The 256,333-nt window shown below is 47.7% G+C and overlaps 11 protein-coding genes and 3 long non-coding RNA genes across 29 annotated transcripts; 7 read left to right on the forward strand and 7 right to left on the reverse strand.

Annotated features, from left to right (window-relative positions):
- The first annotated feature begins 41,838 nt into the window (after positions 1 to 41,838).
- Positions 41,839 to 72,665, forward strand: OS9 (OS9 endoplasmic reticulum lectin). Of its 4 annotated transcripts, none has more exons than XM_043564608.1 (15): positions 41,839 to 42,043; positions 42,457 to 42,633; positions 43,519 to 43,582; positions 43,713 to 43,789; positions 43,976 to 44,074; positions 67,485 to 67,695; positions 67,816 to 67,917; positions 68,132 to 68,232; positions 68,411 to 68,462; positions 69,152 to 69,240; positions 69,467 to 69,745; positions 70,026 to 70,215; positions 71,142 to 71,306; positions 71,473 to 71,585; positions 71,895 to 72,665. In XM_043564608.1, exons 1-15 carry the CDS (start codon positions 41,882 to 41,884, stop codon positions 72,018 to 72,020), a joined length of 2,007 nt encoding a protein of 668 aa, XP_043420543.1. In that variant the 5' UTR covers positions 41,839 to 41,881; the 3' UTR covers positions 72,021 to 72,665. The 4 variants fall into 4 exon arrangements, with proteins under 4 accessions (XP_043420543.1, XP_043420542.1, XP_043420545.1 ...); XM_043564607.1 differs by having other exon boundaries at positions 41,846 to 42,043; positions 67,813 to 67,917; XM_043564610.1 differs by lacking the exon at positions 71,142 to 71,306 and having other exon boundaries at positions 41,846 to 42,043.
- Positions 72,666 to 76,474: 3,809 nt separating this feature from the next.
- Positions 76,475 to 92,926, reverse strand: AGAP2 (ArfGAP with GTPase domain, ankyrin repeat and PH domain 2). 5 transcript variants are annotated; one of them, XM_043564615.1, is made up of 19 exons: positions 92,767 to 92,926; positions 86,119 to 86,177; positions 85,435 to 85,522; positions 85,166 to 85,251; positions 84,871 to 85,018; positions 83,706 to 83,840; positions 83,271 to 83,380; positions 82,712 to 82,870; positions 82,464 to 82,550; positions 82,272 to 82,376; positions 81,665 to 81,827; positions 81,366 to 81,485; positions 80,515 to 80,643; positions 79,552 to 79,611; positions 79,171 to 79,319; positions 78,976 to 79,066; positions 78,647 to 78,869; positions 78,270 to 78,525; positions 76,475 to 78,105 (listed from the first exon to the last, which is right to left on the reverse strand). In XM_043564615.1, the coding sequence occupies exons 1-19, from the start codon at positions 92,924 to 92,926 to the stop codon at positions 77,863 to 77,865; spliced, it is 2,571 nt and encodes an 856-aa protein (XP_043420550.1). In that variant the 3' UTR covers positions 76,475 to 77,862. The 5 variants fall into 5 exon arrangements, with proteins under 5 accessions (XP_043420550.1, XP_043420548.1, XP_043420547.1 ...); XM_043564613.1 differs by lacking the exon at positions 92,767 to 92,926 and adding an exon at positions 87,874 to 89,158 and having other exon boundaries at positions 76,475 to 78,061; positions 78,280 to 78,525; XM_043564612.1 differs by lacking the exon at positions 92,767 to 92,926 and adding an exon at positions 87,874 to 89,157.
- Positions 82,279 to 88,371, forward strand: LOC122473833. Its single transcript, XR_006294723.1, has 3 exons — positions 82,279 to 82,397; positions 84,084 to 84,090; positions 88,360 to 88,371. It is a non-coding gene; the product is annotated as an uncharacterized LOC122473833 (long non-coding RNA).
- On the forward strand, positions 88,900 to 94,248 carry LOC122473832. 3 transcript variants are annotated; one of them, XR_006294722.1, is made up of 5 exons: positions 88,900 to 89,005; positions 91,323 to 91,589; positions 91,728 to 91,937; positions 92,346 to 93,079; positions 93,967 to 94,248. It is a non-coding gene; the product is annotated as an uncharacterized LOC122473832 (long non-coding RNA). The 3 variants fall into 3 exon arrangements; XR_006294721.1 differs by lacking the exon at positions 88,900 to 89,005 and having other exon boundaries at positions 89,715 to 91,589; XR_006294720.1 differs by lacking the exons at positions 88,900 to 89,005; positions 91,323 to 91,589 and having other exon boundaries at positions 91,621 to 91,937.
- Positions 94,249 to 95,122: 874 nt separating this feature from the next.
- TSPAN31 (tetraspanin 31) lies at positions 95,123 to 98,167 on the forward strand. 2 transcript variants are annotated; one of them, XM_043564621.1, is made up of 6 exons: positions 95,123 to 95,632; positions 96,132 to 96,299; positions 96,582 to 96,662; positions 96,986 to 97,117; positions 97,415 to 97,528; positions 97,641 to 98,167. In XM_043564621.1, exons 1-6 carry the CDS (start codon positions 95,570 to 95,572, stop codon positions 97,713 to 97,715), a joined length of 633 nt encoding a protein of 210 aa, XP_043420556.1. In that variant the 5' UTR covers positions 95,123 to 95,569; the 3' UTR covers positions 97,716 to 98,167. The 2 variants fall into 2 exon arrangements, with proteins under 2 accessions (XP_043420556.1, XP_043420557.1); XM_043564622.1 differs by lacking the exon at positions 97,415 to 97,528 and having other exon boundaries at positions 95,158 to 95,632.
- Positions 98,168 to 98,364: 197 nt separating this feature from the next.
- On the reverse strand, positions 98,365 to 101,382 carry CDK4 (cyclin dependent kinase 4). 2 transcript variants are annotated; one of them, XM_043564619.1, is made up of 8 exons: positions 101,146 to 101,382; positions 100,460 to 100,696; positions 100,166 to 100,301; positions 99,881 to 100,048; positions 99,637 to 99,746; positions 99,331 to 99,381; positions 99,059 to 99,194; positions 98,365 to 98,788 (listed from the first exon to the last, which is right to left on the reverse strand). In XM_043564619.1, exons 2-8 carry the CDS (start codon positions 100,675 to 100,677, stop codon positions 98,696 to 98,698), a joined length of 912 nt encoding a protein of 303 aa, XP_043420554.1. In that variant the 5' UTR covers positions 100,678 to 100,696; positions 101,146 to 101,382; the 3' UTR covers positions 98,365 to 98,695. The 2 variants fall into 2 exon arrangements, with proteins under 2 accessions (XP_043420554.1, XP_043420553.1); XM_043564618.1 differs by having other exon boundaries at positions 99,869 to 100,048; positions 101,146 to 101,339.
- A 2,491-nt stretch (positions 101,383 to 103,873) lies between these two features.
- On the forward strand, positions 103,874 to 109,254 carry MARCHF9 (membrane associated ring-CH-type finger 9). The gene is made up of 4 exons (XM_043564617.1): positions 103,874 to 104,824; positions 105,854 to 106,009; positions 106,964 to 107,156; positions 107,419 to 109,254. The coding sequence occupies exons 1-4, from the start codon at positions 104,468 to 104,470 to the stop codon at positions 107,751 to 107,753; spliced, it is 1,041 nt and encodes a 346-aa protein (XP_043420552.1). The 5' UTR covers positions 103,874 to 104,467; the 3' UTR covers positions 107,754 to 109,254.
- A 1,916-nt stretch (positions 109,255 to 111,170) lies between these two features.
- On the reverse strand, positions 111,171 to 116,881 carry LOC122473840 (25-hydroxyvitamin D-1 alpha hydroxylase, mitochondrial). Its single transcript, XM_043564633.1, has 9 exons — positions 115,634 to 116,881; positions 114,786 to 114,976; positions 114,076 to 114,278; positions 113,795 to 113,995; positions 113,537 to 113,709; positions 113,158 to 113,330; positions 112,873 to 112,951; positions 112,392 to 112,589; positions 111,171 to 112,074 (listed from the first exon to the last, which is right to left on the reverse strand). Exons 1-9 carry the CDS (start codon positions 115,826 to 115,828, stop codon positions 111,961 to 111,963), a joined length of 1,527 nt encoding a protein of 508 aa, XP_043420568.1. The 5' UTR covers positions 115,829 to 116,881; the 3' UTR covers positions 111,171 to 111,960.
- A 105-nt stretch (positions 116,882 to 116,986) lies between these two features.
- On the reverse strand, positions 116,987 to 120,241 carry METTL1 (methyltransferase 1, tRNA methylguanosine). Of its 2 annotated transcripts, none has more exons than XM_043564628.1 (6): positions 120,132 to 120,241; positions 119,253 to 119,416; positions 118,107 to 118,291; positions 117,903 to 118,016; positions 117,642 to 117,743; positions 116,987 to 117,478 (listed from the first exon to the last, which is right to left on the reverse strand). In XM_043564628.1, the coding sequence occupies exons 1-6, from the start codon at positions 120,239 to 120,241 to the stop codon at positions 117,323 to 117,325; spliced, it is 831 nt and encodes a 276-aa protein (XP_043420563.1). In that variant the 3' UTR covers positions 116,987 to 117,322. The 2 variants fall into 2 exon arrangements, with proteins under 2 accessions (XP_043420563.1, XP_043420562.1); XM_043564627.1 differs by having other exon boundaries at positions 120,129 to 120,241.
- A 339-nt stretch (positions 120,242 to 120,580) lies between these two features.
- EEF1AKMT3 (EEF1A lysine methyltransferase 3) lies at positions 120,581 to 127,099 on the forward strand. Of its 2 annotated transcripts, none has more exons than XM_043564631.1 (3): positions 120,581 to 121,038; positions 121,160 to 121,271; positions 126,635 to 127,099. In XM_043564631.1, the coding sequence occupies exons 1-3, from the start codon at positions 120,862 to 120,864 to the stop codon at positions 127,024 to 127,026; spliced, it is 681 nt and encodes a 226-aa protein (XP_043420566.1). In that variant the 5' UTR covers positions 120,581 to 120,861; the 3' UTR covers positions 127,027 to 127,099. The 2 variants fall into 2 exon arrangements, with proteins under 2 accessions (XP_043420566.1, XP_043420567.1); XM_043564632.1 differs by having other exon boundaries at positions 120,603 to 120,918.
- Positions 127,100 to 128,780: 1,681 nt separating this feature from the next.
- TSFM (Ts translation elongation factor, mitochondrial) lies at positions 128,781 to 146,952 on the forward strand. Of its 3 annotated transcripts, none has more exons than XM_043564626.1 (6): positions 128,781 to 128,911; positions 129,187 to 129,360; positions 129,965 to 130,093; positions 133,235 to 133,357; positions 138,042 to 138,129; positions 146,506 to 146,952. In XM_043564626.1, the coding sequence occupies exons 1-6, from the start codon at positions 128,855 to 128,857 to the stop codon at positions 146,556 to 146,558; spliced, it is 624 nt and encodes a 207-aa protein (XP_043420561.1). In that variant the 5' UTR covers positions 128,781 to 128,854; the 3' UTR covers positions 146,559 to 146,952. The 3 variants fall into 3 exon arrangements, with proteins under 3 accessions (XP_043420561.1, XP_043420559.1, XP_043420560.1); XM_043564624.1 differs by lacking the exon at positions 146,506 to 146,952 and adding an exon at positions 140,442 to 141,026; XM_043564625.1 differs by lacking the exons at positions 133,235 to 133,357; positions 146,506 to 146,952 and adding an exon at positions 140,442 to 141,026.
- AVIL (advillin) lies at positions 141,671 to 159,220 on the reverse strand. Its single transcript, XM_043564623.1, has 19 exons — positions 159,004 to 159,220; positions 157,628 to 157,702; positions 156,736 to 156,932; positions 155,164 to 155,272; positions 154,974 to 155,084; positions 154,505 to 154,707; positions 153,961 to 154,039; positions 153,756 to 153,854; positions 152,909 to 153,062; positions 152,705 to 152,805; positions 152,065 to 152,202; positions 151,800 to 151,958; positions 150,584 to 150,763; positions 149,016 to 149,161; positions 148,733 to 148,877; positions 147,149 to 147,337; positions 146,428 to 146,496; positions 144,108 to 144,224; positions 141,671 to 142,478 (listed from the first exon to the last, which is right to left on the reverse strand). Exons 1-19 carry the CDS (start codon positions 159,067 to 159,069, stop codon positions 142,365 to 142,367), a joined length of 2,451 nt encoding a protein of 816 aa, XP_043420558.1. The 5' UTR covers positions 159,070 to 159,220; the 3' UTR covers positions 141,671 to 142,364.
- Positions 159,221 to 162,377: 3,157 nt separating this feature from the next.
- Positions 162,378 to 186,758, reverse strand: CTDSP2 (CTD small phosphatase 2). Its single transcript, XM_043564629.1, has 8 exons — positions 186,141 to 186,758; positions 171,914 to 172,062; positions 170,029 to 170,067; positions 169,511 to 169,612; positions 168,851 to 168,907; positions 166,747 to 166,839; positions 166,405 to 166,590; positions 162,378 to 166,205 (listed from the first exon to the last, which is right to left on the reverse strand). The coding sequence occupies exons 1-8, from the start codon at positions 186,202 to 186,204 to the stop codon at positions 166,080 to 166,082; spliced, it is 816 nt and encodes a 271-aa protein (XP_043420564.1). The 5' UTR covers positions 186,205 to 186,758; the 3' UTR covers positions 162,378 to 166,079.
- Positions 186,759 to 196,814: 10,056 nt separating this feature from the next.
- LOC122473841 lies at positions 196,815 to 203,918 on the reverse strand. The gene is made up of 2 exons (XR_006294724.1): positions 201,913 to 203,918; positions 196,815 to 197,474 (listed from the first exon to the last, which is right to left on the reverse strand). It is a non-coding gene; the product is annotated as an uncharacterized LOC122473841 (long non-coding RNA).
- Positions 203,919 to 256,333: the final 52,415 nt, after the last annotated feature.

The following is a 256,333-nucleotide window of genomic DNA, read 5'->3' on the forward strand; positions in this document are numbered from 1 at the left end:
TAAGAGCTAGTTTTTTGAAAAAATAACAAAATTGATAATCCCCTAGCTAGACTTCTCAAAAAGAAAAGAGGACCCAAATTGATAAAATCACAAATGAAAATGGATTTATCACAACTAATCCCTCAGAAATGCAAGCAATTATCAGAGAATACTATGAAAAATTATATGCCAACAAACTGGACAACCTGGAAGAAATGGACAAATTCCTAGACACCCACACCCTACCAAAACTCAAATGGGAAGAAATAGAAAATTTGAACAGACCCATAACTAGTGAAGAAATTGAATCAGTTATCAAAAATCTCCCAGCAAATAAGAGTCCTGGGCCAGATGGCTTCCCTAGGGAATTCTACCAGACATTTAAAGCAGAGTTAATACCCATCCTTCTCAAGCTGTTCCAAAAAAATAGAAATGGAAGGAAAACTTCCGGAATCATTCTATGAAGCCAGCATTACCTTGATTCCCAAAACAGACAAAGACCCCACAAAAAAGGATAATTACAGGCCAATATCCCTGATGAATATGGATAAAAAAATTCTCAACAAGATACTAGCAAATCAAATTCAAAAGCATATAAAAAGAATTACTCACCATGATCAAGTGGGATTTATTCCTAGGCTGCAGGTCTGGTTAAATATTTGCAAATCAATCAATGTGGTGCATCACATTAATAATATAAAGGATAAGAACCATATAATCCTTTCAATAGATGCAGAAAAAGCATTTGACAAAATACATCACCCTTTATTAATAAAAACCCTCAAGAAAGTGGGATAGAAGGATAGAAGGAACATATCTAAACATCAAAAAAGCCATATATGAAAAGCCCACAACTAATATCATCCTCAATGGGGAAAAACTGAGAGCTTTCCTCCTGAGATCAGGAACACGATACGGACATCCACTCTCATCACTGTTGTTTAACATAGTATTGGAAGTCCTAGCATCAGCAATCAAACAACAAAATGGAACAAAAGATATCAAAATTGGCAAAGAAGAAGTCAAACTTTCACTTTTCGCAGATGACATGATACTCTACATGGAAAACCCCAAAGACTCCACCAAAAGGCTGCTAGAACTGATACATGAATTCAGCAAAGTGTCAGGATACAAAATCAATATACAGAAATCGGTTGCATTTCTATACACCAATAATGAAACAACAGAAAGGGAAATCAAGAAATTTATCCCATTTACAATTGCACCAAGAACCGTAAAATACCTAGGAATAAACCTAACCAAAGATATAAAAGATCTGTGTGCTGAAAACTATAGAAAACTTATGAAGGAAATTGAAAAAGACACAAAGAAATGGAAAAACATTCCATGCTCATGGATTGGAAGAATAAATATTGTTAAAATGTCAATGATACCCAAAGGAATATACACATTCAATGCAATCCCAATCAAAATTGCACTGACATTCTTCTCAAAGCTAGAACAAACAACCCTAAAATTCGTAGGGAACCCCAAAACTCTGAATAGCCAAAGTAATATTGAAAAAGAAAACCAAAGCAGGAGGCATCACAATCCCAGACTTTAGCTTCTACTACAAAGTTGTAATCATCAAGATAGTATGGTATCAGTACAAAAAACAGACGCATAGACCAATGGAATAGAATAGAGAACCCAGAATTGGACCCACAAATATATAGCCAACTAATCTTTAACAAAGCAGGAAAGAGTATCCCATGGAAAAAAGACAGTCTCTTTAGCAAATGGTGCTAGGAGAACTGGACAGCAATATGCAGAAGAAGGAAACTAGACTACTTTCTTACACCATACACAAAAATAAACCCAAAATGGATGAAAGACCTAAGTGTGAGACAGGAAACCATCAACACCCTGGAGGAGAAAGCAGGTAACAACTTCTTTGACCTCAGTCGCAGCAATTTCTTGCTCAACACATCTCCAAAGACAAGGGAATAAAAGCAAAAATCAACTATTGGGACCTCATCAAGATAAAAAGCTTCTGCACTGCAAAGGAAACAATCAACAAAGCTAAAAGGCAACTGACAGAATGGGAAAAGATATTTGCAAATGACTTATTAGATAAAGGGTTAGTATCCAAAATCTATAAAGAACTTACCAAACTTAACACCCAAAAAACAAATAATCCAGTGAAGAAATGGGAAAAAGACATGAATAGACAATTTTCCAAAGAAGACATCCAGATGGCCAACAGACATATGAAAAAATGCTCAACATCACTCATTATCAGGGAAATAAAAATCAAAACCACACTGAGATACCACCTCACACCTGTCAGAATGACTAAAATTAACAACTCAGGAAACAGCAGATGCTGGCAAGGATGTGGAGAAAAGGGAACCCTCTTGCACTGTTAATGGGAATGCAAACTGGTACAGCCACTCTGGAAAACAGTGTGGAGGTTCCTCAAAACATTAAAAATATAACTACCCTACAACCCAGCAAGAGCACTAGTAGGAATTTATCCAAAGGATACAGGAGTGCTGATTCAGAGGGGCACATGTACCCCAATGTTTATAACAGCACTTTCAACAATAGCCAAATTATGGAAAGAGCCTAAATGTCCATCAACTGACAAACGGATAAAGAAGATGTGGTTTACATATACAATGGAATACTACTTGGCAATGAGAAAGAATGAAATCCTGTCATTTGGAGCAACGTAAATAGAACTGGAAGGTATTATGCTGAGTGAAATAAGTCAGTCAGAGAAAGACAGATATCATATGTTTTCACTCATATGTGGATCTTGGGAAACTTAACAGAAGACCATGGGGGAAGGGGAGGGGGAAATAGTTACAAACAGAGAGGGAGGGAGGCAAACCATAAGAGACTCTTAAATACAGAGAACAATCTGAGGGTTGATGGAGGGGTGTGGGAAAGAGGAGAAAATGGGTGATGCCCAAGGAGGGCACTTGTTGGGATGAGCACTGGGTGTTGTGTGTAAGCGATGAACCATGAGAATCTACCCCAAAAACCAAGAACACAATTTACACACTGAGATGTTAGCCAATTTGACAATAAATTATATTAAAATAATAAATAAAACATAAAGGAGGAATTTGGACTTAATCTAATAAGTTTGAACCTAACAAAAAAGAGTAACAGAGTTTAAGTTTATTCTATTCCACAAAATATAAGTCCAACATACCCATAAAGGAGCATGGCTAGTCTTTCAGATCTGCATGTCTCTCTGTGTGACTTGGCTGAATTTTCCTAATCTCCATTCTAATCAGTAATGTCTCCAATATCACATATGAATTGTGGTTTCTGGCATAAAATCAGTTACTGACTCACAGTCCTGTGCTATTACACAGCCTCAGCACTGATAACTTGTGATCCATTTATGAATGTCAAGATAAATAAAGATCTTCAGATTATTTATATCTGTATATTATATCAGCAGACTTATACTTAGCGAATTACTATATGTCTAATCCCTTTCCAACTTGGTTTTATGTCTTTTAGCCTAATTGGTTGCCAAACTGAATACACAACTCTCACATTGATGATGCAAAAAGAGTGGAAATGTGTTGTTCCAATAAGGAACGTGACTTGGTTTAGATGTTGGCATGCCCATCAGCAAGTGTGATAATATAAGTCCTTAAGAACCCAGTCAATAAATTCTGGAACTATAATATTTTATAGTAAAAGTCTTTGGATTTTTTTTTTTTAGCACTTCCTTCTTTTTGGCAAGCGACCAAGTCCCAACCTTCATTGGAACTTCTGGAATTGTTGAGATTGTTGAGATATACCAAATCTTTGAAAACAGAGTTTAAATAAAATTTGTAATTGAACAAAAAATAAAATAAAATAATTTCAATCAAGAAGTGCTTGTTACATTTATTTTTCATGTCTCTTTAGTTTCCTCATCTTTGAGGATATTAAATATATTTATTTAAATATTTTGGGGGGTCTCTATGACTTCCATTTACTCTAGAGTGAATTCTGTTGTTTAATGAGTTTGTTGCCTATCTGTCATTGTGTTAATTTTTGTGATGAGCTTTGAAGTTTTAGTTTGCTAGTTTGTCTTTTTTGAGAGTTTCTTTCTCATGTATGTATCTTGGTTAGGATTCATTGTAGATGAGACACTACTCTAAGGGGTTCTTGCTGGGTGTAATGTGGCATACAATATGGGTTTGGGGGTTGGTTTTTATATGAGTAATAGTGCCTTCCATAGGCTTTTGGAAATATGTGGGGGCGTTTTTGGTGGTCACAACGACTGGCAAAGCTGCTGGCAATTGGACAGGTGTCAGTTAAGATAAATGTTCTACAGTGAATAGAACAAGCCTATGTAACAAAGACCTGACCTTCCCTAGATGCTAGTAGAAAGTTGAAAACATTGCTTTAGGCAGAACTTTTAGGAACACCTCCTGCCTCCAGAATCACACAGCTCTTTGGGTATCAGCAAAACTGAGGTCACAACCGCAACAAACTTCCGAAAACAGGAAGCTAGCTACTTGGCCTCTACTACAATTCATATCCCACAAAGCGGACACCCGCCATTTGGGGTCATCCCTCCCCTCCCAATTTAAGGCCTATCACTTCAGGTTTCCTAGGCATGCATTTGGCTGATAAAGGAACACTAGTTGCAAGGAATTCAGAGAAATGTAGTTTTTAGCACCCCAGCTTCTGCTACAGGACCAGATAACAGTAGTTAAGGGTTGTAATGGATGCCAAATATGTTAGTCCATGTTGGAGTTGTAGGCTTCCCACTCTCCTTGCTGCATGTCTCCACAGTGAGTGGTTTTGTGACTGTCTCCCCTCTCCAGAGCCAGATTTTACATTGAACACACAGGGATCTGATCCACAGGTGATGTTGTTGATCCTATTTCCAGCCAGCTGCAGGTGTCATCTAATTCAGATGGTAGTCTAGAGAGCTGGCTCGCCTAGTCTTTTTGCAGTCACCCCAGGAAAGCAGCTCTTAATGGGTAGAGCCCAGCCACCACACTTCATACAACCACCTGTCATACAGCAGAATATCCAGTGAATTCTCCAAAGAGCTGGTTCCTGAGCTGCTATTTCTTTCTCCTGGGGTTTCAGCCCCCAGCCCTCATACTTCCATTTCCAGTTCAAAGAGATGCTTATTTTGGTTTTGGCTTTGATTTTTTATCATGGGTTTTTCTCTTTAATGCATATTTGGAAGATATTATCTATCATTTTATCTGGATGGAAGGGAGAATTTTCTCTTGAATTCACTCAGTCCTATCATGGGAAGTGACCCTATAAAATTTGTCTACTTATAAACTCCCTCCTTCTTTTCTATACTTCTTTGTTTGCTGGACTAGCTTATGGCTTTTGCCATAGCTTGTTTGTCTCAAACTGCAATTCTCTGCTATTCCTGAGTAAATCCATTTTCACTGGTAAAATAACTGTTTTATTTTTAAGCTCAACATCACTTGATGATCAGAAGTGGGATCCAGAGAAGACCCCCAACAGCTCCAAGGCTGGTAAGGAAGTAGGTGCCAGTACCAACAAAGCTAATTGAGCTCTCTGCTTTCTCGCCCGCCCTGGAGTTTGAGGGTGAGTCTCCTGTGGGTCTCAAGCTCTGCTCTTTCTGTGTTTTGATCTCTACAAGCTTTATTCAGGGTCTGTTTAAGGCTTTGTCTTTTCTAAGAGTGTCCTTTTGGCACCAGGATCGGAACAGTGCTATTAAGAAATTTTTCTTTTTGCTCTACAGATAACCCTCTAATAAATTAGATATCCTAGTCACCGAAATGCTTTGAGGGTCCCTTTTGGGACCCCAGCTGGTTTTATGTTTAAAAACTGGTATTTTGGGACACCTGGCTGGCTCAGTCAGTAGAGCATGTGACTCTTGATTTGGGGGCATGAGTTCTAACTCCATGTTAGGTGTAGAGATTACTTAAAAAAAAACCTAAACTAAATAAAACAACTGGTGTTCTCTCATGTACATTTCTAACTAAGTGGACCAACTGAACTAATAGTAAGTTAGGAACACCAATGGCCATTATGTGGAAATTTCTATCTCCCTAAACTCTAGAATTGTTGAAACTGAACAGGACGCCTGTTTTGACTGGTATTTTGAAGCTTCCAAAAGTTATCAGGAATGTAAAATTGACTCTCTGCAAAATACAATTTCTAGATTAACCAAGGCAAGCAAACACAAAGAAAGACAAAAAGGCTTCTGAGGTCTTTGTTTCCCCTCCCTCCTTTTCTTTATCTCTAAACACAAAGCAGCCATCACGTGCTCAGGCTGCACCTCTAGGTGCTGAGCACCCACCTTCCCTTCTGCACCACCTTTGCCTCTAGACACTCGGTTTCCCCATTCTAATTCTGTCACTGAACTTCCCCTTTTGCCTGAACCTCTCTCCCTTCTTGTTCCTCTGAACTTATAAGAAACTGTCCCTTTGGGTTTTTTTTTAGAGAGAAAGAGAAAGAGAGAGAGCATGTGCAAGCACAAATTGGGGAGGGGCAGAGGGAGAGAGAGAGAGAATCTCAAGCAGGCTCCATGCTCAGCATGGAGCCCAACTTGGGGCTCAATTTCACAAGCATGAGATCATGACCTGAGCTGAAATCAAGAATCAGATGCTTAGCTGACTGAGCTATCCAGGTGCCCAGGCACTCCAGAATCTGTCCCTATTTTTTTTAATGTTTATTTTTTTATTGAAAGAGAGAGAAAGAGGAGAGAACTCGAGTGGTAGAGGGGGAGACAGAGAAGGAGAGAGAGAGAATCCCAAGCAGGTTCTGCAGAGCCCTATGCATGGCTCCATCTCACAAACTTTGAGATCATGACTTGAGCTGAAATCAAAAGTCTGATGCTCAACCAACTGAGCCACTCAGGTGCCCTGAACCTGTTCCTTTAAAATTAAGTATCGTGAGGGTCCAAATAAGCCCCCAATTTCTTATGTTCCCTGGACTAAAGCTGAATTATGAGTCACAATTAAGGACTTTCCTAAAGTGAACGAGGACCCCCATAGGTTTGCTTGAGAATTCAACATAGTTATTCAAATTTACCAACCTGGTTTCTCAGATATCTATCAGTTAGTCCATGCGCTTGTTGGTGAGGGCCAGGCCAAACTTGCCCAATGGGAACATCCTGAATAAGATTTAGAAAAACAAGCCTCTAGAGTTTTTTTTACAAAGATGGTGAAGGAGGAGGACCGGGATTTTCCTTGTCCCTCAAACAGCTGTGTTTAGGTCAGATCATTTGGAACACCCAGGAAATCAATCCTGTGGAGTGGCAGGATCTCCACAGTTGGAGGGGACACCTTGGCAGGATTAAGGTGTGTGTATCTGACTTGGGGAGATAAAATGACATAGCCATGGAGGGGAGGGAACCCCTTCTGTGGAGAGACAAAAGGGAGAGAAAGAAAGAGGGGTTGTGAAAGTGTGGCATTGAGTTATCACAAGAGGAAAACCTTTCTGGACCACAGACTGGGGAAGAAGAAGTACAGAAAGAGTGCCAGTTTCTATTTTGCAAACAGCCTTTGGAGCTGAAACTCAGAGGTTTCAGAAGTGTGTGACTTTCTGGGAGTGGAGCGTGGGGCGCACTCCTGGGGAGGAGGAAGCGACCCCAGAGTACATAGCAAGGTGTTGCAATCTCCAGGGTGTACTGGTAGAGAACAGTCCACTTCCTGGAGTACTGTGGGAAGAGAGTATATGCCTCCCCAAGGACAAAAGACCCTGCAGGTGCCAGCCGAAGGCTTTTCATCAGCACAGTGAAGAGGCTCTACCCCAGAACAGGGGAGAGGAGCTGCACCATGCTGGGTCCTTTAAGACATCTGGTTTTGAAATCCAGCTGGCCAAGAAGGCTCAGAACTGTGGAGCAGGGCAAGCTGACTGCCTTTGCTTCTCTGTGAGAGCTGTCTGAACAGCATGGGTTGAGATACCCAGTCTGGGGAGGAGAGATTGGGATGATGCCATTTTCCCCCAAACATCAACAGGGTGGGACTTCAGAGAATAGCACTGTGGCCCCCAGTGGAGGTGGGACCCGATTACACCAAACCCCACCCCTCCATGCATGGCAACTGCTTATTGCCTGGAGTGAGACTGACTGACCCCAGGCAGCTGGCCTCTCCTCCAGACCAGCACAGCCACCAGCCCCAGGCACCCACGGACAAAATTTCTTTTCTTATTTTTTCCTTTTCTTTTCTTTTCTTTTCTTTTCTTTTCTCTCTCTTTCTTCTCTCCCTCTTCTTATTTTTTCTTTTTCTTTTGGAATCAGGCTCATAGTTTCTGATTTGTTTTTTGTTATTTCTTATTATATATATATTATACATATGTATATATATTATATTTATCAAGCTTTTTTATTCTATTCTTTTTCCATCTTTTCTCTTTTCTTCTGCTCTTTTTCCTCTTTGTTTTACCTTTCTCTTTCCTTGGAATCAGACTTACAGTTTTTTTATTCTCTGTTTGGTTTTCTATTCTCCCTTTTCCTTTTTCTCTTTTTATGGGATCGGCACCCCCCTTTTTTTCCCCAGGGTTACTTCAACAAACAAATCAATGTTATTTATTTATTTTTTTAGAGAGAGAGAGGGAGAGAAATAGAGCAGAGAAGGGGAAGAGAAAGAGGGAGACACAGAATTCAAAACAGGTTCCAGGCTCTGAGCTGTCACCACAGAGCCTGACGTGGAGCTTGAACCCACGAACTGTGAGATCATGACTTGAACTGAAGTTGGACGCTTAAACAACTGAGCCACCCGGGAGCCCCTCAACAAACAAATCAAAGCTCACTTAGTTAAAGGTCCAAACAATCCACCACTGCAAGCAAGGAGGGGCTCTTTGGAGGACTGACCAGTAGGATAGAGAAGCCAAAACACAACAGAGTGCATGCAACACACCCAGAAACACTTCCTGAAGTGCCAAGCCCTGGACAGTGCATGACCCCTTTTTAATATAGCATTACTCTCAGGTGCAGGATATATAACAAGCTTTTAAAATACACAAAAGACAGAAACTGAGCCCAAATGACAAGATGGAGGAATTCTCCCCAAAAGAAAGGCCAAGAAGAGATCACAGCCAGAGAATTGCTCAAAACAGACATAAGCAACATATCTGAACAAGAATTTAGAACAACAGTCATAAGACCAATAGCTGGGCTTGAGAAAACCATAGAAGACACCAGAGAAACCCTTGATGCAGACATCAAAGATCTAAGAACTAGTCAGGATGAATTTAAAAATGCTATAACTGAGATGCAAGATAAACTATATACTGTGACAGCAAGGATTGAAGAAACAGCGGAGAGAATAGGTGAAATAGAAGCTAAAGTTATGGAAAATAATGAAGCTGAAGAAAGAAGGAAAGGAAATTACTAGATCACAAGGGGAGAATTAGAGATTTAAGTGATTCCATGAAATGAAACAATATACATATCATAGGAGTTCCAGAAGAAGAGTGAGAAAAAGGGACAGAAGGTTTATTTAAACAAATTATAGCTGAGAACTTGCCTAATCTGGGAAAGGAAACAGACATCCAAGTCCAAGAGGCACAGAGAACTCTCTTCAAAATCAACAAAACAGGTCAGCACCATGACATGTCATAGTGAAACTTGCAAAATACAAAAAACAAAGAGAGGATTCTGAAAGCGGCTGGGGACAAATGGGACTTAAGCTACAAGGGTGGGCACAAAAGGGTATTAACAGACCTGTCCACTGAAACTTGGCAAGCCAGAAGGGAGGGGCAGGAAATATTCAATGTGCTGAATAGAAAATATATGCAGCTAAGAATCCTTTATCCAGCGAGGCTGTCATTCAGAATAGAAGGAGTGATAAAGACCTACTTAGACAAACAAAAATGAAAGGGGTTCATGATTATTAAACCAGCTCTGCAAGAAATTCTAAGGGGTACTCTCAGAGTGCAAAGCATCAAAGACTACAAGGATCAAGGAATATCATCAGAAACATGAAATCTTCAGATAACACAGTGGCACAAAATTCATATCTTTCAAAAATAATTCTGAATGTAAATGGACTAAATGCCACAATCAAAAGACAGAGGGTATCAGAATGGATAACAAAACAAGATCCATCTATGTGCTGCCTACGGAAGACTCATTTTAGACCTGGGAGCACCTGTAGATTGAAGTTGAAGGGATGGAAAACCATCTAGCATGCTGAGGGATGTCAAAAGAAAGCTGGAGTAGCCATACTTATATCAGACAAACTAGATTTCAAAACAAAAACTGTATCAAGAGATGAAGAAGGAAATTATATAATATTTAAGGGTTCTATCCATCAAGAATAGCTAGAAATTGTAAATATTTATGCCCCTAATGTGAGTGAACCCAAATATATAAAACAGTTAATCACAAACATAAGCAAACTCATTGATAATAATACCATTATTGTAGGAGACTTTAATACTCCACTTACAACGATGGACAGATCATCTAAGCAGAAAATCAACAAGGAAACAATGGCTCTGAATGACACACTGGACCAGATGGACTTAACATATATATTCAGAACATTTCATTCTAAAGTAGCAGAATACACATTCTTCTCAAATGCACATGGAACATTCTCCAGGATAGATCACATACTGGGTCACAAATGAGCCCTCAACAAGTACAAAAAGATCAAGATCATACCGTGCATATTTTCAGATCACAATGCTATGAAACTTGAAATCAACCACAAGAAAAAATTTGGAAAGCCCTCAAATCCATGGTGGTTAAAGAACATCTTACTAAAGAATGAATGGGTTAACTAGGAAATTATAGAATAAATTAAAAAATACATGGAAACAAATGAAAATGAAAACATGATGGTCCAAACTCCTTGGGATACATCAGAGGCAGTCCTAAGAGGAAAATACATTGCAACTCAGGCCTATCTCAAGAAGCAAGAAAGGTCCCAAATACACAACCTAACCCTACACCTAAAGGAGCTAGAAAAGGAGCAGCAAATAAAGTTCAAAGCCAGAAGAAGAAGGGAAATAATAAAGATTAAAGCAGAAATAAATGGTAGAATAAAAAAACAACAGTAACACAGATCAATGAAACTAAGAGCTGGTTTTTTGAAAGAATAAACAAAATTGATAAACCCCTAGCCAGACTTCTCAAAGAGAAGGGCGAGAGGACACAAATATATAAAATCATGAATGAAAGGGGAGAGATCACAACCAACACCACAGAAATACAGTTAAATAAGAGAATACTATGAAAAATTATATGCCAACAAATTGGACAATCTAGAAGAAAGTGGACAAATTCCTAGACACTTGCACAGTAAGAAATAGAAAATTTGAACAGGCCCATAACCAGCAAAGAAATTGAATTGGTTATCAAAAATCTCCCAGAAAGTAAGAGTCCTGCACCAGATGGCTTCCCCCAGGAATTCTACCAGACATTTGAAGGAGTTAATACCTATTCTCTTCAAACTGTTCAAAAAATACAGATGGAAAGAAAGCTTCCAAACTCATTCTATAAAGCAGCATTACCCTGATTCCAAAACCCGATGAAGACCCCACTAAAAAGGATAATTACAGGCCAATATCCCTGATGAACCTGGATGAAAAAATTCTTAACAAGATACTAGCAAGTTGAATTCAATGGTACATTAAAAGAATTATTTACCAGGATCAAGTGGGATTTATTCCTGGGCTACAGAGCTGGTTCAATATTCACAAATCAGCCAACATGATACACCACATTAATAAAAGAAAGGACAAGAACCATATAATCCTGTAAATAGATGCAGAAAAAACATTTGACAAAATACAGTATCCTTTATTGATAAAAAAAAAAACCTCAAGAAGGTAGGGATAGAAGGGATAAGCCTCAAGATCATAAAGGCCATATATGAAAGACCCACAGCTAATATCATCCTCAACGGGGAAAAACTCAGAGCTTTCTCCCTAAGGCCAGGAACACTACAGGGTTGTCCATTGTCACTATTTTTGTTCAACATAGTGTTGGAATTCCTAGCCTCAGCAATCAGACAACAAAATGAAATAAAAGGCATCCAAATTGGCAAGGAAGAAGTCAAACTTTCACTCTTCACAGATGACATGATACTCTACATGGAAAACCTGAAAGACTCCACCAAAAAACTGCTAGAGCTGATACATGAATTCAACAGTCGCAGGACATAAAATCGATGTACAGAAATCTGTTGCATTTCTATACACGAATAGTGAAGCAGAAGAAAGAAACATCAAGGAATTGATCCCATTTACAATTGCACCAAAACCCATAAAATACTTAGGAATAAACCTAGCTCAAAAGGTAAAAGATCTATATGCTGAAAACTATAGAAAACTTATGAAAGAAATTGAAGAAGACACAAAGAAATGGAAAAACATTCTGTGCTTGTGGATTGGAAGAACAAATATTGTTAAAATGTTGATACTACCCAAATCAATCTACATATTCAATGCAATCCCTATCAAAATAACACCAGCAATCCTAAAATTTATGGAACCAGAAAAGACCCTAAGTAGCCAAAGTAACGTTGAAAAAGAAAACCAGAGCTGGAGGCATCAGCATTCTGGACTTTAAGCTGTATTACAAAACTACAATAATCAAGACAGTAGAGTATTGGCACAAAACCGGGTAGATCAGTGGAATAGAATAGAGGACCCAGAAATGGACCCACAAATATATGGCTAACTAATCTTTGACAAAGCAGGAAAGAGTGTTCAGTGGAAAAAAGACAGTCTCTTCAGCAAATGGTGCTGGGAGAACCGGACAGTGATATGCAGAAGAATAAAACTGGACCACTTTCTTACACCATACAGAAAAATAAATTTAAAAAATGGCTGAAAGACCTAAATGTGAGACAGGAAACCATCAAAATCCTACAGGAGAAAACAGGCAGCAACCACTTTGATCTCAGCTGCAGCAACTTTTTACTTGACATGTCTCCAGAGGCAAGGGAAATAAAAGCAGAAATGAACTATTGGGACCTCATCAAGGGAAAAGCTTCTGCACAGCGAAGGAAACAATCAACAAACTAAACAATCAACAGAACTAAAGGCAACCAATGGAAGATATTTGCAAATGACTTATTGGATAAAGGGTTAGTATCCAAAATCTATAAAGAACTTATCAAACTCAATATCCAAAAAACAAATAATCCAGTGAAAAAATGGGCAGAAGACATGAACAGACACTTTTCCAAAGAAGACATCCAGATGGCTAACAGACACATGAAAAGATGCTCAACATCACTCACCACCAGGAAATTCAAATCAAAACCACAATGAGATACCACCTCACACCTGTCAGAATGACTAAAATGAACAACTCAGGAAACAGCAGATGTTGGTGAGGATGCAGATAAAGGGGAACCCTTTTGCACTGCTGGTGGGAATGCAAACTGGTACAGACACTCTGGAAAACAGTATAGAGGTTCCTCAAAAAACTAAAAATAGAACTACCCTGCAACCCAGCAATTGCACTACTAGGTATTTATCCAAAGAATAAAGGAATGATGATTCGAAGGGACACAACTCTATAAACAACAAACTATGGAAACAGCCCAATATATATTATATTATATATATATTATATATTAATATTATATTACATTACTATATAATAATATATTAATACATTAATATAATTAATTATATATTATATTAATATTAATGAATATATCAATCAATATTATATTATATATTAATTACTATAATTAATATTATATATTAATAATAATTAATATATAATGGAATACTACTCGGTGTTGAAAAAGAATGAAGTCTTGTCATTTGCAACAACATGGATGGAACTGGAGTGTATTATGCTAAGCAAAATAAGTCAATCAGAGAAAGACAGATATCATATGAGTGAAATCATATGTGGAATTTGAGAAACAACAAATGAACATAAGGGAAGGGGAGGAAAAATAAGATAAAACAGAAAGGGAGGCAAACCATAAAAGACTCTTAAATACAGAGAACAAACAGGGCTGCTGTAGGGGAGGTGGGTGGGGAGATGGCTTAAATGGGTGATGGGTATTAAGGAGGGCATTTTTGGGATGAGCACTGGGTGTTATATGTAAGAAATGAATCACTGTTCTACTCTGAAGCCAAGACTACACTGTATGTTAACTAACTTGACTTTATTTTATTTATTTATTTTTTTTTCAACGTTTATTTATTTTTGGGACAGAGCATGAACGGGGGAGGGCCAGAGAGAGAGGGAGACACAGAATCAGAAACAGGCTCCAGGCTCTGAGCCATCAGCCCAGAGCCTGACACGGGGCTCGAACTCCCGGACCGCGAGATCGTGACCTGGCTGAAGTCGGACGCTTAACCGACTGCGCCACCCAGGCGCCCCTAACTTGACTTTAAATAAAAAAAGAAAAGAAAAGAAAAACAAGCCTCTAACTTTGAGCAAAAACTAGAACACTAGCTGAAAATTTCCACCGAGCAATTGTGATAGTTTTTCCTAAGGCCATTTATTGGAACAAAATTCAAGCTTGCACACAAAAATCTGATGAGCCTGTTTATGACTATTATAATCAACTGCAGATTGTTTTCAACAAAAATTCTGGTCTTCCTTTAGATGTTTAATCCACTCTGGTAGCCTTTAACTCCATGTTTATTAGTGGGCTGAGCTAAGAGCTTTCTCTTTTAGCTAAAAGAATCAGGATGGAATGGGGAACTATGTCCACTCCAGATTTATCTAATTTGGCAAACCAGGTCACTCATATCCTAGATGAGACACCTAAAAGAAACACTGCTTAAAATTCTTAATTTTCAATTCTGGTAAATGGAAGCCCCTAAACAAAATGAAAACCTCATGGTCTCTGCTATCATCGCAGAGAGCCAGCACATTGGGGAAAAAGATTGTCGCAAACTTAAGCACTCCAGGCACCTTTAGCCCTCTAGCCAGCTTTTCCAATGTCCTCCTAATTCTTCATGATGGGGCTCTGAGGAACTACTGGGGCTTTTCCCAATCCTCATTTTAATGGGTGTGGAGAAGCTACTCTCCAGGTTGGGAATGAATCTCTCTCTGTACTGACATTGGAGCTGTACTCTCAGTGCTCAACCCCATTGCTAAGCAGCCCCTGCCTTGGAGTACCAAATTTGGTTCAAACAGTGGGGATCTCTAATAAACCACAGCAGGTTACTGTCTCTAAACCTTTTCCCTTTTCTTTAGGGAGCTCCTTGTGGGAGACACCCACTATTTCTTCTTAGTTCCTCCACCTTTACTTATTTATTGAGCCAAGATTTAATAGAAAAATATGCAAGGATATCTTTCTCTAGAATTTGACAGTCGTAATTAAAATTTCCAATTAGGTGAATTAGGTGACCCTTTGACATCTGCTCTGTCTGTCAACACTATAGCGGAGTCTGGGGACACTGATCATTTGTCCCTATTGTCTCTGCTACCATGCTCTTTATGGGCAAACCTTCAACTGATATGGGCAAAATCCACAGTACACATCCCATCAAGATTCAAAGAGATCCCTCAAAACCTCTCCCCAGAATAAATCAATAGCCTATACTCTGAAAAACTCTTCAAGCCATCAAGCTTGTAATAGAAGATTATAAGATTATAAAATATAAGAATATAAGATTATAAGATTATAAGACCCTCTTTATCTGCTGCTCTAGTCCCTGTAATACCCCCATTTTACCTGTGACAAAACCCAGGAGCTGATGATGAAGGTTGGTCCAGGACCTCTGAGCAATAAATAACATTGTTATCCCTTGGCACCCTGTTGTTCCTGACGCCCATACACTACCCCCATACATACATTCTCAATGGAAGCAAACTTTTTGTTGAAATTTCTGTATGCAGTGTAATTTTTAGTATTCCAGTGATAAGAAAAGCTGGTATGTCTTTGCTTTCACTTGGAAAGAACAGTAATACACCTGGACGGTAATGCCCCAGGATTACACAGAGAATGCTTGCTTTTCACAAAGGCTGATTTGTATGATACAAACTTTTTTGCAGGCTGTATTTTGTTACAATATGTAGATTATTTGCTTCTCTGTTGCCCTCCTCCAACCTCCTCACAGGAGACAACATCAACCTGTTAAAAGTTTTTGGCCTTGGGGCACCTCGGTGGCTGGCTCAGTCCGTTAAGCGACCAACTCTGGGTTTCAGCTCAGGTCATGATCTTGCGGTTTCTGGGATTGAGCCCATGTTAAGCTCCTTACCGATAGTGCAGAGCCTACTTGAGATTCTCTCTGTCCTTCTCTCTCTGTCCCTCCCCCACTCATGCCCATTCTCTCTTTCAAAATAAGTAAAAATAAGCTTATTAAAAAAAAAAAAAAACCCTCTGTCCTTAAAGGGACATAAAGTCTCCAAAGAAAAATTTCAGTTTCCTCAAACTCAGGTTCAATACTTAGGGCATCTAATCTTGAAACAAAAACTACATTTGGATCTAGGTAGGCCTTACGACATCCTGAACTTCCCCAAACCTAAAACTAAGCACCAGTTATGGAGTTTCCTTGACTGGCTACTGTAGAAATTGGGTTCCAAATTTCTCTCTTATGACTTGACCTCTGTATGCTTTTCTAAAAAAGACAAACCTGACCTTATTATTTGGAAAGACTGCAATGACATAGATTTTGACTTTAATAAAAACCTAACAAAGTCCCCTGCCCTCAGACATCCTAATTATTAATTTCCCTTTTTCTTCCTTGTATGTGAAAGGGAAAGGGATGCCCGTGGAGTACTCACCCCCGAACACGGGACCATCAGAACCCCATAGGGTATTTATTATAGTCAACGACTAGGCCCTGTGGTTCAGGGACAACCCACTGGCCTCAGAGCCATTCCTGTTACGGTCCTTTCAGTTAAGGCCACTGAGGAAACAATATTGCAGGGTCCCCTTTAACCCTCCTTGTGCCCCATGCCTTAGAGGTCCTCCTGAATTCTCCTTCCACTTAGCACTTCGCAGTCATTTCACCTCCTATGACATTCTCCTGCCAATGGCTCCTCGTAGAACCCTTTCTCGGTGCAATAACCTTAACCCTGCTGTTCTCCTCTCCTTCACTGGTGATGCCTACAGATCACCTTTTGACTCCCTGTGACAATCTACAGGAAACTCTAACCACAGTAGATTTTTCATGGTTTACCAATGGTTCTTGTTTAAGGGATTAACATGGTAAATATCATGCTGGATATGCTATTGCAACTCCTTTTGAATTCACTGGGGTAGCACCTTTATCTTCACCTACTTTGGCTCAGTAGGCTGAATTATACGCCCTGACTTGGGTTTGTACCTTACCCAGGGGTAGAACCGCAAACATTTATACCCATAGTTAGCATGTCTTTGGGGTAGTTCGTGACTTCGGAATGTTACAGAAACAGTAAGGCTTCCTTACCTCCAATGGGGATAAAATTAAGGATGGCTGCTATGTCCAACATTTATTAGATGCCTTTGTAGCGGCTCTGCCTATTAGTAAGTTTCCTGGGCATCCCAGTTTCCAATCCCTGAAGACCAAAAGAAACCACCTTGCTGATATTTCTACCAAAAATGCTGTTCTCAAGGAAGCCAATAGCGAAACCTCTGTCATAGTCGAAAGGGATGTTCTCCCAAATGATAACTTGGAAAAATTGACCAGAGATGCCCAACAATTGGCCCCAGAAAAGAAAAAACAATATTGAGAATCTAATAACTGTTAGTTCAATAAAAAGAGAAAACTCTGGTTTGGATCAAATAACAGTCTGACCCCACCAGAATTCTAAAATTTCCACTACTTACCACTGCACATATATTAAACCATTGGTTTGCTGACAAAATGATGGCATTCACGGACTAATATTGGTTGAGAAATATTAATAAGGCCATAAAATATGCCTACCTCACTTGTCCCATCTGTCTAAAGTATAATCTAAGGGAACTTGGTTACTCTGCTTCCAGATACTTTGAATCACCCAATCGATCATTTGAGGTTTTGCAAGTGTCTTTCATACAGTTTCCCCGCATCTCATGGATACATATGTATTTTAGTTATAGTTTGTGTGTTTTCTCACTGGACTGAAGCTTTCCATTTTAGACAGGCCACTCCTCCTTCTGTAGCTAAAATTCTGTTCGAAAATATGATCTCTAACTGGGGAACCCCTCACAAATTTCATAATGGTTGGGGAATCCATTTTACTGCTCAGGTGCTTTGATAAATCTGTGCTGTTTGGCTAGTTTTACAACATTTTCATTATGCATACTGTCTTCAGTTCTCATGGTTAGTCAAACACACTAACTACACCATTAAGACTGAACTAGCAAAATTTGTTGAGACCCTCCAAATACCTTGGCAAAAGCATTGCCATTGGTTCTTCTATAGCTCAGATCTAACCCTTTTGGAATTTATAGACCCTCACCCTTTGATATGGTCACAGGATGTCCAATGCACTTGACCTCTGCCTCCTTTGACCCCCAGTTGATAAGAAGAGATATACTTCAATATCATGAAGGCCTAATTGGTTCTGTTTAAAATAACTATGTTTTGGTAGAGCAATATTTTCACAGTGCACTCCCAGGAGACAAAGACCTTAAGTATCACACCTTGCAACTTGGAGATTTCGTCATTGGAAAAGATACTTCCAAAAGACTCTTTTCAATCTCACTGGAAAGGCCCTTATCAGGTACTGCTAACCAAATCCTGTGCCACCAAACTCTAGGGAATAGACTCTTTGATTCGCATAATACATCTGAAGAAAGCACCAAACCCTGACTGGACCCGCATACCAGCTGGTGACCTGAAAGTAAAGATTTCCTGAAATTGAAGCAGACTGCATCTGATGACACAGCTTTCTCAAGACATCTGGACCAGGCCAGTTAGAAGGTTCAGGATTCACAGAAGTCTCCTTTTCTCACCTGGACTATTAGTTGATCCTTGATTCTTACTCAATTCTTGGTTTCTGAATTTACAACTTTACAGACTATATTATTTGATAACACATATGGTTCCTAATGATTCTTTTGAGATAATCGTACTGTTCAAAACATCTTTGAAGTTTGCGGTTTGGCAAAAAGTTCATCAGTTATTGCTTCATGTTTATTCCTGCACTGTACCTCTCCAAATGCACTTGGTTAATTCTTTCAGTGTGCTTTCATAACATTCACTATTCTGTTTTCCTGTTCACTTTCAACAGGGAGTTTCAGGAGACATGCATGACTCCAGGTTTGCCTCTGTAGGGAGAACTTTTCTCTCCAAAGTCAGAATAAGTGCCAATAAATGTTTTCAGTTGGCTACTTTCGGTGCTCGGGTCCTGGTTTAGAACCATCAGACAATTTGCAATTGTATTACTTTTGATTCTGTACTTGTTGCCTGTAAAAACTTTGTAAACAGTGTACCCAAGAAGGAGATGATTTCCAGTGCTTGCGATCTTGGTAAATGTGGACTACAGATGGGAAGTGCCTGAGAGTTCTCTCTCCTACCCCTGCTTGTTACTTGAATGTGACCTCACCTCAGTAGGTTTCCAATCCGTACAATTTCCCTCCACTGTGGGACATGACACCTAGGAAAGGTCCTTCCTGGCATTGAGGGACAAAAGGCCACTAAATTAAGAAAACCTGAGTCTTTATCACCAATGTTTTCAGGCAAAGATCTTGATCAAAAGGGGGAAATGTGAAAATTCATCAAGGGAAACTTTCTTAAAGTGGAGTTGGGAGGCCAGAAGGGGGAGCTCTCATGCCATACCTCTCAATCTCAAGAACCTCCATTACAGACCCTCAACAGAGGTCAACAGGAAAGAATCATCAATTACAGGACCCAACAGGAAAAGATGTGAGGTGCAACTCCTGCAAGAAATTGCCTACCCCAGCAACTCAGCCAATGAGAAACAAACATCACCCTAAACTCTCCCCTTTCTCCAATGGATTTTTGTTAAAAACAACTTCTCCCAACTTCCTTCTTCTTCTCCAAAAAATAACATTACTCTCCTTTGTTTCTTGGACTAGCATACAGTTTTTACCATAGCTTTCTTGTTTTGAATTGCAATTCTCTGCTATTTCCTGAATAAGCCTTTTTTTTTTGGCTGGTAAATGAGTGTTTTATTTTTAAGTTCAACACCCCTTTATTAGATACACGATTTGCAAATATTTTCACCCATTCCATAGGCTGCCTTTCATCTTGTTGATGATTTCCTTTGCTCTGCAGAAACTTTTTAGCTTGATATAGTCCCACTTGTTTATTTTTACTTATGTTGCCATTGCTTTTGGAGTCAGGTCCAAAAATTCAACACCAAAACTGATGTCAGGGACCTTATTGTCTGTTTTCTTCTAAAAGTTTTATGATTTCAGGTTTTACATTCAAGTTTTTAATCCAATTTGAGTTAATTTTTATGTATGGTGTAAGATAGTGGCCTAGTTTCATTCTTTTGCATGTAACTGTCCAGTCTTCCCAACACCATTTATTGAAGAGACTGTCCTATCTCCATTGTGTATTCTTGGCTTCTTTGTCATAAATTAATTGGCTGTATACATGTGGATTTATTTCTGGGCTCTATATTCTGTTTCATTGATGTATCGGTGTATTTATGCCAATACCATACCATTTTGATTACTATAGCTTTGTAATATAGTTTGGGAGCAAAGAGCATGATACCTCTGGCTTTGTTCTTTTTTCTCAAGATTACTTTGGCTATTTGGGGTCTTTTGTGGTTCCAGACACATTTTAGAATTATTTCCACTCTAATCTTTATTTTCTTTCCTTCCACTTTTTTGTGCAGCTTAATTTTTTTTTTAATTTTTTTTTCAACGTTTATTTATTTTTGGGACAGAGAGAGACAGAGCATGAACGGGGGCGGGGCAGAGAGAGAGGGAGACACAGAATCCGAAACAGGCTCCAGGCTCCGAGCCATCAGCCCAGAGCCCGACGCGGGGCTCGAACTCCCGGACCGCGAGATCGTGACCTGGCTGAAGTCGGACGCTCAACCGACTGCGCCACCCAGGCGCCCCTTGTGCAGCTTAATTTGATGTTCTTTATTCAACTTTTTAAATTGAGATATAATTGACATATAACGTCATATTAGTTTTAGGTATAAAACATAATGGCTCAATATTTGTATATATTATGAAGTGATCACCACAATAAGTCTAGTTATAACACTTATCACAACACGTAGTTTCAAATTTTTTCTTGTGATGGGAATTTTAAGATCTACTCTCAGCAGCAGCTTTCAAGTTTATAATACAATATTATTAACTATATGTACTCTGCTATACATTATATCCCCAGGGCTTTCTTGCTTATTTATTTATTTATTTATTTATCTATCTATCTTATTTATTTTATAACTGGATTCAACTTCTTGAAATAATGCTTAGCTCATTCATTTTTGGCTTTTCCTTTTATATAATATAGCTCTTATAAATTTCTCACCAAGTACTACTTTAGGTATTATAAGTTGTTTATGGTTATTTTATTATTATTATTATTTTATTTTATTTTAGAGAAAGAGAGAACACAAGTGAGGGAGAGGGGCAGAGGGAGAGAGGGAATCTTAAGCAAGCTCTACACTCAGCCCAGAGCCCAACATGGAGCTGGATCCTACTATGCTAGGATCATGATTTTGCTGAGCCGAAATCAAGAGTCAGATGCTTAACCAACTGAGCCACCCAAGCTCCCCTTTTTGTGGTTATTTTAAATTTTTTATATAATTTCAAAATGGATAATACTTCCCCATGATTAAAAAAAGTATAAAAAGGTGCACAATGAAAATTCACCCTCCTGAACTTATCTCCCACGTGTTCAGTTCCCATTTCCACAGGTAACCTCACTCTTAGTTTTTCATGTGTCCTTCCACCCTTTATTTGTGGTTTACAAGACTAGAGAATCTTTTTCCCTGTTCTCTTTATTCACATGGAAATATAGGATATTAAAAACACTCTGTTCCACAGGTTGTTGTTATTCCCCTTAATAAAGAGGAATTATATTCCCCTTAGAGACTTTTCAAAGGCAGCACATATAGGGCTTTCTCCTTTGTTTTTTTAAAACAATTTTTAATGTTTATTTATGAGAGACACAGAGAGAGACAGAGAGAGAGAGAGAGAGAGAACATGAATGGAGAATGACAGAGAGGGAGACACACACATGCACACAGAATCTGAAGCAGGCTCCAGGCTCCAAGCTATCAGCACAAAGCACGACGTTGGACTCAACTCACTAACTTCAAGATCATGATCTGAGCCAAAGTAGGATGCTTAACCAACTGAGCCACCCAGCGCCCCGTCCTTTGTTTTTATGGTTGCATATTATTTCATTTAGGAACATTCCATCGTTTTTTTCCACCATCACTGTTCTGATTAAAATTATTTCCCCCCATCATTTGTTCTTACAAAAGATCATTATATTGTATATGTGTACATGTGTAAATATATCTATGTGAGTATAATTGCTGGATAAACAGTGTATTTATTTAAAAATTGTTTTAAAAAATATTTTGTTGCGGGATGCCTGGGTGGCTCAGTCAGTTGAGCATCCCACTTTGGCTCAGGTCATGATCTCACAGTTCAGGAGTTCGAACCCCACATCGGGCTCTGTGCTGACAGCTCAGAGCCTGGAGCCTGCTTCAGATTCTGTGTCTCCCTCTCTCTCTGTCCCTTCCCCACTCATGGTCTGTGTCTCTCTCTCTCAAAAAAAAAATAAACATTAAACAAATTAAAAAATAAATGAATAAAATATTTTATTGGGGCTCCTGGCTGACTTTGTTGGAAGAGTGTGTGATTCTTGATCTTGGGGTCATGAATTCGAGCCCCACGCTGGGTGAAAAGATTACTAAAAAAAAAGAACCACAAAACTTAAAAAATAAATAAAATATATTTTATTATGGAAATTTCAAAACATATGTAAAGTTAGAAATATTATAATGACTCCTTATGTATCTCCTAGCTTCAACAACTATGGCCAGACCAATCTCATGTATCCCTTGCTCATCTCCCTGAACTACCACTCGCCACTCATACATTATGGTGAGGCAAATTCCAGACATCATATTCCTTCATCTACATATGAAATATATTTCCACATTTATCTAAAGATAAATACCTGTTTAAATAAGTACCCACATACTGGGGCACCTGGGTGGCTCAATGGGTTAAGTGTCCGACACTTGATTTTGGCTCAGGTTTTGATCTCTCAGTTTCGTCGGTTCCAGCCCTGCATCGGGCTCTGCACACGGACCATGTGGAGCCTGCTTAGGATTCTCCCTGTCTCCCTCTCTCTGCCCCTACCCTGCTTGTGCTCTCTCTTTCTCAAAATAAATAAATAAACTGAAAAAAACATAACCACATACCATATCACACTAAAAAAATAATTCTTTAATACTATGAAATACTCAGTATTTTCACATTTTCCTGATTATCTCATATTTTTTAATGAGAAAGTTATGGTTGGCTTGTTTGAATTGCAATCCAAATAAAATCCATATACTCCATTATATTGTTATGACTTTTTAAATCTCCTTTAATCAATGGATAGTTCCACCATAATTTGGTGTTTCTTTACAGTTTATTTGTTGAAGAAACTAGGTGGTTGCCCCATTGTTTTCCATAGTCTGCCTTTGCTGATTGCATCCTCACGGTGTCTTTTTTTTTTTTTTTAAGACCTCGAGTTTCCAATGTTTATTTGTTTTTGAGGGAGAAAGAGTTGGGTAGGGGAAGAGAGAGATGGAGACACAGAATCTGAAGCAGGTTCCAGGCTCTGAGCTGTCAGCACAGAGCCTGACAGGGGCTCAATCTCATTAATCCCAAGATCATGACCTGAACCGAATTTGGATGCTTAACCAACTGAGCCACCCAGGTGCACACTCTGGTATCTTTTAATGTGTTCCTCAATCCCTCTGTGTTTCCTATAAATTGGTAGTTAGATCTTGATCAGATTTGGATTTTTTTTTCTTTTCTTTTCATTGATCCCACAGATTTTGATATAACAATACTTTCATTATTATTCATTTATGTTTTCTAATTACATTATGATTTTTATTTTGAACCATGAAGTTCACAAACAAACAACAAGAGAGAACATTGGAGATTACACAGGATATTTATAGGGCCAGGCCTGAAAGTGGTATACATCACTTCACTCATGGTTGGACAAAACCCAGTCATAGATTTGCTGTGCATCTAATCACAGCCAAGACTAGGAAGTGTAGTTCAGCTGTATGTTCAGAATGAAAATGGAATGAGTTTGTTGAACACATGATATGGCCTCTACTGGAGTCTACCTTTTTAGTCACCAAATATTCATTCTATTTTTAGTCACACAGGTGTAACACATTCACTGCTAAGTGAGAAAACTCAGATTCTCATCTAGTCCTTGCATCAAGTTCAAACCAAAATCTCAGAGTTATTTGACGTCTTCTCCCTTGGTTGCAGATGTGGCTCCTCTCTGCCTCCCCCCGCCCCACGCCACAAGTCATGGTAGAGCAGGTGCAGAATAGCTTCAATAAACACTGGCACTCAGAAAAAGAAAGAATGAAGACCAACTGCAGGCAGTGGCTCTTAGTGATACTGATATCCTGAAGGGCAGACATAATGAAGTTTCCTTCTCTTCACTGGAGAGTTTTTCTGATTACAGTCTAGTTCTGCTAATTGAATTAACATTGTTGTCTATTTTCTCCAGACCCGTGGATCCACCTTTGGAGTGGGTAGTGGCTGACTCTTCCTTATTTTCCATGACCACAACTCAAGTGGGCTTTGGAAAATCTTCCCTCCTTGATACTGTACAAATTTTATTTTTTATTTTTTAAAATTTTATTTATTTATTTTAATTTTTTAATGTTTATTTATTTTTGAGAGAGAGAGCACAAGTGGGAGAGGGGCAGAGAAAGAGGGAGACAGCTCCAGGCTCTGAGCTGTTGGCACAGAGCCCAATATGGGGCTTGAACTCACGAAACCATGAGATCATGACCTGAGCTGAAGTCAGATACTTAACCGACTGAGCCACCCAGGCGCCCCTAAGTTTTATTTATTTTGAGAGAGAGAGAGAGAGCATGTATGTGTGCACAAGCGGGGGAGGGGCAGAGAGAGAGGGAAAGAGAGAATCCCAAGTAGTGGATCCCAGTGCAGAGCCTGACGCAGGGCTTGATCCCATGAACCTTGAGATCATGACCTGAGACAAAACTAAGAGTCAGAAGCTCAATGGACCGAGCCACCCAGTCACCCCAATACTGTACAAATTTTAGAGCCCGCTTCCTATATGCAGAAATTTGGAAGCCTTATGGTGATTTTGCATTTCATCTGTTAGAGACAGTTTGTGGTTTCTTTGAAATGCGATACTTCAAAAATTTAAAGGAAATTTTTGGGAGTGATGGATCTGTTCATTCCCTTGATTATGGTGATGGCTTTATACATATGTTAAAACTCAAATGGTAAACATTAAATGTGTTTAGTCTGTTGTCAGTTAATTATGCCTAAAAAAGATTGTAAAAACACATTCACGTGCACACATATGCACTCATACAAAACAAAACAAACAAACAAAGCCTAGCTTCTGGCCTATATACTTTGAGTCAGTTCCATTTTACTTCTAGGAACCATATTCAGAGTTCTTTCTTAGGAATAGTTCTTAAGGATGCTTTATTTATTTATTTATTTATTTTTTGCTTTCCCATTCCTATGCTGCTTTTTCTTAATTTAAGAGAAGACACATTCTTTTTTTATTTTATTTTATTTTTTTAACGTTTATTTTATTTTTGAGACAGAGACAGAGCATGAACGGGGAAGGGTCAGAGAGAGGGAGACACAGAATCTGAAACAGGCTCCAGGCTCTGAGCTGTCAGCACAGAGCCCGACGCGGGGCTCGAACTCACGGACCGTGAGATCATGACCTGAGCCGAAGTCGGCCGCTTAACCGACTGAGCCACCCAGGCGCCCCGAGAGGACATATTCTTAATCTGTTATATGCCACAAGGCTAGATATTAGTGAGACTTTTTGGTCAGGGCCTTCTCAATTCTATTTCTCACTATTTTGAGTCATAAGGCAATAGAGTCTTCCAGTACTTCAAGACCTGATGTTTCTGGACATAGGATTACCTTTTACATTTGCTTGCACAAATACAAGGCCAATTCCCTCCTGAGCTCTTCTCTTTCTTGTAATACAGCCAAAATTTCCAGGGCATGCTGGCCATTTGATTCTTTCCAACCCCTTCCCTTAGAGCTTAATAACATTTAGTGTGCTCTCCAAATTATTACAGGTACATTTTACCAAGTATTTTGCCACTGTATAACATGATATTCTGGATAGTTTTGGCCTCTGAGCTCCCCTTTAGCCTTTTAGAACATCTTCTTTAATGTCAAGTAGGAATGCTTTAACTAAATTTCTCAAACTTCCTGACCATCTGGTTTCTTGTTAGGTTCTGACAGTGGTAGAGGAGGATACACTGGTGACAGAGGGTAGCAATGGGATCCTGGGTCCTGTTCAGGCAGTGCAATTTCAACAGAAGCAGCCACAGCAGCAAAGCAATGATGGACTCTGAGTGATACCATTTCCCCTTGTGCTCCGCTGGCCTAGTGTTAGTGACTTCCTGCATTTGTTAATAATCATTGAGTAATCTTATCTTCCTCTTTTTGCTACTCCGCTCCTTGTGACGCTTTTAAAAATGATTATCTGTATTAAATTCTTTCTATTTGAAATTCCCAGAATTGTTGCTGCTTTCTTAACAGAACAACGTGTAATGTCTTGTTTACTAACACCAATAGATTGCCATCCTTTGAGCCTCTGGTATAATTTTCTCCTTGCCTGCCATTAGATTGCTATGTCAGTGCCATATATTTTGGTTTTTGTTTCAGCAACACTCCACTTCAACTATCATACTCCTGATATAAAAGTCAGACAAAGACACTATAAGAAAAGGAAATTATTCCTTATAAACTTGAAACAAAAATCCTCAACAACACACTAGCAAGCAGCATTCAGCAGCATATTATAAACCATGGCCAAGTACGATTTATTCCAGGAATGTAAGGATGATTCAACATATGAAAATTGATTAATATACCACATCAACAAAGGAAAGAGAAAAACACATGATCATCTCAATTGATATAGAAAAAGAATTTGACAAAATTCAACACCCTTTCATGATAAAAACACTCAATAAAATAGGAATAGAAGGGCAACTACCTCCATATAATATAAGTCATATATGGAAAACTACACCATAACTAATGGTGAAAGACTGAAAACTTTTCCTTTATGATCAGGAAGAAGACAAAGATGCCTGCTTTCATCACTTCTATTTGACACAATGCTGGAAGTATTAGCCAGAGCAATTAGGTAAGAAAAAGAAGTAAGAGGCATAAAGATTGGAAAGGAAGAAGTAAAAAGATCTCTGTTTGCAGATAATATGATCTTATATGTAGAAAATCCTAAAGACTAAAAAACAAAAACAAAAACAAAAACAAAAAACCCAACAACAACAACAACAAAAGAAAATCCTAAAGACTCTACAAAAAAAGCTGTTAGATCTAATAAATGAATTCATCTTAGTAGGATACAAGGTCAACACACAAAAATCAGTTGCATTTCTATACATGAACAATGAACAATCTGAAAGGGAAATTGCAAAAACAATTTCATTTATAGTAGCATCAAAATGAATAAAAGATAAAATACTTGGCAATTAACTTAACCAAGGAAGTGAAAGACTTGTACAATGAAATGTACAGAACATTGCTAAAATAAACTAAAGGAGACATAAATAGATGAAAACACATCCCATGTTCATGGATTTGAAAACTTAATATTGTCCAAATGTCAATATTACCCAAAGTGATCTACAGAGTCAATAGAATCCCTATCAAAATCCCAATGACATTTTTTTGCAGAAATAGAAAAACTCATCCTAAAAGTCATGTGGAATCTCAAGGAACACCTTTCTCTGCAACAGCCAAAAAAATCTTGAAAATGTAGCCCAAAACTGGAGGTCTGATTTGAAGGCTTACTATGAAGTAACAGTAATCTGGGGTGCCTGGGTGGCTCAGTCAGTTAAGCAACTGACTTCGGCTCAGGTCATGATCTCACGGTTCGTGGGTTCGAGCCCCACATCGGGCTCTGTGCTGACAGCTCAGAGCCTGGAGCCTGCTTCAGATTCTGTGTCTCCCTCTCTCTCTGCCCCTCCCCCACTTGTGCTCTGTATCTCTCTCTCTCTCTCAAAACTAAATAAAATGTAAAAAAAAAATTTAAAAAAATGAAGTAACAGTAATCAAAATAGTGTGGTATTAGCATTAAGACCAGCATATAGACCATTTCAATAGAATAGAAAGCCCAAAAATAAACCCTTGCATATATGGTCATATATGATTTTTGACAACAATGTCAAGACTATTCAATAAGGAATTGTTGTCTTTTCAACAAATGGTGCTGGGAAAACTGGATATCCACATACAAAGGGATGAAGCTAGACTCTTATCTAACACCATATACAAAAATTAACTCAAAATGAATCAAGGATCTAAATGTAAATCCTAAAACAATAAAACTTTTAGAAGGAAACATAGGATGAAATCTTCATAACATTGGATTTTGCAATTATTTCTTGGATATGACACTAAAGTCACAGTAACAAAGAAAAGAAGACAAATTGAACTTCATGAAAAATTTTTAAAAATTATACATCAAAAGACACTATTCACAGAGTAAAAAGACAACCCACAGAATGGGAAAAAATATTTGCAAATCATATATCTGATAGGGGTTAATACCCAGAATATATAGAGAACTCCCAAAACCTGACAACAAAAAATTAAACAACCCAATCCAAAAATGGGCAAATGACTGGAACAGACATCTCTCCAAAGAAGATACACAAATGGCAATAAGCACATGAAGAGGTGCTCAACATTACTGATCATTAGGGAAATGCAAATCCAAACTAAACTGAAATGCCGTTGTACACCCATTAGGTTGGTTACTATTAAAGGGGTAGGGGGGCGGCTGGCTGGCGCGGTTAGTAGAGCATGTGACCCTTGATCTCAGGGTTGTGAGTTCAAGCCCCACATTAGGCCTGGATCCTACTTTAAAAAAAAAAGCTCAAAAAAAACCCAGAAAGCACTAAGTGTTGGTGAGAAATTGGAACCCTTGTGCACTACTTGTGGGAATGTAAAATGCTACAGCTGCTGTGGAAAACAGTTCCAGAAAAAAATAAAAATAGAATCACCATAAGACCCATCAATTCTAATTCTGGGTTTATACCCCATAGAATTGAAAACAGGGTCTCAAAGAGGTATTTGTACACTCATGTTTATGGTAGCATTATTCACAATAGTTGAAATGTGGAAGCAATCCAAGTATCCATGGGTGGATAAATGGATAAGCAAAGTGTGGCATATACATATAATAGAATATTATTTAGCCTTATAAAGGAAGGAAATTTTGCAATATACTATAACATGGATGAGACTTGAGGACATAATGATAATGAAATAAGCCAGTCACAAAAAGATAAATACTATATGAGTCCACTTATATGAGGTACTAAGAATAATCAAATCATAAAAGACAAAAAGTTTAATAGTGGTTTCCAGGGGCTGGGGGAGGGGACAATAGGGAATTATTGCTTAAAGGTACAGGTATCCCCCACTTATTGAAAGTTAAATGACAAAAAGCAAAAACAGTGTTCAGTGTTCATTTTGCAGCAAAGTGTTATAGAGGCAGCACACAAACCAGCAGCAAGAGTGGCCCCACCAAGCTCCTTCCCCGGAAACTACACTCGGCATCTCAGCATCAAGCCATCATAGCTTTGAACTGTGTCTGTGAGCATCTGTGCTTCATCTCAATTTATTTTGTGCATCTGATAGCAAAATGTGTCCTAAGGTATCAGAAAAGCCCAAGAGAGTTCATCAGAGTGTTACATTTAGCATAGAACTGGATGTAATTAAGAGTTTTGAGGGGTGGATGCCTGGCTGACTCAGGCAATAAAGCATGCAGCTCTTGATCTCAGGATGGTGAGTTCAAGCCCCATCTTGGGCATGGAGTCTACCTAAAATACATACATACATACATACATACATAAAGATCCCTTTTTTTAAAAAAGTGGGGAGGTGCTTGACTGGCTCAGTTAGTATAATGTACAACTCTTGATCTTGGGGTTGTGAGTCTGAGCCCCATATTGGATGTAGAGATTACTTAAAAATAAAATCTTAAGGGTCACCTGGGTGGCTCAACTGATTTGATTTCAGCTCAGGTCATGATCTCATGGCTTGTGGGTTCAAGCCCTGAGTCCCTGCTTGGGACAAGCCCCAGAGCCTGCTTGGGATTCTCTCTCTCTTCATCTCTCTCTGCCCCTCCCTTGCTTGTGTGCTCTCTCTCCCTCTCTCAAAATAAATCGATAAACTTCAAAAATTGTTGAGAGAGACAGAGTGCGAGTGCGGGAGAGTCAGAGAGAGGAAGACACAGAATCCAAAGCAGGCTCCAGGCTCTGAGCTGTCAGCACAGAGCCTGACTCGGCACTCGAACTCATGAATCACGAGATCATGACCTGAGCTGAAGTCGGAGGTTTAACTGACTGAGTCACCCAGGTGCCCCTAAAAATATTTTAAAGAAGAGTTCTGAGGGGCACCTGCGTGGCTCAGTTGGTTAAGCTTCTGGCTCTTGATTTCAGCTCAGGTCATGATCTCAGTTTGTGAGAATGAGCACCATGTCGGGCCTCTGCACTGACAGCACAGAGCCTACTTGGGATTCCGTCTCTCCCTCTCTCTGCCCCTCCCCTGCTTGTGCTCTCTCTTTCTCTCAAAATAAATAAACTTAAAAAAAAAGAGTTTTTATTATGTTAGCAATGTATTGTGCATGTATTGAACTCGTTTGTTTCCACCATTCATACTACGTACACACAGAGAGAAAGAATCTTGAAAGGTGCCAAAGTTATTATTGATTTTGTTAGTAGCAAAGGTCTCTTTTAGTTGGCATCCAGTAATGGATAAAATGAAATCTATTGCTTAAGTGGATTGATGAGTGTACAAAGTGCGGTGTTCGGTTATCTGGTACTTAAGGAGAAATAAGTCAGTCTTTTTAATAAGCTGAAACAGAAAGCACTGATGATGGTGATGAAAGTGCTCTGAAAGTGGAATTTAAAGGTCATGATAGTTGATTTGATTGGTTTTTGAGGCAAGGGCAACTTCGCAGCTTAAAGGTTACTGAAGAGGGTGCTTTAGCTGATACTGAAGCCACTGAAAAGTTCCCAGAAGAACTGAAGAAAATAATTACAGAAGGCGGTTATTTGTATAAGCAAGTGTTTAACTGAGACAAATGCAATGTATAGGAAAAATTTGCTGAGTAAGACTTTTTTTAATATTTATTTTGGGGAGAGAGAGAGAGTGGGGGGGGGAGTGTGGGAGGGGCAGAGAGAGAGGGAGACACAGAATCTGAAGCAGACTCCAGACTCTGAGCTGTCAGCACAGAACCTGACTCAGGATTTGAACTCACGAAATGCGGGATCATGACCCGAGCTGAGGTCGGGTGCCCAACCGACTGAGCCACCCAGGCACCCCAAGACATTTACTTCAATAGAAGAAAAGCAGGCTAAGGGACACAGACATCAAAGAACAGGTTTGCCCTAAATGCCTATAATTAATAACACTTATGATGCTGTTGTTAGGCTTCTACTAGTGTACCGTTCAGAAAATCCTAGGGCACTAAAAGGCACTGACACTTTCTGTTGTGTTTCCTTCACATCGAAACAGTTGTAAAAACCAAGTGGTGTTTTTTTCTGAGTATATGAGTGGATACATTAGTCCTTTTGTTGAAATATACTGTAGAAAAAACAACCTTGATAACTGGTGTCTTCTGATTGTTGGTAGTTGTGCTGCTCATCCACCTGGCATTGCTGAGTATGGTGGTAGCATTTGTGTTCTTATCACTGAATATGACATCACTGCTGCAACTGTGTGACTAAGCCCTGACACCACAATTAAGGCTTACTATAATATAATGCAAAGGGTGATGCATTTTACTGTAAATGCCATTGACAGAGAAGGCAACACCGAAGCATCTTTATGAGAGATCTGGAGACTACAGTGTAAAGTTGGCAGTTGCCAACCTCGGAGATGCTCTGGATAGGTCAATAGTCTCAATGAGAAATGGCATTTGGAGGAAACTGTGCACCAAAGCAGTAAATGATTTCAAAGTCTTCAACCCAACAATAAATATGGCAAGAGTGACTTTGGCTAAGGAAGCGGAGTTTGTGAAAGAAAGTTAATGAAGGTGATGTTGAAGAGTTTTTGGCATCCCCTGACCAAAAGCTGACAGGTGAAAAGCTGATGCAATTGCAAGAGGAAAGGATATCAATCCAAACTGAATACAATAGCAAATGGCCTGGAAGTGAAGTCATCCAGGAACAGAAAGTGAAGTGCTTGCGTGAGATTTGCACTATGATTGACAGCGCTGCAATAATTGCAGCAAAATATGTCTTTAATTTTGAAAGGAAATGTAGGTTTAGGGAAGGTTTGTAGGTTTATGGCAGGTTGAGTGCCTACAAATAAATATTTGATACAAAAATGTGTGAGGCTAAGCGGTTAAGCATATAGTCATATTTCAAACCTTCCATTATCAGCCACATCTATCACAGCAGGTGACAAACCTTGACCTTTGACATTGAGGCAGATAGACATAGAAGGTGTAGACATTAATAACCTGCCTGCCCCGATGGATTCAGACAATGATGAGATATTCATAGATGAATATCTTTCTTTCTCTCTCTCCTACACCCTAGGCTCCTGTACCTTCTGCCACCCTACCCTCCAATGAATGACTTAGCCATGATCACCCCCTCTCAGTTTCCATTGTGCTTGCCATCTTCCTAATTCTCATAAGTGAACCTACACTGCACATACATTATTTCTACTTTATACAGGCTGTGTATTTATCATACCATTCCTGCTTTTGCTATATTTTTGTGTTATTTTAGGTTTTATGTGTTATTTGGTATGATTTGGTAGGTTATTTTGGGGGGCTGGGAACATTCAGAAAGTTTTCCATATAAATTAATGGTAATTGCTTCTTCAGTTTACACTGCTTTGGCTTATGAAAAGTTTATAGGAACACTCTACTTTCAGATAGCAGGGAAACCTGCATAGAGTTTCAGGGTTTTTTTTTTAATGTTTATTTATTTTTGAGAGAGACAGAGCACAAGCAGGGGAGGAGCAGAGAGGGAGACACAGAATCTGAAGCAGGCTCCAGGCTCTGGGCTGTTAGCACAGAACCCAACATGGAGCTTGAACTCACGAACTGCAAGATCACGACTTGAGCCGAAGTCGGATGCTTAACCAACTGAGCCACCCAGGAACCCCTAGAGTTTCAGTTTTATAAGATGAGAAGGGTTTATGCGATGGAAGGTGGGGATGGCTGCACAACAATGTGAATGTATTTAATGCCATCAAATGGTTAAGATGGTAAATTTCGTATTATGTGTATTTTAACACAACAAAAAAAAGAAGAAAGTCAACTGCTTGCCTTCACACCAGGCAATGAACAAGTGATATTTAAAATTAAAAACACAGTGCCATTATATTACCACTCCCTAAAGTGAAATACTTAGGTATAAATGGAACAAAATGTGTATAATATCCTAAAGAGGAAAATTATAAAACTCTGATGAAAGAAATCATTGAAAAAGAGATAAATGGAGAGATAGTCCATGTTCATAGACAAGAAAGCTCAATATTGTCAAGATGTCAGTTCTTCCTAATGTGATCTATAGATTCAATACAATCCCGCTCCAAATATGAGCAATTATTATTTTGTGGATATTGACAAACTGATACTAAAATTTATATGGAGAAACAGAAGACCAGAACAGCTAGCACAATATTGGAGTAGAAGAACATAGAGGATTAACACTATTTGACTTCAAGATATTCTGTAAAATGACAGTAATCAAAACACAGTTATAGGGGCACCTGGGTGGCTTAGTCTGTTAAGTGTCCAACTTTGGCTCAGGTCATCATCTCGCGGCTCGTGAGTCTGAGCCCCACATTGGGCTCTGCTGACAGCTAGAGCCTGGAGCCTGTTTTGGATTCTGTGTCTCCCTCTTTCTCTGCCCCTCCCCCACTCACACACTCTGTCTCTCTCCAAAATAAACATTACCAAAAAAATGGTTGTATTGGAGAAAGAATAAATAAATAGGTCAATGGAACAGAATAGAAAGCCCAGAAATAGACCTAAATAAATATGCTAAACTGATCTTTGACAAGGAACAAAGGTAATACAATGGAGAAAATGTAGTCTTTTCAACAAATGGTACCGAAACAACTGGACATCCATATGCAAAAAAAAAAAAAAAAAAAAAAAAAAAAAAAAAAAAAGAACCTGGACATGGATATTCTGTCCTTCATAAATTTTAACTCAAAATGGATCACAAACCTAGATGTGAAGTGTAAAATGATAGACTCCTAAAAAATAACATAGGAGAAAATCCAGGTGACCTTGGGTATAGCAATAACTTTTTAGATACAGCACCATCAATGAAAGAAATAATTATAAGCTAGAATTCATTAAAATTACAAACTTATGCTCTTTGGGGTGCCTGGGGTGGCCCAGGTCATGATCTCAGGGTTCACAAGTTCGAGCCACACATCAGGCTCTCTGCTGTCAGTGAAGAGTCTGCTTCAGATCCTCTGTCTCTCTCTGCCCCTCCCCAGCTTGCACTCTCCCCTCTCTCAAAAATTAATAAACACTAAAAAATTTTTAATAAAAAATTATGCTCTTTGAAAGACAATGTCAAGAGAATAAGAGGTCAGCCATAGACTGGGAGAAAAATTTGCAGAAGACCTATCTGATAAAGGGAGGTTATCCAAAATATACAAAGAACCCTTAAATTCAATCATAAGAAACAAACAACCTGATTAAAAATTGGGAAAAGGACATGATCAGACACTCACCAAAGAAGATACATGGATGGCAAATAAGCATATGAAAAAATACTCCACGTCAGAGGTCATTACAGAATTGCAAATTAAAACAGCAGTCAGATATCACTACAAACCTATTATGATAGCCCAAATCCAGAGCACTATCAACTCCATATGCCAGCGTGGAGCAATGGGCATTCTCATCCATTGCTGGTTGGAGTGCAAAGTTGTATAGCCACTTTGGAAGACAGTTTGGCGGATCCTTACAAAGTTAAACATCTTCTTACCATACAATCCAGCATTTGCCCTCCTTGCTATTTATTCAAATGAATTGAAAATCTTTGTGTGCACAAAACCAGCACACAAATGTTTATAGCAGCTTTGTTCATAACTGCCAGAACCTGGAAGGCACCAAGGTGTCCTTCAGTAGGCGAACAGATAAATAAACCGTGGTACATCCAGGCATGGAATATTATTGAGGAGTAAGAAGAAAGGAACTATCAAGTCATGAGAAGACCTGGAGAAAGCGTAAGTGCATATGACTGATCTGAAAAGGCTACACACTGTATGATTCCAACCATACGACATTGTGGAAAAGGCATACTGTGGAAACAATAAAAAGATCAGTATTTACCAGGAGTTAAGAAGGAAGAAGGGATGAATAAAATGATCACAGAGGATTTTCGTGGCAGTGAATCTATTCTGCGTAAGACTATTAATGGCAAATTTGTGTCATTATACATTTGTCAAAACTCAGAATTCACAACACAAAGAGTGAATACTAATGTAACTTTTTAGATACAACACCACCAATGAAAGAAATAATTATAAGCTAGAATTCATTAAATGAAGTTCTGTGAACTTTGATAACGATGTGTCAGAATAGGTTCATTGATTATAACAAGTATACCACTCAGTGTGGAATGTTGATAGTAGGAGAGGCTGTTCATGTGTGAGAACAGGTGTTATATGGGAACTCTCTGTACTTCATGCTCAATTTTTTGGTGAACCTAAAACTGCTCTGGAAAATAAAGTCTATTTTAAAAAAATAAAATGTTCTTCAGAATTGCAGCTCCAGTATCACTGTGATATATAGAAGGATTGATGTATCGCTTCTCGGCCTTTTGGCTAAGGTCAAGTGTAGAAGGGTTGATGTGAAGCTTGGAAGACATAGTTTGATAATCAGCACATTCTCTTTAAAAGCGTCCAGAGTGTGGGTTACCTGGCGTATGCATTTTCAAAACTCATTGACCTACAACATATAAGGCCTGTGCGTGTAAATTTTACCACAGTGAAAATAAAATTGGATGAAAAGCAGTCAGAGAGACAGATTATCTTCAAAGGAGCAGCAGACTGAAAACTGACTTCTCAATGTCAATAAAAGCCAGAACACCCTATAGATGTTATCTTCAGATGAAAGAAAATAACTTCCACTGGGAATGTTATGGCTAGTGAAAATTTATTTCAATAATAAGGGCAAAATATAAATATTTTCAAAACAAACAAACAAACAAACAAACAAAAACCCAGGAAGTTTGCAATCAGCAGGCTGTCATTAAGGAAAATCCTAAAAGATGTACTTCAGGCAAAAGGACAAGAATTCTAGATGGAAGGTCTGAGATGTAAGAAGGAATGAAATGGAGAATAGGTAAAAATCTTGCATGATTGGGGCGCCTGGGTGGGTTAGTGGGTTGAGTGTCTGACTTTGGCTCAGGCCATGATCTTACAGTTCATGAGTTCGAGCCCCGAGTCAGGCTTTGTGCTGACAGCATCTAGCTCTGTATCTCCCTCTCTCTCTCTGCCCCTCCCCTGTCATGCTCTCTCTCTCTCTCTCTCTCTCTCTCTCTCTCTTAAAAACCAAATAAACATTAAAATTTTTTTAAAAAAATCTTGCATGATCATTGGCAGTAAAAAACATACTAATGTCTTCTGGGACTTTAATAACTATTCAGATAGAATGAGGGGTGCCTAGGTAGCTCAGTCAGTTAAGCATCCGACTCTTGATTTCAGCTCAGGTCATGAACTCACGGTTGGTGAGTTTGAGTCTTGCATCGGGCTCTGTGCTGACAGCATGGAGCCTGTTTGGGATTATCTCTTCCTCTCTCTCTACCTCTCCCCTGCTCACACATACTCTCTCTCTCTCAAAATAAAGAAACAAACATTTAAAAAAAAAAGATAGAACAAAAACACACCAAAATAATAACGTACACATTGGGAGGTCAATGATTAAAATTAAATTGTTCTAGATCTGCTGTTTTTCTTTAGTGGTACTCAATTTCACTGTGATATGTCTGTGTGTAGACTGGTTTTCATTTATTCTGCTTGAAATTCATTTGGCATCTTGAATCTGTAGGTTTGTATCTTTCATTAGTTCATGAAAACACTTGACCTTTATCTTCATTTCATTCTCTTTTACTCCTTTTTAAACTTTTATCTATGTATCTGTCTATATCTATCTATCTATCTATCTATCTATCTATATCCCTCAACTCTGGGGTCATGACCTGAGTCGAAATCAAGAGTGGGATGCTCAACCAACTGAGCCACCCAGGCACCCCTCTTTTACTCCGTCTCCAACTCCGATTCGTTATGTATCTCACTTTACTCTCTGTATGTCTTATTTTCTCTTTCATATTCCTTTCCTTGTTCCTCTGTATTTCACTCTGGATAAATTGTTACAATGTATTTTCTAGTTCATTAATTCTATCTTCAGCCAAATCTAAACTGCTTTTTAAGTGTTCTAAAAGAAAATTTAAATGAAAAATTTTAAATTCAATCAAAAGTAAACTATAATGAATCTCCGGGTATTTATCATCTTGCTTCAACTATTATAAAATATAGGTTCCATGTGTACCCCCACAATTTCTTCCAGACTACCACAATGCTCTCTCACTCAAAAATAAATAAAACACATTAAAAAATAGAAAAAGAAACTCTATTTAAATATGTTATATCATTTTTATAGTTTCCTGTTTTCTGATGTATTTTCAATTTTCTCTTTTATTTCTTTAAGTATAGTAAGTGTAACTATTTTATAATCTGTGTCAGATGATTACAATCTCTGAAGTCTTTAGGGCATTTTTTTCATTGTCTTCTACCATATGGTATGGATGAGTGGTACGCCTAATGCTGTTCTGATTTTTTATCCTTGTATACAACTTGTTCTTTCTCTCTGGAAGCTTTTAGGATTATTTATCCGTGTCCAATGTTCTGAAATTCTATATTGGTATGTCTTGGTGTGAGCCTGGCTTATCTTGCTGGGCAGTGTGCCCTTACAATTTAGAGACTCAGTTGTTCATTTCAGGGGAATACTTTTGAATAATTGCTTTAATTGTTTCTTGCTTTCTGATTCTTTGTTCTCTTTCTACAACTGTCATGATTCTTGGGGCGCCTGGGTGGCTTAGTCGGTTAAGCCTCCCACTTTGGCTCAGGTCATTATCTCACAGTTTGTGGCTTTGAGCCCCACATCGGGCTCTGTGCTGACAGTACGGAGCGTGGAGCCTGGTGCAGATTCCATGTCTCCCTCTCTCTCTCTGCCCCTCCCCTGCTCTCACTTTGTCTCTCTCAAAAAATAAATAAACATTAAAAAATTAAATTAGCAGAACTCTCATGATTCAGATATTCAACCTTCTGGACTGGTCTTCTAATTTTTATTAAGGATTATTCTCCTTAAGTAGAGCAAATTTGATTGGAATGCAAGTTGGTGCAGCCACTCTGGAAAACAGCATGGAGGTTCCTCAAAAAACTAAAAATAGAACTACCCTACGACTCAGCAATTGCACTACTAGGCATTTATCCATGGGATACAGGTGTGCTGTTTCGAAGGGACGCATGCACCCCCATGTTTATAGCAGCACTATCAACAATAGCCAAAGTATGGAAAGAGCCCAAATGTCCATCGATGGATGAATAAAGAAAATGTGGTATATATATACAATGGAGTATTACTCGGCAATCAAAAAGAATGAAATCTTGTCATTTGCAACACATGGATGGAACTGGAGGGTATTATGCTAAGTGAAATTAGTCAGAAAGACAAAAATCAGATGAATTCACTCATATGAGGACTTTAAGAGACAAAACAGATGAACATAAGGGAAGGGAAACAAAAATAATATAAAAACAGGGAGGGGGACAAAACAGAAGAGACTCTTAAATATGGAGAACAAACAGAGGGTTACTGGAGGTGTTGTGGGAGGGGGGATGGGCTAAATGGGTAAGGGGCATTAAGGAATCTACTCCTGAAATCATTGTTGCACTATATGCTAACTAATTTGGATGCAAATTTTAAAAAATAAAAAAGAAAATTAAAAAAAAAAGTAGAGCAAATTTGATTTTCAATTTTATCCTCCAGTCTTTCTACTGGATTTTTATTTTTGCTATCATGGTTTTGATTTCCAAGAGCTCTTTTTGATTATCTTATTAGTAGTTACTTTCTAAATAGCTTCCTGTTGTTATTTTATGGATGCAATATAGTATCTCTCTGAGAATATTAAGGATGGAATTTTGATTTAAAATTTTCTTCTCCCTTGCAATTTGTTTCTTCTAAATTGTTTTCCTTTCTTCTTATTTTGGTTTCTTTCCTGCATGTTACAGGATTTCCTTAAAGGTCTAATGGTGTTTGGCTGCCTGCTTATAGTTTACAGTGAAGATATTAAAAAGCTGATTGGAAAGACTGTGGGAAAGTTAGGACGTGTAGGCCAAAGGCTTAACTGTAGGATTCTTTCGTCTATTTCGTTAAGAGAACCTTGATGAGAGTATCTTTGGGATTTCTTTTTTGGACTGGTCAGACTCCCCACAGGAGTTTTATTTAACTTTGTTTAGAAATCAATTTCTCAGGTTGCTAAGCCAGTTACCATTCCTCCACTTATTTTCTACCTTCTGAAATGTTGCTGCCGTTGTCTCCTTTCCCTTTCTCTTACCCAAGTCTTTTTTTTAAAGCTTATTTATTTATTTTTGAGAAAGAGAGAGAAAGCAGCAGGGAGAGAGAGAAAGAATGAGAGAGGGAATACCAAGCAGGCTCAGCACTGTCAGCACAGAGCCAGATTTGGGGCTGGAACTCACCAACCATGAGATTATGACCTGAGTCCGATGCTTAAGGACTGAGCCCCCCAGGCGCCCCTCAACCCCCATCCTTTAACCAGAGGCCTTCACAATTTTTTAGGCTAATTTTATTGGAGGACAACTGTAGGATCATGTAGAAAGGCTTTGACACAGATTACAAGATTGCCCTGAAGTTTTATGTATACATGAAAAGAGGAATGTTTTTCTATAATAATTGTGTTTTTTAAATGTATTTATTGTTTAATTTACATCCAAGTTAGTTAGCGTATAGTGCAACAATGATTTCAGGAGTAGATTCCTTAATGCCCCTTGCCCATTTAGCCCACCCCCCCACATACAATCCCTCCAGCAACCTTCTGTTTGTTCTCTATATTTAAGAGTCTCTTCTGTTTTGTCCCCCTCCTTGTTTTTATATTCTTTTTGCTTCCCTTCCCTTATGTTCATCTGTTTTGTACCTTAAATTCCTCACATGAGTGAAGTCATATGATATTTGTTTTTCTCTGACTGACTAATTTTGCTTAGCATGATATCCTCTAGTTCCATCTACATAGTTGCAAATGGTAAGATTTCATTCTTTTTGATTGCCAAGTAATACTCCATTATATATCTAATATATATAAATATATACGTACCAGATCTTCTTTATCCATCCATCCATTGATGGACATTTGGGCTCTTTCCATACTTTGGCTATTGTCGATAGCGCTGCTATAAATATTGCGGTGCATGTGCCCATTTGAAATAGCACACCTGCATCCCTTGGATAAACACCTAGTAGTGCAATTGCTGGGTCTAGGGTAGTTCTATTTTTAATTTTTTGAGGAACCTCCATACTGTTTTCCAGAGTGGGTGCATGAGTTGGCATTCCCACCAGCAGTGTGAAAGAGATATTCTTTCTCCGCATCCTTGCCAATATCTGCTGTTGCCTGAGTTGTTAACGTTAGCCATTCTGCAGGTGTGAGGTATTATCTCAATATGGCTTTTCCCTAATGATGAGTGATGTTGAGCATTTTTTCATGTGTCTGTTCACCATCTGGATGTCTTCTTTGGAGAAGTGTCTATTCATGTCTTTTGCCCCTTTCCTCACTTAGTTTTTGGGGTGTTGCATTTGATAAATTCTTTATAGATTTTGGATAGTAACCCTTTATCTGATATGTCATTTGCAAACATCTTCTCCCATTTCATCGGTTGCTTTTTAGTTTTGCTGATTGTTTCTTTCGCTGTGCAGAAGCTTTTTGTTTTGATGAGGTCCCAATAGTTCATTTTTGCTTTTGTTTCCCTTGCCTCCGGAGACATGTTGAGTAAGAAGTTGCTGTGGCTGAGGCCAAATAGGTTTTTGCCTGCTTTCTCCTCTAAGATTTTGATAGCTTCTTGTCTTACATTTAGGTCTTTCATCCATTTTGAGTTGATTTTTGTGTATGGTGTAAGAAAGTGGTCCAAGTTCATTCCTCTGCACGTCGTTGTCCAGTTTTCCCGGCACCATTTGCTGAAGAGATTGTCTATATTCCATTGGCTACTCTTTCTTGCATTATCAAAGATTAGTTGGCCATACGTTTGTTGGGTCCATTTCTGGGTTCTCTATTATGTTCCATTGATCTTAACGTCTGTTTTTGTGCCAAATAATAATTATTTTGCAACAAGTATTAAGTAACTTTCAGGCGTATTGCATGCACCACCCACCGGTCTCAATCCTCCACCTAGCGGGAGCAGTCTACAATGCAAGAAACCACTTTAAAAAAAAAAGAAAGAAAAAGAGATGCGCATGACACCTGGAAGAAGACAGAAAGATTGCTTCAAAGGGCCGGGGCGTTAGACCTCATCTCTCTGGAACTGGGGGTGAGGTGGGGGTGGGGGTGGGGGTGGGAGGAGGTCTGAGCTCCTCGATGATTGGTTGGCATCTCTGACCAATCAGGAGCAGTGAGTGGTTTTGCTTATCATCGTGATCCACCTCCCGGAGGGTTTTGGAGCCACGTTTACAAATGGGAATTGGGTAGGTAAGAGGGACAGAACATTCAACCAATGAGACCTTTCGGCGTTGATGGGCGGGGTGAGGCCGCTGCCAGGTTTAGGGCGGAAGGAGCTGCCCCGAGTAAGAAGGTGAACGAAAGATGGCGGCGGAAACGCTGCTGTCCAGCCTGTTGGGGCTGCTACTTCTGGGGCTCCTGTTACCCGCAACTCTGGCCGGCGGTGTCGGAAGCCTGAATCTAGAGGAACTGAGTGAGATGCGTTATGGGATCGAGATCCTGCCGTTGCCTGTCATGGGAGGGCAGGTGTGGAGGCGTGGAAGGGCGAGGATCTGGGGCAAGGGGAAGGGGGGAAAGATAGAGGAAGAAGGGCCGCTGTGGAGTCTGCATAGGGCGCCTAAGAAGAATCGGGAGGAGTAGGTAGGGGTTTTACGATGACTCCTAAGGACCGTAGACGGAGACCCATTCCCCTGGGGCTAGGGACTGGGAGGGGTGGGGCTTCCCGCTGTCAGCTTCGGTTCCAGATAGAAGCACCCAGACTCCTCCCGGGAGAGAAGTGCGAGTGCTCGTTCCCCTCACCCGCCAAACACAGCTGGAAGACTTGTGGCTCATTCTGACTTGACTGGGCTCTTCCCCAGGATCCGAAGAGGGATCTCGTTGTTCTCTCTGATCCCAGCCTCTCTTTGCCTCCCTGCCCCCCGAACCTCCGTCTTTCCCAGAGCCAAGCTTCGGACGTGGTGATTGTCTCCTCTAAGTACAAACAGCGCTATGAATGTCGCCTGCCAGCTGGAGCTATTCACTTCCAGCGTGAAAGGGAGGAGGAGGCACCTGCTTACCGAGGGCCTGGGATCCCTGAGCTGTTGAGCCCAATGAAAGATGCTCCTTGCTTGCTGAAGGTGAAAGGGGCTGGGAAGAATGGAATGAGGGCTTGGGAACTAGCTATCTATCTGGGAACCGGAGTGCCCATGAATGGGGAGGGACGAGAGGACCTATGGGGGTTAAAAAGGCCATTGGACAAGTAGACATATTGTACAGAAGCAAAGAATCCTGCAACCACTGATGACACTTTGCTGAGTGTAGAGGAGGGTTAGGACAGAAGACCTCAGAGTGATGGTTAAGCCAAGATTGAGGTGCCTAAAGAGGGTCACTGTAGGGTAGGAGGGACATTCTCCTAGAGAAGCCTTCCTGGTAAAGTCACCCCCTGCCCCCGTCACTTTCTGCCGGTGTCCTATTTTATTTTCATCATGGCATTTTTCATGATCTGAAATCATCTTATTAACTGAATCATCAGCTTATTTATTTATTTTTTTTAGTCTGAGTCCCAGCACTGGAATATGAGTCCATGAGGTCAGAGAATTTATCTTGTTCACAGTTGTATCCCCGGTGGCTAGAACAGCACAAGGAATGTTGTAGAAGTTCAATTAATATTTGAATATTCAAATTTTCCTGGTTCGGGAAATAAGGATACCATGATTTCTTCAAGGATACCATGATTTCTTATCTTTATAAAAGGCGAAGAAGGATTTTTTAAAAAAAATCTTTAAAAAGGGAGGCGTGGAAAGAGCACAGGTGAAAAACATACTTTAGAGGCATTTCTCCCAGTCACAGAAGGAAAGCAGCCCTTCCTCGTCACTGAGAATCTGGAGAATTGAGTATGGAAGCAGAGGGGATGAGAAGTAGATGAGAGGTTATGTGTCTTGGAGCTAGGAGAGATTCAGGTTCCAAGCAGAGACATCTGCACGCTATCCCCTTGATTGTTCTTTTTTTTTTTTAATTGTCAGACCAAGGACTGGTGGACATATGAATTCTGTTACGGACGCCACATCCAGCAGTACCACATGGAAGGTGACTCATGCCTACATTTTCCCTAAGCCCTCAGCAACACTTCATAGAAGGTGACCTGCCTCCCCAGTCCCCTTCCCTCTTAGTCCTCTTAGAAGGGAGTAACGGTGCTTCACTGTGGTTTCTCTTGTAGATTCAGAGATCAAAGGTGAAGTCCTCTATCTCGGCTACTACCAATCGGCCTTCGACTGGGATGATGAGACAGCCAAGGTGGCAGCAGTTTGGGGTTGGGAGAGAAAGGGGTCCTGGCTGTAGACTCAGAGCCCTAACGAGAAGGGAAGGGTCAGGATTAGCTGATATGTTGCTTGGGGCTCGGTGGCCATTAGGACAAAGTGCCATTTTTTCTCTTTGCCGTCTTTCTTCTGCCCCCGCCCTCCCTCTTGATGTCCTCCCCAGGCCTCCAAGCAGCATCGTCTGAAACGCTACCACAGCCAGACCTATGGCAACGGGTCCAAGTGCGACCTTAATGGGAGGCCACGGGAGGCCGAGGTTCGGGTGAGTCTTAAGAGAGGGAAGTTGACACTCCTTCAGTGACAATTCAGACTCTAAGGGAAGAGGGAAGGGTTGCATGTTATACTCAGGAAGGTCTCTTTCAGACCCAAGACTCTTAAGTTTAAGACTCATATTTCCAGCTGGTAGCTGGATGCCACTGCCTGTATAGTCCCGGGCACTTGAAGTCAACATTTCCCAAACCCTTCCCTCTGAACCACTAGCCACACTTATTCTTTTTCCCATGTTTCTTCTTCTGAGCGTTATTACTGACTCTTCCTTCTCCTTTACTTCGTCTTCCGTTCTTCATTTAATGACTCGTCAGTAAGGCTGTGCAGGTGTAAGCATTGGGCCCTGCTCTGGGGCTACAGTGCTGGGCAGACACACAGCCCCTGCCCTCAGGGGATGTACAGTCTAAACAGGAAGACATGTTAAAGAAGAATCACAGAAATGGGTCTGTGACTACAAACTGAGGAGTGGTGTGAAGGAAAGGAATCTAGTTCTCTCAGAGTAAATGGCAAAGCCTATTCGTCCTATTTCTAGATTTCTCTGATCACTGGCTTCTTTCCTATGCTTGGTGCCTTCATCTCTCACTTGCATCATTGCCAACAGCCTCTTTTCAGATGCTCCCGATCTAGTGCTCCCTAACTGAGTTCAGGCAAGCAGGCAGATATATGGTGGGAAAGGTTCTTTGGGTGCTAATGTGTATTCGCAAACGTAAACACCTGTAGAGATAAGAATCACACACCCGATGACACAAGAAGGGTCTTTCTGTAATACAGACTTGCACATGCAGTTGTATGCTGGTAAATGTTGAGCATTCTGATGGCCAGGAGAGAGTGGGGGGGCATGGAGGGGGGAGCCTTGATCTATAATGTTTACCAGTATCTGTGGTATAAGTAGTCTTACCGTGGCCAAATTCATGCTGTCACTGTGATGTCAACCATCTGGCAACATTCCTGAAAATTTTCCAGTTGGCTCTTGTGAACTGGTGTGAGCTGACTCCAACACAACCCTACGGCAAGTGTCACTTCTCTGTCCCGTCCTGGAAAACCTTCCGTGATTCTGCCTTGCACAAAGGCTAAGATCCAAATACTTCAGCACAGACTGAGGTGCCTAGGAGGCGATGGGAAGCCCTCGGGTTTGGGACATATTTTGAAGGTGGACCCAAGAAGATTTATTGATGGATTGGGCATGGGGTGGAGTCAAGTATGACTCTGGGGTTTTTGGCTTGAGCAAATGGAACAATGCAACTGTCATTTACTAGAATGGGAAGGGTTGGGTTTGGAGGGGAACCCAGGTTGATGGAGGTCACAATGACTCTAGACATCCAGTGGCGATGTCCAGTTGGTAGTTGGTTCTGTGATTCTGGAGTTCAAGGATGAGGTCTGGGCCGGAGATATAAATACTCATTGTGTATCTGCCCCACTGGCCTTCTTTCTGTTCTTTGAACCAGTGGGTCTCATTGTTGTCTCTACTGAAAGCTGTCTTCCTCCAGATCTTTGAGCGGTAGGCTCCACCCTGTCATTCAAGTTATATATCCCTGTGACACCTCCACAGGTTAGCCCTGATGTTGGCACACAGAACACATGCAGCCTTCTGCCACCATCCTGGTAAACACCTACAGAGTTTTATATTCTTCAAAGCATGTATCATTTCCTGAAATTATCTTATTTGTTGGAATTTAACGTCCCTGTCTGTCTACCCCAACTAGAATAAGCTCCAGGAAGGCAGGGACAATGTCTGTCTTCTTTTCTTTCTTCTTCTTTATCTTTTCTTTCTTCTTCTTATTTTTGTTTGTTTGTCTTATTTCCTGCTGTATTCTTGGTGCCTGGAACAGTGCCTGGCACCAAGTAGGTGCCCAGAAGTTATTTGTTGAATGACTGGAATGAATAATAAGCCGGTTCAAATGTCATCGATTTTATGTGAACTTTCTTGGCTAAGCCAGAAGGTGAGTTAGGTTTCTTCAGCGTTTCACGTCCACATATATCCATGGCTTAGTCTATTTGGGCTGCTAGAACAAGATACCACAGGCTGAATGGCCTATAAACAGAAATTTTTTTCTTTTCTTTTTTTTTTTTTTTTAAATTTTTTTTCAACGTTTTTTATTTTATTTTTGGGACAGAGAGAGACAGAGCATGAACGGGGGAGGGGCAGAGAGAGAGGGAGACACAGAATCGGAAACAGGCTCCAGGCTCCGAGCCATCAGCCCAGAGCCTGACGCGGGACTCGAACTCACGGAGCGCGAGATCGTGACCTGGCTGAAGTCGGACGCTTAACCGACTGCGCCACCCAGGCGCCCCAACAGAAATTTTTTTCTTAACAATTCTGGAGTGTGGAAGTTAGAGATCAGAGTGCTAGTGTGGCCCAGGTCATAGACTTCTTGTTTATTCTCACATGGTGGAAGGGGCTAGGGAGCTCTGGGGAGCCTCTTTTATAAGAACTTTAATCCCATTCGTGAAGGTTCTACCCTTATGACCTAAGCACCTCCTAAAGGTCCCACTTCCTAATATCATCACATTGGGCATAGGATTTCAACATAAGACCTTTCGAGGGGCACAAACATTCAGACCATAGCAACCCACAAGCATCTACACACATAGATAATTGATTATAAGCACTTACTTTATTATATTCTAATTATTTTTGTTATTTGCAGCTTCAGTAGGCCAAGAACTGAGGGCAAAGACTGCACTTTCCTCTTATCTATTGAACATATGCCCTGCACCAAGCCCTGTCATAGAAACTGGGGATGAAGTGGTGACTGAGAGACCTAGTCCTGCTCTCAGGAGACAGACATTAAATAAACAGCCACAGCAAGCAGGATAAAGTCTGACAGGTGAACTACATATCATGGGGGTGATAAGGGGGACGCACAATAAAGGAACTAGCCAAGTCTAGCTGAAGGGGAGGCTTCCTGGAGAATGTGACCTTTGAACTGACAGTTGAAGGATGAGGAGCTAGTCCAGCAGCTGTAGAGGAGGGGTAGAGGGAAGAGGGCATTCCAAGTGGAAGGTCTGCTAAGTGCCATAGGCCTGGAGACAAGGGGCAGTTGATAGCTTTTTGCGGTGACTGGAGAGAATTGTGGGAAGGGAGTATGGGAGGTGAGGCTGGGCAGCAATTAGGGGTCAGCGTGCAGGTCATGAAGCTCTGTAGCTATGTTGAGTTTGGACAATCCGAGGAATAAGGGGGAAGCTAATGAGATATCTTAAGGAGGATGATGACATATTCAGTTTTGGTTTTGAAAGCTCACTCTGGCTGGAATGTAGCAAATGATTGGGAGGCCAGTTAGGAAGTGGTTGCAGTGATCCAGGTGAGAAAAGAAGGTGGCCCAGGGATGAAGAAATATGAATTTGGAGGGAGATTTAGGGAACAGAATCAATAGAGTAAGACTCATAGGTTTCTGGGTTGAGCATGGATAGATGGTGGTTCCTAAGTTAGGTAGAGTAGAAAGAAGAATAGGTTTGGTGAAGGAAAATGATGATTCTGGTTTTGAGTATGATGATTTTGGTGGCTGCAGGCATCCAAGTAGAGATTTCTGAGGAGGCTGTTAGATCTGTGGGTTTGGAACTCAGGAGAGAGATCCGAATTTAACCCAGAAGGCTGGGAGTCATCAACATATTGGCTACAGTTGGAGTCTTGGTCTGGGTAAAATCCCCCCAAAGAAACAGTATATAGTGGAAAAGGTGGAACAGAACATTGAGGAAGCCATCATTGAAAGCATGGGCGGAAGGGGGCTTTGCCAAGAAGGGGCCAGAAAGGAGACTACAGTGACACATCTCAAAGAGGGGCTGGCCCAGGGCGTCAGTAGCATTTGAACCTTCAGGGAAGAGGAGGATTAAAAACTGCTTGTGGGCGGTCATGGGAATTATTATTTTAATAAAAGCAAAGCATTCACAAGGAAATAAGAACCCCGGCAGTAGTCATGGGAACCAGATGAAAATTTCTAAGTCCTCTACTCCCAGTCTCCCCTCACCAGTCCTTTGGTTGGACTTAATGACAGAGGTCACTGGTGAACTTTGCTACAGCAGTTTCTGTGGGGTGCTGAAGAGGAGATGAAAAAGTGGAAACCTTGGAAGAAGTCTCGATATGCAGGGGAGGGAAAAGGTGAGCACTAGTTGGAGGGGTTATAAGGTTGGAGAGGGTGTTCTTTCGCGTTTTAAATTGGGAGCATGTGTAAATGCTTTTGGGTGGACCTGATAGAAAGGAGAGATTGAGTTATAGCAGAAAGAAGGGGAAGAGAATGGGGCAGAGCTGGGATACAGAACACAGGAGAACAGTTACCCTGAGGAGAGGAGATCTAGGGTTGTAACTGGGAATGAAAGAGTGGTGTATTTGGTGGGGAGTCTGGAGGTGTTAGTGGCAGAAAGTTGAGGGCATTCCTGTCTGGCTATTTCTCATTTTTTATTTTTATAATTTTTTGAAGTTTATTTATTTTGAAAGAAAGAGAGAGCACACGTGGGTGGAGGAGGGGCAGAGAGAGGGAAAGAGAAAATCCCTAGCAGGTTCCTCACTGTCAGCTCAGAGCCTGACACGGGACTCGAACTCACAAACCGTGAGATCATGACCTGAACCGAAATCAAGAGCCCAAAGCTCAACTGACTGAGCCACTCAGGCGCCCCTCATTTTTTAGTCCTTACATCCTGATAGACCACCCAAGTTTGTTGCCTTCATGATTGAGTAAACCACGTTCCCCCTGCCTCCCGCCCCCCCCCCCCACCTTCCTGCCTCCAGGGCAAGCATAGTGAAGTCCTACCTTCCCAATGCCTCCTGGGTAGGAGCCGTGTGCATGGTGTTTGGTAAAAGTGCGGTTTTTCCATGGGGTTTGGGAATGGTTAGCCATCTGGAATTAAGCAAATTTGGATCCCTATCTCAATTCTTATACTAAGTGAGATTTCACAGAGATCTCAGATTTTTTACTTTTTAATTTCTAATTGTGAAACATCTTGGACTTACAAAAATAATGTCATAGAGACCCATAAATCCACTGCCAAGTGAAACAGATGTTAACATTTTGCCATATTTGCATCAGAAAGGAATAAAATGCTAATGAAAGATGTAGTTAAAGCCCACCTTCTCATTTCTTCTCTCTCCCTCCTCTCCAGAAACAACCACAACCGTCTTCATGCTTGCTTTGTACTTTTATTAGTCATACACGTATCGTAGACACCATATATGTTTTGTGTTTTAAAATTATACATTAGTGGTATCAACTTGCTTTTTCGCTAATCATTGTTTGCCATTCTGTGGCATGACATGGAGATCTAGGTCAATGATTTTAATGGCTGTGTGTTTCATTGTTTACTTACTATTCCTCTGTTGAGGAAAAGTTGGATTTCAACTCTAATGCTTTTATACACAGTGCTACAATGTAGGTCTCATTGTGAATGTGCAAGAGTTTCTTTGAGGGAAGTACCCAAAAGCATATTTTATTGGCGAATTTGGTGCATTGCTCACTTTTTCTATTCTTTTCTAATGTTTGTTTATTTATTTTGAGAAAGACAGAGAGAGAGATTAAGTGGGGGAGGGGCAGAGGGGGAGAGAGAGAATGAATCCCAAGCAGGCTCTCCACTGTCAGTCACATGGAGCCTGATGCAGGGCTTGATCCCATGAACAATGAGATCATGACCTGAGCCAAAATCAAAAGTCGGACACTTAATCAACTGAGCCACCCAGGTGCCTCTTAATGTCTTTTTCTTTTTTAAGTTCATTTATTTTGAGAGAGAAAGGGAGGGGGGAGAGGCAGAGAGAGAGAGAGGGGACAAAGGAACTGAAGCAGGCTCTGTGCTAACAGCAGAGAGCCCAATGTGGTGCTCAATCTCACAACTGTTGAGTTCGTAACCTGAGCTGAGATCAAGAGCCAGACACTTGGGGCACCTGGGTGGCTTAGTTGGTTAAGTGTCTGACTTTGGCTCAGGTCATGCATGAGCTTACAGTTCGTGGGTTCAAGCCCCACATTGGGCTCTGTGCTGAGAACCAAGGGCCTGGAGCCTGCTTCAGATTCTGTGTCTCCCTCTCTCTTTGCCCCTCCCCCTCTCCCTCTCTCTCTCTGAAATATAAATAAACATTAAAAATGTTTTTAAAAAGTCAGAGCTTAACTGACTGAGCCACCCAGTTGCCCCACCCTCTCCAGTACTTATTATTACTATTTTTTATAATAACCATCCTAATGGATATGCAGTGGTATCTCATTGTGGTTTTGATTTTCATTTTCCTAATGACTGATGACGTTGAACATCTTTTCATGTGCGTATTGTCTATATGTATATGTTCTTTGGAGAAATGTCTATTTAAATCCTTTGCCCATTTTTTAATTGGGTTGTTTTTTATTGTTGAGTTGTGGTAGTTTTCTATATATCCTGGATATTAATCACTTGTCAGATACATGATTTGCAAATATATATGTATATGTGTGTGTGTATGTATATATATGATTTTCTCCCATTCTGTGGGTTGTTTTTTACTCTCTCTTTTTTTATTTAAAAAAAAAATTTTTTTTCAACGTTTATTTATTTTTGAGACAGAGAGAGACAGAGCATGAACGGGGGAGGGGCAGAGAGAGAAGGAGACACAGAATCGGAAGCAGGCTCCAGGCTCTGAGCCAGCAGCCCAGAGCCTGATGCAGGGCTCGAACTCACAGACTGCCAGATCGTGACCCGAGCTGAAGTCGGACGCCTAACCGACTAAGCCACCCAGGCGCCCCCTCTCTTTTTTTAAAGTAGACTCCATGCCTAACATGGCGCTTGAACTCATGACCCTGAGATCAAGAATCACATGCTCTACCTACTGAACCAGTCAGGTGCCCCTGCTTTTTCACTCTCTTAGTAGTGTTTTTTGATGCATAGAAGTTTTTAATTCTGATGAAGTCTAAGTTACCTATTTTTTCTTTTATTGCCTGTGCTTTTGGCCTCATACGTAAGAAATCATTGCCTATTCCAAAGTCATGATGATTTTTACTTCTGTTTTCTTCCAAGAGTTTTATAGTTTTGAGTTTATTTTTGTATACAAAGTAAGGTAAGGATCCACCTTCATTTGTTTGCATGTAAATATCCAGTTTTTCTAGCACCATTTGTTGACAATACTATCCTTGTCTCTTTGAATGGTCTTAATACCCTTGTTGAAAATCAAATGAGCAAATATGCTAGGGTGATTTCTCAGCTCTATTCTATGCCACTGGCCTGTATGTCTGTCCTTATGCCAGTACCACACTGTTTCGATTACTGTGGTTTTGTAGTAAGTTTTGAAATTAGGCAGTGTTGAGTCCTCCAACTTTGTTCCTTTTTTTTTTTTTTTTGAGATTGTTCTGGCTATATGAGATCCCTTACAATTCCATATGAATTTTAAGATGGGTTTTTCTCTGACTATAAAAACAGCTATTGAGATTTTGATAGGGAATGTATTGAATATGAGATACTTTGTATAGTATTGCCATCTTACTATTAAGTTTTCTAGTCCATGAACATAGGCTATCTTTCTGTTTATTTGTGTCTTCTATAATTTCTGTAATATTTTGTAATTTTGTAGTTTTCCATGTGTAAGTCTTTCACCTCCTTTGAGAAATTTATCCGAAATAGTTTTTGATACTATTGTAAGTGAAAAAAATTTTTAAATTGCCTTTTTAGAGGCACTTTGGTGGTTCAGTTGGTTAAGTGTCAGACTCTTGATTTTGGCTCAGGTCATGATCTCACAGTTGTGAGACTGAGTTCCACATCAGGCTCTATGCTCATGGAGCCTGCTTAGGATTCTGCATCTCCCTCTCTGTCTCCCCCTCCCCCATGCATATGTGCTCTCTCTCTGTCTTAAAACAAATAAATAAACACTTAAGAAATTGCCTTTTTGGCTTGTTTATTGCAAATATACAGAAATACAACTGATATTTGCATGTTGATTTTTATGTCCTGAAACCTTGCTGAATTTATTTATTATCTGTGATAGGGTTTGTGTGTGTGTGTGTGGGGGGGGGTTCTTTTGGATTTTCTGTGTGTAATATCATGTCACTTGTGAATGGAGATGATTTTACTTCTTTCTTTCCAATTTGGATGCCCTTTATTTCTTTTTCTTGCCTAATTTGCTCTGGTTATAACTTCTGGTACTATGTTAAATAGAAGTGACATAAAGTGGGCATCCTTATCTTGGTTTCTATTACTCGTGGAAAATTTTTCAGTCTTTCACCATTAAGTAATGCTATTAGCTCTGGGGTTTTCATATGTGGCCTTTATCATGTTGACATTCTCTTCTATTCCTAGTTTTTCAAGTGATTTTATCAGGAAAGGGTGTTGACTTTCAAATTCTTTGTTCACGGATGAGATGATTATGTGGCTTTTTTCTTCATTCTGTTAATGTGGTATATTGTAGTGTGCAGATTGATTTTTGTCCATTGAACCATCTTAGCATTCCTGGAATAAATCCCACAGGAATCATGATGCATAATGCTTTCAGTATGCTGCTGAATTTTGTTTGCTAGTATTTTGATGAGAAAATTTGCATTTGTATTCACAAGGGATCTTGGTCTGCGGTTTTGTAGTATCTTTGTCTGGGTTTGGTATCAGAGTAATGCTGGCCTCACAGAATGAGTTAGGAAGGCATTCTTCATATATTCCAGATTTAATTCCTTAATCTCCTATACTCTAGCTATAGCTTGTCTTCTTCTTTTGTTCATAGTATCTCAAATGTACTTTTAATTTAAAAATTTAAAAATTCCAATATGATTAAAAATTTCAGTGTTTTTCTTTATAGTTTGTATATTTTATGTCTTTTATTAAATCCTTTTCATTTATATTTTTCAAATTATAGAAGTTTTCTTCTCATATGTTAGACTTTAATTCCGTAAACAATTTAATGTGTCATGTGTAAGCTTAGAACCTAAATATAGCTATTTTTCATCTGGATAACTGGCTGTCCCAGCATCATTTATTGAGCAGGCCATATTTTCTCCCTGATTTATAGTGCCACATCAGGCATTTATCAAGTTGCCATACATATGTACATTTTCTTCTTGGCTTCTTTTTTGTTTCAATAGTCTGTCTATTCCTGTGCCAACTCCACATTGTTTCACATACTATAGCTTTTTAGTAAGTCTTGGTATCTGATAATATGCATTTTTCTTTGTTCTTCAGAACTGTCTGAGCTATTATTGGACAAGTTCTGTGAAAAAAGTCTTTTGGGGATTTTAATGGGGAATTACATTGAATTTTATATTAATTTGGAGAGAATTGATATTTTATGATACTGACTTTTCATTCACAATGAACATAATATTTACTTCTATTTACTTACTGCCTTGTACCAAACTAAGATTTTAATTTTCTCTGTGAAAGCTCTTATAGATCTCATTTGAGGTCAGTCCTAGATACCTTGTAGCTTTTTGTTTGTGACTTGTGCATGTGGGCAAATGTTTCAAGCCTACAGTTACCTTATAGTTTTTGATGCTATTGTAAATGGCATCCTTTAAAAGTTACATTATAATAGCTTTCAGGTTCTCATGGATTTTCTATGTGAATAATAATGTCATCTGCAAATAGATACACTCTGATTTCTTCCTTTCTAATCCTTATATATGCCATTTTTCTTATACCTGCAGTGCAATTCAAGGGGTGAGGTAGGCATCTTTGGCTTGATTTTAAAGAGAGTACTACTGAGGTTACACTATTAACATCGTGTTTTCCTGCAGGGTTTTTGTAGACACCTTTTACCAGCTGAATGAAGATCTATTTTATTCCTAGTTTGTGTAATGTTTTCATCATAGGTAGGTGTGAATTTTAACCCATGTTTTTTATATATCTATTGAGATGGTCATATGGTTTTTCATCTTTATTTGAATTCAACTAATTCATTTTCTAAGTTTTTTTACCCTTGCATTTCTGGAATAATCCATGGTCATAACGTTTCCTTTTTGCCTTTTTTTTTTTAAGATTTTATTTTATTATTATTTTTTAAGTAGGCTTTGTGCCCAGTGCAAAGCACAGTGTGGGACTTGAACTCATGATCCTGGGATCAAGACCTGAGCTGAGATCAAGAATCAGATGCTCTTCCTACTGAGCCAGCCAGGCACCCCTTGAAATATTCTTAATACAGTGATATATTTAGCTTCCTAATATTTTAATTGATTTTACAGCTATTTTCATAAGTGAGTTGGTCTATAATTTTCTTGTATTGTTTTTTTTTTAAGTTTTTAAATGCTAATTTATTTTTGAGAGAGAGAGATAGAGAGCGAGCAGGGGAGGGCAGAGAGAGAAGAAGACACAGAATCCAAAGCAAGTTCCAGGCTCTGAGCTGTCAGCACAGATCCCGACATGGGGCTCGAACTCACGAACCACAAGATCATGACCTGAGCTGAAGTCAGTCGCTTAACTGACTGAGCCACCCAGGTGCCCCGAGATTTTTTTTTTTTTTTTTTTTTTTAAGTTAACTCTACCTTCAAGGTGGGGCTCGAACTCACCACTCCAAAAGACACATGCTCTACTGACTAAGCCAGCCAGGCTCCCTGACTCAGAGATTTTTTTTTTTTTTAAATGCACATACAAACATTTATCTTTGAGCCCTTGCCAAATACATATATAAATAATTTCCTTTTCCTTCCTCCCTTCCTCCCTCCTTTCCTTCCTTTGTTTTTCTTTCTGTTTGTTTACCTATCTTTTTACTGAGGTATATTTGACATATAACATTATATTAGTTTCAGGTGCACAATATGTTTCAATATTTGTATATATTGTGAAATGATCACCACAATGAGTCTACTTAACCTCTGTCAACATATAGTTAAAATTGTTTTCCCTTGTGATGAGAACTTGTAGAATCTACACTCTTGGCAACTTCCAAATGTGTAATATATTATCAACTATAATCACCATGCTGTAGATCCTCATTACTTACTTATTTTATAACTGCAAGTTTGTATTTTTTGGCCCCCTTCCCCCATTTTGCCTATCCCCCTCTTGTTCTTTTTTTTTATAGTTGCTATCATTCTTTTAAATTAAAAAAAATTTTTTTTAGTGTTTACCTATTTTTGAGACAGAGACAAAGCGTGAGCAGGGGAGGGGCAGAGAGAGAGGGAGACACAGAATCCAAAGTAGGCTCCAAGCTCTGAACTGTCAGCACAGAGACCGACGTGGGGCTTGAACTCGTGAACCATGAGATCATGACCTGAGCCAAAGTCAGATGCTTAACTGACTGAGCCACCCAGGCACCCTGCTATTATTCTTTTATACACTGTACTATCATTTGGCTAAATAGTACCTTGTTGATGGACATTTAAGTTGTTTTAACTCTTATTAACACAAAAGTACTGCAGTGAATAATGTAGGTTATTCACAGAGAATATGTAGGTTAAATTCCTAGAAGTAGATTGGTGGAATTCTTATATGTACTGCCAAGTTACCCTGCTTAGGTAAATTACTCTCCCTCCAGCAATGTATGAGAATGCCTGTTCCCCTGCAGCCATGCCAACGCAATGTATTTTTAAACTTTCAGATTTGGGCCAATCATCAGACAGGCCTCAGATAAACAGTGATTTCTTAGTATGGTTTTAACTTGCATTTATCTTGGGAAAAGGTATGTAATCTTAATCATATTTAAGAGGCATTTCTCTCTTTCAGCCTTTACTCTTTTCTTTCAACCATCCAAATTCTTTGCTTATTTCCCTAATCGATTGTTGATCTTTTTCTTCTAAACTAATAAGAACTCTTTGTATAAGAGAGAGATTATCCCTTTGTCCATAATAGGAACCGTGGGATGCTTCACGGACTCTCCTTTCCTACTCACGCATGGGTAAAGCTGTCCATTTCACTCCATGTGGGTTGCATCCCTCAAGTTTTGATATGCAGCATTTCCATTGTCATTGTTATTTGTGCTCTGCTTGAGAACTTATTTTAGATTTACGCTTATTATATTTCTAAACAAATGTCTTTTATTTTTGTTTTTATTTTTTAAGTTTATTTATTTAGAGAGCAAGTGGGGGAGGGGCAGCGCGCGCGCGCGCGCGCGCGCGCGCGAGAGAGAGAGAGAGAGAGAGAGAGAGAGAGAGAGAGGGAGAAAATCCCAAGCAGGCTCCGCGCTGCCGGCTCAACGCAGAGCCCGAGATGTGTGGTTCAATCCCAAACCGTGAGATCATGACCTGAACCATAATCAAGAGTCAGTTGCTCTGGGTGCCTGGGTGGCTCAGTCTATTGAGCGTGGGATTTCAGCTCAGGTCACGATCTTACCGGTTCGTGAGTTCGAGCCCCCGCATCTGGATCTGTGCTGACAGCTCAGAGCCTGGAGCCTGCTTCCGATTCTGTATCTTCCTCTCTGTCCCTCTCCCCCTCACACTCTGTCTCTTTCTCTCAAAAAATAAATAAACGTTGAGAGGAAAAAAAAAAAAAGTCAGTTGCTCAGCATACCGAGCCACACAGGTGCCCCTATTTTTGTTTTTATATATGGCTATTGATTTCTAATTTTAGGCCATCGTGTCAGTGATTTGTTGTATCAAGATTTTCTCTGTGGTGAACTTTAAAAAATGGTGTGAGTGCGCTTGATAGCATGTGTTTTCTCTATTTAGTTCAAGACTCTAACTGTATTGGTCAAGTTACCTACTAATGTTTTTTGGCCAGGTGGCCAGTTATTATTGAAAGGGGTGCATTAAAATTTTCTCTGTAATGGTGGATTTGGCAATTTTGTTAATTTTCCCTTCATCTATTTTGAGGCTGTGTCAGAGAAATGTAAATTTAGAGTTGTGATATCTTCATGGTAAGTTATTCCTCTTATATTCTCTTGTACCTTAATGTTGTGGCCCTCTTTTTTCTAATCACATAAAAAAATATTGTGAAATATGCCACAATACATAAAATGGTATAAAACATGCGTATATTGTGTAAGGAATAATATAATAAAGGAAATACCTATCTAATCGCCTTGGGTTATGGAAGGATGCAGATAGTACCTTAAAAACGCCTCCGTGCCCCCACACGGTGCATCCATCCCTCTGTCTCCCTTCACCACAGAGCTAACAGCCGTCCTAACCTGATAAGGAGAATTCCTTTGCTTTTCTCTAGGTTTTGCCATCTGTGCAGGCATCTCATTTAATTTAGGCTTTTTTTTTTTTTTCTGAACTTTATACAAATGGTGTCATATTGTATGAAAGCATGCAGAGTGCAGACAAGGAAATCTGGGATCTGTTTCTTTTGCCTAGTACTGCGTGTGTGAGATTCATCTCTGTCCATGGCGGTACCTCTAGGGCACTTCCATGCCTGTCTAGTATTCCTTTGTATATTTCATTATCCCCTGTTCATCCACCTTACTTTTCGTGGACATTTGGGTTGTTTCCAGTTTTCTGCTATTCCCAGAAACTGCTGCTATATGCAAAATTCTTTTAAGTACCTCCTGATACAATGTGCGAGAATTTCTTGATGGAGAAATTTGCCTGGGTGTTCAATTGCTGGGTCGTAGGATATGGTAGTAAGCTCCTGTTCTACCTTATTTGGCACTGCAGAATATTTTCCAAAGTTTTTGTTCCCATTCATATCCTTATTGCAAAAATATTCCCAACATTCCATATCCTGGCCAATATATGTTACCAGACTTTCAATTTTTATTGACTTATTGGATGTATGATGGTATCTCATTATGAATTTAATTTGCATTTCACTGGTTCCTAAGAACTGATCATTTTTTCCAAGTATTTATTTACTAATATGAAACTGATTTAAACTAATATACTTAATTGATATCCTAATATTAAGCCAAACTTTCATTTGAAATTAAACCATTTATTGATTTTCTAATGTTAAACCAGTTTTGCATTCCTGAAATGAATGACTTTGGTCATATGTATTATCCTTGACTATCCTTTTTAGGTCTTGCTGGATTCAGTTTGCTGGTTTTTAAAGGACTTATATATATCTCTCTTGAGAAATATTGACCTGTAGTTTTTCCTTCTAGTACTGTCATTATCATGTTTTGGTAACAAGGTTATGCTCCCCTCAAAAAATGAGTTCAAAATGTTCTCGCTTTTTCTATACACTGAATCTTAAACATTACAATTTTTTTACTCCTTGAGTGTTTGCAAGAATTCACCTGTAAAATCATGTTTGTCTATGTTTTTGTTGTGGGAAGAGTTTCAACTTGATTTTCTTTGGTAGTTTTTGGAATATTCAAGGTTTTCTATTGCTAGTTGGGTCAGTTTTAGTAAGTTGTATTTTTTAGGAATTTTTCTATTTCATCTGATTTTTCAGATTTATTGTCATGAAGTTGTTCATGATACCCTTCTATTATTTTTTAATCTCTGTAGCATCTGTGAGTAGGTTTTTCTGTTCGTTCCTGAGGGGACTTTGGCCTCTTTTGTTATTGGTCAGTCTCACCAGAGTTTGGTCAGTTGTAATCCTCTTTTCAGAGAACCAACTATTTTGGCTCTTTTGAATTTCTGTATTGTATTTGTTTTCTATTTTATTAATTTCACTCTTTATTTTCCTTCCTTATGCTTTTAAAAAAATTTTTAATTTTTAAAATTTTTATGTATTTATGAGTGTGTGAGCATGAGCGGGGGAGGGGCAGTGAGAGAGGGAGACACAGAATCCCAAGCAGGCTCCATGCTGTCAGTGCAGAGCCCAACGTGGGGCTCAAACTGACAAACCGTGAGATCATGACCTGAGCTGAAATCAAGAGTTGGATGCTTAACTGACTGAGCCACTCAGGCACCCCTCTTTTGTTTCTTAATGTTTATTTTCAGGAGAGAGAGAGGGGGAGAGAATTAGTGGGGGAAGGGCAGAGTGGGAGAGGGGCAGAGAGAGGGAGGGGAACAGAGGATTCAAAGCAGGCAGAGAGCCTGGCGAGGGGCTCAAACTCATGAACCGTGAGATCATGACCTGTGCTGAAGTCGGAAGCTTAACTGACTGAGCCATCCACGCGCCCCCTTCCTTCTGCTTTCTTGAGTTTATTTTACCGTTCTATTTTCAACTTCTTGAAATGAATGCTTAATTCCTTCATTTTCAGCTCTTCTTTTTTTTTTTTTTTTTAATAAGTGTTTGTTATAAATTTCCCTCCAGGTACTGCTTTAGGTATTTCTCACAACAACTTTTTGTGGCCATTATAAATTTCTTCATCTAAATTTCAAATGGATCATGCTTTCTCATGATTCACAACCCAGAAGATATAGAAAGGTGCACAATGAAAATTCTCGCTCCCCAACTGCTCTCCCACCTGCTCAGTTCCCATTGTGGCTTCCCACCCATACAGGTCACCTTTTTCTGAGTGCTTCATGTGTGTTTCCAGCCTTTCTCCGGGGTTCACAAGCGGTTAGGACTAGAGAAGCTTATTGCTTTTTCTCTCTTTTTTACACACAATATTTAGTATATTAAACACACGTCCTGCACCTTGTTTTTCTATATCTTGACAATAATTCTTAAAGATCTTTCAATGGCCATCCATCTAGAGCTTTATTCTTTGTTTTTACATCTGCACAATATTCCATTGTATGAATGTTGCATCATTTTGTCATCATAAATGGACTGAGTAAATAGTTTCCCTCCATATTTTTTGTTACTACAAAAGCTTATTATGTTATACATAGTTCGTGTGTAAATATATCTTAAAAGTATAATTGCTGGGTACAGGTTATATATATTTAAGATTCTCTTTGCAAAACTTTTATTGCGGAAGGCTAAAAACACAGAACATCAGAGATAATTGTACAATGACCCCCTGGGATCATCTAGTTTCAACAAATATGGCCAGTCTCACTTCATCTATTTTCCTGCCCACCTCCCTCTACTAGTTCCTCTGTTCCCAAACTACTTGGAAATAAATTGTAGATATCATTTCACCAATAAATATTTCTGTAGGTGTCCCTAAAAGGTTAAAACTCTTTGAAAAACATAACTCCATACCCTATCACACTAAAGAATTACCAGTAATTCCTTATTATTATGAAATATTCAGTATCTTCAAGTTTCTCTGGTTATCTTCTATATCTCATAATTACATAGATTATTTGATGGTTGTACTATGTGAGTCCTTTAAGTTTGTTGAGACTTGTTGAATGTTCCAGCGTATGTCTGTTTCTCTGAATGTTTCTTTGTGCCTGAAAACGTGTACCTATTATTAGCTACAGTGTTTACTGTATGTCTGTCTTTCAGTTCATGATTGTTAACCATGCTGTTCAAATCTTTTGTATCCTTACTGATTTGTCTTCTGATGTAATTATGCACTTGTAGACTGATCTGTTATTCCTTACTCTGCTTTCAGTGTATTCATTATTATTCTATCACTTGTTGCATTATGTACCTTGGGGGTATGTATTAATTTATTCAACAAATGTTTATTGAGGGCTTCTTCATGCCAGGCACTGGAGTAGTTGTTACAGATATTTCAGTGAGCAAAACAGATAAAAATTCCTGCTTTAGTTGGGAGAGACAGATAATAAGAAAGATAAAGAATTACATACAATTTTTTTTTTTTAACTTTAGAGAGAGAGCATGAGTGGGAAAGAGGGTCAGAGGGAGAGAGAGAATCTTAAGCAGGTTCCACACTCAACACAGAGCCCAGGGTGAGGTTCGATCCTATGACCCCATGACCTGAGCGGAAATCAAAAGTCGGATGCTCAACCAACTGAGCCACCCAGGCGCCCCAAGAATGACATACAATTTAAATTATCTTCTTCATAAATTGAGCTTTTTTAAAATATGAAACATAATTTATTGTCAAATTGGTTTCCATACAACACCCAGTGTTCATCCCAAGAGGTGCCCTCCTCAATGCCCATCACCCACTTTCCCCACCCCCCACTCCCCATCAACCCTCAGTTTGTTCTCAGTATTTAAGAGTCTCTTATGGTTTGTCTCCCTCCCTTTCTGTATCTTTTTCTCCCCTTCCCCTTGCCCATGGTCTTCTGTTAAGTTTCTCAAGATCCACATATGAGTGAAAACATATGTTATCTGTCCTTCTCTGACTGACTTATTTCACTTAGCATAATACCCTCCAGTTCCATCCACATTGCTGCAAATGGCCAGACTTCATTCTTTCTCATTGCCATGTAGTATTCCATTGTGTGTATAAACCACAATTTCTTTATCCATTCGTCAGTTGATGGACATTTAGGCTCTTTCCATAATTCGGCTATTGTTGAGAGTGCTGCTCTAAACATTGGGGTACAAGTGCCCCTGTGCATCAGCACTCCTGTATCCCTTGGGCAAATTCCTAGCAGTGCTATTGCTGGGTCATAGGGTAGATCTATTTTTAATAAATTGAACTTTTAACATTATGAATTGACCTTTTTGGTCTTAAATTGTTTTACTTAACATCTTTTATGTGGTAATATAACTGTAACAACTTTCATTGAGTTGTTTACTATATATATTCCTAAGTAGCTCCACACCTTGTGTAATGTGGGGCTTGAACTCATGATGCTGAGATCAAGAGTTGGACGCTTAAGCGACCTGAGCCAGCCAGACTCCCCTGTATTTTTTTCATCCTTTTACTTTTATCCTTTCTATATTCTTATGTTTTCAGTTTGTTTTATAAACAACATATAATTAGTTGTGTTTTTAGGAATTTTAACCATTTATTTTATGTACGTATATATATTTGGATTTATGTCTAACATTTAATTTTCTGTTTTATTTTGTTCCATCTGTTCTTCTTTTTCTCTACTTTCTTTTGCTTCATTTTGTCTTTTTAAAATTTTTTTTTAAATATTTGTTTATTTTTGATAGAGACAGAGTGTGAGTGGGGGAGGGGCAGAGAGAGGGCGACACAGAATCCGAAGCAGGCTCCAGGTTCCGAGCTGTCAGCACAGAGCCCAACCCCAGGCTCAAACTCGCAAACCATGAGATCGTAACCTGAGCCGAAGTCAGGCGTTAACCAACTGAACCACCCTGGCGCCCCCGTTTCATTTGGTCTTAAACATGCCGCCTTTTCTTTCATCTGAAGTTGTGTACTTACTTTCTTTTATTTTTTTCAGTAACGGTTTATCGAGATCGAATTCACATCCCATGCAGTTGAGTGTGCAGTTCGGGGGTTTGTGGCATACTCACGGAGGTGTGCCACCAGCACCACCGTTCCTTTTAGAACCTCTTCACCACCCTAAAATAAAGCCCCTATTCTTTGGCAGTTACTCTCCACTCCAGCGTTTCCTCAACCCCACCCTCCACTCTAGACAGCGTCTCATCTTTCTGTCTCTACAGATCCGCCTGTTCTAGACATTTCCTGTGACTGGGATCCTCTAACGTGTGACCTTTGTGTCTGGCTTCTTTCACTCACCGTGTTTTCTAGGACCATCCATGTGTAGCATGTACCGGTACTTCCTTACATTTTATTCCCAAGTACTGTTGCACACGCTGTTCATCCATTCATCGCTTGATGGACGTTTGGGTTATTTTCACCTTTTAGCTATTACGAACAATGCTGCTTTTAACCTTTGGGATCAAGGTTTTGTGTGGACGTAGGTTTCGTTTCTCTTGGTATATACCAAGGAAGGAGTAGAATTGCTGGGTCATATGGTAATTCTATGTTTAACTTTTGAAGGAACTGCCAGACTTTTCTCAAAGCAGTAGAACCATCTTATAGTCCCACTAGTAGTATTTGAGGGTTTCTCCACATCCTCATCGACATTTGTTTTTGTCTTTTAAACTATAGCCTTCCTAGTGAGTCTGAAGTGGCGTTTCATTGTGGTTTTGATTTGCATTTCCCTGATGGCTAATGACGTGGCACATCTTTTCGAGTGCTTTATTGGCGATTTGTGTATCTTCTTTGGAGAAATGTCTATTCAGATACTTTGCCTATTTTTTAATTGCATTATTTGTCTTTTAATTATTGAGTTACAAGGTTTCTTTGTATATCCAGGATACAAATCTATTGTCAAGGGGCTCCTGGGTGCTCAGTCGGTTAAGCATCCAACTTTGGCTCAGGTCATGATCTCATGGTTCCTGAGCTCAAGTCCCTCTTTGGGCTCTGCGCTGACAGTGCGGAGCCTGCGTGGGATTCTCTCTCTCTCCCTCTCTCTCTGTCCCTCGTGGGTTTCTCTGTCTCCCTCTCTCTGCTCCTCACTCACTTGTGCCCTCTCTCTCTCCCAAAACAGACAAACAAAAACCACAAATCCTTTATCAGATACATGATTTGAAAATGTTTTCTCCCATTCTCAGGTTGTCATTTCACATTCTTGATGGTGTCCTTTGCAGCACAAAAGCTTTTAATTTTGATGAATTCCAGTTTATCTGTTTTTTGTTACTTGTGCCTTTGATGTCATATCAAATAAACCATTAGCTCATCTAAGGCCATGAAGACTTATAACTGTATTTTCTCCTAAAACTTTCATAGTTTTACATTTAGGTATTTGATCCATTTTGAGTTATCATTTTTTGTATATAGTATGAGATAGGGCTTCAACTTCATTTCCAGTTGACCCAGCACCATTCGTTGAAAAGATGATTCCCATCAATGAATTACCTTGGTAACCTTTCAAAAAAATCAATGATGATAAAAGTGAAGGTTAATTTCTGGACTCTAAATTTAAAAAAAAAAAATTTTTTTTTTAATGTTTATTTATTTTTGAGAGAGAGAGAGAGAGGGAGAGAGACAGCGCTTCAGTGGGGAAAGGGCAGAGAGAGAGGGAGACACAGAATCCAAAGCAGGCTCCAGGCTCTGAGCTGTCAGCACAAAGCCCGATGTGGGGCTCGAACTCACAGACTGGGAGATTATGACCTGAGCTGAAGTTGGGCGCTTAACTGACTCAGCCACCAGGTGCCCCTGAACTCTAAATTCTATCTCACTGCGCTATGTATCTATCTTTGTGTCAGTATCACACTGTCATCATTGTAGTTTTGTAGTACGTTTTAAAATCAGCGTGAGTTCTCCAACTTTGTTCTTTTTCAAGATTATTTTGGCTATTTGGAGTCCCTTGAATTTTCATATGAATTTTAGGATCAGTTAATTTCTGCAAAGAAGCCAGCTGGAATTTTGATGGGGACTGCATTGAATGTGAAGATCAGTTTGGGGAGGATTGCCATCTTAATGTTAACATTCAATATTAAGTTTTTTAATCTATGAGCTTGTATATCTTTCCATTTTATTTCAGTCTTTAACTTTTAACTTCTTTAAGAAATGTGTTATAGCCGGGGTGCTTGGGTGACTCAGTCAGTTAAGGTTCTGACTCTTGATTTTGGCTCAGGTCATGATCTCATGGAGCCACACCGGGCTCCACGCTGACAGTGCAGAGCCTGCTTGGGATTCTCTCTCTCTCTCTCTCTCTCTCTCTCTCTCTCTCTCTCTCTCTCAACTCTCTGCCCCTCCCCTGCTTCCCTGCTTGTGTTTGCATGCACTCACTCTCCCTCTCTCTCAAAATAGATAAACTTAACAAAATACATTAAAAAAATGTTTTCGTTTTCAGAGTACAAGTTTTGCACTTCTTTTGCTACATTTCTTTCTTTTCTTTATTTCTTTTTTTAATAATTTTTTAATGAAATTTTTAAATGTTTTTATTTATTTTTGAGAGAGAGAGAGAGAGAGACACAGAGTGCAAGCGGGGGAGGGGCAGAGAGAAAGGGAGACATGGAATCCGAAGCAGGCTGCAGGCTCCAAGCTGTCAGTGCAGAGCCCGACATGGGGCTCGAACTCATGAACCGTGAGATCATGACCTGAGCCAAAGTCAGACACTTAACCGACTGAGCCACCCAGGTGCCCCATTTCTTTCTTTCTTTAAAAGTTTATTTATTTTTGAGAGAGAGAGAGAGAGAGAGAGAGTGGGGTAGGGGCAGAGAGAGAGAATCCCAAGCAGCCTGCACGCTCTCAGCTCAGTCTCATGAACCCCATGATATCATGACCTTAGCCAAAATCAAGAATTGGACGCCTGGGGCACCTGCGTGGCTCATTTGGTTAAGCATCCGACTCTTGATTTCAGTTCAGGTCATGGTCTCACGGTTGGTGGGATCCGCCGCACGTGGGGCTCTGCGCTGACAGTGTGGAACCTGCCTGGGATTAAGAGTCGGATACTTAACTGATGGAGCCACCCAGGTGCCCTGCTGCTACATTTATTCCTCATTATTGTTCTGACGCTATTGCAAATGGGATTATTTTCTTTTTGTTACTTTCTTCATTTTTGAATTGTTCATTGCAGTATATAGAAATACAGTTGATTCCTGGGGCGCCTGGGTGGCTCAGTCGGTTGAGCGTCCAGCTTCGGCTCAGGTCACGATCTCGCGGTCCGTGAGTTCGAGCCCCGCGTTGGGCTCTGTGCTGACAGCTCAGAGCCTGGAGCCTGTTTCAGATTCTGTGTCTCCCTCTCTCTCTGCCCCTCCCCTGTTCATGCTCTGTCTCTGTCTCAAAAATGAACGTTAAAAAAAAAAAATTAAAAAAAAAAAAGAAATAGTTGATTCCTATATCCTGCAACCTTATGGAGCTTGTAAATTAGCTCTAGTACTTTAGTAGATTCTTTAGGATTTTCTGTCTCTAAGACCATCTGTAAGTAGAGATAGTCTTACGTTTTTCTTTCCGACATAGATGCCTTTTATTTCATTTTCTTGCCTTATTTCCCTGGTCAAAACTTCCAACCCAGTGTTGAGTGAAAGTGGCACAAGCAAACAACCTTGTCTTATTCCTGGTCTTAGGGAGACTCCGTTCAGCTTTTTACCATTAAGTGTAATGTTAGGTGTGGATTTTTAATAGATGCCTTTTATCAGGTTGATGATATTCTCTTCTATTTCAAGTTTGTTGAATGTTTTAATCATGAAGAGGAGTCACATTTTGGTCAAATGCTTTTTCTGTATCCATTGAGATGATCGTGTGGTTTTTGTCCCTTATTCTGTTAGTGGGATATATTAATTACATTAATTGATTTTTGTGTGTGTTAGCCCAACCTTGCACTCCTGGGATAAATCCACTTGGTCTGGTGTATAACCCTTTTTATATGTTGCTAAATTTGGCTAACTAGTATTTTGTTGAGGACTTGGGGTCTCTATTCATAAGAGATATTGGCTTATAGTTTCCTTTCCTTATGATATATTTGTCTAGATTTGGTATCAGGGTAATAACACTGGCTTTGTAGTATGCATTGGGGAATATTCCCTCCTTTTCTTTTCTTTTTTTTTCCTGGAAAATTTTGAACAAGATTGGTATTTATTGTTTTTTAAGTATTTGGTAGAACTCACCAGTAGACCCATCTGGCCCAGGCTTTTCTATGTGAGTAGTTTCTAGATTACTAATTCAGTCTCTTTACTTGTTATAAGTCTATTCATAATGTCTATTCCTTCTTGAGCCAGTTTTGGTAGTGGTGACTTTCTAGAAATTTGTCCATTTCATCTAAGTTATCTGATTTGCTGCCATGTAGGTGTTCATAGTATTTCTTTATAATCCTTTTTTATTTCTGTAAGGTTAATAGTAACATCCCCTCTTTCATTCCTGATTATACTAATTTGAGTCTTCTTTTCTTGGTAAGTCTAGAGGAAGTTTTGTCCCTTATTGATCTTTTCAAAACAGCTTTTAGTTTCATTGATTTTTCTTTATTGTTTTTCTATTCTCTATTTCACTTACTTTTGTTCTAATCTGTATTAACTTGCCTCTGCTTGCTTTGGGTTTAGTTTGTTTTTTTTTTTTTTTTTTTTTTGCGCCATTCACAGTGGAGAGAAATGTAAACAACCCTAAGGATGCAGTGGTAAATCACAAGGGCGTAAAATAAACTGTAGTAAACATTGTACTACTGTAGCAATTTTGTAGCCACCTCCTGTTGCTATTGTGATGAGCTCAAGTGTTGTATCTGCTTAAAAGTCCATGATGCGAATCTTCTCTAGTCTCTGCGGAATCTTCTCTCGTCTCTGTGTGAGCAATTTGTCTCCGGTAAATTGCATATCACAGTAAAAAGTGATCTCTTGTGGCTCTATTAGTGGTTAAATTTGGGGGGAGTCAGAAGTCATATGCAGATTTTTGACTGCATGAGGGTCAGTGTCCCTAGCCCCTGCATTGTTCAAGGGTCAAATGTGTGTGTATATATACACATATACACACACACATATATGCCCCCCCATATATATATATATATATATATATATATGTATATATATATACACACTGCATATATACAATTGCATAGATAGATAGATAGATAGATAGATATACTGTATTTATATAAAGGAAGAACGTGAAACAAAAATTGTCTGGTTACCTACAGTGAAGCTGCCTGAATTCGGTTCCTATTTTTGACCACTTACTAGTGGTCAACCTGACCAAGTCCCTTATCTGCATCAAACCTAAGTTTCTCGAGCCACAAAGTTGAGATACTAATCCCTCCCTCACTAGGTTGGTGTGATAATTCAACGAACTAATGTATGTAAAATGTCATATCCCAATGTATGCACAGTACCAGACACACAGTAAATGCTTAACAAAAGGCAGCTGCTCTGAGAACTAAAGCTAATTATTAGTGGTAATTATTATTTGTTTACCCCCTCTGTCCTGGCAGTTCCTCTGTGACGAGGGTGCTGGTATTTCTGGGGACTACATTGATCGAGTGGATGAGCCCCTGTCCTGCTCTTATGTGCTGACCATTCGGACTCCTCGGCTCTGCCCCCACCCTCTCCTCCGGCCCCCACCCAGTGCTGCTCCCCAGGCCATCCTGTGTCACCCTGCTCTGCAGCCTGAGGAGTACATGGCCTACATTCAGAGGCAAGCTGGTGAGTAATTAGAAGACCAGGGAGAGGAAGGAGAGACGTGGGGACGGATAAGCAGAAGATACGGTATTGAGAGCCCAGAGGCATGTGGCCTTGTCCTGCCTACACACTGTTTTTCAGTAGACTCAAAGCAGTATGGAGACAAAGTCATAGAGGAACTGCACGACCTAGAGCCACAAATGTGGAGCGAGGCCAAGCCGGGAGCAGTGCCCCCAAGGAGAGCAGGTAGGACCTTGGAGCCCCTGTTCCATGAAACTTCTCTCCATTTCTTCCCTTTCCCCAGTCTTACCATCCTATACTGACTGTTGGGGGTCAGGGGCGGGGGAAGTACTATGGGCCCTGATTCCTTAGTAATAGCAGAGGGGAGTGTACCCCATTCTATTTGCTCCCTTCCGTTTCTCCCCTCCTTTCAGATTCCTCCCTGTTCTCTGTATCCCAGGTGCACGTCCAACCAAGGATGACGGTAAGGAATCAGATTTCTGGAAGATGCTTCGTGAGCCAGAGGACCAGGCCGCTGGTGGGGAGGAGGCTCAGGCTGAGGTGAGAGCCAGCTTCCCAACCATTTCTCCAATAAGGCTGACCCTGGGTGAGCTGAGGTCATTATGAGATGACGTACCCCTTTCTAGGGAGGCCAGGCTAAACCCAGAACCACTGCCTTCAGCGTGTGGTAGGCATAAACAAGCGTGTGTACTTGACTCTACCCTTGTCTCCACATCAGGAGCAGGAACCAAATCTTGAGGCAGCAGACCCAGCTCCGGGCCCTCCTCATGGTGAGCGAGCCCTCCGTGTGTCTTTGACTGCTTGAATGTATTTGGGGGTGGGCATGGGGTGGAACTAACCACTGGGGGATGGGGGGGAGGCTGGGCTGCCAGGCCAGCAGTGAATTCATTTTTACAGGAGGTGATACTATTTCCCGGCAACAATTCTATTCTGGGGAGATAACAGAACACAGTGGTTCCACCACTTGCTGACTTTGTAATCCTGGGTGGTTTCCCTTAACCTCAGTTTCCTCATCTATTACCAGCGGGTAATAATCCCTACCTTATAGGGTTGAGGTGAGGTTAAATGAGAACGAGTCTGTAGCTCACGGCAGAATGCCTGGAACAGAGTGGACAATAAATGGTTTGTATTTGTGGAAAGGGGAGAACAGTATCTGGGGAAGTGGAGCCTGTGGCCCGAGAGTCTCTTCTGTGGTCCTAAAAACTGGAGTGATTGCCAGCAGGGCCTCGGCCGTGCATGTGTGACTTTGCTTGTTAGTATCCTCCTCTCCCCACTGTGGGTCCACCGTAGGCCAGTGCTCTCGGGGTGGGGGGGTGGCTATGTCGTCCCCCATCTCACTACAGACAAGTAGTCCTGGAGGCAGGGACCATGTCCTTCCTTGGTCCCCTCCTCTCCTCACCTTAGGAAATCAAAATAGAATTTAGGACACAACTGGTCCATTCCTGCCCTTTCATCTCAGATTTTCAGAACAACGTGCAGGTCAAAGTCATCCGGAGTCCTGCGGACTTGATTCGATTGATAGAGGAGCTGAAAGGTGGAACAAAAAAGGTATAGGCCCGGCTCAAGGGAGGGGGAGAGACTGCCCCCCTGCTGGGAGCACTTAGGGAACCGCCTCTGACCTGGGCCTGAAGGCAGCCCAGCGGGTTGTGGACTCCCTTTGTTTTCTCCCCCTGAGTGCCCCTTACCACACTCCAGCCACCGTGGGTCTGCCGCCCTTGCGTCTCTGCGGAAACCCCAACCGTCCACCTCTTTCTCCTGATTCCCGTCCACCCAGGGGAAGCCAAATGGAGGCCAAGAGCAGCCTGCAGATGATGCCACAGACGTCCCTCAAAAGGAAGCAGAGGTGAAGGCGAAGAGTGACGCAGATCATCAGAACGAGGTAGAAGAGGAGGAGGAGGAGGAGGAGGATGAAGACGAAGATGAGGATGAACAGCAGTTACTGGGAGAGTTTGAGAAGGAACTGGAAGGGATACTGCTCCCGTCAGACCGAGACAGGCTCCGCTCAGAGGTGAAGGCTGGCATGGAGCGGGAACTGGAGAACATCATCCGGGAGGTGAGCACAGTTCTCACCCTGACGCTTCCGCAGCTGGCCGCTCCCGTGGGGAGGGACAGGCCGAGGGGCTGCAGGGGAGCAAAGGTCAGCATCCACACAGCGCAGGGCCTGGGACGGGACACCCTCAGCTGGCAGTTGTTTACTTAATAAAAGAAAGGGGACAATAAGAAAGGGGGAGCAAAGAGAGGCATGAGACTTAGCTATTACTCTCCAGTAGAGCACGGACCACTGACCTTCACTCCCCAGACCCTTGACTCTCCACTCCTGTTGGGCATTCCAGACAGAGAAGGAGCTGGACCCAGACGGGTTGAAGAAGGAATCCGAGCGTGATCGGGCAATGCTGGCCCTGACATCCACTCTCAACAAACTCATCAAAAGGCTGGAGGAAAAACAGAGTCCAGAGCTGGTGAAGAAGCACAGGAAAAGGAGGGTTGTCCCCAAAAAGCCTCTCCCCTCCCCCCAACCAGCAGGTAAGAGCTGTCAGACAGGGAGGGGCAGTCAAGCCCATTGTCTTTGTCCCTGGGCCCAGGCCCACGCACCCTGGAGGGCATCCTGCTCTTTCCCTTCTGAGAGTGCTTACTCTCTTCCCTCTTTCTGGAACGCTGTTCTCACTGCCTCCATCCCTTTGCCTGGCCACCTTCTATTCATCCTCTTGGGAAGCAGCCTTAAGAGCATGTCTGTCTTGTTTTCTGGTTTGCTCCTGTGCACCCACTGCCTGGCACTTTCCTGGCACATGGTGGGTGGTCTGTAGATATTCATGGAATGACTGTGAATGAGCCTGTGTGCTGAAGTCCACACACCTGTGAAGGACGCAGCCTGTCAACAGTAGGACTTCGCACCGCGAGAGGCCCCAGCTGGTTGGGTGTGGATAGGGCAAGCCCAGCTATTCGTAAGCCAATTGCCTGGACAGACTTGAAGTTATTCCGTCTTCCTGTACCCCCTTATGTCCATTCCACAGGGTCCTGTGAGATCAGACATTCCAAACAGAAGGTTCTGTTTTCAACCTTCCATCCCACTATCTCTATAAACACTGGAATGTCTTTCGAGTACCAGCATGTGGAGTACCAAGCCACAGTTTCTGAACCTGCTTCTTAAAACAAAACTTCTTTGTTGGCCCAGGTGGCTTGATTTTTGCTTCAGGAAATACAGCCATTTTTCCTGTAGGGGATAGGCAGAATTATTGGTTCGGGAGGGAAGAGGGAGGCTGTAGCCGGGGGAGGGAGCTTTATAGGCTTGGGCGGGGGGCACTAATTTATTCTGAACCCTGGTTCATGTATGCGTTTGAGGTGGAAAACTGCCGAAACCCGTTGGTGGCTTAGGGAGAGGTGACCACCACAGCCCCTAACCTGGAGTCACGGCTCTGCTTTGTGTCTCCCTGTGTGTCTCCCCCTCTAAGAGGAGGATCCTGAGCACAGAGTCCGGGTCCGGGTCACCAAGCTCCGACACGGAGGCCCCAATCAGGATCTGACTGTCCTCGAGATGAAACGGGAAAACCCACAGCTGAAACAAATCGAGGGGCTGGTGAAAGAGCTGCTGGAGAGGGAGGGGCTCACGGCGGAAGGTGGGCCCTGGGGCTGGCTGGCCCAAGAGCTGTTGGCAGGGCCTGCTGCCCGAGGTGGAGGGGCTGGGTCCCGGTGGAAACCTGGCTGGGCGCCTGGGGGGCAGAGGCCCTGCACCGAGGCTCCCACCCTTCCTCGCCTCTCACTGCCCACGTGGCTCCTTTCCAGGGAAAATTGAAATCAAAATCGTGCGACCCGGCGCGGAAGGGACAGAGGAGGACGCACGCTGGCTAACTGACGAGGACACAAGAAACCTCAAGGAGATTTTCTTCAATATCTTGGTGAGAGGCCGCCCGCCCCCAGTCCCGGATCTCCAAGCCTTGGCCCTGCTCTAGCGCGCCCTGGAGCTGAGAGCGCGGCTCCGGCCACGCTGGCTAGCCCCAGCCTCGCCGCCACCTTCTGTCCTTCTGTGATTCGAGGCTGGCGGTTCTGGCGGCCGGGAGGGTTTGTCCTCGGCCGGAGCCGCTGGCGAAGCGCGGGCTCCGGGTCCCTGCCTTCCCCGGAGCCGCCCGTGTCCTTGGATCGTACAGAGCCCAGGGCGCCCTTGGCTCCCCAGCAGCGACCTCACTCAAGGCACACCCTCCGCGCAGGTGCAGGGAGCAGAGGAGGCGCAGAAAGAGCGGCAACGGCAGAAGGAGCTGGAGAGCAATTACCGCCGCGTGTGGGGCTCTGGCGGCGGGGAGGGCACGGGAGACCTGGACGAGTTTGATTTCTGAGACCACCGCTGCCGTCTGCTGGCCAGGGAGTCCCGGGCCTGCCTAGACTGGCCCTGCCTTCTCCCCCACCAGCCACCTGGGCCCTGAAGGCTAAACGGCAGAGCTGAGCTTCGGACCCTGGCATCCAGCCGATCCTGCACCCCCACCCCCGGGGGGGGGGCGTGGCAGGAGCACACGGCTGCTGCTCAGACCTGCCCAAGACCAACTGGGCCTGCCGGGTTTGCTCTCCCAGGCTCCTCCCCACAACCCCTTCCTTTCTCCAGCCGGCCCTGGTACCAGCCCCTTAACTTGTTGGTTCCTTTCCCCTCCCTACCTGGAGAGTTGGTGAGATCTCTTGCGTGGAGGAGGGCAGGGAGAGCAAGAAGAGTGGGGCAGTTCAGCAGGCCCCCCACCCCCTGCCCGAACTGCTCCTCAGGGTCACCCCCTTCCCTTGGATTGGCTTGGGATTTCCCACTCCTCTCCCTTCCCACACTGTTCCCTATAATCCATACTTCTGAGTTGAGGTGCTTCCCCCTCTGTCTCTGAGGAAATGGGAGAGAGTTGCCCACCACCTCTGACACAATCCCACTGAAAAGGGTGGGGTACAGAACCACCCACCATGTTCTTGAACAATCAGGTTTCCAAATAAAGAACTGGACCATCCGTGAATCTTTTTTTTTTCGTCTTCTTTTTCTTAGGGGGAGGTGGGGTGGGAGCTCTAGTAGGCATGAGGCTGACTGTTCTCAGGGTGGAGTGCACTCTCTCTGAAACCATTCTGTGCTCCGCACGCCCTAGGTGGCCTCAGTGGGCACTGGGGCACGTGGGAAGAGGCCAGGACAGAGAAACAAAGCCCACTGGCCTGCCAAGGACTGCAACACTTTTCCTCACCCATTTCTGTTCCTTCTCTTCTCCCCCTGTATACCCCAAAGCCAAGTGCACACCGCGGAGTTCCCCCACCAGGGGAATCCTCCTGCTGAACTCTCTCCCAGCAGCGTGCTGCAGCTTGTGTTTGCCACCCACACCCCGTGCCCACCTGGCCGTACCGCTTCATTTCTTCCAGTAAAGACTCTACCCTTCACCACGCCCAAAGAGGGCATTGCTGCCCACACATGCCAGCTTCCTACTATGCCAAGGGCAGGTGGGTCTGGGTAGGTCTCTCCATCTCTTCCTTGTTGCCAAGTACAGATGTTGGGCCCCTCACTGCCCCCCCCTTCTTTACATCTCTGAGATATATATATATATATAGTCTTTCTGCCAAAGACTGCACTCACAAGGTAAGATAGAGGGCACTGAACTCCCAGGTCTCCAGAAGTGCAAACTAAGAGATTCGATTGTTGAAGGAAGTTGTCTGAGACCAACCGTCTTCTTTCTGAATTGGGACTGGTGCTTATTTTGCATGTTATGCTTAAATTGTTTTATATGGAAATGTAAGGGCACCTGGGTGGCTCAGTTGGTTAAGCATCCCACTTCAGCTCAGGTCACGATCTCTTGTGAGTTTGAGCCCTGCAGCAGGCTCTGTGTTGACAGCTCAGAGCCTGGGCCTGCTATGGATTTTGTGTCTCCCTCTCTCTCTCTGCCCCTCCCCTGTTCACATGCTGTCTCTCCCTGTCTCTGAAAAATAAACATTAAAAAGAAAAAATCTGGGGCGCCTGGGTGGCGCAGTCGGTTAAGCGTCCGACGTCAGCCAGGTCACGATCTCGCGGTCCGTGAGTTCGAGCCCTGCGTCAGGCTCTGGGCTGATGGCTCAGAGCCTGGAGCCTGCTTCCGATTCTGTGTCTCCCTCTCTCTCTGCCCCTCCCCCGTTCATGCTCTGTCTCTCTCTGTCCCAATAAACGTTGAAAAAAAAATTTTTTTTTAAATAAAATAAAAGAAAAAAAGAAAAAAGAAAAAGAAAAAATCTTTTGGGGCGCCTGGGTGGCTCAGTCGGTTAAGCGGCCGACTTCGGCTCAGGTCATGATCTCGCGGTCCATGAGTTCAAGCCCTGTGTCGGGCTCTGTGCTGACAGCTTAGAGCCTGGAGCCTGTTTCAGATTCTGTGTCGCCCTCTTTCTCTGACCCTCCCCCATTCATGCTCTGTCTCTCTCTGTCTCAAAAATAAATAAGTGTTAAAAAAAATAAAAATAAAAAAGAAATGTAAGCAGGTGGACTTGTGAAATCCTGCTTCCCCAGATCCATTTTTATCTGTTATGGGGAGGAATGCTTTACTGTGCAAGACCTGAGACCCTGCCTCAAGTGCATCTGTAATCAGAATTCTGAGTTCCAATCCTCACTCCTTTATTTACTGTCAGTGGGGCCGTTGAACCAGCTACTTTAGTTTTTGTTTATTTGTTTTGGTTACTTAACTTTTCAAGTGCTGCTTCCTCCCGGGTAAGTTCTGGATGATTGCACTGGCCTCCGATGGTGGTTTTGAGTATTGAATGAAATCTAGTGTGTGTGTCATGCTCTTAGCACAGCACCTGGCCCACAGGAAGTGCTCAATAACTTCAACCAGCTCCTGAGTTCTGAAGAGACCAGATGGTTCTTGGAGGCAAGAGCCTTAGAAGGAATCCCAAAAGCTGATCTGAAGCTCCATTGGAAATCTTTCAGAATAGGGGAGCGGGCAGAGACTGGGGCAGGAAAGTTCTCTTTGATTTGATAGGGATGGACTCAACATCATCAGAAAGCTGAGTTCTGGAAACATGGCTAGATTCAATCATCTTGTACCTTCAACAGTAAATTCGTTTTTGCTTTCCTTTGGCTTTTGGTGAAACTCCCATGGAGAAAGTCGGCCTGCCCCAGCTGTGCTAAGGCAACCAAAAGGAGGCGAGTGGGATGTGTGGCAGATAGCAACCAGGAGGGGATGGGGAGGGACAGCAGGAATCCAGGTGAGGATACCCAAGGTGAGCCGGGAAGGTGGCATGGATGGAAAAGGGCAGCAGCTCCCCTTCAACCCCCCACCACCCCGGGGAGTCTCCTTCTAGAATCCTATTCTGCACAGCCTGGAGGGCTTGAAGTTTTTGTCATTCCATCCACTACACCCTTTATATTTCCCACAAGGCCAAAGATGCAGCCCATGATAAAAAGAATTCAGTGGATTACTTAGTGTTGGGATTTGCTGCGGGGAGTTGCTGACACCTTGACCACCTTCCGCCACAGGCTGGAAATGAACTTCCCACCGGCCCATGCTTCCCTCTGGTGATTTCATGCTCTCCAGGGTCCTTACTTCCTCCTCATTCATACTCTCTCACACTGAGCTTCTGAGGAAGGGAGTGAGTTTTTGCCACTAAGAAGTAAAGTGGAAATGGAGCGTGGGAGTCCAGGGTCTCTGAGCCAAAAGACAGACGGGCCAGGCGTTCCTGTTTGACTCTCTTTTGCTACTTTCCCCTCTTCCTTTCGTTTTGCCTTCCCAAACTATGCCCCTGCATCTGCACCTGTCACTGCCCCTGCGACCCTGCGTTCACCTTTCCTGTGTCAGGCTGCTGTGCTGGGTGATCCCTCGGCCTAGAATCCTGGAGAATCAGGGCCTCCACGTGAAAGGGACCTAGACCTGCCGCTGCAGCCACACCTTGTTAGCTTCACGGCACACCTGTAGCTGTACGTCGTCGTCGTGGGACTGAGGGGAAGGGGCCTCTACCAGAAGACGCGGGGCCACTGACTGAATGACAACGTGCGGTGGTTGTGCCCAACCTGCACTGGCTGCCGGCCCAACACCACTCCACCTAGTCCTTCTATCAGGGCAAATGCTTTCTGCTGCGTGTGACAAACAGGATTGGCTACACGCTGAACCAGAAGAACTGCAGCTGTTGGGGCAGCACTGGCCTCAGTCTGCTGGGGCCTCAGTGGCCCTGTAGATGACATGGAGGTGGGCAGATGTCCACAGCAGCTGGGCATGGAGTCTGCAGACACCGGGGACTTCGGCTGGGAGACAGACTTTCTACCTCTGTTCCCAGGTCCTTACTATAATGAGCTCTACCTCTGGTATCGGGTACCTAGGGTGGTCCTCCCCGGCCAGTGCTGGAGTCCTTACCAGGTCCTTCTCAACAGATATTGTTCAGGTTACAAATAAACAGATGCCACCAAGGTAACCCGCTCAAGGCCACCTAGCCTTGAAGTGGAGGGCCTGGTTTCAAATTCAGATCTGACTCCAAGGTTCCTGCTCTCAACCAAAGCTACCCCCTCTGCTCCCCTCTCCAAGCAGCCTCTCCCCTGTCCTCAGAGTCCCCTAAGTTCCACACGGCAGCTCCTTCCCAGAAACAGGGTCATCTTGGGAGTCATTGACTTTTCTGCTCCCTGGATCCCCACTGTGGCTCTGCCCTGCCTGTTTCCTTCCACCACATGATGAAGTATCTGACCTGCCACCTCGTGCCTGGATGTTGCCCTGTCACCAGCCCTGGCAGAGGCACCCTCCGCTGGGCCACTCCCCGCCTCCAGTTCCCCACCTTGACCAAGACCGTTCCCTGACCCGCCTCTTAGAGAACAAACCAGCAGCTCAACCCCTAGACAAAATCACTTCCTCTTTAATTGCTGTTGAAGAAGATTCACACCACCTGCCTCAGAGGAGATGGGGGCCTTTCCCCCTGCCCCCATCCCTCTCCCCTCCCCAAAATTACCTGGTCCTTTGAAAAATATTTTAGCCGAGAGAGAAAGAGAGAAAAAAAAAAAAGAAAGAAAAGAAAAAAGACCGGAAACCACTGACACAGACGGCCCAAGGGCTGGATTGATTAAAGGAGGCAGGGCTGGGCCAGGTAAATCCACCCCACCACCCCCTTTCTGGGGATGGGGAAGGAGGCCTGGTAACCCTCCCAGCCACCTCACATCCTCTTAGCCCTGGCTGGGAGGGATCATGGGGTTGAGGGACGGGTCTGGAGCTGCTCCAGTGGAAGGGAGGGACTGGACAGGAAGAATAGTGGGGGAGGGGTCCCACTGTAGGGGTGCCCCCTACCCCAGATCACCACGGGCGCTGCACAGTCACAGGTACGCAGTCACGGTCACAGACACTCACAACCCGAGAGCACCCCCACCCCACCCCACCCTCTGCCCACCCTTGGCTTCCCCTACCCGGAAACGCCCTCCCCGAGCCCCTGCCCGCCCCTGCCCCCTTGTTGGGGAACAAAGCAATAAATTACAAGGTCCCTCCCCAGTCCCCTTAGCCCGCTCTGCTCCTTCTCTTCTCCCTCCCAAGATAGTAGTGAGGAGGGACCCAAGCTCTTGGCTCCCCCGGCCCTTTAGCTTCCATCCATGGGTGGGTGTGGGGGGACGTCCTGATTTCCACTCCTCATGGTCCCTTTCACGGAAAGGGTTGGGGACCCCCCTACCCCCTTGGGCAGCAGGGGTCCTGCCCCTCGCTGCCCTTCCCCCTTCACTGGGCAGTGAGATTAGCATGGAAGAGGTGGGGGCCCGGGTATTGGCCCCAAGTCCCGGGGCTAGCCCTCCCGCATACTAACCCCTCCCCCTGGCGTGGCGTCGCCCCAGGAGCCAGCCTGGGTTTGTGCTCCAGCCTTGGGATTGTCGAGCACAAGCAGGACTGGGTCTTCCCCCCTCCACCCCTAGGGGGCGCGAGCGGGCATAGCCAAGCTCCCTGCAGCAGGTACCGCGACAGGGCGTCTGCTTCCGCAGACACCCAGTGGGTAGACCCAGCGCAATCCAAGTGTGGAAACGGTGGAAAGGGGGCGTGTTGAGCTGGGGTCTCCATGCCTTTTTGGGGAGAGGGAGGTGAGTTTGTGTCTTCTGGGAGGCGTGGGGGCTGTGCCCTCGTGGGGGAAAGAAGTGCTCCCGTGGGGCGGGGTGCGGTTTAGAGAGGTGAGTGGGTGCATCTGTCCAGCGGTCCACCCGGTGTGGTCGTGCCCGGCCCGCGTGGGAGTGGGGGTGTCTCTCCCGCTGGGCAACTATACCAGCGCGACGGGGGCGTCGGCACGGCCCATGCTGGCGGCGCTGCTCCTGCGGCGGGGGCTGGGCGTGGCGGTGATGCTGGGGGTGGTGGCTGCGCTGGGGGTGGTGGCTGTGCTGCCGCCCTCACCCGGGCAGCCGTGCTGGAGAAGGATGTCGGCGCACAGCTGGCTTCCAGCCTGGCGGGCGTAGAACAGCGCCGTGTGGCCCTGTGCATCGCGGGCGGCCACGTCGGCGCCGTACTAGAGGACAGAAACGGCCGCGTCACCAAGCGTCCCCGTAGGGCCTACACTCGCAGACATTCTCCCCACAATTTCCGGGCCCGCTTCCAGGATCCCCCGCTCCTGGCTGTTTCCTAGGTGGAGCTCTCAAAGACCCCTTTCCCCACCCCAGCACCCCCACGTACCCACAACAGCAGTTGCGTGATGACCACGTGGGCGAGCTCGGCTGCCAGGTGAAGCGGGGAGCGGAGCTGCGGGTCCTCTACGCTGGTGTCGAGGGGCCCGTGTCGCGCATGGGCCAGAAGCAGGAGAACGGTGGCCACGTCCTGGGCCTGCACCGCGGCCCACAGCTGGCGGCCCAGAGGCTCCTCTGGAGTGCCCAGCGGCGCCAGGAATAGCAGCTGCTCGTACTTGGCGCGAATCCATGACTCCCGCTCCTCTCTGCAAGACCAAGGATGAACGGGAAGGGCTCTAGGGACCGTCACCCAGGACCTCTGCCCCTTCCTCGGCGAAACCTCTCGGGATCCGCACACCCTAAGCGACCCCCTTCCCTCACACGTACCGCGAAGAGTCCCGCGTGGGTTTGGTGCGGCCCCGCGTGTCGCTCTCCCACACGCGGTTGGCCATGTCATTGCCAATGGCCGTCAGCACCAGGGTCAGCTCCCGAGGCCAATCGTCCAAGTCCAGAGAACGAACTCGGGACAGGTGTGTGCCCAGGTTCCGGTGAATGCCAGAACACTCAATGCAGATGAGTGCGCCCAGGTTCAAACTGGCCCACGTGGGGTCTGGGGAGGGAGGGCAGAGGTTGGCTTCTGGCCGGACAGGCAGCATTCGCCAACTCCAGCGAATCACATTCCCTCCCAGACCCCTCCGCTGCCCCCTTGCGCTCACTGGGGGCCCCGCAGTCCACGCAGGTAGAGTTGCCCTTGGCGTTCCGGATCGCCTGGATGGCCACCGCTTCACTTTGGCTGTCTGTGCGTAGCTGCAGAAAGGGTTGGGGTTTGTATTGACTCTCCCTCTGAGCCCTTCTCCAGACTCTTGAGACACTCATCTCTGCTCTCCCGCAACCCTCACCCCGACCATTACCTTGACCTTGCTGCTCTCACAGCATTGCAGACTGGCTAGGATCTGACTTTCGATGGCCTGGACCCAGGCATCCCGCTCCTCAAAACTGGCTGCCTCAAAGTGCCACGTCTGACCAGTGCTGGACACGATCAGGAATTCGAAGTTTTCCTCTGGGTGGGGGGATGGGATGAGGGTCATGAGGGACAGGGTTCAAACAGGGGTTGCCTTCCCCAAACCCTTCCTCCCTGATGTCCATCCCAAGCCCCTGGGAGTGGGGCAGAGGGGTTGGGGAAGCAGAAGGTGGGGGAGAGCAGGAAGCCCGAGCACATGCAGGGGAAGGCAAGGGCACCCCCACCCATCTGCACCCCAGCTGAGCGCCCCTCCCAGCTCCCCGCTTGTTACCTGCTTTATAAATATTTCTTAAACTACCAAAGGATTTTAGTTTCCACATTTTGCGCTTGGCTGGTTTCCCGAAGCGAAGGAGATAGAGATAGAATGGAGAGCAGAACAGAGAAAGAGACCAAGAAAGGAGAAAAAGAGAGGCAGATGGAGAGATGGAGAGAAATAGTGACAGAGTGCCAGAGACAAAGCAGGACAGACAGATGGGGAGAGAAAGCAGAACTAAAGTCAGTGGCCCCGGAGCAGAGTAGAGCAGAAGCCAAGAGCCATGAGAGTAGGCAGATCTGGAACCTGGGTCTGAGCACCCAGCAGAGAGCAGGGCGTGGGGACCAGTTATCATGACCAATGAGGAGCCAGGTCTCTGGGAAGGGAAGGGATCTGAGTGAACACAGGGAGAGGGGGCAGAAGCTGAGTCATGGGCCTGGGACAAGGAGGTCCTGGGGTTCCTGAGGAGTCTCAGGGGTCTGGGGAGGTCACCGGGGGCAGGAATATGGATCACTGTGGTCAAGGGCTGTTGGCAGAGTTTGGTGACCATGAGAAGTTATGGGGAACAGGGGCTGGGTGGGCGCAGAGTCCAGGAGCTGAGGAGTCACTGGGGGACACTGAAGTCAGGTGATGAGTCACTGGGGACCATAGGGGGTTCTGGGTGTAGGGACTGGGATGGCAAGTGGAGTTGAGGGCAGGAACAGAAACCAGAGGGTCATTAAGAGAGGTGACAGGAGCTACAGACTAATGGGGGACATTGGGATGGGGAGTGGCAGGGCTGGGAACATCGTCTGGCGAACGGGAGGAGGGACAGGAGCTGAGTGGTCTTCATCCATTTCTTAGTAAGTTATGTGCAAAGTGGTTATGATAGTCAAGCACTCAGCTCAGGCACTTTTCCTCCTCCTGAAGGAGCTAGGCCAGGGATCTGGAGTTGGGGGTGAGGGTCCAGGGTGGGAGTGGAACTGCCCACCAGGGCCTCACCTTCAGCCTGCCCAGCTGAGCCTTCGGTCTTGGACGGTGTTGTCAACTTTTTCCTCCTCTGCTTCTTCACCATGGGAGAAGGAGGGGGTTCCCGACTCAGGGGGCTCAGGTCTCCAGATGGGGTACAGTCTTAGGGAGGGGGACACAGCTACCTCAGTTGCCCCCTCCACAGATTTCCTGATTTCTCCATAGCCTGTCTCCTCCCCTGAACTAGCTTTGGTCCCCCTCCTCTCCAGGAGGTCCCCCTTGATCATTCCTGGGGAGGTGGGCAGATGAGTGGTTTAGAGTCAGACCTGCACTCAGATCCTGGCTCTGCCACTGACTGGCCTTGAGACCTTGAGCAAGTCACTTAATCTTCTGAGCCTCAGTTTCTTCATCCCTAGAATGGGGATAACAATCTTGACCTGACAAGGTTGTTGTGAGGATGATTTGTTACCATTTACTTGTCACATATATACGTACATATATTATACCTCCAAACATTTCAAATACTGATGGCTGGCTATGTGCTGGACAACGTTCTCAGTTTGTTTAAGCCTCAAAGCAACTTCTGAGATAGAATCTATTATCTCCATTTTACAGATGAGGAAACTGAGGCATGGAGAGGTCAAGCAACTTGCCCCAGTGGCAAGCCAGGATTTAAGTTCAGGCAATTTAGCTCTAGAACCCACTTGTGTTTAACCACTATGATAATCATAGTATGACTGAGCTGGTGCCTGGCACCCAGCAGATGCTCAGTGTATCCACTCATGCACTGATTCCAGCCTCCCAGCTTCTACCCCAAGTTCATTTCCCACCCACATCCCATTCAGATCTGGAAGACAGTGGATGGAGGGTGGGTCCTCACTGACCAGTGCTGAGGGCTCGGGCCAAATTCCGGTCTGGCTTCAGCAGGTGCTTGGATGTCTGGTCTGGTGGTGGCTGCAAGGAACTGGGGCTGGGGCTGGGGCTTGGGGTGGGAGTGGTGGCTTCTGTAGGAAGGGGAACAAGATAAAGCTTCAGCGAGCCCCTCTGTCTTTGGGCCCCACTCCTTATGTAGTCCCTCTTTATCACCTACCCTCCCACTTACCCAGTCCCAGCCCCCACTTTCCTCCTCCTTCTCCCCCAGCTCTGGCCCCTCTCCTGCTTCTTTGTCATGAGAACCACTCACCAGGACCTTCACCCATCTGCACAGTGCTCATGTCCTTGACCAACCCGTTGATGCTGGCTGAGGGGCCAAAAGCAGAGATGGCTCTTGGGGGCCTTTTACCAGGGACTTTGACTGTCGTTCGTAGCAAGTCCATCTCCTTGCCATGGGTACTGTGGATGTAATCCTGGAGGGGGACAGGGGTTGAGAGTACGGGAAGGCTGAGGTCCTTGGTGCTGCTGGAAAGTGGCCAAGAGTATGGGTTGGAGAGGTCCTAGAGAGGGGACACTGTGTTGGGGGCTGCCTGTGTTGGGACGAGCTTCTAGGGGATGGGCCCAACAGATCTGGCCTGCGACTATCTCCTCCAGAAAGTATTCCCTGGATGGCAGACCCAGTGGAGGTCCTTCCTCCATGCTCTCCCACTAAACTGCAAGTCCCTGGGGAGATGTCTTTACTTTCCCATCTCTAGCATGGGTGCACGGTGGATGCCTCACACATGGCTGCTGAACTTAAGAGAACAGGACCAGGGCTTGCCCAGAAATGACATTTACGTGTGTGAGAGCACAGACCGGTAGAGGCGCAAGGGTGTCCAAGGCTAGCCAGTGTGGTCCAGCCAATCTTTGTCACTCACATTAATGCTGGGGTGGTAGAGTAGGAAGCCGTTACTGGACAGGGTCACGTATTTCTTCTTCCATTCTTTGTTCAAGGAGTTGCCACTTCGCTTCAGTAGGAAGCTCTGGAGTACGGAAAGAGACATGTGGGAGGAAAGCCAGTCAAGACCAGCTACCTGCCCCAACCTGCCCCCAGCCCCTGGACCACCCACCTGTTTGATGGGGATGGCTCGCCCACTCCCTGTTGTCTCTCCCCGACTGTCCAAACTGCGCTTCTCAGAGTCACTGCCCCGACGATTCTGGAATGGTTATTGGCATCAGTTAGAGAACGGATAGAGGGATCCACTGATGGAAGGATGGGGAAGACGATGAAAATGGGCCCAACAGAGGAGTCTAGGGACCAGGGAAGATGGGCAGGGAACAGGGAACAGGAGGATGGGGGAGTCATCGTGTCCAATACCGCAAAAAGGCTGGTCCTGCGCTTGGCTGCCCGGTGCAGGGACCCTGGAGTGCTCAATCCGGCCACTGCAGCTGCCTCAGCTCGGAGCTCCCGGTGACCAACATTGGGTGAGGATGGGAGGGAGGAAGAGTAGTCGCTAGTGTGGCCCCCATTGCTAGCCTGGGGATCGATGAAGGAGTCAGCAGAACAGTTGAGATGCTCCCGCCCCACCAAGCTAGAGTTACATCTAGTGATGAGGGATTTGAGACACTCCTTGATCTCATCACTGTTGACTTGTATTATTATTAATAATAAAACTCCTCACTGTCATAGTGCCTTAGGTTTTGCAAGTATCATGCCATACGATCTTCCTGAAACCTTGGGAGGTATGGGTGCTCGAGGATATTACAGCATTTCAAACCTGGTTGATTTCTAGCCCAGTGCCCTTTTTAAAAAATGGTGTCACTGCCATATCCATTTGTCCCCCTCCCCCACCTCCTTAGGTCCTCTGTACCTGTTCTTGGATCACCAGCCCCTCCTCTGCATCCTACCAGCTGTGGACCCTGAAACCCCAACTCACCTGTCCAGCTACAGGAGTGGAAGCAGCTGAGTGGCTTGGGGAGCTGGGCAGGGACTTACAGGCAGCCAGAAGCTGTTGCTGTTTTCGTAAGGTCACCACCTTCTGGGCCACTGAAGGAAGGGGGAAAGGAAGGATGCACGAACGGGGCAGATACCCAAGACCCCCGCCTCTGTTGCCCAGTTTTGAGAACTCCCCAGGAGATAACACCGGTGCCAACTTTACCATGGCCTTCATGCCACCTGTAGCCTGAGCAGCTCATTCAGCCCAGAAAGACCATGTGGGTATTAAGCACACCTTCTCTGACCTCTCTGATCCCTCCTCCCTCCCATGCAGGCTAATTTCCCGTCACTCACTGGGAGCGGCCTCCATGCCCAAAGAATACCCCAGGCCCTCAGCTCCTGGCTTCCCACGTGTCGGAGGAGTCACCGTGCTCACCCTCCTGGAAGACCCGGTCCACATTGAGCCCGTAGGTGGCGCACGTCTCGTAGTAGCTGCAGCGTTTCATGTCCGCGCACAGAGCCCTGGCCCGGGCATCGCCCACCACTCGAGGGGAGGAAGCACTAATCCTGTCTGAGGGGACAGGAAAGGGGCAGGATCGGATGAGGGGGCCTTCCCGTCACTTTTCCTACTTTCTTCTCCCTTTGGCTCCAGTCCCAGGCTGGGCCCACTAAGGACAGGTTATGAGAGAATATTCCCTCCTCTTCGAATGCAGGGCCCGGCTCACAAGCCCAGCTGCGGTATGAGTAGGCTGGGTGAGCTCTGTGCACGTGTCTTCAAAGAATACTCGAGAGGTGAGCAGAGTTTCCTGACAAGGTCTGAAGTGGCTGAGACTCACAAGTGACCATCACCCTGCCCTGCAAACCCAGTGAGCCCTGATCTGAGTGGGAGGTCATCTGGTGTGTGAACTAGGAAAAGGCTGAATGTCCACGGGCAACAGGTGGACTGTTCCCTCGGCAGCAAGGAACCAGGAGGCAAGCGGCAGGTGGAAACGGGCCCCTGCAGCATAGGCCTCCAGACAGAAAGTCCTGCCAGCTCAATACCGGTGGGTACGGGGCCATGGTGGCATCTGAGCACCTCTGAATCACTTCTGTGAGAATTTTACAATTCTATAAAAATTCTCTGCCCCCTTTATTTTCGCCATCATTTCATTAATGCTTTCTCTTTGTTAGATACGTTCCTCTGAAAGGTGTCCGCCTGACCCAGCTGAACCAAGGGAAAGATGGAAGGCTCCTGTCCACACCGGAGCCTGAGATTTTCTGTTTCCCAGGGTGGTGACAGGAAATGACAGTGTGAGAACACAAGGTGAGTGACACCTCAGAGGAATGGAGATTGCTGTGATAGCTGTCCCTTCCTTCCTGAAGAGTCCTCTTTTCTCTGCTCAGACCCGGGGATGTTTTTGTTTTTGTTTTTGTTTTTATTTGTTTGCTTTGGTTTTTTGGTTTACTGGCTCCCTTATTTGGAGACCAGCCTCCTTCCAGGGGGTTACTGCAGTCCCAGGGCCATTTCCACACCTCACCATGCTCTCACCTATGTTGGGCAACACCTCAGCAGCCGTCTCAAGGACTCCCCTGAAAGCCGTGCTTCCCCAGACCCTCCTTACCTTGTGTCCCCACCAGTGCCAGTGCCAGGCCTCCTCGTCCTTCCCCCCGAAGGGAGCTCAGCTGCCCATGGAGACGGCTCACGGCCTGGAAGCTGTTTTCATCCTCCAGGCTGAAGACCAAAATGACAGCATCTGCCCAGCCTGAGAACTTGCGGGGCGTGAGGGAGCAAAGGGAGGGTCAGACAAGTCCACTCCTCTGGACATGATGCCCAGGGAGGTCTGGGGAACTAGAGCTTTCTCTCTCAGCCCCTGCCGACCCCAGCCAGCCTGCCTACCCTAACACCTTAGCTCTCACCTTGGCATCAGGTGCCCCAGCTTCCTCTCGGATCAACACCAGATGAGTCTGTCCATCCACCAACATCTCTTTCTTGTGTTGTTCACCTGTCCAGGAAGGTTGGAAGTGGTAGTAGGTCAGGGGTCACAGGTCACGAAGCTTCCCCATGCTTCTTGTACTTTAGCTATTATGGCTGCATCCTTTCCTCCAGAGGTCTCCAAAGCTGCCTAGTCATTGATCCTGGATTCCTGACCCAAAGCCTTAGCTTCCTATGGCTCCTGAGAACTCACTTTCTGTCTTCTCCAGCACCTGGTATGAGCCAGTCAAGAATCGGTGGATGAGCGATGACTTCCCGCTCCTGGCGTCGCCCAGCACGCCCTGAGAACAAGATTGTGGAGTAGAGATGGTGAGAATTAAAAGGAGGCCAAATGCTTGGGCCTGAACGCTCCAGAGAACTCAAAGACTGGCAGTGTTAAATCATCCAAGCAGGAGCCAGCAGGGACCAGATGATGGTGGGTCAGGTGAGAACGTTCGGGAAGATCAGATGAGCATGGTAAGAAAGGATCCCAAGCTCAAAGTGGACCACAGGCTGAAGATTGTCAGCAACCCAGTACTGTGTATGTGGGGGGGGGGGGGTAGGGGGGGAGGTGGTCACGTCACAGCCCTAGACACTGGTTGGAAAGTTTTACCCAATTCTGTGCAACAGAACATGAAAAGCTAAAGGGGAGATGCCAGAAATGAGGAGAAGCCTGGAGGAGGACCGTGGACAAACAAGAAAAAAGAGACTAGAGAAGAAAAAGTTGTAAGGATAGATCAAGCCCCAGGAAAGTGCTACGAAGTCAGGATCTCAGGAGAACTGGAAAACTATTCCCCATTCCCACAGAGACAGGGAAGGGAAGAGGTGAAGGGGAGAGACTTGAGTGAGGTGGGTAGGATGTCGGCCCTCAGACAGACTAAGGGACTCGGTTACCTACCAGGCGCAGTTCAGGAATAGAGCGGCTCAAAGTCCATTCCTGGCTATTGACCACAGCTTCTGTAATAGGAAAGGAGCCATAAGAGAGGATGTTGCAGGCCCAGGAGCATCCCGACCCCTCAGCCACCCCTCCTCCTTTTTCAGCTTCCCTTAACCCCCAGGACTCTGGCTGGGCCAGAGAACTATGTAGAAAGGCTAGGTTTGAGAGTGGTCCCCAGTCCTCCCATCCTAGCCGCTGCTCTCCCCACAGCTGTTGCTGCCGCTCAGTGGTTGCTTAGCAACGGAGCCAGCTAGACAAAAATACTTCAGTTGGCATCTCCCTTAAAGCACATCCCCAAACGTAAGTCCCTGCCCCAGATGGGGGACCAGGGTTCTGACAGTGGTGGGTTTTTCCCTGTGGAAGCACGGAAGAGGGTCTCCTCCCTGCCGGCCTGACTTGGATTCCCGGGCAGATCCTGGGAGGAGGGGCTGGGACATGGAAGGGAGTGGGTCTTCCTCAATCTCCACTTCACAAGAGAGAAACTGAGGGATATCCCTCCCCCTTTTCAAGGTCAACAGCATGGTGGCCCAGACCGCTTCCTACAGCCCGAGCAGTGGAGCTTGGATTTGTCTATGCTTCCCTCTCCCACACCTTCCCCACAAGCACTCTCTGAAAGAAGTGTGGGGAAGGGCTCAGTTTCCTGGCCGGGAGAAGCCACAGGCCTGGGGGCGGGGGTACGATGCTCCTTCCGCCCGCCGGTCCAGCCCCCGCGCCTGACACTGGCCGGACGTTCCCGGGGCGCCGCAGCTGCGGCGGGAACTCTGGGATCCGGAGCCATCTGCTCCCACCCGCTCCAGAGCCAAACCTCGGGGGCCGCCCCCGCTCCCGAACCGCCTCCCCTCCGGGGAGTGTGAGCCGCACCAAGAGTCCCTAGCCTGTTTCTTCCACAAAAAAATAAAAATAAAAACAAATAAATAAAGACACCCTTCCCCCGAAAAAAAACCAGTACCTTCTCGGTACCCCCTCCCACGTCTCTGGGGGGTAAAAATTGCCTTTGCAGCAGTTCCGTCCCCCTGAGTCACTCCAGGGCAGCCCCCTGGGGGTTTCAACGCCGCTCTGGGGACAGGGTGGGCTGTGGGAAGTGAGGCCTCCCATCCGCCCCCTCTCACTTCATGTTCAAGTATTCATCACGTTCCAGCCCCCACGCACTCCCGCACTCCCGCACTCCCTTACTGCCCAATCCACCTTCACTGCACGGAAAGAAACTAGAGTCCCTCCCTGCTGCCTCACTAGCCTGGTCTCAGCCCAGGGAAGACCTATCCCTGGCGAGCAGCTGCCTGCAAGGTCACTCTCCTGCCACCTGCCCCAAGCGCTCAAGAGAAACTGAGGCTGCTTTATTCCCTTCCCCTTCAATATCCCTCCGGGCAAGGCAAAGCTCTGTTCCCACGCTCCCAGAGTCCAGCTGAGACTGGAAGTGGGGTCTGAGCCTTCTCTGCGAGCGATTTCCTACAGTCACTCCGACCAAGGGCATTATTTTCCCAAAAAACTCTGAGGCTTTCTGAGTCCCTCTGAAATCAAGGCATCTCTCAGGTCGCACAAGGTAGCTACCCACCTCCTTTCAGGACCCCTTAGTCTTTGGAAGTGGAGTGAATTTGGTTCAACCCCCCACCCAAGAGAGAAGCTTCCTTAGGTCAATCCTGCACACCTCTCCTCCACCCCAAGCTGAGCATTCCACATGCCCTCCCCTCCCTGTTCTCAGGCCCTGGTCCTACTCACTAGGGGAGGCGCGGAGCTCTGCGCCCAGCAGCTCCCTGGACCCGCTGCCAGAAGACAGGCCCGGGGGTCCGGGAGGGGGCCCGGAGCCAGGAGGCCCCCCTGTGCTCTTGGTGAAGATGCCGCTGATAAACTTGAGCATCTTGCGATCTCGAGTGGATGCTCGGCCCCCCTCCCGGCCCCGTTTCAGCCCTGGAGCTGGAGGCTCTAGAGTGATTGGAGGTGCAGGCCCAGTGGGCTGCGCGGAGGCGGCGGTGACAGCAGCGGCTGGAGCCGGGGTTGCTGGGAGGGTTAGAGGAGGAGGAGAACCAGCAGGCGGTCCCGGGTGCAAGTCACTGTTGTCCAAGGTCTTACTCTTGCCTTTCCGAGGGGACAGCTTCCCTCGGGCTCCGGACCCAGCCCCGACCCCACCAGAGGTCGTGGCTGCCGCTCCCCCTCCCCCGGCGGCGGCGGTGGCCGCGGCGGCGGTGGTAGCGGCGGCGGCAGAAGCTCCAGTCCCCGCGCTGCTCTTTGACCCCTTGACCCTGGGCTTGCCTTCGCTTTCGGGCCATGACAGGCGGCTACCCGCGCCCTTGCCCCCGCCGGCTTTGGCGCCACTCGTGGTCACGGTCTTGCAAGGCTTGGGAGCCGGCGGAGGAGGCGCCACCTTGAGCCTCCGACTGCCGGTGCCCGGGTGCGGGGAGGACGAGCCTGGGACGCCGCCGCCAGCCCGGCCTTCAGGTTCCGGCCCCCCCCAGCTCGGGCTGCTGAGCAAGGGGCGCCGGGAGGTGGGGGCGCCCCCGGGCTTGGGGTCAGGGCTCAGCCCCCCGGAGAGCGGGGGCCCCGGAGGGGCGGCCCAAAGGGAGAGGCGGCGGCCGGGAGCGGGGGAGACGGGGCGGGCCGGACTGGCCGGAGCCGGGGACAGGGCGGGGGGCTCGGCGCCCCCGGCGCCCGCGCTGCTCGTGCTGATCCACAGCGCATCCTGCCGGTGGAAGAGACGCTCGTGCCGCTTCTTGCCCGGCTCCTCCGCGCCTCGGGGGCTGCCAGGATCCCCGGTCTCGGCACCTCTGGTCCCGGGGGCGCCGGCTGCGGCCGCAGACGGAGAAGGCGGCGGCGGAGGCACCGACTCGAGCTTGACCAGGGTCAGCGAGATGAGGTAGGTCGTTGTCCGGCGCTGAAGAGCGCCCGCGCCCCGGCTCATGGGGCCCCGAGACCCCCGAGCTGGGGAGGGGAGGGGACTCCCCCGGACTGCCTCAGGGGGGCCCGGCCATGGGGCCGCCCTGCTCGCTGCCCCCAGCCCCCGGACCCCGCTGAGCCCCCAGCCCGGCTCCGCTGTCGCCGCCGCCTCCGCCGCCTCCGCTTGCGCCCCCCTCCCATCACACGGGGCGCCCCCTCCCCATGCTCCCCGCCCTGCGCCCCCACCCCGTTGGAGCCCCGGGACCTTGGTGCTGCTCCAGGGAGGCGCGCCGGACCTTGCACCCCGGCCTGGGTGGGGGCGCCGAGATGGGCGGAGGAGGGCGGGGAGGACAGTAGTGGGGGCAAATAGGGGAGAGGGAGGAAAAGGGGGCAGAAAAGGGGGACCCGAGGCTGGGGAAGAAGAAGAGCCGCTGCGGGGGAGGCAGGGGCGGGGAATGGGGACTCAGGGGACAGGGGCCGGGGATGGGGGTCGGGGAGGAGGGTCTGTAGGAAGGTGGGAAGCTAATGGGCTGGTCGTGCGGGGGATTCGCAGGGGCGCGGGGAGGATGCTGGGGATGGAGATACAGGCGCCGGCGGGGGAGGAAAGAGGGAAGCCTTAGGGGGTGGGAACCCACGGGTCTGGGGTCTGGGAAGGAAGGGGCGTGAGATCCCGGCGAAGGGTCCGGGGGGCTCGCCGGGGCTCGGCTCGGTCCGGATGCGCGCTGTGTCCGGGCGCTCCCCTCACATTGAGGAGGAGGCGGCCCCCCCCGCCCCCCCCACCCTATCTCCCCCCCAACCTTCTCTCCACCAGCTCCGCTGTCTGAGAAGGCGGTACAAAATCCAGGACTGGATTTCCCTCCCAAATCCTGGGCTGGATTTCCTAGAACTTGGACTCACCTACTCCAACAATCTAGCCCCCTCCCCTAGCACACCACGGTTAGGGAGCGCGACTGTTGGGTGTGTCATTTAGGGACCAGGGTAAAAAATCAGTTCGTGGGTGGATGGTCCGAGGGGGAAACGGAGCGAATTTAGGGGGTCACTGCCAATTTGGGGGAAGTTGAAGTAGGGAAATGGGGAGGCCTGAAATCCCTTTCCCAGTACCCCTTGTCTCCCCCAGGTAATTGCACGCTGTTCCTTTCCCCATCACCCAGCCGCCTCGGCCCCCCCCCCCCCCCCCCGCACGGCGATGCATTGGTCGGGCCATGAGCCCAAAGTGTCCCAACTGTCCCAAAGTGAACTTGTAAAGTGTTCCCTGGGGATGGGGACAAACATGGAATTTAGCAGGGTAGGAAGGAGGGGGGGTGTCTTAGGAGGGAAGGGATCTAAGGGCTCCAGGACCCCAGGCCAAAAAGTGAGTCAAAGGCTCCAGCTTGAGGTGGAAGGAGAAGGAATACGTCTACAGATTGACACCCCCCATACCAAAATGCATCCAGTCTCCATAGCAACCGTAGCTCCAAGAGTGCCTCAGAATCAGCGGGGATAAGCAGAGAGGAGAATCGGTGTGTATGGCGGGTGGGGGGGATCTGCCAGGGGACTGGGGTTAAGGAAGGCACCATCCTCAAACCTGATTACCCACATGTGAGGTTTTTAGCACCCCTGAATACAAGGACCCCTTCAGTTGAGGTGGGAGGCGGCATCTTTTGGGTTCCCATTCAGTCTCCTGAGGTTTTCAAGGTGGAGCTCTTTTAGAAGGTTAAAGAGGAGATAGAATGGAAAACGTCTGTCGGCTTTGTGTCTACCACCCTTCCAGGGACCCTGGAGTTCGACTCACTGTCCTCTACCCTGGGGAGAAGGCTGAAGGCGTTAGGCCCATGGGGAACAGAGGCTGAGTGAGACTTGGCAGGGATGGGCCTGAGTGGTGGGAGGCCTCCCCACAGGCTTGGAGACACCCCCCCAACCCACTCCCCTTCACCCCCCTTACCCCCCCCCCCGACTCGGGGAGTCTCAGTGTTCCCCTAATTTGGCGTCCCACCCTCCTGACGCAGCTGAGACTATAATAAGTGCTGGCGTGGGCGGCTCTAGGAGGCAGGAGCCGACAGCGTGCTTGGCCTGGTAGGGGGTGAGGGGGGGGTGGTACCAGGATGCTGGATGCCCTTTGTTCTCCCTGAGACCTGTACCCAATCCCTCTTGGGTCCAGTCCTGAGGTCAGCACCCCCTCTCTCCACCCCACCCTGGGATGACACCATTCCCAGGACAGGAGACTCTTCAGTAGCCTTTTCTGAATTTTCTGAAAGAGAGGGTGAGGGAGTTTTGTTGATTCTGCGTTAATTTTTCCTTCCTTCCTTTGGTGGCCTCAGTTTTCCTTTATGTTCAGTGGGAACAGAATCCTGACTCTTAGAGGAGTTGAACAACTCGCTAATGAAGAGCGGAGTCTTCTGGGAGATTTCAGCCTCCACCCCTCCTCACTCCCTCCTTCTCCAGAGCTAAGTGGAGCTTCTCTACCTGGACTAAACCTTTTTCCTCCCCCTCTTTCTTTTCTACTGGGATGGGGCTTGGAGTTCCTCCCCTGGGAGGCCCCATGGGGCCACTCCCTCCATGTGGTCTTTCCACCACTGAGGCTGTAGGTAAGGCACCTGCCAGTGGTTGTTCTCAGCAAAGGGTGGGGGGGACAGGAGATGAGAGGGGCACTAGCCTCAGAAAGGCAACGGGAAGGGGATCAGACTGTCCCCTGAGGAACCCGAATCAAATGTTCCTTCTCCAAGTTATGGTCTGGTGGCCTCTGCAGTCAGAGAAGTCCGGCAGGAGGTATCCCTGATGGAAAGAATGGCCTCTCGACCCCCCACCTCCACCCCAAGTAGGCAGCTAAGAATGGAGCAGCTGGGAGACACCAGGATATGATGAAGGACGTGCTCTTCCCAGACACCTTTCACGGACAACATAGCTGGCTTTTGTCGTTCTTTGCCACCTCAGAGGTAAATGGGATGACAACAGGCTGGAGACCACTTTCAGTTCCACCAGTTCACTAGTGGTGGGGCCTTGTGGATATGGAGTAGCTGTTCCTGCTGGGGCCCCACCACAGGATTGAAGGTTGGGGTGGGCAGGAGGATGTGGCGGATGGTGTTGCCATGGCAGCACTTCCTCCCTGTGTTGTCATCACTTGTTCTAATGGCACTAAGGAGGTAGAGCGGAAGGTGTGTGTGCTGGGGGTGGTGGGGAGGACAGGAACAGGGGCATAGGGAAGAGAGGGGACCGAAAAGAGTCCTGGGGACTTCTTTGCACTTTAGCTGTGCAAAGCATGTAGTAGGAGTGGCAGTGTGTGCCTGGGGGCCTGAGATTCTCTGCGTGGTGTATTTTCAATGTGTGTGTGTTTCTCTCTACAGCTGGAGAACAAGAGGTCACCGATCCTTTGTGGGTCCTGGGAATGGACACATTATCCAGTCCCAGAACCTCCTGCCCCATACTGCTTCCTGCCCTGGACTCCCCAGGCAGGGTCCAAGTCTACCATGGGTCTGTCACAGCCTCTCTTCCCCATGCTCACCCACTTCTCCATTGCCAAGAAGGTCAGCTCAGCAGTGACTTGTATTTTAATCCCCTGGGAGAAGGATCAGAATTGGGGAAAGAGGGAGAATGACACCTCCCATATCTTTTTCCATCGTGTCCAAATGTATTCTTCCCCCGAGTCCCAGCTCCATCTAGAGGACTAGGAAGTGGCTGATTGGGAAGTGACGTGTGACACAGCAAGCCCTCTATCCCCCTGCTGGTCCCCGAGACACCCAAGTTTGGAGCTAACCCTTCTCTTACCTCGCACACTGTCCAGTGAGGCCTGGATGCTGTTTCGAAGTTCAGGGTCGCCCACCCTCTCTGCCAGCTTCCTGAGGCGGCTTAGAGACTGCTTGGCCACCTCGTGTCGTCTGACTTCTGCTCTCACTGCAGCAACAGCCAACTGCCTCTGGGCATGCATGTTGCCCAGACCTGTCTTGCCAGGCTAACAGCAACTTCTGGTCCTGAAGCCCATGGCCCTGCAGTCCCCAAACCCCAGAAGGCCCCTTCTGCTGTGCCTCAGAGCTCACCGCTCCTGCCCGCCCTTCCGTCTGTCGGCCTCACTTCCTGACTGGTGAGTTTCAAACCCACAGCCCGGGACAGCACTACCTCCTGCACCTCCCACCCCCTCTAGCGTTGGCTCATCAACTTTGCCAGCCAGCCCCTGCTATGATTCCCCCAGCCAGGTGGATGGAGAGACCTTAACAAGGATCCTAGGGCCTCCTGTGGGAGGTAGCTAATTAAGATGGGTGTTGGTGCTAGGAGAATGTGGCAAGCCAGGCCCCGGGTGCAATCCCAAACTCTTGGTGACCAACAGATTTGTGTTCAGTCTCAAACCCTGACAGGAACGCATACACACTCGGTCTCACTCTTACAGCCCTGCATTCCAGCTTAGATTGTACCCACCGCCCATGCCACGCATCCAAAGAGCTTGCATACCTACAGTTTGCTCCATAACCCTTCCTTAGTCAGCCACCCCACGGTAAGCAGCTTTTAAAAGGCCAGGTAGTTATGGGGAGAACAGGTTATGGAGGAGAACAGTAATTCTAACCAGACAAAACCACCAGGCTCTCTGCTCAATTACTTTCATAATAATTATCTATAACACTTAATAGTTTACGACGCACTTTCAAATATGTTGTCTTCATGACAGGCCCCAGGGGTGCAGGAAAGGAAATCGAAGCTCTGAGAGGCCAGTGTGAGGTGAAACAAATCTGTGGGTCTAGGTCTCCTTCTTTTTTCAAGTTTTTATTTTTAAGTAATCTCTACACCAACATGGGGCTCGAACTCACAGCCCTGAGATCAAGCACCGCACGTTCCACTGACTGAGCCAGCCAGGCGCCCCATGGGTCTAGGTCTTCTGATTATAACTCCAATACTCTTTTCACTATACCCCCCAACCAAGATGCTTGCTAGTCAGTTTCCCTTATCCCTAATACCACTGTCTTGCCCTTGATGTAGGACCTGAAAGAGAAGAGGGTGGATGAGGAACTGAAGAACAAAATGAAGACTCAGGGGAGATATTGGGAGAAAACAGTGGCTAGTTTGATCTAATCGCTTTGCTTCAGGACTCAAACCTTTCTGGCCCTGCCAAATGTCTCTTGGCCTGCATACCTTCTTGACTTAATTTGTGAAGGATAGCAGATTATAACTATGGATTCTTTATTGTATAGTTAGAGACAAGGGAATCAGAGTTGGGGTTACCTAGTGGAACTTATAAAACAGCCTGATTATAATAGCGAACATTGAGTGTTTACTATATGCCAGGTAATGTCATAAGCATTCTGCATATATTAACTCATTCAATTCTCCTAACAACCCAAGAGACAGGTGTATTGTTATTTATCCCCATTTACAGATGAGGAAACATGCAGAGAGAGCTTAAGTAATGGGCCAAAGGTTACACAGCCAGTAAGTGGCAAAGTTGGAACCCGTGCAATCTGACTGTAGCAGTTAAGATTTACTGCTCATGCAGTCCTAGAATCTAAGTACATACAAACTGAAATCATCCCGTGGGGTTGAAGGGAGGTTTTTCGTTTGTGTTCCCATTACCACTGTTTCTCTTGGAAAAGAAGAATTATGCCTTTTCTCATCTCCGTGAAAAGCATTTATTCAATAATAAGCATATTGATCAACCTCTATGCCCACCTTCAGAGTAAAAATGTGGAGACTCCTCCTTCCTCTCATATTTATTCATATTCCAGACCCCTCCCTTTGGCTTTTTTTTTTTTTTTTTTTTTGCAAGCCATGGATCAGGCATGTGTTCTGAAGACACCGAGTACACTCATGTCTGCCCTTGTGGCTTTGTCACTACAGAAATGTTCTGGCCCGAGGCGGCTGTTTTGCACACTGCATTTATAGCATATTCACACCCAGCTACGAGGGGATATGGAAGAGGATATGTGTACTAGTGGACACACCTGCAAACGCGTGACGATTTGCTGGATGTTGCTGTGCCGAACCCAGGGCTTCTGTGGCCGGGCTAAATAGCTCGATGTTTTGCTCCTCTGGGTGTTCTCGACTGTGATGCAATAACAACCAACAATGGCGTCATCATGAGATCACTGCAGGACAAGGGGAAAGGGGCGGGGAAGGGCGCTCCCTCGAGGGGAGGAGCCCTTGGGCCCTGCCCTCCAAGCCGCACCTACTCGCTCTTCCACTGGGTTTCTCCTGGGCCTCCTTCCTCGCATTAGCCCTCTTCCAGCTGCGACCACAGAAAGCTCCGCTTTCAATCCGGGGTTTTGAAGTTTAGGCTCGGGTCCCTATGAGAATCTATGGAAGCCCTACCCCCAGTTTTAAGTTTCAGCCAATAAAGAACCTAAAGGAGGGGCCGGCAGGCGGATTAGTGACGCAATGCAGACTGATTGGCATTCAGGCCATCGACGTCCTGGATTAGCCCCGAGTTTCTCCAATCCAGAGGGAGGGGTGGGACGGTGCAGGCGCAGAGAATTGGGTTTGGCTGGACTCGATTTAAAGAGACAGAAGCTGTCGGGGTCCAAGAAGACGGTCCCCAAGACCCTCCCCCCAAGTCCTTGGGACCACTTGGGTCCCCAAAGCTGGGGAGATGGTTTGCGGTGGCTTTGCCTGCTCCAAGAATGCGCTGTGCGCGCTGAACGTGGTCTACATGGTGAGGTTTTGGGGGGGTGGGGTGGGGGGAGAAGCTTCAGGGCGGAAAGAGGAGTGGGAAGAATCTCTAGGGGACTTCCGGTGGGAAGAGGGGTGTACTGGGGGTTCCGGGAAAATTCCCGGGAACTTCCGGCGAAGAGGGAATTCCAGGGGACTTCCGTGGGAAGAGGGGAGACTTCCGGTGATCTGAGGGTTTGTCTGGTGGTGGGGGGAATGAACTGAAGGCTGTGGGTATAAAGGCCAATCCCTCCCTCCTGTGAATTTGTTTCTCTCAAAATAGAAGTAATGGATGACACTACAGGTTCCTTTTTATATGCATAGACTCTCTGCCTGCTGCCCCCACCCCTGTCCCAGTCATTCTGATCTCCAGTGGGAGCATACACCTCCTCTCCTTCGTTCACGCAAGCCCAGTTCTTCTTTGTCCAAGACTCCCTTTAAGGCTTTTGGCTGTGCTGCACGCTAGAATTCTTTTGAGATGTAACGTGCTCTGTTTCCTGTAGCTGGTAGGCTTGTTGCTCATTGGAGTGGCTGCTTGGGGTAAGGGCCTGGGTCTGGTGTCCAGCATCCACATCATCGGAGGAGTCATTGCTGTGGGAGTCTTCCTTCTTCTCATCGCGGTGGCTGGACTGGTGGGTGCTGTCAACCACCACCAAGTACTGCTATTCTTTGTATCCTGACCTTAAGTGATGGGAGCACCCGGGCTTTGGGGAAGGGCTGAATCCGCTAGGAGGAATGTTGGAAAGGGTAGACTTGAATGATCTTGGGGACGTGTCTCCTTGCCCTGCCTTATACCATACTTTATGAAACCAGAGCTGATTTTATTGTTTTCAACTAACGTGGTTATAGAAGTTCTGCGAACAGGTGCGATCAGATGGTTATTGTAGGTGCAACATAAAGGAATCTAGGCCTTTTTTTTTTTTTTTTTTTTTTCCTGTAACTCTTCCTCTCAGTACATGATCATCCTCGGTTTGGTCTTCATCTTCCAGTTTGGGATCTCTTGCTCATGTCTTGCTATTAACCGAAGCAAACAGGTAAGTGGATGCCCTTTCAAGTACTTGCTTTTTTCCTCCCTCTACCCTCTCCCTCTCCTCTCCCCCTCTCCCTTACTCCCCAACCCTAAGTCTGGACCTCTTAGTAGGCCCACTTCCAGACTCTTGAGCCATTTGCTTCCTCTGGGAAATCTGGCTAATTTTCCAGTATTTTCCAAAACCTGAGGTGGATTTTTATCATTTTCTGTATAATAAACCCTTATTTCTGAGGGATGTTGACTCCCTTTGCTGGAATAGGGAAATTGAGGTATTTGAGGTCAGGATGTAGGAGCATCCAATAATTTCCCTCTGCCTATATTCTCCAGACGGATGTCATCAATGCATCTTGGTGGGTCATGAGCAACAAGACCCGGGATGAACTGGAAAGAAGTTTTGATTGTTGTGGCTTGTTCAACCTCACAACCCTGTATCAACAGGACTATGCTTTCTGCACTGCAGTGAGTTGTGCTGGGGGGAGGGGCGGTGTTGGTAGGAAAGCTGGTTAAGGACAATGCCCAAATTGGCAGATTTAAGAGTTTGAATGGGATTGTCTCTCTCTAGCAGCTCTCTTGCTGTGTGCTGGGGGGGAAGGGATGGATACAAAGGGTAGAGAATTAGTCAAGTGAGATTTCAGTCTGTAGGAGAATAATCAGAAACTAGTAAAAATTTCTGGGGCCCTTCACCATTAGTGTTGGGATAGGGCAGCCTAGCAACTGTGCGTCCTATACACACACACACACACGTTTTACCCTCAGATCTGCAAGAGCCGGAGCTCCACATGCCAGATGTGTGGAGAAAAGTTTCTTAAGCATTCAGACGAAGCCCTGAAAATCCTGGGGGGTGTTGGACTCTTCTTTAGCTTTACAGAGGTAACATTCTCCATTTCTCTCTTATGTGTCTGTAAGTCTTTCTCTATACCTGTAGGTCTTAGCTCCAGAGATTCAGAATTGGTGATAATCTCTTTCCCTTTGCTTTTTACAGATCCTTGGTGTTTGGCTAGCAATGCGATTTCGGAATCAGAAGGATCCTCGAGCTAACCCCAGTGCCTTTCTATGAGACTCTGGATCCTTCTGACTTCTCTCCTGTTCTCTGTTCTCCCTAAGCTTTTCCGCCCTTAGGGAAAACCTAGGGCCTATAGCCCTTTTTGAGAAAAAGGAAAGGCCCTTTGTCACATCCCCCAAAGATGACTGAACAGCCAGGCTGTGTGCCTTGACATGTTTAGGGGGAGCAAGATTATATGGAATAAAGAGCAACTTCCTCTCTCTCTAAGTGGATATGGGAAGCTCCTAGGAGTGCATGAAATGGGATGGGGATTGGAGTCCTTCCTGGCTCTGTTTCCCCTCTTTTCCCTTCCACATGCTGGACCACCTCAACACATCTTGGCATGGCTGGCTCCAAGGGTAAATCAGGGACAGCCAGGAAAAACCATCAAGAACTCTTTCTTACAATAAGTAGGACCCAGTGTGGGGAATTCAGTGAATATAAAAATAAAAGCCATTTAAACTCCACATTCAAAGAAGCAACTTAAGTGCCTTTTTTTCTCTCTTGCCGGTTGGGCTCCACTGCCTACATAGGCTCTGTGACTGACCTGGGGAGAATCTTTCAAGATTCTATAGTGAAGTTCCATCTTCCAAATGGTTTTTCCAAATCCCCAAATGGCAAAGCCCATCAGAAGATGAAATATTTAAAAAAAAAAAAGACCGTATTTCTTTGTTTTGTTTTGTTTTTCCTGTATAAAAAAAGATCCCAATATCAAGATAGGAAGGGGGAAAACAAGGAAGATACCCCTTGGTGTATGGAAATGGGGGGGGGGGGAGGAGGGGCAGGGGAAGGATAAGCTTCAAAAGGAGGGATGGGATGGGAGGGGAATGTCATTAAGGCAGCAAAATACTCTCTGGAGAGCTGGGAGGAGTTTCCACAGCCTCAGAGATGAAGCTGAGGTCGCCTTCTCAGTTGGGGGGCTCTCCACTCAAGTGTTCAAAGGAAGGGAGACGACGGCTTTTCTTCTCTTGGTCCTGTTGCAGCCACTCCACTGCTCACTCTGGGTTACCTTCTGCCTTTTGTAGATAAGAGTGCTGCAGGGCTCGGAAGGCAGAGATTCGCTTGTGTGGGTTAAAAGTCAGCATCTCCTGAGAAGTGGAGGCAAAAATCAAAAAACCGTTAAGACAAAAAAAAAAAAAAAAGAAATAAAACAAAAAGACTTTTGCTCACCCCCAATAATACCTAGGATGGCGTATGTTCTACATCCCTCTTTTGGATGGCCTATTCACGGCAACATTAAAAACTAGCCCATCCTCCAACCAAGTCTTAGTTGCCATGACAGTTTAAGTCCCTTTTATACTGCTCTGTTTTCCTTCCCAACCTCCCCTTGTGCCCGTGCCCATGTGCAAGCCCAGTACCAGCAGCAGCTGTGCTCCAGACTCCTCCAACTCAGGTACCACTGACTGCACTGGACGGGGTCCTCTGGGGGAAAAGGCTCCTCGGGGCAGAGACACATCTCGGGGCCAGTCATCCTCTGGGGGCAGCCCGATCAGGCTATGGGGAGCAGGAGAACTCTGGTCAAGAGGGTCCTTCTCCAGCCCCCATTTCCAGGGGCAGAGCCAGTTGCCATCCAGGGTTTAGCAGAAAGATTCAGAATGGAAAATTCTTTTCCCCCATGCTGGTCACTTACTCAAAGATTTTGCCTAACTGGTCAGCTTCAGAGTTTCCACAGAAGAGAGGCCTAAGGTGAGAAAGGACACAGGGAGCAGTCATTTTCAAAGATCTGGTAGTGGAATAATTATTGCTAGTGGCTCAAAACAGAGGGTATAGAGAATATGGGGCTATGAAGTTCCTAATTCCAGGCCATTTGAGAGTTCCTGGTTAGGGACAAAATGGTCAAGAGTACTTAAGTGAAACAATGGGCAGGGAGTGGATGCAGTTTATGACTAAGAGATTTGGGAAACTCAAGATAGTTCAGGATACTTGGGTCTCATACTTGCGACGAAACATCTCTGCGAAGATACAGCCAACGCTCCACATGTCCACAGGTGTTGCGTACGTAGACTGCAGAAGAACTTCCGGAGCACGGTACCAGAGTGTAACAACCTAATGGGAATAAGAAAAGCGGATGAGGATTGTATGGGTTACCATGAACCACAACTGGTTAATTAAAGTCACAAAACACATGACTTCTCAATTGCTATGGTCAGCCACTCCCCTACCCCCACCTTTCTACTGACCACAGGTGTAAGTGCCATCTGATAGCTGTAGATTCTGGCCAGGCCAAAGTCAGCCAGCTTGACTGTCCCACCACTTGTCACCAGAATGTTCTCTGGCTTCAGATCTCGATGAACAATGCAGTTGGCATGGAGGAAATCTAGGCCTCTTAGAAACTGGCGCATCAGATCCTAGTTTGGAAGGGGGAAACACACAGGAACTGGAAACTAGACACCATACCTGAAATCACAACAGGTTCTACCACAAAGGTCTCGGTGTACCTCTCAGTGTCTACCCACCCTACCCACCTTGATAGTCTCCACTGGCAAGCCTGGTGGGGGTGCCTTGTCCAGATATGTCCTTAGGTCTTGGTCCACATGCTCAAACACCAGGGTCACTTTGGTCTCTCGGTCAGTTCGGGCAGTGGCACAGACATCCATCAGCCTGGCCAGAACAAACCGTCACTCACTGATCAATCCCTTTGTACCCGATGGCCTCCCCTATTTCCTCAGGGTCCCTACTTCCCTTCTGACCATCACTCCTCACCTTTAGGTTACCTTTTCCCCTTTACTACCCACTCCCAACCCTCCACCTCTTCTTACCGGACAACATTGGGATGTTCAAAAGCCTCCAGCCGCCTCAGTAAGGCCACCTCACGAACTGTGCTGATGGGAAGGCCCCCGCTAGCACCTCCTCCGTTAGGGACTCTCACACTCTTGAGGGCCACAAAGTGGCCACTGTGGGGATCACGGGCCTTGTACACGGTTCCATAAGCACCAACACCAATCTCGGCCACTGGCTCATATCGAGGAGTAGCCATTCTCAGATCAGAGGAGACCCTACAATCACAGAGACTCCTGCCACTGAAAATCCCTTCCAAAGTTCAGATGGTGTAAGCCTGCAGCAATAAAGTGACTCCCACAAAAGACATTACAAAGACACCACATCAGCATCCTGTCCCTTCCCCAATCTTCCACGAGGCTGCTCCCTCAGGTAACACAATGACCCTAACTCCAACCCCTCCAGCCACGTGAAGCCCTAAAATATAAAATTCCTCTTCCTTTGGGACAGACCATCGCGCCCCGCACAAGGTTGATCTCACACGACACACCCCCTGCGTCGAAGATCCGACATCCAGTCCCTAAAATGACACCTCCATATGACCACAAAGGAACAAATTACACCCTGCCCCACTTCCCGCCCTCGAGCCATCCTTCCATAACTTGCTCGTGTAGGAAGCCGTGCAGGACGAAAATGGTCCCCATTCCTGGGAAGGGTCTATACTTACCTCACTCCGTGCCGGGAGCTGCGGGGGCGGCCCGTTATCGGGGCCCCGGAGCCAGATCCTGAGGCGCCATACACTCGAGCTCTGTCCGGTGCAGCTGGACGCTACGGGCCCGACCATAGACACAGCCCGCAAGCTAGAGCGGCCCCCTTACCCCCACCCTCACCATGTGACCAGCTGCCAAAGAGGCGCGCGGAAACTGGAGGGGCGGGGCGAACGCCGGACGTTCGGGGCACGTACGAGACACTCATGCGCAGAGGAGCAGCCAGGAGAGGCTTTGACCGGGAAGGGGGCGGGGAGGAGAAAGGGGCGGAGGAGCAATGGCAGCCACGTGATCTGTTGCTATCACACGTGACCGCTTGACTTAGCTCTGAGGAGCAGAGGTGTGGTTACGCGGCAGGGCACGTGACTGACTGCCAGACCCTGGCGGGGGGGAGGGTGAGAGGAAGACAAGAGAGGGTGGAGTCCAATGCGGTGCCATGGCAACCTGGGCCACCCAGATCCCAACTCAGGGCTGCAGGCCGAGCCTGAGCACTTCTCCAGTCTCACTGCACATCTCACTATATGGTGGTCTGGCGGGGAGGGGGCGAGACGTGGCGCGGTCGCCTTTCTGCTTTGAAGCCAACGTAAAACATACTCCCATTTGCGGCTTTGTTTCATTCATTCACTCATTCAACAAATTTTTACTGAGTGCTTGCTTCCTGTGTGTGTATGCAGGGTTTTTGTTTGTGTGTGGGTTTTTTTGGTGTCTCAGTCACTAGCCCTTTAAAGTAATGATGAGGCTGTCTGTAAAGATGTAGCCAACAATGTGGTCGTATAAAACAGAGTAGACAATACCCATCCGAGGGCAAAACTAGGGTTAAATAATTGATGGAAGACAGATTAATGCAGTGATCCAACAGGAAGAGTGGCAAGGTAATGCCCTCCTCTCCTCCCAACTTCTACCCTTTCTTGGGAGTGTTAAAATTGGGAGTGCTTTCTGGCAGATAAGTTATCAATGAGCAAGAGACAGGAATGTTTAACCTTTAAGGTTCTTTCTAGCACTAAGATGCTAGGATATATATGTGTTTGTATATGTGTATACATATGTATACATTTTATACATTTTATATAGATAGATACAGCAGTGGGCATGTGTGAAGGAGTCACCACTACCACCACCTTAGACCACTGCATTGCATGAGAATGATTTGTGCTTGTCTACAAACCTTGTGACTCCTTGTTTGCTTCTCTCTTTTCCCCAATGCAAGTTTTCTTAGCCCTTGCTCCCACCCAGAACACAGACTTTTCCAAATGGCCTCTATTCGCAGACACCTAGGTAGACAACAGACAGGTTTCTCTGACTTTCCTTGTCTTACTGGCTCTAACTTCCTTATTTATCTCCTAACCCTTCAGGGGAATGGGAATAAGGAGGGAAGGGATCAGTGTGTCATTTGTGAGAAATTGTCTAAAATCTGAAACCATTTTATAACTCTGTTTGCCACTCTTTCCATCTTAACTTCTATTCTCCTCAACCATCCTGCAGAGGATGTAAGAGTTCAGTCTTGAGATGAATATAAACTATGCTCCAGGGCAAAATGGAATACAGGTCAGTACAGATTCCCCCTCTTTCCATTCTGGTAGTTGTAGCTCTGGGCCCTTGCTGGCAAGGGCAGCTGGGACACAGGAAAGAAAGTCCTCAAGGTCTGAATTGGGTAAGGGGCTTCGGAGGGGAATGTTTTATTGGCTACCTTGCCGGGACTGGTTGGTTCATAAACCTTCTGGCAGACAAAGTGTCTCTGAGTGTGTCAAATTTCTTTCCTACGCCGGCAGGGTCCACTTCAGCTTCACCTTCCACAGCTTACTGTGTTTAGAATAGAAGTCATCCTCTAGGTTGCCTTGGGTTCCAGCCCCCTTTCTGATTCATGCATTCATCCATGCAAAGCATTTGAATGCTTCATAAAAGCATTACTCTCCTTAATCACTTTTATTGAGGAGACTTAGTTTGGCAGTCTGTCTCTGGTTCCATACCCTCTCTTCTCCTGTTAATTACTCTTTTGCTAATTAATTTTTTTTCCAGTGCGTTTGACCCAATGGGCTCTCCCCTGGAATCTCTTTTCCCTCAGCGTTGGAGAGGGGAGATGTAAGTGTAAAGCAGAAATGATGTGATGAGAGGGTAGAACTGGTTCTCAGGGTCAAGGCCTCCATAAAAGCAAAAGCAAAGAGCTGTGTGTGTGTGTGTGTGTGTGTGTGTGCGCGCGCGCGCGCGCGCGCCTGCGCTTGTAGTATTCACTTCAGTGTAGTGTTGTGGGGCAGGAGAGTACCAGGAAAGACACTTTAATCCCTTTAGTACTCTTGTCTCTCTTCCTCACTCACCTCCTCACACGTTACAATTACACACTTCTGTTTCTCATACCATCCAAATGCATCTCTTACTAATATGTTTTCCACTGCCCCACACCATGCACACTCCCGTCTTTTGTGTAAAAGTGTTTATTGCTTGAGTCCATCTCTTGTTCACCTTCCTCACACCTCAGACACTTGCATAGCTCTTTCTTTGCACACTCCTATCTTGCACAAGCTTCTCCCTCCCGGGTGCACCTGCGTCTTTGACCACTCACCTTGCTTCCTCACTCGCTCACCAGCACCCGACCCCCATTAACACACCTATTCTCCTACCCGTGTGCACACTCCCCTTCCTTGGCCACTCCCCTCCCTCCACCCTCCCCCGGGCTCGCACACTCGCCCCCGCCTCTGGGGACACCTGCTCGTGCGGGGCAGGGCGGGGATGCGCAGCCGCGGCCACTTCTCTCCCGCTCCCCGCCCCGCCCCTCCCTCCATCCCTCACCGGCTCCCCGGCTCCCGCCCCGCCCGCCCGCCGCTCCGGGGGGGTCTCCGCCGCCGCCGCCGCCGGAAGGAGCCGCCATTTGCCACCGCCGAGCGCACGGGCCGAGCCGAGCCGGAGCCGGGAACCCGAGCGGGGCTGGAGCCAGCTGGACGGCGATGGGGGGCGGCCCCGCCGCAGGAGGCCCGGGGCGCGTAACCCCGGGAGCCCGGCCCGCTCCAGACCCGGACCCGCGGGGCGCGGCACCTTGAGCCCCCCTCCCCGCCCCCTGCCCTGGCCATGGCTGCCCGCCCCGCCGCCCCCGGGCCGCCAGCCCTCTCGGCCCCGAAAGCCCCGGAACCCCGGCTGTGGCAGCAGTGAACTGCGCTCTCAGGCCCCGAAGACCCCGGCCCGGCTCGGCTCTCCTGCGCGCGCCCCCTTCCCGGCCTTGTCCTCTCCCTTCCCCCCGCCGCCCGAGAGCCCCCCTTGCACGCCGCCTCCCGCCCCCCCGGCGCCCGGACGATGCTCAAGTCTCGGCTCCGCATGTTCCTGAACGAGCTGAAGCTGCTGGTGCTGACGGGCGGGGGGCGGCCCCGGGCCGAGCCGCAGCCCCGGGGGGGCGGGGGAGGCGGCTGCGGCTGGGCGCCCTTCGCCGGCTGCTCGACCCGGGACGGCGACGGCGACGAAGAGGAGTACTACGGGTCGGAGCCGCGGGCCCGGGGCCTGGCCGGCGACAAGGAGCCGCGGGCCGGACCCCCGCCGCCGCCCGCGCCGCCGCCGCCGCCCCCGGGCGCGCTGGACGCCCTGTCACTCAGCAGCAGCCTGGACAGCGGGCTCCGAACCCCCCAGTGCCGAATCTGCTTCCAGGGCCCGGAGCAGGTCAGGCCTGGGCACCCGGCCGGGCGGGAGGGGTGGGGGCGCGTACCTGGGGCGCCCGGGCGGACCACGAACAGGGGGCGGGGCCTGAGGAGGCTGGGCGGGACCCAGGACCCAGAGTGGGTCCTGGGTGAGGTTGGGGGGCTGACTGGAGAGGCCCCGGGCGCACGTTTGGGGTAGAGGGGGGGTCAGAGGCTCCCGGGAAAGGGTGGGGCTTTCTCATGGGAGGACTCAAAATCCCTCACACCCACTAACAGGGACAGCCTTTCTGTCCCACTTCTCTCACCCCAGGGTCTCTGTAGGCCGAGGGGCCTATTCTCGGACGTTGGCAGAGTGCTTCTATTCCCCCCTTGAAGGGAGGGGCCCAGCCGGTGCCCTTGCCTCATTCAATATTTCTCTCCGTGGGGCACTTTTCTTCTTCCCATTCCATAACTTTCCATCTCATTCCAAAGAGTACTCTTTGTTCAAATGCTATGGACAAAGTTGTCCTGGGATGGTGCGGGGGCGGGGGGGGGGTGTACCTTTGTTATGAGAAATGATTCCTTGATTAAGGGGGAACATATTCCCACTCCCAGGAACTCTCCCCCTTTTGATACTTGGAAACTGAAGACGATAACTCATCCCAGTCTGTACCACATCTGTGAAACACTTTACAGCGAAGGGATGGAGGAGGAAGGCATGGATCAGAAGCTCTGACCCTCCTGCCTCTCTGGAACCTAAGGGGTAGCTTTCCATCTGGGAAGCCTTAATAAAGAGCACCCTCCCCAAATTTTAGGAAAGGAGAAAACTCAGTCCTCTCCTAGCCTCATTTCGGTTCGTTCTTCATCTATTTGGGCAGGGAAGTTTACCCTGAGCTCTAACTTTTTTCTTTTTTCTCGGAGGCCTCAGCCTTCTTGCCCTGTTTTGGGTGAGAGGCCTGAATTTTTTTAAGGTTGGAGAATGACTGACCTGGAGAGGTTTCCCTCTCTTGGATTGGAGAGGAGTGGGGTCGGGTGGAGACAGCTGACCAGCCCCTCCTCACTCTTCCTCCAGGGGGAGCTCCTGAGCCCCTGCCGCTGCGACGGCTCAGTGCGCTGCACACACCAGCCCTGCCTCATTCGCTGGATCAGTGAGAGGGGCTCCTGGAGCTGTGAGCTCTGCTACTTCAAGTACCAGGTCCTGGCAATCAGCACCAAGAACCCACTGCAGGTGAGATGCTAGGAAGGAACTTCCAGAGGGGGCAAGGGCTTTCAGCAGCAGAATTAGGGACTCTACAGGGAGCCTATTTTAACTGCTTACTTTTTCCTCAAAGCACCCCTACCCACCATTACCATAATCTCCCGTCTGTCTGTAAGTCCTTCCTTCATTTATTCACATTTATTGGGAACCATGTGTATTCCAGGCACTGTCCTAGGCACTGGGACAACGAAAAGGCAAAAGATGATAATGCCGAAGGTGGTGATGATAGCAGACGTGTAGTGTGTTCTATGTGTCACACTGTTGGTGTGTAGCAACTCATTTAATTTTCATAATAATCCTATTAGTTATCTGCCATTATTATCCACATCTTATTTTATTTTTTTATTATTTAAAAAAGTTCGTTTTAGCGTTTGTTCATTTTTGAGAGAAAGAGAGACAGAGCACCAGCAGGGAGGGGGAGAGAGAGAGAGAGAGGGAGACACAGAATCCGAAGCAGGCTCCAGGCTCTGAGCTGTCAGTACAGAGCATGACGTGGGGCTCCAACTCACCAACAGTGAGATCATGACCTGAGCTGAAGTTGGATGCTTAACCGACTGAGCCACCCAGGCGCCCCTTACTTTCCCCATTTTAGAGATGAGAACACTGATGCACAGAGATATTTAAAAACTTGCCCAAAGTTACTCAGCCAATAAGTGATAGAGTTAGGATTTGGAATTCAAACCTAAATGGTCTGGGTTCAGAGCACTTGCCTGATCCTGTCTTTCTAACATAAGGCAGACAAGTGGTCTCAGACGGTGTGAAAAGTATCCCATACGAGGTTTGATCAGGACACACAGGAGACAGATTGTTAATCCTGCCTGAAGGGTTTCAGGAAGGCTCTGGAGCATCTTCCTCTTCAGGGCCACTCACCACCTGGCCCTCTTTTTCTTTCTGTGACTTTTTGGAGCCCTTTTTCCCACACAGTGGCAGGCCATCTCCCTGACGGTCATCGAGAAGGTCCAGATTGCAGCCATAGTTCTGGGCTCTCTCTTCCTCGTTGCCAGCATCTCCTGGCTCATCTGGTCCTCACTCAGCCCTTCAGCCAAGTGGCAACGGCAAGATCTGCTCTTTCAGATCTGCTACGGCATGTATGGCTTCATGGATGTCGTCTGCATAGGTGAGGGCACCCCTCTCCCCCTTACCTACTCAGTGGTTTCCTCCAACTCACACACTTAACTTTCCCTGCCCATTCCCTTAGCTCCATAGCCACAATTTTCTACCACTGGGAGCCTTTAGGGCTATCTTGGTGCCCCTACCTTCCCTGCCTCTTCAGGTCTTTTGCATACCCTATCTCCTCACTCTGGCCTATATTTGCTTAAGTACCCCTGGCCTAGGTCTGGGCAGCCAGTGACCCTGGATCTCTTCTCCCTTTCGCTCAGGCCTCATCGTGCACGAAGGCTCCTCTGTCTACCGCATCTTCAAGCGCTGGCAGGCAGTGAACCAGCAGTGGAAGGTCCTGAATTATGACAAGACCAAGGACATAGGAGGAGACACAGGGGGAGGGACGGCAGGGAAGCCGGGCCCCAGGACCTCAAGGACGGGCCCCCCCTCTGGGGCCACCAGCCGCCCCCCGGCTGCCCAGCGCATGCGGACGCTCTTGCCTCAGCGCTGTGGTTACACAATCCTGCACCTCCTTGGACAGCTGCGGCCGCCAGATGCCCGTTCCAGTTCCCATTCTGGCCGAGAGGTTGTCATGAGGGTCACCACGGTCTGAAATTGAACTCCAGGAGCGGGGATCTTGCATCAGTGCATCGGCCAGAGATAAGCTGTCATGGCTGCTGGAGGTACCACCCGGACAAGGTGCTTGGGGTGCACTGCCCCCACCACTGAGGATCTCTGTGGGCAGCCTCAAGCTGGAGACATTGTCTGGCCTCTACTGCCCATTGGGTAGAGACACCTGGATGACATTCCAGCCCCCACTGATAGTTCCTCACGCTTATCCTGGGGCAACCAGTGGGCAGATGGGAAGAGCATCTTTTCTTCCCTAGAGAACCGTCCTTACCTCAGCTCCTAGGGCCTCCAGCCCCCCCAGCTCCACCATAGTGACTTGGTGAAGGGGGACCAATGCCAGAAGAAAGGGGTTGTAGACGCCCCATTCCCCACCCCATGGCCACAGGGCAGCTGGCAATAAGACTAGTATACATTGACCTCCCGTTCCCTGCATGAGGGCGGGAGGGACCTCCCCCTGCTCCACCCCCCATTGCATGGGGGGAGGGCATAAAGAATCATTTATATGCACGTGGAGACTCCTTTCTCATCTGGGGCTTTTCTGGAGGGTTGGGAGGTGTGGGGAGGTTTCTCTGCAGAGGTTGTGAATCCCCAGTGCAGCAGTGGGTTCTGAGTTGGAGCTGTAACTCCCACTTGTTGGTGAATAATTCACATTGGCTGCTAGGTGGCAGTGCTCAGAGGGACCTAAGGGGTGGGCCTGCCACCTGCAAGTTGTATGATCCAGAAAAAAAATCTCTCCGCCGTGGTTTTCCTGTCTACCTCATAGGGTTGGAATGAGGATAAATGAGGGACAGGTTGAATGCCATCACAAAGAAAATTAGTGATGGCATAAAAAGAGTTCTAGACTAGCTGATGGTCCATTTATTTCAAATAGTAGCTGGTTAACAAATTCCAAAATGTGTTTTTTCATCTGGGGTTGCACAGAGCCTTGGAAATACGTGTTGAGTGTCATAATAGATACGGAAATATGAGGGGAAATAGATACGCAAGTGTGAAGGATGGTGGTTATTTGCAAGAATGAGAGCTCCCCAACCCCCTAAACATTGGGGACTGGGGAAGGATGGAACTGTCCTTCTTCTTCTGGGGATCTTGTGGGTTCTATTGGTCCTTCCCAGGTAATGTGCTCACCCAGAGAAGTGGCATGAAATGAATTTGGACTCATTTGGAGTGAGACAGACAGAATGTCCCAATGTTATGAATCTCCAACCCCAGCTTAAACTATTCCTATGGAAGTTCAGGGTCACAGGTCTGATCCCGTGCCCCAGCTAGTGGTATTAACTGGAAGGTATTGCGCTTGGAGGCAGCAGCATAGAGAGCTGTTGTTTATAGAGAAAAGGTTTGGGAAGGACTGGTTAAAATGTGGGTCAGCCTGAGGCCTCCTCCCTTTCTCCTGAGGCCTTGGGGCTGTGTATTTTATGAATGATGGTGTCTTTTAAGTGAACTATTCATCAGCAATTAAAATAATTACTTCATACATTGTTAAGTCAGATCCAGACGCCTTTCCTATTATTGGTCCTTTCCTCAGGAAGATTCTGTTTTGCCTCCTCCCTGGGGATGTTTTTTGGGGAAATGCTTCTCTACTAAAGGTCTACTAAAGGTCACATCCTTGCCTTGGAAATGGTCTTCTCCATCCTTCTGTAAAAGGGGAGGGGGGGGGGGGTTGGCTGCTGTCCATGGTGCTGGCACCCAGACTCTCCTGGGAATGGAGGAACTGAAGCTAAAGGCAGGTTTGAGTCATCTGGAAGTACTGGAGTATATCTCTTCTAACAAAAGAGAGGGAGAGAGATCAAAGAGAGGGGACAGAGGCCGATTTTTCCAGTGGGAAATTGTTTGCCTAGAGAGATAACCCTCCACATTCTTCACCTGGGAAGACAGAAGGGTCAGACTTTGCTGATTTGCTATTCACAAAATAGCTGGTGGGGACCAGAAGGAAGACAGCAAATCAGAGTGACTACTAGTACCTATCCTGGCAAATATGACAGGTAGGTATGACATAGGTGGGGTTTCTTGTGCCAAACCTGGGCTGTTCATGATGATGGCCCTCCTTGGAAGCTTAGACACACCAAAGAACACATACACACAAATACACTCTCTCCAGTTTCACTCTGGGTCCTAAAATTAGGTCAGTTGAGACCGTATGTTTCCCTCCCTTTCAGTACCATTGGAGGTCTTGCTTGGTTGGGGGTTGGGACCAGCAACCAGTATGGTCCTCTCTCCTTCCTTTCTTCCAACTTAAAGAGACTCTAGTCTAGGAAAGGGGTCATGGGACTGCTGCCCTCAAGTGAGCAGTCCTACTTGCCCAATGAGGAATGTGGGTATACAGAGTTCTCATCACTGATTCCAGGCAGGGGACAGGGTGTGAGAGGAAGCTGGGCTTTATTCTCCCTCAAAGCTCAGATCTGCTAAAAATCAGGTCACTTAGGTTCAAGTTAAGCTTAGTGATAGAGGAGTGGGGGTGGAGATGGAGAATACAATAGAGAGTTGAGAGGAGGGGCAGTAAAGGCACACAAACCTTAGTCTCTGCACAGTGCCTTGGGTATATTGTGCCCCTCTGTAGATCTTACAAAAATGGATACCCCCAGAAGGCCCAGTAGCAGACAATGTCTGTGGTCAGGTAGCCATGTCTAGGGCAGGGGGCCAATGTGGTAGGGGAGGAGGAGGAAGTGTGAAGTGAAATCTCCATCTCTATCCAGCTAATCGGAATGGAGAGGAGCAGGAAGAAGGGGGGCAAGTCTTGACACGGGGAGGGGAATCTAGGCTACAGAGGGGCTGCTGGGAGTGTGCTGAGAGATTTATTTGTACGGAAGATGAGTTAATCTGTATACATCACAAGGGAAGAACTGTGCCCAGCCTCTGGGGGGGCCAGAGAATGCTGATTCAGGGAAACAGAGGCTCCTTCTGCCCACCCCCCTTCTGCCTCAGTGCCCCAGGGCTTCTGGCCACCCCCACACTCAGGTTTCATCCTGTCTGAATTCACTTCTGTGCATGTATCCCTGTCTTTCTCTGAAGGAAATTAGCTTGGAGCAACTTTTCCAGAGAGGGCAGACATCCTCCAGTCCTGGCAGTCCAGGTTCCAAAAGCACTTCCACCAGAGTCAGTTGCCTCTGGCCATCTCTGCAAATCCTGTGCTCCCCAACCCACTTTTATAGCCTAGCCCTTGCAGGTACTTTTCACCCCCCCCCCCCCAAATCTCTTCTAGGGAGCCAGACTTAGCTATTCCCTGTACAGACAGAAACGTGTTGGGTTTGTGATGCAAACCACTCTCCCAGGTGTCTAGACCTCCCATTGTTATGGAGGTCACTCCTAGGACCAGAGAAATCAAAGTAGGGGATTTGGTTGAGGGCCTTGCCTCTAGGACTTGTAGGAAGTAGAAGTGGAAGAGAAGTAAATCAAAAGTCAAGGATGAAACATTCGATTCTTTTATTTCAAAACTGTGAATATTAAAAAATTCCACATATGATAGGAAGGTGTAGGCAGGTACAGGCCCAAAGACGTCTCTGTCTGGGAACTAAATGGTGGGACAAGCCAACTCCTAATAGTGATTAGAGAGTCAAGGAGAGTTTTAAAACATCATAAACCAGGTGAGGGCACACTCTCCTTGGTAGGGGCAAGATGAGGAAGGAAGAGAGTAGACAGAGCCTGATAAGCTGCTTATCCCTTCTGCCACATGGTCCAGATTCAATATGAGAACCTGTATGGAGTCACCCAATCAGGGATAGGCCTTGGCAGGGGATATAAAGACTGAATACGGTCTCATTCTTCCTCTCAAAGAGCTCACATGCAAGGAGCCAGGTGCAGACCAGATGCACAATCACTTAGCTCACGTGGTGATAAGTGCTTAGCCAGCAGCTCCTAAACACTGTAGAAGCCCCAAAAGGGCAGTGGTTGAGTCCTTCCCCAGGCCACCCAACATTATTAGTTAAAATTTGAGTTGGCCCTTGAAGGATACCTATGATATGACCAGAAGAAAGGCTGAGCAGACACAAGGATCATGGTTTTCTCAGGGCCTGATGGGTGAGGCCAATGCCTACTTCACACCTTGGTCAGAGCTGCCTCAAACACTTTGCTATGGTCCCTTTAACCAGTCTGGTCAGATAGACAGGTTTCAGGGGGAATACATATCTCTTGGTCTTGTGCCTGATAGATCCCTGCAATGAGAGAAAGCGTGATGATGACAGCCTCCATCCACAGGACTATCTGTCCACAAACTGTAGGTTAATGCTCCTCTCCGGTACCAGGACAGTCCGGGTCATGGGTCTGACTGGGGCAGCACCGGGCTCAGGCTGCACCTCAAAGTGGGTCAAGATCTGGAAAGGGGAGGAAGAAGGCTATCACTATGGGAGGGGTCTACAATGGTGGGTTTGATTGGTAAAGGGCATTATTAGTGTTAGGTTGGTCGATGTTGAAATGGCACCTGTGGTCAGTAGAGAATTTCTTGGTTAATGAGGGTAAGGGATTATGGCAGGGAAAAAGATAGTCTAAATACCTTTGCTCACCTTCTAGACCTATAACAGGATTGCAATATTTCGGAGGATTAGGTTTACCAAATCATATATTTTGCTATGCTTGTCAGAAGAGTTCATGGCTTTAGAGGGTTAGAGTCTCTCATGTCTAGATTACTCACCTGAGCCAAAGCCATTTGCAGTTCAAGCTCTGCGAGGCGTCTCCCCATGCAGCTGCGTTTGCCAAAGCCAAAGGGAAGAGATGCGAATGGGTGGGGGGCTGGACCTTCCCCCAGCCAGCGAGCTGGACGAAAAGAATTTGGCTCTGGGAACTGGGCAGGATCCCTTGAAGTGGCATAATGACACAGTGTGACCAGCGTCTGGTGGGAAAGGAACATAAACTTGTCAGTTTGGGCCCATGATGCAGGGAGGGACATGGAAAAGAGGATACATGGATTGGAGCAAAGGCAGGCTCTGGTTGGTTATGGTGAAGTTTTCTGGGGCTACTTTTGGAATGATTTCTCCACTGTCCCATTTTATCCTAGAGAGAGGCATTCAGGCCAAAGGGAGGGTGAAGGGCTTATGTGGAATGTTTGAGAAGAGGACAGGGCCCAAGAGAGTGAGGGGATGGCTTAGCAAAAGGGATCCATAGGCTCTACTCACATTTTTGGGGATAATATAGTCACCCACACAAATGTCTTTGTCTGGGACACGGGAATTTCCAGGTACCACAGGGTATAGTCTGGATTGCAGAACCAGAGGGAAACAGCAAGGTGAGGCCAGGACTTGCAGCCTCCCTCTCATCCCTCAGCCCACAACATCCAAACCCATTCTTGGCCAGGAGTAGAGCACCATTTTCCTCTGCTCTCTCTCCCTACTCCCACTCACTATCTGCTTCCCCAGGCCTTCCCAGCATTTTCTCTAGCTCCTCCTCTCCTGTTCCCTCACCTTAGCACTTCCTTGACCACCGCCTTCAGCAGGGGCAGCTGGGATAGAGCAGTAGCTGAAGGATGGGCATTGGAGCCAGGGCCCAGGGCAGCTGTGATCTCAGAGTAGAGTGCCATCTGGACTTCCGGGTGCCGAGAGAGTTCATATAGAGCCCAGGAGAGTGTATTGGATACCTGAGAGGACAGGTGAGAGCATCAGAGGCGTTAAGAGTGGAGACCCAGTGAAGAGGGCAGAATATGAGGTAGTCTGGAGCTCAGGAGGTGTTAAGCCAAGCTGGCCTAAAGGGCCATAGTGGATCCCCTGCAGCAGCAGGGTGGCCCCTGAAACTGGAGAGGATAAGCTCTGGAAGTTGGGCTCCCAACAGGGAGGAGAACCTCACTGTGTCCACTCCGGCCAGTAGCAGCTCTGTCACATTGCCCAGGATGGACGGGGCAGGCAACTCTTCCCGGAACAGGAAGTAGGTCAGGTGTGCCCCAGATCCCGCGTCCTCCTCAGGCTTTCCCTTGCTCCTCAAGGCTACCTCGGCCTCTCGCCGCTCCACGTGCTGCTGGGCTGTGTGGGGAGAAGGTACAGGGATGCCTCACCATCCCCGAACAGCTTTATGTTCCCCTATCCTCACTTCATTTCCATGCCTTACCAAATGCAAACATGTGGTCCCAGTCTCGGCAGAGGCGGCCCCAGGGTCCGGGCACGAGGCGGTGAAGCCAGCTAGGCATCGCCATGGTCAGCAGCGTGGACACAAATACCGATCCCACCGCGCGGATGAAGGTCTCTGTGTCTGGAGGCACTTCGGCCTCCAGGCAGCCCAGGCGTGAACCCAGGAGCACGGCGGCTATCCCTGGGCGCGAGGGGGCGCTGTCAGGGCACTGAGAAACCCAGGCGGGTGCCTCCTACACTTGCCCCTGCCTTGGGACTCACCTTCTAGTCCAAACTTGTAAAACTCTCCTGCCACATCCCGAACCAGAGCGGGCGGCCCAGCGCCGCGTCCCCGCTGGCGCCGAAGACGCCGCACAAGGTCATGGACCACGTCGTCTAGGGTTCCGGCGTAGCGGGCGGCTGCTTGAGGCCGGAGGAGCAGCGGGGCCAGGAGGCTGCGGAGCCTCTGCCATTCTTCGCCTTCCCTACGGGTGTGCAGAGAGGGGGCGCATCAGAGCGGATGGGGGTGTGGGGGGGTGGCTGGACGGAGCTGGCTGCAGCGAAGATGGAGCGCGTTCGGCCGGGGTGGCCAGAAAGAGACTGCCGCCGCTCCCCTGGGGTACCAAAACCTGCCCCTGCCTGTGCCCGCTTTCCATTCCCCTACTTCGTTACTCATTTCCTGCCCCGGAGGGGCCTGGGTTCCTGGGTAACTTGAGTCACAGAATCTGACATTCCACCTGGGTCCTGGTACCTTCGCCCCTTCGGCGGATTCCCAGGATTTTGGCTTCAAAAGACAAAGAGATGGGCGGTGGGGCAAGGGCGGGGCTTTACCTGAGCTTGAGCGAAAATGGCAGGGGTGGGAAGCCCCATTTACCAGAAGGTTGAGGGAAAAGGCCGACCTCCCTCCACACCCCGAGACAGACTGTCTCCAGACCAGCCACAGGAGAGGGGCGCAGCAGGACGTTTGGGCTTTGAGGCCAGAGAGGACTCACGCGGTGAGCAGTCCGCAAGCCCGCTGGCGGCGGCGACGGTGCTCTGCCCAGGGTGAGAAGCTGCAGCGCTCGGGCCGGGGACCCTCCTGTCGCAAGAGCTGCTCGATGAGTGTAGGGGCCGCCACGTACACAGTGCGCACCTTCCCGAAGCTGGCCAACCACACGGGACCGAAGCGCGCGACGCCCTGCACCTGGGAGAAGGGGAGGCGGACACTGGAGACGTGGGCCGCCGGCATCCAGCTCGGTCCGTACCAACTCCAAGGGTGTTCGCTGGGCTGTGCAAGGGGGAGCTTCAGTCTCTTCACGATCTCCCAGCTGGTATGTAGCCCTGACGCTTCAAACCTCTCCTCCTTCTCTTTTCCTCGCTTCACATCCCTAGGAAGTTTGAGTGTGATGGGCAAGACGGAGGAACTTTGCACAAAGCGGACGGACATTCAGGTTCTCTCTTAGGTCGCCCGGGATAAACCGAGGCGGAGAGATCCCAGAGGTTCCTCACGTGGACTATCTCGGGACGAGCCCCCAGCGACTGAATAGGAGCGCCTGTAGCTTTAAGCTGGAAACGCGGCTAAGGTACTGTGCGTTTCTGCCTCCCGAGCACTTGTTCTGGACTTAACTCGGCCCCAACTTCTACAGAGCAAGAAGGCGCTTTTTGAGCGCACTCCTCTGCTGGGTATAGGGATGGACTCCGAGTAGGTCGAGCCACTGCCGGCAGCCCCAATTTCTCTATAGTTCATGGGCATCCGTTCTCACTGGACCTCTTCCTACTTTCTGCACTAGTCTGTCCTTTCTAGCTTTGTCAAAGCCAATTTCTGCAGCATTAATTTCCAGGAACGACGTCCCCCCTCTACCTGCAGCTCGTGTAGCCGCGACAGACCTCCCTTGCAGAAAAGTTCAGCAAGGAAGACGGGCGTGGATGGGCCTGGGATGTCCGCCAAGCTCCTGGGCGCGGAGTCGGAGCCTCTGGAACCCAGTGAGGCCCTCAGCTTGGGAGCACGGTGGACGCGATGAAACATTCTGGAGGCGAGCTTGAGAGTCTGGGTCATGGCCTGGTTCAGGGAGCCCGTGAAAGAGAGCACTTTTCCCAAGCACCTAGCTTTCTTGTTTGAACCCCTATTTAAGCTTTGGGAGGGATAGTGGTGACGCCCCCTCTTCAAGCTCCTCAGCCAATCTCCTCCCCTGAGTGGTCAAGCTGGGGATTGGGGATTAATACCCAGCAACAGTAGGCGGGGCTGGAGTTGCCTGGCAGCTCTCTTGGGTCTCATGTTGCAATGACCCTCTTGGGAGGTGAGGCCTGCCTTAGTTTCCCCTTCTGGGCTGGTGCCCCAACCCAGCAGCCTGAAGATCTCTTCCTGGGAAAGGCTATTTGGTGAGGTTTAGGATACCGAGGTACAGGGTCAGCCCCTAGTACTCCCACTTCCCCAGGGAGCCAGGCCCCCTTGGGCCCATCCTCAGGAATTCCCCATCCTCCAGCTCCTTCCGGACTACTGTAGCTGTCTCCATAGTCTTGGCTTCTGGGGCTGCACCTTCTCTGGATATAAGCAAAACTTTCCCACACTACCACATCTCTCCCTCCCCCCTCCCATACCTGACTCTGGGCAGAGGGTGGGTGAGTTAATGGGTTAAAGTGGCTCCAGGAGCCTTCATCTTTGTTCCTCAGGAGGAAGGGGGTGGTGTTTTAGGTCAACAAACTCCGTCCTTCCAGCCATGGGAGTCTGGGGCTTGACGAGCAGAAACAAAGGAACTTTTGCAAGTTAGAAAACTTCAGAGATTTCTCTGGGCTCCTGGATGGAGCAAGGGCTAAGTGTTTGCTCTGAACCTCCAGCTGACTCAGTCCTCTTTGGGGGGGATTTCTAGTCAGCAGCTGATTTTCACTTTTAGCCTCAGAAGCCAGCATAGTTTAGTTCTCTGCTCCTCACTCCCCCACCCTGCCTCTACTGGGATCTGTGCCAGTCAGTTAGCTCTGAAGTTCTGGAACCGAAGGTCAACATGAAAAAGGAGAGGGTCTCTGTGCCCCCCGCCCTGACTCTCCTGAGACAGCAACAATAAAGGCAGCAGATTCCTTGGGTCAAGTCTCAGGCAGGGAGAGGATGGGGGAATGGGAGAAGGCACGTGACACACGCTCTGGTCTTTCCTGAGAAATAGCAACACACGTATACGTGTTATCCCCAGGAATGCAAAGTAACACAAGTGGACAGGGGATCTGAGTCTAGCAAGCAGTTTAGATGGACAGTGGAGAATTCCATTCATCACTCCAGCTGAGAAGGAGAGATCCCAGAAGGAGAAGGAAGTGCTAAGGGAGAGCAAGACCCCACATCCTTCCAAACATCCCTTCTGGTTCAAGGTCTTTTGACCTTCCTAGTCAGTTTCTTTTGCTTTCTGCTAGTGGTAGAGGGGCAACAAGGTGAGGTCAGGGGTAGTTGTGAATCCCAGGTTTCTGCCCTGGGCAGTTTCCCAACTTCTTTGAAAGACTGTCGCCTCTTGGTCCTGGCAGTCTCAGCTCGGAAGGTCCAGGGGTCAAGCTAAGGCAAGGTAAGCAGTCAGTGGCCAAGAGAGGGGGGATTAGGAGTCACTGCCTGGAGGGTGGGATCCTGTATTCTTCGGAAGATGGCTGGGAAATTCTTGCCTCCATTGCGTAAGACTTTCTTTCCCTCTTCGGTTGAGGTGCCCAGGTGTCCCACAATGGGGTCTTCAGTCTGGGAAAAGGAAGAATCCAATAAATCCTTGCCCACCTTTCAGGTTGCCCCTGGCCCTGAGACTCCTATCTCATCCCCCTGGCACTGAGCTGGGTTCAAAGACTACAGAACCACTCTGGAAAAGGCCTGCATCTTTGCCATTTCCTTTAGGCCCCCTACTTACCAGTTCCTCCAGAGGCACACGCTCAAACAGGGGGTGCCTTTCAAAATGGGTGCACATCCAGTCGTGTAGCTCCAGCACATCCGTTATGGTATACACCAGTCCCTGCACAGGCAAAATCACTCTAGACAGGGGGCTGCATGCAATTGAGCGGGGAGCTGATGGGAGAGGTGGTGTGAGTCCTACATGCACCCCCACTGAATCCTTAGTGGAAGGTCTCTGAATAGGCCACTCACCCCACCCTCCCTCCTACTCCCGACTCACCCCGACTCTAAGCACGTAGGCATATTCTGCCAGCAGTGTGGGACTGATGATTCGCCACTTGTGCTTCGTCCGCTTGAAATGTGGGTCAGGGAAGAGGAAGAACATCTTTGTCAGCTGTGAGACAGACATGCATCGACAGGGTTGAAAACCTGGCCTCCGTGCCTCACCTGCCTACCAACCTAACCCATGGGGGCCCCTCCCCACCTGGCCCTTGCGGAAGAAGTTAGGAAGATGTTTCATGGCATTGCTACGGAGACAGGCGATGTTCTGGAAGCCACCTCCAGGAGCTGCTCGTAGGGCCCGAATCCGGTCCTGTACATAGTCTGAGACTTTCACCCGGATCTCCAGACCCAGAATCAGTGTGTCTGGGAACAATGGTGATAGTTCCACTGGGCACAGAAATAAGAATGGAATCGTCAACCTCATACTGGTTTTCATACACCTCATAGATGTGCAGGGTTTTCACACACTGTCTCATTTAATCCTCATAACACTCTGTGGTAAATTGTGAAGATGACAAAACTGAGGGTCAGAAATGCCCAAGGTCTTAGAGCTAAGAAGAGGCAGAATTGGAACTTGAACCAAGGTTTTCTGCCACCAAGTACCATGCTTTTCCTCTCTCTGTCACGCTGTTACCTCTATGGGAGGAACTAAAAATAGGGGTGCCTGGGTGGCTCAGTCGGTTAAGCATCCAACTTTGGCTCAGGTAATGATCTCAGGGTTCATGGGTTCGAGCCTGGTGTCAGGCTCTAAGACACAGAGCCTGGAGCCTGTTTTGGATTCTGTGTCTTTCTCTCCCTCCTCTGCTCACACTCTCTGTCTCTCTCTCAAAATAAATAAATAAACATTAAAAATAAAAATAGAGAAGTGGCCTGGCATGCACGACTGGGACGATACAGACAATACAAGAGTAACCTGAAAACATGGGAGTAGAGCCGAAAGAATGAGTTCTGGTGAAGAAGGGGGGAGGGGAGGAAGAGTGGTGGAATCCCTGAGAAAGACAGTTCAGGATCACTGGCCACAGTGACTAATCTCTGACGCTTGTGCTGACCAGCTCACTGACCCGGCACCTTGCAGGTGAAGTGGCTCAAGTAGGGAGTGAGGCCGGGGTGGGGCCAGACAGGACAACAACCCAAGTTCTAAGAAGCATTTGAGACAACACCCTCCCTTCTCCAGGGCAAAGGCCACAGACCCCGAGTACAGGGAAGGTAGAGGCTCTCCACACTGATGTCACAGCACTGGTGTCTGGTCCGAAGGGGAAAGGCCAACTATGGCCCCCACCAAACCTGCTGAGGTAGCAGAACCTAGGCATTGCCTCTCCTCGCCCTAGAGAAAAGGCCAGAATGTTACCTAACAGGCCACCATAGCCACAGCCTATGTCTGCAAACTCTACTTGGGCCGGAGCTCTCTCTTCATTCTTATCCTTTGGGTCATCATGGCTCTTATTTTGAGTCAGTGGAGCGAAGAACTCTGGGTATAGCTCAGACCAGTCCATATCCTCTGGCTTCACAGGGCTATTGGAGAGAAGACAGGAGAGACATGAGAAGGTGGGTCATGCCATTGCAGAAGTGGTACTACATGTGTGTGGGCGAATATGTAAGGGTGGGAGGTAAATGGGAAGAGCATTTCTCAAAAATTCTGTTATAAGTGGGCCCTGTGGTCTCTAGGAGACACAATGGAAACCACCCTTAACCCCCAGTCTGAATCATAGGCCCATCATGAGGCTCATGATTGCTGACCTGTCCATCTCCACTTCTAGGAGTTGATGTGACTCCGGTCAGGCAGCTCTCCTTTCTGGGGCACAAGTTCCCCTTCCCCTGGAGACTGACTGACTAAGGCACCGGGACCTTACTCTTTTTTGTGTGCTTTGTGGTAAGAGGACAGAGTAAGGGGTGGGCGGGATTCATGTATATGTTTGTCTTTTTATTAAATCCGATCAACGAAACCGAAAGATGGAAACGCTATTCTGCCTGCATCAGTCCAGTCTCCGCAAGTTACTTTCTCTCCCCAGACTTGGCACAGCCACTGAGACTACGGCCAGAAGCCACGCCCCCTCCCAACCCTCCAACTCCGCCCCCGCCAAATCTCCGCGTCCCACCCCCTAAAGCTGACGTCACTCTGCCGATTATCCCTTGTCTGAGACCTCGCTGACCGTTCCAGCACAATAGTCTTTCCCGGCTGCTGCGAGCATTCCTCCCTCCTTTGCCTCCCGTCCCCCTCACTCACTACCGCAGCGTGTGGTCTGCCATGGGGTTGGAGTGAGCACGTTGCCGATAGTAGCGCTTCTGGGGCTGCGGGGCCTCGGCTCCTGCCGCGTCCCCAGTCTCGGCTCCCGCCATGATCCTCGCTCCGGGTTACTCCACTGAACCCACGTGGAGACCAAGGCCCGAGTCGCACGATAATGACGCAGTCAGGCAGGTTGTGAGCAGACCCCGCCTTTTAAAGACCCAGAGTGAATTCGGTGGTCCTCGGCGCGGAGGGCCGGAGGGGGTCAGAGACCGAGGGCGCCTTTGAGGCACCGATCTCCCGCTGGACTGGCAAGGCTTGACTTGGCACCCTGCCTCTTGGCTTAGCCCGCTTCTGCGTGGTCTGGGTTACCATCCTAGTTGCAGGCACCTATGCACCCCGCAAGTGAGAAGGGTCCCAGGACCCCGCTTCCTACAGAATTGATCCTCGCTCCACCGCCCCCACCCAGTACCCGGGTCTCGGGCCAGTCCGCCAGAGCCTGCCCCCCGTGGTTCGACGTGGGCCCCGTCGGGTGTCTGCTGGGGACCGGAGCGGGAGGGGCAGCTCCTCATCCCACCTCCAGGAAGTCAAAGTGCAGGAGGGAGGGCGGACTCGGGGAGGCGGGGCTCGGTGCCACGGAGAAGCCGAGTGGACCCGCAGCCCCCCACCCCTACCCCGCCTCAGATCCGGGATCCCAGAGCTGGACACGGTGTCCGCGCACTCTCTCGGCCAGATGGCGGACCCCCGCGCAGATCCTGAATCAGAGTCCGAATCCGTGTTCCCGCGGGAGGTGGGGCTCTTTGCCGACTCTTACTCGGAGAAGAGCAGGTTCTCTTTCTGTGGGCACGTGCTGAGCATCACACAGAACTTCGGCTCCCGCCTTGGAGTGGCCGCGCGAGTGTGGGACGCGGTGAGGAGTGGGCGGCTCTGGACGAGGGTCCCGGGGAGGTCCAGATCCCCGACTCCCCCTCTCCCATATGGAGCCGTCCCCGCGACAGTTTTTTTTCTCTCTCCCTTTTTTTCCCCCGTAGGCTCTGAGCCTGTGCAACTATTTCGAAAGTCAAAATGTGGATTTCCGAGGCAAGAAAGTGATCGAACTGGGCGCGGGGACGGGCATCGTGGGGATCTTGGCTGCGCTGCAGGGTGCGTGAACTTCGTGGCAGGAGGGAGTGGCGGGGACTGGGTGGTGGAGGAATAGTCACTCCCTGGATTCTTGGGAGAAGGGAGTGGTTTGCAACCAGATCAGTCTCTTTTTAACACACTGTGTGTGTGTGTGTGTGTGTGTGCGCGCGCGCGCGCGCGCGCGCCAGAGAAAGCACCCAGGGTAGTTGATTTGGGGGCCGGAAATAAAAATCGGGCAGGCTTTAGAGGAAGGAGTTGTTTCCACCTTTTTGCTCTTTGCGCTTTCGTGGACAATGCTGTCACTTAAAACCGCCTTTGCGGTTTTTGTCAAAATGCATATGTGGGGGGGACTCTATAGGGGGAGCAATCTGCATGTATTAAACCTCAGGAGTGCTTTATAATTTTATCATGAATATATTTTAGATTTGTAAGGCTTTGACTGCTTGAGAGAAATAAGCTTGAGTTTCTGAGCGTTAGGGTGTGTTTTGTGGGAAGTGGGGTAGGAATTTCCCACAGACTTGGGAAAGGAAAAGGGAAGGGAAGTTTTGCCTCACTTTTGTCAAGAACCCGAAACTACAAAGGGAACATTTCCTTAATTTATAATCTAATGGACAGGCAAAACCTCACACCCAACACACTCATTTAAAACACTTATGATGTCAATGCAAATGTCTTCGTTCATGGGAATACAACTAGGTCACGTTCAGGGAGGTCTTCCCAGAGGCAGGCATTCATTCTTCTCTTCACTCAATCAGTATGTACTTGGAGTCTTCTATGTTCCAAGAATCATGCCAGATATTGGGATACAACAGTGAGTAAGACAGATTTCCTGTTCCTGAAGAGCTTATGGTCTAGTGGGGAAGGTAGAGGAAGATGTTCCAGTACTGGAATTATGGTGATGTATGCACAGAGCCAGTGGACATGCTCTGGCTATGTCTCCCTTGACTCCCTGGGAATTCATCAAGGGAAAGCTCTGTCCAATGAAAAGGTGAACAGTGTGAACACAGCAGGCTCAGAAAGAACCAAGGGAGTGTTAAGAGCAATTTTCCACAACGGATGAGCAGACGAGAGGTGTGCAGTTATGCTAAAATGGGAGAAAAGTGTGGAATATGGATGGGAACACCTGTTTCTATATGCTCGAAGACTGGCTTCACCTCCTTTGCCCCTGATTCAGCTGCCAAGTAAGAAATCCGGGTGTCATCTTGTCCCTTGCCCTCTCCCGCTCACATCCCTGCAATCAGTCAATCCTGGGGGTCATATGTCCTTAATACTTCCCCTACTGTCTGCTCCTCTTCCTCCCATCTCTAGTTCAGGCCACTTCCCTGGGTTTTCACAAGTGTCTTCCAGCTTTCCCCTGGGAAGTTTAGCATGCCTAAATTAGATCTTGTGATCTTCCTGAACCCAGGCTTCCCCATCCCAGTTAATCAAACCATCATCTCCCCAGTGGGAAACCTAGACATCACCTTTGACATGCATGCCCCTTTTTTCTCACCCCCATATCCATTACTCAACTCCTACTGATTTTATGTCCTAAAAGCCTCTTGAACCTCATGTTTTTCCATCGACACTGATGGTTCCTCAGTCCATGCCTCCACCGTCACTTGCCTGGATTACTACATTTAGTCAAACTTGTCTTTCTGCTTTGAATCCTTGCCCCCACCTAGACCTCTGCCCACTCTACCCAGCAGTCAGAGTGATCTCTTCAAGAATGCAGTTGTACTTACCTTTCACCTCCATCTTTCAATGACTTCTTGTTCTTTCAAGATCAAACCAACACCTGTAGCATGGCCTCCAAGGTCCTGCCTCCCTCTCTGGACTCTTTGTGCCCTCCCTCCCTTCTTGTACTCTTCGTGCTACATCTTGGCCTTCTGTCTGTGCCTCAAGTCTATCTTGATGTTCCCATCCTTGGAGCCTTCACACAGACTACTCTCTGTCTGCAGTGGTTGGATCACCTGGTTAATTCATACTCATCCTTCAATGCTCAGCTCAAACATCCCTTCCAAGGGAAGGCCTCTTTGATATCCCCATCTCCAGGCTAAGGTGGGCCCTCCTAGCGTATACACAACTGTGCTGACTGGTTTCATTTTAAATTTATTGTTACTAACCTCAGGTGAGTCCTTACCTGCCACCCAGCTGGTCTATTACACTTCCCTTGTCCACTTATTCGTCCACTCCTCTACACATCTGTTGCTTACCTTTTCGCCTTCAAACCTGCCAATGCCTCCTCCCCCGTCTTCACTCTCAGCTGATAACTTTCTTGCCCCTCTCTTCTGATTGCTTCTATTTTCTCACAGAAAATGTCCACATGTTCTTATCACAACATCTTCTCACCTGTCTATATCTTTTTTAAGGGTTGCCTTCTCCCCTGTTACCATGGATGAACACATTGTGCCCCTAGTTAAGGTCAAGCCCTCCACTTCTCACAAGACTCCGAACCTTCTCATCTGCTCAAAGACATTGTTCCAGCAAACCTCCTCCCCACTCCCAGTCCCGCTGCATTATCAGTTTTTCCTTGTCTCTGGAACATTCTATGTGTGTGTGTCTATGCATGCATACGCATCTATATCTATCTATCTATCTATCTATCTATCTATCTATCTATCTATCTGGTATATTTTCTCCTATCTCAGAAGGAAACTGTTGGTTGTCCATATTCCTTCAGTTACCACCTCATTTCTCTGTTCTGCTTACAACAAAACTCCTCAAAAGAGTTACTTGTCATTGTCTGTAGTACCTGTCTTACTATTCTTCCCTCCATCTGTTCCACACTTCCATCCCCAGTTGCAGGAGTCAAGGTTGTGAGTTTCATTTCCAACTTTATTTCCAACCAGAGTTGGCCATGAAACCACCTTACTTGACTTTGCAGCATATGACTGCCCTTCCTCCTTGAGATGCTTCCTTTTGTTTCTAGAGTACCACACCTCTGCCTTCTGCTTACCTCACTGGCACTCTTTTCCAATCTCCTTTGGTTTCTTTTTATCTTGACAAATGGAAGTTTGAGTGTCCCAGGGCTCAGGAGCAGTCCTTTGACCCCTTCTGTTTTCAGTCTACACTCACTCCTGAGCAATCCCATCACCTCATGGGTTTAAATAACCTTTCTATGCTGATGACTCTATAATTCCCTCCTTTCCATCTCCAGACTTGTTTATGGAACCTCCTGCCTACTGATATCTTCACGTGGTTGTCTGGGGGGGCATCTCATGCTTAGTGTGTTCAGAAAGGAACCCATGATCTTCATGTCTGGTCCTGCTCCTCCTACAGCCTTCCTTCTCTGAGTACATAGCAATTCGGTCTTCTAGCCAGTCAGGTCAAACGTCTTGGACCCGTCCTCAACTTCTGTCTCTCTCTCTGTAGTATTTCGTATCCAATATGTCAGCAAATCCTGTTGACTGTACCTTCAAAATCATTCAGGATCTGACCACTTCTTAGATGTTGCTACTGCCCTGGTTTAAACCACCATCACCTCTCACCTGGGTCACTGTAGCTGCCTCCTAACTCGTCTCTGGTTCTGGCCTTACCCCTCTGTGGTCCTTTCTCATCATAGCAGCTAGAGTGATCCTTTTAAAAGATATTTATTTTTGGGGCGCCTGGGTGGCGCAGTCGGTTAAGTGTCCGACTTCAGCCAGGTCACGATCTCGCGGTCTGTGAGTTTGAGCCCCGTGTCGGGCTCTGGGCTGGTGGCTCAGAGCCTGGAGCCTGTTTCCGATTCTGTGTCTCCCTCTCTCTCTGCCCCTCCCCCGTTCATGCTCTGTCTCTCTCTGTCCCAAAAATAAATAAACGTTGAAAAAAAAATTTTAAAGATATTTATTTTTAATGCTTATTTCTTTTTTGAGAGAGAGATAGCACAAGCAGGGGAGGGGCAGAGAGAGAGAGAGAGAGAGAGGGAGACACAATCTGAAACAGGTTCAATCTGTGCTGACAGTTCAGAGCCTGATGCAGGGCTTGAACTCATGAACCGTGAGATCATGACCTGAGCTGATGTCGGATGCTTAACCAACTGAGCCACCCGGGCACCCCCAGAGTGATCCTTTTAAAGCTGAAATCAGTTTATGCCATTCTTCCACTTAAAATTCTCCAATAGCTTCCTGTCTCAGTAAATGCCAAATTTCTCACAGCCTCCTTACAAGGCCCTGGTGAGGATCTGGCCCATGCTTTCTTCCTCACCTACTCTGCTCCAGCCACTGGCCTTCCTGTGGACACACTTCTGGTGCAAGGTCTTTGCCCTTGCCAGTCCCACATTTGGTACATTTTAGCCTGAGAGGTCCACATGGTTTGCTCCATCATTTCCTTCAGGTCTTTGCCCAAACATGTGTGTAGTGAGGCTTTTCCTAACCACTAATTTAAAATCACACTCCCTGCCCCCTCCCATAAGCAGCTCTCCCCCTTCTCTGCTTAACGCTTCACCATAGCGCCTATTACCATTTGATGTACAGTGTCATTCCTTTTACTTGTTTTGTTCATTGTCCACTTTTTGTCACTAGACCATAATTCCCATGAGCGGAGGGATTCTTGGCTGATTGGTTCACTGCTGTGTTCTCAGCACCTGGCATATAGGCACCTAACAAATATTAACGAAGAAAGGAATCCTTAGTACTTCCTGTTCTGTAACAGTCATCATGATCATGATTAGTTTTGCAGTACCTAGTGTAAAATAAAACTCAAAAACTCTGAAATAAAACCCAAGGAAGGCTGAGGTTTTATCTTGCTCACCTCTATACTGCCAGAACTTAGTAGGTGCTCGATACCTGTATTTCTTGCATGAATGAAGCTTTCTGAAGTGCTAATCTGATTATCTTCACTCTCTGCCTCTACCTATAAAACCCACCACCCTTGGGATCAAGCCTGAGTCTCTTCAGCATGTCGTCATTATTCTCTTGTCTTGACACTTTTTTCCTCCCTTCCACATGCCCTAAGATTCAGCCTTCCTTGAATATGCATGCCTCTCACCACCAGGCCTTTGTACTTTCTGTTCTCTGCTTGGAAGGCTCCACCTGACTAACTAACTCCTACTTGTTCTTTAAGGCTTGCTGAAGTCATGTCTTCTGGGAAGTTTTCCCGACCCATGAAGTTTGGTTTCGGTCAGTAGAGGCTGGGTGCGCAGCCCATGTCCAGCTTGGTCCTGCCCAGTCTTCTGCTGACAGCTGATTGTTGTGTGTTGGGCAGAGAGGTTGAAGATTAGCTCAGAGGGAACGCTGATGTTATAGAATGTAATGAGAACGGCAGTGGGTGAGATGGAGGTGAGGGTAACTAAAAGCCAAAATGTTCACTTTGGGCTGTCAAGACACTGTCCTCTAGGCCCTGAGGTCTCTGGATCTTCTGGGCAGGAGCCAAGACCCCTCGACTGGTCCCTCTGACTTGCATTTCTCCTCCTTCCTCTCTCTCAGGGGGGGATGTTACCATCACTGACCTGCCCCTGGCCCTAGAGCAGATCCGGGGCAACGTCCAGGCCAATGTGCCGGCTGGAGGCCGGGCCCAGGTCCGCGCCTTGTCCTGGGGGATTGACCAGCATGTCTTCCCCGGAGACTATGACCTGGTGCTGGGGGCCGATATCGTGTACCTGGAGCCCACCTTCCCGCTGCTGCTGGGCACCCTTCAGCACCTATGCGGGCCCCATGGCACCATCTATCTGGCCTCCAAGATGAGAGAGGAGCACGGGACAGAGAGCTTCTTTCAGCATCTCCTCCCCCAGCATTTCCAACTGGAGCTGGCCCAGCGGGATGAGGATGAAAATGTCAACATCTATAGGGCCAGGCACAGGGAACCAAGACCTGCTTGACATCACCCTTCTGTTCCTCTGAACCCCTTGTCCTAAGAAAGAAACTGCCATATCTCCAAAGCCATAAACACAAGGAAGAAAAGTATGGGTTTCCCTCGCCTCTCTCTTTCCTCCTTTTTTGTCCCCCCCCCCCCCCCCCCCCCGCCCCGGTGCTCTTAGGCAAGCGCAGGAAGGTGCCTGCTTGCTAGGAGTCTCAGCCCTAACAGCACTGGGTTAGAGCACAAAGGAAGTCCCCAGCTCTTGTTCTCAGAGGAGGAAGATAGGAGGGTGTCCAGGATTTCTAGGGGCAGGGGAGGCAAATGGGAGGTGAGAGCAGTGGCTGCAGAGAGATTGTCACTGAACCTTTCTGGTCCTGCTCCAGGAGGATGGATTCCAGATTCTAATGGAATTTCTTTTAAAGGGAAAGAAGATCATTTCTGCATCCAAAGAACTCTGGCTTTTGCTGGGGTGGGGGTGGGGGCTAGGAAGGAAGAAGCCTCAGACCAGCCACTTCTTGCTTCTAGAGTCTGGTGGGACCATGCCCCTAACTGGGTCAAGTCCTCCCTGCCCTGAAGCCAGGGATAGGCAGCAAAGTTGTCCTTTGGACTCTAGCTTCTTTCATCTATTTTCGAGCTAGAGCCCTGACCACTAAGTACTAGGTTCTTCTCATCTTTTTTTTTTTTTTTAATTTAATTTTATTTTTTCATCTTTGATTTTTCTTTAGGTTTCCAAGTGCTGTCGGTCCTTCCTTCCCAGCATGTTTTGTCTTCACCTGTATTCTCTCCTTGCTGCGGTGTCTCTGCTTGGGGCTCTCTTTACATACTCCTTGGGCCACATAACACCTCCTCCGGCCTCCTGGCCTTCATTCTCTCCCCTTCAAGCCATTTATCAAACTCTTGTGATCTTCCAAAATCAGCTGTGACTGGCTTCTGCTGCCTACAGCAAGAATAAGCGCCTTGGCTTGGTGCTCAGTCTATCCTGTGTGACCCAAACCACCCTTCCATTGTATTTTCAACTGGTTTCCTACGTGTACTGCAACCCCTGGGCAAATTACAGATGTCTACTCTGTTCCCTAAATCCACACCCAAACTCCCTGCTTTCTTCATTCTTTTTGATGATTCCCTGCTTGGAAGGGCTATTTCTACCTGTCAAAATCTTTATTACTCTTAGCCTCTTTCCTGAAAAAAGATTTTACTGAGCCTCTTGTTTGGATGTGATTTCTTTCTCTCTAGAGACCCTGTCACTGTTCCTCTTATGGGTATGTCTTGGGTGGTCATTGGTACCGGTTCCCTATTTTCTTGCCATTAGATTACCTTGGATGGTAGGGCTGGGGTTTATTCCTCTCTAATTCCGTGAAGCGTAGCACACCTCGCGGCATATGGTAGATGTTCAGTAACTATTTTGCTCATTCAACAAGCATTCACAGGGTTTGTTGAAGGCACTCCACCCCTACCTCCTCCCTAGGCCACCTTGGCCAAATTTCTGAACCCACCCGCCTACCTTGCAATTTGTCGTGTCTTAAATATATAATGACTGTGAAAGATGAATGGAAATAAAGAAGCATAAAGTGTTGCCACATGTCTTGGATTGTTATTTTGCGACGACTTTGTCTCACGGTTTGCGTTATTTTCACCGAGGGCGGGGTGGGGGTGGGGGGCGCGGTAATTTCCTTGTGAAATGCAGTCGCGGAAAGCAAAGCCGAGTTGACGAACGTGCTTACCCCCGGTCAGCAGGTGGCGCTGCCCTCGCTTGTCGCGTTGAGGTGGAGATGTTTGGCCCCGCCGCCACGCCGTAGGCCTGTGGCCTCACCGCGCGCCGGCCGCCGGAAGTGTGCTCGGGGGCCAGAGAGATGTCGCTGCTGCGGTCGTTGCGCCTCTGCCTGGTCGCGCGGGCCGGGACCTGCCCGGTGAGGGGTCTTGGCCTCGGCACCGTCCCGCTCTCCTTGCACATCTCCCGTGCGCTTGGAACGCACCCTTCCCTTCCTCTGTCCCCCCGTTCGACTCCGTCCCATCCTTCCTCCGACCTCAGTGTTTCTTCGCCGTCCAGTCCCGGGTTGGCTGCCTTTCCCCACCCCCCCGAGCCCCAGTCTCTCCTAAGGTGGCGTCCCTGCTGACGTGCTTTCGGCCTCCCGGAGCTGCTGGCTGCTTCCTGCTTCTCATACCTTTCTTCTCACCCCTGCAGGCGGGGCCCCTTCAGCTTCAGTCGTCTCAGCCCAGGCACACATTTCACACTGGGCCCAGGTTGGCTTCCTCGGCCTCCAGCAAGGAACTTCTCCTGAAGCTGCGACGAAAAACAGGCTACTCCTTTGTGAACTGCAAGAAAGCTCTGGAGGCTTGTAGCGGGGATCTCAAACAGGTGTGGGGGAGGGGGATGAGGGGAGCGGGGCGGGGTAGTAGGGCCTGACCTCAGTGTCTCAGAGAGGTGCTTCCAGGGAGCAGTAAATCAGACCTGCTGTCCAGGGACCCGTAATGGCACAGCTCTAGATAGGATTCTGGCTTAAAATGACAACCTCACCCTTTTACTGTGTTTTGGCCCTGGAAGCAATGAGCTCAGGATCCCACGGTTAACAATCCGTATTCCAAGCACGACTGCTGTGCTGTGTCCTGCTGCTTGGAGCCGACAGGGCTTGTGTGGGCTTTGGGAGTCAGACCCACCAGGACTTAAACCATGATCTTGGACACCTTACTTAGTCTTTCAGAGTTGCATTGTTCTTGTCTGTATAATAAAAATGCTATTGTCTGCTCCATAGGGTTGTTGTGAAGATTAAATTTATCCAGAGCACCAGGCGCTGGTGCTGGTATTTGGCAGTCGGTAGGCTGCCAGTAAATGAAAGACTACTTTAGTTTCTGTTATAGGATTGAAGAGAAGCAGAAAGAATCAGGGAACCTGAACGTACTGTAGAGCCCCTTTCAGTTCTAAATTCTGTGACTCCGTCATCTGCCCTGTTTTCAATTTATAGGCAGAGAGCTGGCTCCACAAGCAGGCCCAGAAGGAAGGCTGGAGCAGGGCTGCCAAACTCCACGGCAGAAAAACTAAAGAAGGTCTGATTGGGCTACTTCAGGAAGGAAACACAACTGTATTAGTAGAGGTGAGTTGTCCGAATTCCAGAGACCAGGAGCACTTACCTCTTGGGTGTGAAGCTTTGTGGTAGATACTTTGCATTCTTTTTTTATTATTTTATATTGTTTTGTTTTTCTAATTTACATCCAAGTTAGTTAGCATATAGTGCAACAGTGATTTCAGGAGTAGATTCCTTAATGCCCCTTGCCCACATAGCCCATCCGCCCTCCCATGACCCCTCTAGTAACCCTCTGTTCTCCATATATAAGAGTCTCTTATGTTTTGTCCCCCTCCCTGTTTTTATATTATTTTTGCTTCCCTTCCCTTGTGTTCATCTGTTCTGTGTCTTAAAGTCCTCATATGAGTGAAGTCATATGATATTTGTCTTCCTCTGAGTGGCTAATTTCGCTTAGCATAATACCCTCTAGTTCCATCCACGTAGTTGCAGATGGCAAGATTTTGTTCTTTTTGATTAACGAGTAATACTTCTTTGTGTATATATATATGTATGTATGTGTATATATATATATATATATATATATATATATACACACACACACCACATTTTCTTTATCCATTCATCCATCGATGGACATTTGGGCTCTTTCCATAATTTGGTTATTGTCGATAGTGCTGCTATAAACTTGGGGGTGCATGTGTCCCTTCGAAACAGCATACCTGTATCCCTCGGATAAATAGTGGTGCAATTGCTGGGTCGTAGAGTAGTTCTAGTTTTAGTTTTTTGAGGAACCTCCATGCTGTTTTCCAGAGTGGCTGTACTAGCTTGCATTCCCACCAGCAATGCAAAAGAGATCCTCTTTCTCCGCATCCTCACCAACATGTGTTGTTGCCTGAATTTTTAATGTTAGCTATTCTGACAGGTGTGAGATGGTATCTCAGTGTGGTTTTGATTTGCATTTCCCTGATGATGAGTGATGATGTTGAGCATTTTTTCGTGTGTCGGTTGGCCATCTGGATGTCTTCTTTGGAGAAGTGCCTATTCATGTCTTTTGCCTATTTCTTCACTGGATTATTTGTTTTTTAGGTGTTGAGTTTGATAAGTTCTTTATAGATTTTGGATACTAACCCTTTATCTGATATGTTGTTTGCAAATATCTTCTTCCATTCTGCCAGTTGCCTTTTAGTTTTGCTGATTGTTTCCTTTACTGTGCAGAAGCCTTTTATTTTGATGATGTCCCAGAAGTTCATTTTTGCTTTTGTTTCCCTTGCCTCTGGAGATGTGTTGAGTAAAAAGATGCTGCGGCCAAGATCAAAGAGATTTTTGCCTGCTTTCTCCTTGAGGGTTTTGATGGCTTCCTGTTTTACATTTAGGTCTTTCATCCATTTTTGAGTTTATTTTTGTGTATGGTGTAAGAAAGTGGTCTAGGTTCATTTTTCTGCAGGTCGCTGTCCAGTTTTCCCAGCACCATTTGCTGAAGAGACTTTCTTTATTTCATTGGATATTCTTTCCTGCTTTGTCAAAGATTAGCTTGCCGTATGTTTATGGGTCCATTTCTGGGTTCTCTATTCTGTTCCATTGATCTGAGTGTCTGATTTTGTGCCGGTACCATACTGTATTGATGATTACAGCTTTGTAATACAGCTTGAAGTCCAGATACTTTGCATTCTTAAAGAAGAGATCTAAAAGGTTGCTGGGATTAAACTGTTGTGGGGCACCTGCGTGGCTTAGTCGGTTAAGCATCTGACTCGATTTCAGCTCAGGTCATGATCTCAATGATCTTGTGGGTTCAAGCCCCAAGTCGGGCTCCACTCTGACGGAGCAGAGCCTGCTTGAGATTTTCTCTCTCTCTTTTACTGCCCCTCCCCCACCTGCATGTGTGTGCTCTCTCTCTCTTTCTCTCTCTCTCTCAAATAAGTAACCTTAAAAGGAAAATAAACTGGTGAGACCACAATTACTGTGAATTCACATAAGTGTAGAAATGCACAGGTGTGTTGACAATTAAAGGCCCAGCAGTCAAGAATATTATAGATATCCCCCAGTTTTCAAAAGCTTGTGTTACACACCCTGCTTTTACAAAAGACCTATATTTGTACCTGTTTTTGTTTTTTGTTAACCAAAGGAAATCTAAAGAGTACTTTCACTTTTATGAAAAAGGGCAAAAAGTGAGAATAGCATTCAGTGTTGGATTTGTACTGAGCCATTAAAGAGGCAGGGGATACTGTAGCAGTGAGAGTTGCCCCGCCAAACTTCTTCCCCCATGAACTATACTCAGCTTCCAGCCACCACAGCTTTGATCTTTGTGAGCATCTGTGCTTTATGTGCATTTATTTTGTGCATCCATTTCCATATAAATGAATGGTAACTGATTTTTCTGCCTTGTGCCATTTTACCTTACGAAAGGTTTTATAGGAACACTACTTTTGGATAGTGGGGCAAACCTGTGCTTCTGAATGTGAGTCTCCTGTAGCCTTATACCTTTTCATGGATTGTTTCCTGGAACAGATTTTAAAGCCAGGAATTTATATTAATTAGTTGATGGATAGCAAGTAGCTGGGTTTTTTTTGTTTGTTTTTAATGTTCATTTATTTTTGAGAGAGAGAGCATGTGGAGGAGGGGAAGAGAGAGAGGGAGACAGAGGATCAGAAGCAGGCTGTGTACTGACAACAGAAAGCCCGATGTGGGGCTCATACTCAGGAGCTATGAGATCATGACCTGAACTAAAGTTGGACACTTAACTGACTGAGCCAACCAGGCGGCCCAAGTAGCTGTTTTAGAGGAGGTTTAGGGGCCTTAATTGGCGAAGAATCAGATGGGGATTAGTATAGAGCGAGAAAAGGAGATAAGCATGCTGACAGCCAAAGTGGTTTGGTGTTGGAGGAGGCTGGAGAATGAGGTGAATGAATGGATAAAGAAGATTATGTGTGCGTGTGTGCGCGCGCATACATACACAAAATGGAATATTACTCGACAATGAAAAAGAATGAAATCTTGCCATTTGCAAGATGGAAATGGAACTGGATGGAACTGGAGGGTATTATGCTGGGTGAAATAAGTCAGAGAGAAAAAATTAAATTCTGGGGTCATTTATTTCTGTCTTGTTGAGCCTGCAGCTTGTTCTACAGTACCTTGGTTTACTCTGCAATCTTAAGGCACTTTGGGAAACCATCAGTAAACAGCTTACACAGCCATATAACTTTGTTCCCACAGGTAAACTGTGAGACAGATTTTGTTTCCAGAAATATAAAATTTCAGCAGTTGGTCCAGCAAGTAGCCCTGGGCACCCTGTTGCATTGTCAGAACCTAAAGGATCAGCTCTCCACATACAGTAAAGTGAGTTGTGGGGACTGTCAACATGCTGGGTTTGCACACACACCCCTTTCTTCGGGTCTTTGCTGTTCTCTTTTTTCAGACGTTCTCATGGGTCCCTTCCTTGCTTCCTGTCTCTGCTTAAATGTTCTCTCTTTGGAGAGGAGTATTGTTCCTCCTGTTGCTCTGTTCCCTTATTTTGCTTCATTTAAAATTTTTTGTTACATATTTATATACTGTGTTTTTATTTATTTATATATTGCTTTTCCCAACAGAATGTGAGAACTTGTCTTTTCACTACTGTGTGTCTGGTGAAAGAGGAGTGGGCCCAGCATTTGGTTCGGGCTCATTAAATCTGTGTTGAATGAATGAATGCCAGTGGGGCAGAGTCTGTCAAGTCAGGGGAAACTTTGTATTCCGAAAACACAAAATTGGTTCTGGTAACTTAAATAATGAAGACTGTTTAAATAAATAACTATACTTACAATTGGCCTAAAGAGGATTTCTAAATACAGGTATTGGAGAAGGCACAATTTAGGAGAATAGGCATATTCTTGTCCAAAGAGGATCAGGATGGAATTATATCAGTCTACCTTTGGTTCATCCTTACTATTAAGGCAAAAACAAACCAACTGCTCAAAATAGTTTTTTTATGTTTAGTACCACCTTTTTCCTCCTACTTATCCTTCTCTTGAGAGCTCATAGTAACTGTTAATTGTTACTGGCATTAAATAGTCATTATGTGGAAAACCATGTGGTGATTATTGAGTATTGAGTAGATGAGCCACTTGAGCTACAAGTTCTAATTTTTTTTAAAGTGTATTTATTTTTGAGAGGGAGAGAGAGTGTGCACAGGGAAGGGGCAGGGAGAGAGGGAAAGAGAGAACCTGAAGCTCACAAACCATGAGATCATGACCTGAGCTGAAACCAAGAGTTGGATGCTTAACTGACTGAGCAACCCAGGTGCCCCCCCCCCCCCTTTTTAATGTTTATTTTTGAGAGTGAGAGCGTGAACAGAGGAAGGTGCAGAGAGAGAGGGGAACAGAGGATCCGAAGTGGGCTCTGAGCTGACAGCAGAGAACCTGATGCAGGGCTCAAACTCAAGAACCATCATGAGATCATGACCAGAGCCAAAGTGGGATGCTCAACTGATTGAGCTACCCAGACAACCCATTTTTAACTTTAGTTTTGAAAAACATTCAGACTTACAGAAAAGTTGCCAGTGTTTTACAATAAGCTACTTGTATTTTTATGTAGATTCACCATTTATTAACATTTTGACTCATTTGCTTTATCACTTTTTTTTTTTTTTTAAGCTTATTTATTTGAGTGAGAGAGAGTGCACGCACAAGGGAGGAGCAGAGAGAGAGGAGAGAGAGAATCTCAAGCAGGCTCCACACTGTCAGAGCAGAATCACAAATCATGAGATCATGACCTGAGCCAAAATCAAGAGTCAGACACTCAACCAACTGAGCCACCCAGGCGCCCTGCTTTATTACTCTTTATATACATCTTATTATTATTATGACTATTTTATTTGATTTTATTTTTAAGATTTTATTTTTAAATAATCTCTGCAGTGAATGTGGGGCTCGAACTCACAACCCCAAGATCAAGAGTTGTATGCTTAACTGACTGAGCCAGCCAGGAGTCCCATCAATATTTTAAAACTTTTTGCAAGTATGTTGCAGACATCAAGACCCTTTTCCCCTTGAACACATTGTCTCCTGAAAATAACATTCGTCTATGTAACCACAGTTTAGTAATCACATTTAGGAATTTAAACATTGATACAATATTTTTATTTACATAATATATGATAACATTCATATTTTGCCAGCTAGCAATTTTTTTTCTGTTCCAGGACAATGCAGTACAGTTGGAATTAAGTGTATTGCAATTAGTTGTATGTCTGTTTAGTCTCCTTTCTTTGTTCCTCATCCTTTCTTTGTCTTTCACTACATTGACCTTTTTTTCTTAAAAGATTCTGTTTTTAAATAATCTCCACATCCACGGCGGGTCTTGAACTTACAACCCCAAGATCAAGAGTTAGCATGCTCTTCTGACTGAGCCAGCCAGGTGCCCCATTGACATTTTTGAAGGGTTTAGGACAGTACTGCAGAATAATCTTCAGTTTGGGTTTGTCTGATGTTTCTTCATAGAGTATAGATTTTTAGCATGAATATTAAATGCTTATTTATTTTTGAGAGAGAGAGAGAGACACAGAACGTGAGTGGGAAAGGGGCAGAGAGAGAGGGAGACACAGAATCCGAAGCAGGCTCCAGGCTCTGAGCTGTCAGCACAGAGCCCGATGCGGGGCTTGAACTCACAAACTCTGAGATCACAACCTGAGCCCAAGTCGGACACTTAACCGACTGAGCCACCCAGGTGCCCCTTGGCATGAATATTTAATAAGTTATCCTGAATTTTTCTCAGAATATCATATCAGGAAGCATGTAATGACTGTTGGTCCCATTATTGATGTTAATTTTGATCCTTTCTTGGTTAGGGTGTAAAGTTATTCTGTTCCTCTTTGTAATTAACAAGTAATCTGTGTGGGAGATTCTTTGAGACTATGTAAATGTCCAGTTCCCCAAAAAACTTACCTGAAAGTATTAGTATCCACTGACTCTTGTCAGGGTCAGTTATTTAATTTATTAAAAAAATTTTGGGGGGGCACCTGGGTGGCGCAGTCGGTTAAGCGTCCAACTTCAGCCAGGTCACGATCTCGCGGTCCGTGAGTTCGAGCCCCGCGTCCGGCTCTGGGCTGATGGCTCAGAGCCTGGAGCCTGTTTCCGATTCTGTGTCTCCCTCTCTCTCTGCCCCTCCCCCGTTCATGCTCTGTCTCTCTCTGTCCCAAAAATAAATAAACGTTGAAAAAAAAAATTAAAAAAAATTTTTTTAATGTTTTTATTTTATCTTTTTTTGAGAGAGAGTGTGAATGGGGGAGGGGCAGAGAGAGAGGGAGACACAGAATCTGAAGCAGGCTCCAGGCTCCAAGCTGTCAGCACAGAGCCCGACGTGGGGCTCAAACCCACGAACCGTGAGATCATGACCTGAGCAGAAGTCGGACATTTAACTGACTGAGCCGCCCATGCGCCCCATGTCAGGGTCATTTATTACTATGATAGTTGCGTAATGGTTATATTTTTAACTCTTACAGCTTCTTTTACATGTATTAGTTTTATCAGTTGGCATTCTACTGTAAGAACGACTTCTCCCTGTGTTTAGTGATTTACTTAGTACTAGCGTCAATGCATGGATTATTTTATACAATATGTCGTAATTCATTATATGATCCATTATTTAGTTTGATGCTCAAATTATCCCTGGATTTGGCCAGTGCAAGCTGGCTGTACTGACCGTTTGAATATGTGCTCATTATTTTCTGAATATTTCCTTACTTTGTGGCATAACAAGATACTTTGGGCCTATGTCGTACTTTCCTTGCCCCACCTGTGGAATTGGCCACTTCTCCAAGGAGTCCTGGTCCTTTTTAATGGGGGAATAGTTTTTAGAAACCAAGATCTGGTCATTACATATGCTTATTTCGACTGAGATGTCATTGCTGCTATGTTCTTTCACCAGACAGATCCAGGAAGAGAAAGAGAGAGAGAGTGTGTGTGTGTGTGTGTGTGTGTGTGTGTGTGTGTCTGTGTGTGTCCGTGTGTATCCTAATCCTGCATCACAGGGTTCTTCCTTTCCTTCCGCCATTCTATATTTGTAACTTTCTTCTCTCACAGTTAGTACACTTGGCTGTTAGCAACTTCAGTATGTTTACTTGTTTACCCATTGGTATAATACACACTAAATTGCTTTAGAGTTTCTATACCTGACCACTGCAGATAACAAACCTATTAAGGAGTTCAAGATTTCTTTGATCTTCTTTTTTTTGTCTTTACACTTATGTGGTCAAAGGACTATTCTGAAAGTTACTTGGATTAGTTTTTTTTCCCCTTTCTGTGAAGTTACGTTATTCGTTTGAAATATAGGTAGTCTTAGGTTTCTGTTTGGTCAGTTTCGGTTTTACCTCAGGATTCTCTTTAATCTAATTTTGTTTTCAAATATGTAAAACATTCACAAGATTCTGAAAGTTAAAACTGTAATGCACACACACAGATCTCTCCCTACTTCTCTCCTTTGTACCATATTCTTGTCCGCTCCTGTAGATAACCAGTTTCATCGGTTTTTGGTTTTCCTTTACCTTTTTTTGCAAAACTCAGCATATTTATATAAATACTACTTTCTTATACAAATGGTGGTATACTGTACACGTGCTCTTTTAAATTGCTTTTTTCACTTAATACTGTATCCTGGAAATAATCCATGGCAGCCTTTGCAGATCTTTCTTTCCTTTTTCCTTTCTCCCAGCAGCATGGTTTTCCACTATGTGGCCGTGCCGTGGTTTATTCAACCAGTCTTTGAGCTTTAACGTTTTATGATTGTTTGAAAATACTGTTCTTGGTATCTAGGAAATTACAATTTAAAAAGTTAGGCCAGAGGATGGGATTGGGATGGAATTGGGGGTGGTGCGGTGATAGAATAAAATATTTATAAAAATGGAACTGTTACATCTTTGGCTTATTGAAAACATTCATTTGTATGTAGTTGTCTTAAATCATTTTTTGAGAAATATGCTATTTTTGCCTAGACTCTTGATCATTTAAATAGGACAGAACTGATTCATTCATTTTCTTTATGCGCTAAGGGCTTCTTGAATTCCTCCGAGCTCTCTGAACTTCCCGCTGGGCCTGAGACCGAAGGCTCTCTCAAGGATCAGCTAGCCTTAGCAATTGGTAAGTATTTGTAAGCACTGTGGGAGCTGGAAGTTGAGAACTGGAGCTCATGGTATCTTTGGTATTCTCCACACCCAGATCAAGAATCACAAACTCATGTGCCTACATGGGTCAGATACCATGAATGTGGGAAGTGGGTCGTGTTGTGTGGTAGATATTAGTGAGCTGTAGGCTCCCTGAAAAGCTCACGCTCTGCTGAACGAGACCATTACCAAGCTCCAGCCATTTGTTGCCTCGGGGTCCCAGTGTGGTCAGAATTTTTAAATTCCTTTAAAAGAATTTAGCTTTGTATGCAAAAATTTTAGTTTTGTGGCTATTTGCTGCTAATCACAATCATTTTCGGCACTGCAGGCCTCACTTTACTGACCAAACTAATAAGCATGTCTTCAGGCAGGGATGGCCTTTGGCACCTTCCAGTTGACTACTTCTCTCTCTACACTGTGGGAGAAACAGTACATCAGAAGTCATCTCACCTTCTTTATGGAGGGATCCAGGAATATTTTGGGGTGTCGTGTGTAGGAATTTCATCTCTTTTTTAGAACAATCTGATCCTGAATTTGTGAAGGTACGTTCTCTCAGAACCCAATGCTGCAGGCACCACATCTGGGTCATTGTGCCAGAACGGGTGGGGATTTTGCTTTCTTTCTACATGTCCTTGATGGAAGCAGGGAAGTAGGGATGGGGTTGAGCTTGCTGGGAATTTACTACTCATCCGACGTTTCCAGTCAAGGCATCAATTCTGCTTTTATCAGGTTATCTTGAAGTATGTATAATTCAGTGAGTCATAGATGAGAAACCAGGCAGACAGCTGTGAATGAGACTTATTAAGAAATTCTGGAAGAACTGGGTGTTTCAGCCATGTCAATTTCTGAGAATTAACTGTTGTTTGGATGCTTTGAGTAGTTTTTTTTTTTAATGTTTATTTTTGAGAGAGAGCATGAGCAGGGCTGGGACAGAGAGAGGGAGACACAGAATCTGAAGCAGGCTCCAGGCTCTGAGCTGTCAGCACAGATGTGGGGCTCGAACTCACAACCATGAGATCATGACCTGAGCCGAAGTTGGACACTTAACCAACCGAGCCACCCAGGCGCTCTGAGATGCTTTGAGTAGTTTTAAGTAGTTTTAAGATTGATTTCTGGATACTCCCCCCTTGAAGACTCTTAGATAGAACTATGGTTAATGCAGGGATATATACCCAGATCCCTTTTGGGGTCTTCTGCTCCTTCCTACCTTTTAGCTTATTTGAATTTCTGTTAGAGACAGGGAAAACTGGAATCATGTTTGTTTGTTTTTTTTTGTTTGTTAATAAGTTTTTTAAAAGTTCTTTTTTTATTTTGAGAGAGATGGGGTGGGGGAGGGGCAGAAAGAGAGAGAGGGGGAGAAAGAGAATCCCAAGCAGGCTCCATGCTGCCAGCGCAGAGCCTGACGTGGGGCTCAAACTCATGAACTGTGAAACCATGACCTGAGCTGAAACCAGGAGTTGGATGCTTAACCAACTGAACAATCCGGATGCCCCATTTTTGGTTCTTAAAAACAACTCTGAAAATGTTGCCTTTTTGTTTCTGATGGGAGGAAGTTGAAACTATCTGATGACTTGCGGTTTTGGATTTTCTGGGGCTTTTAGAGTTGTGGACTTTTTCCTGATACAGTGGACGATGACGAAGAGTTGTCTGTGTCAGTTAGCGGTGATTTTCGGAAGGGATGGTAATTTGGGGAGGAAGAAAACTCTTACTTGCTTTGGACTGAGATGTGAGTTTTACTTCCAGCTCTGCTTTGTGACCTTGGGCGGGTAGCTTGAGGTCTCTAAGCCTAAGTTGAAGGTAGTAACAATAGCCCGCATTTGAGTGTCACTGTGTGCTAGATACTGTAGTCATGTGCTTTTACATATGTTACTTTGTGTATTTCTCCTAAGAACCTTGCTTTCCAGTTATCTTAAGCAGTGTCCTCTCCATCTTACAGAGGAGGAAACCAAGGCTTGATAAATTAGTAAATGGGGTTATGTCCTTAAGTGGGTTGCCTAAGGTCATATAGCCGGTAAGAGGCAGAACTGTGTGACACCCTAGCCTGTGTTTTTAAATCCCAGGGTGGCACATAGTTGGTGCTCCATAAAGGTGTTCTCTATTTCTCCCACCCCCACCCGCCTACACACCTTTTCCTCTTTCAACTGCAGATGGTATCTTTCCATCTTCAAGCATTTCCACAGTATGCGTGCAGAGGACTGTCTTCCAGACTTGACCATCTCTATGCATATTTTGGTACGACCACAGTCATTATCTCCTGGAAGTGTGTTATCTGCTTTTGCTTTCTTATAGGGAAACTGGGAGAAAACATGACCCTTAAACGAGCTGCATGGGTGAAGGTGCCAGCTGGGTTCTATGTTGGCTCTTATGTCCACGGAGCAATGCACAGCCCCTCGCCCCACAACCTGGTGCTGGGGAAGTACGGGGCCCTGGTCATCTGCGAGACATCTGAGCGGAGAGCAAACCTCGAAGACCTTGGCCGCCGCCTCGGGCAGCATGTGGTGGGCATGGCCCCTCTCTCTGTCGGCTCTTTGGATGATGAGCCTGGGGGAGAGGCGGAAACCAAGATGTTGTCTCAGCCATACTTGCTGGATCCCTCCATCACATTGGGACAGTACGTGCAGCCTCAAGGGGTGTCTGTAGTAGACTTTGTGCGGTTTGAATGTGGAGAAGGTGAAGAGGCAGCAGAAGCTGAATAGGTTCCAGAGACTTGGCCCGGGAGGAAATGCTTATTCTTAGCTCCGGACAGGACATCGTTATGAAGAGAAGTTATTTCCTGAGCGTCTTCAAACCCAGAATTTGTTTTTCATTTGCATTTATAATGAAGCGATATACTCAAAGGGTAAAGTTATTAAATAAAATTACATAATAATGAGAGTAGAATCTTTTCCTTGTTTGCATAATGCTGACTTTAGCTTTTCTGTCCTTACATGTGGGAAGTTGTAGAAAACAACAGGTGGGCTTTATTGAGGTGACCGACAGTGTCTGCGGGGACAGGCAGGTGTAGTCATGCTGCTGCTCCCCCCAGCGTTATCCCTAAAATGTCTGACTCCGTTTATCTTACTGCTTCTGTGACCTGGGACTCTTGTTCTGCTTTAGACTGTGCTTCTATCCTGGAACTTCCCCAGTTACATTACTTCTGCCACATGGATTCCTGGGGAATTGTTGACTCAAACTTGTAGTTGTCTGGAAAATGTGGTTCATTTTGTTGATGTCTGTAGCGTGCTTTGAAGGCTCTCTGCAGTGGTATACATGCTGGGCTGGCCTCATTACTAAAATCAGTACCACATGGCTCTATTTGTCTTTTGGATAATGGGAGTGTAGATGGGTGGGGACGGAGGTTTCCTGGACAGCTGGAAGGCAGATTTTGGCATTCTTGTGCCAGAAACAGAACGTACAGTGGTCCAGTTATCCTGAGAACTCACTCAGCAGTGCCTCTTTATACCTGAGAGCTGAGACATTTCTCCCAACATAACAAATAATCACCGTAAGAGGCAAACCCCAAATACTGAAAAGAACTATTTTCTCATACAGATATCTTTACTTGAAAAGTTAAAAATCTATGGCACATACAGATCTGGGCATTTGGATTTTGACTTGGGGTATATATGCAAATAACTTCGGTGATTGGTGGGTTAAACTGATTTCGGAAATATGGATCTTAAAATTTATTTATTTTAAAGTTTACTTATTAGAGCACCCACAAGCGAGGGAGGAAGGGGTAGACAGGGAGAGAGAGAATTCTAAGCAGGCTCCACGCTGTCAGCACAGAGCCCGACTTTGGGCTCCAGCTCACGAACTATGAGATCATGACCTGAGCTGAAATCAAGAATCTGACGCTTAACTTAACCGTCTGAGCCACCCAGGTGCCCCTTGATCTTAACATTTAAAACCAATGTGCATCCTTGCCCCATTATTAAACGCTTTAAACTTCGTTTTTTTTTTTTCTCTTACTTTGACTTCAGTGGATTCGTGATGCAGGTTTAGTGCTTTCTGCTGGGACGCCGGAAGGCCACAAAAATTGAAAACTGAGTATTTAACATTTTAGGTATATAACAAGGAATGCAGGGATGAGAAAAATGGAGAACATGCTGTGATTTGCATCTGACTTAAGGAGCTGGCTATTAGGCAAAAATTGGCAGGTAAATTCTTTTCCTGATATTGGCACGCTCTGCTCTCTTCTGTGGTCTTGCAGTAGGCATATAGCTTCTTGCCTTAGAAAAGCCCCTTTTCTTTCTTCATTTGGAGCTGCTTCCAGCCAGGCAGAGCAGCAAATTGCCCTCTTGTGATGCCAAACACAGAAATAAAGTCCTGTTCAGAGAGGTAATTCTAAGAGAGAAAACAGAGTCTCCAGTTAGAAGGAAAACATGGCACCTATCAATGCCAGCAGAAGTGGGGAGGGTAGAGCCAGAGTGTCTTTGAAGCGGGAAAGAGAGTGAAGTTTTCAGAAAGTTCGTAATAGTCTTAAATTACTCATTGAAGAGTTCTTAGGTTGTGGGGTCTCATTTTGGCCCGAGGAGAAGCTGACTGGATTTGCTGCTCTCATGGTCCCACCTGGCACCAGTTTTTTTCCAGAAGAACAAGAATGGGTTGTATATGATGAATTCTAGACATTAGGTTTTGGCTGAATGGAGAACTGAATTGAGTGATGGTTTTCCGTGCTTCATGCCCTTATCTACCATTTTTATCCAGACATTTTCATTTCTTTTTTTTTTTTAATGTTTATTTTTGAGAGCGTGTGTGCACGTTTGCGTGAGCAGGGGAGGAACAGAGAGAGGGAGGGAGAGAGAGAATCCCAAGCAGGCTCCTCGCTGTCAGCACAGAGCCCGACGTAGGTCTCAATCCCACGAACCACAGATCATGACCTGAGCCGAAATCGAGTTGGACGCTCAACCGACTGAGCCACACAGGCATCCCTCACCAGACATTTCCAAATGCATGATCAAGTGGATCTTGTTGAGCGCATAAAATTCTCCTAACGTTTATTTATTGATGCTTACTGAATATTTTCTGTCTGAATGAAGGTACGGCCTCTGTTTTCAAGAAAGTTGTAGTTCAGATACTTAAGAGTTGGTTGGGTAAGACATTGGGGGAAACCCAGAGGCCCTTCCCAAATCAACTCCTTCAAGGGGAAAATGAGTTAATTAATTCAACATGTTCATTCACTCAGCCAAAACTTAAAGAGGGCCTGCTTGTGGCAGGAACTGTTACAGGTGCTGAAAAGCGGAGAATGTGGTGGCGAATGAGACAGACAAGGAGCTTGCTCTTAAGCAGTATTTGACGGGGCGGTCAGGGAAGGCCTTTCCGGGGGTGAGCATTGAAGCTGAGGCCTAAACAGTGTGGAGGAGCTGGCTCTGTGAGGATCTGAGAGAAGAAAGTATTTTTGGGTGGGAGCAGTAGCAAGTGTAAAGGCTCGAAGGCTGGGATGAGCAGGTTTGAGACAGAAAGGGAGCCACAGGCCAGAGGGGGTGGGAAGTGAAGAAGGCAGTGGTCGATGAGGTGAAATCAGAGAGGTGGGCAGGGGCCAGGCTGTGTAGAGCCTTGGAGGCCACAGAAGGGATTTTGGATTCTGTTCTAATTGCAGTGGGGAGCCACGTGAGGTGTTTCGAGCAGAACAGTATTACCTGTGTTAAAAGCCTGTTGGCTGTTATGTGGGGAATTGATCGTAGGGACGAGGGTGGAAATCAGTTGGGGGACTATTGCAGTCATCCATGATGGCTGGACAGCAGAGAGATGGAGGGGAGGAGGCAGAGGCTAGCTGATGGGTTGCTGTGAGAGGTGATAAAAAAAAAAAAAAAAAGGGAGCCTGGGGTATTGTCTTGAGCTACTGGGTAGCTCAGATGTCTGTTGAGGGGCCTACAGTGTGCCAGAGCTGTCCTCCTAGGCCGCAGATTGAGACAGGTGCTTTCCTCATGGAGAGCTCCACTCACATTAGACGCAGCTCCTTTAGCTACTTACCTCCTTTTTGGCAGGGTTCACATCCTCGGGCAGCTCCTGATTTTGATTTTTCAACAGAACTTCTATAGGGTAGTATTTTGGCTCAGAATTCAGGGAGAGGGTTGCATTCCTCATGTCCTGGGCAAGGTAAGAACGTAGACGGGATAAAAGACTGTTCAGGTTCTGTGCAATTGAAGTTCTGTATGTATAACATTTAATATTTTGGCTTATACCATTGCACCCTTTGTGATCACCTTTTAGAACAATGGTCCCTAAAGCTGACTGCATGTCAGAATCATCTGGGAAGCTGAAATATTCAGATTTTGGGGTCCTTCTGGGGAAAACTGATTAAGTCTAGGGTAAATCCTGTATAGCCATTTTGGCATAAACGCTGTGCCTACATCTCATTTAAATACTGTGATCACATACCTTCTTTTGGCACTTGTATTTAAGCTCTACATTTCCAGCCTTTAAATGACTGTCAATTGAAGTCATACTATTCTTTTTTTTTTTTTTTAAGTTTATTTATTTTTGAGAGAGAGATACACATACACAGGATGCGAGCGGGAGAGGGGCAGAGAGAGAGGGAGACAGAATCCGAAGCAGGCTTCAGTCTCTGAGCTGCCAGCACAGAGCCCGATGCGGGGCTCGAACTCATGAGTTGTGAGATCATGACCTGAACCAACATCAGGACGCTTAACTGACTGAGCCACCCAGGAGCCCTGAAGTCATACTATTCCTACATCTATTTTAAAGATACTACATCACCATCAGTTTTGGAATCTTGAGTTTGTAGAGCACAAAGGATAGAATTGCAGATGGTTTGGACACCTGGTACCATGTACTCATCCTGATGTTAAAGAAATGTTGGATTCCTGGCCAGAGGCTCCACTTCCTGTAGCCATTAAAACGGGGGTAATGGCCTGAGTTTCTGACTGTCAGAAATCGGTAAGCATATCACGTAGGTTAAAAGCTTATTGTTTATGAAAAATACCACCAGTCAGTGTAATCTGTCCTGAATAACAGACTTGAATAATAAAATTAGTTTTTGTTTTTGTCGTTTTCGTTTGTTTGTTGTTTAGCTTAAACAGCAAACATTTATTTCTCACCGTTGTGGAGGCTAGGAAGTCCAAGACCAAGATGCCTGCAAATCCTAGGTCAGGCGAGAGGCTGATTCCTGGCTTGCAGGTGGCATCTTCCCATTGGATCCTCACAGGGCAGAGAGCAGAGAGCAGAGAGCAAGCCCTCATAGCTCTTCCTTTAAGGGCACTAATCGTATTCATGAAGGCCCCGCCCTCATGACCTAATTACCTCCTAAAGGCCCCACCTCCCAGTACCATCACTTTAGGGGTTAGGAGTTCAACCTATGTATTTTGGAGGACAAAAAATTTGGTTCATAATACCAGGTAGTTCATAGGTCGTAATTCCTTGTATTTATATTTAAAAATATGTTCGGCTTTTTTTTTTTTTTTTTTTTTGGTGGAGGGGAGGTGCCTGGGTGGCTCAGTCAGTTAAGCGTCCCGACTTTGGATCAGGTCGTGATCTCACAACTTGTGAGTTTGAACCCCTTGTCGGGCTCTGTGCTGACAGGTCAGAGCCTGGAGCCTGCTTCCGACTCTGTGTCTCCCTCACTTTCTGCCCCTCCCCGCCTTGTGCTCTTTCTCTCTCTCAAAACAACTAAGCATTAAGGGGGCGCCTGGGTGGCTCAGTCGGTTGAGCGTCCGGCTTCGGCTCAGGTCATGATCCCACAGTTTGTGAGTTCAAGCCTGCTTTGGATTCTGTGTCTCTCTGTCTCTCTCTCTCTCTCTGCCCCTCCCCCGCTCGCATTCTGTGTGTGTCGCTCTCTCTCAAAAATAAACAAGCATTAAAAAAAAATAAATGAATAAAAATATGTTTGTTTCTTTTTAAAGCAGCAAGTCTCTTCTAAATTCTGGAAGGCAGTAAAATGAGGGACTTGGCTTTGAGACCTGCTTTTCTGTTGATTAAAACAATCCTAAATCTGGGGGCACCTGGGTGGTTCAGTCAGTTAAGCGTCTGACTCTTGATTTCCCCTCAGGTTGTGATCTCTTGGGTTTGTGGGTTCGAGTTCTACGTTGGGTTCTGCGCTTACAGTGCAGAAACTGTTTGGAATTGTGTCTCCCTCTTTCTGCCTCTCTCCCGCTTGCATCCTCGTGCTCTCTCAAAATAAATAAACTTAAAAACACCCCAACAATCTTAAATGAAAATGGACCACTAGAGCGATACTAAGAAGGACGAGATAGGGTTTTGCCCACATGACGTCTGTAGCATTTGCGGTTTCTCTCGGGCTCTGCTTGCTTCTCCAAGAGTAAACCCAACTCACCGCGGTGATTCTTGTGATAGCAGCAGTGTCTCCCAGCTCTTCTTTTAACTGTTCATACGATTTCCCTGCCTGAAACAGATACAAAACAGGACGCGGTGCTGTTTCTGCGGGGAGTGACGCCTCAGGCCTAGGCTGTACCCTCAAGGAGAGCAAACAGGTGAAAGAATCAGGGAATCAGAAGACATTGTGGGGGGGGGGGGAGCACAGATGAAAATCCCCCCTTCTGGTCAAGGCCAGGCTGGAAGGTACTTAAACATGATCTGCGCTCTTTGCTGGTGTTTCCTAATCCTTTGTATGAGACTGAAGACAGGTCGGCTAGGAGTCAGAAATCCTGGCTTCTTCCTATTGGTTAATAGTGACTTTAGACAAAACCCCTCTCCTCTAAGCCTCCTCATTCATAACATGGGAAACAGGTTACAAATGCCCCAGCTGTCAGGGTGGCTGTGAACCTCAAAAAGGTGATGTGTGTGGATAAACGTTATAAACTATTACCTCCACGCACTGCTTATTCCGGAGACAAGCTGTGAATTTCCCTAACTGGACTTACTGCCCTGGTGGGTGGAAAAAAGAAGGAAAGTAAAAAGCAGGGAGTGGGGAGGGGGCGGGGGAATGTGGTCCTGGATTTACTCAGCCCTTAAGTCGGGATCCCACTTTCCCCCTGAGCTACCAGCGCTCAGCTCCCAGGCGGTAGGGATATCTCGCCCATGCTCTCTGTTCTTACACTCCACATATGCGAGTCCCAGGCCAAGAACCATCCTGTGAAGGTGGGAGGCTCAAACCCCTGTTTAATGATCAGGATCGGTGTGTCAGCGTCTCGGCCACTGGGGTGAGTGTGCAGGTACTCCGCGGCCGTCGTGAGGGCTCTCTCCCTCTCTGTGGCATTGGCCTCAGCCCCGATCCACAAGAATACCTGTTGGAGAGGTGGAATATTCATGTGCTTATATCAAGGACAAGGTACCAGACCATATACCCTGCCCTATCTTGCCCCCTCAGCAAGTCACAGCCTCAGAGAACTTTCCCAGCTTGATTTGTTCAGCAGAGAGAAAAGTTTTCCCAGAATTCTAATGGCGCATGTGTCTCCTAGATCTCGTTAAGCTTCAGCTTCCTGAACCCAACTTCTTGCAGGACCCCCCCTCATCGTGGTCTCTGAGCACCTCAGCTACAACACCCCCAAAGGTGGCTCTTTTCTTCTAGACTTGGGTCTGTGTCTCCACTCTTGGTGAATGGCATCCATCGGGTCACCTCGGGCAGTGCCCCGGGAGTCATCCCAGATGCCCCTGTATCCGGCATTTGGCAAATCTGTCACCATCCCACTGCCCCCGTGCAGCTTATGGTGGCTCTTACTTGACTGGTACAATACTCTCCTGACTGGCTTCCCAGTGTGCAGTGTTCTGTTGTCCCGTCCCCCCCCCTGCCACCATCCCTCCTCTCCTACTTTCCAGAATGATCTATTGAAAGCACAGTGACCATGTCACTCACCTGCCTAAATTTCAGTAGCTTTCCAGGATGAAATTCAAACTGGGCCTGGTGGGTACAGCAGGTAATCTACTTCTTAGCTTCATCTCTAACTCCTTAACTCTATGGCTTGATGCGATATCGATGGTAGTTCCCTGTGTATTAGACTCTTCCGTGCCTCGCTTTTACTTGTGCTGTTTCCTTTGCCCAGGATGCTCCCTCTACCTCTCTACTGAGCCTACTTGTCCTTGGAGATTCAGCCTGGGAGCCAGCTCTTCTAGGGAGTCTTCTCTGAGCCCCTAAACGGTGTTGCGTGCCCCTAATTTGTGCTCCCGCGGCACCTCACACCCCCATCATAGCAAAAGGATGTTTCTATGTCCAGCTCCTCCATCGGTCTGTAGACTCTGAGAGCAGGGGCCCTTCACCTTGGTGACACTACACCCACCCCAGGGACTGGCATGAAGGAGGGGCTGAGTATGTGTGCTGAGCTGAATGTCAGGGAGGGGTTGCCCCGAAGATATCCCCTTTACAGCCCTATATTCCCTAAAAGGCCCATATCTCCGAGTGTGGAGCCTGTTGGCGGAAGAGAAAGGAGCGCCTGACGATAAGATGGCCTGATTTTCCCAGGGCAAAGTGGGAAAATCCCCAAGGTGGCAGTTCTAAACAACCTTCTGATTTCTCCATCCCTGGCAAAGAGTGGGCTCTTCCTTTGGTTACCCTTGACGAATGTTTGGTTGACTCGAGGGTGGGCCAGAGCTACCCTGGGTTTATCCTTGACAGGGGAGGCACTACACAAAAAATAGCCTCAACTGTGGGGATCTCTGCCACTCGTTCTCTGGCTGTGTCTTACCTGGTCCCAGGTATCCAGGAGCATCACATCACCTGGGTTCAGGTCATCCTGGGTGAAGTCTGTGATCTCAGTGACAACGAACCGCCCTGTCTTATTGGAACACTCAAAGAGACGGGGCTGCGCGTCTAGGATTTCCTGCTGTAGTCTGCAATACAGTCCATTCAGAGGAACTGAGCGACGTGGAAATCAGGTTTTTAAAACGGAAAGGCATCCTAGAGTTTGTGCAGTTCCCAAGCCTGGGCGGCAGGGGGAGCCCAGACGAGGGGGCGCTGTGTTCCCCTACCTTTTGTCATTGGCGTAGGCAGTCTTGCCTCCCAGCAGGTCCCAGAACTCAGCCGGCTCCTGGCCCTCGGCCACAGTGTCCTCTGTGCCCTCGCAGAGAAGGCCGGCCAGCTCCTTGGCCATTGCCCGCTCATCCCCACTAGACCCCTGAGTGGGGGTGAGGAGAGCACAGGGGTTAGTCAAACATAGATGCGTTGATGTAGGGGGCGAAGCCACACTGAGAGTGTCCTGGGATCAGCTACCAAAGCTACATCGCCTCAGGAGGGGGAGAGGGGTTTGTTCTAGTGCTGGGAGAGGAGGGGCGGGGGAGAGGAAAGCAGCGTGGTGGCAGAGAGCAGGACTGGACTCTGAAACCCACACAGAAGTCGGCAAGAGCCCCCTTGGTTTTGGCTTCACTTGGAATTTTAGCACCGACTTCGGATTCTTTTTTAAGAGAAAAAAACTTAAATTTGAAAAGTTACTTATTCAAGAAAATTCACTCTTTTTGGTGTACACTTCTATGAGCCTTGACAAACACACAGAATCACGTTACCACCATCAAAACGGAAGGTCTAGAACATTTGCCTCAGCCCCGCCAAAAATTCCCTCGGACTACCCCTCTGTGGTTCGGATGCTCCCCACGTCTTTAACCTCCGGCAACCGTCGGTCTGTTCTCCATCACTACACTGTTGCCTTTTCCAGAATGTTATACATGGAATCACGCACTGTGTAGCCTTTGAGGCTGGCTTCCTTAGCACAGCGCATTTGAGATTCAGCTTTGTCGTGAGTATCAACAGCTTTTTTCTTTGCGTTGCCGAGAAGTATTCTACTATGAATAGTAGTATGAATATACCGCTGTTTTCATTTGCTAGTTGAGTTGCTTCCAATTTTGGGTGCCAGTGAATAAAGGTGCTATGCATATTTGTGTGAAGGTAGTTTTATTATCTCACATGGGTAAAACCGGGCGTGGGGCTGCCGGATCGTATGTGTGTGTTTTGAAAGATTAACCGTCAAATTGTTTCCCAAAGGCTGTATTTGCACTGCCACCAGCAATGCCCACGAGTTCCTGTTGCTCTGTGCCCTCCTCTGCACTTGATATTGTCTGCTTTTTTTTTTTTCTTTTTTTTTTAGCCACTTTTCTAGCTGTACAGTAGCATCTCTGTGGTTTTCACTTGCCCTTCCCCGGGGAGTGTGGCATTGAGCATCTTTCCCAGCTCCGTTCTCTTTTGTAAGTGTTAGTGCTTTTTAACGTAGATGCGATCTGAATGGACAGAATCGCAGTTCTAGTGCTTTTGCTCAATGTTCATGCCTATCCTGTTCCATTCCACCAGACCGGTGTGGAAAGATTGGCTTATCCAGCCTCCGTCTGTGTAGAAGCTTATGGAGTGTCTCCTGGGTGTGAGCAATGTGGTCAGTGAGTTTCTAATTGCAAGAAACACTCGCACTCTTTGAAGATCCTTTAGGGAAAGGCTCATCTTCTTGAGGACTGCTCCGGCCTACTGTTTAGTTCCTCTGGCCTCGCTGACAGGAGGGAGGGCCCAGGGCAGGGCTCCCAGGGGCCGGTGTGTCCACCGGGGCCAGACGTCTTACCTTGCCGTACCACAGGTAGTGTTCTGCTTGGGCCCGCAGCAGAAAGACATCATTGGAGTTTAGGGAGGAGGCCAAGGCTGGAACCTCCACTGCTTTGGTGTTGGATTTGTCATTTCCTTGAATCTGGAAGAGCCTCACTGGAGGGTCGGGCTCAGCGTTTCCCTTTCTGGAAGTCCCACCCTAGAGAGGAGAAGAGCAGAATCTGGTTCTCTGGAGCCCCATGTGAGCGGAGCTCTGGGGTCGCCGTTGTAGAGACTGTGGATGAATTCAACACTGCTTTTGCCCACGGGGAGCTGCCATGCACACTGGAAGAGGTCAGGTGAACTGGCATGACGGAGTCAATAATATTAGCTCCCACTCTGAGACTTTTATTGTCTGTTAGGCTCTGTGGTTAGCACCTCACCTACATTATTTCACGGAACCTCAGAATAACCATGTGAAGTAGGTATGATTATCCTGTAGTACAGATGGGAAAACTGAGGCTTAGCAATCTGGTTAATAAATGACAAGGCTAGGACTTGACCACAGGCTTGTGTGATATCTATCAAGCAAATGACATTACACATTCCTGGTGTTGCTTTGGCCAGAGCTTCATGGAGGAAGTGGGACTTGAGTTCGAAAGGGCACATCCAGTGGGGGAGGGAGGGTTGGACATGGTGGGGCTGGACGCGTGGCACACGTGAGGTCTCATGAGGAGACTCACCTCACTAAAGTGAAGTGTGTAGGTTAGGGAGCTGAGGGTAATACACCTGCAGAGGTAATATGGGTCAGATCATGAAGGACCTTGAACATTAATTGGGCAGTGGTTTGGACTTAAAGTCCTAGGCAGTTGGGATTCACCTGAATGGCTTGGAGAGATTAACCCTCTTCCCCTTCTTCTTCTTTGTAAAAAATGTCTATTTATTTTTGAGAAAGAGAGAGAGAGAGGGGGGAGAGGGAGGGAGAGAGAACACGAGCGGGGAAGGGGCAGAGAGAGAGGGAGAGAGGGAATCCCAGGTAGGCTCCATGCATTCATTGCCAGTGCTGAGCCCAGCGTGGGGCTCAAACTCATGAACTGTGCTGAGCCGCCCAGGCGCCCTGAGATTAACCCACTTCTTGTCTGTGTCTGCCCCAAGCCCTGGTCTCCCTCCCTCCTCTCCGATTCGGTAGCCTCCTGCTGACCTGCGAGTTCTGGGCATTCCTGCTCATGGTGTAATCTTATCTGAGGGGGTCTCACCTCAAAGATAACGAGCTTCCCTTTGAAGATGGCCATGAAGTGGCGTGGCTCCTTCCCCATGGTAACTCGAACCTGCACAGGGGCCCCAGCAAACTCCTGATCCACCTCCACGGCCTGGTATGCTGAGGCTGCCAGCTCATCCTTTGAGGCGTGGCGGCCCTGCGGTGGTTAGAGGGGGAGAAATGGGTCCCCGCCACCCCTTGCCCCCACTCAGGGGCCAGAGGAAGCATCAGCAGCCAGAGCTAAGAGCCTGCTTCAGGCCTACCTGCCAGATGTACAAGACGTAATGTGGCTTCCCATTCACCTCGTACGTGTAGAGGACCAGATAGCAGTCTCCCCCATAAAAGAAGCCATACCACTGATGCTCCACAGGGACCAGCTCCAGGTTTTCAATTCTCCAGACCTGGGTGCAGAAGGAGACACAATTTCCCAGGGATGGGGCTCCTGTTCGAAGGGACAGCTGCCGGAAGGGATTGGGCCGTGCTCAGCAGAGAACGCGGCAGTAAAGACACTAACGTCCACTGAAAAGTACACCTTCCCTCCCTGGTTCTTCTTTCCTCGCCGTGAGGGCTTATCACACTTGCAGGATCCAAATCCCGAGGAGAACCGGATCATTCCCGCTCAGGTGCGCCCCATCACGGCTCGGGGATGATTTGAATCTATCTGCCAGGTGAGTTATTGAGAGCACACTGGGATGTCAGCCTTTCATGTCCCTGAGGCACTGTGGGAAAGCTTTGCAGACTCAGACACCTCTTAGAGACTGCTTCTGAGGTGCCAGAGGGGTGCCAAAGCAGACACGGAATCACCTGCTCCCTCCTCTCCAGCAGGACAGCCGGGAGGGCCAGTGCCCCCTGCCGCCCCCCCCCCCCCGCCCCCCCACCCTGAGGTGTGAATCACTGACTCACCTCAACTTTTCCATTGCCATCATCGACCATTCTTTCCTGGGCAGCCACCTCCGGCTTGGCGTGCAGCAGGGTCACATCAAATTTCTCCTGGAAAACTTTAGCTGCAGAGAAGGGGTTGGGAGAAGCCGAGTGAGTGAACGGCACCCGTGGCTGCCTTTCTAGAGAGTCCCAGCCGTGAGAAGGCGATCTGAGGAGCAGCCTCACCGATTTTGCCAATGCCAAATGTTTTCCCCAGGCCGGTGGTCTGGTCCTTCACTGACCACTTCTGGAACAACTGCTTAAACATGGCCGACTCGGCACCGTCGTTGATGGTCTCCACGTTGGTGCTGCTGGGGTAGCCCTTCATCTGGATGAAGCTCTGCAGACACCCCCAACCCCGGAAGGCAGGTCAGTCAGGGAATACACTGGGTTCTTTGCTCGGCTGCTCACTCACCCCTTTGAAGCCAGTTGATAGGATTGCTCCCTGCTGGGAGTCAGAATCAAATCCTAACTCACTTATGTGTAGTGGCCAAGTTACCTGCCTCAAGGGAAGGACAGAGGGAACAGTCCCAGTATCTCTTGATTGGGCTTTCATGATTATGACTAATTTTTTATTTATTTTTTTTGCAAGATCGTCTATACTATGTTCTTGCAGCATTCACGTACTCCACTGATTTCGTGTCAAATTCGTTTGCTCGTTTACTGCTTTGTAAGTGCATCCTGCTGGGCTCACCTGCATGGGCCTGCACGGCATCCTAAGCTTCTTGAGGACAGGGCTGTCAAGCGTGATGGGATATCCCCTTCGATAACAGCAGCCGTGTTCTGAGCAGGGGTAGGGGCCAGGTACTGTTCTAAGTGCTTTGCAAATGTTATTTAATCCTCAGAACCCTCAGAATCCTCCGAATATACCGGAGATGTATAGCAAACCTGGATTTGAATCCCAGTTTGTCTATCAGACTGAAGTTCACATACGTGACTGTGATGTTCTATGCCCCGGTTCCGAATATGGCTACATGTCTGAAGTGTTACTACCAGAATTTTGGGGACAATACCATACGCCTGTGGCTCCTACCAGGGCTTTAGACATGGCTGTCTGTTTCTCAATCTTTGTGGCCCCTCTTCCTTTCCACACGTAGATCTTGGTCCCACTTTGGTCTAAGATGTAGCAGTCCTGAAGCAGTCGGGGATAAAAGTGGTTACTGCCACTGAGGAACATAAGGAAGATGTCTAAAGCCAGGGCTGGCCCCAGACGCCAAGCCCCCCCAAGCTCTACTTACATCATGGTTCAGTAAGTCCTGGACCAGTGGTCTTGTTGCTACCTCTGTGACCGCCAGCTGCCCAGCTGAGTCTGAGACACTGGAAAAGGGGAGAAATTAGCCTGTGCCTTCTCTTCTACAAAGCATTTGTAGTCAATTTGGTATTTTTGCTGGCTTTTAGTGTGGAGTTTCTGGATAAATTTTGACTTCTTATGACAGGGGTGGCTTAAATGCAGACAAGAATGTAATGGATTCTGTTCTCTAGAAGACTGCTATGCATCTCTCTCCCAAACATTATCTCCTCCACCTCCCGGGGCATGTATAGACTCAAGTAAAGGAAGACCTTCCTCAAGAGACGAGGAAGGGTTGCTAACAAGAATAGACAGTAGCTGCCTCCGTGGGTGGGGAACACTGAGCTCCGTCTAGAAGCTGCATATGAAAAGGGTTAAAAGAAAGCCAGACGCCTGTACCCAAAATGAGGAGCCAAGCACAGGTAGCTTGGTTTTCCAGGAGACATCTTCCCCCTACCCCAGCTTCCAGCCAGCATGTAGGTTTAGTTACTCACTGATACAACATGATGTTTGATTTCTGCTGCTGATCTATGATCTCATCGGGGACTGCAGGCTTGATAATGGAGCGTTGGCCGAGGGTGTCCTGAAGGACCTTCATCAGCTCCGGACTCGCTGCCTCCTTGTCTCCCTCGATCACACCTATTTCAGCACGGCCCCCTCGTTCTCTGTCCCGAATATCCTTTGCCAGAAGCATAGCCTATCAAAGAAGCCCAAGGAAGCAGTTAGCCCCACCAGGGCCCCTTCTGCACCTGCTGGCTTTGGGAGGAGCAACCCGGGTCCCAGACATAGGGGTTATTCTGATGCTTAGGACCCTGGAGTGAGTCACAGACTCACGCACTTGGCCTGTCTCTGAAACAGATTCTACTCAAAGGCAGAGGTCTGTCTTGCATCTCAAGGGAAGAGCCAGTGGAAGAAAGAAAAAGGAAAAGGCAACTGAGAGACTGCAAGCCCCATGAACCACACCTTCAGGCGCTCTCCGCTGTTGCTCTCTGGGCCATTCCATTGGATGATGACCTTCCCAAGGTCCAGCAAGAAGACATCACCTTGGTTAAAACTGTCCCAGCTCATTTCCACCTGCAGATGGGAAACAGACATTGTTCAGGAGGAATTCTTAGGCGCCAGGTGGAGCAGACAGACGGTGGGGAGGACTTACCTCGGTGGCCCTGATGTTTCTTTTCCCCTTCACGTGTAGCAGCCGCTTCACGTCATAGGTGTTGGTCTCCACATGCTTCATCCCGGAGGCTACACCCCCCTTCTTGTAGCTGTGGGAATATCCAAATAACAGCCAGTTATTTACCGAGCACCTGCCACGTGCTGGGTACTGGGGGGACCGTTGTAAACTACACAGCTGCGGCCTCTGCCTGTGGGGCGACAACAGGACATAAGCAGGTAAACATGAGTGGTGGTCATGGCTGCCACAGAAGTAGACTGAGTGACAGACTCTTTGACAGAGTGGTCAGGGCAGTCTTCTCTAAAGGAATGGCAATCAAGCTAATGTATTAAGAGGGATAGGAACCCGCCAGACAGAGGGCTAGAGTTCCAGAGGGTTCATCGTCAGTGCGGAAGACCCTGTGGCATGAACTTGCTTTGTTCTAGCAACTGTCTGAAGATCAGCGTGTGACAAAGAAAGGGGCACAAGTCGGGGAGCAGCAGAAGCATCAATGACACTCAGGCCTTAAGACAAACCCTCTCTCCAGGAATCAGCCCTCCTATCCCTGGTGTTTGTCCCAACCCGGCCTCCATCCCAGGGTCCTGCACCTGAAGGGCATGCAGAAAGCCACCCCGGAGCAGAAGGTTTGTCTTTGGGCTCCCTGGTGACACCTTGTGGTGCTCTGTGCCCAGCAGGTCCCCAGTCAGTGGGGACTGCCAGCCTGCAAGAGGTGAGCCTTGGACCAGCCTCAGATTTCTCCAGCTCGTTTGAATTCCTCTTGTTGTTTTTGATCTCAAGTGCAAAGTTTGGAGTTAATTAAACTCCTCCGTTCATGGGACATTATCAGCACTGTCCTTTACAGACCCCTCGCTCGTTTTCAGTATTTATGTATTCCCTTTTATCTGCCTATGCTCGCCCATTCCTCTCCCTCCCACAGGCATCCCTTCCAACAGTGGAACAACTATCTTTTTCTTTTCATCGTGATAAGTGTGTCCTGTTGTTTGGTGGGCGTATATTTTTTAAAAACAGAAACTGGCATTGTCACGTAGTTCAAGTCTGTGTCTTTGTTCAGGAGCACCATGGATGTAAGACCCGCCCACACATTAGGCGTGTGTCTGACCCATTGTCTCCAGCTGCCACACAGTGCTCCTTGGCGCCCTGGATTATTTCTCCTCTCCAATCTCCCAGGGGTGGGCACTCTACCTGGCCTACAGCTTCCTGCCACCACTAATGACACTGCCGTGGACATTCTGGCTCACGAGCTCTTGCAGACCCGGGTATATGAGAAGTCCTCTGAGTCATGCCTCCAGAAGTGGGATTTGCCTCCGCGGAGCAGACTGCTCTCCAGAACGCCATGGCGGTCCCCCCGCCAGGGCGGCACGAGGGCTCCTATTTCCCCACGGCCTTGCCACCGCTTGCCACCACCCGGCCCTCTGATCCGGCCTTCTCCGACAGGTGGAAGTGATAGCTTTGTTTTGATTTGCATTTCTTGGACCCTTCACGTATTTATTGGCCTTTGTGGTTTCCTGTTGGGTAAGCTGCCACTTATGTCCTTGCTCTGGCGTAACTACTCACACGATGCCCTGCTTGAAGTAGCCGTGGAAGGTGTCAGACTCATGGTACTGGACCTCTCGGTGCTGCACGGGGCTGCCTCCCAGGTAGTCGTCCAGCTGTGTAGTGTAGATGGCCGCGCAGCTCTGCTCATCCTGGGAGGAGTCCTTCCCGATCCAGAAGTGGATGTCCTGGGAGAGGAGGCTGCCCACTCTTCGTGTCTGGGATGTCCAGAGAGATCGGGTCGGGGGCCGGCTCACCCACCCCGCCCCTGCTCTGCTGCTGGCCCCTCCGGTGTGGGAGGGACACAGCATAGGGTGGCTCGTGTCCCGCCCTAGGGGGGCTCGGGGCCTCTCTCCCTTGCGGCAGTGGCCTCTGTGCAGACCTGCTGTGTGGCCCAAGCTCCAGCAGCCCACATTCCTCCCACCTTGGGGGCAAGTTGACAGCTTACTGTTCTCAAACTACATGGAGACCAGTGAGGATCCTTTCCAAGGCAGGGGGCAGACTTACCTTGCTGCCCCCCTGCCCTTACACAGCTGGCACAGCGCTGGTCTGTCCATCTGCGTGGCTCTGTTGGCATCGTTCTTGTGGGATATTGTTTCCTCAACTAGAACGAGCACTTTGAGGCACGGCCTTGTATTTACCTGGCCTTCCTCCACACCACTTTAATGTGGGGTCTGAGCCCCGGGAGGGAGAAGTGATGCTTGCGGGCTACCCGCTGAGGTTCAGACTGAGGGCTCCATCCCCTAAGAACGAACGGCCTTTGAGACTCAAGCTAGAGGCCTGTTCTGTAAAACACTGAGGAAAGACCAAGACGGATACCAGGGACCTGATTAGCATCAGCAGCAGATCTCAGAGGAACCTGGGAACTGGCTCTCAGGGGAGAAGTTCTTGGAAATAAGGAGATGGTGCTCACCGAGAGGATGACGTAGCAGTCCCCCTCATAGAAGTTGCCATGGGCACTCAGGGGCACCAGCGCCAGCTCCAGTTTCTGGAAGGACAAGGGGTGTGCGTAGTCTGCAATCTACCCCACCCCTCCAGCCTCCCTCTCCTCTCCATCTTTTGGCACATGTGGCAGGGGAGAGGTAGGGGAGATGTCACCACTGATCCTACGGGGCATAGCGGCCGGCCACAGGATCAGCGGGGCCGCCCCCCTCGCTTTTGCTCGGCTCTGCCTGCATGGTCCCAGCTCTGAATCTGGGTCCCCATCTTCACCCCGTCCTCCTCCCCACCACCTGCATGGTCTCGTCTCACTACACTGTGAGGAGGCTTTGCAGGCTTTGCAGGCAAAAGAGCTGGATATAAGCTGACAAGTGAAATCCCACCTCGGAGCAGCCGCTCCAGGTGCCTCTAGCACTGTTCTCCAGCCCCGACCACCCAGTGCTGGCCAAGGTCTGCAAACGGGACGTGGGGATACCATGGGGCTGTGGGAGGCGAGTGCCAGCAGGTGCAAAGGGGCTCCATGCCCGGTGTTCTGTATTGCAGCCTGGGGTGGGGGCCTGAGCTGCCACCTGCACGTACGGCTTGCCCCAGGAGAGCCATGCACCTGGCCTCACACGTGCATTTCCATCACTCTCGCCAAGTGAGGTAAACCTGAGTCATACTTGTGTGTGTTCTATGTAAAATGTGCGTGTCAAATGTAAAAATGCTAAATAGACCATACTTTTGGTAACATTTAGTACCCAAATTGAAACGCACAGGTAGCCTTAAGTGCTTTGGGTTTTCTGCAGCAGCCCCTCTCTGGCCTTGGAGCAGGGACGTGGGGGCACGGGGAGGGGGTCTTTACATCTGGCAGGTGGAGCTGCCCCGGGGCTAGGGCTGTTCCCAGCTACAGACTGTTGGAGCTGGAGCAGGGGCGGGAGAGGGCCCCCGCCCCGCCAGAGGCAACCACCACGCCCCCTACCTCCCCTACCACTTGGCAGGAGCCAAAGTGCCCTGTGGAAGACAGGTTCTGGTTTTCCCACAGAAGCAGCCAGGAGTCGCAGGTCTCCCGGGTGGGCCCAGGCCCCACCCATCGCCCCAGGGCATTTACGGGAAGTGCAGACTCACGGAGCAGATGACGGGATAAAGGGCAAGCTTGTTTTTGCTTGGGGCCCTGCTCTCCAGGGCTAAAAGCGTTTCTTCCACCTGCCGCCACCTGCTTTGAGCACCCAGGAGGGGTCAAGGATAGGAAAAGGTGGCTCCGAAGCCGCCCCTTGCTGTTCCCAAAGACGGGAGGCTCGGGAGTGCCAGAGGGCTGCCAGAGCGTGCCCCGCGGTACGGGGAGGAAGGTGTGCCTCCGGCCCAGCTCACCTCGATCCGCCAGGTGATGATCCCAGGCTCGTTGCCCACGGCCCTGAAGGCGCCGCTCAGAGACATGGTGCTGGTCTTCGCAAGGCTGCCACGGCACAGAGTGAGCAGGGGAGATGAGGCCCCTCACGGGGGGGCACGCACCCACCCAGCTTTTCTCCTAGGTCATTTCCTAGCTTCTCATCAGCCATCCTGCCACGTCCTTGTGGTGCGCCCTGCGGCTCCACGGCGACGGGGGGGGGGGGGGGGGAATGACTCATCGGAGTTCTTGAGGGAAGCCCGGCTGGTCTGGGGGTCCCCACCCAGAAGGTCTGCTCCCCCCTTGCCACTTCCCTTGTCAAGAGCTCTGGTCAGAGTCACGGTCATTTACTGAAGGGATCATAAATATGTCAAGCCAACGTGTTGGCTCACGTTATGTCACTTAATTCTTATAAACGGAGTATATTTTATCTTAACATTGCAGGCAAGTTGAGGTTCAGAGAGGTTAAATAATTTGCCTAGGGTCACACACTAGAGCGAAATCCGTATCTGACCCTAAAGCCTGTGCTTTTTAGTCACTTCGATGTCGTGTAACCCTTCCTAAATGCACCTTCCTTCAGTGGCTCACGGGGAGAAAAGCTTACGTCGGAATATTTCCAAGCTGGGCTGCCTTCTCTCACTCATTCCTTCCAGCTCTTTCCAGAGGTCCTGCTTGCCAGGTCCTCTGCAGGGTCAACTCTCTTTCTCATTGGGCTTTTACTTTCCAGACTTTTCTAAGTAAACTATCCTAAAACTTGAACAGCTTGTCTTGCTTTTTGTCTGATGACTAATATGTTCCCTGGGCCTCGAAGAAGAGGGAAAGTAAAATGGCAGAGCCTGGGCGGGGAGAGGGGGGACAGAGTTCAGGGAGCCAGCAGGGAAAGGCTGGGTGGCCAGGTCTTCCTGGGGGCTGATGCTCTCCTTCCACCCACGAGGCAGGGTGGGGGGAGGGAGGAAGTGGTGAAGAGAAGTCCGGTGCCCCACCATCTGTATTCAGGGCGTGTCCAGGGTTATCAAGTACTTACACACATGCATGGTCACGTAGGGGCTTTGTATAAATAAAATGCCTGCCTGTTGTCTGGTTCTTGCTCTCAAGGAGCTTGCATTCCGATACGGATAACTGATGAATGCTCTCAAGAGGCAAAGGAAAAAAGATGTGCTTGATGGATTTACAGAAGCAAATAAACCAAACCAAAACAAAAACAAAAAAAAAACCCCAACAAAATAAAAACAGAAACAAAAAACAAAACATGAAAACAACCCACCCAGAAAGGGCCGTATGGAGTTTTGCTACTTGGAGGCATACTGTGCTTAAGAGCATGTCTGCCCATTCTATCCTTGAGCCTTGGTGGATGAAGCCAGGTTTGGAGAGCTCGTGCCATTATGTAGTGTGTGGACTTTGGCAAAAAGCGCAAAAGAAACAAAAACAAAAAACAACAAAAAACCCAGACTCCCTTTGTGTACTGCTGGAGCGAGACTAAAGCAGGGCACAGACCCGGAGCAGCCGGCGTCTGAGGATTTCATTGGATAACTTGTGCTGCCCCACCCTACCTGGTGCTGCTCAGAACTGCCAGGAAATATTTGTTCAAGTTCTCTTCAGACCCTAGATTTCATTCATTAAAGGCAAACGCCATGACCCAAATAGGGGAAGGGGACAAGGGCCAGTGAATTCATTCGTTGAAAATAGTCAAGCTTCCACCTGGTAGAATCGGCATTCATCAGGGCTGTGAGTCTGAGAGGCCAAAAGCAGTCCCATTTCCCAGCAGGGACTTAGCAACAGGGAAGGAGCTCACTGGGCCAAGGTCCCCCCACTTAAGGAGAGGACATGCTCAAGGAAGGGACTTCCTGCCTCCCTGGGACACCCAGAAAAGTTGATGGCAGCTGTGGCATCAAAGTCCCCCAAAGCTCAATCTCTCCCTCCCTCTTCTCCAAGTCCTTATTAATTCAGGACTTTTGAGGCCCCTGCAGAAACCCTTGGGGTGGGGTGCAGTTTTGGAGGCCCAGGCTAAAAGCCAGCGGCCCTTAACTCTCACAGATCCCCCTGTGAACGGAGCCCAAGCAGAGGAAGCAGTTCTAACCTCCGCCTTGGCCCACGCCGCCTTTCCAAGAGACGTGTGAAAGGGGTAGTCTCCACACTTCCCAGCTTTTGAAAACAGTGCTCTATCTGTTCAGTGGTTTCTAACAAGGGCCTTAACTTCGCAGCAGGAAGTTTGCACAACTCGTTACAAACTCCTGGTTTAATCCTTTAAAAGCCTCATCCAAGAAGACAAAGGCACAGAAATGTCGATCTCCTCTTCCCTTCGTTTCTTCCTTGCTCAGTAGGATTGCTCTGCTGATGGACACCCACACACCAAATAGACCTTACCTTGCCTTCTTCTCCCCCGCCGGTCTTCCTGGTTTTCTGGCGAGAAAGTAGCAGCAGTTCCGGAGAACCAACCCAAAGCAGAAGGTGCCAGGTTCCGCTGCCTTAGCCTAGTAATGGCTGCACAGACCACTGCCTTATATTTGCTTGTGTTTGCATCTTAACCTCATTTTCCCAGTCCTGGCCAATCACCGCCAACCTAGCCCTGGGCTTGACTTATTCAAACCAGAGGGGAAGCTTTATCTGTTCCTATTCAAAACAGCAGAAAGAAGTGCAGACTTTTAAAGGCTTCTTTTCTCTTTTAACTCCAGCTCCACGCCCTGATCTAATTGATTTTTTTTTTTAAAGTGCATCACCCATCAATAATGCAGGGAAGAGGGTGGGAGGATATGAAATTCGCCATATTGTAGATATGGATGCATTATGCTGATGACAGGAGGCAGGGGCCAGAGCTGCCCCGAGTGCCTGTGATGTCCAGGCTAGCAAATGCCTCCCCGAGAAGCTTCTGGGCATTTCTCAGAGGGAGGGAAGTCTAGGAGAGGGGCGATCAGGTCATCCTGTTTTGCTCCTTAGGGTCTCCTTTGGGGTCCAAACATTATTGGAGTGCCTATTATGTGCCAAGAACCATGCTGGACTCCCAAGTTCTAGGGATCCCGCTTTGGGAGCATCAGTAAGGAACATGGGAGAGTGATGACTCCCGTCCCTCGGGGCTTCTGGTTCGCCCTCAGAAGTTGATAGGACACCAAGTGTATGATTATTAAGCACCTGGATGGCAATGGAGTTGGTTCCAAACAGGGGCCAAGAAAGAACTAATGCAGCCCGACTTCTGTAACCTTGAGCAGAAGCCCAGTGCTGAGTCTGCAGCTGGTCTCCCAGCCGGAGGCAGCCGCTTGGCCAGCCTGGGTGCGCCAGCTTCGTCGTGACAGAAGGGGCTGCAAGGCAAGACGAGTGTGCCTGCTAAGTGCCCAAATGAGTAACAGCAAGGTCAAGAAGCAACTCCCATTCCTGGATGGGTTTTTTAAAACCCGCTTTTATTAATTAATTGTAAGTAATACAAATATTCCAAAAATATAAACAGACACTTAATGGCGTCCTACATTTCAAGTTTTTGAATACAACAAATTTATCAAACCATGAATCTGTAAGCAAGGTAGTCAGAGTCCCGTAGCCCAGTCACAGTGGGAAGCAGACGCCCTGCCCTCCAAATGGCATCTTGAGGGGGAAAGTGGCATGACCTGGAATGTGTCAAACTTGGGATACTATACGCAAAGCTCAAGGGGCCCAAAGAGGGTCTGCTCTGGGGCCGACCCCGACGGCAGGCACAGGACAGTGGGTCAGACCTCCGCCTTCCCTCCCCTGCTCGAATGCAAATATTTATTGGCATTTTAAAAAAGAGAAAGATAAAACGAACTCCATTTTACAAAAAATGACTGAGGAACAGAGTGGTAACCGATTGAAGACCTGAAGGGGGAAATAGGCTTACCTTCCACAGACAATTGGCCTGGCTGGGAATGGGAGGGAGGACAGCCTTCCCTGGGGGCTGCCCTACTGAAGGAGGCCTCAGGAACAGGGTAGGGGGAGCAGATTTAAATGGGATCCATTTCCCAGGGAATGACTGCCTTTCTACACTTCCCATGCTTTTAGCACAAAGATGCTTCTGGGCCACTGTTTATAGAGGTGAGTTTATACATTTACAAAATGGTCAAAATCTTTGGGAGGCAGGAGGAACTAAACGGAAGGTCCCAGGTTAACTGAAGGCAAATGTACTCAACCTCTTTATAGTAAGGGACCCCTGGGCCTACAGAGCGTCCCCTCTACAATGTGCAGAGTGACAACTCTTACCTTGACCGTTTCCAGACTGGTCCTGTGTCCAAAGCTCCCCCTATGAGAGGGACACGAACATCAGGCTTTTGATTTAGAAGCCCAATCAGAGAGACACAGTGTGTCCCTGAAGAGGCACCTTAAAGAACTGACCCTGGCAGTTGGGCAGGTTCCTGGCATGGCTTGGACGGGGGCTGACCAGGCACAGCGGCCGACTGCCTCCTGAAGACAGTCTCGGACAGGAAGGGCTGCTGGGAAGCCCCAGAACACATCCTGGGCTGAACTGGCTCCCTCCCAATCCTGCCCTCCTCCAAAATGGAGTCTGGCCTGATTCCTCTAAGGAGCGAGTTTTGCAATCATCACTTGCCCCTAACACACTGTGGAACTGGAAGCCAGACAGCAAAGGACTTCAGGTTGGCTCTGGTCCACACGGACGGACCCTGTTTAGGCTTATTTGGCTGAGCTGCTTCTCTGCAGACGGCAGGAGAAAGGGGACAGTGGGAATATGGGATTTCTGTTAAGGAACTGCAGGTGGGCAGGGCTTCACATAGAAGCAGCAGGGACACCCCTCACCAAGCTAACCGGGGGCTCTGGTCATGAGTCACACTCGGGGCATTTGGATAGGCCTGGTAGGAAAGGGGGAGGCACAGGCTCTTCCTTCACCTGGAGAAACATGGAGACCCAAAGGAGGGCAGAGAGGGACCTAAGAACTGGATCAGCTTAGAGCCTCTTATTGCTTATTTAGTCAGAAAAGCTTGGCTGGGCCCAGATGGCAGATGTGGCCCAGGGGCTAACACTTAGGGTGGGGCTTGGGAGAGACACCCCAAGGCATTAGGGTAGAGGCCGAGCCAGGGCCTTAGAATCAGAAGCTCCCATCTTCCTTCAGGAGGTACCCCTCCCTGGCTAGCACCGGAGCCCTCTTCCCCTGCTTGCAGGACCCCGGGGGCCCCGGAGAAGGATACTGGCGGAAAGGGCCACACGAGCTTTGGGGACCTCTGTTCCACTTCTGTGACACCAAAGGGAAAGACCAGGCCCTTTGGCCTCAGGACGAGGAGGGGAGGTGGTAGCACACAATGCTGGAGAAAGACCCTCGTCAGCCCAGTGCCACTCAGGACACCAAGCTGCTGCCCTACCGCCCGCTTTGCTCAAAACTCATCAATTCCTCAGGCCGGACCCAGTGTGGATCCAGTGTGGACACTGCAAAGGGTAACAGGGCTAGGAGTCCTGGGGGGGGGGGGGGCGGCGGGGGTGGTGTCCTCACACCTGAAGCAACTCACAAAGGCTCTGTGACACCTGCCTCCAGGGAAAACAGAACTGGGGAGGGGAGAGGAACTCCCTCCTGCCCTAGAAGGAGAAGGGAGGGGAGGCCGTGATTAAGGCAGTGATGCTGAGGTGGGGCTCAGCTCCTGAGGGGAACCCCTTGTGCTCCCAATTCCAGCAGTACTTCCTTCCCCTTTTGTTTTCCATCCTCAGGAAACATCCATTTTGTGGCTATTTTTTGTCTTTTAAAGCATTCACTACTGAGAAAGTCTGAAAGCCGGGGGGGGGGGGGGGAAGCAAAGTGCAGGTGTGTCAAGGGCTCACTCACACCTGATGCGAGAAGCAAGCGGCACGTGCATTATGCTGGCAAATGAAATGACGACAATGCCCGTTCCCCTCAGCCCAGGGAAAGCAGGAGTGCCTCTGAGGCCCCGGAGGAAAAAAAGCAACAGCCAAGAGGGAGGAAGACAGGAGTAGACGGAGAGAGGCACAGGCCAGGCCCAGGGGAAGACACAACGGGAAAGAGCCCTGCCCAAGAAGTAGGAGGGGCCGGGCGGGGAGCGCCCTTCCCGGACTTTGGAACACAAGCCCTCGCACCAGCACCAGCAGAGAATCCCTGAAGCACAGACTTAGGGACGCAGTCCCATACTCAGCTGATCTACAAGCCAAGGGGACACACACATTCATGCTTGGGGGGGGGGGTCTTCCTCCTCCCTGCACCCCCAGAGCCTCCCACATTCATCACAGGCCCAGGGCTGCAGCTCTGTCAGAAACAAAACAGGCCCAACACTCCATGTTTAGAAACAGAATTTTAAAACAGAGTCGGAAGAACGGAAATCAGTTATCTGTCCTCTTCCAGGGTAGGGAGAAGACCTCCTTCCCCACAGGTTCAAGACTATGGCTGGGTGGTGAGGAAGGCAGGCCCGGAGCCCGAGCCTTGGGGAGACACAGAAAGGGCCCGTGCCAGGCACTTGGCTGGAGGCGAGTGTAGCCCTCGGACCACAGGACGTGATGGCCACTGGGGCTACCGGTTCTGGAAACAAGCTTTCATCTTGCCAGAAACGTTGTCTTTCTGTATGCAGAAAGCTGGCTGGAGAAAGGTTTCAGAAAGGTGTGTGCCTGGGACACCCGACGGCAGCCTTGGACTCCCTTTCTCCTTGGCACGAGCCTTACAACACTGAGGAAAGGTGCTGGGTTTGGCAGCAAAAGCCTTCAATCGTCTTCATCCCTATCGAGCTCAGCGGCTCCCAGGGTGACCGGACAGGAGACAGACTAACTCTGGAGTCTTCATCTTTCAGTTTCTCCCTCAACATGAAACACTTATATCCCGGGGCCGCAGTTCAAGGGGAGACACACATATACACACAGACACACACAGACACAGACACACACACACTCACATCTGGGAGCCCAACTCAGGGAGCAGGCAGCTCTAGGTGCCGTCGGTCTGGGATGTGCCCGCTTGGCATCTATCCTGTCCTAAAGCTCTTTCCAACCACTTCTATTCCCAGGCCCCGTTTGGTGAGATGCTCCAGCTTCCGCTCTGTCAGGCTGGTCATAAAGGCACAGTGTAGGAAAGTCCCCTACTGGGATGGCCATTGCTCGGAAGCAGGGAAGGCTAAGGGGCCCGCAGCTGCCCGAGGCTGGTGTAGACATCCTCTGCTCCGCTCAACTCCTCAAAGATTGGGATTAGGTTCAGCAACTCAGTGTCTGCCATGTCATCAAACCAAGACTGCACGGGCACCTAGGGCAGGGAAGAGGCAGCATAAATCTCCTGCCAGTTCCTCCCTCCCTTGCCCCAAAGCCCCAGGAAGCTGGCTGGGTACACCTGGGTGCCATGCTCCTCTGGAGAAGCCCGGGCTTCCGATGCCCACTCCCTCTCCCCTCTGCCCGGGACTGGGGCTCCCCAGTCCCTGCGGTGTGGCTGTGTCCGGACCACTCACTGCGTTTTCTGGGTGGAAGATGTAAGAAGCAGGAGAGTTGTCCAGAATGAGGGTTTTCCTCAGATCCCTTCCCAGGCGGCTGAGGTCCTTGACATAGCAGCCTTGGTGGAACACACAGGACTCCCGGAACAGGCGGGCCCGGAACACCCCGCACCTGTCCAGCAGGTCCGTCACTGGGTCGGCATACTAGAAGAGAAGGTGCTTTTGCTCAGATGCAGTCCTGGCTCCCCCCGCCCCCACCACCGTGGCTTCCCGTGGCCCAGCAAGGGGCTGCGGGACACCCCCGCCTTGCGGCTGCCACAGCCGCTCTTGGTGCCTGACTTCCCTCCCGCCCTCAGGTACCTTGGCCAGGCTGGCAGTGAAGAGAACACATTCAAAGAGCTCCCCCATTCGTCTCAGGAACTCATCCACGTAAGGCCTCTTGAGCACATACACCTGAGGAAAAGCAGAGAGGCTTGTTGGAGGCAGCCCCGTGAGGGTGAAGCACTGCTCATCCGTCAGCGTCACCACATCCACAAAGACCGGCAGGCAGGTTCACACCATTCCTGGTCCGGCCCCTCCGCCCCAACCTCTGGGGCCACCTGGCTGGAAACCTTCTGCACCCCCCCCCCCCCCCCACACACACACAAGGGCACTGTATCACCTCCTCACCCGGCTTCTGCGGGCTTAGCGGCCCAACCTTGACCCAGCTCAGGAAGAAATGCACGCGCCTCTGTCCCAGAAGCCATCTCTGTTTCGGGCGGCGAACCATCAGCTGCCTCCAGAAACAAGTAATCAAGAATAGGCCTCACAGACGGAAACAGCCTATCCTGGATTACTTGAATCCAGCCACAGCCTCTGTGGGAGCTTCCTGTCCTTGGCTCTGGCGGGACACTCTGTCCAGGTCACCATCACGCAAGCCTTGGTGGAAACCAAGGCTGAAACCACACGCCCTCACACAGCTTCTCTGAAATGCACCAGGGAGAAGGGACTTCTCTCTGTCAGTGACCAGGTCAGATGCTCTGCGTCTTGCTCAAGCCCCACACCTGTCTGTGCTTGCTCCAGCCAGCCGCCCCGAACGCTCATGCCCACCTTTAATCATCTTGCACGTTTCGGCCTGAAAGGCTCATGGGCCACATGTACCTCATCGCTCTGCATCTACCGCTTCCCTGCCTCCGGGATCTCTCTTTCCCCTAGCCTCGATGCTACCAGAACCATTCCTTCAATGCTCTTGTTATCCACGGCACTCCCTGCTCAACGAGCACGTGCCTGCCATGACTCTCCCTCTTTGGAGGTGGCCCGAACCGGCCACTGACTCACCACACCGCTGGTGGCTTTGCCACAGGAACCCTCAGCTCCAAGCAGCCACAACTAGGTTCCCCTGGATTTGCCATTTCTTCAACCTTCAACAAGTCCCTCCCTCTTCCTGGATGTTTATCAAGCCTGGCATCCCCTTGCCCCTCTTTTGCAGGTAGCCACGCGCCAATTTTAATCTCAGCTGTTTTTCACGATTCATGCTGCTCCTTGTTAATCAGGAGTTCACAGTGCGTATCTGCCCGTTTGCAAATATGCCTTCGTCTGGTCTCTGTGGGTTTTGTACATCTCCACATGTGCAAATGGACTGTAAAGGGTAGCTGGGCAGAGGCTGACCAGTCCAAGGGCAGAGGTGGTGTTAGGGATGAAAGCCTCTAGGGGACAGAGGACAGCGGTGACTTGGCAGGGAAGCCTCAATCCCCTCCTTCTCTACACATAAGTCTTCTATTTGACCAGGCCATGTGAGCATGTATCAGGGCAACCCGGGTGTTGTTCCTGGTGCTTCCTGACGCGCAAGCAGACCTTCTGGGCAAGCATTTGGAGTAAATGCTTTTTCGCTATCAACACCTCATGATCCTGGACTGAGCAGGCTATGCAGGGCCAGAGCCTAAGCTTCCTTGGATTTAAGTGCTCTTTGAATAACATTTACCGGGAGAGAATCCAGTGTAGGGACCCAAGGGGAGGGGGAGTAGAAAAGCTTCACAGAGGGAAGTGGAGAAGCCAGGGCTGGGGAGGAAGAAATTCCTTAGCCAGGAGGAGTGGGTGGGCCCGGGGAGAACAGGAAACAGCTAGTACTGGCTTCCTTGCCTGTTAACAGGCAGAGACACCACCTCTTCAGGATTAGAGGAAGTATCCTCGTTTAATAGCACTGGCCACATTGGCCAGGAGGTGGTATTCAGTAGATCACAGCTATTACTATTATTAAATGATACTTTAATTTTAAACAGCTTGGCTTCAAAGCAAAAAAAGATGACAGCTGGATGGGGATGGATGAGAAGCGGATTTTTTTTTTAAGATCAGAAAGCCTGGAGTGTGAGAGGTTCCGATACAGAAAGGAGGATGAAGCTGCAGGAGAGGGACCAGTGACGGAGCACGCCAGAGGGGTGGAGGCCCCGAGGCCTCTAGGCTGGCTGTGGCCTGGCAGGCAGCTCACCTGGTGAGTGGTCCCCTCAATCTCAACAGGCACTATGAAATCGGCGTTGTTGATTGGCTGGAAAGCAGAAAAGTTAATGAGGTCAGCATGGTACGAAGGAGACAAAAAGCCTCGGCCACACCCCCACACGCGTGAGCACACGGTCCCTGCCACAGCACCACTGCGCTGTCCCCTGGGAGGGGCGGGGAGAAACAGGTCTCAGAGACTCCAGGAAGCTCCTCCCACCACCCTACTAAGAAGCACGCACAGTATCCCCTCCAGGTTTTCCTTACTGCCACCACCCCCAATTTTACCAGAGCTGAAAGAATTTCAGGATCTTCTTCAGTTAACGAACATCCTGACAAAATGGAGGGGGGCGAGGTTCGAGGCTGATTCAAACCCTCTTATATAGGCCTGCCCTGTACAGAGCCCTGGTGGTTCTCCGGGCTGTGTGACAGACAAAGCCCGTTGGCAGTGACTGGGTGGAGCAGGGATTCCTATTCAATATTCTTCCATGTGGCCCCCGAATATGTGTGATGCCAGTGTGGCCAAAATGGCAGAGCCCCCATCCCCCACCCAGCTCCCCTGCCTCATCAACTTTATGCTGCCTCTGAGCACCTTCAGTTAGACAGGCAAGACAGCCCGAGATGGGCGTAGGGAGGACTCCAGATACGGAGTTACCTTAAAGGAGCTATGCACAAGGGTTTCATCCAAGTCGATGACCACGCAGATCCTTCCTTGATCTTCCTCTGTCACCTCTGGGAGCAGGCAGGTCCCCGGGATCTGAAACCAGAGCCAGGCTGCCGAGGTCTGCCACCAGGAAAGGCCAAGTGTTCTCTTCAGCAGAACTCTGGGAAGAACCAGGCTCATCGAGAACGCAGAAGACCCCCGAGTTCGACCCAGAAGAGGTGCCGTTTGAAGGCCAAGAAGTACACAAAGATGGAGTTGGCTCGTCGGCTCCAGCCTCCCACCGGACTATGGAATGATCTGGACACTGAGATGCAGGCCAGGGCGGCTGTGGGACGGATGTCAGCTGTCCCCCCCAAAAGCTAATGTCTTTGCAGAGTGGGCCCTCAGCAAATATCTGGGACAAATGGCTTCCCAGGGTGGGGCCAGCCAGGCACTGAGGAATAAGGGCGTCACCCAATGTGATCACAGGGTCTGGGGCTTTTGGGCATGTACCTGTCAGATTCCCATACCTGATAAAACTGGTACTGGAGACAGTGGAGCAGATCCGACTGTGGGAGGAAAGGAAACAGTCAGTACCGACCGGCCAATGCTGTCCTACCTGAAGCCCACTGCTTCCGCCTCAGGCCTGGTGGGTAAAATTCTCCCCAAGTTCCCAGCCCCCTGGAACGTAGGGCATAACAAAAATGACTTTTCTTTCCTTCCCTTTCCATTTATTCTGAGAGAACAAGCGTGTGCACGAGTAGGGGGAGGGGCAGAGAGAGAATCTTAAGCAGACTCTGCGCCCAGCACAGAGTCCTACCGGGGGCTCAGTCTCCCAACGGTGAGATCATGACCTGAGCCGAAATTAAGAGTCAGACGCTTGACCCACTGAGCCACCCAGGCGCACTTTTTTTTTTTTTTAAAGTAAGCTCTATACCCAACGTGGGGCTTGAATTCATGACCCTGAAGTCAAGAGTCACATGCTCTGCCACTAAGTCAGTCAGGTGCCCCAAAAGTGACTTTTCTTAAGAGCTGCACAGGAAAGGGGAAAGGCCAGAGCTGCCTTTCAACATCAGGTCTGATGAAGGATGGAGAAGGCAGTGTCTCAGTTGGACAAACCGAGGGACAGGGAACTCAGTGGCTGATGCAGGGACACGGGAATCAGACAACCAAAATCGGAACTCCTCACTGTGGTGGTTCAGCGTCTTTGTGAGTCCTGGAACCCAGGCTTCTCTTTGAACATGTGTTTTCTATACTCTCTTCTGGGGGTGACACACAGTGCGGGGAGGGCACCGAGCCCCTAGGATACATCAAGTATGCCAACATGAGCCCACACTGTGGGTCCTGAAACGTGAGGGGGGGTGGAGTACAGAAAGGTCAGAAAGGCTTCCCTGGCCTTTTGCTAATAATAGAGATGTTGTTATGACTGTAAAACGTGATACCTTGAGGAAACATTAAAATCCTAGCATTTAGAAAAAATTCACGTTGGCATTTTAGTGTATTTCCTTCAAGTCTGTTTTAGCAGCCCTTCCCCCCATAATATGTAATTTCACATTCTGCTTTTAGACTTAATGTTGTGACTCAATACTTTTTCCGTGTTACTGTGAACTTTGTAAGAATCAATTGCTAAGTAATACTGTCACGTTGCACTTTATTTAAGTGCACTTCCGCCTACTGAGTAATGCACTGATGCATGTCTTCAGCCTGGTTTTGAGAGAGGAATCGGACAGCTAGACCTTGGTTATTTTGGAAAGAAGTAACCAATGGCATTGGGGGCAGATGGGTTTTTGGTCAGGGCTGTGCCCACCCTTGAAATGCCAGACATACCTTCTGTTCACTGAGAGGCTCAAAGACACCCATAAATTTCCCAATGTCCCCCCAAGACAGGTGAGAGTGCTGGAGTGTGGCAGAATTTCAAGAAGTCAAGTAACTTGGAAGACAGCTTTGCATAGTAAACAACAACAACAAACACAGGTGTCACAGCCAGAGAGATGGGGGCTTGCACTCTGATACTACTTACTATTTATTAACCACTAACTCTTCAGGGGCTACACAGACCCTCTGGATCTCTGTTTCCAGGTGTGTAAGTGGGAAGAGCCTGTGACCCTCCCTGCCAGGCTGCCGGTTGCACCACATGAGACAGTATATGCAAAGCGCCTTGTATGGTTCCTGGAACATGGGAGGATCTGGACCAGAGGGGCTCTCAGAAACCACAGGGATATCTGCATGGCCCACATCGCAAATGGAAGCCAGGAGAAAGAAAATGGGCCACTCTAGGAAAGCCAGAGGAGGGGCCTCTGAGCCAGAGGTCTTTGAGACTTCAGGGAGGACTACCTTTGCCCACATGCCACGGCTGCAGGGGCCCCCACTAGCAGTCCCCTCCTTGCTGGCGTCCCACCACCCTGATCTAGCTACCTTAGCAATGGTGTTGGCTTCCTCCTTGTATGCGGAGAGCTCAGTGGAGGAGCTGGACTGGCCAACATGCTGGGCGCGAAAACAGCAGAAAAAGGCCTTGAAGATGTTCCGTCCACGAGGTTTCTTAGGAGATGACTTGGAGACCAGGCCTAGGGCAGAGGGAATGATGAGGCATTAGCTACCAGGTGACTCTGTCCACAGGTGGCCCTGTGCCCGTATCCCCTCCAGTCCGGAAGCCCCACCAGGGCACAAGCCACGTGCTGGGCAGATCACCAAATACAGTCAACACTGAAACACACACGCTTATTCTGACGGTTCTCTAAAGCAAAGGCAGCAGGAATCCCCACTCTCTGGTTTAGGAAATGAGCTGCAGAGGATTCGGTCTTCACTCTCTGGTCGGGAGGGGCACCAGGTATCGAGTCCAGGTGTCCTGCACTCTGGAAGTGGCACACTGAAGGAACCCTCAGAAGTAAAATTCACCAGCGCAAAAATCCTCCTCGACTAACCCCAGTTCGCAGAACTAGCCGTTCTACACGAGGGAGAAACCTAGGCCCCTGCAAGTCAGTGGAGCTGTGGTTCTGTTCAGGGTCAGCCTCCCTAGAAGCTGGGTCAGTGGCGGCAGGACTGAGGCCAGACTGGAAACAACAGGTTAGAAAACAGAACAGCTGCAGCCCAAGGAAGAAGCGTGCTCCTCCTTCACTGCCCCAGCCACTGTCCCTGCTGCTCTCCCCTCAAAGGCATGAGGCCTGATCCGTAAGCACAGGCACGCTGACCCCTGGGAAACACACCTGGTGTCGCGTTCTAAGCTAACGGCCTTGCTTCTAGACCAGAGCTGCCCCGTCAGTCTAGCCTTTGTAACTCAGGCTTTGGACATACAAAGCCATGTTAACAGGACGCTCAGCAAGGCAGCCCCAGAAAAGCCAAGCTGATACAAAAAGCTATGGGCATTACAGGATCAACCAGAAATGGACTTCAGGGTATCTTTCCAGTGCCTCTTGCTTTTACAGGAACTGTTCTGGCAACTGTGCAGCAAGTGTAGGAAGACACGGTGGGTCCTGTGGCCAGGAGGTGGCGCCACATAACTGCTGCCAGACTGGTCCCCAGCCACAGGTCTCCACCTAGGCGGGAGGGGCTGAGGATTAAACCCAGCCCACTTCACCATAAAGCATGGGGCAAACTACAGTGCAGGAAACAAAATGAATCTGGAAACGCTTGTCTTTGTGGGGGGTTAAAAAGGCAAACAGAATGTGGCACCAAGGACAACCCTCCTCTGGCTGTTCCCTTTATGAAGGGAAGGGGGAGGCAAGCAGGTGGGGCCCACCCCAAAGCAAGGTAGGGGTTAGTCGTCAGAGCACAGAGGCCCTTGCAGAGAGGCGGTGGGACAGCCATTTAATATTCAGTTGCAGCCGCCTGGAACCCTGCAGAGGAGAGAAAACCAAACTCTATTCCTCATGACCCAGGGTGAGGAAATGGCCGCTGAACAGCAGTCAGTCAAGTGGCAGCCAGCACTGCCCGGCCAATCTACTCCCTCTGACTCAACAGAAGCAGAGGGGCTTCCTGCAGGTGCAGGCTGGCATCTCTGCCCTTCAGAGCTCGTTCTCCCTCCCTGGGTGAGGCCAGACCCCCTGACACTGGTATGATCATTAGAAACCTTCCAGTAAGTGATCAGGCCTCCCTGGCAATTTGCCTACATACCCGGGGATCACCCTTGAGCTCTTGGCCCCAGTGGAAAAAGCAAGATTTCCAGGGACTGGGGATTCTGTGATAAAAGGAAGAAGTTGCACTGGGGCCCCCTCACCACACCCCCACCAAGGCCCCTGTATCAAAGAGACAAACCTCAGAGCAGAGCCCAGTACTAAAGAGCAGGATGCGCGGCTCCTTGGACTTTTTCCTACTCTTAATAATCTATGCAGGAATCAGAGGGCAAGGGCGGCTTCTCCACCTGCCTGTATGGCCCACATTCAATTCCAAGCCCGGGTACTCCAGCAGACGCTGACACAAAGCTCCAAGACCAAAGCTGAACCATCACTTTTCCTTTGGTTTATGGTTTCTTCGCGCAGAACCACATTCAGAGGCTTAACCCGGGCACGGAGCCTTTCTTAAAAGGCCACACAGCCCGAGCCTTTCCTGAAGAGAGGCCGTCAAGAACGCAGTCAGCATCTTAGTGACAGACAATGTGAAGGCTGAGTAATCTTAAGAGGCAGGGGGGTGAAAGGGGCAGCTGGCTGGGGCCACAGAGAGGCCTGGCCGGTGCCCACTGCGGGACGCCCAACAGGCAGAGGCGCTTGGGCCTTAGACGCAGAGCTTGGTGGGGTGGGGGGCAGGGCTCCTCAGCTTCATCTGGACTCAGCAGGGGATGAAGGTCTTCTCAAAAACACAATGTGACCAGGCAGCCCCTGGGCCTCAGGGACCACAAATGCCTTGACCTCGGGGGCAGGCGCCTGGAGCAGAGCACAGAGCTGTGGCGCCTAGGGAGGGTATCCCAGGCCCACAGCAGCAAGGTCAATACCCCGCATGCCCCTCTGTTGGGGCCCTACTTCCCTCAATCCTTCTCCAGGCTGTCTGTCCTCCTTATATTTACCAACACTGCCTCCGAGAATCTATCAGGGCCTCTTTAGCCTCCCCTCAACATGGCTGCCTCTTGATGGGGCCTGTAATGGCCTTGGCCGAGAGCATTCACCAGCCTCTGGAGCTCTGCACAGCAGGTACTCAGTAACTGTGACTGGCTCAGCGAACAACTGCGGGAACTCCAGGGCCCTGGGTGTCACTACTACGGAGCCCGGCCCCGTGGAAGCCTTCGCAGGTTTGCAACAACCCGGAAGACTTAGAAACAGAAAAGCATTCTCTATGTGAGGACAGTGAGGCAGGCACTGGAGGAGCGGAGCACCTGAGGCAATCCTGTTCGTCGTTCCGTGCCTTAGTCATGTTTACCACGAACTGATGACGTGCCAGCCCTCTCTTAGGACACTTGACACCATTACTTCATTTAATCCTCACTACAAACCCATTTGTAGGCACTAATGCCCCGTTTTACAGAAGCAAGACTGAAGCAGAGAGGTTAAGCAACTACTCCAGGTTACACAGGTAGTATGAGAGCAGAGCCATTGAACCTAGATCTGCTAACCCAGAGCCAGAGCTCTTACCCACTACCCCACAGGGCCCCTGACAGGGGGCATCATGTACATTTATTCATATGACAGCAGGGACGCTTGTTTGTTCTACTCCTCTCTAGGCTAGGATGGTAAAGGATTAGTTTGGGGCCCACCCCCCTCCTTCACTGTCCTCTTGGGCAGGCCATGAAAGGTGCAAGGCTCTGGGATTCCACCCCAGGGCTCGCTTCACCCCCATCCCAGTCCTGCACCTGCTCTGACAGATACCTCTGGGAAATCAAGAGGACAATGGCGGAGGGAGAAGGGTAAGGGCTGGAGACAGGGCCTCTGGCCCGAGACCTGCTTTGTTCAGTGGGTTTAAGGGTAAGGGGGAACACTCATCAGAGTGGGATCTGAAACTTGTGTCAAAGAGTCTTTCAGAGGCTCCTTTCAGCCGGCACTCAGTATTATGCCCCTGACGGCCAAGGGCCCCTAAACCCCCTTCCGGGGCCGGGAACATGGGGCACGAGAGGACTTCCAGGTCCCTGGGGATTTCATTGCACACGGTCTCCCAAACAGGGAGGGCAGGATTCCAGGGGGTGCCATGGAGCCCCATAACTAGCTGCTCTCCCTCGTTCATTCCGCCTGCTACCCGCTTTGTGGACACCCAGCCTTCCTCTCCTGCCCGGCCACCGACCCGCATCTGCTCTCCCTGCTCCAAACATCTGGTGTGGGCCTGAGCGTCGGAGAGGACCAGCACAGACCTAATGAGGGGACCTCTGGCTTAAGAAGAAAGCGAGCAGGTGGCTGAGAACAGGGAAGCCAAGCCACTCCTCCAGTTCACTGGTGCAAGGCTTCCTGCCAAGGCAGGGTGTGAAAAGAAGGTGGGGTATGGCAGGGACCCCCGCTCCGAGTATCGCCTGGGCTGGAGGCCAGACCCTGCCAGTTACTGACTCTGACGTACAGCCTCTTTGACCCTCGGTTTCCTCATCCACTACCTGGGATAACACCAAGACCTCCCTCCTGAGTGAAGGGAGAAACAAAACCTGCCCTTCGCACGGCAACGTGCCGCGCAAACTCTACAACTCAATGCTGTGCTCGTTTTAATCATCTAAAGGGAGATGACCACTAGTGAGCAACACTGTGACCTCACTGCAGGAGACCGACAACAGGGGACCAGGGGCCCTCCCGCTCCCAGCATGTGGCTGAAGCTCCAGAGGAGATTTGTGAGCGAGGTGCCAAAGGACTCTGATCGTGAGCAGGTTTCACGAAGTCTAAACAGCCCCTACCTTCTTCCAAATCCACTACAAAAGTTGTTTCCCAGCTTGCAAACACCCTGGCTAATATTCTACAAATAACAGGAAAGCAGGTGAGGCTGCTCCACTTGAAATAAACAGTGCCCTCTCTCCATCTGTCTACCACCGCTGCCCCCAAGAAGCACCAGATGGGGACGCTATTTGCCTCTGCCTCTTAAGAAGCTTGTGCATGTACAGGCCTGCGCGCACACACACGCGCACGCACACACACACACACACACACACACACACACACACAGATGAAGACTGGCTTTGCCAGGACAACACTATTTATAACCCTCTTCTGAAGGTCAGGTTCAGATATCACCGTTGCCAACAACACAGCTTCGTGTCCCAGCAAAGGAACTCCTCACACATCCGCCTAGGAGTCGGCAGAAGGCAAGCTCTCAGGCAATCGGGTTTTAACAAGCCCATTCACGTAGAAGGATGCTTTCTTGGTTCCCTCAGAAGTACTTCCTTCCCCACCATTTCCCATCCCCCCATAAGCAAAGGATTTAGTCTGGCTATCACTATAAAATGGCCTCTCTGAGGGGCCTCCCTCCCCTTAGCTATTGGAGGAAGGAGAGTATTTGGAGCATTTCCGGCCCTTCTTGGCCAGCTGCCTGGGCCCTGCAGCCAAGACACGTCTGATTGGGGCTCCCCATGGAGAGGAGTCCTCCCAGGTCCACAGCAAGGGGCTCCTGGGCCTTGGCTGGGGATAGGCCCTGAAGTGCCAGGTGGACGGAAGGGCTCCTTGGACCAGCAGGTGAGTCGGCAGGGGAACAAGAGGCTGAGAGATGCCTAGACATCCCCCACACAGAAAAGACTGGAAACAATGGGGAGGGTATACCAGTTTTCACAATGTCAATTGCTGACACTGTTTTCTGCAGGTGACAAGGCAGGCAGGGCTTCACGCAGCTCAGCACCAGCTCCCGAAGTTCCAAAGAGCAACTGTGAATGTGATGGTACGGACTTTTAAAAGTAGTTTTAGGGGCGCCTGGGTGGCGCAGTCGGTTAAGCATCCGACTTCAGCCAGGTCACGATCTCACGGTCCGTGAGTTCGAGCCCCGCGTCGGGCTCTGGGCTGATGGCTCAGAGCCTGGAGCCTGTTTCCGATTCTGTGTCTCCCTCTCTTTCTGCCCCTCCCCCGTTCATGCTCTGTCTCTCTCTGTCCCAAAAATAAATAAACGCTGAAAAAAAAATTAAAAAAAAAAAAAAAAAGTAGTTTTAGGGGCACCTGGGTGGCTCAGTCAGTTAAGTGTCTGACTTCAGCTCAGGTCGTGATCTCGCGGTCTGTGGGTTCGAGCCCCGCGTCGGGCTCTGTGCTGACAGCTCAGAGCCTGGAGCCTGTTTCAGATTCTGTGTCTCCCTCTCTCTGACCCTCCCCCGTTCATGCTCTGTCTCTCTCTGTCCCAAAAATAAATAAAGGCTAAAAAAAAAATTAAAAAAATAATAAAAGTAGTTTTAGCCAGGCTCTTTAGCTCACACCAGCATGTTCTATGCTGGTGCCCTCCCTGCTCTCCCGCATCCAGGCTGATTTATTCATGTGGTGTCTCTGTTAGTCCCCTTCTCTGAGCGGGACAGCTCCTTGTATCTCCGTTTCTTCTAAGAAAGAAGAGCTTTTTTCAGTCCCGAGTCTTTAATGCCACCTGTAGGGTGGGGGGGTCACAGGTCACTAGCTATTCACCTCCTGCCCTTCCCCCTGCCTCTTCCCCCCCAACAATCTGGTCAACGATCTCAACACAGGGCCTCAATTTTAGGGACCTCCCTCAAGAAAGACCGTCCTGGGAGCAGAGGATTCCTGGTAACTTCTCAAACATGATCAAGATACTCTATCAAGCAACCTTTATACAAGTCATGGCCAAGACACCCACCTAGGCAGCTCTAACATACTTTAAAACCACACTGGGGTGGGGCTGGGGTTCCCAGAGGCAGCAGCAGGTCCTGGACTAGGGCCGAAGAAGCCGTTTCCTCACATAGGTGTCAGCGGAAGGCTCAGCCCCCAGCCGCACACCAGAGGGCTCTCAGTGGACAAGCGAGCGATGGCCCACAGTGGCAGCTGAGACAGACAAGAGATACCATCCGGGAGAACCCAGAGAGCTGGATTCTGCCCCTGCCTCTGCCAGAGGCCTCGCCCCACGCACGCCAACTAGGGCAGAGATGTCATCGTGGGGGCCTGGAAACCACCTTTGCCCACCTTGAGCCTCTCTCTCCCCGTGGAGGTGCTGAGCAGGCCCCTGCGGGAGGCTGGGAAGCTAAGAGAAATCTGCCTAGCAGGACAGAAACACCTTGGTGGCTGTTTCAGCCCTGGTCTTGGCTCTCTGGCCGACTCCTGGAATGCTGGATTTGGTGGAAGGCCCCGAAGAACCCGGTGCCTCTTTCCCCCCCAGCTCCGTAAGCCCGCTTTCCGTGACATATGCATGAGCGAGACGAAGAGCAGTGAAGGCACAGGATAAAACGAGGGACCCTCAACCACCTCTCCTCCGACGGGTGAAAAAGACAGTGGTTACCCAAAGGGCCACGGACTTGGGTTTACATCCTGGCTCTACCACATATAAGGTATGTGGCCTTGGGCCTCAGTCTCTTCATCTGTAGATGGGAACTACCTACCTATTCCACCAAGCTGTGAGAATTATAAGGAGCCTGGGGTGTGGCCCGGCTCTAGTGTCAGCTGCTAGTCGTTCAGAGTAAGGCACTTTCATATCCTAATCTCGATCTCAAAATGTTCCCACTGACACAGACCACAGAGATTTCTTCTCATCCCAGAGGTCACACAGAGGTAGTGACAGGGCCAAGCCTGGGAAGTGGCCTTCCAGGGGACTCCACAAAAACCAATCAGTCTCTCTCTCTCTCTCTCTCACATACACACACACACTCACTCACTGAGGTTGACCAACCAGTTCCTTCCTTCCTCTAGTCACTTGGCCTCTGCAGAAAGACTGGAAGGAGTCTGCCAGGGAAGGACTGCCAGGGAGTCTGTCCGCCTCCAGGGAAACTCACCTGCTCCTACCACACCCCTCCGCTTCACCTGGGATCAGCCAACCGGTATAGGTGTGTCCAACTGAGAAAGCACTGAGCTAGAAGTCAAGAAACCCCGCCCCACTTCGGCTTCTCAACCAGCTTTGTGGTCTTGCCTGAGGCGCAACCTCTCTGTGGCTCAGTTTCCTCACAGGTCAATGGGAAAATGTCGACACTACAGGGTCCCTTACAAGGTGGCTTCAGATTACCTGAAGCTTGTGCTTTTAGAAAGTGGAATGCACAATGCAAATAAATGAGAGGCAGTGCGGGTCATGGTTAAGGCTTGACTCTGGAGTCAGGGTCCTGGCTGACACTCACTAGCCGTGTGTCCTTGGACAAGGTGCTTCAGCTCTCAGCGGAGTTTTCCTCATCTGTGAAGTAGAGATAATTCCCATCTCTCATCTCCCAAGTCATTGTGAGGATTTAATGAGATGCTAGATATAAAAAACCAGGAACAGTGTCTGGTCCATGGTAAGTGCTCTATAAATCTCATCAGGGATCATTACTCTGTCCGTTCACACTCAGAAAACTTTAGGATTCCCCTTTACGAGCCACCGGATCTTTAACAAACAGCAAAACTGGATCCCTCCGGGGGACTCTTCCTGCTCAGGGCTAAGCAGGCAGTTGGGGCCATTGCTGTGTTTACCTGGCTCTTCTCCAGGGACACTTGTCAGAATCATAGGGAGCATTTGGAACACACACATGCCTGGCCCACCTGCTCATGCTCTGATTCGGCAGGACCCAGGTGGGGTCTATATTTTTAGTAAGTGTCACAGGAGATCCTGATGTGTGTCCCTGGCTGAGGGACAATACCTAAAGGTTGCCAGTGGTCCTTGACTAACCCTTCCAGGACTGGAGGATGATTCAGCCAGCGGCCCCTTGGTCCCTCTTCCCACCATGTCTCACTGGCTCAGTGTCTCTGCTATCTCAGAGGACTTGTACCAGCGGGGTCTGGTTTTTCTCTCTAGGAGTACTTGCTCTATCACGGAGTCAAAAAGCCTGCTATCTCTTTTTGCAGACCCCTGTTCCTGTGAAGGAGGGGCCCCAACCCCATTCTGCTATGGAAACAGAGGAGCTGGGACTCACCACACTGGGAAGGCACTCCCACAGCCTGTGTTGTGCCATTTGAGCCTTCCCATGAATCTGCCTGGCTCTCACTGGGAATGGGGCTACACTTGTTCCCTGAGAACGGTGCAGGTGGGGAAGAGCAAATTCTACAGGATGCAAAAGCTATTCGTTCCTCAAGAAACGAGAGTAGGTATAGAGTAAAGACAGAGTATGAGCAAAGTCTCAATTTTAGGGGGCAAAAGAAGGACTAGCGGCACTTGGAAAGGGAAGGCAACTGTCAGGAGATGTACTCAGAGATCAGGTTCAGGGCTGACCCCTAGAAGAGGTGACCAATAAAACAGGACATACACACCTACTGCCTAGAGGGAGGCTGGGTGCTCCCTGGAGTACTCATTCTGTAATAACAGACCTGATGCAGGCACACAGACCTGAAAGGGCTGGGCCCTTTGCTGGACAAAGAAACTCTGTTCTAGTTGGTTTCTGGTCCAGAGAGGCTTCTAGTTCTAAGTCAATGTCTCCACTTTGATTTCTACTGGTTCCTTCATAAGAGTTGCACGTTAATAAGCTCATCTATAGTTCCCAGTTGGGAACTATGCCTCCATTTCAGAAGAGGGAGGGAATTATGTCAGGGCCACACCCAATCCCATGACCCCAAGACAAGTGAGTTAATTCTGTGCTTTGCGAGCAGGCTGGCCTGAGATAGGATGAAAAGCAATTTAAGGCTGCTTTTTGTGCTTTCTCAATCTGTACCCCCAAACCACAGCAGCAAAGACACAGCTTAAGAGCATCTATTTCTTTCCGAAATCCCAGTTTTTATTTCTCTCCTTGTTACTAGAATTCCCTAAAAGAAATGTGAATCTCACTGCGTCCATTAACCCTCCTACAACGCAGCACAGAGTTGTCCTAAGTGTTGATTATATCCATTTCTGAGAGGCTGAGCAACTGCTCAGAAGGCTTGGACTTCAGAAACTCTTCACAGGAGGGGCATGGCTCCCTGGCCTCCCATCCCCAGATGCCCAGACGCCAGGCAGAGCGGCAGATGCCCTAAGGCACACGCTACTCGCATTAGTGCAGATAAAACCCCATTCCAAGTCACACAGGCACAAAGAAGGGGTCTATGCAGCAAGGCTGTTTGCAAGCCTCAGAGGCTGATTCTTCCAGAAGGCCCAAGCCCCCACATCAGTGTCCCCTCTGACCCCCAGCCACCTGTCTTTAACAATAAAACCCACATGACCCTGTGCTGTTTGCACTCTGTCCTTGGGGGAATGGGAGGAGGAATGAGCAGTGGTCTGGCTGTGTAAAAAAGAAGGACATTAATGTTTATCAATCATCTCCTAAGTACTAGGCATTACAGAAGTATAAATATCAATATTCCTATTTCACAGATAAGTCACTCAGAACACTAAAGTGATTTGTTAAGTCTCACTGTGAATAAGAAAAGCAGGGATGTGCACCCAGGCCTGAAGCAAGGAACTCTGCTTCTGAAACAAATTTTTTTTTTTTAATTAAAAAAAAATGTTTGTTTATTCTTGACATAGAGAGTGTGTGAGAGCAGGGGAGGGGCAGACAGGCAGACACAGAGTCTGAAGCAGGCTCCAGGCTCTGAGCTGTCAGCACAGAGCCCAACGCAGGGCTCAAACCCACTAACTGTGAGATCATGACCTGAACTGAAGTTGGACGCTTAGCCAACTGAGCCACCGAGGCGCCCCAACAATTCTTTGAAGTAACAATGAACACCTTGCTGCCCCTGCCCTCCACCCCTTCCCATTTCACCCAACACAACAAGCAAACTTCCCAAGATGGGAATAAAAGACACTATTCCTAAATGACCCAAAAGTTAGCAGGAAGAAAGCTGACGAGGAAGAGGCAGGGATATACATTTGCATATAGATATGTATACTTTTGCATATTGTCTGTCTTTCCTTTTCCTTTTTTTATAAATACTGCTATTATTTAATTCTCCACCGAGGGGCTGGGAGCATCAATCCACCTTGGCTAGAAACATGACTTCTACAGTATGCACCATCTTGACAAAGCCCACGAGCATAAAAGATGTGGCCATTCCCACAGAGGACGAAACAGCATCTCCACTGCCAGTTTCGGTAAGACCCCTATAGTGGAGAAGGGAGGAGACAGAAACACCACCACCTGTGCCATCTCTGAAGGGTGTTTCACAGCAATTCCGAAGTCCTTCTCCACAGAGAGCTATGCCAGTCAAAAGCAGCAGCAGAATGGCAAACTCCCAGCCTCAGGATGTTAAAAATTTACAAACTTGGTTGCGGAGTTAGCAGCACTCTCCTGGGCTATTCCAGAGGGAACAAACACAATCTTTAAGTCACCACACAGGCCCCTATCCCACTCCAAGATGGAGGAAAAACTCCAAAGGAGACTTGCAGGGAGCCTCAGAGCCTCAAAGAGGCCAAGACTGAGAGTGGATGGGGACACATGCACCCCGGACCCACAAAGAGCAAACTGAGGAAGAAAGCCCCAACGACATTTGTTCTGAGCTTTTCAAGTGAAGGGCCTGCCTCCGACATGAGAAGCGTTTGAGCTTTTTCATGAGAGAATAGGGCAGAATTTCCTCCTTATGGGGAGAAAGCAGGAGATAGAAAAATGTGCCACCGTCCTGATTCTGGGGGATGGTCAGCTACCAGAACCTGTGCAGTTTCTCATGTGAGAAGACAATCCCCACACTCTCCCTGAGAGGAAGGGTCATTAGGTCTCATGGAAAACAAAAAAAGGACCTGATTCCCCCCTGCCCCCCCCCCCCAACTGTGGGTCACTTTGAGCCCTGGAAGAGGCTGCCTCCACTCCCTCCTCTTACGCAGAGAGGTGACAAGTTTGGTCCTGTTTCCTGGGCTTTTCCCCCATCTAACTCTAAAACCCCATGGCACAACCTCCCAGCAGCGGGGCCTGCACTCTCGTATGGGGCTGTAATAAATGGCTGTTCTCTGGCCAAACTGGTATTAACTTTTCCTTTTTACTTTTGATGTTACACACAACCCTGTCCTTGCTGTACCAGGAAGCCATTTCACCCATCTGGCTGGGAAGATGATCCAATTTTGGTCCTTTTATCATCAATGCTTTCAGTAACTTTTTTCTACTTCCCTTGCTGTAATTACTTTTGAATCATCAACACACCCAGCCAGCCCTAAAGCTCCAAGAACAGAATGCTAAAAAGGAAAAACACACACACACACACACACACACACAAACCTAAAATCCTGTAATGGCAAACAACCTCACTAAAAAGCCACCCAAGCTGAGAGCAATTTAGTTTTCTCCTAGAAATTTACTTATTAATAAACTGCATCACACCCCCTCCCCTTTTTTTCAAAGGAGGCAGGAGGGCACAGAGATGGGATGCTGGCAGAAAAGGGGCAAGGAACTCATAAAGGAGAGAATTAAAACATCTTCTCCCCACCCCCACTTAAAAAAAAAAAAGGATGCAGGATTTGTAAATAAGGAGAGACTCAGAAAGTTGGCTTGCTGGTTGCTGGGTGCCCAGGCAGCCCAGGAAAATAGTATGTCTTCTCTGGAATGCAGTCCAATTACATGGAGAAAGACCCATGGTTGCTGGCTTGGGAATTCAGATTCCTCCAGGGATAAGTCTGAAGGACAAACCACACACAAAAAGGAAAACAAAAAACGTAACTCCAAGAAAATCCAACCAACATCAGCAACCCAACACTGTACAGAAGCCAGCTGCTCCGCTTCCTGCTGTCATCTATTCTGTTCCCCAACACAGGCCCTTGTGGCTGAAACGGCCAGCTGATACGTAAGATGCCCCTTCAGCAGTCCTGCTCTGTCTCACTCCTGGTGTGATTCCCTCACCAGGAAGGCACCCTCTAGAGCCTCTGCAAGAGAAGGACCAGAGCAGGGAAGCACAGGGTGGTTCTTCCCAAGTGTCATTAACACAGAAGGATTCCTATGGAATCCTTCCACGCCTAAGCTCTTCACTTATGGCTACCTCCTGGGATGAGACTGGGACCAGGCAGGAGTCAAGTTCTCAACCCAGAAAGCCTCCGCTCTTCAGGCCTCAGCACAGCTGGGCTGCCAGCAGAGGTGAAGTTGCCCCTGGGGTCACACAACCTAGTTAGTGATGCAGCCAGGAGAGCAGGGCAGAGGGAGGCAGGGGTTTTTCTGGGGTTGGGATCTGAACAGGCAAAGCTCTCCCCCTCCCCAGGGCAAGCTTAATTTAAAGAAGGCCAGAAATTCAGGAAGCACACAGTGCCCCCTCCCCAATCCCTTCCACTCCAGGAAATAGGGAAAGGCTGACACTAGCAGCCCTTGCCCCTAGGCAAGTTAGGGGAGCTCCTTGGGACTGTGAACCCCAGGAATAAGTGACCTGCTGACTAATGTTTCCAAATAGGGGGGATGTGGGCGACACCGAGGCACCGCAGCTGGCCACCCACCAGGGTCTAGGCCTGGATACGTTCAATTGCAGTACTGGCCCTGCACGTCCTGTTCTGGGGGGGTCGGAGGAAGGGCAGGAACGCTTCAGATTTGGTACCAAGAGCGTGCTTTCCCCAGTCTCAGGGCCAGGTGGCCTCAGTCCGGGAAGTTCTCCAGAAAAAAACAAAAACAAAAAAAAACCCACAAAAAAACAAACACCCCAAAAAACCGACGCTAGTCCTTACTCCTGGCAGAAATTCTGTCCACTATTTTAGACACATTCCTCAAGGCTCCAGGAGGAACGTGGGGGAGGGGAAAAAGAGTTTCGGGGCTTCCAGTCACCGAACTAAGAGATTCCACCCTCGGGCCCGACCTTTCCCCGCCCTCGGGAGAGGCCGAGGCCTTACCCCGCTCCGATCGCCAAGACCACCCCAGAGAGGGCCCGCGACCCCCTCGCGTCTGCACCTGACCCTCAGGAAGGCGGGGGCCGCGAGCTGCTGCCCACGGAGAACTCGCACTTTTTCGCTGCGCGATTCAGAAACACGCCGGGTCTGATGCCATCCGGCGAATTATGTAACCAGGGACACCGCTCCCGGGCTAAACAAACGCGGCTCTGTGTGTGCAGCGGCGGCCCCGGGGAAGCGCACCGGGGCAGGGAGGGGCTCTGGCCGGGCCTCGGGGTCGGGCTCGTAGGCTCAGCAAACGCGGCAGGAGGCAGCCCAGCCGGAGCGCCGCGCCGCCGAGGTCCCGGGCCCAGCGCAGGGCCGCGGGCGGGCCAAGAGGTCCCGCAGGCTCGGCCCCTCCCCCACCGCGGCCGCCCCCGCCCCCAGGCGGTGAACTTGGTCCCAAGTCCCGCAGGACGCCGTCACCGCCCGCGGCCACCGCGACCTCGGCCTTAGGGAGCCGCTGGGAAGTGCTGGACTCCAGTTCCGGCTCCATTCCAGCTCGGGACCCCTCCGTCCCCCTTCCCACCCCTCTCCCCGCCGTTCTGGGGCGGCTGCGCGCCGTCGTGCGGGAAAGTGACGACCCCACCTCCCAACTCAGGAGGGGACGGACGCTGGTGACTCGCGCTTCGAGCGCTACTCCTCAGTCTCTCTATACGGGGGGAGGGGGTGCAGGACGGGGTGACAGCTGCGCGGATGACGCCCCTCCCCCTCGGGCGCCGGGAGCCCGGGCCCCGCACCGCCCCCATGGGGGTCTGAGTGCGGACAGAGACGCGGGGGCGGATGGACTAGCGAGTCTGGTCGGAATCTAAGGCTCTGATCCCCGGGAGGTCAGGGGCCGGGACTCGGGTTCGGGGCTTGTGCTAGCCCCCCACCCGCCCGGGGGCGACGCAAAGTTTTGGGAAGTTGCTGCCCCTACCTTGCTTGGTGAGCACCAGGGCGTCTTCCCTCCGCGCCTGGGTGATGATGGAGCCGTGTTCCATCTAACAATCCCGCGGGCCCGGGCTGGCTGGGCGGGAGGACCGGCGGGCGCGCAGGCTGGGCTGGGCTGGGGGGCCTGGGCGGGGGCCCGCTCCGGCTCCGGCTCCCGAGACTCGGACTCCCACAGCTGTTCACATCCCTGCTCTCGTTCCCTCCCTGGGCCGGGAAGGGAGGCGGCCTGTACGGAGGGCGGGCGGCCCGGGCAGCGGCTCCCCGGTTGCCCCCGGCCCCGATCCCCCGGCAGCAGCTCCGGGCTCCTCAGTTTGGGTCCAACATGGAGAATCCGGAGCGAAAACAAGAGGAGGAAATGGGACACGGGGCGGTTTCCAGGCTCCCCCCTCCCCTCCGTACTCCGGATAAACAACCCGCGGCTGCAGCGCCCACCCCCGCGCGCCTCCTGGCTCCGGACCCGGCCTCTCCACGGCCGGCCAGTGCCTGCCGCTCCGGAGCACCGTCCTAGGCCCCAGGACCCTTCACCTGTGAGCTGCTGGGGCTGCGGAACATCCGGAGCTTTGCTATTTTGTTACGGAAAAAGCGAATCCCCGAGGGGGGTGGGGTGGCGGGCGGGCAGGCTGGTGGGGGAGACTTGAAACCGCTCCGGCGCTCCAATTGGCCCTCTTGGAGAAAAGGGGCGTGGCCCCTCCTTACTATGCGGTGCGAGGACCCAACAACATTCCAGGCGTTGCGGCCACGCCCCCGGGCCACTCCCCCCCTCGCCCCGCTGCGGCCTCCCAGTCTCCTCGGCCACACCCCCTTCCCAACTACTTAAAAGGACACTCCAAAGCTCACGTTTCCCTACTCGGTGCTTGTGTGTTCACGTCTGTGCGTCTCTTCTCGGGTAACCAGGGCAAGCCGCGAAGCCTAACCCAGGTTGGGTCAGGATGGGAGGGTTCGGGGCAGTTTTCTTACTTCCTGCTTGGCCCTCGAATCGTGAACCCCCAGTTTCACATAAAAGAGTACAACCATTGAATCCCGAAAGGGATGTGTTGGGGGGGGGCGGTGAGGGGGAGGCAGACTCAGGATCCCAGAATATCAGAACTGGAACTGATTTCGGGACGGTCTCAGCCCCCCCCCCCCCCCCACCACTTCAAATGAGACATGAGTTTCAGGGCTTTGCTCAAAGCCCCTCACTCATTCCCATTCAGGGCTTACTCTCCTCCCCCCACCCCCCCCTAACCCGGTAGTCCCAACCTCAGTTTAGATGGATAGAGGTCTCTAAGGGAAGAGCTTTTGCTCAGTGACCTCAATGCTGCCCTCCCTCTTTGCTCTTAGGCCTCAGACACCCTCCCTTGGCTATGGCTCCTGGACTTTCAAGGCTGTAGGTGAGGGACACACACACACACACATACACACACACACACACACACACACACACTTGTTCCCAAGAGGCTCCAGAAGGGCAAGTTTTAACTCCATATTAGATCCTTCCCAGTGAGCTACATCTGTCCACAGGTGATGTGGGCTGCCTTGGGAGGAAGGGAACCATTCAACACTGGCAGGAGTGATGTAGGGTGAGATTGCACTGGGTGACTTATGAGCTATTCGAACCCTAATAGTACCTGATTTAATGGAACTCACCGACCAAGGAAGGGGCTTCCAGAAGGTAAGGACTTCTCTGGTCTCTGATAGCTGGGAGCAGCTGATGGACTTCCCTCTGCAGTTCCCATTGCCCAACTTACACCAGGTCTCACTAGGAGGTGGAGGACAAGTAGGTCATATCTGAACTCTCCAGGTACCATCAAATACCTGACCCCCACAGTCCCTCCTTCATGAGGACAGGTGTGGTTGTGATGTGTATCAGCCTGTGTGCCTTAATAGTGCTCGTGTGGGCCTGTTTCTTCTGTTCCTACACACACATTGACAAAACCTTTTTATATAACACTATTTTAATGGAAATGCTGTTTTTCCAAAATGAGAGCTGTTACAGAAGATCTGAATGATGCTTATGTAACTTTAAAAACTGAGTTTGGGTAGATCTTAATTTGTTAACGGAAGGGGAAAGGGAGGCGTTCTTGTGTATTTATCTCCCATCATTATTAAAAGATCACTAAACCAATAGGATTCTCGAAGGTAAATCTTCATTAGTCAGGTTATGATGGGGCCTTTTTGGGCCCTGCCCCCTACACCTTTGCAAGTTAGTTCGGTTGATGGGAGGAGGGAGAGTGCAGGGAGGAGGGGAGAATTGAGGATTCAGAGGGACCTGCTACCCCCACCTCTGTAGTGGTGGACAGGACACTACATCTCTCTAGACTTCAATTTGCTCATCGGTAGAGACAATCCCTCCCTCATTTATAGTTTATAAAGTACTTACACAGACACTGCCTCTTTTAATCTCTCATGTCTTTGAGGTTGACAGAGCAGTTTTATGCCCATGTTGTAGAGGAGGAAACAGGGTCTGGAAAGGTTAATTGACTTACCCAAGGTCTTTCACAAGCTTAGTAGGAGGAGGCAACTCTAAACTCTTTTTTTCTTTTTTCTTTTTTTATAATTTCCTATGTGTAGAATGGAGGAAATACTAGAACCTAGTCACTGTCTTTTCTTGCTAAGAACTCTAATTATATCACCTCCTCTGGGAAGTCCTCCCAGATACCCACTCTCACATCAGGGTTTTACAGCTTCCTACATACTCCGAGCACTTAACATTTTGTCTTGCAACTGGCAGTTTGCTTATTGGCTTCCCAACCAGAAGATGGATTGAGATTAATTGAGACTAATGAATAATGTATTATTTATTAGTGTGTCTCTTGTACCTAGCATAGTACCTGCCACAGAGCAGGCAGCCTTATGTGTTTGCTGTATGAGTCTTTACTCTATGTCTTAACCCGTGTTCTTTTGGACAGGGGTTCAGAGACCCATGGCAAGAAGCACATTTTATACTGCAAGATAACTAAAACAATTTTCACGGGACAGTATTTACCCGTGCTGTGTATGTGCACTGTGATGTTTTCTATTGTATTCTATTTCATGTTTTTAAGGTGCTGTCCGTGACCCACTAATTTGATTTCATGACCCACTACCAGGTTGTGACTTTTGGTTGGCACAACACTGCTGTCATTTTCTGTCTGTTGTAGATGCCTTCTCTGTGTACTGTTGAACTGTCCCTAATAGATGCAGAGGATATGGTGCTCAGGTAGCCATTGTTATGAGGTCAAGGAAAGGTTTATATATAAGAAAACAGAAACCCTTCCAAGACTAGAGAGAGGCACAAGGGTGCAAATAGAAGCCAGAGGAGGGGGAAGGGATAGATGAGGGAAGGTCTCCTAGAGGCCTGCTGGGAACCTTTGTGCCTCCAGAAACTAAAAGGCAGTGCCAGCTTTACTGGAGCCTGGAACCCCAAACATGGATAGGCCATGGGACTCTTATTGATCTGCCCCCAGAGTATAGGTCTCCACTCCAGAAAGCTCTCTGTTAAGGGGGTGGGGGAAGTGAGGGGTAAGTGGACATTCCCACTTCTGCCTAAAACAGCCTCTTCAATAACCTCTTGCCTCTAGGCCAGTTGCTGACTATGTGACTTTGGGTAGGTTGTTTAACTAGGTTCAAGGTTGAGGGTTGAAGCCAGGGCTTTCTGGGCCTCACACCTCTCCCAAGAGAAAGCTCACCTACCTGTCCCATCCCTATACCTCACCGGGAGGGCTGGTGAGAGGCAGTGTGAAAACAGAAGCACCCCCACCCCCAACCACCAGCAAGTGCCAGAACAGTGGCGTGGTGAGGGTGGGGCTCCAAGGAGCGGCTGTCCCTGTCCGTCCCTGTCTGGTGGCCTGGACTGGGTGTTCCTGAGCCAAGGTTTGGGAAAGGGAAACAGAGCTGGAGGGGCCTCCTCTCAGGGAGATGCCTGCTGCTTCAGAACCCTGCCCCCTTCACCACAGAAAATAAACACAGGCTTAGGCCAAGGAAGACCTTTCATGACCTTCTGATGTCACCGAAATGTTCCATTGAAAAAAAATGTTTATTTTTATTACAAACGGAACACATCCATTTTCTTGTTTTCTCTGTTCCCGCAGAGTCTCAGTTCCGTTTTGTGTTGTAACTAGGAAGGTGGGGTCTCGGCACCAGAGTTTGAGAGCCCTGTGCCCTCTGGTCAGTCGCAAGGCTTGTTTAGTCCTTTCCTGGCTGCTCAGGGCAAAGTCCCGAGGGGGACGTGGGGTGGGTTGGGATGAAGGAAGGAGAACCAGTTACCGTGACTGAACAGTTGGTGGGGGTACCAGGTACTGGGGGCTGGGGAGGAGCTAATGGTAGTGGGCATAGCTTCTCTGCAAAGTAACCTGGGACCCCTCACTGGGGCTTCAGATTTGGGAAGATGAATTCTGCAAGGTGCAGGGATGCTCACATCCCAACCCTACCACCTAGTTACTTAAACTTTTGACTACCTTCCTCATATTAAAATGCGGCTAACAGTAGTACCTACTTCATAGGTCATTGTGAAAATTAAATGAGATAATATGTGAAGTGTTAGTGCCTGAAACACTAGAAGTGCTTAATATTACTCTCACCATCATCCACCTTTCCTCCAGAACTGTTCCTTCTGCATCTGCCCAGTTCCCCGAGCCAGAAACCTGACGTCACCCACGCCTCTTCCTCCCGATTTATGTCCCCGCCAATCAGTCCTGAGGACCAGTGACTCTTCCCTTCCCAAGTATTTGTCAGGATTCGTTTAAAAAAATTTTTTAGGGTGCCTGGGTGGCTCAGTTGGTTGAGTGTCCGACTTCGGCTCAAGTCATGATCTCACACTTTGTGAGTTCGAGCCCCGCATTGGGCTCTGTACTGACAGTTCAGAGCCTGGAGCCTGCTTTGGATTCTGCGTCTCCCCTTCTCTCTGCCCCTCCCATGCTCATGTTCTGCCTCTCTCTGTCTCTCAATAATAAATAAACATTAAAAAAGTTTTTTTTTAATTTTTTTAATGCTTTTATTTATTCTTGAGACAGAGACAGAGCATGAGCAGGGGAGGGGCAGAGAGAGAGGGAGACAGAATCTAAAGCAGGTTCCGGGCTCTGAGCTGTCCGCACAGAACCCGATGTGGGGCTCGAACCCATGGACCGCGAGATCATGACCTGAGCTGAAGTCGGATGCTCAACCGACTGAGCCACCCAGGCGCCCCAAAAAAGTTTTTTTTTTTTTTAACGTTTATTTATTTTTGACAGAGAGAGAGGGAGACACAGAATCCAAAGCAGGCTCCAGGTTCTGAGCTGTCAGCACAGAGCCCGACACGGGGCTTCAGCCCACCGACTATAAGATCACGACCTGAGCTGAAGTTCGACACTTAACCGACTGAGCCACCAGGCCCCCCAGGCCTTCCTTACATTCCCTGCTGGTACCTCAAGCGTGGTCGACAACAGGCTCCTAATCAAACTCTCTCGGTTCCAAATTTGAACCCTAGCACTGCTAGAAGATGCAAATCTCATCCTGTCTACAAGCCACTTCCAAATGGTCTTCAAGATCTGGCTCCTGGTGGCTTTCCTACCCCATCTCCTACACCTTCCACACACCCACTCGTGCTTGTGTCCAGAGGAACTAAACACTTGTGACACCTTTTGCCCCATACCTTTGCATGGGTAGCTCTCTCTGCCTAGATGCCTTGCTTCCCCAAATCCTCCCAGTTCTGTCCTAGATGCTTCTCTGTGCTCCTATATTTCCATTCTGGTATCCTGGATTGTCCCCCCACCCCCACCCCCATCCCCTCCAGTATAAGTTCCTTGAGGGCACGTACTGTCTTTTTTTTTCCCTCTACACTCCTAATGACTCTCACTGAGTCTGGCCCACAGTAAGCTAGGTGGCAAACCAGTGCCAGTAGGCATCTTCCTCCTTGGGCACTGCTTATCTCCTGGGGCACTGAGCCAGGAAGGCGGGGAGGCAGGGTGCCAGCCTCCTAGGCGCTTTCTCTACCACCCAGGAAGTGGGAGTCCCGGACCCGGAGTGGAGCCCGGGAGCCTAACCGCCAGCACAGGCACAAGAGCCTAGGACTTCGGAGTCCTGTTTGCCCCGGGCTTTGGAAACTGGAGGCTTGGTGAGACTGACAGACACACCTGGCCCAGGCAGTGGAAAAGGGCTCGTTGGGTGGGCGGACCTGCCGCAGGGAAGACCCTAGGCCTCCCCACCCCACGGTCAGTGTGCAAGAGTGTAAAATAAAGACAAATGGTACTCTTTGGGGTGGGGGCGGGCCGGCCAAGCCTGGACACCCGCCTCCTTCAATCCAGGTTCCTCCCGAGCACAGCCTCCCCCCATCCTTCCCCATCACTCAGTCCTAGGTGGCCACGTGACCTGCGCCCCCAGCAGCCACGGATCTCCTGGCTCCAGACCTCCTAAATAGGGAAGGGACTGAAGCAGATCGAGTTTCTCGGCCCGCATTTACAGGTTCCCTAGACGAAGCCAAACCTCCTCCTTCCCTCGCTGCTCCCCCGACTCGGCTCCCACCCCCCCGGCCCGCCTGGCGCGGTGGGGAAAGGAAAGAAGGGGCCCCTCCTGCGCCCCACCCCCACCCCTCCACGCGTTCCGGCCCGGGGACCGCCCCTCCCTCCACCGCCCCTCGGCCGGCCCCTCTGGGGGCACAGCTAGGGTCGCCACATTCCAAACCCCGGGCGGCCCTTTGAGGTCACGTGGCGCAGTGGGGGTGGGGCGGCAGGACGCCCCTAACCCGGCGACCTAGAGGCTTTCCAGTGCTGCAGATTGTGTTCCCTTCTCCCTGGACCTAGCGTAGGCCAGATTTGCTTTGGCTTCTAGAGCCCGGTGAGTGATGCACGGCGGGTTTTTACCCTCCAGCGTGTACTGTGTGTCTGGGCCACACTGAGCACTCAGGTTTCTTACCTCCAGCCCTCCCTGCACCCCAGGCATTGGCCGCATACCTTTACTACTGGAAGACACTAGCAGGCAATCGCCAAGGGAAGCCAGCTCAAAGGGCTAGAGTCTCAGCTCTTGGCCTGCAAAGTGGACAGAGAGGCAGGAAGGCTGGGTCGAGCCAGTCGCCGAGTTTAGGGCACTCTCTATCCTTGTTAGGCAGGCCGAAGTCAAGAGCTCACCATGTTCCCTCTGGTTAGCCTGGGTTCCAGATCTCTGAGAGCTGTCCTTTGGTTCCGGGGACAGGGAAACTAAGAGGGGATGGCTTTCCTTATGGGCTGGGCAGATAGTCCCTAAACTGTTCACTCCATTCTCGTGCCAACTCAGATAGAAAGCCCTGTACTGGAGCTGACCCTGGTCACACCAAGGCACCTTGGCTTCTTTTGAGGTTGAGAGGGGAGTGAGTGGGTTGGAAGGTGAGGCACTGGCCACAGCCAACCTGCTGGAGACGTATGACCTTGTAGGAAGGAGAGTAGATGGTAGAGTGGACATGGCAGAAGGGAGGCATATTTTGGGTGGAGGGAGAGGGCTGCATTTTTTGAATCATTAATTCACTCATTCAACTATTTACTGAGCCCTTACTAAATGTGAGTCATGTATTCAGTCATTTGCAAAATCACTGACTTGCATAATCAGCAATCCGTCCTGGGGCTACTGTGAGTAAGACAGGATTCCTGTCCCCATAGAGCTTACAGTCCAGTGGGAAAGGCAGGCAAGAGAGGGGCATTCTCTGGAGCTGAGAGCATCATAGGAGCAGGGTTGTGTAGAAGAGGAGCACTTCACCCAGATTAGGTGGGGGAGGAGGCTCCCTAAAGAGAAAGTGTTATCTAAACGGAGGCCTGAAGTATAAACCATCCTTAATCTGTTGGGCTGAGAGTAGGGAAGGAAAGAATAGCCTTCCAGGTAGAAGGCACAGCGCATGCAAAGTCCCAGAGGCACATTCTGGAAATTGCCAGTTAAGTAGGGTTGGCATACAGCCAGCCACTTGGGTGATGGCTGACAGAACAGGAGGAGATGGAGAGATTGCATCTGGGAGAGGAGGAGGGCTGAGCTGGTAAATAATGCCACCCGCGAAGATGGTCCTTGGAGTCCACACGGGGTGCTGCAGGAATACTGTACGGGAGGATGTGACGCCCTCCTTTTATAGTTGCTTTCTGAAATCAATATTTATTTTTATCAAGATACTACGTACACATAGCTTTAAAAATCAAATAGTTCTAAAGGGCTGTAACGAAAACAGAAGTCCCCTGGCCTTTTTCCCAATCTTTATCCTACGCCTAGGGGCAACCACTGTCAACTGTTTCAGCTGTTTCTTCTGGTATTTCCTTCCTTATTTCTAAATAATATACGCACTGCCATTCTGGATTCATCTATCTAATTTGTTGACTTCTTGTTTTGGTAGATGAGGATTTTGATTCTCTTAAAGTCTCCTCTTCCCCTGCTCCCACCCCACCCCCTTTATGTTTATATCATAATTTATGGTCAAATCCATGTTCAGTGATTTCATTATTGAGTTTGTAGATATTATTTACTTTTGAGGCAAGTATTCTGGTTACATTTCCTCTTCTAATATCACTTTTTGTTGTATGCTGTGTTTACATTTCCTTTCTTGTACAACTTTTTTGTTTTTCCTGGAGTTAATTGCCTCATTTTTTTCTTCGCGTGGTTTTCTTTGAATCTCTGGCTCTGTCTTCCCACACCCTTCAACAGTTCTGTGAAACGCCTTCTCAGTACAATTTTGCATATGGCCAAGGCTGTCATATAATCTTACCGGTTCTGTTTTGTTTTTCCTTGGAGACATTTGTCCTGGGGCACGCCATCCTTCCGCTTCTCTCTGGATGCATTGCTCTCCAGGTCTGTGGCACATCTGTCACCCTCGGACTTCCCTTTGCCCTTTTCTTCTTTCAGGGACTCAATGTCTTTCTCTTTCTCTGTTTACTTCCTTGTTTGGATGAAACACATCTTCCAGATATTCCAGTAGCTTCTTTTTTTTTTTTTTTTTTAATTTTTTTTTCAAAGTTTATTTATTTTTGGGACAGAGAGAGACAGAGCATGAACGGGGGAGGGGCAGAGAGAGAGGGAGACACAGAATCGGAAACAGGCTCCAGGCTCTGAGCCATCAGCCCAGAGCCCGACGCGGGTTACGAACTCCCGGACCGCGAGATCGTGACCTGGCTGAAGTCGGACGCTTAACCGACTGCGCCACCCAGGCGCCCCTCCAGTAGCTTCTTGAGAGAGTGCCTGGGACGTATAACATTTTAGAGCCTTTTGCATACGTCAAATGGTTTTACTCACCCTCACTTTTGATTAATATTTTTGGCTGGGTATAGAATTTTAGGTTGAAAATCGTTTTCCATCAGAATTTTGAAGGCCTGGCTCCTTTGTCTTGCAGTTTCTAAATGTTGCAGTTGAAAAAGAATTAAAAAATAAATCAGTAAAATGTTGCATTTGAGAAGACTCAGGTTATTTTGATTCCTGAGACTTTGAATTCATCTCCCTCCCCCACCCTGCCTTCTCAGATTTTCTCTTTTATCCCTGATACATTAAAACATCACAGGGGCACCTGGGTGGCTCAGTTGGTTAAGCCTCCGGCTCTTGGTTTCCGCTTAGATCATGATTTCATGGTTTCGTGGGTTCGGGGCCCACTTCGGGCTCTGTGCTGGCAGGAGTAGCCTGCTTGGGATTCTCTCTCTTCCTCTCTCTCTCTTTCTCTGCCCCTCCCCCACTCACACTGTTTCTGTCTCCCTCCAAATAAACAAACAAACAAACTTAAAAACAAAAACGAAAACATCGTGATGTATTGACATGGGTCATGTTTCATGGCACTTGATAGGCCTTTTTAATGGAACAGTGGTTTTCAAAGTGTGGTCCCCAGACCAGCAGCATCAATATCACACGTGGGAGGGAACATGTTAGCCATGCACCTTGTGAGCCCCAACCCCCATCTAGTGAATAGAAACTCTGGTTAGGTCCCAGCAATCTGTGCTGTTGTTGTTTTATTGAGAGATGACCGACATAGAACATTGTATTAGTTTCAGGCGTACAACGTAATGATCTGATATTTGTATATGCTGCGAAATGATCACCCCAATACGTCTAGTTAACATTTGCCACCTTACATAGTTACACATTTTCCTCTTATGATGTGAACTCTTAAGATCTACTCTCTTAGCAGCTTTCGAATATACAATACAGTATTATTAACTGTAGTCACCATGCTGGACATTGTGTCCCTGCAACTTATTTATTTTACAACTGGAAGTTTGTCTCTCTTGACTCCCTTTCCCCACTTTGTTCACCTCCACCCCCTGCCTCTGGCAACCACCAGTCTGTTCTCTGTGTCTCTGAGCTTGGTGTTTTGTTTGTTGTTTAGATTCCACATCTAAGTGAGATCATACAGTGTGTGTCTTTCTCTGTCTGACTTATTTTACTTAGCATAATGCTCTCAGAGTGCATCCCTGTTGTCACAAATGGCAAGATTTCCTTCTCTATGTGTTGAATTGGCTGAATAGTTTGTATATTTTATATCAGTATCATATATTAACATATACTTATATATGATATGTGATATATATAATCTGGGTTTTAACGATCCCTCCAGGTATTTTTGTGCATATTAAAGTTTAAGAACCTCTGTTTTAACAGGGTAGGCCTTTTAGTTCTGGGAATTTCTTTGTTATTTCTTTGGAATGTCTGTAACTCCTGCTCTTTGCATACTGGACCTCTTGGATTGATCCTCTGATTTTCTTATTATTTCTCTCTTATTGGCCATCTCTTTTTTCTATTTTCTGGGAGATTTCCTCCATGCTATATTCCAATCCATTTACTAAGTATGTTGTCACGAACCCTTTTCTTTTCTTTTAATTCTCAAGAGTGCTTTCATGTTCCCTGGTTTTTCTCTTCTTTTCTTTTTTTGCGTGGTTTCCTGTTCTTGGTTCTCTCGATACGTGCAGTACCCTCTCTCCGAGAATATTAATTTGTTCTTCTCTCTATTATTGTCTCAGTTTCCTCTGACTTCCCATTTTCTGCTGTTTTGATTTGTATCTCACTGGAGCCTTTCCACAGATGTCTGGTCTGCCTCGGCCATCCTTTCGTATTTGAGAAGGAGGCACTGGATGGATCTGGAAGTGCTCCGTGTGGACTTACGGTAGGGCAGTTAGGTGGCTGGCTGGACTCTTTCACTGGGGAGCCCCAAAGGTCAGTATCGATGGCACAAGCTTGGTTTTTTCTGGAAAGGTCCTTGAGTCTAGTCTCCAGCTGGAAGCCCACCACCTGCCCGGAGTCCTAGAGCTGGGTGTAGCATTGGAAGTGGGGAGCGGCATGTGGCGAGCAGGCTGAGGAACACCATTCAGAATGCTGACTTTCGCTCAGTGTTTGTTCCCACTCCTTCTCCACCTCCTCCCCCAGGAAAGTTCAGTATCTCCAGGATCCATTTTCCTGTTTCCTGCGTGAGTGGGGAAGGGGACACAATAAGTCATTTGGTTGTGTTGGGTACAGCTGACTTTCCTGACTATCGAATTGCTCTTTAAATAGATCTTGGAACAGGCCCCCAGGTTTTGGACCCCTGTCGTCTAGTTTACCTGCAACTTCCAATTCCCGAGCTTCTCTAGGGTTCTGGGGGAAGAGTTGGCTTGCTTCTTATAGGTATATGACTCTGGATGTTTTGGGCCTGCCTTTCTTAGTCATTTGTCACTTTCCCATCTACTTACTGTTTTCATATGATGTGGTCCAGGATTTTAAATGTCTCCTAGTTTAGTTAAAGATGGAGTTTGGATTTCTATTTCTTATTCTCCTTGTCATTTGGGGGGGGGTGATTTTTTTTTTTAAGACTTAAAACTTTTTTTAAATGTTTATTTATTTTTGAGAGAGAGAGAGAGAGAGGAGAGAGAGAGAGAGAGCCAGCAGGGGAGGGGCACAGAGAGAAGGAAACACTGAATCTGAAGCAGGCTCCAGGCTCTGAGCTGTCAGCACAGAGCCTGACACAGGGCTCGAACCCATGAACCGTGAGATCATGACCTGAGCTGAAGTCGGATGCTTAATCAACTGAGCCACCCAGGTGCCCCAGGGGGTGATTTTTGAAGGAAAAAGGTGATGGAAAGAGCTTTACTCCGCCATCTTGTGACCAGAAGTCTGAGTGTCTTCTTGAGGTAGATAATCGTGATGTCTGTGCCCAACACTCTTGCTCCTGCTGACAAAGAGGGTGTGGGTTATTTGTAGGAGAAGGGCGAGCAGGGAGAGGAGGGGAGGTTCAGGAGCTTAGGAGAGCTGCTTCAGGAACTTGACTGGAAACCTCCCAGAGATGACAAGGATGACTGGGCCCCAGGGAGGTCTAGCTGAGGTGAGACAGTGAGAATCAGTGGTGAGAACAGCATGGAACAAGGATGGAGGTAGTGAGCAGTGGGGAGTAAGCCTCAGCTCAGAAGAAGAGAGTGAGAAGGGTGGGGGACATTCTAGAAGCAGATAAAGGGGCAGCAAAGGGGCTGGCTTTGAGGCAGACTATTCACAGTGAGGCAGAAGAGGATAAGACGAGATGGACAACCACTAGTCAGATGTTGGTTGTGTGCCAGGAACTGGACCAAGTTCTTCAAAGCAGGCTCAGTGGTGGGGACGGTGGGAGGAGGGAATGGACAGGAGGAAGGGAAGGAGTTTTAAGGTCCCAGCAGGAAGGTCTGACTCTCAGATTGGAGGGTGGGGCAGGTCTGAGTGATGAAGGAGTCTTATGTCCAGAGGGGGGATTGCTGCTCAAGAACAGAAGCACAGAGCAGCATGTCGGTCCGCCATGTCTGCGCAGAGAGTGAAAGAGGAGGTGGGGGAAAGGGCAGTGCGCTCGCTCAAGTCTTCTGAAGGGAAGGCAACGGGTGGGAGAGGCCGGTCATCTAGATGCATGGCCCCCTGCACACCAAGGAAGGATAGAATTTTAAAAAGGGAGGGTGGTCAGGGCGCCTGGGTGGCTCAGTCGGTTGAGCGTCCGACTTTGGCTCAGGTCATGATCTCGTGGTTCGTGAGTTCGACCCCCCGCGTCGGGCTCTGTGCTGACAGCTCAGAGTCTGGAGCCTGCTTCGGATTCTGTGTCTCCCTCTCTCTCCCTGGCTCTCCCCCGCTTTACACTCTGTCTCTCTCCCTGTCTTGAAAATAAATAAACATTAAAAAAAAAAAAGTTTTTTAAAAGGGAGGGTGCTCACTTTAAAAGGGAGGGTGCTCACTTTAAAAGGGAGGGTGCTTCACTGAACTACTGAAGGTACTGAAGCACCTTCCCCAGGTCACAGAGCCTCGGGGTACAGTCATAGTGAGGTCGCCTGAAACATACAGCCTCTGACTCTGAGCTCTGACGACCTAGCTTTCAAAACCCACCAGACATTTTCTCGGGTTTTAGGGCTGTTTCACATCTTCCATCTCATGGACATGTGCTGTCCTAGCCGTGCTTGCTGCTCCTGTCACTCCTCACTGCATAACCCCAGATCTGCAGCTGCCCCAGAATTCTGTGGTTACAGGCCACAGAAACTAACGCTGGCTAACTTAAGCAGGAAAACAATTGATTGGAAGGTTATCAGACAGCTCATGGATGCGACGGCACTCCCTGCCTTTTGTCCTGTGCTGGTACGCTTTGATTTTATTCCTGAAAGTACCTGTCCTCTATCCAGGCCACAGGAGAGGAATGCTGATAAGTCTAAGCAGCCAGTCAGGGTGTTTCTGCCTCTTGGCCAGCAGCTGGTTCAGGCCCAGACATGTGATGCTACTCTAGCCAATGAGACACAGGGGAAGCCCACTAGGCCAGGGATCCTGACACAGTCACAAGCTGCCTGGAAGTTTGAGTGGAGCCTCGACTTTATTGAAGGTGGAATTAACCCTCTTTGCCTCTGAAAAATGATATACTGGGGCGCCTGGGTGGCTCAGTCCATTAAGCCTCCGACTTCAGCTCAGGTCACCATCTCACGGTTTGTGGGTTCGAGCCCCATGTCGGGCTCTGTGCTGACAGCTCAGAGTCTGGAGTCTGCTTCAGGTTCTGTGTCTCCCTCTCTCTCTGCCTCTCCTCTGCTCTCTCTCTCTCTCAAAAATAAATACACATTTTTAAAAATTAAAAAAAATGATATACTTGCTGATTGTTTAAGCCACATTTAGTTGGTTTTTCTATTGCTTTCAACCAAGAGGTTGAAACTATCACATAAATGCCAAGTATCTTCTGTGGGTGGTTGGTGGGGCGATGGAGGGGAAAATAAGCTGACGGCTGAAAGGGTAGCATTAATAAGATTTCAAAATAAAGGAGGCTGATGCATCTTTTGGAGACACAAGAATTACCTCATAGATAATAATTGACTGAAAATGCTAGCGAGAAGGGGAAAACTCGGGGAGGAGCTCACCACTCATTAAGTAGACACTTGCTGTATACCAGGCACTGTGAAGGGGGTGAAGATATAATGATGACAGAAGACAAGATCCCTCCTCCCTGGAACTTTCAATCTGGCTGGGTTGGGGAGACATTGAGCGTGCAAGTAACAAAATAAACAGGGTAAGATCATGGAAGGTCATTTTAGGGGAGTGGTTAATTCTGATACACGGTAGTCAAGGAAGTCCCCTCTGAGAGACCCAAAGGGAGAATGAGCCAGCCATGTGAATAACAACACGGAGATTCCCCCAAAATGTCTCAGGGCAGAAGTTGGCTCTGTCCTGCCTGGGAGTCCAGTGCTCATTCCAGAAAGGGAAAGAGGTGGTAACAAAGCTGGCCTTGGAGGCTCAGGCAGGCCAGGGGTGACAGAGTAGCTGGAGACCTCCCTCTGGCAGGACAGGCTAAGTGTCATTGACTTTCTAGAGGCTGGAAAAGTTTGAATGGAGTATTTGGAGGGAGAGCCTGTGGGTTGAAGGAAAGACACTTGGGGCCAGCAGATGACCCTCTGGTGTCTGAGTGCCCAGCTACTTCCTGTCTCCCCTTGCCCATCCAGTCTGGAGTTCCAACCTGTTCCCCTGTTTTAACATGTCTTGATGTGGGCTGCTATAACAGAATGCCACAGACTAGGTGAGAAATATATTTCTCACAGTTCTGCAGGCTGGGAAGTCCAAGATCAAGGTGCTGGCAGCTTCAGTGTGTCGTGAGGTCTTGTTTCCTGGTTCATAGATGGCTGTCTTCTGGCCATGTCCTCACATGGAAGAAGGAACAAGAGAGCTCTGGGGTCTCTTATAAGAGCATTCCATTCCATTCATGAGGCCTCATGGCCTCATCACTTCTCCCAAAGGCCCAACTTCCTAATACCATCACCTTGGGGGTTAGGATCTCAACATACGAATCTTGGGGGGACACACACATTCGGTCCATAAAAAACCAGCTCAACCAAATCAGTAAGCACCTCCAGAGTGTTGGCTTTTTGTGTGGCTTCTGCTCAGAGTTTGTGTAGGGTGGATACAAAGATAAGACCCGACCTCAAGGAGCTTGCTGGTCAAGGATTTAAGAGTACTGCATCTGAAACAATTATCCGCAAAAAAACCCAAGGACACCCCACAGGGTTAGAGACCATGGGTGGCCATTACAAGCCGTTCTCACTGCATTGGTCACTGCATTGGTCACAACCTCCCAACCTAGCACCAATAGCCCTCTCCTGGCCCACGGGTCCCTTCCTCCCCTAGGGCTAAGGGTTGCCTGTGTCTTACTGAACCTCCCAGACCCCTTTAAGAGTAATTCATCAAGTTAGAGCCCGACACATGACTTCTGCTCATTCTGTGATGCCTTCCTCCAGTCTCCTGGGGATGTGAAGGAGGAGGAGGGAGGGCCAGTCAGCTGGACTAGGACTCCTTCGCCTAGAGGTGACATTGCCACAGTGGGCTTACCCGGCACAAGGTCCTAGTTTTGGGGTCCTGTAGCTGAACAAATAAGGAAAACGTTGACTGCTTACCATATCGGTATGTCGAAGAGGCAGACCACTAGCATTTTTCTTGTATTATCTGATTATATCCACACAACAGCCCTACAATGTGAGGACTTTATTCCACTTTACAGAGAGGTAGAGTCACCTGTCCTGGTCAAACAACTAGTAAGTGATGCAGCCAAGATGTGAACCCCAGCAGTCTGACTGAAGCATCCCGACTTGACGCCATTGTGCTCGCTGCCAAATTGGCTTATTCTAGGAATTTCCCTTCTTGCCACAACATTAAGAACTGAGCTAGAGGCCATTCTGAGCAACGCGAAGACAGGGCTTTGGGATCCAAGAGAAGAGGAATTCCGGGAAAGACACTGCCATTTTGGCTATTTTTTCCCTCACGTTCCCCAGGCAGGGAGCGCTAACTTTTGATTTGCCAGGTGTCTGTCTGTTCTTCTAATTAACACCAGAGTCCGCCTTTAGTCAGAGCCTCCCTATAGCTGGAATCCATAACCCCGTGGCTCTGGGGCCAGTCCTCCCTGAGAGCCAGGGAGGACAAAGCAACTCCCAAGTCGGGGTGGAGTTTCCTGTGATGACGTTCCCTTTGCCTGTCTATAAAAAGCTCCAGTATGATCTACCCCATTTATGGTGGAGGCCAGGGGGGCAGAGTGTGCCGGAGGAGGAAAAAATCAAGCTGAAACAGCTCCTCTTTGCCTCCCTGGATTCTCTTCCAAAATGCTGTCAGCACTGCCAGTTGGAAAATATTTTTCTCCCTCCCTTTGTCTTCTTTCTTATTTAAAAAAAAAAAAAAAGCCATCTGGTGTCAAATTCACTCCTGGCACATCATAAAGGGTAGCACTAAAAATGTCCCTGAAAAACTAAAAGCAAAACCACAGCAGTACACATGGGATTTAATCTCAGCATCCTAGAGTTTCAGAGTTGCCAGGGGCCTCGGAGATCAAACCTTTCCTTGTACCTGGGAGGAAACTGAGGCCAGGGGTGGGGGTGGGGTTAGGCCACTCTTTTAGGAAACGTTTGTTGAGGGCCTACTATGTTCACAAGGCACTCTTTGGCGTGGGAGATTAATCGTGAACAGAAAAGACAAAAATCCCTGCCGCTTGGGAGTTTTCGGTGGGCGGTTCTTGCCTGGTCCTTGGGCCCTGCCTCTGCCCCGCATTCCCGAACGGCCCGGCGCGGGGGGGGGGGGGGGGGGGTGCTGGCTTTGGCCGTCTTCCCCCCCCCCCCCTCCCCGCGTGGTTGTCACCTCCAGGCTGCGGGTCCGCGGGGGCCTCGGGCGGCGCCGCTTCCCGGGCCTGGGCCGCTGTTTATGTTCGGGCGAAGTTCGCCGCGCGGCGCCCCGGCGCGGTCCCCGGCGGCTGTCGTCGTAATCTCCCGCCGCTTCCTCCCGCCGCCGCCGTGGCTCCGCATTCCTCAGGGTTGAGCAACAACTTTCCCTCCGAGGGCGTCTGGGCCGGGGCCAGGAGGGGCGCGGCCCGGGCCTCGGTTCCTCTGGCGGCACCCCAAGCGCGCGGGTCGGGTGCGAGTGCGGCGCGGCGCAGCGCAGCCTCGACTCCCTGCCCTGGGAGCCGAGGCCGCCGCGGGGCGGGGGGCGAGGCCGGGGTGCCGCGCCGAGCTCCCCGCGGCCGTGGCCGGATTGCCCGAGCGCCCGGTGGGGGAGTGGGCCCGACCCTGGCCTTGATCGTGGAGCTGGCGGTCCCCGCTGCCCGCCCGGTCTGGCGGCCCGCGCGGGGTGAGCATGCAAAGTTTGCTTCGATGTTCTGCTCCACCTTCTGAGGATTCTTTGATGGCGGAAGGAGGAGGGTTTGTAGTAACTACAGAAGAGAGCTCCTAACCCAGTTCTTGGCCGGAATGTAAATATTTACAGCAATCATATTAATACAGGCACTTGAAATACACTCTCATGCCTAGTGAACTTCAACGTATCTCTGGAGGGATAAAGTTGATTTCTTACTCTTTCCCTTATTTCAGGAACTGGAAAACCCAGGCATGTAGTTCCATGTCTAGTCAGGAGCCAAGAAGGAGTCAGGCCAACGGGGAGCACCCTCCCTGGAGCCTCCTCAGGTCTCCTGACCTTCCTGCACCCTCATGGGCCCGGGAACTGGCCGCACTTGCTCCACTCAGGAGCTGAGTGCTGGGGCCAGGAGGGTGGAGTGGGATTAGATAATATCAAGCTGTCTACCTACTAAAATATAAACTCCAGGAGGGCAGGGATTTGGCCATTTGTTTACTGCGGTTATCTTTGGCTCTGAAAACAATGCTTGGCCCATAATAGATGCTCAATAAATATTTGTTAAGTGGATGAATGACCATAGTCAAGGTCTTCAGATTCCTAAGAATTCCTCTTGCTCTTTTACCTTACTTTTAAACTTACGCTTTCCTTCTCTTCCTGCCTTTTAAATCTTGAGCTAAAGGTTTTAAAGGCTCTGTGTGTTTTCTTTTAGTTAATTTGGAATAATTTTAGACTTACAGAAAAGTTGAAAACACAGTATAGAGAGTCTCCACATACTCCTCACCCAGCTTCCCCCAAAGTTAATATCTTAGGTCACGTCACTGTGGTACATTTGTCAAAATGGAGAACTAACATTGGTGCAATACTATTAACCAAACAACACCCTTTATTTGGATTTCCTGTTTTTCCACTCGTATCTTTTTTCTGTTCCGAGACCAATCTGGGATATCTCCTTGCATTTAGGGCTGGAAGCCTTTTAATATGTAATCCAGATCTCACTGTGTAAAGTCTCCGTCATTGGCAGTGACGCAGGAGGCGGTGCCCTTGGCACTAGACTGAGCTTCCTGTCCTGGGGGCCTGGGAAACACCTTGAGCCCTGGATCTCCTGAGAGTGATATCAAGGGATCGCTCCTGGGTCTGCTCACTGGTTCTGGTAGCATCTGGTACGAATCCAGACCCCGAGGCCAACACTGGGTCTCCCCTCCCTGCCCTGGTACCCCCACTATGCCTATACTGGAAATGGGATGGATATGACATTGCGGGTGATCTGACCCAGGTCTGCATTTCCTTTGGGACCTGACTCTTCTCTGTGCCCCTCATCACCTGGCACCCATTCCTTCATCTTCATAAGGGACAAACCCCATTCACGTCTCCCCTGCCTCACTCTCTGTTTACTCCATTCTGGAATCATCCTCCAACCTGAAATCCTCAGGGAAGCAACTTCTATTTCGGGCGATGTTACTTGCTCACAGCGCGCCATTGAGCTCGCCTTGGGATTGAGTGGAGATGAGTGAAGTAAGGGACAGCCTGCTTATTCAATTGGCAAGGATTTATTGAGCCTGTTTGGGTCACAAAGACGAACAATTCTGATCCTTGCTCTCCAAGGTCTTACCGTGTGGAGGAAGAGGCAGGTAATGTGAACGAATAATCAGGGGACAGCCTTTAATAGAGATAATGTGGGTACACACTTGTGTGGCAGCACAAAGGGGCAGAGCCCACTTGTTTGGGCTGTGGAGGAACACTGGGACAGCTCCTGAAGTCATGCTTGAGTTGGGTCTTGAAAGATGGATAGGAAGTAGTAAGTGCCCAGGAAGGGGGCAGGGAGAAGAGAGAAGGAGGGCTCTCCCAGCAGAAGGGAAACCAGGTGTGAAAGTGCAGGCACATCTGAGAGCAGAGCATTTAGGGGAACTGGAGGGTGGCCCAGTGTGGCTGGGACTTGGGGGCGTGCAGGAGATGGCGGGAGGGAGACGGTGCCGGATAAGTAGACTGGTCAGGTCTTAGGTTCCACAGAAAGGAGTTTAAACTGTGTTCAGCCGATGGGGGAGCCTGGGCTTCGGGCGAGAAGTAATGGGGTCTGAAACAGGGCGGTGGGGTTGGGGCAGAGGGGACAGACACCAGAGAAACTCAGAGGCAGGGCCTGGTGATTGGATAGTGGAGTGGGGTCACGGGTAAGAGGAGATAGGGTGACTTTGGAGTTCTGATTTGGAGGATGAAGAGGAGAGAGACTGAGGGGGAAGTGGAGTGAGCTAGAGTTGTTTTCTCTACACACGCATGAGCATCCTGAGAAGGGGCGAGGATGGGTATTGCGCACGTGGTGTGGCTGGGCCCCAGCCTGCTCACCCAGAGGATGGTCTTAGGGCAGGAAGGCAGTTGCAGAACAGGCAAGTGAGGGTTGTATTTCTAGGGGGAACTGGCCTGGGAGACATTGGTGGAGAAGTGGGGAGTGGGGAGGAGAGGGTCTGGAGAAGATGGGGTGGAGAATGAGAAGGGGAGCGGTTTGGTTCGGGGAACCGAGTCATTCCAGATTCAGAAGCCAGAGGAGGCCTCAGCACCCTCCCCTAATCTGGGCACTGACTAGATGGGACCAGGTGGTCCACGGGGCCCCGAGCGAACACTCAGAGCTGAGGAGGTTAGCAGGTGCAGCGGCTCCCCTGTCTTTGGGCATTTCAGGAGCTGCTGGAATTCTGGAAGTGACTGAAGTTCACCTGAAGACTGCTCCCTCTGGTTGTGGAAGGGCCAGAGGCATCTGAAAACACCACTGTGGGGGTGCTTGGCTGGCTCAGTAAAGAGCAGCATGTGACTCTTGGTCTCGGGGTTGTGAGTTCAAACCCCACAATGGGTATAGAGATTACTTAAATAAATACTTAATTAAAACACAAAACAAAACCAAGCACCTATGTGGACAGTTCAAGTAGCTAGGAAAGGACTTGTGGCAGAGTTTTAGTAACCATCCCTGCAGAAACCTTGATTCTTAGCTGGGGACTGTCAAAAATTATGAATATCTGCAATTTTATCCTATTTATAAGCTAACAAATTGGCCCATGTCATAGCTGCTGGCAGGGGTGTGTGTGTGTGTGTGTGTGTGTGTGTGTATATATATATATATATATATATATATATATACATACATGTATATCTCCACATATATATGACCCAGGAGCTGAGGCTCCTGGGTCAGAGATGAGGACATGTTATTGTTCACAGCAATAGCAGTAGAACAGGGTCAGCCTCAATTCCCACAGGGCCTCGCAAAGAGGGCCAGGTGATGCCTGGACACACGTGGGTTGCATTTCAGGAGAGGAAGGCAAACTTGGGGATATGAAATCTTTTAGAATGGGCAGCATGCCTGTCCTTTGCTCTGGAGGAAGGCACTATATACCTTCTATGGGTGTTCACTATCCTGGAAATGATAGTCGGGAACAAAGGACAGTCAGTGTTTCACTTCTAAGACATAAAGAAATGGAATAGAACCGTGGAGAACAGTCTGCCGACAAACACATGGCCATAGAAAGCAAACGATACATTTCCCAGCCTCTCTTGCACCTAGGTGTAACCATCTAACTAAGTCATGGTCTATTAAGCATGAGCTTTGGTGTGGCAGCTTCAGGGAAATTGCAAAAGATGGCTGGCATGTTCCCCGGGCTCCTTCTTCCCATCTTTTTTCCTGATGGCTGGAATGTGGACATGATGCTGGAGTGTGAGCAGCCGTGTTGGGCCAGGAGTGGCGTGTGAGGACTAAGGATGGCAGAGTAGCGAGATGAAAGAGGCCTGGGTCTCTGATGGTTTTGGAACCCACAAACTAGGTCTGTGCTGATTATCTTCAGATTTCTTTAGGCGAGAGAAGAATAAACTTCCATCTTGTTTTAATTTTTTTGTTTGTTTGTTTATGCAGCCAAATTTGATTCTAACTGGTAACAGGGCTAGCACAGAGGAGGATGGTTTAACGGAGGGTTAAACCTGTCAGCAGAGAGAAGGGTCAGAGGCACTTTTCCTCCTTCCCCTCGCCTCAGCCTCGGCAGTGACAGGGGGAGGGAATGGGGAGTCACCTCTGGCTTGTTCACCACCCACTGGCGATGCCCCATTCACAAGGGGGCCCAAGCTGGCCACGCGACCCAGCAGCGTCCATTTGAAGGCAGCAAGCAACAAGCTGGCTCCATTCACAAACCCTGTCCTCCTTTGAAAACCAATCACCGTGCAAAGCGTGACTGGGTGGTGGCCAGCACTGGCCCATCTGTCACGCCCTTTCAGAGAGCCAGGCGAAGGCAGCCGGCCTGGGTGAGCCAGCCCCTTCCCTTTGTACCCCAGGGACACGCACTGTAAGGAGATCACAGCGCCTACTGAATTATTCAGCGCTGCCCTGAGTGTCAGTTTTATTATAAACATGCAGATTGCTCCGGGCTCCAAACTTCCAACCCTCCAGCACCGGCTCCCTCCAGGATTTTTCACTGGCTGCTTTGTGCCTGTGATTCTAGACTCCCCAGGTCTTGCCGGCCTAATTTGCCTTTGACTGGTTCCTACCTGACGCCAGGCAATGAAGGCCTCCGTGCCCTTTAGCCACGGCTTCTTCAGGCCCCATTCTTTGCTCCTGGACTGTCCTCACCGCCACCTCAGCCGTCCTGCCTCTTCCCCCGTCTCCTCCTGACTTCACCGCCCAAGCTAGTGACATCAGACTCTCCTGAGTGCCTGCCTGTTGGGGACATGCTAATAACAGGATCCCCCACTTCTGTCGGCCTCCCTCTAGTCCCCGTCCTGGTGAGCTTTCCCGTCTCCCCTCCCATCCCCATGTTCTGGCCCCACCTCAGCACTCTCCCCTTCCCCACAGGCCCCAGGTTCTCTCTGGAGCTGGTCTGGAGAATACACCCCCCCCCCCCCAGCTGGTAATGAGGCAGAGATGGTAATGCACATTTAAGAGTAATGAAATGCAGTGATATTTCAGGCCTGACAGACCTATTTCTGGCAGCCTTAGAATTAAAGTGTGAGGCTTTGTACTGCAGCTGCTACTAGGAGCCTTCAGAGTTTTTCTAAAGATGTGAATAAAGCTTCCAGGGTTTCGGCTTAGATCACTGGGGCTATTTATCCTGCTGCTGCTTTCATTGTACCTTTTTATTTGAAATTTTAGAGCTTTTAGATGAAGGAAACACAGCAGCAAGTGCAAAGCATACAAAATATCCTGGTAGGGGGGAAATGTCCTGGTTTTTCTCTGCGATTGTCCACGCGGCTCTGAGGAAGAAGGGCTTCCTAATGTGGGGAGCGTTGCCTCTGTCTCCCCTTTGAGTGGGGTCCTCCTGGATTCTTGCCCCGTGGCAGCAGGGAGTGCGGCCTCTTGAGAAAGCTCTAGGAGGGAGTCCATGCCACCAAGATTGATGGGGCTGGGCGTGGGCTGGCCCTCCTCCACCATCTCACTGCTCTGAGCTGAGTATATGCAGTCTTCGGTTGGGGAATGTGGTAGAAAGAAGTAGATCCACTCTGGGCCAACAGCGAGAGCTCATTTTCCAGACTTCAGCCAGAGAAGCCAGCCTGCTAACTCCCATTTCTGTACCCAATTCCATCCCCCCATGGCCACCAGGAAGATTGGAGCCATCCACTAGGAGAGGTCACGGAGGGCAGTGGTGCAAGGCATGGGCTCTGCCATCACACGAACCTGGGGGTACATCCCAGCTCTGTGCACCAACTGTAGTCCCCAGGGCAAACCGCTTACCCTTTTGGGACTTTGGTTTCCCCATCTGTAACATGGGGATAATGAGGCATCATTTATTGTCCTTGTGATGTATGTAAGGTACCTGCCACATATGAAGTTGCAACGTCTATTCTTTAAAAAACATTTTTTTTAATGTTTATTTATTTGAGAGAGAGAGAGAGAGAGAGAGAGAGAGAACATGAGCAGGGGAGGGGCAGAGAGAGAGGGAGACACAGAATCGGAAGCAGGCTCTAGGCTCTGAGCTGTCAGCACAGAGCCCTATGTGGGGCTCAAACCCACGAACCGTGAGATCATGACCTGAGCCGAAGTGGGGCTCTCAACCGACTGAGCCTCCCAGGTGCCCCGCAATGTCTATTATTAATAGTGAAGTTGTCACTGGAGTCAGAATAGCGAGGCATCCTTCTTGGCATTGCCCCTCATGGGTTAAGTCCCTTCTCCTCCGTGGAGCAGTGGAAAGGGAAGGTCCTTTGGGGTCAGACAGAACCATGTTCCAACCCCAGCTCTACCATTTTCTGGCTTGGTGAACATGGGTAGGTTGCTTAACCTCCTTGATCCTGGTTTCCTCATCTGACAACACAGTGATAATAAGCACTCACATCAAAGAGTTGTGGTGAGTATTAGATGAGATAATTTTTATAAAGAATCCACACAGGGGTGCGTGCGTGGTGTAGTTAAGCATATAACTCTTTAAAAAAAATTTTTTTAATGTTTATTTATTTGAGGGGTGCCTGGGTGGCTCGGTCGGTTAAGCGTCTGACTTCGGCTCAGGTCATGATCTCACGGTCTGTGAGTTTGAGCCCCGCGTCGGGCTCTGTGCTGACAGCTCAGAGCCTGGAGCCTATTTCGGATTCTGTGTCTCCCTCTCTCTGACCCTCCCCCATTCATGCTCTGTCTCTCTCTGTCTCAAAAATAAGTAAACGTTAAAAAAATTAATGTTTATTTATTTGCGAGAGAGAGAGTGTGAGTAGGGAAGAGGCAGATAGAGAAAGAGACACGGAATCCAAAGCAGGCTCCAGGCTCTGAGCAGTCAGCACAGAGCCCGACGTGGGGCTCAAACTCATGAACCACGAGAGCATGACCTGAACTGAAGTTGGATGCTTAGCCGACTGAGCCACCCAGGTGCCCCAAGCATCCAACTCTTGATCTCAGCTCCAGTCTTGATCTCAGGGTCGTGGGTTCAAGCCCCATGTTGGGCTCCATGCTGGATGTGGAGCCTATTTAAAAAAAAAAAAAATTCACACAGTGCCTGGCATATAGTAGATGGTGTATAAATAATGGCCACCTTCCCCCTCCCTTGTCCTCTCTCTGTTTCTGTTCAAAGAAGGGAAGTTTCAGATCCAGGCAGTTCACAGGCAATGCAGGAGGAAGACAAACATGTCAGATGATAGCAGGGGGATACCATTGGTAAAATCTAGAATTTGGGAAATTCCAGAGGAAAGACGATCCAGAATCTTCAACTAGTAAGTGACAAGAGAGAGAAAGAGGGAGAACCACATGGAATGTGTGGACCCTGTTTGGGTCCTGATTCAAACAAACCAACTGGGAAAAAATAAGAGACCATTAAGGAAATTATGTAAATGGCTGGATATTTGATAATGTTAAGGAATTGTTAATTTTTTAGGTGTGATAATGGTATTGTGGTTATGGTTAAAAAAGTATTGTTTACCTTTTTTTATTAAAAAAATGTTAATGCTTATTTATTTTTGACAGAGAGAGAGAGAGAGAGAGCATGAGTAGGGGAGGGGCGGGGGGGGGGGGGGGGACATAGAATCTGAAGTAGGATCCAGGCTCTGAACTGTCTGCACAGAGCCCTATGTGGGGCTCGAACTCACAAGCCTCGCAAACTGTGAATAACCTGAGCTGAAGTTGAACACTCGACTGACTGAACCCCAAGAGTATTTATCTTTTAGAACACATACAGAAGAAATTACAGATTTCTGGCGATTGGGATTTGCTTTAATCCCATGTAGTGGAGGGAAGCAGGGTCTGGGGCATTGATGAAGCGACATTGGCCATGTGCAGAGAACGATTAGAGCTGGGTGACGGTAGATGGGGGTTTGTTAAACTATTTCCTGTACTCTTGTATGTGTTTGAATATTTTCATTAAAAAAAAAAAAAGGCAGTGATCCTTTCTAGATGGGAAGTATCTTCTCCCATCTGTTTCTTCCTCGGCATCCTCCCAGCCCCGCCCTCGGCTCTTGCCGCGTTATCCTTGCCTGGACTGTCTGTTATGACAGCCTCCTATCGCCTCCCAGACTTTGGTCTCTCTCCCTTCCCGTCTCCTTCCCATTCTGCCACCAAGTTATCTTCCTAAAACACAAATCACATCAGGTTACCTACTCACTTAACAACCTTTTGGTAGCTCCCTGTTGCCAATCGTCTATTAAAGTGTAAAATCCTTATTATTATGATATTCAAAGCCTCTCACAGTGTAAACTCGGCCTTCCTGCCTCATTCCAGTTCTGGCCCAGTCCTCGTGCCCTCACGAAGCCTGGCTTTGGTCACACTGGTCAGGCCTCTGTGACTTCTCTTCTATGGCTCTCTATTTGGCAGGGCCTCTCCCTTGCCCCTAACTTCATTTATTGAAGACTAAAATATTTTTCAAAGCTCAGTTCAAATGTCATTTGTCTTCATGCTTTCTGGAAGTTTTTACACTGTTCACCAGATATCTCTGCCTCTCTGCCTTCTGGCATATCTTCTGGTAGAATCTCACTTCCTGGCTTTCTGAGGTTGGATGGGGCCATGTGACCAGTTTTAGCCAATGAGTTATAAGTGGAAGTCATACATTTCATTCCTGGGCCAAGAATTCAATTGCTAATTCAAAACCCTCTGGAGCTTTCTTTCCCTCTGGCTCAGCAATATCCAGATATCAGCTGCTCCATCAGGCTGGGTTCTGGCTTGAGCATGATGCCATGGATTAGAACCTCCTGTCCACCTTGAGGGCTACGTAGTGTGGAATAAATAAATCTGAGGGGTTATTTGTTTCTCCAGCATAACCCAGTCTGCCCTGACTAATAATTCTTCCCTCTCTGATTTAGAATCAACTGCGCTATTCTCTGTACTTTGGCATTATCGTCCTGTGTATGTAACATGTTTGGATGATACAGCCCTTCGGGTAAGGAGTTCTGTTTTATGGTCTTTGCATTCTGGTCCCCAGCACTTGGCACGGAGTCCTGCAGAGCAGAGGCATGAACTGAATGCCCAACCGTCCATGGTTGTGGTTGGTATAGGTGGAGTACGCACAGAGATTAAGATGCCCCTTTCTTGTGAAGGGGCCCCTATATACTCACCATGGTTTGGAGGTGAAGCCAGAATCTGGCTTGATGTTCTCAATGGATGGTATGCCCAGCCCCAGGCAATGGATCAATACTGGTCTAAGGCAGTCATAATAATCCCCTTCCCTTGTGGTTATGATTAGTGTACACACGGGCACACGGGCTGGTTCCAGATGATGAGTTATAGGGGGAAATCTCGTTCCATCCCTGAAAAACAGAAAGAGAGATGAGAGGTGCAACTAGTCTGTCCTAATTTGGATCTCCCTGAAAGCAGAGACCGAGAGAGGACTCGAATGCTAGTAGTTTACGTGGGAGGGGACCCCAGGGAGCAGGGGAGAGAAAGTAGAGAGGATGAAATGGGAAAGGAAGACAAACCAATAAAGGGTGTACTTCTGAGCTTGTTCCACGGGGGCTCAATCCTGCTGGGGACCCACTGAGGGACGTTAGAATTGTCCCTCCAAATGGCAGGAGGCAAGGGCAGTTATCTAATGACTTTCATTGGTTGCCAATTGCCCCTAATTATACTGGAACTGGATGTTCACCCGTGACTTCTCAGTGACCAGAAGCCAATGGGCACATCCAATTCCTTCTCTGCTGTGTCGTCCTCCACTTTCTGCTCCTCAACTTTCTCTTCTGTCCTGGTTTCTAGGATAGGTCTCCGTCTAATGCTTCTCTGCAGCCTCTCCGGCCATGTCTTTTTTATTTCCTTCCCAGGCTTCTTTTCCTTTTTCCACTCTGTAGATGAGATCTCCTGAATTCTATTCTGGTCTTCCCCACTTCTTCTACCCACTCTCACTGGGCAAATTGATTCATGAAATGGTTTCAACTGTTACTGCTGTGATGCCAGCTCCCAAATCCACCCCTACCCCCAACCCCCGGCTTTCTCTCCTGGTTCTGCAGGCTTGTATCTATTCATCTATCCAACAAATATTTATTGAGTGGTTTGAATATGCCAGAAGTTGGGATAAAGCAGTAAACAAACTCACCTAGGAGTGCTAGACAATGTGGAGCTAGTGAACAAAATTCAAATAAATAAGTCAGATGATTTTGGACAGGGATGTGTTATGCAGACAATAAAACATGTCGATGTGACAGAGCTTGAATGTGTGTGTGTGTGTGTGTGTGTGTGTGTACTATTTTACAGTGACTGCTTAAGGGAATGGCATCTGAGCTGAGATCATGTACAGGCATACCTTGGAGATGTTGCTGTCTTGGTTCAACACCACCTTAATAAAAGGAATATTGCAATAAAGGGAATATCACAATAAAGTGCGTCGAATGAATTTTTTGGTTTCCCAATACATATGAGAGTTGTGTTTACACTACACTGTAGTCAATTAAGTGTGCAATAACATGTCTAAAAAAGACCCGTGTGCTTACCTTAATTAAAAAATACTTTATGGCTAAAAAATGCTAACTATCAGCTGAGCTTTTGGCAAGTCATAACCTTTTTGCTGGTGAGGGGCCTTGCTTTGATGTCGGTGGCTGCTGACTGATCAGGGTGGTGGGTACTGAAGGTTAGGATGACTGTGGAAATTTCTTAAAATGAGACAATAATAAGATTCGTGGCATCACCTGACTCTTCCTTTCGTGAATGATTTCTCTGTAGCGTGCGATGCTGCTTGACAGCATTTTACCCCCGGGAGACCTTCTTGTAAAACTTGAGTCAGTCCTCTCAAACCCTGCTGCTGCTTGATCAGCCAAGTTTATGTAAGATTCTAGGTCTCTTCTTGTCTTGTTGGCAGTCTTCACAGTGTCTTCACCAGGAGTAGAGTCCATGTCAAGAAACTCTTTGCTCATCCATAGGAAGCAACTCCTCAGCTGGGAAAGCTTTACCATGAGATTGCAGTCATTCGGTCCCATCTTCAGACTCCACTTCTCGTTACAGCTCTTGATATTTCCACCACGTCTGCAGTGACTTCCTCCACTGAGGGCTGGAGCCCCTCAAAGTCATCCTTGAGCGTTGGCGTCTCCCAAACTCCTGTGAATGTTGATATTTTGACCTCCTCCCATGAATCACAAATGTTCTTAATGGCATCTAGAATGCTTAATCCTTTCCAGAAGATTTTCAATTTGCTTGGTCCAGATCCATCAGATGAATCACTATCTATGGCAGCTGTAGCCTTTCAAGATGTATTTCTTAAGTAATAAGACTTGAAAATCAAAAATCACTCCTTGGTCCATGGGCTGCGGAATGGATATTGTGTTAGCAGGCATGAAAACAACATTAATCTCGTTGGACATCTCCATCAGAGCTCTTGGGTGACCAGACCCATTGTCAACAAATTGTAATATTTTGAAAGGAATCTTTTTTTCCTGAGAAGTAGGTCTCAGCAGTGGGCTTAAAATACTCAATAAAGCATGTTGTAAAACAGATGTGCTGGCACCCGGGTGGCTGTTGTTCCATTCACAGAGCACGGGCAGAGTAGACTCAGCACAATTCTTTAGGGCCCTAGGATTTTCAGAATGGTCAGTGAGCACTGGCTTCACCTACAAGTCACTAATTGCATTAGCCCTAAGGAGATAGTCTGTCCTTTGAAACTTTGGCACTGACTTCTCCTCTCTAGCTATGAAAGTGCTAGAAAACATCTTCTTATAAAGGCTGTTTCATCTACATTGAAAATCTGATATTTAGTGTAGCCACCTTCATTAACGATCTTAGTTAGATCTTCTGGATAACTGGCCACAGTTTCTACATCGTCACTTCCTGGTTCACCTTGTACTTTTATGTTATGGAGGTGGCTCCTTTCCTTAAACCCTATGAGCCAACCTCTGCTGGCTTCAGACTTTTCTTCTGCAGCTTCCTCACCTCTCTCAGCCTTCACAGAACTGAAGAGACTTAGGCCCTTGCTGTGGATTAGGCTTTGGCTTAAGGGAACGTAGGGGTTGGTTTGATCTTCTATCCAAGTTCTATCCACATCAGCAAGCGGGCTGTTTCGCACTTTTATCGTTCACATATTCACTGGAGTGGCACTTAATTTCCTTCAGGGACTTTTCCTTTTGCATTCACACCTTGGCTAACTGTTTGGTGCAAGAGGCCTAGCTTTCAGCCTGTCTTGGCTTTTGACATGCCTTCCTCGCTAACTTGGATCATTTCTAGCTTTGGTGTAAAGCGAGAGACATGGAACTCTTCCTTTCACTTGACCGCTTAGAGGCCACTGTAGGGCTATTCATTGGTCTAATTTCAATATCATTGCACCACAGGGAGTAGAGAGGCCCGAGAAGAGGGAGAGAGAGAGAGACAGGAGAACGGCCGGTCAGTGGAGCAGTCAGAACACATACACAACATTTACTGATTAGGTTTGCCATCTTCTATGGGTGCGGTTTGTGGCACCTCGAAACAGTTACGGTAGTAACATCAAAGGTCACCGATCACGGACTACCATGGCAAACATAATAATATTGGAGGAGTGTGAAGTATTGCGAGAATCCCCAAAATGTGACATAGAGACACGAAGTGGAAAAATGGCACCAACAGACTTGCTCGATGCAGGGCTGCCACAAACCTTGAATTTGTAAAAAAACACAGTATCCTCAAAGTGCCGTGAAGCAAAGTGCAATAAAATGAGGTATGCCTGTCATGGCATCTGTCATCTGTAGTTGTGCAAGTGCAAAGGTCATAAACTTATTAGTGTGCTTGAGGATGAGAAGGAAGGGCAGCATGGCTGGAGCCATGTCAGCACAAGGTCGCATGGTGTGAGGTAAGATCAGAAAAATGGCAGGGGCCAGGGCAAGTACAGCAAGGTGAGCTTTGATTTATGATAAAATCCCCAGGTGATGCTTATGTATACTTCTGCACACACTTGAGAACAACTGGGGAAGATGGAGAAGAGATCTTGCCACTGAAGAGAAACTACATAAAAAGTCATCCTTGGGGCACCTGGGTGGCTCGGTCTGTTAAGCACGCGACTCTTGATTTCGGCTCAGGTCATGGTCTCACGGTTCGTGAGTTCGAGCCCTGCGTTGGGCTCTGTGCTGACAGTGCAGAGCCTGCTTGGGATTCTCTCCCTCCCTCCCTCTCTCTGGCCCTTTCCCGCTCTCTCTCTTTCTCAAAATAAATAAATAAATAAACTTAAGAAGAAAGGTATCCTTTAAAAGTGGTTCTGGAAAGTGTTGAACACCCAAAAGTTTAAAATACTGCCACAACCACTTATGTGCCCATCACCCACCTCAACACCATCAAGTTGATTTTACAAAGGAAACTGAAAATAGTAGCCAGGAACATAGGAGGAAAACCAGGGAAGTACTGTGCCTGGGAAGCATGTCAGAGAGAGAGAGAGAGAGAGAGAGAGAGAGAGAGAGAGAAATCAGAGGGGAATAAAGGCAGAAAGGTCCCATATGCTTAGCAGAGGTCGTATCCCTGTGGTCCCATGGGTGCCTCACAATGAACATGGCGGTCAACATGCCGGCAGCTTCCCTTCAACCTGCTTCTCCTCTTGTTTCCTCTGTCAGAACATCTTCAGTGGCTGCTGTGTGGGATGAGGGCAGGAGCTAAGGTTTGGATGTGGGTCCGGGGAGTTTATCGGGTGTGATGGGGGAGCAAGGAGAGGGAGGCAGGCAGGAGCAAAAGCCATGAAGAGTGTGTTACTGAGCGGGTCACCACTGGGGGGCAACTGGGGCTCAGGCTGGCTAATCACAGTCCTGAGGAACTGGGTGGAATGTATCTCAAATTGTCGCTCAGAAGAACAGGAGGCTAGGACGTCTATTCAATGAACTTTCACCCCCATTTCTGAAGGGTTGTGCTGGGAGCAATAACCTCTTGTACTTTGGGGCCACCCTGCATGCTGGCTGAGGGAGCTCACCGGGCTTCATGGGACAGAAAGCCAGACATGCGGTGGCCACCGAGGAGGGCTGCTGTCAGTGCACGGGGGGCTGTCTGCTGCAGCTGCGGCCCAATCCGAGATGGGCCGCGGACACATAGCGTGGGGCCCCCAGAGTTGTCTGCTGCAGCTCCTGCCACCTCCACGATAGGATCTGAACTCCTTACCGTGGCTCTGGCCTCTCTCTCTTACCCAGTCCTGGAACCTGGGAGTCATTCTAAATGCTTCCCTTATCACCCTCTCTGTTTGCCTCTGCCGTCACCCCTTTAGAACAGATGGTTATTTCTTTGAAACAAATTTTTTTTTAATGTTTATTCATTTTTTTAAAATTTTTTTTCAATGTTTATTTATTTTTGGGACAGAGAGAGACAGAGCATGAACAGGGGAGGGGCAGAGAGAGAGGGAGACACAGAATCGGAAACAGGCTCCAGGCTCTGAGCCATCAGCCCAGAGCCCGACGCAGGGCTCGAACTCACGGACTTCGAGATCGTGACCTGGCTGAAGTCGGACGCTCAACCGACTGCGCCACCCAGGCGCCCCAATGTTTATTCATTTTTGAGAGACAGAGAGAGACAGAGCATGAGCGGGGAAGGAGCAGAGAGAGGGAGACACAGAATCCGAAGCAGGCTCCAGGCTCCGAGCTGTCAGCACAGAGCCCAATGCGGGGCTCGAACTCATGAACTGCGAGATCATGGCCCGAGCTGAAGTCAGACGCTCAACCGACTGAGTCACCCAGGCGCCTCCAGATGGTCATTTCTTGAGGACCGTGGTGGTGACCTACTTACCTTTTATTAAGTACCAGTGATACCAGATAAGTGATGTACTATGAGAAAGTTCAAGGTGCTGTCAGCACGAAGGAGTGCACAGGAGGGTACCTAACTCGGTACCGGAAGCTCAGGGCAAGCTTTCAGGAAGACGTGATAACTAAGCTGGAATCTGAGGAGTGAGGGGGAATTAGCCAAGCTTAGAGGGTTCAGACAAAGGGAAAAGCAAGTGTGAACACTCAAGAAGAGCAGAGCAAATGTAAGACACTGGAGGGAGGTCGGCATTCAGAGCGTGGAGGAGCAAGAGAACAGACAGGGATCGGAGGTAAACAGCGGCCAATTCATGCAGAATCTGGCAAGCCTTATTAACAAGTGTTGAATTTATTCAATGGAAATGGGAAGCCTGAAGGATTTAGAGCAGGAGGGTGTTGGGATTGAATCAGAGTTTTAGTGAGATCACTTTGGTGTAAATCTAGAAAAAAATAAGTGGTTCACGCAAGATTTGAGGAACAGAAAGCAGTTGTGAGAAGGTGACAGTTGACAGGGCAGGAGGGGATGACGTGCTGGACCAGGGCAGGGGCAGTGGAGATGGAGAGAAATGGATGCATTGGGGAGGTATTTAGAGGAAGACTCGGAAGGACATGGGGGTGGGAAACGAGGGCCCAGGAGAAGTCTGAGGAGGCCCAGGTTTCTGGCTTGGCAAATGGGCGGTGCATCAGTTAGCATGGGATACGTTATGTTGTAGCAAAAAACAAGTCCCCAGTCTTGGTAGCTTAATGTCACAAAGGTTGACTTCTCATTCTTGCTGTGTATCCATCACAGATCGTTAAAGGAGTTTCTTGTTAGCAAGGAGCAGCGTGACGGAGCCCGGGTCTCAGTGCATGTTTCCACAGTCACTTGAGTCAGCAAAAGGGGATGTGGCAAATCCCTTAAAATTAGCATTCAGTGTTCTTTAGCCCAGACAAATCACGTGGCCTCCCCTCATTTCAAGGGGGCTGGTAAATGCAGTCCTACCATGTGATCTGCAGTGGGGGGACAGGACATGTTAAGTGAACAACACTAGCGACTGCCATGGATGGAGAGTGATGGTGCCATTCACTGAGATGGGGAAATAGGTAGGACCAGCTCTGGGATCTTGCACCTCTCCAACACGTGGTGCACTCTGTGGCCAGAATTCGTGTCCTCAAACAAAAGTTTCATGCCATTCTTCTGTTCAAATCTCTTAAAAAAAAAAAAAAAGGTGGGGGGGAGGTGCGCCTGGGTGGCTCAGTTGGTTAAGCATCTGACTTCGGCTCAGGTCATGATCTCCGGTCATGAAACAGGTCATGCTCTCACGGGTCGTGAGTTTGAGCCCCGCATCAGGCTGTCCGCTGTCAGTACAGAGCCCACTTCCGATCCTCTGTTCCCTTTTTCTCTGCCCCTTCCCCCCCTCAAAATAAATAAACATAAAAAAAATCTCTTTAGGGGCGCCTGAGTGGCTCAGTCTGTTAAGGTCTGATCAGCTTCGGCTCAGGTCTGATCTCACCATCCGTGAGTTCAGGCCCCGTGTCGGGTTCTGTGCTGACAGCTCGGAGACTGGAGCCTGCTTCGGATTCTGTGTCTCCCTCTCTCTCTGCCCCTCTCCTGCTCTCTCTCTCTCTCTCAAAAATAAATAAACATTAAAAATGTGTTTAAAAAAAAGTATAAAACATTAAAAAAAAATCTCTTTAGAAGCTCCCTGCGACCTACCTGGTAACTTTGTAAACCCATAGTGTGGTCACGGGGCTTAGCACTTGCCTACCTGTCCTCTTGCCTAGCTCCGTCCACTGGTATTTCTTTCTATCCGAGACACTCCCTCCCCCTTTATTCTCCAGCAGGACGGGGTGTGCCCTAAATGTGCCTGACTTTCTCAGCCTCCATATCCTCGTGCATGCTTTTTTTCTCTGTGTCACATGCCCTCCTTCATCCTTTGCCTCCCTATCTATCTGGAAAGCTTCTATTTCTCCTTTAAGAAACCTTTCTACATGTATCCAGGCAGACTTAGGTGCATGTTCTTTTATTCTGCTGGCTAATGTTATCCCCATTTCTGTTACAATCCTTCATTTTGATCAGAACACTTAGGTGTCTGTTTCCCTCGACATGTGGCTTCTAAACTCCCTGTTTGTTGTCTACTCAGTAGCCGTTCTCTATGCCTGCTTTAGAGGATTTCACTTATTCCCAACCAAGGGATTCAGGTAGGATGGACTCTTATCCCCAACTATCCCTTTGCTACTCAGCATACTGGCCAGAGTAACTAGCTCAGGGATGGGCACTTGACCCATTTTAAGTGAATGGGAGAATATGAGTCTTAGGACTTGTAAAGCAGTTACTAGTATGAGGATGTGAGTCTGGAATTGCTGGAGCCACTTTATGACTGCAGGGGGAGAACCTGGAGCTGCCGGAAGGCCACGAGGTGAAACATGGTAATGAAACCAACCATGAAAGCCTGCATGGCAAAGGGGGGAAACTGAGTCCTTGGTGATATTGTGTGAAGTCTTGGATCAAGCCTTGCTCAAAGCCAGCTCTTCCTCAGGACTTTAGAGCTAGGTGAGCCAATAAATTCTCTTGACTGCTTATGCCCATTGAGTTGGATTTGTGTTTACTGCAACCTAAAGAGTCTTAACTAGGACAGAAATTAGTACCATGAGTGGGGAGGGGTTTCAAGAGGCAGGACCCCCAAGATGGAATTGATTCAACCAAAGAGGTAAGATGAGGGCAGTAAGAACCCCTTTATCTTGGGTTGAGAAATTGGTAATCTGATATACCAGTCTAAGAATTGGTAACCTGATATAGCTAGTTATGATATCTTGGGATGCAGATCATGTGCCTACTGTGGCTATAGCTGGGATTCTGTAAACTTGCAGGACTGGAAAATCCCCAAAACTTTGTCCCAAGTGATGTTACTATAAGCAGAAACAGGGAGGGGAGAATACATTGCATGAGATAAGACTGGGATACAATTAATTCTGTTCCCTAGCCCTTTCTTAAGCGCCTACTGTTTTTTACTACCTCCAAGACAAAGGGAGCTCTCAATCCCACCAGAGATGTACGTGGGATATAGCCTACAGGTAAGGACCAGACTTAAGGTGCCTAAGATACGGTTCAAGATACGGTTGTTCTAAGGTAAGGTTCAAGATTAAGTGTAAGGTTGAGTGTCAGGAAGAGCACCAAGGCCTGTTGCTTAGAGAAGAAATGCCCATACCAGACTCCAGACCCAGGAAAGTCTCAGCAAGATCTCTGGTTTTATATATTAGCTCATAGAATACACCAGAAGCAATAAGACTAGAAGCCTACCAAGGGAATTACAGTGCCAAAGAAACTCTAAGCCCAGATGACAGTGGCTAGAGACTTTTCAACTCTTAGGTCCTTAAACACAGTGAATCAACCTTCATAGAAATAAAACATTAAAGCAAAAATTCTCACACTTTTTATGGACATAAGAATTTTATTAAAAGTATCAATTTTAGGGGCGCCTGGGTGGCCCGGTCAGTTGAGCATCCGACTCTTGTTTTTGGCTCAGGTCATGATCCCAGGGTCATGGGATTGAGCCCCGTCTCGGTCTCCGTGCTGAGCATGGAGCCTGCTTGGGACTCTCTCTCTCCCTCTGCCCTTCTTCCCCACTCAAAAAAAAAAAAAAGAAAAAAAAGAAGTATAAATTTTGGGGCTTTGTTCCCCCCCCCTCCACCAAATATGACTCCTTTTATCTGGGATTGGGCTCAGGAATAAGCATTATTAACAAATGTCCCTGATGGTTCACATGTAGGTGATAAGGGAACCCTACTCTGGGAGACACTGCATTTAGAGAAATGTCAAATTCCTCAAGGACAGGCAGCAGGACTTCTTTTGTCCTCATAGTATCCAGCACTGTGCAGGGCACAGAATGGGAGCTTGGCAGAGCCCTGTCTACTAGACCTGAAAAATGTGGGTTTTCAGAGCCAAGGCAGATTTGGGCAGCATGTAGACTGTGCTTCCAGAGACTGGGTTCCTGCTGCGTTCCTGCTTCCTGGCTCCTTGAGTCTGCTTGATCTTGCTTTGCACCTAGTGGGGCAGCCATATCCAGACACTGAGTTGGTGATGAATATGCCTGGGATCCTCTGTCAGTGCCTCTTATGGAGGCAGAGAGTTTTGGATACATCTTCGGGGTGAGGAATGTGTCAAACGTTGGAGAGAGTGTTTACTAGGCTTCTCCGTGTTTATTTTCTTCCTCCACCACACCTCAGGACAGGGAGGGTTCTGAGAACCTCAGTGAAGCAATTATACTTTTCTGGCACCCTGGGTGACTCATGTGTCTCAATTCCATACACCATCAAAGGCCTTGGGATTGTCAAGGTCAGGATATTTAAAACCGCATTCTTGGGAGTGTTCTGGACACTGCCAGTTCAGCTCAGGAAGAGAGAAGTGCCCAGAGGACAGCTGTCAGGGTTAATGCCCACTGTTTATGGCAAGTCTAACAGCAGACAGAAGTTATGAGTATGGTCATATTGTTGTTTAGTTCTAGCTGGTGATTGCCAAGTGACCATAGAGTTCTCTTTATTCATCCTCCTAAATATTTAATTCAGCTCCAGGGAGGATACAAAGATGTGTAGCTCACTAAGGAAGGACACACAGCTTGGAGTGGTGGAGATGATGGTGGGGTATAGGGAAATCTTCTGGTAGTAGGGTCCTGGGCTAAGTATGTCAACTTAAGTAGAAGTTAACCAGGCCAACTTCAGTTTCGGGCCAAGATGGAATAACAGGGATAGAATTTACCCTACCACCTGAAGCAATGAACAATTGTACAAACTGTATGAAGCAAAGGTTTTGGACATCAGAGAGTGCAGGACAATGATCCTCAAGAGAGGGAAGACAACTAAGGTGAGCCCTGTGGTTGCTTCAACCTATTGTCTTGAGAGAGTTCCCAGCCTGCAGCACAAAGAGGAGGAACCCAGGTGGAGTTCAAAGTCTGTCTGAGTTGAGGAGATGGACCAGGCGGTCTAGGGAGGCCAAGGAAGCTAGCGCTTTCAGGGCAGAGTACCATAGAAAAGTAAGATGTGGAGAGGGGAAGAAGGAGAGGAGAGGAGAGGAGACAGAAATAGAGAAAGAGAGAGAAACAGATATCCAGAAATCTGCAGAAGGTTCCCTTGAGTACTGATCAGAATATGTGTGTGAGGAAACCACCCAAGTCTAGGGAAACAACCATGAAAAAGGAGCAGAGGAAATACTCTTTGGAGCTCACACAGGGCAAAGAATAGTTTATGTTTCCATGAGCCAGAACGGCAAACCTCATACATCACAAAACATCAGACAGAGTACTCAGAAAGGGATTACCTAGTAGTTAGCCAGAATTAGCTCTAGACTAATAAATGTTCTGGTCCCAACTAAGAAAACTTAAAAACAAACCTCAAAAGTATCAAACTGTTTTCAGGTGACTTAACTGTGTCCCAGAACAAAGCTCAGGAATATTTATAGGAATACAAAAATGTCCAGGACCTAACAAGGTAAAATTCATGGTGACTGTCATTCAGTCCAAAATCACCAGGTATGCAAATAATTAGGATAATATGACCTATAACAAAGAAAAGAAATCAATCAATGGAAGCAGAGTCAGATTGACACAGGTGTTAGAATAAGGACATTAGTAGATAAAGACATATAATGTTCAAGAAAGTAAAAGGAAGATTAAGCATGTTAAGTAAAAGCATGGAAGATATAAAAAAGATCCAAATCAAGCTTCTAGAGATGAAAAACATAATATGAAGTGCAAAAATACCTTGGATGGGATTAACATCAATTAGACACCGAAGAAGAAAACATTAGTGACCCTGAAGATATAGTTGTAAAGGCTATCCAATATGAAACATAGGGGAAAAAAAAGACTGAGGGGAAAAAAAGAACAGAACATCAGTGATCTGCGAGAAAACTTCTGGGACTTAACATATGTGTAATTGGAGTCCCAGAAAAAGAAGGAGGGCAGAAAATATTTTAAAAAAATAATGGCCAAATATATTCCAGTTTTTTAAAAAGCTTATTTATTTTGAGAGAGAGGGAGTGTGTGTGTGTGTGTGTGTGTGCGTGTGCATGAGAGTGGGGGAGGGTCAGAGAGAGAGAGAGAGAGAGAGAGAGGGAGAGAGAATCCTAAGCAGCCTCTATGCTGCCAATGAAGAGCCCAATGTGAGGCTCATCCCATGCACTGTGAGCTCATGATCTGAACTGGAATCAAGAGTCAGACACTTAACTGACTGAGTCACTCACGCATCCCTATATTCCAAATTTGATGAAAAGTATAACCCCACAGATCCAAGAAGGTCAATGAATACCTCACATAAGAAACTGAATTATACAAAGGCACATCATAGCCAAACTGCTTAAAAGCAATGCTAAATAGAATATCTTACAAGATATTTTTTCCAGAGGAAAAAAGATAAGACACTACATATAAAGGGACAAAGGTAAAAATGACAGCACACTTCTTTTAAAAACAATAAAAGGCAAGTGTCAATGGAGCAACATCTTTAAAGTACTGAAAGAAAAAAATGTCACCCTAGAATTCTATACCCAACAAAAATATCTTTCAAAACTCAAAGCGAAATGAAAGCTTTTTCAGGCAAAATGCGAAAGAGTTAATCATCAGCAGGCTTGCACCATGCAACATGTTGACAAAATCCTTCAAACAGAAGGAAAATTATGCTAGAAAGAAGTCTGGATCTATGCAAGACAATGAACAGCACTAGAAATTAGGTATTTCATCTAATAAATGAAAAAGGAATAATATAATTAGAATACCACAATTTTGAAACCCCTACTGAGTAATGGATCTAGACAATCATGAACAATGGCTGACAAGATGACAAAAAGAGAGACAACCAGATATCATAAACATCGATGGAGACATGCTTCACCTATGTGAAGTAACCTTGACAAAAAACCAAAACCCAAACTAAAAAGAAGTCATAATAGTCAAAGCTGAATCTGGCTTCGAGATCTAACTACGAATTTACAGGATATAGAAGGGACAGAATAAAATTGAAGTGACTACTTTGTTTTAGTAAAAAAAAAAAAAAAAAAAATTCAGACTTGGGAAATTCTATAGGATAAACCATCAGATTTTTTCCCTCAAAAACCAACCAACAAACAAACTTGCAAAGACAGACAGAATGAATGAGAAAGACTGGCATTTACATGATGGGGGAGTATGGACTGCTAGGGACTGGAGACCTATCAGTTAGTCACAGCGCATGGCTCTTGTTGAGATCCCTAATTCTGACAAAGAAGGGAAAATTATAAGGCATTCAGGGGAATGTGAACACTGACAGGTGTATGAAGGAATTATTGGAGGAAAAAAACATTACCTAGGCCAAGAGAGGAGGCAGTGTGGGGATGCTCCAGAGGGTGGGGACAGCAAGGGTAAAGGCATGCCCTCTTAGTGAGGGGAGTCATCTGGCAGTTTCCTGCTGCATAAGTGTCCTCTCTTATCTGCGGGCTAGGGCTGGCTGTGGTGCCCCGGTTTCTGAAGCAGGAGAAGGCAGAATATTGACATGGAGACTATTTCTGGAGGCCTCTTCTGGCTTCTCTGGGTGTAGGGACCACCTGGGGGGTGGGAGGAGGAAGTCCTGAGGGTTGTCAAGGCCACTGTCAGCAACAAGGGGCAAGGACCTGGCAGTGTGGGGTGAGACAGAGGCTCTGAGCACCCTAACCTCATCCACCACAACCCCCCCCCCCCACCTGCCCAGCTCTGCCTGGGGGTAGAAGACCAAGAAGCGGAGACCTAGTGAGAAGAAGAGGAAAGAAAAGAGGGAAGGAGAGACAGGGAAGAGAAGAGAGGCAGGCATTAGAGCTCAGTGTGCACTCAGGGGCTTCAAAGTGTTGGTTGACCCCAGGCTCTAAACGTTGGGTAGAATGCTACCCTCCTCTCTTGGGTGCCGGCCGCAGTTCAGTTCTGAGGCAAAACTTCGAGAAAGGAGGGCTAAGGGGAGGTTCGGGCTGCAGAGATTAAGGAGTTTGCTCAGGTCAACAAGCAAGCTGAGGTGACGAAATGGCTGACGGACAAGCCAGGGGACCTAACTCTGGTTTATCCATGGTCACTTGGATCTACCGTGTATGCCACGGTGCCTCTGTCCTGTGGGTCATTGTTGCACCAAGTGCTCGAGGAGAAACGACAAGAATCTTATCAGCTAACGTTACTGAGTGCTTACTAGGCCAGGCCCTCTTCTAAGTGTTTTACGTATTCATTCATTTCATCTCCTCAACAATCCTTTGAGGAAGGTACTGTTATTAAACCCATCTTGGGGCACCTGAGTGGCTCAGTCAGATGAGCGTCTGACTCTTGAGTTTAGCTCAGGTTACGATCTCACGGTCAGTTGTGGGATTTAGCCCCGTGTCAGGGTCTGCACTGAGTGTGGAGCCTGCTTAAGATTCTCTCTCTCTCTCTCTCTCTCTCTCTCTCTCTCTTTTCTCTTTCCCTCTGCCCCTCTTCCCTGCTCACACACTGTCTCTGAAAATCAAATAAATCTTCAAAAAAATAATTAAAAAAACCCCCATCTAATAGATGAGGTAACAGCCCAGAGAGGATAAGTAAATTACTTAAGGTCACACAGGTAGTACGTGGCCCAGTTGTAACTGAACTTAAGAAAGTCTAGCTCCGGACCTCACTGTCCCCAAAAGTCCCCCGAACAGCAGTGGTGACCTGGGTCCAGATGAGTGATTTCAGCCCGCTAACCCGGGACCAAGCTTTGTATAGGCTCTTCCTTTCCTCTCACAGCAGCGGGGGCTTAGGGCTGGAACTGAGGCTTCCCGGTATTCTGGAAGAGACCTTGGAGCCACACTGGAAAAGCCACCCTGTGCACGAAAGGCTGTTAGGGCCCAAGGCTGGGGAAGAGTTTGCCAAAAACAATAGCGAGCCTGCCCTAAACTGTTCTCAGCTGCACAGCCTGGATGCTAGTATGCTAGTCCATGATTCTTATCAGCTCTCTGAGAGACAGAGAGAGAGAGCGAGCTTTGAATGGCGAGCATTCCAATCCCAGAATATTATGAGGGAACTGGGGAAGGGGGTGTCTGCCGGGGAGAGGGCTCGGGAAGGCCCGGATCCGAAGCCCAGCCTAGCTCTTGGTGGGCAGCTGGGTCCCCTCCCCAGGTTCTGGCAGAACACCCTCGAACAATTTAGCCTGAAATAGCAGAAGAACTTCTTTCCCATTTTTTTTTCCAGGCTTTTGGATGAAATTATATTTTACAAATGACTCATTATTATATTTATAGCCTCTCTCCAAATGATTCAAATTGTGGTTTGTCGCCTCCCTGTCTCTCAGCTCCCCCCAGCTCGACAGGAAGAAGTGCTGTTTACTGTACGGCCAGGTGTGGCTGCGCAGAGTGGATCTGCCCTCCCTATAATTACGCGCGCCTAAGCCTGACAAGCACCCCAACGCGGTTAGTCATGTGCAGCCTTTGTTCCAGCATGTTGTCGGGAGACAGTATCCGACATTAACTCAGCTTGGAATCTGCTCCTGTAGGAAGTGCGTGTGCGCAGTGGGGGGAGTGGGAGAGAGTGGGGAGCAGGAGGAGGAGGCCTGTTCTCGGGGAGGCAGTGACAGAGGGTGCTTTTGTGGGCGCAAAGGCTGGGGCAGCCGGAGCTGCGGTTCCTCGGAGCCCCCTGTGAGAAGGCCGGGGTGCGCCAGGGCCCGCCTCTTGGGGGCAGAGCTGCGCCCCCCTCCTGCCACCCGCAGCCTCCAGTGAGGAGTTGGGGGAGGCTGGCAGCTCAGACATGTCACGTTGTTGGCACTTCACGGTTTCTTGCGAGGAACCACTCTAGCTTTTGCAGGGAGGTGGGGGGGGTTCTTGAGCCCCCCCCCCCCTTTCCAGAGAGCTCCCGGCCTAGTGACTGCTCAGCTCCCCTCTCCCCCCTCCCCACCCAGCTGCTCTGAGCTCCCAGGAAGGTGTGGTCAGGTTCTTGTGGGGCGGCTTGCCCTTGAACAGGCCACCTTTGAGAGGAAGGGTGGAGAGGAGGCCGAGAGGAGGCCCTATTTGCAGTAACAGTTTATTCTACCAGGTGCCCTGGGATCAAAGTGGGATCAAAGTCCCCTTGGTCGGCTCTGTCTGGGTAGTAAGAAAACTGAAAAGCCCGAAAATAGGAAAGAAGAACATTTTGGAATTCATAGTGACATTCCGAGAGCCTCACAACTGTTCTCCTCCCCTCGGGGTCCTCGGATCTCTGGTGGGGTGACGCGCAGGTGCCTCTGGCTGGCTGTGGGATGAGGGCTCTGGGGCAGCAGCAAGGACAGGCTCCCCGGGGCGGAGCACCCATAAGGCCCAGGGGAGGGAAGGCAAACAGGTCACTCTGGAGGGAGTGGGTGTCCCTGGAAATCTCCGCATCCCCCTTCCTGGGCGTGAAGGGAAGAGCTAGCTTCTCGATGTTACATCACAGATTCCGCAGCGGCTGTGCGGGAGGCTGGGCTGGACGAGGTCGGCAGCCCGAAGTTGTATGTGGTCTGAGCCTTGGGCCCTGGTTGTGTCCCCAGATTGCCTGCCCGGGGTTCCTTCAGGCCTGCTTCCATTTTCACTTCTTGGCACCGCCTGAGTGAGTGGGAAGGGGACTCGGGAGGAGGTGATGTGGGAATGGGTGTGGATAAGCATAACGTAATTATTGGTGAAATCAGTATGAAGCCTTAACCAGATGACTTCCATCTGGGCTGAGCTGGGTCCCCGAGAAGCACACGAGATGGTCCCGAGGCATTGCCGGGGCCAAACACTGGGAGTCCCTGGACCTCTCCCTTTGGAATGTTCCATGGGAGGTGGGAAGGGGCCAGTCATGTCTCCCAAAGGGAAGGGGAGGCTGAGAGAAAGGCCAGAGAGGTCTGTGATGTGGTAGGGTGGCAAAGGGGTAGAAAGGGAAGGGCCGGATGTGGACTTACCTGGGCCATGGGTGACCTGAACTTCCTCCTTAGACCTTAGGGAGGGAGGGAGGGAGATATTAGAAAGAAGCGCTTGGAGTTCCTGGCTGGCTTAGTAGGTGGAGCATGTGACTCTTGATCTCAGAGTTGTGGGTTCAAGCCCCCATGTTGGATGTAGAGATTACTTAAAAAAATAAAATCTTTAAGAAAGAAAGAAAGGAAGGAAGGAAGGAGGAAAGAAGGAAGTTCTACCTCTTACATGCTGTGCCAGCAGAGTCAGGGCTGGTGGGGCTCTAGCAGCAGGGAAACCAGCTGGTGGTCAGACTGACAGATGGCCAACTTGGCCAGCTGAGGCCACCTTTGGACCACCTTCTTTGGCCACCTTTCCACCAGCCTTCTGATGGTCATGTCATTGTGGTAGCGTGTTCCAAATACTATTAGAAGGTGCCATTTTTGATTGTGTGTGTGCTCATGGGGTACACCTCTTCTCCCCGGCTTCTCTCATACCCCCTGCCTCAGCTGCCCCGCTTCACGCTTCATCAAGGCAAAGCTGTGCACATCCTGTGGGCAAGGCTGGAGGCTGGCTCTGAATCAAAGCTAATCCTGGGGAAAATAAGTATCTCAACAAAAGTGGGTTTTTGTGGCAGAGGACAGCCTCTGAAGGATTTGCTTTACTACCTGTTGGAGGAGGAGGATGATTTGGGGACGTTGACTGAAGATCAAAGCATTATTTTAGGTTGTATTTGGTGGGTTATTTGTGTCTACCTCCTCACTTTTAGGTAGCACCTTCCTTCTTTGAGATGTTTGTAGTCTGACAAAGTGAAGTGAGAGAGGATGAAACCAGCTTGCACACACTTCTCGAAGTGTGTTCACGTCCATGACCTCACCCGGGGCTGCCTATTGTCTTCTCCGTTTTCTTTAAAAGGATATTGACATAGGTTAAATACCTTGCCCAAGGGTGCACAGCTCATGAATGACTGAACTAGCTTTAGAACCAAGGTCCAAAGGCTCCTGTTCCATTGGCGACCCCTTTGTGGTTCTATTTCCCCCCCACGTTGAAAAGGGAGCATATGCCTACAGTAAGATGGTCAGGGTCAGCAGAGGTGACTAACCATGGAGTCTGAGAGTAGGCAAGGGTGCTCCCTTAGCTTTGGAGTGCTGGGACAGGGGTTCCCAGAGCTGCTGTGGTCCCAGGGAGGTGCAGGGAGAAGCCCCCATTTGTTGAATTAACTGCAAATCTCTTTTGGGTGACGTCAGAGTGAATGTTGTTGACGTTACTTTTTTATTGTGGTAAAACATACTTAACATAAAATTTACCATTTTGTGTGTGGTTTGGTTGTGTATTAAGTACATCCACATTGTTGTGCAGCCACTGCCGCCATCCATCTTCAAAACCTTTTTCATCTTCTCGAACTGAAGCTCCAGGGGCGCCTGGGTGGCTCAGTAGGTTAAGCGTCTGCCACTTGGTTTCGGCTCAGGTCATAATCTCGCGGTTTGGTGAGTTCAAGCCCAGCATCGGGATCTGCAGTGATGGGGCGGAGCCTGCCTGGGATCCTCTCTCTCTGCCCCTCCCCTACTCGTGCTGTCTCTGTCTCTCTCAAAATAAATAAATAAAACTTAAAAAAAAAACAAACAAAAAACCCGAAGCTCTATCCATACCCACCAAACGGTAACGCCCGTTCTCCCCTCTCCCCAGCCCCTGGCAATCGCTATTCTACTTTCTGTCTTTAGGAATTTGACTACTCAAGGCACATCTCATATAGTGTTTGCCCTTTTGCGTCCATCCTGCTTATTTTTAATTGGATCGTCACTTTCAATGATAACAGAGGCGCTGGTTAGCAGCGCTCTGTGCCCATCGAGGGCTGAAAAAAACAAAAACAAGAAAACAAGACAGGGAGAGAGAGAGAGAGAACGGGAGTGGTTTGGGGTGGATTTCTTGACTGTCAGGGGTACCAGATGCAAGGGGGCGGTGGTGGCGGGTGGATAGGAAGAAAGTGTTACATAGAAGACAGAGTGCTGTGCTTTGTCACTCCAGGGAAGGGGTGGCGTTCCCCCTGGAGGTAGATGCCTCTGTTTTGAGGCTTGTGGCACGATGGACCCTGATGGGGAAGCCGCTCCCGTGAGAGCAGCGTGGCCCTCTGACCATGCTGAGGGCAAGGCAAATGGTTCTGCAAGAGAACCACAGGAACTTGGAATTTGGGAAGCGTCTGGAGGAGAAGAGAAAGGCTGGAGGAGACGGGCTAAACGTTGGGACGTGGGATAAAGGGAACTGTCTTGAGGCGGGAGAAGGCTTGATGAAGTTTTAGGGGAGTAATGTCTAGGGGCACCTGGGTGGCTTAAATGGAGCCTGTTTAAGATTTTTCTCTCCCATTTCTCTCTGCCCTCCCCTGCTCACATACATTCTCTCTCTAAGAAAAAAAAAGAGAGAGAGTACTGCCTATTCCTGGATTCTAATGGTAATGGAGGGGTCCATTACCCCAAACTTTAAGTGAATGTCTGCTTCTGTGCCCATTAGCCTTTTGTGGGCCCAGGGGCAGCTGGGGGAATAGGAGCAAGGGACAGAGCTGAGAGGGAGGGACAGCGGCTGCAGGAGGTGAGATGTAGATGGAGGGGAGAGGGCAAGGCAGGGAACCAGAGCCAGAGGGCACCAGAGGAAGCATACGCCCGCTGTGAACCGTGGGCACAGAGATGGTGGTAGGCGCCAGAGGCGAGAGAGGCTGTGAGGTTGGGGGGACACAATGATGGGGTCCCCACAGTTGGTGGGACAGGGCTCAAGTCATTTTCCTGAATATTACGTGCAGGCATGCGAGGTAGACAGCCTGAAGGAAGGGTGGACGTGGGTCTTCTTCTCTTGGGGACGGAGCGGCAAGATCTAGCCGGGGCATAGCCGGGTCACTTGGGAGGCCGAGGCTCTCTGAGGTCCCTCAGTTCACTCACTGCCTCCAGGATTTCCATATTCATGGCGGAAGGGTACTGCTTCTTGAGAGATGGAGACGGCGCTAGAACTGAAGCCAAGCCCACAACATGGCTTGAGCTTTCAGAACACCATTCTCTTGAAAATCGTCCGAGGGCAGAGAGCTGGGGCTCCGACCAGCTCTGACGGAGGTGGGTGCCTTCTGGACCTCCTAGACATACCAGGAGCCCGGTGTGAGGGCCCGTCCGCTCCCACCCAGAGACCCCAGAGGAGCCTGGCATGGCAACCAGGTTGCCGGGAATGCTTGGAGTTTTCCTGACCAGGTCCTGGGCTGAGTGTGGGCTGGGGTGGAGCCCTGCCTGGAATTAGTGATGCGCCCTGAGATCTTGGGACCAGCCTGTGCGGTGGCGGCGAGGCCGACCGAGGACATCTCCCTCTGGTCCTCTCCAGTCTTGGCCCAGAGAACCAAGGCTCAGGGCTTGTCTGGCCGGACCTCATTTTTAACCCAGCCCAGTAACCCTTCATCAGTGGGTCCTGGAGAAAAGGGCCCGGCTTGGCTCACACTGGAGGAATATTTGCCAAATGTGTTAGTTGCCACTAAAAGCTCGTAAACTAGGGTGCGGGATGCCATGGGGCCTGGGCTGGCCAGAGGCTACGCTCTTTAGAAGTTCCAGAAGTTCCCTGCCCGTTGGGAGGGAGGAATGTCCCTGCAGAGTCAGAGGCGAGCCTGCGCTGGGGCCTGGCCAGCTTTCCCTCTGGCGGGCCCCTCTGCTCTGGGGGAGCTGTGTGCTCCCTTCTCCTCTGGCGGCTTGGGAAAGACCAGAGGCCTTTTCAGGGAAAGAAGAAAGAGGAAACCGGCCTGAAAAAGCTGCAGTGAAAGCTTAATTCTGAGCTTCAGCTGTGGACCCAGGCCTGGAGCACACATGCATTTTCTGCTCAGGAGAACGTGGAGTGTTTGACAAAGTTGTTTAGGGCAACGGTAGAGCTTCAGAGCTTCGGTGCTAGGAGGATCTTAGGGACTGGCTAGGATAGCCCCCTCATTTTGCTGGAAGGCTAATTTGAAACAGAATGGAATTTGGCAGGGGCTGGGATGCCTTTTCTCTTCTGAGGCCCCGTTTTCTGAAAGAGCATTCGAGATGAGCGGATTCCACCTATTTACTCCTTGCACTCCTTGGTGCCTTTTAAAGAAAATTTGGAGGTCTGACTTGGCTTCTTTGAAAGTAACAGAGTTTGCGGCTTCCAGGGTGTTTTCAGTTTGGAGCCATGATTTCTGTTTGTTCATCTAAAATGTTCATTCACCACAGGCTTATTGCCAGGTTTCCCTTTGCACGTTATCAGGCTGTGCTTGTGAATGGCTGAGGGAAGCCAGAAACAGGAAAACTCAGGAAAAGACTGGACTAAGGCAGGGGCTGGTGTGGTCTGGGAGGGTCATAAGGGCAAGGTCGAGAGGCCTGTGGTTAAGGGTGACCCTCTGAGCACCCTCCTCACGGAGCCTCACTTGGATAGGTGTCTGTGCAGGGCTGGAGGGCTCAGGCCCTCTGTGGTGAGCTGCCCCCTAGGAAGATGGCACCTGGGCTGGTCAGGGCAGGCTCTGAGATGCACAGGCCCCGGGCACCAGAAGCTTAGGGAAGAGTGGCCCCTGGATGGGGGCAGCCAGCATATTAGAAAAAGAGCAAAGAGAGAGAGAAAGCAAGTGGCACTGAGTGAGGTGGGGCCTGAACTGAATTATAAATTTTGGGAGGGGCCCAGGAGGCCGCCAACTTCGATCTCATTTTCTGGAGAGGCCTTTGGGTTACTTCTTACACCCACCACCCAATCACCAGAGAGTTAGCGCCTTCTGATAGAAGAGGCTCTTGGCAGACGCGGGAGACATATGCAGCTGGAATTGGGGGCAACACATGCTGGGTGTGGGCTGGGGAGGGGATGTACATATGCTGGTGGAGGAGAGGAAGCTCTTCCTGGGAGGCAGAGTGGGAGAGCAGAGAGGCAGGGCTCAGGGCAGCCGTGGTGTCTGTCTTGTTCCCACTGTACCCCCGGTGCCCAGCTCAGGGCCAGGAGCACAGAAGGCATGCACTGAATAACTGAAAGGATGAACTCACCGACTGCTATTCTCTTGAACCCTCAAGTCACCTTATATTTTTCTTCTTCGGGATTTAAAGACTAAGGGAGAATATTGGCCTAACTTGTGCCTTCCCTTTCAGGAAGGATCTTCTTAGGGCTGGTGTGAGAGGGCATTGAGGCACTGTTCTGGAAACGGTCTCAGCATAAAGACTCTCCACTTCGGCAGGATGGTGGGGTGGGGGTGGGGGGACTGGAGGAAGGCCAGGATGATCTCTCAGGGCCCACCTGGCTCTGGGATGCAGAGGGTGGATGAAATTCTCCAAGCTCTGCTGGCCATGGCCGAGGTCACAGCAAGATGATGCATTAGCAACCCCCTTATCTCTGACAAGGATTAATCCCTGGAATTGGTTATTCCGAGAGGCCTATAGGCTGCCTTCCTCGGACGATTTCAGAGCCCATCCTCCTGGTTCTGGCACTGAGAGAGATCTTACCTCTCCTCCCAGTTGTCTCCCTCCAAAAGCCCCCCAGCTTCTCTTGGGCTTGTTTTTGGAAGTGATAGTGAACCCCCCCCCCCCCACTGTAAGCACTTCCTGGAAGGGCTTGGTGCCATCTTCCAGAGACAGGGGGATGGCTGAGATGACCTCTTCAAGACTTGCCCACTCAACCGTTTCTGCATCCTCAGGAGGATCTAAACGTTTCCTTTCGTTCAGAAACTGTCAGAGTTAACTCGGCGTGGGCGTGGGCTCCTTGTAGCGACACCACCCTCCCTCTAATATTTAAAAGATCTGTGCTGGTTCTTTGGGGCTCCAAATCTAGTATTTATTTTCCTTGGCTCCGTCTGAAATGGCCACATCGGGTTTCCCACCCCCCCCCACCCCCGCCCCCGAAAGCCAGGTCCTCTGGGCTAAACGCAACCGCCTCTCAGTTCCAGAAATGGCTGATTTTCATCCTGCCTTCCCTAACCAGATTATTTCTTAAATGGCTCTCCCCCTGCTGGGTGTTCCGGGGGGGGGGGGGGGGCGCACAGGAGCGCGTCTATGGGGGCCCCGGCTTTTCTCCCTCCGCGAGAAGTTGGGGGAGAAGCCTCAGTTTCTCCAAGCACACTCTGGCCCGCGGGCGGCAGGCCGAGGCGGCCCGGGGGAGGGGACGCTCGGGCGGCGGCGGGGGGCCGGGCCGGGGCGCCTCCCGCCCGCCCTGCTGAACGTGACCGGCCGCGCCAGGCCGAACGCCGCCCGGCCCGGGCGTCTGGGGCCCCCGCGCAGCGCAGCGCCGCGGGAAGGGAAGGGGGCGCCGGGGAGGGAGGCCTCGGGCGCCGGGGCCCGCTCCCTCCCGCCGAGCCCCGCGGCCGGGCCCCTCTGGGATGGGCTGGAGGCGACGCGGGGAGGGGGCCGGGGGAGGAGGGAGCGTTCCCGCAAATCACATGATTTTCCCGCTTATATAAATCACAGCTTGTTTTTCTCCGCCGGCTGCAGACTTAAAGGTGCAGTGTCTTCTTTCTCTCCCCGGGGCCGGTGCCCCGGGGGGCTTCTGCCGGCCTCCGAGCTGCCGCTGGAGGTGGTTTCACCCACGAGGGTGCCAGGGCTCAGGGTTTAGGGCCCCCCTCCCCCATCACCACCCGGGGATGTGTCCTTTTAGCTGGAAACCAAGGAAGGACCTGGAAATTCGATCACCGAAGGAGCAGGCAGAGCCGGGTTGGCGATGTCGGTCAGGCACCTCTCTGGAGCCCAGAGGGTCCTGAGAGTGGCTGATGCCCTGGATGCCTGTGAGGGATCCCGAGCCGAGGGGTTAAGGTGAAATTGGCTTGTGGGAGATCTGTGGTGGCCAAAATCAGGCTTCCAAGGCTGACGCTTATTCTCACCAGCCCTGGCTATGTGTTTGAGGCCAGCATATGTGGGAAGAAAAAACACAGGTATTCGGCACCTACTGTCTAAGTACTAGGCATGTAGGGAGAAACCAAGACCTATTAGTCTTCACCTTCAAGTGGCTTGTACAGTTTGGGTGATGAGATACAGACTTGGGGGAGATTAAATAGCACTGGACCATTTCAATGCCTGTTCCAGGCTAAATAGAAGAGTTCCAGGCGGTACATAATTACTACCCTTGCACAGTACAGATAATGAGTCCTGCAGGCTTCCAGGGAGGGCGGGAGAGGGCAGGAGGGAGAAGGGGGGCAGCCTTTGGGGGACCTGGAGGCCTCAGGTGGGGCAGGAAGGAAAGGAGCATGGTGTTGGGGGGGGGGGCTGTTGTGCAGTGAGCAATCCTTTTGCTAAACCGAGGAAATGGGGAGTGGGGGAGCGGGGCATGAGGCCGGAAAGCCCCAGGGGCCAGATGCAGGCAGTCTGGAGTGCAGGGCTGTGTAGAATTGATTTGACGAAGGCAGTGTGGGATCTGGTGACAGTGCAGGGCAGGTAGGTGGTTCGATGCTTCTGGCAGCAGTGCACAGCATAAACTGGGAGCATTGACGGCACCGGCTGGAGGCTTCTGTAGAAAGGAGGCAGACACAAGGTTCACAGTGCTAGGATGTTAAGGGGAAAAGTAGAAATGAAAAGTGAGAGGTAGGAGATGTTTGGAAGGAGGAATGGAGGTAATTGAGTGATTGTGTATTTGGGGAGGAGAGAAGTGATCAAAGGTGATGGCGATTTTGAGCTGGGGAGGCAGGGAGAAGAAGGTGGAGAGGGTGTGTGAGCGGGAGGTGAGGAGCTCCTTTCAGAGTTTGTAAGGACAGTGGGATCTTAACTGGGAACTGTCCAGGGGGCTGGAAATCAGGCCAGAGGATCAGCACAGAGGAAATAACCCAAAAGATGAAAGAGATACTACAGATCTGAAAGGGAGCTAACAGAAAGGGAGAAAGAGAAACAGGGCCAGGGAACACCCACGTTTGGAAGGAGGAGCCAGTGGTAAGGCTGTGGAGGGAACGTGCGCTGTGGAAGCAGGCTAACCTGCCTGAGTAGTCGTTCTGCTCTGCGAGGACTTGGTTAAGTTGGTTTTTATGCTCTCTGAACCTTAGTTTTCTGATCTGTAAAATGGGGATAACAACACTTGCATCATATTTTGTTTGGATTAAACGAAATACAGGAAGCATCTCACACACTGCACAGTACTGGGCACATTCAATGCAAGTGCCCTTTCTCTCCACACTTGCTTCCCTCCTCACCCCCTCCCTCATTTCCTTGAAGTGGCAGGCACTTTGAACATAGTATAATTCTCCCTTTAAAAATTGTATCTGAGCTGTTGTTGCTGCTGTTGTTTTTCTTCTTTTAACTCCCCTTCAGCTCCTCCTCCTTTCCCACCTTGTCCTTCTCCTTCTACTGCTGCTGCTTCTCCTTTTCCTTCTAGAAGAAACACAGCCTTGCTTGCGTGACTAATTATTTGAACCGGATATACGCTCCATGAATAAAGGAAGGAAATAATAAATTTGTTTCCTAAGGGCCTTTTAGCTGAAGATGGCTATTACCTCATTTGATCTTTCCAGAGACCCTGCAAGGTTCTGGAGGACAGGTATTCTCAGCCCCTCCCCCCACCTACAGAAGAAGAATGGTTGTAGCAAGTTTTGTTATGTTGGAGAACCACCTGTGTATCAGTCTATGTCAAAGACTTCCAAACTTTTATTTTTAGCACTCTTCTTTTTGGAAGTAAATTTTACCTGGTGGTCAAATAGATGCACAAAACCGAGTTCTGCATTCAGTGGAGCAGGGAGGTTCTGAGTCTCAGGTGCTTGGCTCTGCTCCCACTCCTGGCCCCTAGGCCAGCCTAGGAAATAGGACTTTGCTTCTTGGGGAACCCAGAAGCACCCAGAACCGCTGTCTCCACACTCAGCTTCTTTCTCTTCCTTTTTAGCGTCCTGACTTCAGAGGCCAGGCCCGAGCCCTAGAAGGCTTCGCGGACCCTTGGGCGTGCTGGTGGTGAGGCCAAGCAGCCCGCTCTGCCCATGTTTCGGCCTAGGGAGGGGGGTGTGAACAGCTAGGCAGGACCGGTGCTGCTGCTCCAAGGCAGAGGGCCAGGTGTGCCGTCTCTGGTCTGACACCAACAGGAGCACCCGATGTCACCAGGGCTCTGAACCACCTCGCCTGGGGTATGCTGGCCTGCTCTGCTAATGTGCTTTGGGTTCTATTTTCTCTTTTTGGATGTGTTTCTTGGAAAGCAAACTGTTTGAGGTAAAACAAAAGCCAGTTTATGCTTTTTAGAATGTTGATTCGAAATAAAGCAAATATTGGCAACATGCTCTGCAGTCAGTTATGTAGAACTGTGAAAGGGCCGCGGAGTTTACTCTACGTGCATTGGTGATTTTGAGCTGGGAAGGCAGGGAGAAGAAGGTGGAGAGGGTGTGTAAGGGGGAGGTGAGTAGGACAGCACTGGTTATTGTCCTGTGCAAAACAGCCGTCTTTAGGACTCATTTCTTTGCATGATATCAAGTCCCCAAGAGAAAAAGCATTAAAAAAAAATGATTAAAAGAATTTCATTGGATTTTTGCCTTTACAATCTTGGTAAACCAGCATCCTAATCTTATGCTGTTATTTATTTTTTCCGCTGATTTACTTATTTATTCACGTTATAAAGATAATACACACTAATGGTGAGAACAGAAATGCAAATCACCCTGAAGGGTATAAAATGAAAAGTAGAAGTCTCTTCTCATTACCCGTTCTTATTCCCCTTAGATGATTGAAGTTAATGGTTTCTCGTGACCCCCAAATTTTTTGTTATACATATACGTACGTGTGTGTGCATCTAATCTAATATTTTTCCACAAATGGTCTAGTCCTACATTTTTTTCCCACTTAAACATGTATCTTGACATATAGGCCTGTCTCATTCTTTTTAATGATTGTCTAGCTCTGGTTTTTCCTTGAATATTGTATATAATATTCCCATATTATATTGCTTCTGTTTTTTCCCCTTATAAGCTGCCCCAAAAGCATCTTTGTATATATTGTTGCACACTTGTGCATATGCTAATATACATGTAAGGTAAACTCCTAGCAGTGGAATTAGGTGAAAGTATATAGACGTTAACTTAAAAAAAAAAAAATCGGGGCGCCTGGGTGGCGCAGTCGGTTAAGCATCCGACTTCAGCCAGGTCATGATCTCGCGGTGCGTGAGTTCGAGCCCTGCGTCAGGCTCTGGGCTGATGGCTCAGAGCCTGGAGGCTGTTTCCGATTCTGTGTCTCCCTCTCTCTCTGCCCCTCCCCCATTCATGCTCTGTCTCTCTCTGTCCCAAAAATAAATAAACATTGAAAAAAAATTAAAAAAAATTAAGTTTATTTATTTATTTTGGGAGAGACAGAGACAGAGACAGAGGCAGAGAACCAGTGGGGGAGGGGCGGGGGGGGCAGAGGATCTGAAGCAGGCTCTGTGCTGACAGCTGAGAGCCCGATGTGGGGCTCAAACTCACGAACCTTGAGATCATGACCTGAGCTGAAGTCAGATGCTTAACAGACTGAGCCACCCAGGCTCCCTAGACATTATATTTTTAAAATTTTTATTCTGCACTACTTAAAGCACACACAAAGAAAAAGACATAAGGAATAAAAACAGCTTAAAAAACAGTATTATCAACACAGGTAAATACTCCTTTGTCCAACACTGGCCCCCCATTCCACCTGAAGGATACCAGGATCCTGAATTTGATATTTATCATTCTCATGTGATGATTAGAATGTTTTTGCATTTTACATAAATGGTACTTTGCTGAATGTATTCTTCTGAGACTTGCATTTTCTTCTCAGTATTATATTTCTGACATTCTTTCATGTAGATACCATTTCTGAGTTAATTTCTTTTCAGTACTGAATAACTTCAAATTATATGAATTTAACACAATTTAGGTATCCGTTTTAGGGCTAATGGACATTAAGGTTGTATGAGTTTTTTTTTTTTTTCTATTACAATGTTACTATGAATTTTTTTTTGAAAGAGTTTATTTTTAAGTAATCTCTACACCCAACAGGGGGCTCGAACTCACAACCCGGAGATCAAGGGTTGCATGCTCTTCTGCCTGAGCCAGCCAGGTGCCCTTGCTATGAACATTCTTGTGTATATCTCTCTGTTGTAAGCATGTGGGGATTTCTCTAGGGTATTTATTTGCCTAAGAGGGAATGACTGATTCTTGGGATAGGAATAGGGGCAGAGAGAGTATCTTCGATGATTTTAAAAGAAGTTGTTCTTCAAAGTGTTTTTACACTCTTAACCTGCCTTAAGTTACTCCATATGCCCACCAACGCTTGGTATTGTCCTGATTGTCTTTTCACCTTTTAAATGGGTGCCTTTTGATTAACAGAAGTTGACTTAATGTGAGTGAATTTTGCATTTAAATTTTCAATAGTTTTTTTTAAATGTTTATTTATTTATTTTGAGAAAGAGAGAGCGTGTGAGCTGCGAGGGGCAGAGAGAGAGGGAGAGAATCCCAAGCAGGCTCAGCACTGTCAGTGCATGGAGCCTGATGTGGGGCTTGAGCTCAGGAACCGTGAGATCATGGTCTGATCTCACACCTCAGTCGGATGCTTAACCGACTGAGCCACCCAGGTGCCCCTAAATTTTCAATATTGTTAATTGCCCAATTTCTACTTCTGTCAATAGTGCATATGACCATGCTTCTGCCGACACTGGATATTACCAGTTTAACTTTTTGTTAATCTGATAGGTGAAAATGGTGTATCTTTTTTGTTTGTTTGTTTTGGTTCATTCTCTCTCTCTCCCTTTTTCATTTTTCTTTGGTGCCTCACTGTTTTGATGTCTTAATTACGGGTAAGTCTATTGTTACAGGGTTACTGGCCTTTTGCATTCTTTTTCTGGTTTTATTCTTCATTTTCCTATTGGGTAGTTTGCTTTTTCTTCATTGACTTTCCAAATCAATTTCTAGGAGTTTCTGAATGTTAAAGAAATTTGCCTCTGTTCTGCCAAGTGTGTGACTATATGCCATATGTTTATCCCTTAACTGCAGCCCATTGAAGACAGGATTAGGGAAACCTTGGGCCTGCATAACACATTTATCCTCTTTGGCCCTTGAACCCTTGGCCATATTGAGCAATGAAGTAAAAAGCTGTTATTGGAGACTTTGTGGGGGTTGAGGGGAGTCAGCGCAGTTCTGTTAGGTAGGGAGTACTGGGGTAGAGAGTGTGTTTGTGCACTGTGGGCGTCCATCTGATGTTGAAGTATAATAAAAATGGAGACTGGAGGGGCGCCCAGGTGGCTCAGTCGGTTGGGTGACTGACTTCAGCTCAGGTCATGACCTCACGGTTCGTGGGTTCGAGTCCTGCGTCGGGCTCTGTGCTGACAGCTGAGAGCCTGAATCCTGCTTCGGATTCTGTGTCTTCCCCTCTCTCTGCCCTTCCCGTGCTCGCGCTCTGTCTCTCTCTGTCTCAAAAATAAATAAACATTAAAAACAAAATAAAAGAAAAAAGGAGACTGCAGAGGAAGTCAGGGCAATTGTGGTGTGGCCTGTAGTCTTGTTCCTTTCTTTCCCTTTCTTTCTTTCTTTCTTTCTTTCTTTCTTTCTTTCTTTCTTCTTTCTTTCTTTCTTTCTTGTGTGAGAGAGAACGAGTAAGCACAAGTGGGGGAGGGGCAGAGAGAGAGGGAGAGAGAATCCCAAGCAGGGTCCTAGCCCGATGCAGAGCCCAACTCGGGCTCAATCCTGGGCCTGTGAGATCAGGACCTGAGCTGAAGTCAAGAGTCGGATGCTTAACCGACTGAGCCACCCAGGATCCCCTGTAGTCTCATTTCTTAAGCTGAATGTTAGTAATGCCTGGCTGAGTAAGTCTGAGGTGTCTTGGGTAGTGTGGCTCCTCTTGGCTCCTCCTACTTGGGGAAAGTAGGGAAATTGCATAGTTCTGAGGGTCCAGCATATGCCAGGCACAGTCCCGGGGGAAACATTATTAGGTGGGGAAGAGGAAGCTCCAGAAGGCTACCTTGCTCCAGGTCACACGGCTGTAAGTGGCCAAGTTGGAACTCAGTTCGGCACTGGCTCAGCTCTGCAGATATGAATGGTTTTTCCATGATTAGGCTCAATTAGGGGAGGACTTGGTTTTTTATCAAGACATTTGTCAGAACCTTCTAACAAGAGAGTAAAATTGGGACATATTTTAAATAGATTGCCATCTCAACAGTGAAATGTCACATTTCTATGTTTTAACGTTAGTAATTGGCTTAAGTAGTCTTTCCAGGAGAACACAGGTAAATGAACAGTAATTATAATTGGATTCTGTTGAAAAAGAGCAATAGTCTTAATAGTCCTGTTCACTCCTAAAAGATGTTCAACATAGAAACCAGCCAGGATTCTGTTACCCACACCCCCCCACCTTGTATTTGGTGCAATTTAAATGATGCTAAACTTTCTCTTCACTCATTCGTTCATTCAACAACTATTTACTAAATGCCTACTTTGTGCCATTTTGCTAAGAGCTGAGAGAGTGAACAGGATAGACCCAGGTCCTGCCCTCATGGAGCCTAAGGTCTAGTAAAAAACCAAATGACATACTAACTGTCCCAAGTGTTGTGAAGGACACTGTGACCGAGTAATATGGGGGCTGACTTAAGACAGGGGGAGTCGGGGAATGTCACATACATTTCGTGGATGATTGGGCTCTAACATTTATTTTTTGGTTAAAAACACCTTCTATAATCAGCCTCCCTATAAACAGTTTTCTTTTAGCACAGGAGAAACAGCAACAGTCGGTGAAGAAGAAAAGCAGGGCATGGAATCGTTCCTTCCGGGGGCTACAAAATTAAAATAAAGGTGAAGCTCCCTGGACAGTCTCTCTGGCTCAGCTCTCCTGAGTGAAAGCACCACGTACCCCTAATGCAGTCTTTTCATACCGTCTAGGTGTGAATCAGGATTTTTACTGGAAATTTCTTACCTGCAGTAAATAACTACCACCCGTCTTTCACGGGAGGGCCTGAAAGCATTTGTGGAGAACATAAATCCCAGAGGTCTGTCCAAAACCAACACGAAGAATCCCTCTCCTCAGTTTGCTGCCCTTCAAGATAAAGCAGCTTCCCCTGAGCAGGTTTGAGGCATTTGCTTTCTGCATGCTGGTCTGCCAGGGGCCAGGTAGCAGGACCTGGGTTCAGTGTTTTTTAGGCCCGGCAAAACTGTCTCCTGCAAGGACTGTCTTCATCCACAGACACTCTTGTTTTGGTTGTTTGCACCATGATGACGATACCAGGCTTTCAAGAATATGATCCGATGATCATGGTTAGGATCCACCCAACTAACCCAACTTAGTTTTCTTTTCTTTTCTTTTCTTTTCTTTTCTTTTCTTTTCTTTTCTTTTCTTATTTTCTTTTCTTCTTTTCTTTTCTTTCTTCTTCTTCTTTTGCTTTCAATTATATTTTTTATTTTCTTAACCAAAACCCCATTAACACACCTAAAAAAATTAATGATAATTCTTTGGATCCACCTAAATCCTCAATCCACAGCTAAATCACTGGGCTTGAACCAAATCACTGGTTCTTTTCTTGGGCTTGAAGTGGACCTCTCTTTCTAACCGTTAAAAAAAAATTCTTAGCGGTGCTCCTCTTTTTTCTGTATTACCTCCTTCGAAGCAAAGTTACAAATAGCTCTATACAATTTCCAGGGTTTTGGCTAGTCACCTGTGGGTGTGATTTTACTTTTCAAGAAGAGGGAATAAAAGAAAACTGATCTAAATCAAAGTGCACCTGATCTAAATGAAATCTTTGCTTCCATTAAACTGGTGTTTGGGGTCCCTCTGGTGGCCAAAAGGTTTTAACACAAACTGGGTCTTCTGTTGCCCTCTCGTGGCCAGAGGTGGTGTGACACCCTAGGAATCCTTTCCCTGCCTTGTTTAGGATTACAGAAATAAAGATACAGATCAGGAAGGAAGGAAGTTAACAGTTTACTTAACACCCAGGAGGCAGATGGGGCTCAGAGGTGAACTAGTAGTAGTACCAGCACTGGCATGGGATCTGTGGTTACCACTTGTTGCCAGCAGAAAATCCAAATTTACAATTCTGTGTGAAATGGGGTGTGAATATATGACATCTTCTCAGTTATTAAATTTTTGATCTTTAGCCTGTGCCTGAATCACAGAATTTTAAAGCTGGAAAATATTTTATACATCAGCCAACAAATTTTTATTTAATTTTTACCATCAGCCTCTATACTAGTGGTGTTAGGGACTGAAGATGAATAAGCCTTGTCCTTAAGGGTTACAAGTGTAATGGTAAAGGCAGTAAATAAACAAGCAAATGCCATCCAGTGTGCAATAACAGTGGAAGAGCATGCGTGCTCTGAGGACAGAGATGCAAAACGGTCACCTCTACTTGGAGGTCAGTGAGGGCTTGAAAGACAGGAAGTAGCAGCCGATCTTGCAGAATAGGGAGTTTTTCGGGTAGGCTGGGTGACGGTGGAGATAGAAAAGGGAGGCCCAGGCAGTTGGAAAGCCCATGCAGGAAGGTGGGATTGTACTGGGTGTCCAGCTACTGCAAATATGCTTGTAGCATATGGTGTGAGGGGCACCGTAGTTGCTCCATAAATCCTTGAATGAATGAAATGAATGAATGAATGATGGTGGTGGGGAGTGGTGAGAGATGAAGGTGAAGAGGTTATGTGGTGGGCAGATATTAACACTAAGGAATGTGAATGTTATGCTGTAAGAGATGAAGGAGGGTAAGGTGGAGGGCCACTGGAAGCAGCAGGGTTATAGGATCAGATTTATGTTTTTAAAATAACTTGAGCAGCAGTGAGAAGGAGGCAGAGAACTAATTAGCAGGCTACTAGAGTAATTCAGTGAACAATGATGAATGCCTAAGACCGTGGAGATGGGAACAGCAAGAAAGGAATGGACTTGAGCACTAGTTATTATTTATATTTTTATTTATTCCAGTTTTATTGCAATATAATTGACACAAACCTTTGTATGAAAGTGTACAACACGATGATTTGGTATATGTATATGCTGTGAAATCGTTACCACAAGAAGTCTAGTTAACATCCATCACCTCCCGTAGTTTCAAAATTTTTTTCTTGTGATGATAACTTTTAAGATCCACCCTTTTAGCCACTTTCAAATATACAATACAGTATTGTTAACTACAATCATGCTGTACATTATACCCCCAGAACTCACTTATCTTATGACTGGAAATTTGTACCTTTTGATCACTTTTACCTAATCCCCCACCCCTCATCTTTCCACCTCTGGCAACCACCAATCTAATCTTTGTTTTTAGGAGTTTGGTTTTCTTTAGATTCCACATATAAGTGAGATTACATGATATTTGTCTTTGTCTTAGTATATAATGCCCTCAAGGTCCATCCGTGTGGTTGCAAATAACAGGATTTTCTTCTTTTTATGGCTACATGATATTCCACAATGTGTGTGTGTGTGTGTGTGTGTGTGTGTGTGTGACAATGTCTTTATCCATTCACCCATTCACTTAGGCTGTTTCCATGCCTTGGCTATTGTGAATCATGTTGCAATGATCATGGGGGTGCAGAGATTTCTTTGAGATCATGATTTCGTTTCCTTCAGATATATACCCAGAAGTGCAATTGCTGGATCACATGGTAGTTCTATTTTTAATTTTTTGAGGAATCTCCACCCTGTTTTCCATAGTGGCTGCACCACTTTGTGTTCTCACCAGCAGTGCACATGTGTTCCCTTTACTCCACGTCCACACCAGCACTTGTTAGCGCTTGTCTTTTTGATGATAGCCATTCTACCAAGTGTGAGGTGATACCTCATTGTGGTTTTGATTGGCATTTTCCTGATTAGTGATGTTGAGCATCTTTTCCTGTACCTGTTGGCCATGCATATATCTTCCCTGGAAAAATGTCTATTCAGTTTCTCTGACCTTTAATACAAAAAAAAATTTCTTTTTGTTACTCAGTTATATGAACTCTTTATATATTTTGGATATCAATCCCTTATTAGATATATGGTTTGCAGATATTTTCTCTCATTCCATAGGATGCTTTTTTTTTATGTCATTGATGGTTTTCTTTGTAGAAGTTTTTTAGTTTGATATAGTCCCATTTGGATTATTTTTGCTTTTTATGTCATTGCTTTTGGTGTCAAATCCAAAGAAATCATTGCCAAAACTAATGTCAAGAAGTTTACCCTCTATGCTTTCTTTTAGGATTTTTGTAGTTTCGGGTTTTACATACAAGTTTTTAATCCATTTTGAATTGATTTTTTGTGTATGGTATAAAATAGGGGTCCAGTTTCATTCTTTGGCATGTGGCTGTCTGGTTTTCTCAACACCATTAATTTTTTAAAGTTTATTTATCTGAGAGAGAGAGAGAGAGAGAGAGAGAGAGAGAGAGGCAGAGAGAAAGGGAGAGAGAATCCCAAGCTGGCTCTGCGCTGTCAGCACAGAGCCCATCACGGGGCTTGAATTCACAAAGCGTGACATGATGACCTGAGCAGAAATCAAGAGTGGGATGCTTAACGGACTGAGCTGTCCAGGTGCCCCTCAACACCATTTATTAAAGAGACTGTCCTTTCCCCATTGTATAGTCTTGGTTCTTTTATCATAAATTACTTGACCATGTATGCATGAGTTTATTTCTGGATTCTCTATTCTGTTGCATTGTTCTATGTGTCTGATCTTATGCCAATACTATACTGTTTTGATCACTATGTACTTTATACTATGTCTTGAAACCAGGAAGCATGGTGCTTCAGCTTTGTTCTTCCTTTTCAGGATTGCTTTGGCTATTCAGGGTCTTTTGTGGGTCCATACAAATTTTAGGATTTTTTTTCTATTTGTGAAAAATGCCGTTGGAATTTTGATAGGGGTTGCATTGAATCTGTAGATCGCTTTGGGTAGTATGGACATTTTAATGATATTCTTCCATTCCATAACACAGAATACCTTTCCATTTATTTGTGTCTTCTTCAATTTCTTTCACTGGTGTCTTATATCTTTCAACATACAGATCTTTTTCTTTTTGATTAAATTTATGTATAGGTATTTTGTTCTTTTTGATGCAATTGCAAATGGGATTTTTTCTTAATTTTCTTTTTTTATGGTTTGTTATTAGTGTATAGAAACACAACTGATTTTTGTATATTGATTTTGTATTCTGCCACTTTACTGAATTTATTAGTTCTAAGAATTTTGTTTTGGGGGCGCCTGGGTGGCACAGTCGGTTGAGCATCCGACTTCAGCCAGGTCATGATCTCGCGGTCCGTGAGTGAGTTTGAGCCCCGCGTCAGGCTCTGGGCTGATGGCTCGGAGCCTGGAGCCTGTTTCCGATTCTGTGTCTCCCTCTCTCTCTGCCCCTCCCCAGTTCATGCTCTGTCTCTCTCTGTCCCAAAAATAAATAAATGTTGAAAAAAAAATTAAAAAAAAAAAAAAGAATTTTGTTTTGTTTTTTGTTTTTGTTTTTTTTTTTTGGTGGAGTCTTTAGGGTTTTTTATATAGAATATCATGCCAACTTCAAATACAGTTTTACTTCTTCCTTTCTGATTTGGAGGCCTTTTATTTTTATTTTTTTATTTTTTATTTTTTTTAATTTTTTTTTTCAACGTTTATTTATTTTTGGGACAGAGAGAGACAGAGCATGAACAGGGGAGGGGCAGAGAGAGAGGGAGACACAGAATCGGAAACAGGCTCCAGGCTCCGAGCCATCAGCCCAGAGCCTGACGCGGGGCTCGAACTCACGGACCGCGAGATCGTGACCTGGCTGAAGTCGGACGCCTAACCGACTGCGCCACCCAGGCGCCCCTCTTTTTCTTGCTTAATTGCTCTGGCTAGGACTTCCAGTACTATGCTGAATAAAAGTGGCAAGAGGGACATCTTTGTCTTGTTCCTGATCTTAGAGGAAAAGGTTTCAGCTTTTCACCATTGAGCATAATGTTAGCTGTGGGCTTGTCATAGATAGTCTTTATTATGTTGAAGTTTATTATCTCTATACCCACTTGGTTATGAGTTTTTATCATGAATAAAACTTTTATTTGAATTTTGTCAAATGCCTTTTCAGGATCTATTGAGATGATCGTATGATTTTTATCCTTCATTTTGTTAATGTGGTATATCACATCAATTAATTAACAGATGTTGAACCATTCTTGCCTCCCACTTGATCATGATTATGTGATCCTTTTAATGTGTGAATTTGGTTTGCTAATATTTTGTTGAGGATATTCGTATCTATATTCATAAGGAATATTGACCTATAATTTTCTTTTCTTGTAGTGCCTTTATTGTTTTTGGTATCAAGGTAATGCTGGCCTCATAAAATGAGTTTAGAAGTGTTCCCTTGTCTTCTATTTTTTGGAAGAGTTTGAGAAAGATTGGTGTGAATTCTTTGGTAGAATTCACCAGTGAACTTATCCGGTCTTGGACTTTTTTTTTTAAACTTTTATTTTTGTTTATTTATTTTGAGAGAGAGCGAGAGCACAAGCAGGGGAGGGGCGGGGGGGTGGGTGGGAGAGAATCCCAAACAGGCTCTGTGCTGTCAGTGCAGGGCTTGATCTCATGAACCGTGAGATCATGACCTGAGCCAAACCAAGAGTTAGACGCTTAACCGACCCAGGGCCACCCAGGTGACCCTGGCCTTTGATTTTTGTTCGTTGTAAGGTTTTTTTTCCCCCTTAATGTTTATTTATTTTTGAGACAGAGAGAGACAGAGCATGGATGGGGGAGGGGCAGAGAGAGAGAGGGAGACACAGAATCTGAAACAGGCTCCAGGCTCTGAGCTGTCAGCACAGAGCCTGACATGGGGCTCGAACTCATGGACCACGAGATGGTGACCTGAGCCGAAGTCGGAGCTTAACTGACTGAGCCACCAGGTGCCCCTGTTTGTTGCAAGGTGTTTGATTACTGATTCAATCTTCCTACTAGCAATTGGTCTGTTTAGGTTTTCTGTTTATGATTTAGTCTTGGAAATTTGTATTTTTTTTTTTTTTTTTTTAGTAATCCATCCATTTCTTACAGGTTGTCCAATTTGTTAGCATATAATTGTTCATAGTAGTCTCTTACGAGCGTTTGTTATTTAGGATATAGAATTGGTAGAGGAAGTGAGAGAAAGGGAAGAATCTAGGATGGCAACCCAGGGTTTTGGCTTGGAGTCTGGGTGAAGCAGATTGTGAGGGAAGGGTAAAGGACGTAGTGAAGTCTGTGGGACTTCCAGGTGGATGTCAAGCAGGCATGTGGATGCATGAGTTTGGGTTTAGGATCACAAGACTGAATGAAAGTAACCCAGAGAGTACTTGGAAGAGTGTGTGATTGAGAGAGCGAAGGACTCTGGTGAGCAGTGGGGTGCTGGGAAGGGGGAGAAGAGAAGCTAGGCAAGAGGTGGAAGGGAAACTAGCAGGGGGACAAGGCATAGAGGACAGGGAAGGGGACAGCAAAGTATGGGCTAGAGTCTCCTCTAACAGCATCAGAAACCTAGGCTGCCTGGATTTTTTTTTTTTTTTTTAACGACTCTTGTGTTTTCTTGCTGAGTGTTTATTTATTCAATGCTCTTCTTAGTGTTTAGTGAAGTTTTTTCTTGCAAGAGCTAAATCCCTAGAGTCTCGTTCCGTAAACAGAGGCTGGCTGCGGTTGTAGTGGAAATGGGCCCCCGCTGCCAGGCTCTCGCTTCCAACCTGGCTCACGACTGTGATCTCACTGCCTTGGTTAATGCACCGCTCTGATGGCTTTTTCTCATCACAATCGTTTGTTGTCCCTTTCTTCATCCCCTCCTCCTCGGGCTCCCCACTGCCTACATAATAATTTGCTAGCCTGGCATTCAGGGCCCTAAAATCTGATCCCAACTCCTCTTTCAGCTTTATTTGTCAGAACTTGCCTACATTTCCACTAAGCCAGACTCAGATACATTGAAACATATTCCTGTCCCTCCGTATTGCCACCAGAATTCTTTCCGTCCTTTAGGGTCAAGACTGAACTGTCCTTCATTCAACTTTCCCTAATTCTTCAAGGCCAGACAAATTGCCTTACTTTTCTGAACTTCTATAGCCGCTAATATATTCTCTGTTCTTTTGCAGTGATTTTGAATCAGTTTTATTTCTCTAGGCCTGTTAAGGTAGAAAGGTCTTATTTTCCTTGTTTTCTCCCAAGAGCGCCATAAAATGTCCTGTATATATACAGATGCTGCATGAATATTGAGGAATAGTTGCGTATACAAAAACCCTTAGGAAGTGGCTTATGTGGGGGTATTATGGTCTGAATATGTGTACCTCGAAGTTCGTATGTCAAAATCTTAATGCTTGATGTAATAGTAAGTTGAGTCTTTGGAAGGTGCTTAAGCCATGAGAATGGAGCCCTCATGAACCAGATTAGTACCTTATGAAAGGGGCTCCAGAAAGATCCCTAGCCCCTTCCACTATGTGGGGGCACCATGGAAAGTGCTGGCTGTGAATCAGGAAGAGGGCCCTTGCCCTACCATGCTGGTGCCTTGTTCTTATACTTCCCAGCTTCCAGAACGGTGAGCAATAAGTTTCTATTGTTGATGAGCTTCTCAGTCTATGGTATTTTGTTATAGCAGCCCAACATACTAAGACATGGGGCAGCAGCAAAATGAGTATGTTTTTTCCAAGCTAGACGTAAAGGATTGGAGAGACGCTGGGAGGAGCAGTCCTCTGATGCAGTTTGGGTGCCTGCAGAAAAGAACAAAGAGGTATATCTGGGGACTATCAGAGGATGAGAACCAGGATTGGACCAGCCTGGGGGTCAAACCTAAAGCAACATTGTGCTAAGAGCTTGATGATGTATACGTCATGCCGAGTATGTGTAAGGACTAGTCTTCATGGAATTTGCCTGACTCGAGTACAGTTTGTGTTCCTCATCTTCATAAGCTACAGCAGTTGAAAGTCTTAGGTGCTGTAAATTCAGGGTCCACTGTGGAGCAAGACGATAGGCACTTTTCACTCATTATTGCTGATCCTCAAAAATAACCCTTCAAGATAGGTATTATTATTATCCACCTTTTACAGGTGAGGAATATGAAGTTCATTGAGCTTAAATGTCTCACTCAGGGCCACAAAGGTACTAAGTGGTAGAAATAGTATTTAAATTGGCTTCTCACCCTTGCAGGTCCCTCGGTTGAGGGAGGGTTGGTGGGGGTTGGGAATGAAGAGTGGGTTGAGACCTGGGATGCCATGAGGAGCTGTGATGAGGTGAACAGACACAGAACCAGGTTTTGTGGGGCTGAAGTGTTTACAATTTGGGGGGGCCCTTTAAGAGAAAAGCATGCAAAATTATGTACAAAGTTGCCCGTTTAGATACTTATTTAGGGTGACAAAACGAATTGCAATGAACTATCGATGCTTTGGAGATTCAGATACTTTCTTCTGATATATTTTTAGGCAATTTTCCAGAATGTCACACAGAAATCCTTCCCGATTGCCACCTGGCTTCACCTCCCACCAAGATCCCTCTACAACTCCCAGTAACTCCCAGAGCCCTGAAAGTGATGGGTCCTGCGGCTGCAGCTTTGTTAGTCTCCCCGTGAATCACCTTTGGAGGTGACTACAGCGTGGGTTGAGGGATGGGGTGGAGATCAGAGTTGAGATAGAAGGATCAAAAGAAGGATATGGATTCTACACACTACCTGATGAAAAAAAAATGAAGGGAGTAGAGACAGAGTGTGGGGAGACAGGATGTTTTATTTTTCAGGTCTTATTGAAAAAATGCCCCACATCAAAACCACCATGTTAAAATGTGGTGTCCCCCTTTCCACCATGGTGGACTGTAGCTGATGAGTAGGTGTTGTGCTTGAAAAGCCCTCGACATCTTGTCTCCAGAGTCAAGGACATGGTTTAAGGAAAGAGATACCTGGCAACTCTGAGTTTTGAAAATGAAACAGTCTATCAGCAACAGTTTTACTCTTTGAATTTTCTTTCTTTTTTTTTTCTCAACGTTTATTTATTTTTGGGACAGAGAGAGACAGAGCATGAACGGGGGAGGGGCAGAGAGAGAGGGAGACACAGAATCAGAAACAGGCTCCAGGCTCTGAGCCATCAGCCCAGAGCCTGACGCGGGGCTCGAACTCACGGACCGCGAGATCGTGACCTGGCTGAAGCCGGACGCTTAACCGACTGCGCCACCCAGGCGCCCCTCTTTGAATTTTCTTTATTGCAACCACCCATCGAAGAAATGGTTGTGTGCTCGTGAGAAAGAGAGGCAGGGGAGAGGGAGAGAGAGGGAGAAAGAAGGAGCTTGGAATGGAAGAAACCCATGCTTCACTATCTGAATAATTTTTATTTTTCTATGACTTTTTAGATTGGCTGCTAAATCTTGTCTTAAACTAAATATGAAAAAATCATTGATATTGATGAGGGCAATTATTCCTAATACCGTTTTACATTTGGTTATTTCTCTAAAGGCCAAGGATGCTATGAGGAAATATCTAGGGCAGATTTCCTTAACAAAGGAGACAGTTGAAGGTGGTCTAGGCCAAGAAAGCCAGACCTTTCCCTGTGTAGTGCACCCTCCCTCCGTGGTTGTCTGTAAGTTTAATGATAGGCAGACTGATATTGTCTTGAAGACCTGTGAGCTAGCTGGTGTTGAAAGTCTGGAACAAAGGATGAATCTCTTAGGAGGGAGAGGGGTGGGTGATAGTCCCCACGATACAACCTAGTGAATGGAGTTGATTGATGACAATAGGAAAACAGAAGATGTGTGTGAGTGGATATAATAAGCCTTGGGTATAGCTGATTTGCAATTCCCAGAAATTTAGTAACAAATTTTCCATAAGTTTTAATAAATTTTTCAAATATATATATTTATATATAAATGTTTTATTCTAATATTATTAGAGAAGGGTTATTACTTATCAGTCTTTAACAGTTTATTTTTTTTTTAATTTTTTTTTTCAATGTTTATTTATTTTTGGGACAGAGAGAGACAGAGCATGAACGGGGGAGGGGCAGAGAGAGAGGGAGACACAGAATCGGAAACAGGCTCCAGGCTCCGAGCCATCAGCCCAGAGCCCGACGCGGGGCTCGAACTCACAGACCGCGAGATCGTGACCTGGCTGAAGTCGGATGCTTAACCGACTGCACCACCCAGGCGCCCCAGCAGTTTAGAGTGACTTATTTTATTAGATCCCTTCCAGATGGTAACTGTGGAACTTAATTTTTTTTTAAAAAGGAGTAAAGGTAGAGAAATGGAGGTAGAGTCTGGCCTGAGGAGCAGGAGAAGTGGGGTGCTGTTGGGGCCCAAGTATGTTGAGTCTTTAAGTGGGGGTACTGGGTGGCACTTTACTAATGAGTAACTGAAGGAAGACCGAGGAAGCCGTTGAGGACAAATACAGCCTCACACACTTTTTGCGGAGGGACACCTTGCATAGGGGCTGTGCTCAGAATGGAGCAAGTAGCAGAAATGCAGGTGGAAAGGTGTGGTGGGTAGAATAGTGGCCCCCTGATCCCTGGCATCTGTGAATATGTTAAAGTATATAGTAAAAAAGACTTTGCAGAGGGAATTAAGATTATGAACTTTAAAATAGGGAGATTGTCCTGGATTATCCAGATGGGCCTAATGTGATCACATCATAATCACATGAGCCTTTAAAAAGTGGAAGAGAAAGGCAGGAAAATGAGTCAGAGAGATGTGGCTGAAGAAGAGACAGGGGAGACTTGAAGCTTGAGAAGGCCTCAAACTTGGCTTTGAAGACAGAAGAAGGAGGCCATGAGCCAAGGAAAGTGGGCAGCCTCTAGAGTGAGGAACAGCACTCAGATGACAGCCAGCAAGGAAATGAGGACCTTACTGCTACAACTGCAAGAAACTGAATTCTTCCAACAGCCTGAATGAACAAGGAAACGAGTTGCCCCTAGAGCCTCCAGAAAGGAATGAAGCCCTGTCTTGATTTTAGCCTGGTGAGACCGTGTCAGACTTCTGATCCACAGAGCTAGAAGATCATAGATTCGTTTTAAGTCACTAAGTTGATGGTAATTTGTTACTGCAGCATTGGGAAACGAATACAACAGGTAGGGCGCTACTTAATTTCTTATGTCAGTGGTTCTTCATTTTTTGAACAGTCATACAACTCGCCCTTTGAGAACCTGATGAAGGCTTCAGATCTATCTAAAAGAATTCAAATACACATGCAACTGAATACAATTTCGAGCAGTTCATGAAGGCACCAAAGCACATCTTGTGGGCCCAGGTTCAGAACCTTTGCAGGTGGTAATGTTCAGAGGAGATGAGCAGGGTAAAAGGAGGCTTCCTAGTGATAGCCTGGTCATCTCCCACCAAGGCTGTCACGGTAGCCAGGAAAGCACTCGGCTGGGTTGCACTGAACTAATTCAGTTGTAATGATACGAATTTCCTAGACAGCGAAGCTGATCTAGCTGTGATCACCCCAGCCCGATCTTTTACTGACTCCTTGGGATGAGGCCACACTGTTGAGTATGACAGTCAGTCTTTACCAGACAGCGGCTGATATCTAGTGATCTCAGGATCACTCCAAAAATTAAAATGCACAAGTCACTAAGAGTGGGTATTGATTTTACTCCCCAGAGACTATGCACAGGAAAAAGCTCCCATATTCCTTAGTAAATTAAATTTACTACAAGTTAGTGATAATCTTGTCTTAGAGATGATTAATGTTATGTAGGCATCTCGTTTGTTTAGAGCAGTCTTGTTCAATGGGAATATAATGTGAGCCATTTAGGAAATTCCAATAACCGTATCAAAAAAGGTAAAAGGAAAAGGTAAAATTAATTTTAATGATATATTTTATATAATCTAATATATTGAAAATATTATTTCAACATGCAATCGATATAAAAATGTCAATGACATTTTTTTTTTGTCAAATTAAGTCACAGAAATCTAGAGTGGAGATTATACTTAGAGCACATTCTTAATTCAGACTAGCCACATTTCAAGTTCTTAGTGGCCACACATGACTAGTGGTGACCATATTAGTACCGTTTTAGAGAATAAGGAAGCATTGAAATAGAATTCTTGAGGCATAAATATTATTTAATTACACATATATACACATATATGAAAAAAGCCTCCAAGGCTGTTATGTATAGGAATGATTGTCACTCACTACTCCCTTTGATCATATATACAGTGACACCATTGGCAATAATGTGTGAAGGAAGAAAAAGAATACCTAAAGATTATTTTTTCAGTAGGTTTTAATTTAATCTGGTTGACCTAAAGAAATATGTGACCTTTTCTGTACATAATAGGCCTTTAATATACATCTGTTTATTTTTTCCTATTAAAAACAGAATTTTAGTATTGGAAAAGACTTTTACAATCCTTTATTTCATTTTTTATTTTTTTAATTTTAATTAAAATTTTTTTCATGTTTATTTATTTTTGAGAGAAAGAGAGACAGAGCCTGAGTAGGGGAGGGGCAGAGAGAGAGGGAGACACAGAATCTGAAGCAGGCTCCAGGCTCTGAGCTGTCAGCACAGAGCCCGACACAGGGCTCAAACTCATGAACCACAAGATCATGACCTGAGCTGAAGTTGGACGCTTAGCCAACTGAGCCACGCAGGCGCCCCTAAAATCATTTATTTTTAAAAGTGAGGAAGCACAGATTAGAAGATGGATAGAAAACAAGGAATCTAAGGCCTAGAAGTCTCATGATAATGTGTTCAAGGTCATAAAGCTCATTAATACAGAGCCAAGAGTCAAACCTACCCTTTTATAGTCCAAAGCCCGTGCTGTTTCTAATATGCCATGCAGCCTCTGTCAGGCTGGGGAAGGAGAGGACTATGAAGGACTTGTTGAAGTACTCGTGGATGATCAGTGAAGTGGCCACGGGAAGGAGGGGTGAAGGGTAAGAGAATGAGCAAAGGAAAGAGTAGACATGTAGTATAAGTGGGGAAATGTGGTTGGATGAAGTGTTAGAGTTAGGAGGGTGGTTTTTTCCACCCTCCATGGGTTGATGGCTTGGAGGCCCAACCTTGACAGCCAGCCAGGCAAGTGGGCTTTGAGGAGGTGGAAGAGGAACACATTGGTGAGTTGCTTGATTCCTTTAAAGGGAAGCTGTGCCATAGGGCTGGTTACACAATCTTGGCCCATGTGCTCTTTCCTGCCTGGGATTCTGACGATGGTAAGAACAAGGTGAGGGTTAAAGGCATGTGCCCTCTATTCACACGACATCGTTGAGCCTCTGGTATCTGCTGTCTTCTCCTTGCATACATCTCTTCGTGATGTTTAGTTTCACACCCAGAGGTTTAGCTTTTCCTTGTTTTTTTGTGCTAAAGTTAACAAAGGCAGAAAATTTTTTTCTTGTGGGATGAAAATATGTGAATGAAACGAAGATACACTCTGGGGGGAAGATAAACACAACACCAGTCTTTAAGACAATGATAATGACAGAGGTGCATGGATATAAATTTGGTTATCCCCAGGGCATAATA

Source organism: Prionailurus bengalensis, chromosome B4 (assembly GCF_016509475.1).
Source record: "Prionailurus bengalensis isolate Pbe53 chromosome B4, Fcat_Pben_1.1_paternal_pri, whole genome shotgun sequence".
Classification (NCBI taxonomy): Eukaryota; Metazoa; Chordata; class Mammalia; order Carnivora; family Felidae; genus Prionailurus; species Prionailurus bengalensis.

What these genes read in the sequence shown, in the direction of transcription:
- OS9 (XM_043564607.1), top strand. Translation starts at nt 41,882, where the DNA reads ATGGCGGCGGAAACGCTGCTGTCCAGCCTGTTGGGGCTGCTACTTCTG. An exon ending in TGCCTGTCATGGGAGGGCAG is followed by an intron (nt 42,044 to 42,456) that starts GTGTGGAGGCGT and finishes CGTCTTTCCCAG; the next exon opens with AGCCAAGCTTCGGACGTGGT. An exon ending in CTACATTCAGAGGCAAGCTG is followed by an intron (nt 67,696 to 67,812) that starts GTGAGTAATTAG and finishes ACTGTTTTTCAG; the next exon opens with TAGACTCAAAGCAGTATGGA.
- AGAP2 (XM_043564612.1), bottom strand. Translation starts at nt 89,050, where the DNA reads ATGAGCCGGGGCGCGGGCGCTCTTCAGCGCCGGACAACGACCTACCTC. An exon ending in AAGAAATATTTATAAAGCAG is followed by an intron (nt 79,320 to 79,551) that starts GTAACAAGCGGG and finishes CCCCCCACCCAG; the next exon opens with AGGAAAACTTCGAATTCCTG. An exon ending in CGTGGACTGCGGGGCCCCCA is followed by an intron (nt 78,870 to 78,975) that starts GTGAGCGCAAGG and finishes CTCCCTCCCCAG; the next exon opens with ACCCCACGTGGGCCAGTTTG.
- TSPAN31 (XM_043564621.1), top strand. Translation starts at nt 95,570, where the DNA reads ATGGTTTGCGGTGGCTTTGCCTGCTCCAAGAATGCGCTGTGCGCGCTG. An exon ending in ACTATGCTTTCTGCACTGCA is followed by an intron (nt 97,118 to 97,414) that starts GTGAGTTGTGCT and finishes TTTTACCCTCAG; the next exon opens with ATCTGCAAGAGCCGGAGCTC. An exon ending in TCTTCTTTAGCTTTACAGAG is followed by an intron (nt 97,529 to 97,640) that starts GTAACATTCTCC and finishes TGCTTTTTACAG; the next exon opens with ATCCTTGGTGTTTGGCTAGC.
- CDK4 (XM_043564618.1), bottom strand. Translation starts at nt 100,677, where the DNA reads ATGGCTACTCCTCGATATGAGCCAGTGGCCGAGATTGGTGTTGGTGCT. An exon ending in TGCCAGTGGAGACTATCAAG is followed by an intron (nt 100,049 to 100,165) that starts GTGGGTAGGGTG and finishes CTTCCAAACTAG; the next exon opens with GATCTGATGCGCCAGTTTCT. An exon ending in CTGGAGCACAGCTGCTGCTG is followed by an intron (nt 98,789 to 99,058) that starts GTACTGGGCTTG and finishes TCCACTTCTCAG; the next exon opens with GAGATGCTGACTTTTAACCC.
- MARCHF9 (XM_043564617.1), top strand. Translation starts at nt 104,468, where the DNA reads ATGCTCAAGTCTCGGCTCCGCATGTTCCTGAACGAGCTGAAGCTGCTG. An exon ending in GCTTCCAGGGCCCGGAGCAG is followed by an intron (nt 104,825 to 105,853) that starts GTCAGGCCTGGG and finishes CTCTTCCTCCAG; the next exon opens with GGGGAGCTCCTGAGCCCCTG. An exon ending in GCACCAAGAACCCACTGCAG is followed by an intron (nt 106,010 to 106,963) that starts GTGAGATGCTAG and finishes TTTCCCACACAG; the next exon opens with TGGCAGGCCATCTCCCTGAC.
- LOC122473840 (XM_043564633.1), bottom strand. Translation starts at nt 115,828, where the DNA reads ATGACCCAGACTCTCAAGCTCGCCTCCAGAATGTTTCATCGCGTCCAC. An exon ending in TTACAAGTTTGGACTAGAAG is followed by an intron (nt 113,996 to 114,075) that starts GTGAGTCCCAAG and finishes CCTCGCGCCCAG; the next exon opens with GGATAGCCGCCGTGCTCCTG. An exon ending in GTGGTCAAGGAAGTGCTAAG is followed by an intron (nt 112,952 to 113,157) that starts GTGAGGGAACAG and finishes TCTGCAATCCAG; the next exon opens with ACTATACCCTGTGGTACCTG.
- METTL1 (XM_043564627.1), bottom strand. Translation starts at nt 120,241, where the DNA reads ATGGCGGGAGCCGAGACTGGGGACGCGGCAGGAGCCGAGGCCCCGCAG. An exon ending in GCAGACCACACGCTGCGGTA is followed by an intron (nt 119,417 to 120,128) that starts GTGAGTGAGGGG and finishes TCTCTCCAATAG; the next exon opens with CCCTGTGAAGCCAGAGGATA. An exon ending in ACTTCTTCCGCAAGGGCCAG is followed by an intron (nt 118,017 to 118,106) that starts GTGGGGAGGGGC and finishes TCTGTCTCACAG; the next exon opens with CTGACAAAGATGTTCTTCCT.
- EEF1AKMT3 (XM_043564631.1), top strand. Translation starts at nt 120,862, where the DNA reads ATGGCGGACCCCCGCGCAGATCCTGAATCAGAGTCCGAATCCGTGTTC. An exon ending in CCGCGCGAGTGTGGGACGCG is followed by an intron (nt 121,039 to 121,159) that starts GTGAGGAGTGGG and finishes TTTCCCCCGTAG; the next exon opens with GCTCTGAGCCTGTGCAACTA. An exon ending in GATCTTGGCTGCGCTGCAGG is followed by an intron (nt 121,272 to 126,634) that starts GTGCGTGAACTT and finishes CCTCTCTCTCAG; the next exon opens with GGGGGGATGTTACCATCACT.
- TSFM (XM_043564624.1), top strand. Translation starts at nt 128,855, where the DNA reads ATGTCGCTGCTGCGGTCGTTGCGCCTCTGCCTGGTCGCGCGGGCCGGG. An exon ending in CGCGGGCCGGGACCTGCCCG is followed by an intron (nt 128,912 to 129,186) that starts GTGAGGGGTCTT and finishes TCACCCCTGCAG; the next exon opens with GCGGGGCCCCTTCAGCTTCA. An exon ending in TCAGCTAGCCTTAGCAATTG is followed by an intron (nt 138,130 to 140,441) that starts GTAAGTATTTGT and finishes GCTTTCTTATAG; the next exon opens with GGAAACTGGGAGAAAACATG.
- AVIL (XM_043564623.1), bottom strand. Translation starts at nt 159,069, where the DNA reads ATGTCTCTGAGCGGCGCCTTCAGGGCCGTGGGCAACGAGCCTGGGATC. An exon ending in ACAGCGGAGAGCGCCTGAAG is followed by an intron (nt 154,708 to 154,973) that starts GTGTGGTTCATG and finishes CTTCTTTGATAG; the next exon opens with GCTATGCTTCTGGCAAAGGA. An exon ending in ACGTCTTGTACATCTGGCAG is followed by an intron (nt 151,959 to 152,064) that starts GTAGGCCTGAAG and finishes TAACCACCGCAG; the next exon opens with GGCCGCCACGCCTCAAAGGA.
- CTDSP2 (XM_043564629.1), bottom strand. Translation starts at nt 186,204, where the DNA reads ATGGAACACGGCTCCATCATCACCCAGGCGCGGAGGGAAGACGCCCTG. An exon ending in TCCAGTACCAGTTTTATCAG is followed by an intron (nt 169,613 to 170,028) that starts GTATGGGAATCT and finishes CTCTGGTTTCAG; the next exon opens with ATCCCGGGGACCTGCCTGCT. An exon ending in TTGTGCATAGCTCCTTTAAG is followed by an intron (nt 168,908 to 169,510) that starts GTAACTCCGTAT and finishes TCTGCTTTCCAG; the next exon opens with CCAATCAACAACGCCGATTT.